General features: G+C 42.7%; 6 protein-coding genes and 1 non-coding gene across 20 annotated transcripts; 3 read left to right on the top strand and 4 right to left on the bottom strand.

The window, feature by feature from the left end:
* Positions 1-30,397: 30,397 nt before the first annotated feature.
* FGF6 (fibroblast growth factor 6) lies at positions 30,398-46,799 on the bottom strand. Its single transcript, XM_007170211.2, has 4 exons — positions 46,375-46,799; positions 44,895-45,354; positions 43,844-43,947; positions 30,398-34,824 (listed from the first exon to the last, which is right to left on the bottom strand). Exons 2-4 carry the CDS (start codon positions 45,238-45,240, stop codon positions 34,648-34,650), a joined length of 627 nt encoding a protein of 208 aa, XP_007170273.1. The 5' UTR covers positions 45,241-45,354; positions 46,375-46,799; the 3' UTR covers positions 30,398-34,647.
* A 24,256-nt stretch (positions 46,800-71,055) lies between these two features.
* On the bottom strand, positions 71,056-123,352 carry C11H12orf4 (chromosome 11 C12orf4 homolog). 5 transcript variants are annotated; one of them, XR_009009728.1, is made up of 15 exons: positions 123,108-123,349; positions 121,301-121,503; positions 119,178-119,323; positions 116,547-116,728; positions 112,755-112,854; positions 112,543-112,664; positions 107,255-107,361; positions 106,693-106,890; positions 105,714-105,842; positions 101,478-101,552; positions 97,288-97,490; positions 86,052-86,109; positions 85,269-85,336; positions 76,561-76,675; positions 71,056-72,807 (listed from the first exon to the last, which is right to left on the bottom strand). XR_009009728.1 is itself a non-coding variant. In XM_057556691.1 (14 exons), the coding sequence occupies exons 2-14, from the start codon at positions 121,476-121,478 to the stop codon at positions 76,658-76,660; spliced, it is 1,584 nt and encodes a 527-aa protein (XP_057412674.1). In that variant the 5' UTR covers positions 121,479-121,503; positions 123,108-123,349; the 3' UTR covers positions 73,382-76,657. The 5 variants fall into 5 exon arrangements, 4 of the variants coding, with proteins under 4 accessions (XP_057412674.1, XP_007170272.1, XP_028019317.1 ...); XM_057556691.1 differs by lacking the exon at positions 71,056-72,807 and having other exon boundaries at positions 73,382-76,675; XM_007170210.2 differs by lacking the exons at positions 71,056-72,807; positions 76,561-76,675 and adding an exon at positions 80,075-84,653 and having other exon boundaries at positions 123,108-123,348.
* Positions 123,353-123,500: 148 nt separating this feature from the next.
* RAD51AP1 (RAD51 associated protein 1) lies at positions 123,501-167,562 on the top strand. Of its 4 annotated transcripts, none has more exons than XR_009009780.1 (10): positions 123,501-123,656; positions 131,878-131,927; positions 133,728-133,869; positions 136,704-136,813; positions 138,785-138,871; positions 139,378-139,527; positions 143,660-143,821; positions 147,123-147,272; positions 161,985-162,078; positions 167,531-167,562. XR_009009780.1 is itself a non-coding variant. In XM_007170205.2 (9 exons), exons 1-9 carry the CDS (start codon positions 123,640-123,642, stop codon positions 149,504-149,506), a joined length of 999 nt encoding a protein of 332 aa, XP_007170267.1. In that variant the 5' UTR covers positions 123,501-123,639; the 3' UTR covers positions 149,507-150,342. The 4 variants fall into 4 exon arrangements, 2 of the variants coding, with proteins under 2 accessions (XP_007170267.1, XP_007170270.1); XR_009009781.1 differs by lacking the exons at positions 161,985-162,078; positions 167,531-167,562 and adding exons at positions 148,246-148,386; positions 149,376-149,514; XM_007170205.2 differs by lacking the exons at positions 161,985-162,078; positions 167,531-167,562 and adding an exon at positions 149,376-150,342.
* Positions 147,250-211,648, top strand: DYRK4 (dual specificity tyrosine phosphorylation regulated kinase 4). Of its 3 annotated transcripts, XM_057557343.1 has the most exons (16): positions 147,250-147,272; positions 161,985-162,078; positions 167,531-167,560; positions 188,454-188,534; positions 189,227-189,343; positions 190,083-190,227; positions 191,792-191,955; positions 194,325-194,461; positions 194,762-194,902; positions 197,172-197,310; positions 199,380-199,461; positions 201,990-202,162; positions 203,760-203,820; positions 207,187-207,316; positions 209,672-209,847; positions 210,560-211,648. In XM_057557343.1, exons 2-16 carry the CDS (start codon positions 161,992-161,994, stop codon positions 210,802-210,804), a joined length of 1,908 nt encoding a protein of 635 aa, XP_057413326.1. In that variant the 5' UTR covers positions 147,250-147,272; positions 161,985-161,991; the 3' UTR covers positions 210,805-211,648. The 3 variants fall into 3 exon arrangements, with proteins under 3 accessions (XP_057413326.1, XP_057413327.1, XP_057413325.1); XM_057557344.1 differs by lacking the exons at positions 147,250-147,272; positions 167,531-167,560 and having other exon boundaries at positions 161,992-162,078; XM_057557342.1 differs by lacking the exons at positions 147,250-147,272; positions 161,985-162,078; positions 167,531-167,560; ... (2 more) ...; positions 190,083-190,227; positions 191,792-191,955 and having other exon boundaries at positions 194,410-194,902; positions 197,125-197,310.
* Positions 211,649-212,602: 954 nt separating this feature from the next.
* AKAP3 (A-kinase anchoring protein 3) lies at positions 212,603-239,821 on the bottom strand. Of its 5 annotated transcripts, none has more exons than XM_057557355.1 (5): positions 239,350-239,821; positions 234,064-234,171; positions 231,297-231,392; positions 219,759-222,098; positions 212,603-213,036 (listed from the first exon to the last, which is right to left on the bottom strand). In XM_057557355.1, the coding sequence occupies exons 3-5, from the start codon at positions 231,390-231,392 to the stop codon at positions 212,731-212,733; spliced, it is 2,742 nt and encodes a 913-aa protein (XP_057413338.1). In that variant the 5' UTR covers positions 234,064-234,171; positions 239,350-239,821; the 3' UTR covers positions 212,603-212,730. The 5 variants fall into 5 exon arrangements, 4 of the variants coding, with proteins under 4 accessions (XP_057413338.1, XP_007170263.2, XP_057413339.1 ...); XM_007170201.2 differs by having other exon boundaries at positions 212,603-212,886; XM_057557356.1 differs by having other exon boundaries at positions 212,681-213,040.
* A 77-nt stretch (positions 239,822-239,898) lies between these two features.
* NDUFA9 (NADH:ubiquinone oxidoreductase subunit A9) lies at positions 239,899-270,338 on the top strand. Its single transcript, XM_007170200.3, has 11 exons — positions 239,899-240,015; positions 245,174-245,344; positions 245,691-245,788; positions 249,007-249,098; positions 250,521-250,662; positions 254,549-254,651; positions 258,072-258,139; positions 259,250-259,326; positions 264,812-264,907; positions 267,230-267,296; positions 270,049-270,338. Exons 1-11 carry the CDS (start codon positions 239,967-239,969, stop codon positions 270,217-270,219), a joined length of 1,134 nt encoding a protein of 377 aa, XP_007170262.1. The 5' UTR covers positions 239,899-239,966; the 3' UTR covers positions 270,220-270,338.
* On the bottom strand, positions 250,009-250,115 carry LOC114236306 (U6 spliceosomal RNA). The gene has a single exon (XR_003622280.1). It is a non-coding gene; the product is annotated as a U6 spliceosomal RNA (small nuclear RNA).
* Positions 270,339-276,645: the final 6,307 nt, after the last annotated feature.

Genomic DNA, 276,645 nt, shown 5'->3' with positions numbered 1-276,645 from the left:
ATTTTTTATAGAACTAGAACAAAAAATCTTAAAATTTGTATGGAGACACAAAAGACCCTGTATAGCCAAAGCAGTCTTGAGGGAAAAAAATGGAGCTGGAGGAATCAGACTCCCAGACTTCAGACTATACTACAAAGCTACAGTAATCAAGACAATATGGTACTGGCACAAAAACAGAGATATAGATAAATGGAACAGGATAGAAAGCCCAGAGATAAACCCACACACCTATGGTCAACTAATCTATGACAAAGGAGGCAAGGATATACAATGGAGAAAAGACAGCCTCTTCAATAAGTGGTGCTGGGAAAACTGGACAGCTACATGTAAAAGAATGAAATTGGAACACTCCGTAACACCATTCACAAAAATAAACTCAAAATGGATTAGAGACCTAAATGTAAGACAGGACACTATAAAACTCTTAGAGGAAAACATAGGAAGAACACTCTTTGACATAATCACAGCAAGATCTTTTTTGATCCACCTCCTAGAGTAATGGAAATAAAAACAAAAATAAACAAATGGGACCTACTGAAACTTAAAAGCTTTTGCAAAGCAAAGGAAACTACAGACAAGACGAAAAGACAACCCTCAGAATGGGAGAAAATATTTGCAAACAAATCAACGGACAAAGGATTAATCTCCAAAATATATAAACAGCTCATGCAGCTCAACATTAAAAAAACAAACAACCCCATCCAGAAATGGGCAGAAGACCTAAATAGACATTTCTCCAAAGAAGACATACAAATGGCCAAGAAGCACATGAAAAGCTGCTCAACATCACTAATCATTAGAGAAATGCAAATCAAAACTACAATGAGGTATCACCTCACACCAGTTAGAATGGGCATCATCAGAAAATCTACAAACAACAAATGCTGGAGAGGGTGTGGAGAAAAGGGAACCCTCTTGCACTGTTGGTGGAAATGTAAATTGATACAGCCACTATGGAGAACAATATGGAGGTTCCTTAAAAAACTAAAAATAGAATTACCCTATGATCCAGCAATCCCACTACTGGGCATATACCCAGAGAAAACCATAATTCAAAAAGACACATGCACCCCAATGTTCATTGCAGCACTATTTACAATAGCCAGGTCATGGAAGCAACCTAAATGCCCATCGACAGATGAATGGATAAAGAAGATGTGGTACATATATACAATGGAATATTACTCAGCCATAAAAAGAAACGAAATTGGGTCATTTGTCAAGATGTGGATGAATCTAGAGACTTTCATACAGAGTGAACTAAGTCAGAAATAGAAAAACAAATATCGTATATTAACGCATATATGTGGAACCTAGAAAAATGGTACAGATGAATCGGTTTGCAGGGCAGAAATTGAGACATAGATGTAGAGAACAAACGTATGGACACCAAGGGGGGAAAGTGGCAGGGTGGGGTGGGATGAATTGGGAGATTGGGATTGACATATATACACTAACATGTATAAAATAGATAACTAATAAGAACCTGCTGTATAAAAAAATAAATAAAATAAAATTCAAAAAAAAAAAAAGAGCTTCACCTCAGCTCTCAGCTCTGCATTGGAGGTGACACGGGTTAGTACCCTCATTTTATAGGTGAGAAGAAAATTGAGACCTAAATGTGGTGATTGACTGACCCAATGTCTCACAGCCAATGAGTTGTACCCATTTCCTCAACTAGGGAATCCTGAGGTGAGGTGGTACATACCAGGTTCTTTGGATGGGCTATAGAGCGTGGGTGTTCCGACTCCCTGATTAATACATCCGGGGTTTCCAGCCTCTGCCCTCTTACTGCCTGCCATCTTGGACAAGTTACGTGGTCTCAGAGCTTAGTGAAGATGTCTGTAAAATGGGGATATACTGTCTACCTCATATGCAAAGTGCTCGATTCATAGTAGGTCCTCAACCTTCCCTCCCATTCCTTATAGCTTCTCTGGCCCCCAGTGGTTTCTAATTAGTGTGTGCATATTGTATTATATTTCCATTCCCACCCCCATGAAGGGCTTTCAAGGTGAGGTGGACTGAATCTTTATCCAATTATTCGGTGAGTATATATACTGAGTGCCTAATATATACCAGCTGTTGTGGTAGGTTCAGAGGTAAGTGGGTGAAGACACTATTCTTGCCTTCCTGTGCCTGCTAAAGAGAAAACTACCCTGAGTGTGACTTGGGCCACAAGGGAGCTGTGTTTGGAGAGCTCTGGGAAGCAGCAGGAAGAGCCTCGAAACTGACCAGGGGACGTCAGGCTGGCCTTCCAGAAGACTCAACAGCGGAGTGGAGTTTTGAAGGAGGAAGCGTTAGCCACGTGGGCAAGGCATGCTGTAGGAGAGATTATTGTAAAAGGGGACATCACATGTGGAAATGCAGGGCTGTGGAGGAACATAGCATCTTTGGAGAGCTGTGAGAATTTCAACCTAACCACAGTATAAAAGGAGGTGAGAAGCAGTGAGAAACGAGGAGAGAAGGTGGACAGAGATGGATTACACATGCACCTGGATGACATATTAAGGAATTTAGATTATAGCCTCAGCCTAGGGGGACACCCTGGAAATTTTGAGCAGGGAATCAACAGGATAACAGTTGTGTTTTAAGGGGAATTCCCTGGCCGTCCAGTGGTTAGGACTCTGCGCTTTCACTGCCCAAGGCCCGGGTTCCATCCCTGGTCAGGGAACTAAGATCCCACAAGCCACGTGGTCTGGCCAAAAAAATAAATAAATAAATGTGGGTTTTAAGATGATCACTAGTAGCGGTGTGGTGAATAAATCTGAGGAAGGGTAAGACTGTATGTAGGGAGGCCAGTTAGAAAAACTTAACAATACAGTTGACCCTTGAAAAATATGGGTTTGAACTGCGTGGGTCCACTTATACGTGGCTTTTTTTCAATAAATATATTGGAAAAATTTTTGGAGATTCATGACAATTTGAAAAAACTTGCAGATGAATTGCATAGTCTAGAAATATTGAAAAAATTCAGAAAAAGTCTTGCCATGAATGCATAAAATATCTTTTCATATTTGTAGATACTAGTCTATTCCTACAGAGGCATAAGTTGAGTGATATTTAATATGAAATTAATGTCTTAGTTTTCTTACCATTTTATAACTTTGTAACGGTGTTGGTTACACTAGGAGACTATAAAGCAATCCTATTGCTGCTTCTTCGTTATCAGTGAGTGCATTGTTATACCTGTAAAATGTGACTTTCTTTTTCACATTATCTTTTCATTTTGATATCCAGTGTTAGTAATGTTAGTAACACGTATAACATCTACAGTGTTTTGTATCATATAAGACAATATTGAGGTAGGTACAGATGGACAATTCATCTTGTAAACTTATGGTGCCGATAAATACATTACAGGACTGTAAATGTCTTTTCTCTTCCTTATGACTTTCTTAATTACATTTTCTTTTTCTCTAGCTTACTTTATTGCAAGAATACAGCACATAATATGTATACAGAATATGTGTTAATTGACTGTTTATGTTGTCAGTAAGACTTCTGGGCATCAGGGGGCTATCAGCAGTTAAGTTTGGGGGAGTCAAAAATTATACGTAGATTTTCGACCGTGCAAGGGGTTGGTGCCCCTAACTTCCACATTGTTCAAGCGTCAACTATATTCTAGATGAGAAATGGTAATAGACTGGACTAAAACAGTGGTCATTTGGAGCTAGAAAAAAAATAGGGTTATGAGAAATCTTTAGAAAGAAGACTCACAAGAAGAAATGATTGATTGTACACGGGGGGTCAAGTCAAGGGTGACCCTTGTGTTTCTGAGTCATGTGTCTTCAGCTGAGCTGAGTCAGGGCCCCTGGGGGTTGGCTGGAGATGGGGTGGCATCTGTCTGTCCCTGGAACTGTGCAGGGCAGTGCTGGCAAGGTTGCTGTGAGGAGATGCCAAGGCATTGATGCCACCTCCGCCCTCTCTGAAGAAGATGGGTAACGTGGGTGTTGCCCACATTATGCTAGGCCCAGAGCCCCATGGACAGCATCAGAAGATGTGGGTGAGGAAGACCCGGAAGGGGGACTTAGTCATGCAGGCAGGCAGAGCCTGGTGGGTGATTCTGTCAACAGGAAACTGCAATCCTGCGGGAGCTGGGAGGATTAAGGTGAACTGGGACCGCTGGAGGCCGAGGGGCAGGTTCAGCTATGTCCCTGGTCTGGGGGTGGGATGGAGCCGATTCAAGAGGGAGATGGGAGTGGAGGACAGCACTGAGGGGGTCACACAGGATTTTGCTCCTCATGCATTTGTTAGCCTGGGCCCAGGATTGGAGGGCTTTCACACCTGTACGCTGTGCATACAAGAATCAGATTTATCTGAAAAAAAAAAAATCATCCCCAGTTTAGAGAACACCAGAAAGGAGTAGGTTTGGTAGGAGATATGATGAGTTCGGGGGTGGTGGGTTTGGGGGGGCCTTGGGAGGTGTGTGGCTCTGGGGAAGAGAGATCAGGCCTGGTGGTAGAGACATGGGAGTTGTTTTTATGCAGGTGGTAGTGGAAGCAATCTTAAGGTTGGGCCACCAAGGGAGAACACGTGGACTGGCAAAGGGGGGCCCTGGGTATCTGGGGGATGACGACATTTAGCAAGCTGACCACAGAGATCAAGAAATGTTACTCAGAGAGTTTTGGCTGAGACGCTTGTGTTCCTGATTCCTGGATTAACTACCTTTGATTGCAGTGGATTCCCGATTGAAGATGTGCAGAAAACACCACAGGCAAATGCACCGTCTTTATTAGGAGCCAGAACTTGTACACCGGTGAGTGGGCCTAGGCGGTGTGTGAGCTTCAAGGGCATCACTAACTTTAGCTTGAGATCTTGACTGACACAAAGGCAGCTTCTTCTTGGCCTCTTTCCTCTAAGCTTCCATTCTGCCCTTGATCCCTGGGGTCTTACCTCTCCAATCCCCGAAGAAGGAAATGAATGAAAACATTTAAATAAAGGGAAGAACTGAAGACCCCTCTCTGAGAGGCTGGAGCAGAGCTGATCTGGTCTCTCCTCCCTCCAGCCCTGTCCTGATGCCCACCAGGTGTCTAAGGAGGCAGAGAGGGAAGGGAAGGAACAAAAGAGATCTTAGTGGCAGAGAAGAGCATGATGTGATGTACCCCATGCCACTTCCAGCTACAGTTTATTCCTTCTACTAAAGAGCTCCAGCTGCTAGCATCAGGACCCCAGGGTATACCCCTCAGAGGAAGAAGCCCATTTTGTTATTGACTCACATCTGAGATTCCATTCCCAGGGCTGGAATAAAGAGGAAGTCTTCAGCTCCCTGTCAAGATCAGTGTGTGTTCTTAATTATCAGGAATGAGGAGAGGAAAAAAAAGGAGAGTGGGGTCTTGCGAAAAGTCCGAGGAAGCAAGATTTCCAGAAAGAGGGCATGAAGAACCATGCCAAGTGCTGAAGAGGGGACACACAAGCTCAGGGACCAGACTTGCAATTCTTCATTCATGATTTTGCAAAGAATTGCTTCAACAGGGTAGGATTGGAGACCAGATTGTGTGAACTGAGGGCAAAACAAGAAATGAGGGGATGAAAGTAGAGAGTGTGGACACTCCTTTAAAGTTTGGAGAGACATTAATAGGAAGGGCCATAGGGTGATGGTCCAAGCTGATTAATTAAGAAACTCAAGAGCAAAATGATGTGTTTATCGGACCACAAAAAGAAAAAATTTAAAAGAATATCACTGCCAGTTTTGCCATTTGTTCCAATCATAAGGCTTTCACTATAGGAGGACTTACAGGGCTAATGTGTGACTGACTGTCTTCTCCAATCAGGGAAATGGGAAATCAAGGGCTACATTTTGAACTTAAAAATGATTTTCTCTTTAAAACTATAAAACTCCTAGAATATAATATAGGAGAAAACCTAGATGACCTTGGGTTTGGTGATAACTTTTTAGATACATGACCAGAGGCATCATTCATGAAAGAAATAATTGGTGAGCTGGACTTCATTAAAGTTAAAACTTCTGCTCTGAGAAAGACAAAGTCAAGAGAATGAGAAAACCAGCCACAGATGGGGAGAAAATATTTGCAATAGACACATCTGATAAAGGACTGTTATCCAAAATATACAAATAACTCTTAAGACTCATCAATAAGAAAACAAACAACTTGATTAAAAATTGGGCATAAGACCTGAACCTCACCCAAAGATGCTATACAGATGGCAAATAGCATTCAGAACGATGCTCCATATCATATGTCATCAGGGAAATGCAAATTAAAACAATAATAAGATGTCACTACACACCTACTATATTGGCCAAAATTCAGAACACTGACAGTGCCAAATGCTGGTGAGGATGTGGAGTGACAGGAATTCTCATTCATTGCTGATGGGAATGTAGAGCCACTTTGGAAGACAGTTTGGCAGTTTCTTACAAGACTGACATAGTCTTACCATATGATACAGCAATCGCACTCCTTGGTATTTATCCAAAGAAGTTGAAAACAAATGTCTACACAAAAACCTGAAAATGGATGTTTATAGCAACTTTATAATTGCCCAAACTGGGAAGCAACCAAGATGTCCTTCAGTAGATGAATGGACAAATAAACTGTGGTATATCCAGATAGTGGGATATTATTTAGCACTAAAAATAAATAAGCTATCAAGCCATGAAAAGAAATGGAGGAACTTTCTATGTATATTACTAAGTGAAAGCAGCCAGTCTGAAAAGGTTACATACTGTGTGATTCCAACTATATGACATTCTGGAAAAGGCAAAGCTATGGAGACAGTAAAAGGATTAGTGGTTTCAAGGAATTAGGGGCGGGAGGGATGAATAGGCAAAGCACAGAGGATTTTTAGGGCAACGCAGTGAAAATACTATATGATACTATAATGATGAATATATGTCATTTGATACATTTGTACAAACCCAGAGGCTCTATAAGGACACCAAGAGTGAACTCTAATGTAATCTGTGGACTGTGGGTGATGATGATGTGTCAATGTAGATTCATCATTTGTAACAAATGTATCACTCTGGTGAGGGATATTGATCATGAGAAAGCCTGTGCATGTTGGGGTCAAAGAATGTACGGGAAATCTCGGTACCTTCCTCTCAATTTTGCTGTGCACCTAAAGCTGCTCTAAACAAATTAATTCTTAAAAAAAATTTTTTTTCTCCTTCCATTGTCCATGTACCTTACAGCTTGATAAGTTTGGCAAAACCAGAGGATTCAATTTATATAATAGAAAGCAATTGCTGTGTGCTGCTATAATATTTGCTGTGTGATATAACTTCAGCATGTACATTTATCAAATAAATATTTATTGAGTAGCTTTGCTATTTGATACTTTATCAGAAAAAAAATGATTGACTTGACCTCTGCTCTCAAAGTGGTTACTGTCTAGCAGCGAAGAAAGACAATTTTATAAGTCTCATTAAAGTGTGATAAATGTTGCAGTAGAGGTGGAACACAGACCCAGGAGAAGGTACGGCAATGGGTCCCATCCAGGCATAGTGGTCAGTGAATAACCAGGAGGAAATGATGAAGGCTAAACCGAGATCTGAAAGGTGAGCAGCTTTGGAAACTATAGAAAAGTAGAGAGGTAAAAAAATACCCCCCCCCAAAAAAAAATACCCATACTCTCTCTGAACGTGAATAATTATTTGATAACAATTCAGTGTATTTTCTTCTGATCTTCCTTTCTTGAACACTTTTTTTTTGTTTTGTGAAAATAAGTTAGTCATAAATAATTTAAGAAAATAAAGTAAAACACGAACAAAGAATAAAGCTAAAAGAACAAAGTTAAAAAAAAAACCTGCCACCCATGGATTTCCACCCTTGAATGAACACTATGGTAGTTATCTCCATGTGTGTCTTTATAGACAGAAGAATAGGTAGAAATGTTAACAGAAGTATATTTACAAAAATGGGATCATACTACGTGTTCTACTTTTCACACAAAAATGTTTTAATTCGTTATTACTTGGATTTAATGGAAGTGAAAGTGGTGAGGGAATTGGTGAACTTCAGTTAAATGTGTCATTTGCACAAGAGATATTGTTTTGATAAAATCCTTCCACATTTAAGAAAATAGATTATGAAAATATTATGAAAAACATTAAGAGGTTAGAATCATCACCTATCTATTTTTTGTTTACTGATTTAAATTTGGCGGTTTCGATTGGGTAAATGCTATGAAAAAATAAGGTAATCAGTATCTCTCATGTGTCTGTGCTCTCCTCACAACTCCCTAATTTTGTTAATTATATTATTAATTTTACATTGTCAAAATTTGTTCTACAATTGTTTAGTCTTCAGTCAGTATCTAATGGTATTAGTGTTTACCACCTGTACTCTTTCAGCTGTTTCTCCTTTTCTGAATTTTTATTTGGATTCATATTTTAATATGTAAAATGTTATTAAAGTAGCTTCCCCCCATCCCAGGTAGAGTTTCTGGGTGTTGTCTTCCTAAGTTCTTTCAGGTTTGATAAATTCTGGGGTTTTTTTTTGGCTTTTATACTAAATGACTTCTCGATGATTATAATTTTGGGTACCATTTTCTTTTCCTCAAAACTTTGTAAATATTGCTCTATTATTTATCAATTAAATAATGCTCTTGGAAGTCTGAGGTCAGCTTGACTTTTCTTCCTTGTAGATGAATTGCTTTTTATGCCTAGATTTTATACTTGAAAGAACTAAGTGTCAGGCACTGTTTAACCATTTGTTTTCAGTTTTTCAAAAAATTATAGTTGATGTACAATATCATGTTACATGTTTAACCATTTAAAATACTTGAGTTATATTAATTGATTTAACATTTTATATCATCTTCAGGATGTATGAAGAATTCTTAAGGTTTAACAAGTTCACAGGATATTTCTTGGTGTCGAAGCTTCAGTTTCTCATGGAACCAGAGTGTTTATTTCAACCTGCAGATTTGATTCTTCTTGTGTTTCAGGGAAAATTCTTGTATTATATCTTTAGTATTCTATTTCATTTCTTGGCTTCTCTACCTCAGGGATACCAAATATCTTACGTTGAGTTGTCTTCACCGTCCTTCATATCTGTTCTTTTCTCTCTAATTGCTTTTAGTTCTTGTCTTTATCTTCTGTATTCACTGGCACTGGCTCAGCCTTTCCATTAACAAATATTCTCATATGCAGCATATCTATTCTGTTTCTTATCTATTAATTCTGTAATGATCTTACTTTGCTTCTCTATTTGTTTCCTTGCTCTACAATCTCCCTCCCCCCACTGATGTTGCTGCTTCTCCTTCTTCTCCTTCTCTTCTTTCTCCTTCTCCTCTTCTTTCTCCTTCTCCTTCTCCTTCTCCTCCTCCTCCTCCTCCTCCTCCTCCTCCTCCTCCTCCTCCTCCTCCTCCTCCTTCTTCTTCTTCTTCTTCTTCTTCTTCTTCTTCTTCTTCTTCTTCTTCTTCTTCTTCTTCTTCTTCTTCTGTCTTATTATATTGTTTTGTCATCTCATCTTTGAGTTCTTGTTTTTATTGAACACATGTTCTTTTTAGGTTGTTTCTTAGTGTGTAACACTTATGATTTCCTTCTTTTCCTTGGGTTTTGTTTTCTTCCAAACTGGCTTAGTTGTCTGTCTTTTGCATGATTCTTTCTTTCCTTTGACTTTGTTTTTTCTTTTCTTTCCTTTCTTTTTCTTTCCCTCCTTTTTTTCTCTTTCTTTCACTCAACTTCTGTAGAATGTCTGCATAATATCCATGTCATTTCTTTTTATTTATTGACATCTGAGCCACTCTGTTTGCTCTGGGTTTGGGGATGAGGCTGAGGATAGCACTGAAAAGTCTATACGGGTCTTTGTTAGATTAGCTATCCTTCCTCTTCTGACATTTGGTTAAATGTCTTGTACCAGGGCTATTCTACCTTCTGTCTTTTTTTTTTCAATACATATAACCATATTTTAAAAATTGTGATAACACTGTTGTGGTGGATTAAATATGGCTCAAATTCTTCACCATTCCTTGTATTGAGAGGCAAAGCTTATATCCTCTCCCCTTGAACCTGAGTTGGCCCTATGACTTATTTTGATCAGTAGATTATGGCTGAAGTGATATTGTATAACTTCCAAGGCTTAGCCTCAAGAGGTATGTGGCTTCTGTTTTGGCATGCTTGGAATGCTCCCTCTTGAAAGCCAGCTGTCTTATAAAGAGTCTGAATGCCATGAGACTGTCATGCTGTGAAGAAGTCTAAGCCACCCAGCAAGAGAGAGAGAAGCCACAGCGCCAGGCATGTGAGTGAAACCTTCTTGGACCTTCTGGTCCAGCACAGCCACCAGCTAAATGCAACCAAGTACCTGACCCCTTCTGGGATGTGGAGCAGAAGAGCCCCCCAGCTAATCCCTACTCACATTCTCGATTTACAGAATTGTGAGGAATAGCCAGTGATTGCTGTTTAAGAGTGGTTTGCTATGTAGAAATAGATAACCAAAACAGCTCTACAAATAGTTGTGTGTTCTGTTTTTTTTTTTTTTAAAACCACTTAATGATAAATCTTGGTCATTTCTTCCAAATTATTAAATATTCCATTACAATTAACAGAAAACCCAACTCACAAGCGCTCAAACACAGAGAGGGGTATTTTCCTCACGTAATAAGAAAGCATTGGTAGGTGCTTGCTGGTGATGGTTCAGTGGCTCAATATCAGGGCTGACATCATTGTGATTCTTCAGCCTTTACCCTGGAGTTGAAAGATGGCTACTCCAGCTCCAGGCATCATATACATTTTCAAGGCAGGGATAAAAGGGAAACAGAGAACGAGCTGCTTCCCACAGTCCTGGGTAGAATTCTGCTCATGTCTCACTGGCCAGAAGCACATCACATGGCCACTTCTGGCTACAGAGAGGCTGAGCAAGTGAGTGTTTTGCCTGGAGCTGGGCACATTGCTGGCCCAAGCCAAACTGGGCTCCATAGCAAGGCAACCAACAGTGCCTGCCGTAGGTCAGCCACAGGCTTCTCCCTCCCCCGCTTGCCTGATAAGCAATGATGTTTGGCTTTGCTTCATTTTCTGCTCTTCTTGCACCAATCTATTTGCATAATAACTTTCATTTCACCCATGATTAAAAAAGAGGAAAATGCTTATTTTAGACCCTTGGAAAATTCAGGAAAAAAATAGAGAGCGAAATCATCAATAATCTCATACCCCAGAGATAATGTCAAATGTTAACATTTTGGAATGTTTCTTTCCTGAAATCCCCCCCCCCACATATGTAAATGATATTATATGACATATTTAGTATGGTACCATCCTTTTTTTACTCAGTGTTGTATCTTCCCACACCATTAAAGTTTTTCACAGTCATAATTATTTTTTATTATTTATCCTCTTTTTTTCCATATCACCAAACTTACACATGCTTGCTGTAAAACATTCATGTTTATGAACATTCCCGATATTCTCACCTCAAGAGAAAACCACTCTAAGCAGCCAGCAGCTTTATCAGAATTTGTTTAACTATTACATGCTGTTGGACATTCAGGTTGTTTCATCACTACAGATGACATTTTGATGAATATTCTTGCACATAAATTCTATTCACATTTCTGATTATTTCCTCTGTGTAGATTCCTATAAGTTGAATTACTGGGTTAGAGGGTAAAACATTTTCAAACCTCCTCATGCGGTAGAGATCTGTTAGCTTCTGGTCCATCAGGAAGTCTAAGCTCTGCTCCGAGTCTGACATGGCCAACTGCAGGGAGCTCCACAACCCGTTGTTACTGAACCACCCCCTCGAATATCCGTGTGGCTGAGAGGGTCTTGGTGCTCCAGCTGGGTGTCAGGTCTGAGCCTCTGAAGTGAGAGAGCCGAGTTCAGGACATTGGACCACCAGAGACCTCCTGGCCCCACAAAATATCAAACGGCAAAAGCTCTCCCAGAGATCTCCATCTCAATGCTAAGACCCAGCTCCACTCAACAACTGGCAAGCTCCAGTGCTGGATACCCCATGCCAAACAACTAGCAAGACAGGAACACAACCCCACCTATTAGCAGAGAGGCTGCCTAAAATCATAGTAAGTTCACAGACACCCCAAAACACACCTCGGGAAGTGGTCCTACCCACCAGAAAGACAAGATCCAGCCTCATCCACCAGAACACAGGCACCAGTCCCCTCCACCAGGAAGCCTATACAACCCACTGAACCAACCTTACCCACTGGGGGCAGACACCAAAAACAACGGGAACTATGAACCTGCAGCCTGTGAAAAGGAGACCCCAAACACAGTAAATTAAGCAAAATGAGAAGACAGAGAAATACTCAGCAGATGAAGGAGCAAGGTAAAAACCCACCAGGCCAAACAAATGAAGAGGAAATAAGAAGTCTACCTGAAAAACAATTCAGAGTAATGATAGTAAAGATGATCCAAAATCTTGGAAATAGAATGGAGAAAATACAAGAAAAGTTTAACCAGGACTTAGAAGAACTAAAGAGCAAACAAACAAGGATGAACAGCACAATAAATGAAATTAAAAATTCTCTAGAAGGAATCAATAGCAGAATAACTGAGGCAGAAGAACAGATAAGTGACCTGGAAGATAAAATAGTGGAAATAACTACCATAGAGCAGAATAAAGAAAAAAGAATGAAAAGAATTGAGAACAGTCTCAGAGACCTTTGGGACAACATTAAACGCACCAACATTCGAATTATAGGAGTCCCAGAAGGAGGAAAAGAGAAAGGGACTGAGAAAATATTTGAAGAGATTATAGTTGAAAACCTCTCTAATATAGGAAAGGAAATAATCAAGTTCAGGAAGCGCAGAGAGTCCCATACAGGATAAATCCAAGGAGAACAAGGCCAAGATACATATTAGTCAAACTATCAAAAATTAAATACAAAGAAAAAATATTAAAAGCAGTGAGGGAAAAGCAACAAATAACATACAAGAAATCCCCATAAGGTTAATGGCTGATCTTTCAGCAGAAACTCTGCAAGCCAGAAGGGAGTGGCAAGACATATTTAAAGTGATGAAAGGGAAAAACCTACAACCAAGATTACTCTACCCAACAAGGATCTCATTCGGGTTCGATGGAAAAATCAAAACCTTTACACACAAGCAAAAGCTAAGAGAATTCAGCACCACCAAACCAGCTTTACAACAAATGCTAAAGGAACTTCTCTAGGCAGGAAACACAAGAGAAGGAAAAGACCTACAATAACAAACCCAAAACAATTAAGAAAATGGTAATAGGAACATACATATTGATAACTACCTTAAATGTAAACGGATTAAATGCTCCAACCAAAAGACATAGAGTGGCTGAATGGATACAAAAACAAGACCTGTATATATGCTGCCTACAAGAGGCCCACTTCAGACCTAGGGACACATACAGACTGAAAGTGAGGGGATGAAAAAAGATATTCCATGCAAATGGAAATCAAAAGAAAGCTGGAGTAGCAATTCTCATATCAGATAAAATAGACTTTAAAATAAAGACTATTACAAGAGGCAAAGAAGGACACTGCATAACGATCAAGGGATCAATGCAAGAAGAAGATAAAACAATTGTAAATATTTACGCACCTAACATAGGAGCAGCTCAATACATAAGGCAAATGCTAACAGCCATAAAAGGGGAAATCAACAGTAACACAATAATAGTAGAGGACTTTAACACCCCACTTTCACCAATGGACAGATCAACCAAAATGAAAATAAATAAGGAAACACAAGCTTTAAATGATACATTAAACAAGATGGACTTAATTGATATTTATAGGATATTCCATCCAAAAACAACAGAATACACTTTCTTCTCAAGTGCTCATGGAACATTCTCCAGGATACATCATATCTTGGGTCACAAATCAAGCCTTGGTAAATTTAAGAAAATTGAAATTGTATCCAGTATCTTTTCCCATGACAACACTATGAGACTAGATATCAATTACAGGAAAAAAACTGTAAACTATACAAACACATGGAGGCTAAACAATACGCTACTAAATAACCAAGCGATCACTGAAGAAATCAAAGGGGAAATCAAAAAATACCTAGAAACAAATGACAATGAAAACATGATGGCCTAAAACCTATGGGATGCAGCAAAAGCAGTTCTAAGAGGGAAGTTTATAGCAATACAATCTTACCTCAAGAAAAAAGAAAAATCTCAAATAAACAACCTAACCTTACACCTGAAGCGATTAGAGAAAGAACAAAAAAACCCCAAAGTTAGCAGAAGGAAAGAAATCATAAAGATCAGATCAGAAATAAATGAAGGACTTCCCTGGTGGTGCAGTGGTTAAGAATCCGCCTGCCAATGCAGGGGACACAGGTTTGAGCCCTGGTCTGGGAAGATCCCATTTGCCACAGAGCAACTAAGCCCGTGTGCCACAACTACTGAGCCTGTGCTCTAGAGCCCACAAGCCACAACTACTGAGCCCACATGCCACAACTACTGAAGCCCGCGTGCCTAGAGCCCGTGCTCCGCGGCAAGAGAAGCCACTGCAACAAGAAGCCCTCGTACCACAACAAAGAGTAGCCCCTGCTCACCGCAACTAGAGAAAGCAGCAATAAAAATCCAATGCAGCCAAAAACAAAACCTAAAAGAAATAAATGAAAAAGAAATGAAGGAAATGATAACAAAGATGAATAAAACTAAAAGCTGGTTCTTTGAGAAGTTAAACAAAATTGATAAACCATTAGCCAGACTCATCAAGAAAAGAATTCAAATCAACAGAATTAGAAATGAAAAAGAAGTAACAACTGACACTGAAGAAATACAAAGGATCATGAGAGATTACTGCAAGCAACCATATGCCAATAAAATGGACCATCTGGAAGAAATGGACAAATTCTTAGAAAAGCACAACCTTCTGAGACTGAACCAGGAAGAAATAGAAAATATAAACAGATCAATCACAAGCACTGAAATTGAAACTTTGATTTAAAAAAAAAAATCTACCAACAAACAAAAGCCCAGGACCAGATGGCTTCACAGGCAAATTCCATCAAACATTTAGAGAAGAGCTAACACCTATCCTTCTCAAGCTCTTCCAAAATATAGCAGAGGGAGGAACACTCCCCAGCTCATTCTACGAGGCCATCATCACCCTGATACCAAAACCAGACAAAGATGTTACAAAAAAAGAAAACTACAGGCCAATATCACTGATGAACATAGATGCAAAAATCCTCAACACAAATACTAGCAAACAGAATCAAACAGCACATTAAAAGGATCATACACCATGATCAAGTGGGGTTTATGCCAGGAATGCAAGGATTCTTCAATATATGCAAATCAATATGATACACCATATTAACAAATTGAAGGAGAAAAACCATATGATCATCTCAATAGATGCAGAAAAAGCTTCTGACAAAAAGATAAAAACTCTCCATTTATGATAAAAACTCTCCAGAATGTAGGCACAGAGGGAACTTACCTCAACATAATAAAGGCCATATATGACAAACCCACAGCCAGCATCATTCTCAATGGTGAAAAACGGAAACCATTTCCACTAAGATCAGGAACAAGACAAGGCTGCCCACTCTCACCACTATTATTCAACATAGCTTTGGAAGTTTTAGCCACAGCAGTCAGAGATGAAAAAGAAATAAAAGGAATCCAAATTGGAAAAGAAGAAGTAATACTGTCAATGTTTGCAGATGACATGATACTATACATAGAGAATCCTAAAGATGCTACCAGAAAACTACTAGAGCTAATCAATGAATTTGGTCAAGTAGCAGGATGAAAAATTAATGCACAGAAATCTCTTGCATTCTTATACACTAATGATGAAAAATCTGAAAGAGAAATTAAAGAAGCACTCCCATTTACCACTGCAACAAAAAGAATAAAATACCTAGGAATAAACCAACCTAAGGAGACAAAAGACCTGTATGCAGAAAACTATAAGACACTGATGAAAGAAATTAAAGATGATACAAACAGATGGAGAGATATACCATGTTCTTGGATTGGAAGAATCAACATTGTGAAAATGACTATACTACCCAAAGCAACCTACAGTTTCAATGCAATCTCTGTCAAACTACCAATGGCATTTTTCACAGAGCTAGAACAAAAAATTTCACAATTTGTATGGAAACACAAAAGAACCCGAATAGCCAAAGCAATCTTGAGAAAGAAAAATGGAGTTGGAGGAATCAGGCTCCTGGACTTCAGACTATACTACAAAGCTACAGTAGTCAGGACAGTATGGTACTGGCACAAAAACAGAAATATAGATCAATGGAACAGGATAGAAAGCCCAGAGATAAACCCATGCACATATGGTCACCTTATCTTTAATAAAGGAGGCAAGAGTATACAATGGAGAAAAGACAGCCTCTTCAATAAGTGGTGCTGGGAAAACTGGACAGCTACATGTAAAAGAATGAAATTAGAACACTCCCTAACACCATACAGAAAAATAAACTGCAAATGGATTAAAGACCTAAATGTAAGGCCAAACACTATAAAACTCTTACAGGAAAACATAGGCAGAACACTCTGACATAAATCACAGCAAGATCCTTTTTAACCCACCTCCTAAAGAAACGGAAAGAAAAACAAAAATAAACAAATGGGACCTAATGAAACTTAAAAGTTTTTGCACAGCAAAGGAAACTATAAACAAGATGAAAAGACAACCCTCAGAATGGGAGAAAATATTTGCAAATGAAGCAACTGACAAAGGATTAATCTCCAAAATTTACAAGCAGCTCATGCAGCTCAATATCAAAAAAACAAACCACCCAATCCAAAAATGGGCTGAAGACCTAAATAGACATTTCTCCAAAGAAGATATACAGATTGCCAACAAACACATGAAAGGATGCTCAACATCACTAATCATTAGAGAAATGCAAATCAAAACTACAATGAAGTGTCACCTCATACCAGTCAAAATGGCCATCACCAAAATATCTACAAACGATAAATGCTGGAGAGGGGGTGGAGAAAAGGGAACCCTCTTGTGCTGTTGGTGGGAATGTAAATTGATAACAGCCACTATGGAGAGCAGTATAGAGGTTCCTTATAAAACTAAAAATAGAACTACCATAAGACCCAGCAATCCCACTCCTGGGCATATACCCTGAGAAAACCATAATTCAGAAAGAGTCATGTACCACAATGTTCATTGCAACACTATTTACAATAGCCAGGACATGGAAGCAACCTAAGTGTCCATTGACAGATGAATGGATAAAGAAGATGTGGCACATGTATGCAACGGAATATTACTCAGTCATAAAAAGAAACGAAATTGAGTTATTTGTAGTGACGTGGATGGACCTAGAGTCTGTCATAGAAAGTGAAGTAAGTCAGAAAGAGAAAAACAAATACCGTATGCTAACACATATATATGGAATCTAAAAAAATTTTAAAAAGGTTCTGAAGAACCTAGGGGCAGGACTGGAATAAAGACACAGACATAGAGAATGGACTTGAGGACACCGGGAGGGGGAAGGGGAAGCTGGGACTAAGGGAGAGAGTGGCATGGACACATATACACTACCAAATGTAAAATAGATAGCTAGTGGGAAGCACCCGCATAGCACAGGGAGATCAGCTCAGTGCTTTGTGACCACCTAGAGGGGTGGGTTAGGGAGGGTGAGAGGGAGACCCAAGAGGGAGGAGATATGGATATATATGTATACGTATAGCTGATTCACTTTGTTATGCAGCAACAACTAACGCACCATTGTAAAGCAATTATACTCCAATAGGATGTTAAAAAAAAAAAAAAAAGAATTCAGGCTGATGCTACAAAATGGATGAATCTTAAAGACAAAGTGAAATAAGCCGGACACAAAGGATGAATATTGTTTGACTCCACCTATATGCGGTACCTAGAATAGTCAAATGCCTGGAGACACAAAGCCGACTAGAGGTTCCCAGGGGCTGGGAGAAGTGGGGGAATGGGGGGTTATTGTTTAATGGATGCGGAGTTTTAGCGTGAGAAGATGAAAAAGTCCTGGAGCTGGATGGTGGTGATGGTTGCACAGCAATGTGCCTGTCCTTAATGCCACTAAACCGTTATATACACTTTAACATGGTTAAGATGGTAAGTTTCATGTTATAAATATTTGACCACAATTTTTAAAAAAGAATTCAGTTGGAGGCCCTGCAGTGTCCTTAAAAGAGCTCTGGAGGGAGCTGCAGCCGGCGGGGGTCTGGGTAGCTGTGGATATGAACCATCTGTGAAGCTCAGGCTGTGTTTCCCGGGTGGGGGCCAGGAGTTCAGCGCCAGTGCCGGGGAGGCTTAGGCGACTCAGTCAAAGTCACCCCGCACAGAGGCTCAAGGAGCCCACGTCTCCCAGCCTCTGATGGGGGGCGCGTCCCTCTGCCTTAAAGGGAGAGGGAACACCAGCATCCTGGTCCCTCTTTCCTCCCTCCACCCCTGCCGTGTTGAGCTAATGCCCTCAGGGAGCATGGCGCCCTTCTCAGAAGGATGCTCTATAAATACAGCCCGGCTCAGAGCTGCACCCGTGTGAACAGCCAGCACATCCTTTATGGCTGATGAAGAAGAAAATAGATGGATAAATAGCCGAGGTTCCTGCTTCCAGAGAAAGGATTACCCAAGACATCAAATGCTCCCTCACTGAGGATTAATTTGGCCTGTTCCCCGGGGGACTTAAATTCAGCCCAGACAACTCAGCTGAGGTCAAAGGCTGTGACAGCCTGTGTGCTACCCCCAGTAGGAACCATCAGGAGAATCCTGTTCATTCCCTGTAATTGGGGGGCTTTCCCTGCTCCCAGTCTCAGCCTGGGAGCGTAGTGGATGAGTGCGGGGGTCTGCATACAGGGTATGAATTTTCATGAGCAACTATAGGATGTCCTCCCTTGTCCTTGTTGTAAAGAGCCTGGGCCCAGCTAAATTCAGACCAGACGGACTTGCTCAGACAAACCTTACAAGGAAGCCGCCAGGCCAGGGAGGCAGGGGTGAATCGTTTCAGCAACAGCTTTCATCTGCCCCAGTCATTGTCACCGGGGTTTCTGAGAGCTTTACCTGCCCCTTCTCTAGTTAAATGAACTAACACAGCAGTTCTGTACCCTATCACACAAGACAGCTCTTCTAACAACAAATAGTTTAGAACACCGTCTTTACGGTCTTAATGCGAAATTCATAGTTAATATAACTTACACACACCATTCCAAAAAAATCAACATACAGATATATATTTAATATAGTGCTGTATTTGATTTACTAATATTTGGTTTAGGATTTTTTCATCTACATTTCTGAATCATATTGTCAGTAACTGTCTAAGTCAGCTTGCAATTTTTGTCCAGTTTTGGTAACATGGATATATATATATATATATATATATATATATATATATATATATATTTTTTTTTTTTTTTTAATATTTAGTCATTCATTTTATTTTTGGCTGCGTTGGATCTTAGTTGCAGCACACGGGATCTTCGTTGCGGCATGCGCGTTCCTCTGCTGCACCGCGCGGGCTCATCAGTTGAGGTGCGCAGGCCCTCTAGTTGTGGCCCATGTGTTCAGTAGTTGCAGCACGTGGGCTTAGGTGCCCTGCAGCATGTGAGATCTTAGTTCCCCGACCAGGGATCGAACCCACGTCCCCTGCATGGGAAGGTGGATTCTTAACCACTGGACTGCCAGGGAAGTCCCAGCATGGTTATAGTTAATTTGTAAAATGAAGTACGAAACCTTTTCACCTTTTCTATACTCGATCTGGAATTGTTTGTCTAAAACAGAAATCACTTTTTTTCCTTAAAATTTTTCTAGAAATCACTTGTAAAACCATCTGAATCTTCTTGATGCCTTTTCAGGGACAGAATTTTAAAATTACATTTCTATATTCTCCAGTGGTTATTGATCTCTTTGTGTTTTATGTCTTCTGTTGAGTCAATTATTTCATGTTTTCTTTGAAATATCCATTTACTCCAAGTTTTCAAATTTATTGATAATAATCTGTATGTAATATATATATATTTTTAATTTTTTTTATTTATTTGTTTATTTATTTATGGCTGTGTTGGGTCTTCGTTTCTCTGTGAGGGCTTTCTCTAGTTGCGGCAAGTGGGGGCCACTCTTCATTGCGGTGCGCGGGCCTCTCTCTATCGTGGCCTCTCTTGTTGCGGAGCACAGGCTCCAGACGCGCAGGCTCAGCAATTGTGGCTCACGGGCTTAGTCGCTCCGCGGCATGTGGGATCTTCCCAGACCAGGGCTCGAATCCGTGTCCCCTGCATTGGCAGGCAGATTCTCAACCACTGCGCCACCAGGGAAGCCCCTGTAATATTATTTTAAAATAAGAATTCTATCTATAATCATGTTCCTTTTCTCGCCCTAAAAAAAGCCCCCCAAAAACCCAACATACTGCCACAACTGTAGGAGAAATAAAAAGAGAGTAACTTAAAATACTAAAGCGATATCTAAATACTCAGGCACTGCTACATTAACAGATATACTGGAGTACTGAGATGCTCCTACCTACTTATAACGGATACATTTGGATTTAAGAGCGGCAAGAAAATGTTCAACGAAAAATTATGTGCCTTTTTGGCATTTGGAATAAGGGTTAAATAAGTATGTGGGTGTACACACATAAAGAGGGAACCACTGTGAATGTGAGAGCAACCAAGTTTTCATTAAACAGATGAAATCAGTACCAAGGGCGGCACAGTCAAGGGATGGTTTTCCAAAATGGTGAGTTGCTCTTGAAAAGTTACAAACCAAACAAAATACAGTGAGTGCTTCCTGGCCTCACACCCAGGTCAGAGAATTTGGTGTATATGACGGGAAAAACGCTTTTTGCTTTATGCAAAACAGAGTTGGATTCCGGGCTGAGGGTCATAAACAGGAGGTTCGCTCCCATGGCATTTTAAAGCTGGCTGATTCTCTCCAGCCACAGGAAAGGCTGAGGGAGGATCAGATGAGACAACTGCAAGGGTACCTGGGGGCAAAGGCTTCAAAGCTTCACTAAGAGCCCAGGATGAGCCAGGAAGGAAGAGCCAGCACGTCGTTCTCACCTCGCTAGGGATCCATGCTTCACAAGCTCTGCATGGCATCTCTCTCTCTCTCTTTTTTATTTTTTAATGAAAGTACAGTTGCTTTACAATATTGTGTTAGTTTCAGGTGTAGAGCAAAGTGATTCAGTTATACATACACATATATATTCCTTTTCAAATTCTTTTTTGTTATAGGTTATTACAAGGTATTGAATGTAGTTCCCTGTGCTATACAGTAGGTCCTTGTTGTTTATCTATTTTTCTTTTTGGCGGAATGTCAGTTTATTTCCACCAAACAAAAAAAAATGTCGAAGAAATAGCCAGTAAAGTTTTGGGAGTATTATTCCTTAGAAAACAACACTGGTATATTTTAATATAATGAAAGCATGTTATGAGATGCTTAACATGTTTTTTTTTTTAATTTTCATTTTTGGCCACTTCCCACAGCTTGTAGGATCTTAGTTCCCTGATCAGGGATTGAACCCTCGCCCCCAGCAGTGGAAGTGCAGAATCCTAACCACTGGACCACCAGGGAAGTCCCTTAACAGGTTTCCATTATCTATTTTCTATATAGTAGTGTGTATCTGCTAAACCCAAACTCCTAACACATCACGTCTTTTGCCTCTGCACACTGATTCTGCCTGGTAGGCGCAGGAGCTGAAGTGACTCACTTCCCCGGGTTATTCTCCATCCTAGCCCCGCGTGTGTGCCCCTGTCGCCCTCCCCTTGACATCTGATAACGGTATATTGCGTGGGGACTTCGTGGCCGTCTAGTCTCCATCGGAGCGAAGGTTCCCAGCAGCAGAAGCCCGCTCTCTCTGCAGCTCAGTGACCTTCACAAGCACAAGTGCGGTTACGTAAAGCTGGGAGGCTGTAAATAAACATCTGAGTAATAAATGAATGAGTAGCTTCCTTGCTTTCACTGTTTTACCCTCATCACAGAATCCTCCCCTTGAGGCAGGATCTCATCAGGCCACTTCCTTTGAAGCCCTGCGGTGGTTCCCCTCTGTCTATGGATAATTTGGGGCTCCTGAGCTTGGCCTTGAAGGTTTGGCTCCAGCTTACATTACCCTCCACATCTGTCCACGCCCTCCACCCTCTAGGACACCCTGAACTGCTTGCCCTCGGCAGCTGTCACCTGCTGAACACGTCCGTACACCGAGTCCTGTGCAAAGCACTTTACGTGTATTATTCCATTTAACCTTTGCAAGGGTGCTCTGAGATAGGCACTAGCGTTATGCCCAATTTTCACGTTCCTCATTTTTATGGACTTGGAAACTGAGGCTTAAATAACCCACCTAAGATGGAGCAGCTCCTGAATGCCACATCTAAGCCCTGACCTCACCTCCACCTGTCCGCCCCCCAAGTCTACACTTTAACCCCCTACTAAGTGGGACCTCCCGTGTGTCATTATATCCTGACCTCAGCCTGTGCTCAGGCTCCTCTCTCAGCCTAGCACAGCCCTTCCTCTCCTCCACGTGTCTGCCATCCTGCAATCCCAGCCCCAGTGGCCTTTCTTCCACGAGTCTTTCCATCCTATCCCCTCTGCTGAGTCACCTTTTCCTCTGCAACCTCAAATGCATTCCGATTGAAAGCAGCGTCAGCTGGGCAGGTGAGTCCTCCACTCAGGATTGTGAGCTCTTTCTAAGCAAAGACGACAGTCTATTCATTTCTAAAAGTAGCATCCAAGTCCCAACTCACCACCGGTGTTCAGTGGCTCTTAACCGTCGTTATTAACGAAGTGACCACAAGGGGGCAGTACCAAAGGGTCCGACGATGGATGGCCCTGACTTCATCTGGGAGACCCTGCAGGGCAGAGGAACAAACGCAAAAAAGAAATGAAAAGGGCTCAGCCAGAAGGGTAAATGACAATGTGACATGTGGGAGAAAACTTGGATGAAAGTTACCAAAAATTTTCTTTGGAAGTTTTTGAAAACTTTAGTAGTTTTTCAAAAATTTGGAAAACATGGGGAAATAGCTTTTTCCGTTGAGTATTCTTGGCCTTCTTTACAAAATGTTTACATCCTTAGTTTTGCAGACACAATTTTATTAACCAATCAAGAAGCGCATAACACATTCTATCAAGGAAAAAGTACATTTAGATCCATAAAGAAGGTTAAAAATATAATTAATGTTATTTCTTATTACTCTCCGAATTTTGTTACCTTTCTCCCTCCACCCTCCTAATTGCTGTGTACGGATTTTAAATGTTTTTAATCAAGAATTATGTGTTATTTATTTTTCGTTGCTTTGTTATTGTTGTTTGGCTGGGTTTTTCCAATTAACCATGAACAGAAAACCATAACAATGTCCAGATGTGTTATCTTCCTGGCACTGTTGGAGATCAGAGGCCCTGCAGTAACCTGGGCGGGCAGGTAAGATGGAGAAGACTGGAAAAGGCCAGAGAACATTGGTGGCCTCGGCTCACGAATTCATGGGATTCCTCCGTACTGAGGGTCGGGAAATAAGAGGATTTTGAGAAGTGGGTTTTAGGGGGAACCTTTTTAGGGGGCTTTTTAGGTGGGCCTGGAGTGCCTTAACAAGTCAAGAGAGAGATTTAGGTGAGATCCCACAGACGGCTGGATGTTTGGCCCGGAGGTTGAGGGCAGCTGTGTGATTCCTGCCTGGAAAGTCTCCCAGGCAGGACAGAGGGGCCACCAAACGGCTCCAGCGGTAAGAGCGATGGGCGGATGGGCTGCTCTGGGCTCCCCCTTCACCCCCAGAGCTCGGAGGGGCCAGGGTTGTCTGCGTGTTTCCCAGGGTCTGGCTGTGGGCCACACAGGAGGGGCGGGGGGACTTAGGGTCCCATACAGATGCTTAGAGAGGTAATGGGACGTGGCAGAAGGGGGCTGCGGATGGCCTGCTGGCTTTCAAGGGGGCTGGGAGAAGAGGGGGCAAAGGGCTCCCCCCGAAAAAAAAAAGATGAACTCACTGGGTCCTGGAGGTTAGAGGCAAGAGGTCTCCAGAGACGGAGGGTCTCTGAAAAATCTAAAACGGCCCCTAATGAGAGAGGGAGGGAGAGACAGACAGAGAGATTGAGACTCTGAGAGAGACTCAGGTTTAGGCACTTACTAGACCCAGAGAGCTTAGGACAGGGCCACTCAGCTGAGAGCCTTGCCACTCACTTACCCCTCCCGGCTTTCCTTCTGCACCAGAAGGGCCAGAAACCGCAGCCCACAGGTCAGGGAGGAGGTGCCGGAGGAGGAGAGAAGAGATGGGCCTGACACGCTGGAGCTGGGAGGGGCGCTCTCATTTCTGAATGAAGAACAAAGTGCAGATTATTCCGTGTTACCTGATGTTCTAGTTTCTGTAGCTGTGTTTTGCAACTTGAAAACAAACAAACAACCCCCCCCCCCAACAACCTTTAAAGAAAAAGGTGTTTTTGCAACTTGAAATGACCCTGTGGCTTTGAGACGAAGATAAAACGGCTTTTCCGTAGCATCCCATCCACCGCGCTTGTTCCACACACTAACCTTGTCTTCTACTCGAGAGGCTGAAGGGAAAACAGCAAAATCCTAACAGCCGCGGCCTTCGGGGGAGTGCGGGTATGAGTGACGTGGTGATTGTTTTCATTTCCTGAGGTTTCTAAATTGTCTACTGTGAACAAGTTATTTTTATAAAGTTAATTTAACATGTTAATTTTATAATCTTGAGGAAATGAAAATAAACAGTATTCTTTGAAAACTGAATGAAGACACTTAGATTATATAGGTAAGAACAATTTATGGACAAAGTTCTAAAGAAGAGTCCCGCTGGCTGGGATGGGGTGGGTGGAGGCAGGAGGGGGGGCCTGAGCTGGGTGAGGTGCTGTGAGAGGGAAGAGGAGGGGACCTGTGCGGTGTCTGCACGTCATTTCCCTTGGGTCCTAGTCGCCTGCCCCTCACGCTTCACCTCAGACCCAGAAACTCTTCCCTGACACCCAGGTGTGAATTCCTCAGGACACATCTGCCAACCCTCCACTCTGGACAATTCTCCATCACCCACTGCCTGATCCCATCTGCACAGGACTCCCTGGGGATGGGGAGGGGGTGTGAAGGTTGATAATGCCGTCTGATGCTCCTCTCACAGCCTTTCTGCCTGAAAAAAGCCTTTCTGGGTCTCCAGTGAGAGTCAGTGAAGAACTTCAGGCCAAGTGAGGGAATTCCCTGGCGGTCCAGTGGTTCGGACTCCACGCTTTCACTGCTGAGGGTGTGGGTTCCACCCCTGTTAGGGCAACAGAGATCACTCAAGCCGTGTGATGTGGCCGAAAAAAAAAAAAGAGAGAATTTCAGGCCAAGTAAGAGGCGGGCCGTACCTGGCAGCAGGCTTTCGTAACCCCAGCACTACCGGCGTTTAGGGCTGGAACGTTCTCTGTGGTCCGGGGCTGTGCTATGCATTGTAGGATGTCTTGCAGCAACCCTGGTCTCTACACACTAGACGCAGTAGCACTAGACACTCTGCACCCCGACTTGCAATGGTCAAAAATGTCTTCAGAAGTCACCAAAGGTCCAAGTCATCCCCAGCCGAGAGCCGTACCCTCAGAGGGCACTGTCCATCTTACCCACTCAAAAATATTGGGCCTCCAGGGTTTCCCTGGTGGCGCAGTGGTTGAGAATCTGCCTGTCAATGCAGGGGACACGGGTTCGAGCCCTGGTCTGGGAAGATCCCACATGCTGCGCAGCAACTAGGCCCGTGAGCCACAGCTACTGAGCCTGCGCGTCTGGAGCCTGTGCTCCGCAACAAGAGAGGCCACGATAGTGAGAGGCCCACGCACCGCGATGAAGAGTGGCCCCCGCTTGCCGCAACTAGAGAAAGCCCTCGCACAGAAACGAAGACCCAACACAGCCAAAAAATAAATTAATTAATTAAATTAAAAAAAAAAGATTTAAAGTAACTAAGTCATAAAGTAATCCATATTACAAAGTTATATATAAAAATAATAATAATAAAAAATAAATTGGGCCTCCAAATTAGGGCTAGTTGTGATTAGAACAGACCCCTTGGGGTCCAGTAGATGGACTGATGACCATCTCCCTCTGGAATTCTCTTAGGATGACAGCATGTCTGGGGTCAGACATCCCAGGCAGCAGTGGACGCTGTATGGACTGAGTGTTTGTGTCCCCCGCACATTCGTACATTGAAGACCCAACTCCCAGTGTGACTATATTTTGAGGTGGGGCCTTTAGGGAGGTGACTAAGGTTAAATGAGGTCATAAGGGCTTGACCTTAATCCTATAGGGCTGGTGTCCTTATAAGGAGAGGAAGCGACACCAGTGCTCTCTCTTCCTCTCTCCACGTCTGCACCCAGAGGCAAGGCCGCGTGACCACACGATGAGAAGACAGCTGTCCGCAGGCCAGGACAAGAGGTCTCGCCAGAAACGGACTCTGCTGGGCTTGATCCTGGACTTCCAGCCTCCAGAACAGTGAGAAAGTAAATGCCTGTTGTTCGAGCCCCCGAGTCTGTGGCATCTTGTGAAGGCAGCTGGGCAGACCCAGACGGGCTGGGAGCTGCTCCAAGAGGGAGGGAGAGGCCGTCCCCGTGGTCCCTGGAAACCCCGAGTAGCCTTGCCTCGTGGGGACATGCGCTGGCCGGCTGGGTGCAGGGCGTCCCACCAGAACCGGGTGGGAGGTGTCTCGCGTTCCTCGTAAGAGGAAGTAAGGATGAACCGTCGGCATTTACAATCCACACGGCAGCCGGCGGGCGAGTGGCTCTTCTGCCTCCCAAAGGGCCACTCGACAGCCTCCCTTCTCTCTTTCAGGGCAACAAAGGAGGAACGTTCAAGAAATGGAGTATTGGGGCTGATTTTTTTTTTAAAGTCAGCATGAAACTCTTTGGGAGGAGTGTGCAAAGTTCTGTGTTAAAAATCTTTTTTTTTTTTTTTTTAATTTATTTTATTTATTTATTTATTTATTTATTTTTGGCTGTGCTGGGTCTTCGGTTCGTGCGAGGGCTTTCTCTAGTTGCAGCAAGTGGGGGCCACTCTTCATCGCGGTGCGGGGACCGCTCTTCATCGCGGTGCGCGGGCCTTTCACTATCGCGGCCTCTCCCGTTGCGGGGCACAGGCTCCAGACGCGCAGGCTCAGCAGCTGTGGCTCACGGGCCCAGCCGCTCCGCGGCATGTGGGATCTTCCCAGACCAGGGCTCGAACCCGTGTCTCCTGCATTAGCAGGCAGATTCTCAACCACTGCGCCACCAGGGAAGCCCTAAAAATCTTTTTAAAAAACATGTATTTATTCCTCCACAAGCACCTCTATCAACCGAGGATTTTGCAGGTCTCAGGGTTTCCACCCTAAGCGTTATTTCTGTAGTATAGACAGAAATACAGTAGGGGAGTCTGAGTGAGCGTGGACCGAGCCCGGAATATCCCTGGGACATTGTTTTCACATCCTCAGCAGTTCGACGCCTCTTCTTAGTGCGTCGTCCTGGCATTCCAGCTCTTTCTCTTCACACCCGGGGGGAGGAGTAGCAGACTTCCCAGTCAAGCACATGATACTGAATGAGGTCCTCTTGCCGGGGTCATCCCGCTGGCATCAGGGCCCTCGTGACAGACACAGACTCCCGCAAGGGAGCCTCCTGGTGGGTCCACAGAGGGATTCGAGTGTCAGACAGAGAGAAGGACATCTCTAGAGACTCGTTTCGGAAGATGGTGAGGGCTGGTTCCCGCATTTCGGAAGAATCAGCTTCAGCCTGAGACAGGCCTGGGACCTGGCGCCCTGCGCTGCTCTGCTTGCACCTGGACAAACGTCTTCTGGAACAGCAAAATACAGTAAGTCCCTTATATATGAACCTTCAAGTTGCGAACTTTCAAAGATGCGAATGTGCGTTCCGTCAACGTCAGGCATGAGTGAAAGTGCAGCTTGCCCTCCGTCTCCTATTGCTGACGATCCTTCAGCTCTACCATCTCCCACCTCCTCTCCCTCCTCCCGTCAGTAACTCTTCCTGCCTGTTCACTCGATGCCAGCCCCTGTGTGCCAGCTGTTGTACTGGTGCTACTGTACTTTTCAAGGTACTGTACTGTAAGATTTTACATGTTTTCTTAATTTTTGTGTTTGTTTTTTATGTATTATTTGTGTGAAAAGTATTATAAAGTTATTACAGTACAGTACTATATAGCCGATTGTGTTAGTTGGGTACCTAGGCTAACTTTGTTGGACTTAACGAACACATTGGACTTAGGAATGCGCTCTCAGAACGGAACTCATTCACATGTAGGGGACTTACTGTACAAAGAAACTGTATGGGACTAAAAATAACTGCGTGCATGTGCAGTTGAGGCAAATTCTGGACCAAAAGATACAAAAAGACCAAAAAAAAAACCCCAACTGCCACTTCTGAAGAGCCGGGACTGAAAGCAGGGTACTGTGTGTGCCCCCTGAACTCAACACCACAAAGAGGTGGGCAAAACACCTAGGCCGCCCCTCCGTCCCGACCCCTGGACACACCTCTGCCCTCACCCCATATAAGGAACAAGCTCTTCCCCGTTCAGAGAGCGAGTGAGCAAGGGAAACTGTTGCTTATTTTGGCTCCCCTATGCTGCAGCAGGGACCCCAATAAAGCCATGCCTGAATTTCTTGTCTGGCCTCTAGTCAATTTCTACTGATTGGGGAAGGCCAGGAACCCTGGTCAGTATCAAGCCTACAGAGAGCCCCCGGGGAGTCAGGACTGAGAAATGACAGCCCTTTTCCGTCGCCTGTCACCGCTCTGTGCAGCCGCTGTCTCCTCCAGCCTGGGACTCCAGCCGCCTCCAAACTGCTCTCCCTGGAGTCATTCTGCACAAGACGGCTCCAGGGATCTTTCTAAAACCCCTGTCCGGTCCTGTCCCTTCTTAAACTCAGCAAGGAGCTCTCATTTTTAGATTAAAGTGAAAGAAGCCAAATTCAAGAAACCCCATATTTTATGATTCCCTTGCATGAAATAGAAAAGGCAAAACTGTGGAGACAGAAAGCAGATTAGTGGTCGCCTGGGTGGAAGCGGGGAGGTGGGGATTCAGAGTCAATGTGCATGAAGGATCTTACCGGAGTCATAAAAAGGTTTCAAACTGGTTTATGGTGATGGTCACACAGCTTGGTAAATTTACTTAAGAATCATTGAATTGTATATTTGGAAAGGGTGAATTATATGATATGCAAAATTAAAAATTATTCAAGCACCTCACCCTAGCCAGCAGGCACTCTGTACTATGGCTCCTAAAGACCTGTCTCGAGGCCCGTCTTGCCCAGCTCTCCTCACTCTGTACCTTCAGGGCTTGCCCTGGTCCAGAGCCTCAGAGGGGCTACATCTTCCCCGCTCAGCCCCACCTGCACCTTCAAACACCTGCCACAGCCTCCGTCCCCCAGAGCACCCCTCCTCCCCTGACTGCTGGCTCCCACCCGAAATCTGGCTGATGCCCCTCACAGCTCATCTCTCCCTGGGTTGGATCCCCTTACCCACCCAGATGAGGTCAGGACCCTGTTCTGTGCCCCTGTGCTACCCCTGGACTTTCTCTTTCATGCCACTTACCACTATTTGCTGAATTATTTCTTTAATGTCTGTCTTCCTTGCTAGTACATGAGCCCACAGATAACTTGTCATGGCGATATTGCAGGGTCCAGTGTGGTCTCTGGCATGTAGTAGGATCTCGGAGATGTTAATTGCATGAATAAACATGGGAGTGAGGTGCAGAGGCCATGGGACCAGGCAGCTCTTCCAAGAGCGTATAGGTTTATTCAGACCCCGGCATCACTCAGCCGAAGGCACATTGCAATCTCCCCCAGAGGCTGCGTGACGAGGTAGAAGAGGGGGAGGGGGAGTGTGCAGGAGCAGTGTGGGAGATCCCCAGGCTGATGACTTGTGGTGGGGGAAAGGGGGACTCAGGAAGAGGGAAGGGGATCTCATCTGGCTGGGCGATCCTGGGTAAGAAACTTAAACTCCCTGGCTTTCTCCTTCTTTTAACCTATGAAAAGATTTTTTTTTCCCTACGAGTCCAGTTGTCCTACTAGACCAGGGCTTTGCAACATCAGGGTGACCTGGGGTGTGTGTCACAAGGGTAGATTCCTGAGCCCACCCAGGCCTGGACTCTGCGAGTGTGGCTTGGGCATCTACACTTTAACACACTCATGGGTGATTTTTATTTTTTACTGCAAGTTCATGACGGGACAGAGGACTGTCTCTGCCTTGTTCACTCACATGCCCCCAAACCTAGCGCAATGCAGCACAGAGACGGGTGCTGCAGAGCTATTCCTTGACGGGTGAATAAGTGGATGAGTGAATAACGTGATAGTCACAGAAACGTGCCTAACCGGCTCTGACAAGGTGGAACAGGGCTCCTGCCCCACTAGGGTCGACGGTATCTCCCTCCTCTCTTCCGGGCCAAACTCCCCTTTTGTAAAATACAGCGGCTGGCTGAAGCAACCCATGTGACTTCTGGCCTTAAAAATCCACAGCACCGTGCAACCATGCTTTCTGTTTCCAACTTGCCTGCCTCCTTGAGGGGTGAAAAAGAATCCAGATGAGAAGCAACCACAACCCAGAGATTCGTCGTCGGTTTTAATAGGAGGGGTGGAGTCAAACAGTTTAGAGGAACGTATAAAAAGATCTTTTCCTTTTTTGCTGGAACAGGATATGGTTTGTGCATAGCACATACGTATTAAAAAAATAGAAGCATCACATCTTACAAACACATGACTGAACAAAGTCTGAGTTTTCCTACCCACTAGACCCAAGCTTGAGGACAGCTTGGCCCTGGGACCCAGTCTGAGATACTGATGGATTTACGGAAAGGGAAACCCGCGTGAAGAGGCAGCTGTCCGGATGGTGGAATTTCGGTAGTTCATGAGGTATCCAAACATGGGTCTGTGTTAGCTATCCGCAGGACGGACTAGATTCGGGGTGTTCTGGGCATAATTACCCCTCCCCCCTGTCCTGGGAAGGGCAAACACCAGCTGAGGGGCGAGCGCAGGTTGAAGTGTTTCTATCTATTCTTCCGGCCCTGACCCAAACACTCCTACCGTTGCAGTTTTCCTGGGAGGTAGCAGAACGAGTGTCTGGGTTCTTGCTGGGAGGAGGGGTGGGGGGCGAGTATTAGAGACCTACTTCGCAGGTGCAGGAGTGGCAGGTGGCAGAGAATACCTTCTCGGTGGCAACAGGCCCAGAGGCCTTGGGGGAAAGCATTGGGATGGAAATATGTAGGAGTTTTCTAGCTTGCGTCCACTGAAAAGAGGCAAAAAAAGAAAGGGAGGGCAGAGAGGACATCCCGGTATCTTGGAGGCCAGACACATTTGGTTTGTACCACTGGCTGTGGTCCAAAGTGGGCCGAGGCAATGGACGTCCAACTCTGGGGAGAAGGAGACCGACAGCTCACGGCCTTTTGTGTTTCCTTCCTCCCCCAGGACTCTTGTAGGTTCAGAATGTGAAGGATCCGAGGTCCTGGACAAGAGAGGACCAGAGCCAGCCTGGGCAGGAGAATCTCAGCTGTCCCGGGTCAGACGGGGCTGGGAGAGAATTCCAGGCCTGGGGAGAAAGCAAGGCATCTAAAGGAGAGAGGTTTACAGCCTGGATGGAGGACAGGAGAAAATCCCCTTTTTCTTAAGCCGTAGAACGGCTCTGACCAGGGGCTTGGGGTATGTGTGCAGGAGGTGCAGTGGGACATGGGGGCGGAGGGGAGGCCGTGAAGGAGAATCGCAGGGTATTCATCACAAAGCCATAAGCTGCTTTCCCAGGGAGGTGCAAACCCATCTGGGAAGCGGGGAGGGAAGGGGATAGAAGGCAGCAAATGACCAACGTAGTCAACAGCAGGAACTAGCAGGGCAATTTCTGGTTTCCTCTGAGCTCTATCCATGGCCCCGCAAGGAGGGTGCAGATTCTTTGTGGTCCTGGGCCCCCAGTTTGTTCTGAGCTAACCTCGTCCCAGCTGGGAAGCCATCTCCAAGGGGTGCACGTGTGTTGCTCTCTTCTTCATCGTTTGCTCTTGAAGAGGGAATAAGGCAGCCTCTGGGCTCCTGGAGCCCCACCTTTGTGTGGAGCTGCTAGAGAAGGTTCAGGAGGGAAGAGAGGCCAGTTATCTATAAAACTCTATGAACCAGGGTCAAAGCTCAGGATCTGGGGGAGGCAGGGAGGACCCAAGTCATTCTTAGTACATCCTCAGCGGGAAGGTGGGGTTCACCCCTGCTCTCCTGCTTCTGCCACCTCTTCTGCAGCCTTTTGGATCCGATGGGGCTGACAGGTGAGCTCAGAACTCAGAGGGGGATCAGCTAGGAGAGGGTTCTGCACACCGGTGCTGATCTCACTCTGTTCCCGCCCCGTAACACACTTCTGCGGATGGGGATTGACTTTTCCTAAGTCTAAGTCACTCACAGGTCAAAGAGAAAGCCCTTGGGAGAATTCCTTTGGATGGGAAGGATTTGAAAGAGTCAGTGATGCATCCCTACCTCCAGAGGTGATCTTCAAAGTGTGGAACCACTAGTACAGCACGGGCCCTGGTACCAGTGAGAACAGACGCCCAGCTGCCCATGGCGATGCCAGCCTTAGACAACCCGTGTGCTAGAGCGACGGGTATCAAGCCTGGCTGGTCCTGGGATTTCAGCGCTTCTCATTCTCACTCCCAGCATGAGAGATGGGAGTGGGCATTTGGGGAAACTCCTGGTCAGGATTTGGGCACTTTTATAAGCCTTTAGGGAGTTGCAGGAAAGATCCAACCATCCGAAAGCTCTCGACTCTCTTTAGAAGAGCCCTCTTCTGCCAGGGAGCTTAAGACCTGGGAAGAAGGGGACGAATGGTTTGGGACCTGTGACTTTCTTCTCCTCTCCAGATCGTGGTCCATCCGTCCACCCAGCCCTGCTACACGCCCACCACGCCTCATCTGGAACTGACATGCAGCTCAGGTCCTGAGTGCATCCGTTTCCGAGGTACCCTGTTAAAAAGACCAGTTACTCAGGACAAGACCTCCTGAAAAACAATCAGCTTTGTCCCCTGCCTCCAAGCAGACCTACACTTGAAATATTCTGAACAGTCAAGATGGACCAATTTTGTCCCCCTTCTGCTTGACCAAGACCTCAACTCGGTCCAGTTTCTATCCAAGGTTCGACCACTCTCATCCTGAGCTCTTACTGTCCGTTCCATCTTCGCCCCCCTTGGTGCAGCCTTTTCTTCCTCCCCCAGCATGTACCTGCCCTGATATTTGCCAGCCTGCCCTGATATTTGCCAGGCAGAGGAGGCAGCCAGCAGGGTGTCTCTTGCTTGGACCGCCAACCTCTATCCTCAGCTCATCTCAGGTCAATCTATAGATGGACACCTCTACAAATAGAGAGGTATGTCAAAGGCGAAGGCATTTGCAGCAGATGAGGGCTTGTCTCGCAGGCTGGGGCCCCCGAGAGTCGCAGAGGGTGTCAGCTCATTCTGCAAAGCCACGGTCCACGGACGCTGAAAATATCTGTGCTCTGATATGGGTCTCTCTGGTTTCAGATTTAGGAACGTTCCAATGGTTCAGGAATCTGAAGGCTCCAGGAGGACAACATTTATAGTCGCTTGGGGCACCTCTTCTTTAAATACTCTCAAGGGACAGGAGGCAAGGAGGCGTCGTACGGCAAGGGGCTGCTTCAGCTGGGCCGCTCCGTTTCACGGGATTATCACTCCTCTCCTACTGTAGGGGGGTCAGAGGGGGCAAACTCCGGAGGTCACGATGCCCAATTCCACTGCATCCAGGCACCAGCGCATGTGGCAGAGGACGCCCGAGAAGGAAGTGAGAGTATCAGATGAGAACTTGGGTGAGTTTCCTGGACGTTGCTGGAGAGGAATTAGCATCTGTAGTCCAAAGCCTCTCTACTTCCTTCGTGGCCTATTTTGTACCCCCTCACCCCTCGCCAAAGAGGTTGCCATTATTAGGATCCCTGTCATCTGAGGTTAAAATAAGACCCGGTTCAACGTGAGGAAAAGTTATGGGCAGGCACCCTGGCCCCAGCTTGTCCTCGAGCTGTGCGCAGCGCTGACTTCCAGGCAGAAAGGCTCTCCCCTGAACACCCAATCTCTCCCGCTGCTTCTAGCAGGTTCCCCCCCGCTGCCAGAGACGCTGCTCTACCCTCTCCTCCAAGAGGGGGATCCCTTCTCCCCCAGCCTCCCTGACAATGCGTCCCAGTGTCCCCAGAGCCCTCACGCGCAGGATGCCCGGAGTACCTGCCCACTCTTTCTGGTCAGCAGCTAAATCTTACTCCCTGTCACCCTGCCCTCCCTGCATTTAGAGGACAGCTGCTCCCCCCCCAACCTCCATGCAACCCGCGCAGTCAGTGGCCTCTGAATGGAAAGGTGATTGGAAAGAGGCAGAATGGGAGCACGTGTCAATCCTGCTGGGTTGACAGGTGGCATTCCTGCAGGCAGATTCCTGCAGCGATGACCCTGGGAGGAAGAAGTCTGCTGTTCTGAGATGCCTTGGTTCTGACGATACATACCAGGATGTAGAGATATACATCAGCACACACATGCTTCCTCCCTGCCTTTTCCTGTGTCCAAGGTCCCATCCCCCAAGTGTCTCTGGACCGTCTTTCCTCAGATGAGGTCAGAGCATGGGATCCATTGCCATTCTAGGATGCCGGCTGCAACCCCTTACTTGGGTGGGTCACATGTCATGGGGTCCGGTGGCCAAGGGAACCGACTCAGGTCCCCCCAAGCACAAAAGGAGCCCAAATAAGGGGGCATGGGAGGAGGGGGGAATTGTTCACTTGTGCAAAATTCCAACAGAAAAGACATTGCTTTCCACCTGTGAGCCTTCCTTCAGGGTCCTTATATCCTGGGGAGGAAGTGAGTGACGGTCATGATCGGGGACACCTTGCTGCCCCGCTTCACCCGTCCGTATTTGCTCAGCGCGATGTAGGTGCCTCGGTACAGGTCTGACTCATAGGCGTTGTAATTGTTGGGCAGGAGGGTCTCTCTGAATTTGCACTCCTCTTGGAAGCTGGGCTGTGAAAGAAATGGACAAACGGCAGAGCATCAGTGATAAATGAGGCCCAGCAGGCACGTCTGCCGTGGGTCCCTCGCTTTCCCATGTCAGACAACCTCCGGGAGCTCTGGGCCATCCTGGGTGAGCAGAAGCATGAAAGCTGAGAACAGGGAAGCCTTCAGAGCTCTCATGGTCCCCCCTCACCTTCCCTCCTTCATCATGAGGAAGCCCAGGCCCGAGGATGTGGGTGGACGGCCTGTGTCACGTGGGGGCTGGGGGTTCTCCTGACTGCCAGTCCTGGACACTTTCTACCAAGCACAGGGATGATAGTTTATTCAGAGAAAGGACCAGGGAAGGATAGAAGAAGCTGTTTCCTCAAGTCCACTGCGAGAGGACCTAGTGGACGGAGCAGGATAGAGAGCTGGGGTTCGCTTAACGGCTCTAGCTGTGTGACCTTGGGGCAGGCGCCTCCCCTCCCAGCCTGATTCCCTTTTCTGCAAACCACATGGCTGGGGAGCATCTGGGGGGGCGGCGGTGCGTGGAGGGCAAGATGGATGGCTTCCTAAGTCCTTCCCAGAGCATCTGTTTAATATGGTAACTGTCTCTCCACTTGTGTTCCCTCACCCTGTCTCTCCCAGTTTAAGGTCCAAGTTTGCTGCCCCTTAAAGGGGCCCATTCTCGGTTTTGACTTTGAGCCCAGAAGGTGCCCAGTGCCCCCTAGGCATCCACAGGTCGCCAGGGAAGGACAGGGACAGAGATGGCGAGAAGCAGCGACTTTTATGGGGAAAAGAACCTGGTTCCTTCTGTGACCAGCAGAGCCAAGGAGTCGGGGGTCGGCGAAAAATCACCCCCTCCGGAGCGTGTCGCGTGAGGACCACCTGTTCAGAAAATGAGGGCCAGGCTTCCTGTCACACATCAACAAGTCCCTCCCCAATAAATCACCCAAGTCTTCCTTTATTCCTAGAAAAGAGAGCCACTTCCCTAGCCCGCCCGGGTCACTGCCCCTGGCTGGAAGGGTTTCTGGGCTTCTGATGGGGGTCGCTCCCTGGGAGCCAGGAGGCCTGGGATCTAGTCGTTAAAGAAACGTAGAATGAAACAGAGACAGAGCTGAGCGTAACACCCGACTCCTTCCTGCCGACTGAGGCCACCGGCTATAAAAAACCCACTCAGTGGCTAAGCGGCTGTGCGACGGGTATCGCCTGACCTTCTTAAAAGGAATCATACTACGAGCACCTGGCCTTGTCAGCCGTAGGGTGGACGAGAGCCTCTTCCTGTTACGAATGGAGGATGACGAGCCAGCTTCTCAGGGCTCCGAGCGGACCGGTCCGGCAGCACGGAAAACAGTGCGCCATCCCAGGGGGCTCCCGGCTCCCTGAGACAAGGACTGTGTCCTGTTGAGCACGTGATGCTGGATGAATGATGGTCTAATTGGAACGGCACAGCCACCCATGGACGCCCCTGCAGGGGTGGCTTCTCTCTGATGCAGCGAGAGCTGGCAAGGGACGGGCGGCGTTGTTTAGGAAACACGTCGGGTACCACTCGCCGGTCCCTTCTGCCCCAGCTGAATGAACGCATCCCCCCTTTCCCTCTCACGCCCCCGGGTTACTGTGTACAGAGCACCTTCCTGTGATGTTCATTTGCTTGAGATGACCCTGCGAGCTTTCACCAGCCCCATCAACTGGCTTCTGAAGACCATGCCAGGAAGTTCTGCTTTCACAAGTTTTCATCTCCCTTGTTATGGGTGCTCAAAAACACTTGTAGAATGAAGAAAGGAATGCCCCAAAGTCGGAAAAAAAAAAAAAAACTCATCAAAATAGGCAAAGAGCATGCGACGATTCACCTCTTACATAGCTGTGTGAACTTGGCAAATGATTTTACCTCCTAAGCCTCAGCTTCCTCATCTGTAAAATGGGAACAGTGAGAATAATTCCGTCCTAGCACCGGAGGGAGCATTCATTGAAATAATGCATGGAGAGTCCTTGGTATAATGCCTGGCACACAGTAAAATAAAAAATAATTTGTATTGCCATAATGATGCTTCTCCAATTGATTCATGAATTAGTTTAAATTAAAAGCACTAAAAGACTTTGTCTTACCCGGAATCAGCATTCCTGTAAAACTTGCTGTGGGTTGCGGGATAATTTAGCTTCTAAGTGCTGCATTTATTGCCTGAGTGGCAGTAGGAGGTGAGCCTGGGGGAGGAGGGCACAGAGCTGACTGGACTCCGGCCCCGCACCCCTGGGGCCTCTCCGGACATGGGGGGTCGTGGCAGCCACGGGACCTAAGGCTGTCGATGGGCAAAACTCTGGAGCAACAGCACAAGGGAAACATAAAGTTGGGATCAATGGTAAAAGCTGAGTACAAATAATGCTACATGGATTAATAGTCTGGTGTGGATCAGCTCACAAAATACAGTCCAGAATTAAATCCAAACACGAACATAAAATAAAGGTGGATCTGAAATGAATACAAAATACAAGTGGCATTTCCAATCACTGGCGAAAACGTGGTGTTGGAAGAACTGGATGCTATCTTTAATAATCATGATAATAATAGTAATAATAATAATAATAAAGTTTGATGCATGATTTTATTCCTAACACTAAAATAAATTCCAAAAGGAACACAGATTTAAATGTTAAAAAGAGAACCTTAAGGGGAGTTCCCTGGTGGCCTAGTGGTTAGGATTCCAGGCTTTCATTGCCGAGGCCCGGGTTCAGTCTCTGGTGGGGGAACTGAGATACCACAAGACGCGTGGGCACAGCAATAAATAAATAAATAAACAAACAAACAAATAAATAAATAAATAAGAGAGAGAGAGAAAGAGAAGAGAACCTTAAAATAAGTCAGAAAGATCTTTCTAAGTAGGACACAAAAAACTAGAAGGCATTAAAAAAAACCAAGAAGAATAAATTAGACTTCTGCTTGGAAAAAAATAATCACCTTAAACAAAATAAAAATATAAATAGCAAACCGGATAAAAAATATTTACAATGCATTATATTTTGTAATATATTTTGCAATAGATTGAATTTCACTACTATATCCAGAACCCTGAACTCACTGAAAAATGGACGTTTATGAACAGACAGTTCACAGAAAAGGAAATACAAATAGCATTTAAACATAAGAACATATGCCTAACAGAGAAACATAAACCATAACTGTGTGATCACATTTTTAATCGTCAGGTTGCAAAAAGAACACTGTTTGACAATAGGCTTTCATCGATGAGGGCATGGGGACTAGGAATTCTCATTTGTTGTCTGTTGGTGTGTATATTGTTATAACCTCTATAAAGAGAAATTTTACAATATTTATTAGAATAAAATAATAACTACAGCTTTGGTTAGTAATTCCACTTCTAGGAATTTATCTTACTGGTTCACTCCCACTCATGTACAAAAGTCACGTACCGCGGCATCATTTGTAATAGTGAGAGACCAAAAGCAACCCAAGTGTCTATCAGGAGGGCAGTGGTTAGCTCAGTGATGGGAGAGCCACCCAATGGAATACTCTCAGCCATAAAAAATAGAACCTCCTTGTGCACTGATTTGAAATGGTCTCCAAGGCATATTGTTCAGTGAAGAAGCAAGATTCAAATTGTGTGGATAGTTTGCTCCAGTTTGTGTGCTTTTAAAAAATGATGCCAGTGTGAGAACATGCACAGGGACATTGGGACTTCCTGGGATGGTAGGTACACAGGGCCTGGCAACAGTGGCTGCTCTGGGGAGGGTCTGGGTGGCTTCAAGACAACAGTGAGAGTGAGACTTCATTTCCGTCGTATATTCTTCTGCACATTTCCCCCCTTAAACCACGTCCATGTATTACTTCGTTATGTTAGTAGATTATTGAAAATGGGAAGGGAATTCAGGATAGAAGATGGGCCAGGAAATGGAGTGAAAGAACCTTTGTATCAGAGACTGGTCCGTTCTCTCCCCCGGGTCCTGTCCCTCCCCGCTCTCTGCACCCTGCTCTCCCCTCTGTTCTAACTGTTTATGACCCTGGAGAGCACCCTGGCCACCAGTTTCCAGGAGACTTCATTTCTGATCTGGATGGTGGTCAAGGGAGAGGTTTCGCGTGTGGTTTGCAAACTCTAGAGAGGAATTCAGATCTTGGGGTGGAGGACCTGGGGGGGAGAGGAGGGGGAGGGGGAGGAATTGAGCGATTGGGGCCAGAAACTCAGGGCATTTGCCCCTATCCTCTGATCTAGAATCTGTCCAGTTGAAGAATCTAGCCTTTGCTAAGGTCTGGGTCTCCTAAAACACATTTGTTTAAATGTGCAAGACAGTGGTTGCATATGCACTGTGCTTTGTTCTCTGATCATCAGATTTTGATTATTCAACCCCCAACCCCAAATTTTCAAAAACTTTCTGACCTCTGTTTCTTTCCCCTAGCCTATCTCACGTCCCTAGCCTTCCCCAGAATTCTCTGTACATCTAAAGTGAGAAAGGAGAAATGGGTGAAGTTTGCTTTGGAAGCCTCTCTACCTCGCCCTTGCCCGTTCCTCCCTGCAGCCCTCTCCACCCCATCCTTGGTGTTCAGGTGGCCACGTGGCTGGGGGGGAGGCCAAGACCATGGCCCTGGACTGTCCCCTGCAGCCCGATGCTCCACTGCCCACACGGATGCTCAAGCTGGCATATCTGGACCAGCCCCTCGATTCATCCCTCCATTCGTGTCCCTGAGCTGAGTCTCATGACTCAGGACTGTTCGCTCCTCAGCTCTGGTGAGAAAAGCCAAGCGAACGACATGTTAATTAAAGCAGCTACCGTATATTATTACTTTAACAAATGAAAATAATTCCCCCAGATGACATTGCCTGGGCCTGCCGGGTCCCAAGCCCCAGCATGACAATGTCTTAAATTCCACATAGGTCTAACCAGACTTATGAGGACCCAAACTCTAAAGCACTTAGCTCTCGCAGTGGAGAAGGGCGTTTTGCAGGGGGGTACATACAGGGGTGTCTCTCGGCGTGAGTTTTCCTCTGGCGGAAATGCCCCTTAGAGTCTGGGGTGGACCAGACATCCATCCCATCTTGTCTTTGGTCAGTAGGTCACCCGGACTCATGAAAGTGTCTTTTTATCTTTAAAGTTCTTCCTTCTAGGCCTGCCCTGGGCCACTTGCCCCCGTTACTCCTGGCTGTGTGTGTGCATGGGAGCTGGGGAGGGGGTTGGATGGATAAGGAGGCGGGTGGTGAGAAAAACCCAGAAAACTCCTTGTCCTAAGACCCTTTCCTCCTGCAGTCCTTGACTGCTACTTTTTTGGTCCTTAGCTGAAATGGAGAAATAACATCTCCCGGCTCTGAAGACATCTGTCTGTTCTAATCCCCATTCCTAACACACAATTGCACCGGCAATTTAGAAGGGTTTGAAGATGTCTCCACCAGGCCTATCATGCTTCTCATTCCTGTATCGCTCTGGGTAGCAGGCAGGCTGCAGACAAGCTGTTTGTGAGATCGTCTGCAGGGTCCCCCGGGCCCCTCGTTGTAGCACCAGCCCCTCCCTGCTCAGGGGTCCCATCTCCCGGCCCTTCCACGTAGTCTAACACCAGGGACCCTTTGCCCCATCCCCTCAGGAATCCGTTCCCCTCTAGGGGAGGGGGGCAGCTAACTGAGCGAGGGAAAGACTTGGTCCTCCCCTCCCCAGCTGTAACGTCCTAGGTAACAATCAACGGCCTCTGTGGATGAAACAAATGCTTTGCTTTGCCAGTTGTCATAGTGCTATTGATGAAAAGGATGGAGACACAGTTATAATTAGTAAAACCAAAATCGCTCAGAAGCATAACTGATTCCAAAGCACAGGGATTCTCATAGAACCACTGTCAGGTGGAGATCTTTGATTTTTTTCTTTTAAATTTTAAAAAGATCAAGGAGACTGGAAGTCACTGATTCCTGCCTCAGTCCACATCAGAGAGAGCAGAGCGAGGTCTGGGTTCAGAGGGGGTCAGAGACTTTGCCCGAAGGAAGACGGTAGCTGGAGGGTGGGCGGGCAGGAGCTGGAACCCGGGTCCTAGTCTGCACACCAGGTGCGCTTCTGCTGCCGGCCTACGGGCATCACCTGCTAAACCTGGAAGCAGGTTTGCACACAGCCCCGATTCACCTGAGACCCCAGAGACCCACGGTCACATCTGCAAAGTGAGGATAAAGGTCAGATGCACCTCCCAGGGGTGTTGGGGGATAGTGTGCTCAGAAAGCATCCCCAGGGCATCTGACAAACAGTAGGTGCTCGATATAGTGGAGCTACTTATACTGTCGAAACACTGCCACAGGCTCTGCACCCCTCCTTCCAAGGGATGAGACCTGCGGGAGGCCACCTAGGTGGGTTTTCTTGGCTCTTATTTTCCTACCTTGCCCCTGCTCCCCCTTCCTTCCCCCCCAGCATGGTTCCCCTCCCCCCAGGAGAAACCCCACTGAGGGGCCATAGCAGCTGAGCCACAGGGAGGGGAGGCAGCAGCTCTTGGGGCTTAAAGGGAAATAGTGTGAATGAAATCATCACCCAGTGGGAGTTTTCCCAGCTCTTTGGATCAGTTGGCAATTGATTTTTTAGACTGTGATAATGGCCCCTGGGGGGCGTAGCAGGGAGTGGAGAGGTGGTTCGGGAGCATCTGGTGCCCGGGCTTGGGGCTCCAGGGAGGGCAATCTCCCCCTCCAAGAAGGTGCCTTTGGGCCAGATGCTCCTGGGGGGGGGTGTATGTGGGGGGAGATTGGGGTGTAGACTGTGGGTGGGGCTTCTCCTAGGGAAGCCCCCGTTTTCCGGGACTCCTCTCCTTTAGTGAGCCCTGCGGACCCCCTTTGAAGTCATCTGCCCAGGAGTGAGGGGTCAGGGGCGTCACCGACATCAGGGGTCAGCCCACACTTCAGAGTTGCCCCCTTCCTCGTGCTCCCTGAATGTTCTAACCACCTGCAGCACTCTCGCCGTGAGGTCCCCTGTTCCCAGCCTCCCCGGCTTCTCCTACGGGGACCCCAGGTTTCAAGTGGGAAGTGGATACATTGGCCTTCTATTTGTACCCTTTCCCCAGCTCACAGTTCAATTTCTTTCGGGATAAGGAGAAAAAAATACTAAATAGCTTGTTAATGAAGGTGGCAGAGATAAGGGATGATGTAATTTGTGCTTCCTTCCAAAAGATTCACCTTGCGTAGAACCCCAGAGCCAACAGCCTCCGTTCCTGGCTCTGCAACGAGTGGGATTCCAGGCACTACGCGGGCTGCAGGGAAGGGGCTCTGTGGGGCGACGCACCGCACAGAGCGGGCACTTACTCCACCAGAGCCTCCTTGGTTCCAGCTGCTTCGTCCTCTCCATCACATACGCAGAGAGCGGTGAAAAGGGCGCCTGAGAATCCCCATCTCATGGCTGTTTCATCTCCCAGCAGCCCTCAGCGCTAGTGCAACCCTGGGGCAGGGAGGATTCCTTGCCCTCCGAAGGCCAGGTAGCCTGGTGGTCCCTAGCCTGCCTGCACCTCAGAAATACCTGGGAAACTTAAAAAATAAGAACAAACCGATTTGCAAGCCCCCATTCCAGCCCTACTGACTAAGCATCCCTGAGGAAGGCCCCCAGAAATCTGGACATTTAACAAGTTACCAAGGTGATGTGGATGCAGATGGTCCTCCCACAAGACCCACCTCTAGGAAAGAGGGGTGCAGAGCCTATGGCAGTGTTCACACAATATAAATGACTCCCCTGTATTGAGCACCTACTGCTTGTCAGGTGCCCTGGGGATGCTTTCCGAGCACTACCTTCCAGCACCCCCAGAGGTGCAGCTGATCTTTATCCTCACTTTGCAGGTGGGACCCTGGCTCTCCCAGGTCTCAGGTGAATCGGGGCTGTGTGCAAACCTGCCTCCGGGCTCGGCAGGTGATGCTTGTAGGCCAGCAGGAGGAGAGCATTTGGTGGTACACACTAGGACCCTGGTTCCAGCTCCAGCCCGCCTACCCTCCAGCGCTTGTCTTCAGAGGCCCGCTGATTCCAATGCACGTCTTGTCTCCACGTAAACGAACCCAAACGGAGAGGTGTTAGCACTGCGGATCACAGGCCGAGGTCACCTGAGCACCCCGTTTGGGTATTTCACAGCCCTGGTCTGTTGGGACAGCCTCCCCGGACCCCAGCACCGATCTCAGACCCCCCTGTTCACATTCGGATCCTGTCTGTCCCCACGCAAAGGTAGAACAGCCCTCCACCCCCTGCCCATAAATAGCCACTCTGCTATTCCTTGACCATGGCTCAGAGGTCTTCCTTTCTAACCTTCTTAATTCTGTCGAAAGAACCCCCAGTTTCTTTGCCTTCATAGGGATGCTTTCCCAGCCCATATTTTGGAATATGCCAAATTATGGGCTGAGAGACCCAGGAATGAGGGGGTCAGAGAGATCAGAGATTTTGGTAACTATGGAAGTTGGGGAGGTTAACCAAAGTGCTAGCATTGGCACTGCCCCCCCACCCCCGCCAGGGATGATCTGTGATGGGGAGAAGGCAGGGGGTGGGATCTGGGGCCACCAAGAGAGTCTTATACCCCCTTGGGGAGGATGCTTCTCCAGGTCTTGGGATCAGAGACCAGAGGGCTTAAAACCTTAAAGTAAAACGTCCACGCACTGAAGAAGGCGAGGAAAAGAGCTCCGTTTCTTCTCCTGCTGTGCTGCAGGCTGGGGGCCTCGGAGGGTGAGCCATGGGCACAGCGTGCCCAGCTGAAAGACACGCCTGCGTCTCTGGGCCCCTCCTGCTCAGGACCTGACCGTAAGCCTGGACAACAGCTTTATGCCAGAGCGTGGGTTTCCCTCGGACCCAGAAGCCCTCTGAGCTACGGTTTCTGTCTCATTACAAGGCTCTGGTGGGTGGGATCAGGGAAAACATGGTCCAGTGCGCAGGCTGACTCACGGTGCAGCTAAGAAGGTGTAAGCCCTTCACGTGCACCAGCTCCTTCCACAGCAATCCCCCGACCCGTTCTAGATAAATATTCACGTCCCTCTTCAGGATTTTGCATTATTTTCTTCAATTGCGTAATCTTCAGGCCTCGTGCAGCCTGAAGCTTCCCCTGGCCTGATGAACTCACCGTGGTGTATAATCTTCCTTTACTGTTCATGGCAACGAAGAGGGCACTCTTCACCCCAAACAGACTCACCACGCCTCGCTCCACTGTGGAAATCTCCAGCAGGCCTGACAAAGAAACGGGAGCTGCATTACCCCAGGCTTGTGCAAATCAGAGCAGGACGTCAACCTAAACGTGACCCTCCAAGGGCATCTAGGCCTGTCCCCCTGCTTCTAGAAAGTCAGACCCTCCATCACCTCCACCCTTGATCTCACTTTAGGAGATCGGCTGCCAGGCTCGGCCAGTCCTGCTAAACTGCTAAAAATCCAGTTCTGCAGGGGAAAGTTCTAACGTCAGAGTTAGAGATCACAGTGGCCACTTAGGCATCTACCTAAAGTTAGCTTTGAATCTGGGCTTAATCACACCACGTCCTTGACGTGGGTAAAGGAAGTGAATTCTGATTAGCTTTGTTAACAATGTATACTCCTCGTGTTTCAACAAATAGCCCATCTAATCTTGCAAACAAAAAACATCTTGCAGACACTGGATCCTGCAGCCCTATCCCCTCCTGGGGAGAGCCCATCTAGGCAGCAACCCATCAACTTGTAGGACAGAGGGGGCAAGTTGAAATAAAAAGAAGGATGTGCTTCAGCTGGAAATTTTGCAAACGACTTGCCTTTCCTCTCAAAGAGAAAAGCTAAATAAGAAGCAGCATGTGTCTAATTTGGTCCAAGCATCCTCACCGGTTCTCCCCACCCTTGTTTCATGGCTCCCCCAGGCTGGGGGTTCCCTGTGGTCCTCCAAGGCCATGGCTGGGCCCGTAATGCTGAAGGAATTAGTGCCTCAGGGGCTCTGTGGGGTGACGGCAGAGGACACCAGGATGCTCGGACCTCAGCACATTTAAGCCTGCACCGAGGCAGGGTCAAAGTGAGTCAGGGGAGGTGGCTAAGCTTGTGGGCACCCATCCTTCCCCCTTGATAACAGGCCTCCAGGCACCAGAGCGAGGCCCCTCCATCCTTTAGCCCTGCTTGAGTCCCAGCCCCCAGCTTCCCAACTGGCTGCAACTGGCACTCACTGTAGGGGTTCTCCTCGTGGGTGCCGCTGATCCGGCCGTCGGGGGGCACCTGGAGGTGGAAGCCGATGCCCACGTTGCAGTAGAGCCTCCGCTGCCGCTTGATCCCCACCAAATAGCCGCTTTCCCAGTTCACGCCAGCAATCTCTCCAGCCAGCCCAGCCCGAGACCTGGACAGCAGGGTGCCCCAGCCCCTGGAAGCCAGCAGCGTGCTGTTGGTGCGGGAGCCCGCGGGAGAGGGCACCACCATGCCCACAAGGACGCCGAGGAAGATGAGAGCCCGTAGCGTGCCCGGCAGACGTCCTGCTCCCCGGGACATAGTGATGACCAGCCTCTGTCCCAGGGCCATCCACCTTGCCTCTCAGGCACGTGGTCAGAATTAATGGCCCTAAAAATACCGCCCTTCTTGTTTTTCTCCCCTCGGCATGGCGGCAGGGGCTTATTTTTGGAAGGCGGTTGAAGGCTGCTGACATGAAACAAAAGCCTGCTTTGGGCACTCGGGTCTGGAGCAGAGGGACCCAGACTGAGCCGTGGCCGGTACGGACCATGGCTTGGCGACGCGGTCTAGCTGGCCCGCTCACTCCGACCCGAGTTGATTCTGCTTGATTTGACCTATCTTTATAGTTCAGCAGCCTGGCCCACCCCACCGCCCTTCATCACCCTGACGTCAGCTGGCCTGGCTCACTTATCCAGGGCTGTAACACTAACCTGCTCCTGGGCCTGGCGGCCTCCCCAGACCCCCGGCACCCAGGGATGCTGGGAGCCACTGTCATTCCAACTATGAAGCAGGAATGAAGTGAGCAGGGAGCACCTCTGAAGGGAGGGAGGAGTTGGCCAGGGGCCCTGGGGAAGAGGGAGGCCAGAGGCCACCCAAGACCCAAATTGGGCAGAAGTTCTTGGCCTGGCAGCGCTGGCTTCCTTATTTAGAGGGCAAAGGGTAAAGACAGGGATGGGGCAGTCTTGGTGGCAGGCAATGACCAGGGCACATGAGTTACCCTATTCATGGAAAGAGCTCACGGTTGAGGGCCATAGAGCCTGGGGGGCTGCTGAAAGGCTGAACCCCTTTAGCAAGAGAGGACAGAGATGGGGGTGCGGTATCCAAGGGTCTTGAGGATCGTGGAGGGAGGCAAGGCTAGGGTCGGTCCTCTGCTCTCCGTCCCGGTCATGGAATTCACCCAGCCAACAGGGTGGAAGTTGCGTCTGGCCCTTGCCATGGCCACTGGCCATTTTCCTATCGGGGCTCACCCTTGGCATCTGACTGATGTCATTCATTCCCATTTTACAGATGAGGAAGCTGAGGTGGGGAGAGCTTAAGTGACTGAGCTTAGGTGCTGAGTGACCATAGCTATTAAGTGGCAAAGCCAGAACGTATAAAGTTGGCCTGAGTCCAAAGCCTGCGCTTTTAACCTCTGCGTGATGGTCTGATGTAGAAGTTAGATTTGCACGGAGTCTACTGAGCTCATTACATGCCAAGGGTACTCACGGAATTATTTCGATAGCACAGGATGCTTCGCCCACTCACCCATGCTGGAAGCTGTGGGCAGCCTGGGGAAGATCCTAGGATGAGGCACACTGCTCAGGGCCTGCCCTGAGACCCCACTCCCGCCCCTCTGATTCCAAGCTCCTGCCCTGGCCTGGGTCCCGGCCTCCAGTCTGTGGAGTCCACCTGCCTTCTGCCCCTCTGCCTGGTCCACTGGATTGATGTCTTGGTTAGGATTTCCACCAAGCCTTGCATGTCACTTTTGCCCAGATCCCTTGAAGCCCAGGTAATGGGCTTCTGTCATTACCTTCAGCTGCTAAAATGTGGGGAGTTGGGGAGGGAATATACGAACCTCTGCTTAGCATAGCCCTCACCATTGGGCCCCCAGCTTCCCTACCGCCTTTCCCCTCCCTGTCACCTGCATTGCCTCACACCCAGCTTCATCATCACCAGCACCATCTTTCCCACAACAAGGAAAGACTGGCACCCTGTGGGCATAGGTAGGCCTTCGTTAGAAAACTAGTAAAAAAAAAAAACTCCATAATTAAAAAAAAAGCATCTCTCTGCAAAGTAGGAGGGTCTTGAATAATCCAAAGGCAAAACTGGCAAAAAAAAAGAACCATCATGTTGGATTTCCAGCTAGATTTCATACATTTACATTTTCTTGCATGCAAGAGCAGCGGAGACATGCCCTTACCCATGTTCACTTTGGGATCTTGTGTTCATGATGCTGGTGTTCTGACTTAAGGAAGAGGCACCCTGGCAGCCTGTTGGATGGTAAGAAGTTAGTCTGAAATGAACACTTGCCTTGGATGATTGGAGAGGCGCTCATCAGCACGGGGTCAGAATCTCTGTGGATTTCTTCTCGGAACCCAGCCACTGTGGGACCACTTTGGAGGAGAGGTTAAACCATGACAAGGTCCGTGCCAAAAATCAACAAAAATAGTGACTCTCTTTAGATTCATTTAGATCCACCTCATCCCAGATTCTTTGTGCAGAGATCGTGGTTGGCATCTTATAAAACAAAGGGCTCCAGAATGGGGGACGCCTGGATTTGAATCCCAACTCCACCACTTGTTAGCTGTGTGACCTTGGAAAAATTCTGAACCTCTCTGAGCCTCGTTTGTTCATCTGCAAAATGAGACCATTACTACATAGGGTTATTATATATTAGCAACAATACATGCAAAGGGCCAATGCAGAGTACAATACAGTCTTTTCTCAGAAACACATTGAAAATCACTCACCCAGTTAAAGGAGGACAAACCCAAAGTGAGAAGAACCATCTCTCATCTCAAGGATGGGAGAGACACGTGGCCTTCTAGTTCCTAAATGCTGGCCACCCAAGCATATACTGTGATGGCTGCTAACATATGCAGAAGCAGGCAGCTCGGATTCCTAAAATATTCTGAAAACCAGTAATAGCTTTGGTATCGTCCCCTGTTAAATATAAAACTTAAGTAATTCATTCTATTAAAAAGCCTGGGTCTTATTTTTATCAGGTGATGTGATGAGGCCCTGTTCTAAATGCGCCTCCTCGGTCTGTCTCCATAGCAACTCCACTGTGCTCATATATCCATAGATTTTTCCTGAAGACTAATTAAGTTGACAACTGCTAGGGCTTCTTGGTTTACCAGATTTGCACCTGACCCTTCTCCCGGGGCTTAGGGACCCCTATGGATGTGAAGTGATAGAGAAAAGAGTAACAGGTGGAGGAGGCCTCTCTGTGGACCCCTCTTTCAAATAGCTGCCCAGCAGCCTTTGGGGCTGTCAATCACTCTCTCTGGATGAGCTGAGAGTTGGTGGAGGTGAGCGGGGAAAAATGCTAATGTCCGTCTCCTTCCACAACAGGTCCTTGTCCCCAAGTGGGGTACCACGCAGTAGACATTGGTCAAGTTGGACCTGCCCAGCCGAACGGCTTCTGTGTCAACCAGGCAGGATGCCTTCTACGCCTCCTGGTTATTACCTAAAGAACTTCAAACACCTCAGGAGTGACCATAGGGAAAGCACAGAAACTTGTGTAAATTGTGAAAAGTGCTGCTTATTTGTACTTTTTACATTTAATTTAGAAAAAGTAACACTTACCTTTTTCTTTCTTTCTTTTTTATTATTATTATTATTTTTGGCCACACCACACGGCATGCGGGATCTTAGTTCCCCGACCAGGGAGTGAACCTGTGCCCCCTGCAGTGGAAACGTGGAGTCTTAACCACTGGACCGCCAGGGAAGTCCCAACATTTGCCTTTTTGGAATTACAGAAAGTAATTCGGAAATTACAGAAAATTATCAGGTAGAAAACAAAATAGCGGTGTTCAGCGTCTTCCTGTCTTTTACCTTGGTCTTTCAGAGCTACCTGGGCAATGGGGCTGCCGCCTCACTTGCTCTCTCCCTCCCTCTTGCTCAGACACCCATGCACACACACCTGGTGTTCAGAGGCAGCGTTTGATCAGGGGTCTTGATGGGTCTGAGATGGCCATGGGCAGAGGGGAGGGACTAGGAAGAACCCTGTCCAAAGCTGACATTTAGGGCCCATGACACTTGCTACAAGCGGAAAGATCCAAGAGAAAACGTTTCCAGAACAAAGGTCCCCAGGTTGGACTTCTGTGGGAGGGGTCAGGTCTTACCTTGCTAGCTGGTCCCTACTTTGCACTTTCCTAATGGAACTCAGCTCTCCCCAGGTCTCACCCACGTAAGTGGGACCCCATTAGAAGTCTAACCCAAGTTTCCCTAGTTCTGACCTCTACCAGCTTAGGTGGAGCTTCACCCCACTATAAGTGGCCCCAAATTATTTCTAGAAGTCCAGAGCACGCCTCATGCATGTGGCTGAGCACGTGACTTCTCCTGTCTGGGACCACCACAGGGCATCTGCCAGGACCCCCATCCACCAGCCTGCCACCTCCTGCTGGGCCGCTGATGGGTATTTCTTTTCCTTCCAAAGCTGGGGACCCCAGGCCCTCAAGGAGCCAGTGCTGCTTTATGTTCTGTTTCAAAACCAGGACGAGTATCTTTGTCCCTTCCTACAGTGATGCTTGTTAGAGGAATGTCTGACCAGAACTACTTGTGCCCTGGGGATTTCCTCTTTTGGATTTTATTTCCAGACTCCTTGTCTGCAGAGGACCAATCTTCGTCATGGGTCAAGCCCATAGGTTGGGTTCCCTTTTCCTCCAGGATGGGTTCTTTCTCAGGGGGCCCCTCAAAGCTCAGGCAAATAGACTTCTGCTGGGGCCAGCCCACCAGTGGTCTAGATGCATAAGTTCAGACTAGAGACCTTGCTCCTCTCCCAGCCGTCCTCCGCTGGGGAGGGGTGATAGACACCTTGCTTCTCTCCCAGCCATCCTCCGCTGGGGAGGGGTGAGGCCATCCTCCGGTGGGGAGGGGTGAGGCTGGACGCTCAGCTTTGTGGCCTGGTTGTCCAGGGATTTGCAGAGTCTGCTGGGCGGGGCCGTGTCATCCTCTCCACCCCAGAAATCACCACCGTGGGTTCAAGTGCCTCCTGATCGACCCCCTTCAGTCTGAAACCCATCTTGCTGTGTCTCCCAGTCTCCCTCTCTCTCTCTTTCTTCTCTCTGGGTCTCACCCGCTCTCTCTCCCCTCACCCTCTCCCCTCTCCCCCTGGCTATTCTCCAGCCTCATACACAAGCCTAGAGCGTGAGCCAACTGCCAAGGAGGCAGCACCTCAGGGTTGGTTGACCAGCAGGGCCACACACCTCAGCTGAATTTGCAAAGGGGCAGAGGAGCCAGATAACTTCTGGAGCCTGGGAACATGAGGCATTTTGGCTTGGCTCAGAGTTTTGAGGTTTCTCAGATTTGCCGTCCATGATCATCATCGAATAATACCTGCTGCGGGCTGAGGCAGGCGTGCACCCTGCCCGCCACCGTACCGAGTTATGTAAAAGACTCAGCCCTCGGTGGCAGGCTCCCCAGTGTGGCAGGACAGGCCCTCCACGTCCTGACCTCTGCTGGCCTCTCTGTCTCCATCCCCTGCCCCTCCCTCTTTGGGAATTTTCGCTGGAACGGCCAGTGGCTCTTGTGCACACTTTGTGCTGCTTCTGCTTCCGTGTCTTTGCTCAAGCTGTCCTCTCTCTGCCTGGCAAATTGCTTCCCATCTTTAAGGACTCAGCTGAAATGTCACCTCCGGAAGCAATCCCTGACAACTTTCCACCTGTCCCTAAGCTGGACTTGGTACCTCTGTCTCCCCTCCCCCCATCCCCCCTTCATTAATGTTTGGCATGTTTCTCTATCACTACCTCTACCAGCTTATACCATAATAATCTGATTAGGTAATCATTCTGATAGTGAAGTCTTGGATGCAGCAATGGAGCCTTATTCGTCTCTGTATGTTCAGAACCTAGCACAGTACCTGCCACATAATAAGGTTCATGAAATACTTGAATAAATGGTATTGAATTAAAGGCTTTGAATCTGTGGATTTCACTAGATGAGTGATTCTCAAACAAGTTCCAAGCCCTCTGTGGAGGTGTGATCAGAATTTTGGTGGGGCATATTAATTTGAAAAACCACTTTTGATATTATGATTTGCCTTCTGTCATAAAAACACAGTTACACTGGTGACATCGGCTTCCACTGTGATGGAGAAGCTTGTACTGGCCTTGTGCTCCCATAAGCGACAGCTGGAAAAATAGATGAAACAACTTTTTAGATACTGGTAACAGGCAGTCCAGGACTGTGACCCTGAAAGGAAGGAAACAGATGAGATGGACCCCAGGATCACCTTTTCTTTCTGCTTGGAGGCACCCTGTAGGTCACAGAGCAGGAAAGGAGAACCCAAGCAGAGTCCACAGGCCCCTGAGTTGAGGATACAGAGACCAGAGTTTGGGAAGGATGAGGCAGCCAGAGTTTGCAGGATAGCGTACCAAAGAAGAGACAGTATGCAGACAAAGAGCTCCAGAAATCGGTATGCATTCTCCCTTAAGTCTATTGCTGAATACTAAGCCAGACAAGTATAGGGTGAAACTCCATGAAACCAGGAAAAGCCCCGCCAGACAGCTGTAAGTGGAATGATTTCCGACACTCACGCTGGGCTCTTTGTGTTCAGACCAGTCAGAGGGGAGAGCGCTAGATTTTCTCAGTAGAGAGCACAGAAGAGCCACACCTTAGCAGTGGAGATAAATGGGATCTGGGGTAAGACTCTGGACTCAGTCCCCAACATTTTCAAGACTTCTACTCGGGCCAAGAGGCAATAACAGGAGCTGGATTTACCCTCCTGATCCAAACAACTAAAAAACTGGAAAAGATTAGTCAAACAACAGTTCTCCAGATATTAGACATCAGGCAAGAAAAAACAGTGATTCCTGAGAAATTAGAAATTAGCAAGGTGAATCCTACACTTGCCCCACTTACTATCTTAAGAGAGTTTTCAGGCATGGCACAAGGAGGAGAAACCTAGGTGGAGTCTGGTAGACACCGTGAATTGAGGAGGGGAAGCTGGCTGAGGGGACCAAGGCAAAGAGAGTTTTCAGGGCAGAATTCCAGAGAAGAGAGAACGCATGGAGAACTCAGAGACGTGCAGAGGACAACCCCCTTGGGTGATCAGCAGAGTTCTGATTAGTGCATGTATAAGCCACCCAAGGCTGGGGAAAGACTCCCCCAAAAGAATTAGACAGCACAGTAGCTGGAGTTCACATAGGACTGGAGACAGCGCCTGTTCCCACCAGACAGAGGGAAATATACAATAATTCACGGGACATTGGTTTGAGTACTCACAAGGGTCTCACCTTAATAGTGGGAGACGGTTATCCTCAGACCAAATGCTCCTCTAATACCGAACAAATATTAAAAGAAAAATCCTAAAGGATCAATCTGTTTCCAAGTAACTTAAATTCACTTCCGGAAAAACTCAAGAATATTCATAAAAATACACGAATATCCAGACCCCAACAGGACAAAATTCAAATGTCTGGCATACAATAAAAAATTACCAGTCATACAAAAAAGCAGGATAGTATGAGTCATAATAAAGAGAAAAATTTTAAAAGTAGAAACTAACTCAGAACTGACACAGATGTTAGCATTATCAGATAAGCACATTGAAATAGTTATTATAATTCTATTTTATATAATTCTATTTTATAATACTTATTATAATTCCAAATGCTAAAGGAAAAATTAAAAAATGTTAAGTAGAGACACAGATGATATAAAAAAGACCCAAAGTGAACTTCTAGAGATGAAAAACACAATGCCTAAGAAGAAAAATGCACTGGATGGGATCAATGACAGATTAGACATTGCAGAAGAAAAGGTTAGTAAAATCAAAACCATAATAATAGAAACTATTCAAAATGAATCATAGAGAGAAAAGATAATTTTTAAACTGTACAGAACATCATTCAAGCACCCTAATATATGTGGAGTTGGAGTCTCTTTTGAACAGGAAGGGACAAAAAAATATTTGAGAAAATAATGGCTGAAATTTTTCCAAATTTGAGGGAAACTACCAAGTCCCAGTTTCAAGACGCTCCATAAACCCCAAGCACAAGAAATATAAAGAAAACTATAAGGCAATCATAATCAAATTACTGAAAACCAGTGACAAACAGAAAATCTTAAAAGCAGCCAAAGGAAAAACACATATTATATACAGAGAAACAAAGGGAAGGATGACAGCAGTTTTGTTTTGTTTTGTTTTTCCGTAGAAAATATGACAAATGAGAAGACAGTGGACCAACATCTTTAAAATACTGAAAACACTGTCAATCTAGAACTCTATAGTCAGCAAAACATCTTTTTTTTAAAAAAAGGAAAAATAACATCATTTTCAGCTAACAAAAGCTGAAAGAAGTTATAACTAGCAGACCCACACTGCAAGAAATGTTAAAGGAAGTCCTTCTGGGAGAAGAAAAATGGTACTAGGTGAAAGTATGGGTCTACATAAAGGAATGAAGAGCACCAGAATGGTAAATATGTTGGCAAATACACAAGATTTTTAAATTTATTATTTAAATCTCTTTAAAAGATAGTTGATGGATTATTGTTATTATTTGTGTTTAATCCATCAACTATCTTTATCTTTGAGTTTATAATATATGTAGAATGTACATTACATAAAATGTATGGCAACTATAGTAGAAAGTCCAGTAGGAGAGAAATGCAGTAAGGTTCTTATGCTGTACGTGAAGTAGGATAATATCACTTGAAGGTAGGGTGTAAGTCAAAAATGTACCCTATACATCCTAAAAAAAATAACAAAGAGTTACAGCTAATGAGCTAACAAATGAGTTAAAATGGAATCCTAAAAAATACTCAGTTAACTCAAGAGAAGGCAGAAGGAAAAATGAAACAGCAAAGAAAACAAATAGCAATATGTTAGATTTAAACCTAACTGTATCAATAATCACATTAAATGCAAAAAGTTTAAGTATGTCAATTAGTAGGTAGAGATTGTCACATTGGATAAAAAAAGCATGACTCAATGGATGCTGTCTAGGAAAAACCCACTATAAATATACAAATACATTAAAAATAAATCAAAATAAAGCTGGAATGTCTATGTTAATGTCAGTCATAGTAGACTTCATATCAAAAAATAGCATAAAAAATGAAGAAGGTCATTTCATAATGGAAAAAAGGCAATTAATTAAGAGGACATAAGAGTCATAAATTATTATGCACCTGACATTAGACTTTCAGGAAACATGAAGCAAAAACTGATTTAACTACAGAGAGAAATAGACAAATCCACAATTACATTCAAATATTTCAATACTGTCTTGCAACAATTCACAGAACAAGGGGACTGAAAATAAGTAAGGATGGAGAAGACCTGAACAGCCCTATCAACCAACCTGACCTAGTTGACATTTATAAAACTCTTCTGCTGTTTTATAAAACAGCAGAATACTATTATTTTCAAGGGCACATAGTGCATTTATCAAGATAGATTAGGGTATGGGCCAGGAAACAAGTGAGGGTAGGATCCAAGTCATATAAAGTATGTCCTCTGACAACAATGAAATTAGAAATCGGTAACAGAAAATATATGGAAAATCCCCAAATGTTTTAAAAACTAAATAACACAATTCTAAACAATCCATGGGTAAAAGAAGAAATCTAAAGGGAAATTTAAAAGTGTTTTGAACTGAATGAAAATGGTAATACAACTTGCCAAAATGTGTGGAATTCCATTAAAATAGTACTTAGAGGAAAATTTATAGCACTAAGTGCCTATATTAGAAAAGAAGAAAGATCTCAAATCAATGACCTCAGCTTTTGATTTCTCAGAACTAGCAAGGATAAATTGGAACTTCCTCAGCTTGATAAAGGGCATCTATGAAAAACCTGTGTTAACCTTATACTTAATGGTGAAAGGCTGAATGCTTTCACCCTAATATCAGGAACAAGACAAATATGTTTTCTCTCTCACTTCCATTCAATATTGCCGTTGGAGGTTCTAACCAGTGCAACCTGGCAAGAAAAAGTAAAAGGTGCTGAGATTGAAAAGGAGTTAGTAAAACTGTATTTGCCGATGACATCATATCATTATGTTGTAGGTAGAAAATCTAAAGAAGTTAAAAAAAACCACACAAAACAGTATTAAAACTAATAAGTGGGCTTCCCTGGTGGCGCAGTGGTTGAGAATCTGCCTGCCAATGCAGAGGACATGGGTTCAAGCCCTGGTCTGGGAAGATCCCACATGCTGCAGAGCAACTGGGCCCGCGAGCCACAATTACTGAGCCTGCGTGTCTGGAGCCTGTGCTCCGCAACAAGAGAGGCCGCGACAGTGAGAGGCCCGCGCACCGCGATGAAGAGTGGCCCCTGCTTGCCACAACTAGAGAAAGCCCTCACACAGAAATGAAGACCCAACACATCCATAAATAAATAAATTAAATAAATAAAAAATTAAAAAAAAAAAACTAATAAGTGAGTTCCATAAGTTTATATATTAAAATCAATTGTATTTCTATGTACTAACAATGAACAGCCTGCAAATGAAACTAAGAAAATAATTCCATTCACAACAGCACCAAAAAGAATACAGTACTGAGGAATAAATTTAACAAATGACGTTCAAGACTTGTACACTGAAAAGACAAAACAATGCTGGAAGAAATTAAAGATCTAAATAAATGGATAGACATTCCATGACCATGGATTGTAACACTCAATGTTATTAAAATGGCAATTCTTCCCTAAGTGATAGATTCAGTGTAATTGCTATAAAATTTCAACTGTTTTTTTTTTCAGAAATGGGCAATGTAATTTTAAAATTTATATTAAAATGCAAAAACCCCTAATAGCCAAAAGAAAACCTTTTTGAGACAGAACAAAATGGGAGAACTTCTTGATTTTAAAACTTACCATCTTGATTGCAAGATGAGCTTTCTAGTAAGTTTTTTTAAAATAAATCTTTTTCATAAGGATAGAAACATAGATCAATAGAACAGGACTGAGAGTCCAGAAATAAACTTGTACATTTGTGGTCAGTTGATTTTAGACACAGCAGCCAAGGAAATTCAGTGGCTGGGGTGGGTCGGGTAATCTTTTCAACAATGGTTCTGAGACAGTTGGATGTCCATATGTAAGAACATGAATTCTTCTAGAACAACATCACATCATATGCAAAAGTTAACTTTAAAAATCTGATAAATTTGACTTCTTCAAAATTAAAAGTGTTTGTGCTTCATTTTACTTTCATTAAGAAAGTAAAAGAAGCAGATGTAAACTATTATATATAGGATGGATAAACAACAAGGTCCTACTGTATAAAAAAAAAAAAAAAGTAAAAGGAGCCCCAGACCTGGAAAAACATTTGCAAATCATGTAACTGATAAAGAACTTATATCCAGAATATATAAAGCCCTCTTACAACCAATTATAAGACAAATAACCCAATTAAAAACAGGCAAGAGATTTTAGTAGATGTTACCAAAGAATATATATGAATAGCCAAAAAGCAAATGAAAAGATGCTCAAGATCATTAGTTGTCAGAGAAATGCAATTTAAAACTACAAGATAATCCTTCACACCCTCCAGGATGACTTTACAAAACAAAACAAAACAAAACAAAGAAAACAGATAATAACAACTGTGGTGATAATAATAACTGTGGTGGTACACATTTTCCAAAACTTATTGAATAGTTTAGTTCAAAGGACTGTATCTTATTCTATGTAAATTATATTTAAGAAAGTTGATGAAATATGACTTTGAAATTTCAAATAATAAAAGGAAGGCCATACATTATTGATTCTATCTGAATAGACAGAATAGACTGAGCACTGACTCAAGATACTTGAGAAATAAAGGCATACACAGTCCCAAGGTGACATCAGCTCCAATATTCTACAACTTCATGAAAGAGGTTGAAAGCTCAACAAAAGAGGTTTAGGCTTGACATCAGGCAGAAATTCCTAGCAGTAAATATAGAAGAATAATTGATTTGGGAGTTAGAAGGGAAATTGGTGGTCATCTTACACAACTTTGCATTCTATTTAGGAATCCCTATGATAGAATCTTCTATAGTTCATCACAGAGCCTCTGCTTGCAGATAGCACCCTACAAAGTTAATCCATTGTTGGTCTATTCTAATTGTTTAAAAATTCTTGAACTGGGAATCTCTCTCCTGGTGACTTTTATCCCTGGGTCTTAGTTATCCAATTTTGGGGTTCTACTGTTATGAGCAAAAGTCATTTAGGGGGATGTGTCTCTCCTGAAACTCACTTTCAGGGCAAGAGAGATACCCATCTCCATGGTGGTCAGAGTGCTGCCCCTAATAAAAGACTCCACTAGTGCTTACCACGTTCCTGCTAACAGCCAGGGGCTCAAGGATTGTCCCTCAGCTAGCTTGGCCTCAACTCTACCTTTCTTGCAATTCTGCACTTTGACCAAAAGGCTCTGTTATATATTTATGGTGCCCAAGCTAATTTACTAAGGGGAGAGGAAATCTTGGTGTAATCCCTTGATCTGAAAGAAGGGATGCAAACATCCGATGGGAGCTGGACGTAGTGATTTCTGAGATCCTGTGGTTCTAGGAAAGTTACAATACACTGTTCATATTAGTCAATTCAGAGTGTCACACATGGCCATACATATCAGGCTTCTGTGACAAGCAATGTTAGCTGGCTACCCAACAGATTTCCTTTCTTTCTGCTTTCACATGCAGCTGTGTATGCATGTAGTATGGGCAGTGGCAACCCTTTTGTGACCATGAAGTTTCCACAAAGCCAAGAAAAATGCGGGAGGCTGAACAAGAGCCTGACATCGTTGAGCTGCTGAATTAAGCAACCCTGAAATCTCCCACATCTAGACACTTTCAACAATGAAATAAATTCCATTGTTGAAGTACCTTTAAGTTGGGTGTTCTATTTTGTTCTCTTCCATAGACAGATGCATTCAAACTAAACACAAATTCCTAAGCCATCCTAACATGCAGATCCTAGACTGAGACCAGAGATACATCTTTTAGCTCTCTTTGTATTTAGGTGGTAGGTAGTCAGCTTCTAAGATGGGCCCCATTGATCTTTGCCTCTCAGTGTTTACACCCTTGGCTAGCCTCCCCCAACAATGAATCAGGACAGGTCACTCTGACCCAACAGACTATGGTAGATGTGAAGGTGTATGATGTCTGATGCTGGGTCATGAAAAGATTGTAGCTCCCATCTGGGTCTCTTGGTTTGCTTTGCCCCTGCCATGTTGTGAGGACTCTCAAGCAGCCCTGGGGAGAGGACCACGTGGAGGATAGCTGAGACCTCCAGCCAACAGCCACGTCAACTGGTCAGGCATGTGAGTAGAGCAGGTCCTCCAGCTGAGGCCAAGCCTTCAGATGGCCACAGCTCTGGTTGATCTCTGACTTCACCTTGTGGGAAACCATGAGCCAGAGCACCTGGCCAGGCCACGCTTGACTTCCTGACCCACAGAAACTATGGGAGATGATCAATATTTATTTTTAAGTTACTGAGTTTTGGGCTAATTTGTTGCACAGAAATAGATAATGGATACAGGGAGAAAATCTTTTTATGTTAGGACCGAAATACTTCTCCTCAGTACTTGGTCACAAATGCTTTCCTTGCAAGTACACAAAACCCCCCTTGATTTCCTAAATTTCACCCAGAAATGATCCACACTGGGATTTTTCTTCCTTTTGCACCCAGCCCATAAGTCCAGATGCTCCACATTGCCCCTGTTCTAAAAACAACTATTGCCTAGTCTTCACCTCTTCCTTTTCTTCTCCTTCCTAGATTTTTCAACACCAGGTCCTCATAGTATTAAATCACCCGGGGCAGGAGTCAGCAAACTACGTCTTGATGGCCAAATCCGACCCTCTGCCTGTTTCTGAAATGAAGTGTAGTTGGAACACAGCCATGCTCATTTGTCTACTTATTGTCTATGTCTCCTTTTGCACTACAGAGACCATGTGGCTCACAAACCTAAAATATGTACTATTTGGCCCTTAACAGAAACAGCTTGTATCCCCAGCATTAGGGTTTCTAGTATTTTATACGTGTTGCAAAGCTCCAGGGGAGAACCAGTCACAACTACCTTTGTGTGGCAGTGTTCACCTTCCCAATCTAGGGACTCTGTTCCTCTCCGGTTCTCACCTCCTGTTCTGTAGACATCAGCACATCACAGCCCAACTAATTCAGCTCTTCTGCTCTGTTGATACTGGAGTTCTTAATCCACATGTGAGGTTTCAAGGTAGGGGAATGGTTCTTTTTATTTTTTCCATTCCCTCCCTCCCTTCCTCTTTCTTTCCTTCCTTCCTTCCTTCCTTCCTTCCTTCCTTCCTTCTTTCTCTCCACTAAGGATGCGTGAGGTGGCAAAAATATTTTAATTCATTACTTATGAATTGAGAAACAATGCAAGGAGATGGGAAAATTTTACTCTGGAAACACACATACACACACACACTCACACAGAAAACCAGGCCAAGTAAGTTTGGCGTGGAGATGTCATACCCTGACCCATAATCACAGAGCACTTCTCAGCTCTGGCCCTTCAAAGAGGAAGAGGAACAAGGGTAATTCCAGCTATTACAGGCTCCTGGGCACCAAATGAAACGCTCTGCTGTAAATTGTATATAATCAGGGAGGAAGACTTTTATTTGTCCATGGTTATGAATGGGACTTTTCCTTCCTCTTGTCTAGAAGGAAAGGAACGGGTTTAGATCAATCTGGGGGAGTTTCACTTGGCTGAGGTGACCAGAACTCTCTCTGGATACTACCAGGGCCTCTGTCCTATATTCAGTACCTATGTAAAGAGAGAATCTCCTGTCTCTTTTCTTATACCAAGATTTCCCTTCTCTTTACCACACAATTTCTGTCCTTAGGACGAAGCACGTTAATTGCACGGTGGTGGAAATTTTCAGATGCTTAAAAGTGATGGATACAGAATACAAGCACCTGCTCATCCTATAACATTTTTTAAATTTTTATTATTTTATTTATTTATTTTTATTATTATTTTATTTATTTATTTTTGGCTGCATTGGGTCTTTGTTGCTGTGCCTGGGCTTTCTCTATTTGTGGTGAGCGGGGGTTACTCTTTGTTGCGGTGCACGGGCTTCTCATTGCGGTGGCTTCTCTTGTTGCGGAGCACGGGCTCTAGAGCACCCGGGCACAGACTTCAGTAGTTGTGGCATGCAGGCTCAGTAGTTGTGGTGCACGGGCTTAGTTGCTCCATGGCATGTGGGATCTTCCCAGACCAGGGCTTGAACCCGTGCCCCCTGCGTTGGCAGGTGGATTCTTAACCACTGAGCTACCAGGAAAGTCCCTCATCCTATAACATTTTTGCAACTTTATCCACATAGTCTCTGCCCTCTGGGAGCTCACAATTTTGTAAGGGAGACCAATTATTTATAGGAAAATGCTGAATTACAGAGGACTGGGCCCTTGAGAGGCACAACTGAGAAGGACCATCAGATACTGTATACGTGTTTTCTGTGCAGGGCAGGCTGAACAATCTCCTCCAGGTTAAGCTTTTAGAGATGAACCTTCCAGGGGTGATTGATGATGTCCTGCAGGGTGGTAACAGTGGCATTTGGAGATTGGATTGCCCCTATGATTCCCACTTCTACACCAGGACTTTCCTTCAACCCATTTTCTCTCAGCCCCACACGGGGCGGGATACCAGGAAAGTGGAGTGAGGGGTGGATTTACTCCCATTGGGGACATAGTCTTCTGGAATAGAGACAAGAACTGCATCCACAAAGCAATTAGAAAACCAGAAAGAAGAAAATCCATTTCTGAACTGTGCGGAACAGAGAACAGGGAGTTCCCGAGCAGAGGAGCATGGTTTGGAAACCAGAGAAGCTGGGGCTCAGCATCGTGGGAGTGGGGTGGGTGGAGAGGAGCAGGGCAGGGCTAGGCAGGGGGAGAGCAGCCCCTCCACCCACAGACTAAGTCATCCAGTGCCTCCCGACCTGGTCCTCACTACCACCCTCCCTTTCGTTTTCCCTTTATGCTTTTTTCCTTTTAGTATCTGACGCTATTGTCTATGTTTTATTCTGAGTTTATCAGCTATAATCGTTGATCCCTCTCATTTATATAATTTAATCAGTTACTTTTTGCCACCACTTTTCTACCTCTATAATGTTTTCATTGTGATCTATTTATTTTTCAATATTTTTTATCTGTCTATATCAATCTATCTACTATCCATCTATCTATCTACTCTCATCTATCTATCTATCTATCTATCTATCTGTTGTCTATCAAACCATCTATTTCTCGATCCTCATTTATCTTCATCTGTTTTTATTTCCTCTCCTTTCTCCTTCATGTCTAAATGGTTATCTACCTTAATTAAGTCTTTCATCCTTAATACTCCCCCTATTTTTCCTCTTTATTCCCTCTACTCTTTTTCCCACCCTTATTTCCATGTAATAGTTATCTTCCTTTATAGGGAAACTCCTCCCTCCCCCCAACTATTTGTTTTCCTCTCATTAGTTAGTAATAACAAGCAAACACTCTTTCTATGTGCCAGGCAGGGTTATAACTGTTTTACATATGTTCATTCATTTAATCCTCATGACACCACCATGAGGTAATTGACTCTCATTATCCCCATTTTGAGGAAAAACCCAGGAACAGAGAGGTTTACTAACACGTCCAGGCTCTACAGCTAATAAATAGCAGTGCCAAGACTCAGTCCTCCAGCGTCCGTGCTGTTAACCACTATGCTATGCTGGCTCTCAAGAAGGTCCATGGTACCTCAACTTGTCTAACTGTGACACTGAGCCCCATCCTGCCATGCTGGTAAATGGAGGTTCCTTCATCATTTGGGCTCCTCACTCTTCAGGGCAGGACAAAATCCCAGGAGCTTTATGCAGAACAGAATGCTTAGGAGAGGGGCCCATCTGGTCTTTGGTCCACTTAGTCGAGCTCATACGTTCACTTGGGGACAGGAGTCCCTTTGGAGGCTCGGAGCCCTGGAGCCCTAGGGCTTGGGGTCAGGCTTCCAAGATGCAGCACCATCACCCGCTCTGAGTTCCCTACTAGTCTCAGAACCAGAAATCACTGGTTCTTCAAAGTTTGGGGGAATCTTCCACTCTGTTCTCTCTGCCCTCTCAGTTCCAGCTCTCATTACTCTCAAAGGGTCTCCTTGCTCTCCCTCATCCCAACAGCACCCCAACATTGAGTTCAGAATTTCTAAACAGAAGGAGGGTTGTCCACAGGCAAGTTGCTTTTGGCCTTGTTCCCCCAAACTGCATCCATGAAGGAACACAATGTCTGCACCATCCAGGAATGAGGGAGGGAGATACAAAGGAAAGAAGACATAGCTTTTTATCTCAATAAATTATCCTGCCACACATCCTGCTGTCCTGGATGGAGTGAGAAGACGGTAGGCAGGAGGTGGCACTATGTCATATCCTGTCCAGGTCCCCATGCCTCTGAGCCTCTTAGCTTGTTTCTGTGCCCTGTTTCTCCTCACGTAACCATTCCTGCTTTTGTAGCTGGGGTGATCTGCTTGAAACACAACTTTATCCCATGCATCTTCTGTTCAGAAGGATACTATCTGTTCTGGAATTAGATCATGGTGAAGGTTGCATGACTCTGTGACAACAGTAAAAACTTACATTTTAAAAAGGTGAGTTTTATGGCATGTGAATTATAGCTCAGTTTTTCAAAAGAAGGCTATTATCGTCTTCACCCTCAGAGTTAAATGTCCAGTCTTCAAGGTCTTCCACAATATGATCCTTCGTTATTTCTCCAGACTTATTTCCCTCTACTCACCTCTCTTCTCCACTCTTCAGCTCAGTTCTCCCGACCTCTGGTCCTGTCACTTCCTCGACCTAAAATCCTCTTCCCCTTCCGTTCATAAATCTCTATCTCGTAGTTTCTTCAAGACCAGTTCAAATTCTTCCTCCTTGATGGAACTTTCTCTGACCTTAGCCTTCATGGATCTCTTCTATTCTAACCGCTTTTCCATGATGTATTCCTCCTTTGGCATAAACTTTAGTAGACTGACTGTTCCTTGAGTGAAGGGACTCTTCCTTTTCATCTTTGTGACTCAGCATCCCACAGTGCCTGGCACTGAGTAGCCACCTTAAAAAGTGAATGAGTGAATGAATAAATGTATTTCCCTAATCTATAAATGGTTCACACGTGCCTGTCTTGTTTTTTCAACTAGATTGTAAGGTCCTGCAGGAAGGGTCCAGGTCTTCACTTGAGATTTAGCACTGGATCAGAACAGGGTACCTGGTTGACCCTTCAGCTACAGTAAGTCCCCTACATACGAACCTTCAAGTTGTGAACTTTCAAAGGTGTGAATGTGCATTTGCGTGTCCAATCACATAAGTTAGTTCACATGTCTGGTGTACATTGTCACATGCGTGCATCCTCTACAAGTGGTTGTGCTTTTGTGTACTTTACTGTACAGTACTATAGAGAGTACAGTACAGTATCTTTATAGATAGAATTGAATCCAGCAAGGAACCAGAACCTGTGCCATCAACGTCAGGCGTGAGTGAAATTGCCCCCCGTTTCCTATTGCTGACGATCCTTCAGCTCTACCTTCTCCCACCTCCTCTCCCACCTCCAGTCAGTAACTCTTCTTGCCTGTTCACTCAATGCCAGCCCCTGTACGCCAGCTCTTGTGCTGTACTACTATACTTTTCAAGGTACTGTACTGCAAGATTAAAAATGTTTTCTATACTTGTTGTGTTTGTTTTTTATGTATTATTTGTGTGAAAAGCATTATAGACCTATTATAGTACAGTACTATATAGCTGATTGTGTTAGTTGGGTACCTAGGCTAATTTTGTTGGACTTATGAACACACTGAACTTATGAACACCCTCGCGGAACGGAACTCGTTCATATGTAGGGGACTTACTGTACTTAGTTACCTGATGGCTTAGCAGAGAAAGTTGCCCTTTCCCATTTCACTGGTGATGGGCTGGAAAGGGAGGATGCTGAACAGGCAGGGAGAGTCCCCAGGATGCCTGGTTGAATGGTGGTTGCTCCACCCTTAACCACAAATGGTTCATTGACCACCGCTTTGGCATCTACAACAGTCTTTGGAAAGAGATGTAGTAATTTCCCCCACGGGGCTTATTTTTAAAATCAGTGGCTGAGAATGCCTGCCAGAAGTGGGGTTAGACAGCTCTGCGCTGCCGGTGGATGGGATGGGTGCTGTCTGAGAGGAGATAGAGGGGTTGGCCCTTAATTTTGGACCTCTGCTTCCCTGGAAGAGGAAGCCAGGCCAAAGGGAAGGGATGGCTTACACAAAACAGACCACAGCTTCCATGATGATGCAACCATCTAGCCAGGCAGTGTTTTCCCAGTTCTAAAGTTTGAAGACTGGGGCTGGGCCAGCCAGAGAGCTACTGGCCTTCCATTCACTCAGTGGAAAAAATTAAAGTCTTATTAGTTCGTACATGTGCCAAGTACTCTTCCAGGCACTAGGGATTAAAGTGTGGGCTTGATATAGTTTCTGCCCTCCAGAGGCTTATAGACACGTGGGAGAAGACAGACAAGTATCTGTGTAAATATGCTAGCAGGTAAATACATTAGTGCGGTAAGTGAAGAATGGAGGTAGAGGGGGAGGGAGTCCAAGGAGTCTTCGAAGAAGTGGCATCCAGGTTGAGACCTGGTGATGAATAAGGGTAGCCAGACAAAGGAGACAGGCATTCCAGACAGTAGACTGTGCAGTGCTCAAAAGAGCAAAGAAAATGCCATGTCCACAGGTAGTTCAGTTATCTAAAGCAGGGGTCACCACACAGTGGCTCAAGAGCCAAATTCAGCCAGCCACTTGTTTCTGTAATTAAAGTTTTATTTTCACATAGTTCCACCCATGTACTTACATATTGCCTATGGCTGCTTTTGTGCTACAGCTAGAGTTGAGTCATTGCAACAGAGGACATATGGCCCTGAAAGCCTAAAACATTTACTATGCTGGTCGAGAGACTGTGGTTCAGTGGAGAGATTGGAGAGTGGCAGGAAATGAGGCTGGAGAGGTGACTGGGAGGCAGACAATGAAAGGCCTTGTAACCAGGCTAAAGGGTTCACTGTTTTAAAAGTTAGGAGGGAGGGACGGATGTGTTTTCAGCAGGAACACAACATGATGATATTTGAATTTTAGATAATTGGGGTGGGATGAAGAGAGGAGAAGAAGCAAAACTAGGGTTAGGGAGGACCGTTGCGGGGATGGTATACAGGTAAGAAATAATGCCCTGGACTATAGGGCACCAATGGGATGGAGAGAAATGGAAACATTTGAGAGAAATACGCAAGATTTGGTGATTGATTAGATATGAGGGTGTGTGAGAGGATGGGCTATGAGGCAAAGCTTCTATTTGGAATTTTTCTAAGATGAGGAATAAGCAATCATGACCCAATAGCCCTTTGGTAAAATTTGACTTCTTTGCATTCATTACTCGAATGCATCAAATTCCTTGTCTCAGGAGTTGTTTGTTTTTACAGTCTGCTTAGACTCAATATTACCACTTTCATGGGATGTAGAAACCTTATCCCCATATAGGTCCCTTCACATTGTAGTTGTTTTGTGCATACCATCTACATACATTGAAAAGCTCATTACACAATGTTACAATTTTTGCTGTCAACTGTCAAGTATATTTTAAAGAACTCAAAAGGAGAATAGTCTATCATATGTATGCGACATTTACCATTTCTGTGGCTCTTCCTTCATTCCTGATGCTCCAAGTTTCCTCCTGAACCTCTAATGTCTGAAGAACTTCCTTTAGCAATACTTTTAAAGCAGGTCTCTGGCAACAAATTCTCTTAGTCTTTCTTCATCAGAGAATGTCTTTATTTCAATTTCATGCCTGAAGGTATTTTCACTGGGTAGAATTCTGGGTTGACAGTCTTCTTCCACTTCCTCCTGCTTCCATGGTTTCTAATGAGAAATCTACTGCCACTCCTATTGGTGTTGCCCTGTAAGTAATGCATTGTTATTTTCTGGCTGCTTTCAAGATTTTTTTTGTTTGTTTTTAGTTTTCAGCAGTTTGATTATGATGTGTCTGGGTGTAGATTTCATTGAATTTATCCTGTTTGGGATTTACTGAACTTCTTGAATCTGTAAGTTTATATCATTCATTAATTGGGAAGTTTTCAGCCAATATTTCTTTGAATATTGTTTCAGTACCACATTCTTTCGCCTCTTGGGACTCTAATGACATGAGTGTCGGACATTTTGCTATTTTCTCACAGTCCCCTGAGGCTCAGCTCATTTTTTCACCAATCTTTTTTTCTCTCTGTTGTTTAGCATGAAGAATTTCTATCAATCTATCTTCAAGTTCACTAATTCCTCTCTCTGTCATCTCCATTCTGCTTCTGATTGAATTTTTTAGCTCTAAAGTTTCCATGTAGTTCTTCTTTATATCTATTTCTTGGCTAAGAATTCTTTTTATTCATTTCAAGAGAGTTTGCATTTATTTCATAAAGCATGTTTTAATAATAGCTTTGTGGTATAATCCCAATATCTGTGCCATCTTAGGTTGTCTTTTGGGAGTTGAGATTTTTCTTGTTCTTTGTATGGCAAGTGTTGTTGGATTGTATTCAGGACATTTAAAATATTATGTTATCAGATTCTAGGTTTTGTTTAAATCCTATGGAGAATGTTGATATTTTTCTCCTAGCAGGAAATCAACCCGGTTTGTTTCAGGCCACAAGTTCAGACAAACATGTTGTGGGTTATGGTTTGAATGGCAGGTCCATTTTCAAAGTCTTTGCAGTGCTATTAGAATTTTTCTTGCATGGGTGCTTCTCAGTGGACAGCCTGGAATCTGGGTGGTGGTCTATCACGTCGTTCAATTCTCAAAGTTTTTAGTATGAGGTTTAGGATCAGATCCATGCTGGCACACCTCTGGAGTAAGCCCAGGAGCTCATAAACTATTTTATGGTGTAGGTTTCAACTTCTCCCTCTCTATGATTTCCCTGGTACCTTCCCTGTACCAGAAATCTGGGAATTTAGTTTCCCTACTCAGTGTACTTACTGCAACTGCTGTTTTTAAAATTTTTGTTTATTTGTTTCATATTATTTCCTCAACCTGGGAAAGCATCTTCCTGTACTCTGTCTGGCTAACTAATATTAATTTTTCAGGTCTTAGCTTAAATGTCATTTTATCATAAAAGCCTTCCCTTATTGTCGTATCATTTATGTTCCCCTTATCTTCCCATAGGGTTACATATGTATTTGTTTATTGATCTACTATATCTCTCCTACTGGACAGGAGATGAGATGATGTGTCTTGTTCACCTTTATGTAATATTTCTATATTTAAAACAGTGTATGACACAAAAGACATACTCAACACATACTTATTTACTTATTTAATTTCCTTCCATCTTCCCACCCACCCATCCATGTCCTGCCTCACCCCCCAAAAGATATTAAGATCCTCATATTCAAAAATGGCTTTGGCTCTCAAGAATCAAATTAAATCTTATCTTTTCATAACTTTATAATTTGTAAAGCATTCTCACATTTCCTTTTTTTTTTTTTTCTTGCCTGATTTTATGAAGTTGAGAGGGGGGAAAAGGTACTTTAGAGACAAGTAAACAAATAGTCAAAGACATGAAATATTTGTCCAAGGTCATATCTGGTCAGTAATGGAAATGATAAGTAGGGTTGGTAGTAGGGTGAGGCAAGTGAGATGGCTACGGACCAAATTTAAGGAGCATTTACTCCCACGGTTGTGAATGCTTGCACACCCCTGAGAGTGAATGCTTTCTTATATATTTCACTCTTGGCATTTTGTTTACCTCTTCTTAGGCTTGGCCCTGCTGGTGGATCAGTTCAGGTCTTTTTGACTCCAAAGTCTCCTTCAATATTTTGACAGAGAGCTCTAACCAAATGTAACCAGCCATGCATTCAGGTCTGACTTACAACAGCACTTTGAAGAATTTTGGTGTCACAGAGATCTGGCTTTGAGTCTAAACTCCTCTCTAGTAACTGTATTACCTTGGGCAAATTACTTTTCCTTAGAAATAAAACAGATACGATATCTATCTCATAGGCTTGCTTAAAGATTAAAATGATATAATGTAGGGATGGCAATCTGCTGGTTGTCCTTAATATTTGTTTTCTTCTTCTATAGACATAGGAATACCAGTTTTTAGTTGGGACATGGCACCCAAAAAAGGGACTCAATTTCCCAACTCTTTTGCATGTAGGTGTGAACATGTAACTAGGTTCTAGCCAATGGGATGTCAAGGCCATACATGTCAAGCCCACAGCTAACATTATATTCAATGGTAAAAAGCTGAAAGCTCTTCCTCTAAGACCAGGAACAAGACAAGGATGCCTGCTCTTGCCACCTTTATTTAATATGGCACTGGAAGTCCTGGCCAGATCAATTAGGCAGGAAAAAAAAATAAGGTGTCCACATAAGAAAAAAAAAAGTAAAACTGTCTATATTTGCAGATGACATAGTATTACATGTTAAAAAACTGTAAAGAGTCCACCAAAAAAGTTAGAACCAATAGACAAACTTGGTAAAGGTGCAGGATACAAAATCAATATAAAAATCATTTGTATTTCTACACAGTAACAACAAACTATCAGGAAGAGAAACTAAGGAAAGAATCCCATTTACAATTACATCAAAAAGAACAAAATATCTAGGAATAAATTTAACCAAGAAGGTGAAGGATCTCTACACTGAAAACTCTAAGACACTGATGCAAGAAACTGAAGAAGATACAAATAAATGGACAGATATTCTGTGCTCAAGGATTGGAAGAATTAATATTATTAAAATTCCATACTACCCAAAGCAGTCTACAGATTCAATGCAGTCTTCTGTCAAGATTCCAACAGCATTTTTCTCAGAAATAGAAAAAATAATTTAAAAATTTGTATTGAACCATAGACGTCTCTGAATAGCAAAAGCAATCTTGAGAAAGAACAAGACTGGAGGCATCACAGTTCTTGATCAAACTATATTACAAAGCCATAGTACTCAGAAGAGTATAGTATTGGCATAAAATAGTGAAACAGAATAGAGAGCCCAGAAATAGATCCACACACAAATGGTCAATTAATTTATGACAAAGGAGCCAAGGATATATGGGGAAAGGACAGGCTCTTCAATAGTGTTGGGAAAACTGGACAGTCACAAGCAAAAGAATAAAACTGAACCCTCATCTTAAACCACTCACAAAATTCAACTCAAAATGTATTAAAGACTTGAATGTTAACACCTGAAACCATAAAACTCCTAGAAGAAAACGTACGGCATAAGCTCCTTGACATTGGCCTTGGCAATGATTTTTTGGATTTGACACTAAAAGAAAGGCAACAAAAGCAAAAATAAGCAAGTGGGACTATTCCAAACTAAAGAGCTTCTGCACAGCAAAGGAAACCATCAACAAAATGAAAACGCAACCTATGTATGGAATGGGAGAAAATATTTGCAAATCATGTATCTGATAAGGGGTTAATATCCAAAATATATAAGGAACTCATACAACTCAATAACAAAAACAACAAAGAAACAACTCAATTAAAAAATCGGCAGAGGAACCGAATAGGCGTTTTTCCAAAGAGACATACAAATAGCCAATAGGTACATGAAAAGATGCTCAATATCACTAACAATCAGGGAAATGCAAATCAAAAGTGCAATGAGATATCACTTCACACCTGTTATAATGGCTATTATCAAAAAGACAAGAGACAACAAGTGTTGGCAAAGATGTGTAGAAAAGGGAACCCTTGTGCACGGTTGGTGAGAATGTAAACAGGTGCAGTCACTGTGGAAAACAGTCTGGAGGTTTCTCAAAAATTATTCAGACAGTTCATGACCAGGGAAATCACAATGGCCAACAAACATGCTATGCTACACAACATCACCAGTGACAACAGAAATGCAAAACCAAATGGCACTATTTCTTACTGGAATGGCAAAAATTAAAATTTCTGAAAGCTCTTGCTTGGTTTCTACGAGGATATGGAAAAAAAAAGGAGTGTTCATATACTGTCAGTGGAAGGGGAATTTGGGACAAACACTTTGGAGTTAAATTTGGAACTAACAAATTTGAAGTTGTTAATACTCTAGAATCCAGCAATTCCACTCACAGAGATACACCCTGGAGAAGCTAACGTGCATGCACAATGCAAAGCGCCTCACTGTCTATCAAGAGGAGAATAAACAAATAAACAAACTGGGCCGTAAGCATATAATTCAGAGTACTCAAAAATAGTATATAGCAGCTAAAATGAATGAAGTGGCTCTATCTGTATCAGTATGGTTAAATCTCAAAAGCATGATATGGGGTTTAACAAAAGCAAGCTGTTGAGTGACATGCAGAAGACGATGCTTTCAGTATGACACCTTCGGCACATCTCAATACGACACATTTTATGGCTACACTATATAGACATGGATGTACACTATACAGATATGCACTGAAACTATAAATAAACCCAGGAGAATGAAGAATATCAAAGTTAAGACAGCAATCACTACTGAGGAAAGACTGATACATTGGTAGCAGAAATATTCCCAATTTTTCTCCCCATCCTGTGTCCATGCTTTTTGCTATGGGACTTTAGTAGCACTTCTCATCAAAACAAGGAGCCTATTACCTCACTCCTAGAATATGCGATGGCCTTGGGACTTGCTTTAACCAACGGAATGTGGTATATAAGTGACGTGTGTCAGTTCTGAGTCTAGGTCTCAGAGGCATCGCACGATCCCACTGTCTTTTCCGATCTGCTGACGCACGTGAGCAAGTTGGGGCCAGCCTCCTGGAGGATGAGACCCAGTGAAGGACAGTCCAGGTGTCCCAGCTGAGGTCAGCCTATTCCAGCCTACAGCCAGCTGACCTCCAAACACCTGAGAAAGACAAGCCAAGATCATCAGAGCCGCCCACCTGACCTACTGAAGCGGATCTGAAGACTGAGCCCAGGTAAGACCAGAGCAGCCGAGGTGACCAAGGAGTCATGAAGAGTAATAAGGGCTTGTTGTTTCAGCCACTAAGTTTCCAAGTGGTTTGTTGCTGAGGAATAGCTGACATAAGGAGGAGCACAGAATGCAGGAGGGGCAAAAGGGACAAGGGTTCAACTGTATCTTTGATGTTTTATGCCTTAAGAGAGACCCAGGGGCTTCCCTCGTGGCGCAGTGGTTAAGAATCGGGCTTGCCAATGCAGGGGACACAGGTTTGAGCCCTGGGCCGGGATGATCCCACATGCCACGGAGCAACTAAACCCGTGAGCCACAACTACTGAGCCTGTGCTCTAGAGCCCGTGCGCCACAGCTACTGAAGCCCACGCACCTAGAGCCCGTGCTCTGCAATAATAGAGGCCACCGCAATGAGAAGCCCGCGCACCGCAACGAAGAGTGGCCCCCGCTCGCCGCAACTAGAGAAAGCCTGTGCGCAGCAACAAAGACCCAACACAGCCAAAAAAATAATAATAATAATAATTAATTAATTAAAAAAAAAAAGATACCCAAAGCAAACACAGCAAAATGTTAAGATTGCACGAATATAGGTAGTAGAGAAATGAGGATTTGTTATCTAATTCTCCTAGTTTCTCTGTATGTGTGAAGTATTTCACAATAAAAGAAAATCTACACAGAAGAGTAAATGTCCAATGTGCTACCCCAGACAAGGTGGCCTAGAGGGTTTTAAAAAGAAACAAAGAGATGAACTTGCCCTCTTGCCCCCTCCCTACTTCACCGTCACCACACACTCAGAGCCGAGGGAGTGGACCAGGGATTTGTGAGTTCACATTCTCTCCTCTCATCCCCGGGACGTCTTCCCTAACCTTCCTGGAACTGAATCCTTTGCCAGTATTTAATCCTCTGGCCTCAGTGAGTCATCTGCACAACAGCACACAGCTGATCAGTGCACGGACAGGAGATCCTCAGAGATGAACCAAGGAAGAAAGCATCCCAGGGGCAAATTCTATGCTCCTGCTCTGGGGGCAGCAGACTTTAAATCTCCGAACTACTTCATACTATCGTTATGTCCAAAATCCAGATTCACCCGATAAAAATGTGAGAGTCCTTCCTGCTCCACTCAAATACAGGGTTAGTCACCTACCCTGTGACTTCCTCCTGACACTCTCATCTGCCCCCCCGTCCTTTGAATTTGTTGCCGCTCCTGGCACAGGCGGCGTTGTGTGTCTGCCAGGAGATTTGTGCTTGCCCATCGAGAGGGACGAAAGCTCCAGGGGATACGCACTCCATGCCAGAGAGAGAAAGGGCCAGGCCGTCTGCTCCCAAGGGGCTCAACATCCCTCTCGGCCCAATGCATTGCTCGTGTTTCTGTTTTGACGTCCACAGCCATCTATGTGCATCGTATTCTGCACTGACTGTGTACCTTCCTGTGTGCGGGCTGGTCCTGCGAGTTACCCTGAGTTCTCGTCCCAACTCAGTTGGGCTGCACGCTGCCTGAGGACACGGTGAGGTAAGTGACTTCGTGTCCCTACGATCCAGTGAAAGGAAAGAAGGAAAAGAGGAGAAAGGTCAGACAGGAAGGAAGAAAGGAAGGAAGGATAATAGCAGCATATATTTATAGAATGACTATATGCCAGGTCGTGTGCGCTTTCTTCTTTAATCCTCCCAACTACTAAGTGAGGTAGATACTATTATTAATGTTTCCTAGCTCACAGATGAGGAAACACGCTTCCGAGGGTAGCTAATACGCCTGGGGACAAGCCATGGCAAGTAAATCAGGGAGGCAGTCTTTGAGGCAGATTTGTTTAACTGGGTTCCCATCTCTGATGTCAGACTGTCATGCTGAGAGTTTTGAGCACAGAGGAGCAGATAACAAGGAACCAGGACTTCACCATAAAGAAAGAAAAGGAAAGAAGGATAGAAAGCAGAAGAGAACACAGAGGGAGGGAGAGACCCACTAACACAGGTGTCACACCGCAACTGCACCGTTTCTGCTTCGTCCCTAGACATCTCCAGAAAGGATCTGCGTGCTTCTTGGGTACTGTGTCCCGGGTTTCATTCTCCATGTGCCAAACGCATCCACAGAGAGCTCGTCACGCTCTCCTGCCTGCGAGAGAAGACAGGCAGACAGTCGACTCTGGTGCTGTGGACCCTGAGTTCGCAAATCCTGCAAGCCTCTCATCACATTTTCATCAGCCAGTCAATACATGACCTTTCTTCTGTGTGTTTCTTTCTAAACGCTCCTTATTTAATACAGATTGTTGACTCATTGACATTGGACTCACAACCAGCAGCGCCGCAACTGACGCCTAAGTGGACGCAGCTCATCTATCACCTGTATTTCTCCATAAGGCACATCACACCTTCCTTGCACTTACGAACCCCAGATAGCCTTTCAGCACTACACTTGAGGGTCATTTTAAACAGCAAAATCACCAAGAAAAAGCACAAAAATGTAAAAAATGTGGCAGGAAATAGACCTTGAAAAGGACACTTGTTTATGTTAGTGGAGCTGAGACCGGAAGGCGGAGGGTCACCCTTCTTCTCTCAGCTGGGAGTGTGTGTGTGTCCGGCGACTCAGTTTTCCGCCGCTCTGTGCATGTGCACAGATGATGCCCAAGACGATGCCAAAGGGCCCCCCTTTCATCCTGAGGGTCGGTTACAATATCCACGCGACTTGGAGTTGATGAGACTATTGCTTTTGTAAATGCTTTATTATTTTGGAGTTACAAATACATTTTAGCAAGCAGGGGAATTTGCAAATGTAGAGGCCACGATGAATGAGGGTTCATTGCATGTAGCATGAAGTTGAGCCAGTTCTCAGACTCGGACATAGGAGGAACTCTGCTTCTTCTGGGAAGACAGGAAAAGCAGTAGTAGTAACTGTAGCTGTGTATATGGAACAGGACCTCACGTGTTAGTCCTGCAGGGAACCTCAGGAGCCTACCCATCCATTCCCGGGCTTTAGTTGGGATTTTCTTCTGGTCATGAGAGATTGTCAGCATCACAGGTCACAGAAAAGTCTAAATCTTCTTACTTTAATCAGATAACTCCTCAAGTCCATCGCCTTTGTACAGCCTTCTAGAGGCTGGATCTTGCTCAGCTCTGTGCCTTCGTGTACAGAAGAAACTCGGCAAACACTTGCTGTGTATTGAACGGGACTCAGGTCAATCTGCCACTACGTGGTCCTTACCCCACCCTCCCTTTGTAACATATTCTCATATAAATATTTCCTTCTAAAGCTGTGTTTCCCAACTTGAGGTTTCTGGAATTAGTGGTCCTTAGAGTTGTCTTAAATATGTCACTGAGCTATTGAAAAAAAATCTTTCCAAAAATACATTTCACTAGGACAAGACTTCACAGGTTAACATAAAATGGCAAGGTTTTGTTTTTGATTTTGTGAACCCGCCTGGAACTATAGAGTGATAATTCTTTTTTTTGTAATTCATCAGTATTTTATTTATTTTATTTTTATTTTTGGCTGCGTTGGGTCTTCGTTGCTACGTGCAGGCTTTCTCTAGTTGTGGTGAGCGGGGGCTACTCTTCGTTGCAGTGCGCGGGCTTCTCATTACGGTGGCTCCTCTTTTTGCAGCACGGGCTCTAGGAGCACGGGCTTCAGTAGTTGCAGCATGCAGGCGCAGTAGTTGCGGTGCATGGGCTCTAGAGCACAGGCTCAGTAGTTACGGTGCACGGGCTTAGTTGCTCCGCAGCATGTGGGATCTTCCTGGACCAGGGCTCAAATCTGTGTCCCCTGCATTGGCAGGTGGATTCTTAACCATTGTGCCACCAGGGAAGTCCCTGTACAGTGATAATCCTATGCCATGATACTATCTATTGTTTGCTAATACCATCTATCGCTCAGCTCCACAGACATATCTTTGATGAATGAAAAACAGATAACTGCTCAAATTGTTTGCTAAGGGAAAGTTTTCAGAACATTTCAGGGAAATATGGGGGGGGAGATAATGGAAAGGTTCTTTGATGGTTCAAGGATAGAAAACCATCCATCTAAATGGTTCTGAACACATGGAACTTTTTGTAAATAGGTGTTATAAAATATTTTTTATTATTTCTAAATAATGATAAGGATTTTTACACTGCCCTGACTTCTTTTAGGCAAAGCAGTCCAATTTCACCTAAATGGGAAAACTAAGTAACAGAAGCAAGCTTCTTCACCTAGAAGCTGGAGAACAGGCCTGAGGAGCCACTCTTTCAGCTTTGTTCGTTCTCTCAACACAGCTCTGCTGATTCTCCCGAGGGCCTCTTGAACAGGAATCTTTCCGTGAATTCACCTTTCCTTTGTGGAACATTTTTTTCTTCTTGTGAGAATCAGCCAGGATCCAACTGCAGTGACACAGACAGCATGTACCGTGCCAGTAAGAGATCTGCCAGCGCCCAGGCAACCTAAGTTGTGTTTCTCTTGAAATTCCTTTTCATGCATCTCTTCCATTCCCGTCGCAATGTCATTCCGAGGAACAGCTGGTGCCCCCCTTCCCCATCGAGGGAAGGTTACAGCCTCGCTGGGTTTTGTGCTTTGAGAACAGAAATGGGGGCAGGGGAGGAAAGGGCAGCAGGGACTGGAGACCTCAGGCTCAGTGCCTGCCTCATTTCCAAAGTGTGATTTTAAAGCCTTGAGGACCTTGTCGTCTGTCGTAGGAATGCTTAACTGGTTGTACAAATAGAGAACCTGACGCTCAGTGAGACAGTCTTCATCAATGTCTGCACGAAGACCCGGGCCCTGCCCGGTATCCCCAGAAGGCTCTTGCGATCAGCTTCTTCACCATCCAGGTTGTGTATCCCGCCTCCTTTACCTACTCCTGCTCCCATCTGGACCTGATACCAAGGATGACCCTTCTCTTCTCAGCCTGCCAAGCCATCTTCTTCACATCATTCATGGAGTGTCTGACACCACTCCCATCCAAGAAGGCTTCTAGAACACTCGGGGAAATAGTCTTAATCTCATCCTTCTCAGTCCAAATACAAAACTACAGACTTCATCTAAAATCTTTACCATGTAGTATTTTAAATTATGTATTTGTTATCGGCTTAGTGTTTGGTGTGTCTTCATAAAAATGGTATGTAACACCATAGCTTGATTTTTTCCAATCTTACCACTTCTGTATATTTCATAATATAGCACCATGTGAAAAACAGATACCTAATACATTTATTTTGATTTCATAGGCCAAATGGTACCTTTAAATTGCCCTGCTGTGAAAGCCACCACTTAATACCTAATAAAACAGCCTTGAGGTGACAAAGGAAGGGCTGGGTAGCAGCTCTCACCCACCTTCTGTGAATGAACCCTTATCCCTGCACCTGACCCCTGGCTGCACCCTTCAAGCTGTTAGCTTTATACTTAGTTACAGGAATTCTGTGAAAAGATTCTCCTCTTTTTGAATGCCTTTTATTCATTTACTAAAATTTTTTTAAAATTTAATTTTACTGAAGTATCGTTGATTTACAATGTTCTGTTAGTTTCTGGTGTACAGCAAAGTGATTCAGATACATATATACATACTTTTTCAGATTCTTTTCCATTATAGTTTATTACAAGATATTGACTATAGTTCCCTGTACTATAGGTAGGACCTTGTTATCTATTTTATATTATATATAGTAGTTTGTATCTGCTAATCCCAAACTCCTAATTTATTGAATAGGCATAAACTGAACATCTTTTGATCATACTACACCCACTTCTACTCGACCTGTCATAGTACAAACCCCGACAGTCTCTGACCCTGGTCTTGCACAGCCCAGTTTTCTGTCTGTCTACCTGGCTTTGCATTAGAAGCAGTTGCAATGGTAGCAGTCATGCTCAGAAGACAATTTCTTGCTCCAAGGACAGAGCACCTACCTTATTCTTGGTGGGATCACCAGGCTCTTTGGAAAAGGATGTGGAAAGTGTTAGTGAGTAATGGACCCAGTCTGGAGTGGTGTTCTCCTTAGGGTTGTTACTGGACAGTTGTTTCCTTGAGTAGAAAATCAAGACACATTCTATGAGAAAGTTTTTTCTGTGCCAAAAGAGTTTCCATAAGTTATTACATTTAGGCATACTAATAGAGTGCTTTTTGTTTCTTGGAATCAAGACAGACGATCTTATGATGATGTCAGAGGTCCTCCAGTTCAGTCTGCTGGCCAGTTACAATCTGCATACAATTTGGATTGGATGAAACTATTGCTTTTGTAGATGCCTTTATTCGTTGTAGTCACTACTCGTAGCAAATATGTTCTAGATGGGATAGGTAAGGGATAGGGAGCATCTGAGAATGTAGTTCTACAAGGAAAGACAGTGGAAAAGGTGGCAAAACAGCAGAGACAGAAATGGGGACACAGTTATCGGCAAAGTAATGCAGGAAGCCGAATGATTAAGGAAGCTGAGAACGCAGTAAGCAGAAATAAAGATGCTCCTCGCTGTCTGATCATCACCATGTTGACTCAGTGTCACGAAAACACTGCCAGGTGCTGCTTTAGACCAACTTCCACCAGGCCCGCACGTAGGCACACTACTTTCCCAGTCCACGAAAAGTTATTAATAGACAACGGCAAGGCCACAAAGGGAAGATGAGACAGGGGTAAAGAATCCAAAGTCCTTTCTTGACTCTTATAAAACCTTAGAAAGAGTACCTTAAAAGCAAGTTTTTGAAAGGGAGGGATTTAAAATAGTCACATTTGTCTCATATGCTTCTATAAAAAGATTATCACAAGAAATTTTTACGTGCAATGTATATTTCACTGTTTTGTAATTTTTAAAATTTAATTGGAAAATAAGGTAGAGGGAAGGTTTTATTTGTATGTTAATTAAGCCTTGTACCTGGTATGATTCAAACCTTTTGGAAAAGTCAAATATCTCCATGAAATTGTAGTGAATAGTCTCCTACACCTAGTGTCTGTGTGTGACACACAGGAAGTTTTAACTCACGAATATTCACAGATAGGACACAATGGTAGGAAAAAAGGACACGTTTTTTTCATAAAGAGACTTTAAGAATAACTGTATAGAGGAGAGGAACCAAGATGGCGGAGTAGAAGGACGTGCTCTCACTCCCTCTTGCGAGAACACCAGAATCACAGCTAGCTGCTGGACAGTCATCGACAGGAAGACACTGGAACTCACCGAAAAAGATACCCCACATCCAAAGACAAAGAAGCCACAATGAGATGGTAGAAGGGGCGCAATCACAGTAAAATCAAATCCCATAACTGCTGGGTGGGTGACTCACAAACTGGAGAACACTTATACCACAGAAGTCCACCCACTGGAGTGAAGGTTCTCAGCCCCACATCAGGCTTCCCAACCTGGGGGTCCGGCAATGGGAAGAGGAATTCCTAGAGAATCAGACTTTGAAGCCTAGTGGGAATTGATTGCAGGACTTTGACAGGACTGGGGGAAACAGAGACTCCACTCTTGGAGGGCACACACAAAGTAGTGTGTGCATCGGGACCCAGGGGAAGGAGCAGTGACCCCAGGGGAGACTGAACCAGACCTACCTGCTAGTGTTGGAGGGTCTCCTGCACAGGCAGGGGGTGGCTGTGTCTCACCATGAGGACATGGACACTGGCAGCAGAAGTTCTGGGAAGTACTCCATGGCATGAGCCCTCCCAGAGTCTGTCACTATCCCCAACAAAGAGCCTGGGTAAGCTCCAGTGTTGGGTTGCCTCAGGCCAACCAACAGGGAGGGAACCCAGCCCCACCCATCAACAGTCAATTGGATTAAAGTTTTACTGAGCTCTGCCCACCAGAGCAACAGTCAGCTCTAGCCACCAACAGTCCCTCCCATCAAGCCTCTTAGATAGCCTCATCCACCAGAGGGCAGAGAGAAGAAGAAAGAAGAACTACAATCCTGCAGCGTGTGGAACAAAAACCACATTCACAGACAGATAGACAAGATGAAAAGGCAGAGGGCTATGTACCAGATGAAGGAACAAGATAAAACCCCAGAAAAACAACTCAATGAAGTGGAGATAGGCAACCTTCCAGAAAAAGAATTCAGAATGATAGTGAAGATGATCCAGGACCTCGGAAAAACAATGGAGGCAAAGATCGAGAAGGTGCAAGAGATGTTTAACAAAGACCTAGAAGAATTAAAGAACAAACAAACAGAGATGAACAATACAATAACTGAAATGAAAACTACACTAGAAGGAATCAATAGCAGAATAACTGAGGCAGAAGAATGGATAAGTGACCTGGAAGACAGAATGGTGGAATTCACTGCTGCGGAAAAGAATAAAGAAAAAAGAATGAAAACAAATGAAGACAGCCTAAGAGACCTCTGGGACAACATTAAACGCAACAACATTCACATTATAGGGATCCCAGAAGGAGAAGAGAGAGAGAAAGGACCAGAGAAAATATTTGAAGAGACTATAGTTGAAAACTTCCCTAACATGGGAAAGGAAATAGCCACCGAAGTCCAGGAAGCACAGAGAGTCCCATACAGGATAAACCCAAGGAGAAACATGCCGAGACACATAGTAATCAAATTGGCAAAAATTAAAGACAAAGAAAAATCATTGAAAGCAGCAAGGGAAAAACGACAAATAACATACAAGGGAACTCCCATAAGGTTAACAGTTGATTTCTCAGCAGAAACTCTACTAGCCAGAAGGGAGTGGCATGATATACTTAAAGTGATGAAAGGGAAGAACCTACAACCAAGATTACTCTACCCGGCAAGGATCTCATTCAGATTCCATGGAGAAATCAAAAGCTTTAGAGACAAGCAAAAGCTAAGAGAATTCAGCACCATCAAACCAGCTCTACAACAAATGCTGAAGGAACTTCTCTAAGTGGGAAACACAAGAGGAGAAAAGGACCTACAAAAACAAACCCAAAACAATTAAGAAAATGGTCATAGGAACATACATATCGATAATTACCTTAAACATGAATGGATTAAATGCTCCAACCAAAAGACACAGGCTTGCTGAATGGATACAAAAACAAGACCCATCTATATGCTGTCTACAAGAGACCCACTTCAGACCTAGGGACCCGTACAGACTGAAAGTGAGGGGATGGAAAAAGATATTCCATGCAAATGGAAATCAAAAGAAAGCTGGAGTAGCTATACTCATATGAGATAAAATAGACTTTAAAATAAAGAATGTTACAAGAGACGAGGAAGGACACTACATAATGATCAAGGGATCAATCCAAGAAGAAAATATAACAATTATAAATATATATGCACCCAACATAGGTGCACCTCAATACATAAGGCAACTGCTAACAGCTATAAAAGAGGAAATCAACAGTAACACAATAATAGTGGGGGAATTTAACACCTCATTTACACCAATGGACAGATCATCCAAAATGAAAATAAATAAGGAAACAGAAGCTTTAAATGACACAGTAGACCAGACAGATTTAATTGATATTTATAGGACATTCCATCCAAAAACAGCAGATTACACGTTCTTCTCAAGTGTGCATGGGACATTCTCCAGGATAGATCACATCTTGGGTCACAAATCAAGCCTTAGTAAATTTAAGAAAATTGAAATCATATCAAGCATCTTATCTGACCACAACGCTAGGAGATTAGAAATGAATTACAGGGAAAAAAACATAAAAAACACAAACACATGGAGGCTAAACAATACGTTACTAAATAACCAAGCGATCTCTGAAGAAATCAAAGAGGAAATCAAAAAATACCTAGAGACAAATGACAATGAAAACACGACGATCCAAAACCTATGGGATGCAGCAAAAGCAGTTCTAAGAGGGAAGTTTATAGCTATACAAGTCTACCTCAAGAAACAAGAAAAATCTCATGTAAACAATCTAACCTTACACCTAAAGGAACTAGAGAAAGAAGAACAAACAAAACCCAAAGTTAGCAGAAGGAAAGAAATCATAAAGATCAGAGCAGAAATAAATGAAATAAAAACAAAGAAAACAATAGCAAAGATCAATAAAACTAAAAGCTGGTTCTTTGAGAAGATAAACAAAATTGATAAACCATTAGCCAGACTCATCAAGAAAGAGAGGGAGAGGACTAAAATCAATAAAATTAGAAATGAAAAAGAAGAAGTTACAACAGACAGCACAGACATACAAAGCATCCTAACAGACTACTACAAGCAACTCTATGCCAATAAAATGGACAACCTGGAAGAAATGGACAAATTCTTAGAAAGGTATAACCTTCCAAGACTGAACTGGGAAGAAACAGAAAATATGAAGAGACCAATCACAAGTAATGAAATTGAAACTGTGATTAAAAATCTTCCAACAAACAAAAGTCCAGGACCAGATGGCTTCACAGGTGAATTCTATCAAACATTTAGAGAAGAGATAACGCCCATCCTTCTCAAACTCTTCCAAAAAATTGCAGGGGAAGGAACACTCACAAGCTCATTCTATGAGGCCACCATTACCCTGATACCAAAACCAGACAAAGATACTACAAAAAAAGAACATGACAGACCAATATCACTGATGAATATAGAGGCAAAAATCCTCAACAAAATACTAGCAAACAGAATCCAAAAAAGAACACATTAAAAGGATCATACACCATGATCAAGTGGGATTTATCCCAGGGATGCAAGGATTGTTCAATATACGCAAATCAATCAATGTGATACACCATATTAACAAATTGAAGAATAAAAACCATACGATCATTGCAATAGATGCAGAAAAAGCTTTTGACAAAATTCAACACCTATTTATGATAAAAACTCTCCAGAAAGTGGGCATAGAGGGAACCTACCTCAACATGATAAAGGCTGTATATGACAAACCCACAGCAAACATCATTCTCAATGGTGAAAAACTGAAAGCATTTCCTCTAAGATCAGGAATGAGACAAGGATGTCCACTCTTACCACTATTACTTAACATAGTTTTGGAAGTCCTAGCCACGGCAATCAGAGAAGAAAAAGAAATAAAAGGAATACAAATTGGAAAAGAAGAAGTAAAACTGTCACTGTTTGCAGATGACATACTACACATAGAGAATCCTAAAAATGCCACAGAAAACTACTAGAGCTAATCAATGAATTTGGTAAAGTTGCAGGATACAAAATTAATGCACAGAAATCTCTTGCATTCCTATACACTAATGATGAAAAATCTGAAAGAGAAATTATGGAAACACTCCCATTTACCATTGCAACAAAAAGAATACCTAGGAATAAAACTACCTAGGGAAACAAAAGACCTGTATGCAGAAAACTATAAGACACTGATGAAAGAAATTAAAGATGATACCAACAGATGGAGAGCTATACCATGTTCTTGGATTGGAAGAATCAATATTGTGAAAATGACTATACTACCCAAAGCAATCTACAGATTCAATGCAATCCCCATCAAATTACCAATGGCATGTTTTACGGAACTAGAACAAATCATCTTAAAGTTTGTATGGAGACACAAAAGACCCCAAATAGCCAAAGCAGTCTTGAGGGAAAAAAACGGAGCTGGAGGAATCAGATTCCCTGACTTCAGACTATACTACAAAGCTACAGTGATCAAGACAATATGGTACTGGCATAAAAACAGAAACATAGATCAATGGAACAAGATAGAAAGCCCAGAGATAAACCCACGCACATATGGTCAACTAACCTGACAAAGGAGGCAAAGATATACAATGGAGAAAAGATAGTCTCTTCAATAAGTGGTGCTGGGAAAACTGGACAGCTACATGTAAAAGAACGAAATTAGAACACTCCCTAACACCATACACAAAAATAAACTCAAAATGGATTAGAGACCTAAATGTAAGACTGGACAGTATAAAACTCTTAGAGGAAAACATAGGAAGAATACTCTTTGACATAAATCACAGCAAGATCTTTTTTGATCCACCTCCTAAAGTAATGGAAATAAAAACAAAAATAAACAAATGGGACCTAATGAAACTTCAAAGCTTTTGCACAGCAAAGGAAACCATAAACAAGACGAAAAGACAACCCTCAGAATGGGAGAAAATATTTGCAAACGAATCAACGGACAAACGATTAATCTCCAAAATATATAAACAGCTCATGCAGCTCAACATAAAAGAAACCAACAACCCAATCCAGAAATGGGCAGAAGACCTAAATAGACATTTCTCCAAAGAAGACATACAGATAGCCAAGGAGCACATGAAAAGCTGTTCAACATCACTAATTATTAGAGAAATGCAAATCAAAACTACAATGAGGTATCATCTCACACCAGTTAGAATGGGCATCATCAGAAAATCTACAAACAACAAATGTTGGAGAGGGTGTGGAGAAATGGGAACTCTCTTGCACTGCTGGTGGGAATGTAAATTGATACAGCCACTATGGAGAACAGTATGGAGGTTCCTTAAAAAACTAAAAATACAATTACCGTATGATCCAGCAATCCCATTACTGGGCATATACCCAGAGAAAGCCATAATTCAAAAAGACACATGCACCCCAATGTTCACTGCAGCACTATTTACAATAGCCAGGTCATAGAAGCAACCTAAATGCCCATCGACAGACAAACGGATAAAGAAGTTGTGGTACATATATAAAATGGAATATTACGCAGCCATAAAAAAGAACGAAATTGAGTCATTTGTTGAGACGTGGATGGATCTAGAGACTGTCATACACAGTGAAGTCAGAAAGATAAAAACAAATAACGTATATTAACGCATGTATGTGGAACCTAGAAAAATGGTACAGATAAACCGGTTTGCAGGGCAGAAGTTGAGACACAGATGTAGAGAACAAACGTATGGACACCAAGGGGGGAAAACTGTGGTGGGGTGGGGATGGTGGTATGCTGAATTGGGCGATTGGGATTGACACGTATACACTGATGTGTATAAAATTGATGACTAATAAGAACCTGCAGTGTAAAAAAACAAACAAAAAAAAACAACTAATACTAAACTCTCTTTGGGTTATTTGTATGGAAATAGGTTAATATAAATGTTTCAGACATTACATGAAATTTCTAAAAATCTTATATGTTCTGGTATAATGTTATAAGTCATAATTCTAGTTATTACTTTAAAATGTATATCTCAGAAATAACTAAATTTCCTTGTCAATCGCATTATTATGAACTTTCATCAAATCTTTAACCGTGGTCATTTTTAAGTCTTTTGTCATTTACAGACAGTTCTGGGTGTACTCTGATGCTTTTGCAAAAATGTTCCTATAAAAGGGTTTCATCTTCCGGGAATTCATGGAAACGACTCTGACAAGTACAGGTTTCTGGTAACTGACTATACTGCTGAACTGAATGAATAAGCATTTTCAGGACTCTAATAGAAAACTGATGAATTCATATAAGTGCTAACAAAAGATCAAGATGAAAAAAAAATTAATTACATGGGACTGAGTGAACTGATGAGGATGATTATAATTTTTGTGACTTTCTGTTTGAATAAAAAAAAAATCCCACAAGGACTCAGAGGCAAAAAATATACAAATCAATTTTCACTGCAAAGTAAAGGAGCTGTTACAGTGGAGGATTACTGGACTGAATGTCAATATTATGACATAGTATGAGGGTGTTTTGTGTTTGGTAATTGCAATCATTGTTGCTTTTGTTGTGGTCATTCATTTACAATGCTTGGTGTCAGTTTATTTATCTCTTGTAAAAATAAAATACAGTGTGTGTGTGTGTGTGTGTGTGTGTGTGTGTGTGTGAAAAAAAATAACTGTATAAGTAAGAGGCTGAGCACTAGTCTGTACGGCATGTGGATTTTGGAACGTTTAACAGATGTTTATCATGATTTGATTCGTGGCTTGGGTGGCAAGTCCTCTTTCTGGGCATCTTTTGCTTGACAGAATCCCAGCACATCTCAAGTTCCTGGATAGTTTACGCATCTTCTTCTGCCAGATATCAATCTAGGGGGTTTAGTGCTTGGATGTCAGGGTGAGTGTTGATGATACTCGGAAGATCTGGGGAAGCATGTTACTAAGTTGGTAAAACATTTCTTCAGAAATGCTCTGTTAAGAGGTAAGAAAAAAAAAAAGTTTGCACTTGTTAAATCGTCACTGATTAAAAAAAATGTTTAAGTATTTTAAAATATGGAAGTAATGGCAGTAGTTCTAGACATGGAGTGTAATATGTGAACACTATCTTTCAGAGCTGATTTAACTGCACAGCTGTGGGCAGGGGTGTTTCTCTGGATCCAGCCTCTGAGAACCTACGCTATTTCTGTCAAATAATAAGTCTGATTACCAGAAGAACCCCTAGATAATAGTAGTGCATTCAGTGATAAAAGTACACCCGTTTTGCTAAATTCTACATAGAACACGGAATCATTCTCTGCTCATGTCCTTCTTTATGAATCTATATAACATAAATGTGGGGCGGGGGAGGAAAGATGAGTTAAGTTCAGCTTTGGGGTTTAATCAAAGATCTCTTGAGTGGCAGATACTAATGTCTTTGACAGTAAACTAAGTGCCTTGATGGCATCCAAACACTTCTCCCCTTAAAACACAGAAAGCTGCTAGCATTTTCTTATGCTATTTTGAGTTTACGGCAGTGTGCCTAGCTATGTCTGCGAGGAATATCACAACAGAGACTGAACTGGGGTGAGAGCTATCCAGATAACACACCTGTGGTACCAGAAATTGCACTGTCCTAGAAATTCCTCCGTCCCATGAAGCCATTTCCATCATGAAACCTAAAATAGAACAACAGACTTTGCTGAATTATGAGTTCTGGTCTTCAAACCTACCAGTCCTTTACTGAAAATAAACTGAATTTTCATCGTGGGGCTGCACGTCTTGACTTTTTAGGTAGCTACTTGCCTGTAGGAAAGGCTAAGCCTGAAGGCCAGATAAACTTCTGCAATCCTTATTTCTCCAGGCCAGAGAGGTTTCACATAGTTCCGTCAAAACACTTGTAATGATCATTTCTTAAGTCCTATTTTGCCTCCACACAATGAAGCCAAAACAGGTTATTAAAGATTAATTAAACACGTAGTTCTACTTTCTTTTCTTTTTAAGAAAATAAAAGGTAACAGAGAGTAAGCTCCATCAATGTCCAAATATCCTCACATTTCAAGAGGTCTGGAGGGAGTTCCCTGGTGGCCTAGTGGTTAGGATTCCAGGCTTTCACTCCTGTGACCCAGGTTCAATCCCTGGTCAGGGAACTGAGATCCTGCAGGCCGTGCGACACGGCCCAAAAAAAAAAAAAGGAGGGCTGGAGATTTTATTTTGTGATTGGAAAAAGGTAGATAAAAAAGCCGCTATGAAATATTTGCTTGTTAAACCATTTAACTGAGGCACCAGATGACAGGGGTAACTGCTACAATTCTTTCTCCTGGCTTGCTCTACTTTCAATATTTTCAACGAAGAAATACAGGTCGTTGTTGTTAAATATACGGTTATGTTTACCTTTGACACACTTAAACACAAGTTCTGCTCTCCTTAAGCACCATGGTATAGTCATTTCCTAAAAACAGAAACAAAACAAATCATGTTTTTAACTGAACTTTGTAAAAAAGAAAAATATATATACATGGTCAGGCCTTGATTTATCTATAATGTTGGTCATCCACTCACAGGCAACCATTAGCTAATTTCAGCTAGATTTCCTCTGGTTTTTAGGCATGTAACCTGTTCCAGCTGTTAGACTATACTTGTGGAATGCAAACTAACTGAATTAGCCTAGTCAATATAATTTTAAAAATGAACATTCCCTTAAAACTTTCTACATAATTAACTCTAAAGACAAATATATGTGACATAGGAACTCCACCTACTTCTCTCAATATGTTAGCATGAATAATTCTATTAAATTGTACAATATTTGAATAAGCAATGCATTAAAATGTTTTCCTTGGGGCTTCCCTGGTGGCGCAGTGGTTAAGAATCCGCCTGCCAATGCAGGGGACACGGGTTCGATCCCTGGTCCGGGAAGATCCAACATGCCACAGAGCAACTAAGCCCGTGCGCCGCAACTACTAAGCCTGTGCTCTTGAGCTCATGAGCCACAACTACTGAGCCCGCGAGTCACAACTACTGAAGCCTGCGTGCCTAGAGGCCGTGCTCCACTACAAGAGAAGCCACCGCAGTGAGAAGCCCTCGCACCGCAACGAAGAGCAGCCCCCGCTTGCCGCAACTAGAGAAAGCCCGCGCGCAGCAATGAAGACCCAGTGCAGCCAAAAACAAATAAATAAATTTAAATTTAAAAAAATGTTTTCTGTGTATAACATGTTATTACAAAGTACCAGAAACAAACAAGCACCCTATCCCAGCCACCTAACAAACCAAATGAGCTCTTTTTTGGACGCTCCTTCCTAACCCTTGACCAAGTGAGCACATGCGTGCTGCGAACCAACCAACCCACACATTTATACTTTTCTGTGCTCATGATCAGCGATTGTGCCATTTTAAATTCTATTTCTTTTCGCTATTATCGAATTACTTTCCCATGCTGCAAGTGTTTGTAACTGTAACAATAAAATATGTTTATTAATTCATTATGGTGATCCTTCATCTCTTTGGGTCTTAGGATCTTTTTTACACTCTTAAAAATCACTGAGGACTGCACTGAGCTTTTGTTTATGCGGATTATGTCTCCTGATATTTATTGCATTAGAAATTAAAACTGAGAAAAATATAAAAATATTAATTTCATTTAAAAACGATAAACCCACCGTATGTTAATGTAACGTATTTTTTTAAATGTAAAGTTACTATATTTTCCAAAACAAAAAAATTTGAGTGAGAAGAAGGGCAATGCCTTACATATCTACAAATCTCATTAATGCCTGGCCTCAGAGAAGACATCTGGACTCTCACATCTGCTTCTGCATCAATCTGCTGTGTGATCATACAGCCTCGGGAAGAACTCAATGACGTTCATGCAAGAATGAGAATGCAAAAGGCACAGAGTGTCTTAGTATTATCATGAAAATATTTTTAGTCTTGCTGACCCCCAGAAGGGGCTAGCATCCTGGGGGTATCTTCAGAACACAATTTAAAAACTGCTGTTTTATTGAGTTAATGTATCATAATTTATTTAAATGGCCCATTATAACTCAATTTCCCCTTTTTGTTAATAACATTGCAGTGGACATATTTATGTATATGACGCATGTGTGTATCTACATCTATAGATGTCTTGTTTTTTGAATAATTTCTTGGGATACTTACTCCTATAGATTAGTGAAATAAAATTCAAGTTTTTCCCTAAAAGGTAATATCAATTTACATTAGCCATTAGCAATGTATGCATCATCCAATTTCATCATATTGTTCACAATCATTTGGACACTTAAATATTATTTAAAACATTATTTAACATATTTACTAATTTAATAGATCCAAAACAGTATCACCCTGATGGCTTTTAAAAAATAGGCTTTATTTTTTGAAACAGTTTTAGGCTGACAGAAAAATTATGAAAATGGTACAGAGAATTGCCATACACTCCCACACTCAGTTTCCCCTGTTAACATCTTATATTAGTAGAGCACTAGAAGTGAGGCTGTCCACATACCTATCAAGAATAAAGAGAACACACAACACAAATGAACTTACCTACAAAACAAAAACAGACTAACAGACATAGAGAACAGACTTGTGGTTGCCAAGGGGGAGGGGGTCGAGGGAAGGAAGGATTGGGAGTTTGGGATTAGCAGATGCAAACTATTATATGTAGGATGGATAAACAACAAGGTCCTACTGTTTAGCACAGGGAACCATATTCAATATCCTGTGATAAGCCGTAATGGAAAAGAATATGAAAAAAATGTAAATATATGTGTAATAGTCACTTTGCTATATAACAGAAATTAAACACAACACTGTAAATCAACTATGCTTCAATAAAATTTTAAAAAAAGGAATAAAGAAACCAGACTACATCAAACAATGGCAGGAAAATCCTTTAGCAATTCTAATCTACTTTGGGTTTTCAGCGATATGTACATCTAAAGCAATAGCAGACTACAACAATTGAATTTTTTTTCTACATTGTAAAATCACAATTGTGAACTTATAGGAATTCGGGTGATGACACTGAGGTGAAATAACCACACACAGACAGAGAAACAGAAAGTCCTATTTTTAACAATTGACAGAAGAAAATTATTAAGAGAGAACCTAAAAGTTAATTTTGGAAATGTTTCCCCACCAAATAAGGGCTTTATCCCGTATCATTTAAGGAGCCAGATGAATCAGAGGCCGTTAGAAAGAAGCAGCTAGAATCTGATCTTCCAAGTACCGCATGTACCTTTACTGAACTTAATCATAACTGTCAAATTGCCATGATGTCACTAAAGGATTTCTATCTGCAGTCAGTTAAAAATAAAACCCCAAATACATTTTTATTCTTTCTACTGGGTGCACTATTCTCTTTGTAAATGCAGTACTATAAGCAAATTACTTAAAACCCAGAAAAAAACCTGAACTACTATTGACACCTTATTATTAACTCAAATCCATAGTGCATGCAGATTTCCCTGGCTTTTACCTAATGACGTTTTCTGTTCGAGGACCACATCCAGAACACTTCACTCTATTGAGTCTTTATGTCGCCCCAGGCTTCTCTTGCCCTGAGTTTCTCAGACTTCCCTTGTTTTTGATGAGCCTGAGTTTTGAGGAGGGCTGGTCAGGTATTTTGTAGGACGCCCCCTATTAGAATTTGATGTTTGCATCATGATTAGACAGGAGCTATGGATTTGGGCAGGAAGACTACAGAGGTGAAGTATCATTTTCATCACACCATATCAAGGGTAGATAATCAATGTGATTTATGACTAGTGATGTGAGCCTGGAACACCTGGCTGGGGTGGTGTTTTTAAGGTCTCCAGCCCTGACCTTCCACTCTGTCCTCTATGGGAAGAAATCACTAACTGTGAGCAGCCCACACTTAAGAGGTGGAGATTTTGTGCTCCCCTCCTTGAGGATGGAGTATCTACATAAGTTACTTGGAATTCTTCTGCATGGGAGGTTTGTTTCTTCTCCCCTGTTCATTTATTTGTTCCAGCATTTGTTTATATCAGTATGGACTAATGGATATTTACTTTATATTTTGGGTTATAATTACCTAACCTTCTCTCAGTCTTGTTCTAATCGGCCTCTCTGGCATTATTCACATTTTTTCATGAAACGTGCCGGCCCCTCTCCAGGGCTGAGTGTCACTGAGCTGTCCCAGGCCTTCACCCATCTCTGACGGTCTCTGCGATCTCAGGTCTAGTTATTGCTATTGCTTCCCATGTAGTTTCCTGGACCCCAGAATTTCCCCTTCGAACTGATTTGGCTGATTTATCTGAAATACCTTTCTGATCACGTTACACTCCTGATTAGTAAGCTGCAATTGCTTCCTACTGCTGCATGAATAACATCTAAGACTGTCTTTAGCATTTAAGGCTAATTACCTTAGGACCCAAACTATCTCAGCTTCTATGACTTCTAAATTTAAAAAGTGAGGTTTCACTCCAGCCTGCCTGTCTGCCTTTGCCTGAACATGATCTGCAATGCCTGTCACCCACTCCTCCCATTTTCCTCAAGCCATTTCTTCTGCCTAGAATGCCCTCCCCATTCTTCCCATCTGTTGAAACCTGCTCTACCCTCCCTAACCATCCTCTCCTTCATGAAGTACTTCCTAGTTCCTCAGCTACAAATGGTGTCTCTGAACTCCCAAAGTACTTTGTTTTTGTTTAATCTCCATGATCACATTTTACTCTGTCTTTTTTTTTGGGTGGGGGGTGGGGGGCGGTAGTAGAGGAATAGGTAGGGAGATGGGATCTATGTCTTTATTAAGGCGTGTGCTCTCTAAGGGCAGGAACCACTATTTATTTACCTTTGTGATGACGCCTCCTGCAATACTGCGCGTACAGATGCTCAAGCACACAGGCTGAGTGAGTGAATCACTTATTATCCATGGAAGTTTAAAAAGAAAGTAACTTCCTCTGTAGCTAGAATTAGGCTTTGAGAGGATACTTTTTTTTCTTTTTCTTTTTGGCTGTGCCTCGTGGCATGTGGGATCTTACTTCCCTGACCAGGGATTGAACCCGGGCCCTCAGCAGTGAAAGTGCAGAGTCCTAACCACTGAACTGCAGGGAATTCCCAGGAAACTACTTTTTTGTGTCCAAGATACTTTTAAGATTGATAAATAGGGCTTCCCTGCTGGCGCAGTGGTTGAGAGTCTGCCTGCCAATGCAGGGGACACGGGTTCGAGCCCTGGTCTGGGAAGATCCCACATGCCGCGGAGCAACTAGGCCCGTGAGCCACAACTACTGAGCCTGCGCGTCTGGAGCCTGTGCTCCGCAACAAGAGAGGCCGCGATAGTGAGAGGCCCGCGCACCGTGATGAAGAGTGGCCCCCGCTCGCCACAACTAGAGAAAGCCCTTGCACAGAAACGAAGACCCAACACAGCCAAAAATAAAGTAAATAATAAAATAAATAAAATTAAATTAAAAATCTTTAAAAGATTAAAAAAAAAAAGATTGATAAATAAAAGGGGTCTAGTTGCCAAAAGGGCTAATAAGAATCCTCTTTTCCAAGACTCTGGAAGCTTATAAAAATGACTAGAATTTCCTGATGTTTAAATTAAGTTTATAATACTTCTTAGCTTCAAAGTTCAGGAAGAATATTTCCTTGTAACTGCCAACGCTGTTACAAGAGAGCCACGGTGCCTTACGGGAGTACACACATGCATGGAGTGACGAGTTTTTGTCTTTTGGCTTATTTCTGCCTAGTTTAAAAAAATGTACAGAGGGAGCAAGGTGACTAAGAAATAACCTACCTGCAGCTAAGAGGAAATGCTGATAGCTCCGAAAACTACAATAATAATGTCTTACATTTACATGGAACTTTACAATATACATAATTTGTATCTCACAAAAAACAATTTTTATAAACTAAAAAGGACACTGAGAAAGGTAGAGTGAACCTCTCAAGGTCATGTGACAGTCTGAGACCTGCATTTTTTCATTTTCTTAACAGTATCTTTTGATGAGAAAAGGTTTTAAATTTTAATGAAGTATATAATTTATTAAGCTTTTCTTTTATGGTTTATGTTTTTTGGTGTCTTAACAAATCTCTGCTTAATCTGATACCAGGATTTTTTTGTGTGTTCTCCTCTAGAGGTTTTATACTATTAGCTTTTTTGGCTTAAGTCTATGATCCATTTTAAGTTAATTTTTATGTATGATTGTGAGGTAAAGCTCAAGGGTTTTTTTTGTTTGTTTTTTTCCTGTATAAATACCCAATTTTTCCAACACCACTGGTTGGAGACACTACACTTTCTCCCACTGAACTGCCCTGGCATCTCTGCTGTAAATCAAATGACCATTTATGCACAGATTTATTTCTGGATTCTTTATTCTGTTCCTTTGATCCACAGTCTATTCTTCTGCCAATGTCACACTGTACTGGTTATTGTAGCTTGCTAAGCTTGTAAGCCTTGAAATCAATTGCTGTAAGTTCCCCAACTTTGTTCTTTTTCAAAATTGTTTTGACTGTTTTAGGTCCTGTGTATTTCATATAAATTTTAGAATTAGCTTTATCTCCAAAATCACCTTATAAGGATTTTGATTGGGATTTAAATCTATAGATCAGTTTGAGGAGAACTGATAACAGTACTGAGTCTTCCAACCAATGAACATAGTATATCTATTTATTTAGGTCTTTTAAATTTCTTTCAGTAACTAAAAACTCAGTTTTGTAGTTGCTAGGTCATTTTTCACAGCATCTTTTTACTTGAAGACATTGTAAGCTTGTCTTGAAGTTCTTTAAACACAGTAATCAACTATTTTGTGGTCCGTGTCTCACAATTCCAGTGCCTCAAAAGTCTTTGTGTATCTGTTTTTAGGTTTCATTGTTTCTGCTGGTTTTCATTCATGGTGTTTGATTTACTTACTCTTCACTTGCATTAAACATTTTATTGAAGGATCGTATGTGGGAATAAATGCTAAAGTATAACTGAGTATTTGCATCACCTTAAAATGCTACTCTAAAACATAACATTTTTTTGAAATACCACGGAAATAATCAGAATCAAGGAATTATTACTATTCATACTATTATAATAAAGCACTTGTTCTTACCTATAAAAAAGCATTATCTGACAGTAGCTTGTCTTATCTGTAATTTATTGTCATCTACGATTAGCCTTTGAAACATCTCAGGCTAAGGCCAAGGCTAAGCACTACTTACATGAGGACAACCATTGTGCAGTGTGAGCACAGAGCTTCCGAAGGGCCAGCCTTCAGCACCAGCAAACAGAATACATATGATCGCACTGTATTAAAGTCAGGATCATGATGGAAATGATAAAAGACTGAAGCACAAGTTAGAACAGGGATAGTTCTAGTGGTTTGACCAAAAGTAGATGGAAAAAATCAAGTCCCTTCACTGCCCCACTTCTCCAAAGACCATCCCCTTTTATCCCTCAATAGCTTGCTTTCTTGCTTTTGGTATGTGTGGTTAATAGCGTGGTCTAGAGCAAATATCTATGAGCCAAATTAATACGAACTCTTCAGAATGATGTGAGTTAACGCAAGGTTTCATCAGTGCTATACAGAAAACACCCCAAAATACCAGCTCCAGGCAGGATCCCAGGAGATCTTCGAAGTGACAGACAATTGAATTTTCAGATGACATGAACACTCACGTTCTGTTTACTTTCGCTTAGCGCTACTTAGCAGCAGGTGGATCAGAAAGGAAACTAGAAAGCTGCAGGCACCTGCACAAAAAAAAATACACACCCGGGTGGTTTTTAAAACCCCCATTTGCCCACACAGAGGCTCCATCCCAAGCACCCCTGTCATTTGTTCTCTGATCGAAACCAGCACCTAAAAAGAATGGCTCTGAGGACTCTAAACCGCAAGCTTTAGATGTCAACAGGGTCACAAGAAGACATGATTTACTGGGTGGCATCGTGGGATGTGGCCCGCAGTCCTGTAAGGAGCTCTCTTCTGGAAGTAACCCTTAGTATATATCATACACTAGGCGGTGTCCACGACACGGTGGGTCAGGTAAGCACAGAACGCTTTTGACCATGAGTTCTAACTAACAGCCAAGAGACTAAACCTTAGCGTCACATCTGTGAGAGCACATGTGAAAGAAATCCATTGAAGGAGCTGAACGGATCATGTGAAATACTTCAGACTTTGGAAATGAGGCAGGAAACTGGGCCTGGCGGCTATACTTTAGATGATAAGTGGGCACGGCACACACAGAGTAAATTCTAAACCTGTGAAATTGAAATGAGGATGCCAGTTCTAATTACGATCGCAGACAATATCTTGTACCTAAAGTTAGTGGCCGCACTTTGACTACCCAACCTGAATCTTCCAATTAGAGTAAGGCTGAACTGCAGAGGTGATTAACTGGTATATACTTTTAGGCCTTCACTGTGTGTCTTAGACGGTAGATATAAGAATTATTTCCTGGGTTTATGTACCCCTGAGGGAAACTGCAAGACTATCCTTTATCTCAAGCTTGTGCCTCGGAGGTTCCTGAAACACTCATATTAATCGGTTTCATAAGCATCATCAGAAGGTGAGAAACGGCAGTCTGGCTTTCTCATTTTTTACATTCAACAATCGCTTTGGGAAACTATTTGACTGGATCTACCAAAGCTAAACAGGTGTCTGGCCTACCGTCTACCAATTCCATGCCTAAGTATGTATCCAACAGAAATGCCAAAACATATGTTCTAGAATGTTCACAGCAACATTCGTCGCAATAATCAAAACCTGGAAACCACCCGAATGTCCACAAACAGTAGAATGACTAAATAACTGTGGTGCAGTCATGCAATGGAACGCTACGTAACAATGAGAATGAGCAATCTACAACCACAAACAGTACTATGGATAAATTTCACACACACAATACGGAGTGAAAGAAGCCAGATACAGGAGTATGTACAATAGGATTCCACCCACATAAATTACAAAAACACACCTAACTAACCTGTGCTTTTCAAAGTGAAAACAGTGGTTACCCTTGTGGAGGGAAGGAATGTGGGTTAAGCGATGGGAAGGGGTGACACTGGGGTGCTGGCTGGTGACGTCCTGTATCGTCATCTGGGTGTTGGTGTTCAGCTGGCGAAGATGTGAGCTGTATATTTATGTGTGCTTTTCTTTATGTGTGCTATATGCTAATAAAAGGTTAAGAACAACATCTGCATCAACCACAACAATTATAACAACTAAAACCCTTCAGTCCCAAATGATTCAACAAGTTAACAGCACAAACAAAAGGAAAGGTCAGGAGCTCAGGATTCGTGACCTGCAGGTTCATTCCCCATCTATCAGGTTAGACTGAACTCCAGGATGACAGTGTCTTCAGATCACAAAGATCTACAGAGATAAAACCGGTAAGAGCAGGATGTCTTCCTTCTTGCCGATAGATTATTTTTTCCTTTCCTGTTTTTTTAAACTGCAATTCATTCTACAGCTGTTTTTATCAACCCTGGGACATGGACGGTTTCCGACACTGTCATCATTACCTTGCACACATTGCAATATGGTAACTGAGAGTCTGGCAAGTCTGTTTGCTACAGGAAGAAAACAAGAGCCGAAATGCTTTGGGATCCTTGCACGAAAGCTAAGACAAATACTGCCTCTATATCCTGTGCAGTGTTGTCTGAGTTTGTAGAATAAACTTCTTGACCTGAATGGATGTTTAAATACGACTGATGGGAGGATCGTGGCTCAATATACTTTCGTGAATTAAAGTGGACACTCTGGAAACAGACTTAATGTTCTGCAGCTGGCTGTCCCAATTTAAAACATGTAACCTTTGTGACACTGTGGGAGAGGGCACGCTATAGTATCAGATGTCTGGAAGTAAATCCGAACTTAGTGACTTTTGGAAACACTGTTTTTGAGGTTGTTTCCCACCTACATATAACCATTTTTATAAACTGGTTAACCAGGAGTCCAGCTGCAGGAAATGTTTGGATGTTTCCATGTGGCTGGAATTCATCACAAACTTTCTTTGTCACTCCCCAAAGACTCTTTTATAGATGGACTAGTTAGTGACGTTAACAATGGCTAAAAATTCCTGATGGGACTAGAACTTTATAAAGCTACAGTGGGAAAAACAAAACAAAACATGTTGGTCAATCTCTCCTAATGCCGTATTAGGTATGACTGAGGCTGAGAAATTAAAAAGTTTGATGCAGCTTGCATCTGATGGAGCCAGAATTCTTTTAATCAAAACGATAGTGTGGGGCTTCCCTGGTGGCGCAGTGGTTGAGAATCTGCCTGCCAATGCAGGGGACACGGGTTCGAGCCCTGGTCTGGGAAGATCCCACATGCCGCGGAGCAACTAGGCCCGTGAGCCACAACTACTGAGCCTGCGCGTCTGGAGCCTGTGCTCCGCAACAAGAGAGGCCACGATAGTGAGAGGCCCACGCACCGCGATGAAGAGTGGCCCCCGCTTGCCGCAACTAGAGAAAGCCCTAGCACAGAAAAGAAGACCCAACATAGCAATCAATCAATCAATCAATCAATCAATGTTAAAAAAAAAAAAAAACGATAGTGTGTCTGGTAAAAATACAAATGAATTGTAAGTGGGAAATCATTTAAAATCATCTTGTCTTATATGGAATTGATTTTTTTGTGTGTGTTTATATAGAGTATTGCATTTAAAATGAGGTGTCCTATAATGTGATGAGCCTAAGTGGGGACTGAGTCACTCTAAAAAGTACAATATCAAATCTTTCATCCTGCGCTTTACGATACAGTATTTATACACATCTATTATGTTGGTAAATAACTTTTAATAATCGATGATCAAACTTCCTTCCTTTCACAAGCTGTACTTGCCAGTTAGCCATTTTGCTTTTTAAAAAAGTGCCACTCAAAACAAGCAGTCACCATGTTGCTGACATGGGTCCTTCACCACGTTGGCCACTGGCACTCCCAGAAGGACTTGCCTGCACCCGTTTGTTTTGAGGCTGCTTTGCTCCTCCAGACTATCTGAAGTTGAATTTTTAGTCTCTGTATTATTTCTACAACGTATCCCTTCTAACTGGTTTTTATGTAGGTAAGGGAAGAAAGCAGGAGAGAAAGCACACAGTCATGGAAAGAGATTTTTTAAATTAAAAACGTAAAATAAAGTTCAGTACATCGTAAAATGAATGAATAATTACGCCACATTTTAGTCGTAGAAGCCAGTACTTGTATTATCCTAAGAGCATCCTTGAGAAAATGTTAAAATGAGGCTGGCTTCTTCCTGTCATCTAGCTTCTCTTTCTATTGCCTATCAATGCCTACTCAGAGAATGCAAACTAATTTTAATGTTAGCCGAAGCCAAATACAAATGTGGAGGTAAATTTAAAGCTACTTAAGACAAAAATAGACGAGAAGGGGGAGGATTAGGGGCACATGCCTTATCCAAAGCTAAAAATAAGTCTGACTTTCTAGTTTACCTACTATAGGATAATGCTAGAATTCTTTTGAACATATATGGTTAAGGATTATTCACTGTTTTATGTTATATGTCACTCAATTCTATTGATGACATATAGGAGATGCAGATAGGAGATGCAAAGCCTCATCAGTTAAACAGAAAAAGTGTTTTAAAAATGTAAAGTGGATTATCATTATTATACAATATTTTAACATTTTCAGAAAACGTTGGTATTTTTCTATCTGCTTACCTCTGACATATCATGCACCAGCAGGAGAGGAATACTTATTGTTGTGATGTCATGGGTGCAGCAAACCTTGAGTATGTTTCGGAGACCCATAATGGCAGGGTCCCGAGCAGTGATGTTTCCCGATTTCACGTTGTCGTCCACACAAAGATGGAAAGCAACATGTATTTCTGAGAGATTAGAATGCCGCGTAATGTAAAATTCTCCTGTGAACAGCAGATACAATCATGACTTTCAAATGCATCACATGACTTTCAAAAGTCACACTCATCAGTGGGCTTCATAAACAACTGTAGTGGGCAGCCAATGTGCTGAACCAGCAGAGGTGTTATCAGGAACCTGTGTTGGACTCAGGAAGAAAATATAATTAGTGCTCCTTCATTCTTGGAAAGAAGGGTGATGAAAAAAGAGGCCAAATTTACCTTAGGTTCCTAAATTGGTATGAAGAGACCACCAACCTTATTTACTCATAAGTAGGTCAAATGAGTACTCATCATCGCTATTTTGATGTAAATGCTCAAAACGTTGTACTTAACTCAAACTTAACATGTAAGAACAGGCTACTTGATGACCTGTCTTCCCTGCACCCTGAACCTGCTTCTCTCCGTCTCGGTTTATGGGTCCAGTCCCCCTCCCGTTAGCTGCACAGAACAGAAACCCAGGAGTTGCTCTTAATTACTTTCTTTCTCTCACTGCCTCTTCCCCAATCCAATTCACCACCAACTATTTTCAGTGTATCTGCAACATATACCTCAAATATCTCAAATCTGAGCATTCCGTTTTTATTGCCATCACCCTATTTCATGCTACCATCATTTCACTTAGGTTTCTGTAATAGCCTCTTAATTAACCTCTGCTCCTATTCTTGCCCACCTACACACCACATCCACATTTGCAGTTAAAATGATTTAAGTATAAATCAGATTATATCACTCTCCCATTTAACGTGGCTCACACGACACTCAGGAAAAAATCCAAACTCCATCCTCTTGTCTCACCCTCTGCTCCTGCCTCAGCCACAGAGACTCTCCTTAAGATCTTCAGACACACAGGGCTTGTTCCCGATCCAGGGCTGCCCCCCGAGAGAGGCTTTCCCCCAAGATTCTTGTCGACTGACTGCTTTTCGCCAATCACACCTCAGAGTGAAGGTCACCTCCTCCCAGAGGTCTTCCTTGACTGACCCATCTGACTGATACAGGACTCCCTCACCCCTCACTTACTCTCTTTCACATTGTTCTATGTTCTTCTAAGCACTGAAATTCTTCTGTTATTTGTTTATGAGGTTATTTTAAAGGGACCACTGTTTACACGCCGTGACTGTAGGGATTTTTTTCTCTCTTGTTTAATGTTCTATCTCTGGCACGTGGAACAACAGGGCCTGGTACATAGAAGGTACTCGGTAAACATCTGTTCACTGAATGGGAAACAAACGTTTTGGACTGAATGCCGGCACAGTGTTTATCAAACCTTAACATCCAGGCTTTCTACAATCACTCTATTTTCTAGGTAGCCACGTTAGCCATCGGCTTTTATATTCTGCAGTTTCTGTCAATATAAATAAATAAAATATACATATAATATATATAAAACTATGTTTTTATAAACACACCTGCCTCACTGGAAAATCTGTTACGTCCTTCTAGGAAAACTCTGCTCTTCTAAGAACTATTCTTCTATCACTAACCCACGTCCTCACAAATTCTGCTCATCCTGGCTTCAAAGTCCTTATCTTAGGATTTTACTTATATTTACTTATAAACATATAGTATTTTTGAAGTATTGAATATACTTTGGCACAATGTTTAACCATTTCCAATTACTAGTGTACATAAGCTGTGCCCATGGATGCCACTGAAAGGCCCCAGGCAAAGGTCTTTTTTTTTTTTTCTTTAACTTATACAATAAAAGAACTAGATAAGCAGTAAAAGAGAAAGGCCAGGGACTTCCCTGGTGGTGCAGTGGTTAAGAATCTGCCTGCCAATGCAGGGGACACGGGTTCAAGCCCTGGTCCGGGAAGATCCCACATGCCGCAGAGCAACTAAGCCCGTGTGCCACAACTACTAAGCCTGCGCTCTAGAGCCCGCGAGCCACAACTACTGAGCCCTCGTGCCACAACTACTGAAGCCCACGTGCCTAGAGCCCATGCTCTGCAACAAGAGAAGCCACGGCAATGAGAAGCCCGTGCACTGCAAAAAAGGATAGCCCCCGCTCGCCACAACTAGAGAAAGCCCGCGCGCAGCAACGAAGACCCAATGCAGCCAAAAATAAATAAATTAATTAAAAAAAAGAAAAGAGAGAGAAAGGCCAGTGACAGACCTAAACAAACCAGACAAAGGAAAAGTAAAAAAAAAAATTGTCCGGCGAGGAGTAGTATAGCAATTTCCCTGGCAGGCAATAAAAGACGCAGACTGCTTATCAGAGACCCAGTATATCCAATGAAGCGTCTCACCTCTTGAACTCCTACTGATGGTTCACATGATGGTACTCATAGCATTAAACATGGGCTAGGGTCCAAGACTGAGGCTGAGGACTTAGTGGACAAGTCAGGTGCTCCTAATCCCCAAACTGGCACTGCTTCGTTTGAACTCAGATGACCGGTCCTGGGCCTCATTTTACCCGTTAGTAAGATGGGGGTCTCGGAGCTGGCAGCAGTAATCAAAATAACATAATATGGTAGAAAAAGGACCAGACTGGGTGTTAAAAAGATCTGGTCTCTAGCATTTATTGGCGGAATGATCTTGGGCAAATCAATTCAACTTACAGATCCTCTGTACTTTGTGAATTAAATGGGGAAAATAATGCCTGACTGCTCTTCTTAGAAAATTGTTTTGAGAATTAGATGATATAAACTACAAATACTTAGATAATGATAAAGCAAACCCACTGGTTAAAAGATACATAAATCAAACTTTTTCTCTGCAACTTCAAAATCTAAAAGCAGTAGTGATTTGGATCTTTCTCACCTCCTGTACACTTCCTAGTCATGCAGCATCCTTTACCCAAATGGAAATTCAGATGCTATCAGCATAGCTAAGTGAATTGTCACTACTTCTTTTCTAATGAGGACTTCTGACATAGTCTCCTGATTTGCTGGTAATAATGAGATGCTAACCTATAGGCTTTTTCCAAAAAGGAGCAAGAAGGAAAATAAACACAGCAGTAAAGAGTTAAGTTTAAAAAAAATCAGACGTTGGTACCTCCGGAACAGATAAGATTGGCACACTTTAAGAAAGCCACAAAATATAGATGATTTAAATTATGGATCTACAAAGAGAAATACAATAAATCCTGTCTCAATGAAGGTATTTTTAGATGGAGCGGAGGACAGTTTCCTGTTCCACAAAGTGGAGGAAACAGCAAGTGGTGATGCAATCCTGCCACTAACATTATCCGCTAAGGTGGGCTCTCTGAGGTGGGAGCATATTCGGAAGCTGATGACCACAAGCGAACTGGCCAGGAGACAAGATGAGCACCAGGATGAAATGGAATGTGACCTATGTGTAGAAAATCTGGGGAAGGAAATGTGAGGAAACAAACTTGGTTGTTTATGAACCTGCAACATTTACCAACTGGTTTAAAAGACTTTACACTTATAACGTCTATACAAATAGGCCTTCCCTGTTATGCCCTGTCATACAAACACTACTAAGGATCATCAGAGTGCATTCAACCTGGAAGAGGATCATGAGAGTGAATTTCCAGTTGATAAACAATATATCCAAGAATAATAAAGCAGACGAAAGAAATGGAAAGCATGAAAATTTATGGGGAAATGGCAGTAAGAAAGATTCTAAATCAGATGACCCATGTTCTTTCCACATGTTCAATTGTTTACATCTCTATTTACTATTGTTTATTTCATAGTAAAAATTATTTCTTGGTTCATTTAAGAAACTAAGAAACAATGTATAAAAGAGGACATTTGAAATAGCAAATAATGGTTAGACTTATGCAACTGCTTGAGGAATTTTTCTTGTATGGATCCAGGAAGAGTCAGTGCTACTATAAGAATAAAGATTTAATTGCAGAACACTGTGACAGTGTGTTTATAGATGATAGATACAATGTTCTAAAGTGATACACTGACCAACAAAAATGTTATAATGTACACCATAAGAACTTATGTTTCAAATCTATGATTTCAATGTATGTGATTATAAGAAAATTGCAGTTTAAAGTAAAATGATACTTACCAGGTAAAATATTTAAATAGTTTCTATCTGCATTCTTAGTCTTATCATCACTTCCTCCATCTCGGTTTCCAGAATCTATTCATAAGGTAATGCAACGGGAAAGAACACAATAACATATGAAAACACATTACTACTACTATTCCCCAAACAACCACAACAACAGCAAAAATTTACTAAGGATCTCTAGGTGCCAGGTAGTCAGATACATGCTTTACATGGATGGTCTCATTTAATTCTTACAAAACCCCTCTAACCACAACCCTATGAGGGACTAGTGTTCTCTTCACGTTATACACGAGAACAGAGGATGAGATAGGTAATTCACTTAACGAAGAAGGCACAGGTAAGTGGAGGAACCAGCTCTTGATCCCACATACTCAGATTCCAAAGCCTGTGGTCTTGACCACTTTAGACTTGCCAATCCCCTATTTTTCATCTGGGAGGTTCAGGGCACTAAGTTAGTTGCACATAAAATAACTTCATTAGACAGTTGTGGGGTGGCCATCTTTATTTTTAGAATCTGAGTCACTGCTGTTGATATAACTTGTTTGGGACGACAAGCTAATGGTTAGCAGCACCAGGAATCACTTGATATTCAGCCCATTCCTGAAATCTGTTACTTCTTACCTATCACTATATACAATTTCTTTCAAACAGACAGGTGAGATTCTGTTTCAAATGGAATCTTTTTTTTCAGATATTCAATCGTTTTTCTTTTTAGAAGGCATGATATTACTTTGAAGGATAAATGTTGGTAAAATAAGATATATCACATTTGATCATTCATTATTATGGCTGAACACAAATTATTTTATATATGTACATATATTTTTAATAGAAGATACATCTGAATTTTATAAGAATTCTATGAGAACTGAAAACTGCGGGATGAATATTAGCATTCAAAGTAGCTATCTTTAAGAGGCTGTATATTTATTCAAATTAAATATAAAACTATATTGAAATGGCCTTCAACATCAGAAAATCACTTGAAAACAGTCAAAACTTAAAATGAGTAAACTCAAAATACCAAGGGAGCCTTATGGTTTCAAAAAAGTTCTGAAAAAAAGTAACCTAATATTTTTACCCACTGACTACTTTGAGTAATTGATTGACAACATCATACCTTGTAAATGCGTATATTTTATAAATAGACAGAGGGAGAGAGAGGCATAGAGAGAAGGCTCTGTGTTGCCAGAATCCACATGTAATGTAACAGTCTGATTCTCATACAGACCCATGTAATTGATAGGCTTTGAATAAATGTCTGCTCACAGCACAGAAAACAAAAAACGATAAATGAAGACTCTAATTTTGTTCACATGGGATATGAACAGACAGAATCCCTACTAAGTAAACAAGAAAGAACAGTTTATAGTCCATCTCCCTTTCCGTGTTTCAATGGTAATACCTTGTAATACTAAGAAGATGGCTAAATTTTTTTAATGTATATAAAACATGTACAAAAAATGAAATTGCTTTTGGCTTATCATGAACCACAGAAATATAAAGATGCTGATATAATAAGCGCAGTGAGAAAAACAATGGAATGTATTAGAATAGACAGTACTTGCGTATCAGGATGTAAACGTGTAGAACAAACACGTGGGCACGCTCAGAAAAGGAAAAGACGGAGAAAGTATTTTCACAAAACTCTTCTATAACAACACGCGGGTTCCTCTAAGAAAGTAGTCTTTTATAAACCTACTTGTTTCACTGACTCACTTAAACCACAAAATAGTTGCTTGAACAAGAACAAAATACTACCATGATGTACACACGTTGCCTTAACCGTATGTGGTTTTAAAAACTTCCTCTCATAAATAAACTTTGCGTCCTCCGCCTTCTCCCACACCTGTCATGATCTCAATCTTCATGCTTTTAGTTACTACTAAGAATAATAGTTGAATGTGTCTGATCACATCCTTGCTAGTTTGAATGAGATGGAGGAAGGAGATGGCAGAAGAATAAGAGGACAGACCGTAATTTTCTGAAAGGTCCTTCATTGGGATACACTCCCACACTGATTTCCTAAGACTCAGCCTGGCTCTGTTGTATGTGACAGACATTGCCACTACAAAGCTATGGTTACCCGGAGTGGAAATACAAACTGGTGGGGCCGCTATGGAGAGCAATTGCTGACACTATCAAAATTACAAATGTATGTGCCCCTTAGCTCAGGAATTTCTCTTTGCGAATCTATTCCATAGATATGCTCAGCCATGCATGACGATATATGTGTAAGGTTATTCATGCGTTATTACTTATAAGAGCAAAACTTTGGAACAGATAAAATGTCTATCAATAGGGAACTGATCACTAATGGGATATCCTGCAGTGGAACACCATCCAGCAGTGAAAAGCTCTAAGGATGCTCTTTCTGTACAGATATGAAATGATGCCCAAGATAAACTATTCAGTGAAAAAAAGCAGAGGGCAGAGAAGTGTGCAGAGAAAGTTGCCATTTGTGTGAAAAGGCAAAATACATAAATACACACATACACCCGCTCACACACACACACAAACATGTCCGGAAGGTACGTGTGACATAGCACTGGCTGCCGCTGAAGCGGGAAGCTGGATGGCTGGTGGACAGTTACAAAGACTTTCACTGTATGCTCTTTTGTACAGTTTGAATTGTGAATCTTCAGATTGTTTTACCTATTTTAGAAATGATTAAAATATAAATAAAACTTTTTTTTTAAAATCTACTGAATAAACACGAAAACTACCGTGACTGCTAATCAGGTTGAGCCTAGAGAGCTGCATTCTAGAATTCTAGAATCAAGAGAATGGGAGGAATTCTTCATGGGATAGAGAACAAAGACACCAAGCAAAGATACAGCAGTCTCTCTCTCTGTTTACTACAAAATACAAAACACGTGAACCCAAAGTATATAAGGGTTTCTTTGAAACAGTGCAGTTGCAAAACAAACAAACAAGACAGACATCCAAAGTACCAGAAGCAGATTTAAAGTTTGACCAGCAACCGTTTAAAACCCTGCCGTATTTTATTTCCTGGGCAAGACATCAAGTTTCCATAAGAAACAATAAAACACTGAGTATGCACTCAAGCCAGATAAGAGCATGTATTATAATTTTATGCCTGTGACATAATATGAAATGTCAGAAAAATAAGAAAAACACACCTTATGTATATTTTTAAATGAATACTACCCTTATATTTAGCTCCTAACTAAACAGACTTATGGTACCAATTTAATTTTTAAAAAGACTACTTTTTAAGGATTTTCTTTTTAATTTATTTATTTATTTATTTTTGTCTGTATTGGGTCTTCGGTTCGTGCGAGGGCTTTCTCCAGTTGCGGCAAGCGGGGGCCACTCTTCATCGCGGTGCGCGGGCCTCTCTCCATCGCGGCCCCTCCCGTTGCGGGGCACAGGCTCCAGACGCGCAGGCTCAGCAATTGTGGCTCACGGGCCCAGCTGCTCCGCGGCATGTGGGATCTTCCCAGACCAGGGCTCGAACCCGTGTCCCCTGCATTAGCAGGCAGATTCTCAACCACTGCGCCACCAGGGAAGCCCTAAAAAGACTACTTTTTAAACTTTCATTTTTCAATTAAAGATAGCAGAACTACTCCATAATTTGAGTCAGAGTGTTTTCTTTTATGTCTTCCCTAAGGTCTCCTTATGCATAAATAGAAATCTTCTGAAGAAAAATGCCATGAACTTCTTCCATAGTTTTAAAATCATCTTCCAGTAAATTTCCTAGAAGGATGTTTAGATTGTGGATAAATATAGAAAAAGCAGGACACAATTCTAAACATAGTAATTTTTTAAAAGAACAACCAAAACCAATTCTTGTAACTGACGTCGTGCTACCTAAGTGGATCAAAGATGGAACATATAAAAAGTGTATATTTTGGGCTATTTACCCTATGATTTCAATGTCCTTTATAGTACTAATTATATCCATTTTAGAGATACAGAACTTGGATCAAAAGATCACCAACTTTCCACTGAGTGCCTACTTCAAGTATAACTATGGAATTGAATTTTAAAAACAGTTTTTCTAAGGATCTTGAACAAAATCACACAAACAAGGAAATTAAGAACAGAATTCAAGCTTCTAGAGACCTTGAATTTTGTTCTTAATTTCTTTCTTGCATCTTCCCACCAATACAACTTTCTCTACTTCAGATGGCCCAGATGCTAGGAGAGCGCTTAGGGACAGAACATTCTGAGAGTGAAATTTTAAAAAATGTGAGTTTCACTGACCGTGTGATTCTTTCAGCTTGCTCCTGCGCTGGGTTCTGGCATAAAGTACCACCTGCTGGACAACCTCCAGCTGATCTTCAATTCGGGGAAAATGAAAGTCAGTGCATTCTTGGCAAACTGTGGCGAAATCTAAGGGACCCAACACAGTTACGAACTTCTAGAGGTGAAGTATCAAGTATTTAGTATTTACTTACAGACAATGAGATCTAGTGGAAAGAGAATACAGCATTCACAAGGACGACTTCTCATACTTGTCCTTTCAATAATAACGTCTTACTAAGTCAGGGGACAACAATTTGGTTTTGATCAGAAACTTAATCTCTCAATCGCCCAAAAGAGTAAACAATTAATAGGCAAGGAAATTTTAATGTAAGTCCAAACCTTCTTTAAATAATATATACTTTGATCATAATCCAGTCCCCAAAAGTGCTAAGTAATATAAGGTTCTTTTATGTATAATAGAAAATAAACTCTATTCAAGCGTCTTTTAAAAACAGTTATACATTTGAATATACTTTATACATTAAAATTTTGTTAATAATCATAAAACATTAATTGTACTAAGAGGGAAAGTAGAATTTTACCTAGCGTATTTAAGAAATAGGTTATTTTAAAAAAGAAAGAAAAAAAGGACAAATGGATGAACTAAAATTCACTGAGTCAGGATCTGCTCCTTTTTGAAAAATACGTTTATATCTTGATTATTCTTTTTGTTATACCTTGAAACAAGGGTCCTGTAAGAGTATGATCTACAATGTGATAGAATTTTAAGAAAAATGAAATACCCTGAAGCACCCTAGGCTTGCTAAAGTATGAAACAAATCTCAAATGGCAGTGTCTGGGTATGTGTGCTGTTTGGTCTACTTGAATACTGGGGTGACTCAAGCCTTTTTTTAAAGTTTTTCACTAATTCCTTTCTTTTTAGAATGGCATTAAATGGAGAACTTTAATGGCATAAATATGCATAATGCTAACTTACCTCTTTTAATACCACTGTATGAATTGATTCGGTTATCCACTAGCAACACCAGGCCACAGAGGGACGTGGAGTAAAGCGACAGTGCTGTCTGGAGTCGGTGGAGCTTCACACCACTTCGGTGGCTCCTCTTGTGCTTACAGAAATCCAGCATATCTGCTCTCAGCAACCTCAGGTTATGCATGGTCTTCAACTGGGCTCCTGGGGGTAGGCAACAGGCCCAGAGAGATACTTAGACAGCTGCAGAAAGGCAGCAGGGCAGGAGGCAAATCTCTGTGGCAAGAATCCAGATAAATCTGTGCTACGAATAATTAAAATGGGCCTTGCAATTTTCTATTTGAATAACTATTAACATTTCATCTTTCTATTTGCAAAGAAATAATATATGAGCTAAAATAGAAAACTTATAGCCAATAAACTATAGGCTTTCTTGGAGCAGAACACAATTTTTAATAAAAAGAACCTGGGTATATTCTACTCGTATGCTAGGGATTTTTCTCTTACAGTGTTAAAAAAGTTTCACAGGTTACAATACATTGTGACTGCAAAAAATTAATATACTTACCTAAGTGAATGGTAAAACTTTCTTCTAACTTTCTCTGTTCCTCATAAATCCTTCCATTTGCTTCAGCGGATTCTCTGAGCTGACTTGGTTGAACTTTAATTTCCTCACTGAAATTGAAAAAATTATTGATATGCTTTTTTTTTTTTTGTATGTTTGTCAAAAACCCTTCCTAAAGGAAAGAAAGCTTTACAGTGAAATGAGATGAAACAGCAGGAAGTAGCACTTAGTTTATTCCTAAATTTATCCTTTATCCATGGGGACAAGTAAGATCATTAACACAGGTTGTAAAATTCCTACTTATTCTTTCATTTCTTTGGTTATTTCTTTCAGTAAGTGATGCATATTTTTTTAGTCATTACAATATCGATTCATATGTCATCATTTAATGTTTCTTAGTAGCCTAAGAGAATGATTAAATGAAATGACTAACATTAACATGTTTAAAATGACATTTTAATATAGTCTATATCAGCCTTAGGGCTGGCGAAACTAGAAAACAAGTGAAGTGATAGAAATGAAAATTAAAAATTAAAATGTCAAATAAATGTCAAATAATAAAAAAAGATGAAGCTCGTTTTGATGTATTCATAGCCTCTCTTTTTTTTGTTGTTTTACCATTTCCTGTTTTTTCACCGCCAACAGCCTCCCATTAAAGGACGTCTCTCTTTGCTCCATCTGCCCTTGCGCGTCCGGAAAAGGTTTCCATGGAGGCACCAGAACTGTACAACTGTTCAATTCAGATTTCATGGTGAGCTGAAGATGGTGTAAGTCTGTAACGGTCATCCACTCCCCTGACTACATTTTTGGGGTAAATCCCAACAGTCTCATTAGCGTCACTGATTGACTTCATTAGTAAATATGGCAAATTTAAACTCCAAAGTAAATTCATATAAATTTATATTAATAAAATATCCTCATCTTAGGACACAGAAAGCCACAAGAGAATGATGTTCCCATGTTAATAGCAAGAAAAGCCCAGGTAACCTATAAGATCATAACTTTTCTGGAGCTCATCAGAGATTTGAGGTAACAAGGCAACGAAGAAACTAAATTCTAAAGTGTGACATGCTTTAGAAGGAGAGTCAGGACACACAGATACTTTTCAGTTTGGGCAGAGCACAGTAGAAGTGGGTTGCTGTAATGTATGTAAGAGGGTAAGAAGAAATCAGCTAAAATTTTAACAAATTCTTGAAGGTCGAGTATGGGCTAGCATGTCCATTTAGAACAGCTACGAGCTCCAGGCACTGGAGGACTTTGCATATGCTCTTGCAAACTCTTTCCTGTTGGCCTCCACCAGGCGCTTCCAGGAAAACCTTGGGGGCAGGGAAAGAGAAGAGACAGCCCACTCGGCGGCACAGGCAGGTGTGCTATGAGTGCCCCAAGCCCAAGGCCCAGATCTGCTGGACTTACCTAAGACTGAAGCTGGACAAAGACCACAGAGACCCGCCTCCCACCCCCGACCAGGAGCCTGGCATCAAGTAACAACAACGTCAGTCTACTGCTGGGGGTGGGCAGAGCAACAGCGCACACGGGGACCTCCTGCTGTGGCACAGGCCTGCAAAGGCTACTGAAAGCTGAGGGTGGAGCAGGATGACAGAGGAGAACAGTCTAGAAGCCAAAGCCCCACTCTCAACACAAAGTGGCAGCAGTGCACTGCTGTAGAAAATGAAGCCTGTGGTGGACTGAAGAACAGAAACCAAACACAGCCCGACTGCTGATTAGATTTCCATAACCTTCACATCAACGGCCTGCTCATTTCTGGGCATAAGTACTATTGACCTCAGTCTCTTCTTTTCTAATACACACAACAGGCAGCATTCAGTTTAAACAAGAGAGAGAGAAACAGAGAGGGGGAAAGACCCAAAACAGCAAGCAAAAATAAATAAATTAATAAATAAATAACCCACTGTCAAGAGAGAAAGCAATCAACAGAAACAGACTTAGACATGACCCAGACATTGGGGCTAAAAGAAAGGGACTTTCAAATAACTATGACAATATGCTAAAAGATTTAGTGTAAAATAACACACAAGGACAGATAAGGAATTGCAGCAAAGAGAGAAGTACTAGAAATAAAACATGATATCAGATTGATGATCACAGATGTCAATTCCTTTGACAGGCTCAGCAGCAGACTACCAATCATTTTATGATGCCACCATTACCCTGATACCAAAACCAAATGAAGATATTATAAGAAAAACAAAGTTACAGACCAACATATATATAGTGGATATATTTATTTACTATTTTATAGTGGATATATTTAAATTTACATATAATATATATGAAATAATACATCATGAGTTACATGTATAAGTTTGAACTATAAAATTTCTAGAAGAAAACATAGCAGAAAATCTTTGTGATCTTGAATTAGGCAATGATAACTGAGATAAGAAACAAACCATTTAAAAATTGATAAATTGCACTTAATTAAAATGAAAAACTTTGCTCTTCAAAAGAAACCATTAAGAAAATGAAACAACAAGCCACAGGGTGAGAGAAAATATTTGTAAAACACATATCTGATGACAGACCTGTATCCAGAATATATAGAGAACTTTCACAACTCAATAATAATAATGGAAAAAAAAAAAAAAGGAGAGGTATGGACAGAAGATCAGCATGTGAAAAAATGTTCAACGTTAGTAGCCGTCCGGGAAATGCAAAGTAAAACCACAATGAGACGCCACTACAAAACCTACTAGAATTGCTAAATATCAACACCAAGTGCTGACGAGGGTGAGGAGCACCTGGGACCCTCACACATTGGTGGTGGGAACGCAAAATGGTATAGCCACTTCGGAGAACCAGTTTCTTAAAAAATTAAACACATCATGGATTTTACTTCCCATGTTTTCCAGCAATCCCACTCCTAGGTATTTACATAAGAGAATTATAAACATATGTCTATAGAAAGACCAGTATGTGAATGTTTATAGCCGCTTTATTTATAATTGCTGAAATACTTTGAATGCCCACCACTGAGTGAATGGATAAACAAAGAATAACAGAGCAATAAAAAGGGAAGAACCACTCATAAATGCAACAACATGAATGAGTCTCAAAAGCGTTATGTCAAGTGAAGGAAGCAAGACACAAACTGCTACATACAGTTTGATTCCATTTATATGACATTCTGTAAAAATCAAAATTACAGGGACAGAAATCAGATCGGGTTGCCACAAGCTGGGCAAGGGGAGGGGGGTTAATATAAAGGTATAAAAAGGAAATGCTATGTCTTGATTGCAGTGATGGTTTCATGACTAATTAAGTTTGTCAAAACTCATCAAAATGTAAACCTAAAACAAGTGACTTTTACTTTATGTAATTTATCCTTCAATAGACCTGACTTTAAACAAAAGGGCAAAAACGGACATATATACACTACCAAATGTAAAACAGATAGCCAGTGGAAAGCAGCTGCATAGCACAGGGAGATCAGCTCGGTGCTTTGTGACCACCTAGAGGGGTGGGATAGGGAGGGTGGGAGGGAGATGCAAGAGGGAGGAGATATGGGGATATATGTATACGTATAGCTGATTCACTTTGTTATAGAGCAGCAACTAACACACCATTGTAAAGCAATTATACTCCAATAAAGATGTTAAAAACACAAATAAATAAACAAACAAATAAATAAATTTTAAAAATTGATCAATCTCATACAGGAGTTCTATACGTAGTTATGTTGAAAACAGGTTTCTGCTCCCCAAGGAAATCCCTATCAAAAAGGAAAGCAAACTAACCAAGTCACAGTAAAAATACTCTTTCCTAGGAAAATTTCATTTTTAAAGCAGCAGCAGCTAGAGGCCAATATTTACACAAAGGAATTGATCCTATAGAATGAATTTCTGAAACTAGAGCAGCAAAGCAAGAGATAATTTTTGTAGCAAGGGGCTTTCTTAGCTTCCATAGGTTGATGACTTCCTACTTTTTTGACCACAATATAGAGTACATATTTCACATTTTGGCTCAATACACACATGAGTAACGTGCTGATATTTTTTTCCCTAGTCTACTCTACTCAGTTCTGTTCCATTCAATTCCATTCCATTTTATTGTCATTTTTAAAAGTCCAATTGGAAAGTAAAGGATCTAGCATGGTCCCTGGCAGACTGCAACCAGCAATTTGAGAAACACCATTGGACCTTATAGTACACAGGTGTTCCCAGCCTGTCTGTTGCCTCACATGTCTCTTTGTATTGTGTTCAGCACTATTTTCATTTGAAATGAGGAGTATATATATGTTAGTGTCCAGGAGGTTATCCTATTTCTAATTATAAAAAATTGTTTAAATATTTCTAAGGTGTTGTCTTGGGAAAAACAACAACACAAATGACAGATTATAATACGAGATGATACAGACAGTGTCAGGTAAATAGTTTAATGATAATCCATCCATCTGCCTGGTTTACACCCATCCCATAAATATTTATTTATATGCCTGTGTCAAGAGCTAGACACTTGACAAAGACCTGGGTATACAACAGCAGAAAAACAGACATGGTTTTTGTCTTCAAGGCAAGACAGGTGGGGGAGAATGACATTAGACAAATAAAGGGCAAAATTGAAATGTTTATAGCATACACTAGAAGATGCTGGAAATAGGATTATTATACTGTACTAAATATATTCTCAATCGGATGTACTTTAGGATTTGAAAGAAGAAATTCTCAAAGGTGAGTACACAGCCAGGAAAGAACAGGCACTGTCGAGCTCTAGGGCAACACATGAAACACAATGTATTTAGGCCATAAGGCACCACACAACTTGTGACTTATGGAAAGTCCTCTAGACTATTCTGGTACCTTGTACATGCTTCTGTTACTGCACACATCATTCTGTACAGTACTGTTTTATTCACAGGTCAGTGTCTCTAGAATGTAAGCTCCACATGGGCAGTTATCTTTTTTTGGCTCTTCTGCTTAAAGAGTGCTTGGCATTTAAGGTGCAGTCGACCAGTGTGTATTGCACTGAAAGGAAACCAGCTTAAGGAAACAAGAGACAGTAATGGCGGTATTGAGGTATACACACCCACAAGATCTACAAGGCTAAGTTCTAGGGGGGAAGTCACTACTGTAAAGCAGCCAGTTACCCGCCCCACCCCGCAAATCATCCACATAAAGTCTATAAAATGAAAGGTGTTAAAAGAAGTATAAATTACCTTGAATTTTCACCGGCAACTTAAAAATACCTACAACTAAAAAGGTCCAGTTTTACAACAAATACAAACTATTACTGACAATGACCTTCATCTAATAAAAACAACACCCGATTAATACCTGAGAGAGCTGTTTTTGGGGTTTTTTAGGTCTTGATGAAGTTTCATCACCCATTCCTGATACTCTTGCTTTTGAATGGCAGTCGACTGTTTTAATTCATTGGACCATTTATTTTCCAAGTCCTAAAAAGAGACAGTGCACTGACTAACTACTTGTTTTACAAAAATAAATAAGTGGAAAATGCAATCCATAAGTCATTACACTTCACTCACCTGCTGGGATTCGAAATGCTGAGCAGCCAGTGAATTTACATCTTGATCTGTCAGTGATTTTCCCAGTTCCTGCATCACTTTTTCCATTTCAATGCCTTGTCTGAACCATAAATAAGCAGATCAGATATATTCATCAAATTTTTAACACAACCACTCTGGATTTATGGAACAACCTCTACAAAGTCAAAAGAAAATTTTTGTTTTCTAGGACTATGTCCAGTTATGGCAACTATACTACCTGGAAGGCACTTTGAAGCCTTGCCAATGGAGATGTGGAAATTATAATGATAATGTCAGATAATATCAACAACGTCATTTGTGCAGCTAAATTGGAATCTAAATTTAGTGCATAAATGAAAGCATTCAAAATCTAGGTGATCTTTCGACTTCCATGGCTAATATTTAAAAGGCTGCAGATTTTCACGAAGAAGATACTCTGCAATTCCAGCTTAAATACATTTTCTTTTTATTTGAACATGAGTTAAAGTGACTTCAACCTTCAAAAGGTACTTTGTATTATAACCAGAAGCTGCCAATTAGGTTCTAAGGATCAAGCTGGTATTAAGTCACAAGGTTGGTTCCCTTTTTAGAGGAATATGAAATACATTCTGAAGATACATTTTAGTCTTCTTCATTTATCCAAATAAACGTGCAGAAATTAAAAATGGTTTTCTCTACGGGAAAAGCTCATCAGCGGTGTTAGAAGCTCAGATAATGGTTATTTACGGGGGAAACAGGGGGTGACTGCCGGCTGGGCAGGAGGGAGCCTTCTGCGGGGCTGGAAGTCACTTCTTGACCTGGGAGATGAGCACACGGGGGTACGTACTTTGTGAAAATTTACTGAGCTGTATACCTATCGTTTATTGCCTCTTCTGTATGTGTATTATATTTTAGTAAGTTCATTAAAATTATCTTCTAATAAAAATGTATTTTAAAAGTTTGTTCTGAAACATATTTCAAACAAACTTGTAAACAACGAAACATAGACATGAACTAAAACGATTTTACTATCATTCTAGTCAATTTAAGTAAATTGTTCTTAAAAGAGAACTTATGCTTATTTATAACAACTGATTAAGATACTTTTATGTATATGATAAATGAAACTCATTCATATGTTATACTTCTATACATTTCTATGTATACCTTCTAGTATTAAATATTCAATATCACTTAATTCCCACTTGACTATAAGTGGGCAGGTAACCCCATTAATTTTTTTTTTTTTTTTTTTTTTTTAATTTTATAGCTACTTTATTTATTTATTTATTTATTTATTTTTGGCTGTGTTGGGTCTTCGGTTCGTGCGAGGGCTTTCTCTAGTTGCGGCAAGTGGGGGCCACTCTTCATCGCGGTGCGGGGACCGCTCTTCATCGCGGTGCGCGGGCCTTTCACTATTGCGGCCCCTCCCGTTGCGGGGCACAGGCTCCAGAGGCGCAGGCTCAGTAATTGTGGCTCACAGGCCCAGCCGCTCCGCGGCATGTGGGATCTTCCCAGACCAGGGCTCGAACCCGTGTCCCCTGCATTAGCAGGCAGATTCTCAACCACTGCGCCACCAGGGAAGCCCCCATTAATTTTTTAATAACTACTAGAGGTCAGGTGAAGTATGTGCTTGCAAGTAAGATTGTTATTTAAAACAGAAATAACTACTAAGCATTAATAAATATAAACTTCGATACAAATATATTAATATTTTACATTACACATGTTCCCTCTAGTGGATAAAGAGTATCACTGCCACTTTTAAGTTTCAAAGATGTATCTTGAATCTGATTTGCTAAAAGAAGCAAATTTCCAGTGAGGAAAAAGAAGACTAATAAATAATAATTCAACAAATAAAATTTCACGAACATTTATTTCACCCTAAATGTTTTAGAAGTGCAAGTAGTTAATGATACAGTTAATGATGCAATATATATTTTCTATGATTAAGATCAAAGAAAATTTTGTTATTTTTCAGATGAAATACTAACTATCTATTGGCTCAGTATGTCTGGTGGGGTGATTCTGACAACCTGTATATTATCTCGAACAAACTTAGGAAAGAAGATCATTATAACTGTATTGATGCTATACTGAGAGAAGTTCTTTTAAAGATGTAAAATGGAGTTAAAATGAAAGGAGAAATGAGAAAAGGTGTCACTTCTGCTCATGAATTAGATAAATGAATTAAGCACCAAAATTGTGGGTGAACTTCCATCAATGAATTCCAACTCACCATTAGTTATACTGTTCACCTTTGCAAAAAATATTACCTACCTTAAAGGGAACATAGCTTATTTTTATTTTTTAAGCTAACAGTTTGGACATGTGAAAAATAAACTATAAAACTGTTCTTAAAATAAATGTATTCAAATACTGTTTATACGTTTGGGTGGGAAAAAGCAAAGCCCCATCAAGAAGTCTGGCCAAAGGACATTTCAAAAAATAACGTAAACCAAAACAAACCCCTGCTGAAAAACCATTCCACGACAGAAAATGTATGCGAAGTACTAGTAAATGCAGATAATTGGTAAGTTAATTCAGATTCCCCAAAACTGAAGAGCTTTGTGGAACGAGAATCTTCTTCCAATTTAGATAAACAACAACTGTAGAATACTGACGGCCAGAGATGAAATTTTCTGGGCGGTGGAGTGAGCAGGCAGCAAAGTCGACCACAGTTTAGCGCAGCTCACCAGCTGAATGAAAGCAGGAGTGATGGCTACTGACATGAACTACAGAGAGCCAGGCTGGGCATTTTCTAATACACCTAGATACCTAGATGGGCAGAATGAGTGCAGTCCCAGAAAACCTGAGATCCAAGGACAGATTCAGAATGAGATGAAGATTATATTATTTAAAGTCCTGGCAGGAAAAATCAAACAAATGTAGTTCAACAGAAGGTAATTCATTCTTGTTAGGTAATTATACTTACATATTTTAAAAAAATCTAATCTGTATTTCATTCTTAAAGTATGTTCACAATATTACTGGCTAGATAATAAAGAACTAGAAGAAAATCAAATTTTTCCCTCAGTAAAATGGGGATTATGACAGTAGGATTGTGCTAAGAGATCAAGTGAGACAGGGCATCCGTTATGGACTGCATGTTTGTGTCCCCCCAGAATTCGTATGTTGAAACCCTAACCCTCAATGTGATGGTATCTGGAGGTGGGGTCTTTGGGAGGTAAGTAGGTTTAGGTGAGCTCAAGAGGTTGGAGCCATCCTGACGGAATTAGTGCCGAGAAGAGGTGCTACAGCTGTCTGTCTACGAGCAACACACCAGGAGCACGCACTGAGGAAACACCACGTGAGCCACATTAAGAAGGCACTGTCTGCAAGCCAGGCAGCGGGTCCTCACCAGACACAGAGTCTGCTGGCACCTTGATCTTGGACTACCCAGCCTCCGGACGGTGAGAAATCAATTTCTGTTGTTTAAGCCACCCAGTCTGCGGTATTTTTTTTTCAACAGCAGCCTGAACTAAGACAGCATCCAAAGCACTTTGCACAGTGCCTGGGACAAAGCAGACCTTCAAAAGAGGTAAGCTATCCCTCTTATTAGAACTAAGAATAGATAAGACCACCGTACTTGTTTAGGTAAATCACTGGAGAAGTTCTATAAACCTATGAGGACCTCATCTTCCCAGATGAAATGACAGATTTAAATGCATAAGAAAATTAATTTCTAAAGTTAAAGATTCTTTTCTATTCTATTCTTCAATTTTATAACAAAATGAGAACAAGCTGTTCTGCAGCCCATCAATATTTGATGACATAACATTTAATTATGATAATGCAAGAACTTTGAAATACCTCTCTCGTAATTTTTTCAGCTCCACATCTCTTTCGCCAATCAGTTCTGAGATACTGACAAAGTAATTGTGTTCCAAATTTAGGAGAGTTTCAGAGGCAGGAGAATGGATTAGGTCATGGTACACATCTGCGAAATCTTCATCCCAGCTGGGCTCCTCAGGCCTTGCATGCTCTAATGTGGTCTACGAGATGAGACACGAACAGTCTTAAATCCTGATGTAGTATTTTTATTTAACACACTACTAGAGAAGTGCATATACTATGATTCCATTTCTGTACATCAAAGGACAGAAAAACCCTCCATCTATCTATGTGTATATAGGTTACAGAGGATTATCTGAATATACAAAAAAAATACAGAAAGATGTCAACTAAGTTGTTAATGTGGGTTACCTGGAGGCAGGGGTAAGGGGAAGGCGTTAATGTGGAGGAAGAAATAGGAAGTGCTCACAATAAAAAAAAAAAAAAGGTAAGTAAGCTAAGATCCCATTTCTGTGAAACCCAAACACACTCGAAGGGGCTGTTTTGGCAGAGTGGGACTTCTGACGACCTTTACTTTGTATTCTAAGGTGCTGCATAACAGAATAATTTGCATATATTAATATATAATCAGAAGAGGCTTTCCATTATTAAAAATATATTGCTACGAAAGGTTTTGTAGGCTATATATTTAGAGAATGAGGTTACCTACGCAATAACACTGACCTTGAAAACCCAATTCATGCATAGGATTTTATATCAAGATGTACATTTGCAATTTTCTTTTTTTTCTTTTTTTTTTTTTAAATAATTATTTATTTATTTATTTATTTATTTTTGGCTGTGTTGGGTCTTCGTTTCTGCGCGAGGGCTTCCTCCAGTTGCGGCAAGCGGGGGCCACCCATCATCGCGGTGCGCGGGCCTCTCACTATCGCGGCCTCTCTTGTTGCGGAGCACAGGCTCCAGACGCGCAGGCTCAGTAGTTGTGGCTCACGGGCCTAGTTGCTCCGTGGCATGTGGGATCTTCCCAGACCAGGGCTCGAACCCGTGTCCCCTGCATTGGCAGGCAGATTCTCAACCACTGCGCCACCAGGGAAGCCCTGCAATTTTCTTACTCTGAACTTTTCAAGTATTGTTTTCTTTATAAAATGTAGGCATGTTTTAAAGTGTATGAAAACAGTAGCTATCAAAACGATAAAGGGACTGAGTAAACACCAATAAACCAGAAAAACAGAAACATGCAGAGAGGCAGAATGGAGATGCCCCAAGCACACACACAAAGCCATCCGCGGGACAGATGCCTGTCCCCAGGCGTGCGCCGGGCCGGCACATCTGACACACACAGCGCCCTCCAGGGGAGGAAACTGGCATGCTGGGAAGTCCCCTGTCAAAGGTCATACAGTTTAAAGGCAAAAGTGGAAGTATTTTTTCTATTATTGATCTTGGCGGACAGACATCTATAAAAAAGAATAATCTAAAGTCTTCCCTTTTCAAAGTGAAAATGTCAAAAACTGAATCTATGACAGGACTAAGAGTAATAATTTACCTTAAATAAAACAAATGGATAAATGACAGAAACAGGTATTTTGAACTGGGTCAATCGGGTCAACTTTTCCCCTTGTTTCCTTTCACTTATCCTTCGATTGACTGCCAGATCAGGAGAGAAGAGTTTCAGAAGACCAGCTGAATCTAGAAGACGGATTTCATCTACCCCACGCCTCTGAAAACCTGAACCTGGATTCTCATAACTGCTCTACGTCTCTAGACCCCGGCACTGCTCTAGAAATTATAACCAGCCCATGTGACTTAAGCCTTGTTCCAAATTCACATCAGGCTCGGGCTGAAGTTTTGCAGGAAGGAGCCAGGGCCAAATCACAGGGATCTGCTTGGCCCTACGTAACACCAGACATTTGGAAACCCCATGAACCAGATCTGCTGACTACATAGTTTTCAGCATCAATTTAAAACCCAGCCTAGAGTGAGCCTTGTGAACAGGCAGAAGCTACCTACACGAGAAGCACTGAACAGAGCTCCTATTTGACCTAACTCGCACCATATTCCCTCAGGAGAGGTGCCCCTAAAAAGGGGGCTGTGACAGCCGAGAGGAAAGGGCACTGAGTAAGGGCCTGTGGAGAAACTACTCCACGTCCAGGCCCATCTGGACTTCTCTGTCTCCTCCATCACTATACTTTAAAAACAAACAAACAAACACACTCACAGAAAAAGAGATCAGATTTGCAGTTAACTGAGGCTGGGGATGGGGGAAGGGGAAACTGGCTGACTGCAGTCAAAAGACGCAAACTTCCAGTTATAATAAGTACTAGGCAGGTAATGTACAATGTAATAAATATAATTAACACTGCCTTATGGTATATATGAAAGTTGTTGAGAGTAAATCCTAAGCGTTCTCAGCACAAGAAAAAGTATTTCATTTTCTATTTCTTTAATTTTGTATCTATATGAGAGGATGGACGTTCACTAAACTTGCTGTGATCATCACTTCGTGACGTGTGTAAATCAAAGCACTATGCCGTATGCCTTAAGCTTACACGATGCCGCACGCCAACTACATCTCAATAAAGCTGTAAGGAAAGAAATCCTCATCAAAGTTCAGAATATCCTCAAAATTTACAATGTGATCTATTTTTTTACCTCCGCATAAGCTCTGGCCCATGTACTTGCCAGCTGATGTAAGTCTACTTCACCTGACTTCACAGCTTCCAGGGCTGCTTCAGCATCTCTGTCATAATCTTTGAGGGATTCTTCTTCGATAAACTGGCTCAGAGCTTCTTTTAAGTCTGTAACAGGGACAACGAATACCATTGTCAGTACACATAAATAGGGAACATTTTACCTGGCTAAGCATTCCAATGTCAAACTTTATTTCATCAAGCTTAACAGAATGTCTAACTAAAATAGTGTCTTAACAGAATGAGACAATGAGAATACCCTTAACCCTTAACAGAATGTCTAACTAAAATAAAATCAGCTTAGGGGATCATTTAACTAATCTCACAATTATTCTTCTTTACAATCACAGGTTATTGAATGGTCAAAATTCTTAACTCTGACATACAACCCTGATACTAATTTAAAATGTTGGGACTACCCTGGCCGTCCAGTGGTTAAGACTTCGCCTTCCAGTGCAGGGGGTGTGGGTTCAATCCCTGGTCAGAAAGCTAAGATCCCACATGCCTCATGGCCAAAAAACCAAAACATAAAACAGAAGCAATATTGTAACAAATTCAATAAGACTTTAAAAATGGTCCACATCAAAAAAAAATCTTAAAAAAAAATTAAAAATGTTAATTTCTTAAGCCTGATTCTTTATCTGAAACTGAGTAGGGAAAAGCACATAAAGACCTCCTACAGATTTAGAGCAGCTAAAGGTTTCTGTATTTAAATGAGTTTCCTATATGACTTTCAAGGGTATATATTGTTACAGTCTGAATCTGAGAGAGAAATTGAGTGATTAGCATACTAAAACTGATTTATTTCAGATGATCTACAGTTCCAACTTTAGAGACACTATTCAGAGATTGCTTTGAGGATATAAGAAGACCATGGCTTTCATCTTGGGCACTTGCTCCCTCACTCTCTTAGGTTGCTGGCCCTCGTGGAGGCCAGCTGCAGGTCCTGAGGTGACCCTATGAAGAGGCCCACATGACAAGGCTTGACAACAACCTCACAAGGGATCTTGGAGACAATCCTCTGTCAGTAGAGCCTTCAGGTGAGACTGTAGCCCTGAATGATGGTTTGGCTGCAACCCCACGAGAAACCCTGAGTCAGAGGCACCCGGCTAGGTTGCACCTGCATCCCTGAACGACAGTAACGGTAAGGACAAGATAATACATATTTGCTGCTTTAAAAAAAAAAAAAAGACTGATTGAAGAGCACTGACATAGAAACCAGGATACCTGGGTTCTGGTCTTGGCTCTGTCATTATATAACTTTGGACCAGAGGTTCTCAGTCGTTAAGATGCATCAGCGTTCCTTGAAGAGCTTACTGGAATAGATTGCTGCATGCACTCCCAGAGTTCCTGATTCAAAGGGAATTGGATGGACCCTGCCCAATAATCCACATTCCTAACAAGTTCCCAAGTGATGCTGTAGCTGCTGATCAGGGAACAATTTTTGAGAATCATTGCGTTGGGCAAATAATTTAACCTTTCTAGGTACCAGTTTCCTTATTTGTACAATGAGATTGTGCTGGAAAGTTTCTATGTTCCCTTGTAACTTCGACCTTCTATGATCCAACATATTCTCAATTAAAACATTTTCCCTCATCTGTAGACAGAACACAGACCTTTTAACATGGTTTAATACAGACTTTATTAATGACTTTATGGAATTAATTTAGGTAAGCAAAGATTATTGAAAGACAGGTACCCCTTCTCTCCCATGACATCTCAGGAATTGAGGACCGGATCATTAAAAGGGCAATGCATTTAGCACGTAGCTAGTGATAGCTGACATGCCTTATGAATCCATCCAACTACATTAAGAGGTTAAGAGTTCTAATCCAGACTCTGTAATTTTTCATATTTAATTTTAATTTAATTTTTATACTAAAATGCCTAATAAACAATTACAAGGGATAGAGAAAAAAACACTCCATAAAACAAAGGTCTGGGGAACCTTTTCATTCTTGAAAGCTTCACATTTTGTGGTTGTCTCCAATGCTTCTTAGGTTTATGTTTTCTAATATAAAACTTCTAATGACAGAGACTATAGGAAAATAATGAAGCGATATTTTAAAAGAAATCAACCCTCACCTTTTTCTATAAAGCATGGTAAATCGTGCAGCAGCAGCAGACGGCCATGTAAATGACTGGCATTCTCTTGAACAGGAAATCTGAGAGGCACCCTCAGTTCTAAGCACTGACCTCCCACTTTGAATTCATACACAAATTCCCTCTCTCTGTTGCAGAATCTTTCTCTGTTTTTCTTCATCTTCTTTGGCAAGATTTCTACAGAACTAACAACGACAAAAAAACTCAGCGGGTTATAAGTCCATTTAAAAAAACCATGATGTTTCATTATTACTGTTCCACTTCTAAGATGTTCTCCCACTCAGAGGTTTTATTTGTGTGACTCTGAGCTGATTATTCTATTTCCCTACGTTTCTCCCTGCATTTTCATCTTCATGATGAAAACAAAGTGCTTCTTTTTTTAAGGAAAAGGTTCTTCTAAACTTCATTTAAGAAAAAAATTATGCCCACAATATACTTAGCATTCCTAGGCAGAGTTCTCAGGAATAGGTAAGGATCATGGAGAGAAGAACAGAGAGGATTCTTAGGAACAGATGCATGGTGGGTGGATACAGTTCATGAAACACTTGGTGAATACAAAGTCAAAGAAACAGATCAGGGACCAACAATTTATCTTGAAGAGCTTAGAGGTGGTGGGTATGAGATCTGATTGGGGGTGGAGAGAAGGGAGACAGTGCTGGAAAGATTTCCATGAAGGAAAAAGATACACAGAAAGTGGAAAGTACAGGACAGCCCACAAGGCAAAGTGGACACTATTCATAAAGAAGAAAAAAAGAATACATCCACTGAAGATTTACTTATTAGCCTCCTAACTGGACTCCTGTCCCCAAGCATTTCCCCGTCAAATCAGTTCTCACACTATTCTCTACACTGAAGTCACAGCAATCGTTTTAAAGTGCATATCTGACCATGTTGCTCATCTGCTTAAAATCCTTCTATGACATTCTTTGTACGACTCAGGATACAACACAAACTCGTTAACGGAGTTTACCACACCGCTGCTTATACCTCCAAACTCTTATTTCAGCACCTGCACCCCCTCCGCCCCAACACACAAATCCACAAACTTTATTTTCCAGCCATACTAAACTTCTTTCAATACCAAACCTCTCTTTCCACTCCCAACCGTTCTGAATGTTTTTCCTTTGCCTAGCACACGCTTACTGCTCTTCTTTCCTTGGCCGCATCTCAGCTGAGATAGGCCCCAGGAAACCTTTTAACTTGTAGGACTGTCATTAGGTTTAATCAAATAATAAATACGGAGCATCCGACAAACATAAGATGACCAATAAATGGAAGCTAGTAAAAATAATAAACAATAACAGGAAGCTCTATAAGAACATATCAGTTAAAAAAAAATCAAAGGCTGCTAAATGAGCACACATGATGCAGGCAAAGGCAGTAAAAAAAAACATTTTGCAGGGAACTGAAAATTACGGAAATATGGGCTCATGGTCTCATCTTGCTTCGAGTCATAATTTTCGGCAAACAAAAACCATTAGCTCTGGTTTCAATTGGTTCAACCTTTAGCCTTATTGTGTTTCAACAAATTGATACGTTAGCTCTCTCTCCCCGATCTGTTATTAACAGCAGGGCTGAAATCAAGCAAGGTTTCCGTACAATTACGGGATGAGAGGAGGAGAGCTGAACCGAACTCATGCAGCCAGTCGAGTGGAGGTTCTGAGGCTTAAATGAGTCAGGGAAGGGAGGGCAGACAAAGGGCCGAGAACCCACGGCCGAGTGAGGGGAACGGCCCCCGGTTAGAGGGTTTCGGTCTGAGGGGGCTTCCTCGCTCCGGTCGCGGGCTCACCTCCCCTCGTTCCGAGTCTCCTGCTGTCCGCACACCCGGCGCTGTCAACCAGCCGCGGTGCAGGGACCGTCAGCTGACTGCCGCCTTGTTTTTACAGCCGGAAGATCAGCTCCGGCAGATTCGTCCTCATCTTTTCCTCTTTCCCGGCACCCCGTGGAAAATTCCTCGGTCTAAGTGTCCCCTTGGTCCATAATACCTGAGTTTAATCATTTAAAAAGTGTAAGAAGGTGTATTTCTACTGTTATTGTCCATTTCAGAGACAGCGCAGAGGTCACCGTCGTGACGAAAGTGCAGCGGCGAAGCACCAGCTCGGCTCTGGCAGACCGGATGCGGAAGGGCGGTGCCTGGAAGGGGCGTGAACTTACGCGCGTTTCTCAGAGCGCCTGCGCGCCCGCGGGGATGGCCGGCGAGGATTGGAGGACTGGCGGCGGGACGGAGAGTTTCGAGTCTGGTTTTGCGCGGGAATTGGAACGGCCGCCGCCGCTGCCGACAGGAGCCTGCGAGCTGCAGGTTTCCAGCCTTGGAGGGGACCATGGTGCGGCCTGCGAGGTGAGTAGTTCATGGCATCCGGCGCGGATGGGGAGGAAGGGCAGGAGGACGCTGTAGGCCGCGTCACCTGCATGGGATGGAGGGAAGGGCCCGAGGACCAGGGTAGCGATGGTGGGACCGACAGCTAAACGCTCTAGACTCCAGTGAGAGCTGCCGCTCCTCGGAAAGGTCCTAGCGTCCAAGCTGTTCCCTTCTCTTGGCTCCTTTGACAGTTACTGCCGTTTCTTTTACCCACCCCGTTCAAATAAGGCCTGGTTACAGCGCTTTGCATTTCACCAAGCTCCTGCTTACGTGTTATTTCATTTGTTCGTCCCTATACTTCTTTGAGATAGAAAGTTTGGGTCTCCCTAGTTTATCAATTTAAACTTCTGGGCACGAAAGCTAGTTTACCTGAGTCACACAGCTAGTAAGTTACAGGATAACACGCAAACCTAAGCCAGCTGGCGCCAGATTCTCTGTGTTTTCCATTAAATGTACTGTTTGAAACTATTCCTCCAGTTAACCTCAGTCGAGCACCATGGAGGCCTAGGGTCAGCCGTTCATTTAGTAGAATTTTGAATATATTTTCTTTTGTGCTGTTGGTATATATTTACTAGGTATATATATTTACTAGGTGCTGGAGGTTGCAGTCTAGTCAAGGGGTGAAGTTAGGAGACGGAAAATAAACATGGCAATGTGAGAGAGAGTGAGAAGGAGGAAAGCCCTACTTTAATTTTAATTTAAAAAAAAATTCTATTGAAGTATAATTATTTATAATGTTGTGTTTCTGGTGTACAGCAAAATGATTCAGTTTTATATATACATATGTATACTTTTTCATATTCTTTTCCATTCTGGTTTATTACAGGATGTTGAATATAGCTCCTTGTGCTATACAGTAGGTCCTTGTTGTTTATCTAATTTATTTATAGTAGCTTGTACCTGCTAATGCCAAACTCCTAATTTCTCCCTCCCCATCCCCCTTCCCCTTTGGCAACCATGTTTGTTTTTTATGCCTCTGAGTCTGTTTCTGTTTTGTAAATAAGTTCATTTGTATCATATTTTAGATTCCACATGTAAGTGATATCATATGGTTTTTGTCTTTTTCTGACTTACTTCACTTAGTATCATAATCTCTAGGTCCAGCCATGTTGCTGCAAATGTCATTATTTCATTCTTGTTGATGGCTGAGTAATATTCCATTGTATATGTATACCACACTTCTTCATACTTCATCTGTCAGTGGACATTTAGGTTGCTTCCATGTCTTGGCTATTGTAAATAGTGCTGCTATGAGCATTGGGGTGCATGTATCTTTTCGAATTAGAGTTTTCTCCAGATATATGCCCAGGAGTGGGATTGCTGGATCATATGGCAACTCTATTTTTAACAAGAATATGCTTGGCTTTAATATCCTGTGTGAGGCGATGATGAGAAGAACGCATAAAGCACGCACGTCTATGATGGTTGTCTTAAGAAAAACAACTTGCGAGGTTGTTTGAGTTGTGACCCTCTTTTTCATAGAACACCATTTTCACTTGCAAGAACAACTGACTGACAAACTGGGTTATTCACACTTGGGTAGTTGGCAGAAGATAAAAATGAAAACTAAAGTTTCATTTAGTGCAGGGGAAGGAGGAAGGAAATTATTCTATTCACTTTGAATATCACTTTCTTCTGTTGCCTTCTAAAGTTGTGTAAAGATTTGTTTTCAGGTGTCAAGTACAAAGACACTCACCATGTTTTAAATGTCCATTGCATAATGAACATTATTTAATATTGTGGGAGATAAAAGAAAATGGCTTTCAGTGTCAAGAAGTTTATAATCTAATAGGGAAGACAGAATGCATGTATAAAACAAAAGAATACCTACAACAGGAACTTCTAAATGCCCAACAGCAATTAAACACTGTAAACTTTGAGTGTTAATTATATTGATTATTCTTACTTTATGTGTTATCTAAATTAACTTTCTTCCTTATCAGGTATATCCAGTATAGTTATACCTTTTTCAGCTAATGCTAAATCCATGTGGTAAAATGTGAATCATGTTTTTAATTTATATATATATATATATTTTTTACTGCTCATTTCCCTGCATCTTTTTTTTTTGAATTTTTGAATTTTATTTTATTTTTTTATACAGCAGATTCTTATTAGTCATGCATTTTATACACATCAGTGTATACATGTCAATCCCAATCTCCCAATTCATCCCACCCCCACCCCCACCCCCCTGCCACTTTACCCCCCTTGGTGTCCATACGTTTGTTCTCTATGTCTGTGTCTCAATTTCTGCCCTGCAAACCGGTTCATCTGTACCATTTTTCTAGGTTCCACATATATGCATAATATACGATATTTGTTTTTCTCTTTCTGACTTACTTCACTGTGTATGACAGTCTCTAGATCCATCCACGTCTCAACAAATGACCCAATTTCATTCCTTTTTATGGCTGAGTAATATTCCATTGTATTTATGTACCACATCTTCTTTATCCATTCGTCTGTCGATGGGCATTTAGGTTGCTTCCATGACCTGGCTATTGTAAATAGTGCTACAATGAACACTGGGGTGCATGTGTCTTTTTGAATTATGGTTTTCTCTGGGTATATGCCCAGTAGTGGAATTGCTGGATCATATGATAATTCTATTTTTACTTTTTTAAGCAACCTCCATACTGTTCTCCATAGTGGCTGTATCAATTTACATTCCCACCAACAGTGCAAGAGGGTTCCCTTTCCTCCACACCCTCTCCAGCATTTGTTGTTTGTAGATTTTCTGATGATGCCCATTCTAACTGGTGTGAGGTGATACCTCATTGTAGTTTTGATTTGCATTTCTCTAATAATTAGTGATGTTGATCAGCTTTTCATGTGCTTCTTGGACATCTGTATGTCTTCTTTGGAGAAAAGGCTATATAGGTCTGCCCATTTCTGGATTGTGTTGTTTGTTTTTTTAATATTGAGCTGCATGAGCTGTTTATATATTTTGGAGATTAATCGTTTGTCCGTTGATTCGTTTGCAAATATTTTCTCCCATTCTGAGGGTTGTCTTTTCGTCTTGTTTATGGTTTCCTTTGCTGTGCAAAAGCTTTGAAGTTTCATTAGGTCCCATTTGTTTATTTTTGTTTTTATTTCCGTTACTCTAGGAGGTGGATCAAAAAAGATCTTGCTGTGATTTATGTCAAAGAGTGCTCTTCCTATGTTTTCCTCTAAGAGTTTTATAGTGTCCGGTCTTACATTTAGGTCTCTAATCCATTTTGAGTTTATTTTTGTGTATGGTGTTAGAGAGTGTTCCAATTTCATTCTTTAACATGTAGCTGTCCGGTTTTCCCAGCACCACTTGTTGAAGAGACTGTCTTTTCTCCATTGTATACCCTTTGTCATAGATTAGTTGACCATAGGTGTGTGGGTTTATCTCTGGGCTTTGTATCTAGTTCCATTGATCTGTGTTTCTGTTTTTGTGCCAGTTCCATGTTGTCTTGATTACTGTAGCTTTGTAGTATAGTCTGAGGTGAGGGAGTCTGATTCCTCCAGCTCTGTTTTTTTCCCTAAGACTGCTTTGGCTATTCAGGGTCTTTTGTGTCTCCATACAAATTTTAAGATATTTTGTTCTAGTTCCATAAAAAATGCCATTGGTAATTTGATAGGGATTGCATTGAATCTGTAGATTACTTTGGGTAGTATAGTCATTTTCACAATATTGATTCTTCCAATCCAAGAACATGGTATATCTCTCCATCTGCTGGTATCATCTTTAATTTCTTTCATCAGTGTCTTATAGTTTTCTGCATACAGGTCTTTTGTCTCCCTAAGTAGGTTTATTCCTAGGCATTTTATTCTTTTTGTTGCAGTGGTAAATGGGAGTGTTTCCTTAATTTCTCTTTCAGATTTTTCATCATTAGTTTAGAGGAATGCAAGAGATTTCTGTGCATTAATTTTGTATCCTGCAACTTTACCAAATTCATTGATTAGCTCTAGTAGTTTTCTGGTGACATCTTTAGGATTCTCTATGTATAATACCATGTCATCTGCAAACAGTGACGGTTTTACTTCTTTTCCAATATGTATAATATCATGTCATCTGCAAACAGTGACAGTTTTACTTCTTTCCCAATTTGTATTCCTTTTATTTCTTTTTTTTCTCTGATTGCCATGGCTAGGACTTCCAAAACTATGTTGAATAATAGTGGTGAGAGTGGACATCCTTGTCTTGTTCCTGATCTTAGAGGAAATGCTTTCAGTTTTTCACCATTGAGAATGATGTTTGCTGTGGGTTTATCGTATATGGCCTTTATTATGTTCAGGTAGGTTCGCTCTGTGCCCATTTTCTGGAGAGTTTTTATCATAAATGGGTTTTGAATTTTGTCAAAAGATTTTTCTGCATCTATTGCGATGATCATATGGTTTTTATTCTTCAATTTGTTAATATGGTGTATCACATTGATTGATTTGTGTATATTGAAGAATCCTTGCATCCCTGAGATAAATCCCACTTGATCATGGTGTATGATCCTTTTAATGTGTTGGATTCTGTTTGCTAGTATTTTGTTGAGGATTTTTACATCTATATTCATCAGTGATATTGGTCTGTCATTTTCTTTTTTTGTAGTATGTTTGTCTGGTTTTCATATCAGGGTGATGGTGGCCTCATAGAATGAGTTTGGGAGTGTTCCTTCCTCTGCAATTTTTTGGAAGAGTTTGAGAAGGATGGGTGTTAGCTCTTCTCTAAATGTTTGATAGAATTCACCTGTGAAGCCATCTGGTCCTGGACTTTTGTTTGTTGGAAGATTTTTAATTACAGTTTCAATCTCATTACTTGTGATTGGTCTCTTCATATTTTCTATTTCTTGCTGGTTCAGTCTTGGAAGGTTATACCTTTCTAAGAATTTGTCCATTTCTTCCAACTTGTCCATTTTATTGGCATAGACTTGCTTGTAGTAGTCTGTTAGGATGCTTTGTATGTCTGCGGTGTATGTTGTAACTTCTCCTTTTTCATTTCTAATTTTATTGATTTTAGTCCTCTCTCTTTTTCTTGATGAGTCTGGCTAATGGCTATCACTTTTGTTTATCTTCTCAAAGAACCAGCTTTTAGTTTTATTGATCTTTGCTGCAGTTTTCTTTGTTTTTATTTCTGCTCTGATCTTTATGATTTCTTTCCTTCTCCTAACTTTGGGCTTTGTTTGTTCTTTCTCTAGTTCCTTTAGGTGTAAGGTTAGATAGTTTACTTGAGATTTTTCTTGTTTCTTGAGGTAGGCTTGTATAGCTATAAACTTCCCTCTTAGAACTGCTTTTGCTGCATCCCATAGGTTTTGGATCATCGTGTTTTCATTGTCATTTGTCTCTAAGTATTTTTTGATTTCCTCTTTGATTTCTTCAATGATTTCTTGGTTATTTAGTAACGTATTGTTTAGCCTCCATGTGTTTGTGTTTTTTACGGGTTTTTTTTCACTGTAATTCTTGGTTATTTAGTAACGTATTGTTTAGCCTCCATGTGTTTGTGTTTTTTACCGGGTTTTTTCCACTGTAATTCATTTCTAATCTCATAGCGTTGTGGTCAGATAAGATGCTTGATATGATTTCAATTTTCTTAAATTTACTGAGGCTTGATTTGTGACCCAAGATGTGATCTATCCTGGACAATGTTCCATGTGCACTTGAGTAGAAAGTGTAGTCTGCTGTTTTTGGATGGAATGTCCTATAAATATCAATTAAATCTGTCTGGTCTACTGTGTCATTTAAAGCTTCTGTTTCCTTATTTATTTTCATTTTGGATGATCTGTCCATTGGTGTAAGTGAGGTGTTAAAGTCCCCCACTGTTATTGTGTTACTGTTGATTTCCTCTTTTATAGCTGTTAGCAGTTGCCTTATGTATTGAGGTGCTCCTATGTTGGGTGCATATATATTTATAATTGTTAAATCTTCTTGGATTGATCCCTTGATCATTATGTAGTGTCCTTCCTCGTCTCTTGTAACTTTCTTTATTTTGAAATCTATTTTATCTGATATGAGTATTGCTACTCCAGCTTTCTTTTGATTTCCATTTACATGGAATACCTTTTTCCATCCCCTTACTTCCAGTCTGTATGTGTCCCTAGGTCTGAAGCGGGTCTCTTGTAGACAGCATATAGATGGGTCTTGTTTTTGTATCCATTCAGCAAGCCTGTGTCTTTTGTTTGGAGCATTTAATCCATTCACGTTTAAGGTAATTATCGATATGTATGTTCCTATGACCATTTTCTTAATTGTTTTGGGTTTGTTTTTGTAGGTCCTTTTCTCCTCTTGTGTTTCCCACTTAGAGAAGTTCCTTCAGCATTTGTTGTAGAGCTGGTTTGATGGTGCTGAATTCTCTTAGCTTTTGCTTGTCTCTAAAGCTTTTGATTTCTCCATCGAATCTGAATGAGATCCTTGCCGGGTAGAGTAATTTTGGTTGTAGGTTCTTCCCTTTCATCACTTTAAGTATATCATGCCACTCCCTTCTGGCTAGTAGAGTTTCTGCTGAGAAATCAACTGTTAACCTTATGGGAGTTCCCTTGTATGTTATTTGTCGTTTTTCCCTTGCTGCTTTCAATGATTTTTCTTTGTCTTTAATTTTTGCCAATTTGATTACTATGTGTCTCGGCATGTTTCTCCTTGGGTTTATCCTGTATGGGACTCTCTGTGCTTCCTGGACTTCGGTGGCTATTTCCTTTCCCATGTTAGGGAAGTTTTCAACTATAGTCTCTTCAAATATTTTCTCTGGTCCTTTCTCTCTCTCTTCTCCTTCTGGGATCCCTATAATGTGAATGTTGTTGCGTTTAATGTTGTCCCAGAGGTCTCTTAGGCTGTCTTCATTTGTTTTCATTCTTTTTTCTTTATTCTTTTCCGCAGCAGTAAATTCCACCATTCTGTCTTCCAGGTCACTTATCCATTCTTCTGCCTCAGTTATTCTGCTATTGATTCCTTCTAGTGTAGTTTTCATTTCAGTTATTGTATTGTTCATCTCTGTTTGTTTGTTCTTTAATTCTTCTAGGTCTTTGTTAAACACTTCTTGCATCTTCTCGATCTTTGCCTCCATTGTTTTTCCGAGGTCCTGGATCATCTTCACTATCATTATTCTGAATTCTTTTTCTGGAAGGTTGCCTATCTCCACTTCATTGAGTTGTTTTTCTGGGGTTTTATCTTGTTCCTTCATCTGGTACATAGCCCTCTGCCTTTTCATCTTGTCTATCTGTCTGTGAATGTGGTTTTTGTTCCACAGGCTGCAGGATTGTAGTTATTCTTGCTTCTGCTGTCTGCTTTCTGGTGGATGAGGCTATCTAAGAGGCTTGTGCAAGTTTCCCGATGGGAGGGACTGGTAGTGGGTAGAGCTGGGTGTTGCTCTGGTGGGCAGAGCTCATTAAAACTTTAATCCACTTGTCTGCTGATGGGTGGGGCTGGGTTCCCTCCCTGTTGGTTGTTTGGCCTGAGGCGACCCAACACTGGAGCCTACCCGGGCTCTTTGGTGGGGCTAATGGCGGACTCTGGGAGGGCTCACGCCAAGGAGTACTCCCCAGAACTTCTGCTGCCAGTGTCCTTGTCCTCACAGTGAGACACAGCCACCCCCTGCCTGTGCAGGAGACCCTCCAACACTAGCAGGTAGGTCTGGTTCAATCTCCCCTGCGGTCACTGCTCCTTCCCCTGGGTCCCGATGTGCACACTACTTTGTGTGTGCCCTCCAAGAGTGGAGTCTCTGTTTCCCCCAGTCCTGTCAGAGTCCTGCATTCAAATCCTGCTAACCTTCAGAGTCTGATTCTCTGGGAATTTCTCCTCCCATTGGCGAACCTCCAGGTTGGGAAGCCTGACGTGGGGCTCAGAACCTCCACTCTTCACTCCAGTGGGTGGACTTCTATGGTGTAAGTGTTCTCCAGTTTGTGAGTCACCCACCCAGCGGTTATGGGATTTGATTTTATTGTGATTGCACCCCTCCTGCCGTCTCATTGTGGCTTCTCCGTTGTCTTTGGATGTGGGGTATCTTTTTTGGTGAGTTCCAGTGTCTTCCTGTCGATGATTGTTCAGCAGTTAGTTGTGATTCCGGTGTTCTCGCAAGAGGGAGTGAGAGCACCTCCTTCTACTCCGCCATCTTGGTTCAGGGCCTTAATTTATATATTCTTAAGGGAATGCAAACATATTTTTATTTACTCAAGACTATTAATGGCCTTAAAGAATGGAGGTGGGAAATTGACATTTGTGTAAATGAAAATTTCTCTCTTGGTTACAGGCACAAGAAGCCAGTCAACTACTCCCAGTTTGAGGACTCTGATAGTGATGGTAAGTAGAGCTTCTTATGTCTTCCTTAAAGATTTGGAAATTTATTTCCTCACAATTTATAGGATATGTGTGTGTGTGTGTGTGTGTGTGTGTGTGTGTGTGTGTGTGTGTGTATGGCTAAAATATGGTTAGTATCAATTGCATATGAGGTAGGCCTGGAAAAATAATACTCTAAGCACTTAGGATACTTATGTTGATAATTACCCTGACAAGAATTATTGGCATAAATCATAACCAAATAGGGCCAGGTAAAATGGCTTTTTAGATCTAAACTCTGTGAGGTCCATGTTTCTCACTGTGGGATTTGTGCCCTTTTATCCCTTCCCCTAAGAAGAACACACTGTCTTTCTGAGACACAAATGTGTTACAGAATATAATGTGAAATCCCCATTAATTGTACAATAAAACAAGACCTTGAAGAAAGCTCAGGCATAAGCTTTACCCTATTGTGTTATATATATATATTTGCTTATCTCTGCTATTAAGAGAATTTTGGTCAAATAGTTTGAGAAACATTGTTAGATTACATTATACTTAAAAGTAAGTTTTGTGTTTCTTTCTTAGACGCCTGGAGTTTTCTGCAGGTCAGATATTTAGTAATTCCTCAGTTTGAAGGAATCTGTTTTTCACCTTGAGTCCAGTCTTACGTGTGTCTAAGACTTGGGAGAAAAGAACATAGGGTATAACTTCTAGCTTTTTATTATTGTCATCAATCTGTCACTAAATCGTTATAAATTGCGGGTTGTATTCTGGAGACTGTGGCATGGGGGGGGGCGAGTCACAAATTATTATATTCCTACCTGGGGAAGCATAAAAGAGACAACATGTATTAATAAATGAGAAAGTGTGTGATTCAGAGTACACGCACATGAAGGTATGCATACATGTGTCATGTATGAGTTAGAATGCTAGAGCAGCAGTCTTAGCTTGAGTGTCAACAGAAGAACTACCTCACTTCTGAGGATTGGTAGGACAGAAAACTCTGGGAGAACAGAATGGGCTGGAAAAGAGCATCCCTTTGCCAAAAATCATTTTCTTCCACTTGTCAATATGATAAAATTATGAAGGCTATTTTAATAATTTTTCTAATGGTTTTACAGATTTTTAATTAATTGTTCTTTTCTTTGCCACTTACATATACTAGCTTAGTTGCCTTTGCAGCTTTTTGGGGGATTAGTTTTTGATAGATTGATATTTTAAAAAATAAAGGCCACTAAAACGAAGTTGAAAAGCTTGAGTGAGAATAAAGACAAACAGTATACCAACAGTATTTTTTAAACTGTGGAAAGCAAACAATTTGCTTGTCTTTGCTTTTTTTTTTTTTTTTTAATTTGTTTATTTATTTTTGGCTGCGCTGGGTCTTTGTTGCTGCGCACAGGCTTTCTCTAGTTGCAGCGAGCTAGGGCTATTCTTCGTTGCCGTGCGCAGGCTTCTCATTGCGGTGGCTTCTCTTGTTGCGGAGCATGGGCTCTAGGCGTGCGGGCTTCAGTAGTTGTGGCATGCGGGCTCAGTAGTTGTGGCTCATGGGCTCTAGAGCGCAGGCTCAGTAGTCGTGGTGCACAGGCTTAGTTGCTCCGCGGCATGTGGGATCTTCCTGGATCAGGGCTCGAACCTGAGTCCCCTGCATTGACAGGTGGATTCTCAACCACTGTGCCACCAGGGAAGCCCCAATTTGCTTATCTTTAAAACTTGAACACACATGGTAATGAATCTCAGCTACCAAGAAAGTGATTTTATTTATTTCTTCCTAAGGAAAAGCAATTTCATGTGTTCTTTTATTTTTAATTCACACATGAATAGATGATTTTGTTCCTGAAACCGCACCGTTAAATAAAAAATCCAGAACTACACAAAAGGAGTTAAAACTAGAAAAACCAGAACCTAAACTGAAGAATCTCCAGGAAAAAGACATCCCACTACAAGAGAAAACCCCTAAAAAAAGGTGAGAGGTAAGACATACAGTAAATATGACATTAGATGTGTTAATTTAAAAGAGAGATAAATTCAAATTCTTGGTCTAAATTAGAATTTGAGCAGCATCATGGGTCTTATTTTATTTAGTGCATGTAGGAGAACAGGGATGTACCATTAATCCCCTTCTGACTTTCTGAACTTCTTTAAGTTCACAAATGTATGAGGAAATATCCATTTAAGTATTAAGACAATCATAATTACCAAGTTTAGAAGGTATAACTTGCATTTACAAGACCTAGTACCTGTCTCTGAAGTCCTCAGGTCTTACAAGACTACTTTGTTAAAAATCACATTTGTAAGGGCAGTTATAAAATTTAAAACCACGTATCTGTAATATATGAGATGACGGATGTTCCCTAAACTTCTGTGGTCATCATTTCATGATGTGTGTAAGTCACATCACTGTGACCCACTGTATTGTACACCTTAAACTTATACAGTGCTGGCTGTCAATTATATCTCAGTAAAACTGGAAGAAACAAATTAAACCATGTATTTTTCTACAGATAAAAAGTATTTTCTCTTTATCTTACTGAGTTTTGTCCAGCAGTGAGCAGGACCTATGGTTTCTAGACTAACCCTGGAGTTCTGTTAGTTTGTACCAAGAGAGAGGGTAAAATGAGGGAAGAAAGCCCCAAGGGGCCCCACACTTGCACTGCGGGGAGGAGGTGGGCAGAGGAGGGATACTGACAAATGGAACGTAGGACGTATGATGCTTTACTGCTACAATAAATGTGAGGAAAGTTAATTAACGGAGAGAGACTTAGCCCATGTCCTTCTCTTTACTTTTTTCTTTTTTGTTTTTGAGCTCCTTGTACTACCTTTAAAATATAGTTAAATAACCAATGGATGGGAGAAAATATTTGCAAATCATAGAACCCGTTAGGGACTTGTATCCGGAATATATAGGGAACTCTTGCAGTCCAACAATAAAACGAATAATGACCCAAGTTAGAAATGGGCAAAGGACTTGAATAGACATTTCTTTAAAGAATATATACAAATGGCCAATAGCACACGAAAAGATGCTCAACATGCTTAGCCATCAGGGAAATACAAATCAAAACCACAATAAGATAACATGTCACGCGCAGAGGGATGGCTGTAAGCAGAAGGACAGACAGTGGCAGGTGTTGAGGAGGATGTGGAGAAGTGGAAACCCTCCCACATTGCTGCTGCAAATACAAAACGGTGCAGCCACGTTGGACAACAGAGTAGCAGTTCCTCGAAATAAACAGTTACTATATGACCCAGCCTAGGTATATACCCAAGAGAAATAAAAATCTATGCCCACACGAAAACCTGTACATGAATATTTATAGGAGCATTGTTCATAATAGCCAAAAAATGGAAGTAATCCAAATGTTTATCAACTAATGACTGGATAAGTGAAATGTGATATATCCATACAGTGGAATATTATTCAGCAATAAACAGAAATGAAGTACGGGGAGGGGGAAGGGTGAGCTGGGACAAAGTGAGAGAGTGGTGTGGACATATATACACTACCAAATGTAAAATAGATAGCTACTGGGAAGCAACTGCATAGCACAGGGAGATCAGCTCGGTGCTTTGTGACCACCTAGAGGGGTGGGATAGGGAGGGTGAGAGGGAGACGCAAGAGGGAGGAGATATGGGGACATACGTATATGTATAACTGATTCACTTTGTTACCAAGCAGAAACTAACACACCATTGTAAAGCAATTATACTCCAATAAAGATGTTAAAAAAAAAAAAAAAGAAGTACTGATGTATGCTACAACATGGATGAACCTTGAAAACATTGTAGGGAGCTAAAGAAGCCTGGCACAAAAGGCCACATATTATATGGTTCCAGTAATACGAAATGTCCGGAATAGACAAGTCCATAGAAACAGAAAGTAGATTAGTGGTTGCCAGATGCTGGGGAGGGGGAAACGGGGACTGACTGCTAGTGGGTATGAGGTTTCTTTTTGGGTTGATGAAAGTGTTCTGAAATTACATAGTGGTGATGGTTTCACAGCTCTCTGAATATACTAAAAACTGCTGAATTGTATGCTTCAAAAGGGTGGATTTTATACTGTGCGACTTATATCTCAATAAAATTGTTATTTCAAAAAATAAATCCTTCAAGGTGCATCTCAGTATTACCTCCTTTACGTAGCCTTTTCTTACCTTCAAACCTTTTCAAACCTTTCTTTGCTTTCTCTTCCTCTTAAACACTATAGCACTCTTGACCACCTTGAACAGGAGACGTGATAATCTGTTTATGTAGGGTAATTATTATGGGACTTGTTTTCCTACCTCCTCATTAACTACAGACTTTTTGAGGGCACTTTTAATATCCTGTCTAGTGCAGTGCCTCACAGAGTAAGTACTTGCTGAAATATTTGTCAAAGTCCAGATTGGGCGGAACAGATGTTAAAAAAAAAAAAGTAATTTCAATTTAATAAAAGAGCTATAACAGCTGTCTAAAGAGGTGTGGGTGAGGTCAAAGAAGATTTCTAAGTGGAAGTGATGTTTGAGCCACGTCCATTCTCAGTTGGGCAGGTGCTTCCCACTTGGACGGAGCTGGTGGTGAGGAAGAGACATCACAGTGAAATGGACATTGTCACGTGATGCTCTTATTTCAAATCTTTTCTGCTGGGTCCAACGTGACACTTCACATTTCAGGAGGCTTAATGTTAAGGAGCAATTATGATCATGATTATTGTTGAAGAACATCTTTCTGAGGTTGGAAAGAAACTCTTAGTCACTGAGGAAAATCTCAGATTTTTGTTGAGATTGATAGTTTACAAACTCATTTGTGTGTCTATTTTAGAATGCCTTTAGATGATAAGCTCTACCAGAGAGACCTAGAAGTCGCACTGGCTTTATCAGTGAAGGAACTTCCAACCGTCACCATTGATGTGGAGGAGTCTCAAGATAAAAGTAACTTTATTTTCGATAATTATCTTTAAAACCTTCTTACTGCTTTTGTAATCATTTCATTGGATGAGCCTTAGCAGAGGGAAGAATGTAGTTCTAAAACTTTGGACTAAAAAAGGAGCAATTTGCAGAGAGTGCCGTTGGATTCAGCTGTTTATTCAGTTGCATAAATCTCATCCACACATAAATACCTCTCTGCCTAACACTCAGATTCAACTGGAGGACGTGGCCTATGACCCTGCATGTCCAAAGTTCATCTTTATATGCAGTGAAAATTTAATTTCATGATCAAATACATTGACCTGTACATCCGAACAATCCACCGTCTTTCTCTCCAAATTCAGATTAGTTAAACATAATCTAATGGTGGTAATTTTTATTATTTACAGAGGCTAAAGGTACTAATTTGGTTAGCAAGCTCAGTAGACTTGATAGATTTATGACTGCTGGCTTTATCTGTGGATTTTTCTCCGTGGATTTTTCTGGCAATTGGTCAGCAGATGGCAATATTGATATTCTGGAGAAGCAGAAATCATTATTCCTGGAAAAGACATTCAAATTGCTCAGTTGCTTTTTGGATTAAACTGCTTTGGCCTAACTTCTTTTATCTTGGAGGATATTTTTAGCCCATTTGCTTATTTAGGGGTATAGATGTTTAAGTCAGTAGTGCCTCCTGTTTGAAAATAAGTGAGATAGTGTTGATTAGGGGGCCCTTTTAGTAATCAGGAGTCAAAGAAACTGAAAAAGAGAATTGTCATGTATCTAAATCTGAGAAAATGAAAATCTCTTTCCTGTAAAAGATCGTGGCATTGTATAGCAAGGTTTCCTTGTACCACTTCTCCGAGAATAATAGTACCAATCATCATGACTTAAAGTTCTCTTAAAATACTCTAGATCATTTTAAAGTTGTGATAATGATTGAAGAGTCTTTACATTAGTAAAAGCACAGATCTGCCTACACAGAAATGATAGTTAATGTTTGTCCACTGTTTCCTTTGTGCTGGGCACCACAATAAGCAATTTCCACATTCAGTCAACATTTAATTCCCCACAATAGCCTCATTTAATCCCCACACTGTTTTTTTTTGGTTTTTGGTTTTTGGTTTTTTTTGGCTGCATTGGGTCTTCGTTGCTGTGCACGGGCTTTCTCTAGTTGCGATGAGCGGGGGCTGCTCTTCCTTGCGGTGCACGGGCTTCTCACTGCAGTGGCTTCTCTTGTTGCGGAGCACGGGTTCTAGGCACACGGGCTTCAGTAGTTGTGGCGCACGGGCTCAGTAGTTGTGGCTCGCGGGCTCTAGAGCACAGGCTCAGTAGCTGTGGTGCACGGGCTTCGTTGCTCTGCGGCATGTGGGATCTTCCCAGACCAGGGCTCGAACCCATGTCCCCTGCATTGGCAGGCGGATTCTCAACCACTGCGCCACCAGGGAAGCCCCCCAGACTGTTTTTATCTCCACATTATAGATGAGGAAATTAAGTCTTGTAGAGGATAAGCAACTTTCCCCTGGTATATTGCCGATTTAAGAGCCTGAATTTGAACTTAAGTCTGATTAAAGTTTGTGTGATTTCAGAGCCAAAACTTCTAACCATATGTTAGCCTCGCCAAGTAAAGTCACTGTGCTAGTTGGAGCCTGGATCAGCGGTCCCCAACCTTTTTGGTACCAGGGACCGGTTTTGTGGAAAGCAGTTTTTCCACGGTGGGGAAGCGGGGAGAATGGTTCAGGCAGTAATGCAAGCGATGGGCAGGGATAGGGAGCAGCTGTAAATACAGATGAAGCTTCGCTCACTCGCCGCTCCCCTCCTGCTCTGCAGCCCACTTCCTAACAGGCTGCGGAGCGGTACCAGTCCCCGGCCCAGGGGTTGGGGACCCCTGGTCTGGATCATTTATCTGTATCTAAATGGTATTAGATTTTAGCCCTTATCTTCCTATTTCTAGACATTGGTTGATTAGGGTGCTTTCTTCTTCCTTATATTTAGACATTGACAAACATGGCAATAGTGAAACAGAAGCAATGAGTAAGTCTCCTCATATCTCCAATTGCAGTGTAGCCAGTGATTATTTAGGTAAGTTTTTGATATTAATAATATTTTTTCCATCGACATTTTCTAACTCTTACTTAAATTCCTGAAACTGTAACTAGAACCAAGGTCTTCACATTTGTGAAGGTTCTCTTCACCCCTTCTCCTTTGTTTCTTTCTGTCTTAGTTTTCCTCTCTTTTAACTGCAGACCCAGTTTCTTCCCTGGTGGCGGGTCACAACTACCCATGGCTTCTAGTTGACATCAGCTGAACACTGAAGAAAGGGGCTCTATCTTCCCAGCTCCAGTTTGAAAATTCTTGGGGAAAGACTCTTTCAGTGTGGGCCTTGGACTTTTGCTTAACTCGGACTGTTGCCAGGAGACTGATGTATCATGATTGACCTAGATTGGGCTGTGTGGTCTGTTACTAGAAGCACAGGAAGGACAAAGCTGGGCAAATAAAAAGAGCAGGTGTCATAGAAGTCTACTCCACGGTTCTTTAAATGTTACCTGGCACAGAAAGTTTCATTGATTTTTTTTTTTATACTGAAGATCTGGATAAGATCACTGAGGAGGAGGATTCCCAGGGTTCTCAGCGGAGAAGAAAAGCGGCATCCCAAGCCGTGGTCCAGCAGAGGAAGATTCTTTTGGAAAACAGCGACGGCGACGGTGCTGATGACTCCGAACCAGACTTTGCAACTGGTAGGTTATGTCCTCACTCAAAATCAACCCTATGGAGAGTCAGTAGGAAGTTCGTGGAGACCGTTAACGTATGCAAAGCACTGCTAAACGTTTGGTGTGTGCAAACTCGAGGCATACACAGGACAGTTCAATTCAGCTATGGCATTTGGGGGAAAAGCTTTATCTGGAGGTGACCTTTAAGCCGTGCCTTGAAAAATGAGTAGCATTTAGGGGTGAAATAGCACTTCTGACTGATAGAAGGGCATAAACAAGAGAACAGGCAAGTGCACATACAAGAGCTCAGTGACGCTGGACGTTTCTCAAAAAATTAAAAATAGAACCACCTCATGATCCAGCAGTTCCACTCCTGAGTATTTATCCAAAGAAAACAAAAACACTAATTAGAAAAGATATCTGCACCCCCATGTTCATTGCAGCATTATTCACAATAGCCAAGATGTGAAAGCAACCTTAGTGCCCGTCAGTAGATGAAGGGATAAAGAGGATGTGGTATATGTGTGTGTCCACACACACACACACACAGTGACTATTACTCAGCCATAGAAAACATGCCATTTGCAGCAACATGGGTGGACCTAGAGATTGTCATACTGAGTGAAGTAAGTCAGACAGAGAAAGACAAAAACCGTATGATTTCACTTATATGTGGAATCTAAAAAACAAAACAAATGATCAAACAACAAAACAGAAACAGTTACAGATACAGAGAACAAACAGGTGGTTGCCTGAGGGGAGGAGGGGGAGGAGAGGAAAGAAATAGTTGAGGGAGATTAAGAGGGACAGACTTCCAGTTGCAAATTAAATGAGTCATGGAATGTACAGGGTGGGGAATATACTCAATAATTATGTAATATCTTTGTGTAGTGACAGATGGTAACTAGCTTATTGTGGTGATCATTTTGAAATGTATAGAAATATCGAATCACTGTGTTGTGTACCAGGAGCTAACACAGTGTTTTAGGTCAATTATACTTCACAAACAAACAACAAATTCATGGAAAAAGTGATCAGGTTTGTGGTTACCAGAGGCAGGTGTTGGGGGAGGAGGGACGGGATGGAGGCAGTCAGTAAGTACACAGGTGCAGCTGTAAGATAAATAAGCAGTAGGGATATAACGTACAACAGGACGAAGATGATGAACACAGCTGTGTGTTACATATGAAAGTTAAGAGAGTAAATCCTAGGAGTTCTCATCACAAGAAAAACAATTTTTTCGATTTCTTTAATCTTGTGTCTGCGAGATGATGGAGGTTCACCAAACTTCTTGTGATGTACGTAAGTCACATCACTATGCTGTACACCTTAAACTTACACAGTGCTGCATGTCAGTTATATCTCAATACAACTGGAAGAAACAAAAGAAAAAGACGTGGAAACACACACACACACAGAGTTCAGTGAGGTTTGCAGGGAAGGGAGAATGTGGTGGAGGTTGAAGAGGCCGCCTGGCACCGGATCGTGAAGGGTCTCAAGCCTGCTTTACCTTAAATGGAAGGACAAACATGTTCCCCGATACGCTCAGTGTACTTCAAGGAGCAATACTACCAGTTTATTTTCATCTGCCCTAAGCCAAGAATGACTCACTCTCCCATCCCCTCAGAGCTGGTTGTTTATTATACTTGAATGTGCTGCTGGCTTCATTTCAGACAACCTGAGTTATCTGGGACAGGGTCCCTTCTTTAAGTGACATTTCAGAGTTTTCCTCCTGCAGTGGCTCACCCTAGATGAGAAGAGAAAGGAACTTCTGTGACCTTCAGTGGGAAAAGAAAAATGAAAATGGAGAGAATCAAGGGTTTTCTTAAGGACATCTAAAGATACCCCAAATCCATAACCTGCGTGTCTGGGCCTTCCAGATTTCCCAGTATGAGGTGCTGATGACTTGGGATTCTGGGAGCTCCATCTCCCCACCTCCAGTTTATTTAAATAGCATTATAGCCCGCCCCTACAGTCTATCCTCTCAAGCCAAGAAAAGAACACGTGAGATACCGTACCTGTTGGGGTTATATAGGGAGCTGTGTCCTCCTAGATTCTATAGTCTGAAATTTTGGAGAAACTTCTCCACTGCTTGCCCTCCCTGAACCTAGATCCTCTTGGGAATCGAGAAATAATTATTTGATTTTGCAAGGTACTATTTATAGCGGCCTTCATGTGATCTGCTGGCCTTATATGGTGAATTCTGTATAACACGGTAACTATTATGTGAATACATGGGTTGATTATCTGTTTTTAAAATTTTATTTGTGTGGGAAGAATGATAGAATAAGGACATCACAATTTGAAGATTGTAATGACATTGTTGATTTAGGCAAACATCATCAGTAGAAGACTGACGAGGATCTTTACAACAGAGAATTCAGGCCGGCGTCAGCCGAACCAACCAGGAGTGGGGCAGCCATACATTCTGTGCTTTCTGATATGACTGGCATAATACGGAGAACAGAGCATCACCTATGATGTGTATTCTTGCCCAAAAATGTAATAATAATAATAATGTGAGCCTGATTCTAATTGAGCCTTGAGAAAATTCCAGCTCACAGGAAATGCAAGAGTAAGTTAAATGACACCATGAGGAAGAAAACAGACCAATCCAGAATGTAGGACATTCCATAGGACAACTGACCTGGTTGCTTCAACATGTCAAAGGCATGGGGGGAAAAGGGATGGGATATTGCTCTATATTAAAAGTGATTAATATGGGCTGGATAGAAGATGATTCCAAGAAACTATTGTTGATATCGTTAGATATGATAATGACGTGTTTTTTATAAGTCTGTGTTTTTTAGAGATGCATTCTGAAGTATGTAGAAATGTAATAATGCAGTGTCTTGGGTTTATTTTTATATACTCTGAGAAGGAAAGGGAAGAGAAGATAAATAGATGAAACAAACGTTGCAAAATATTGATGATTGTTGAATCTGGGTGGTAGTTTATTATTATCTACTGTTGTGTATGTTTGAAAATTTTCATATATATTTTTTTTACATAAAATATATTATTCCATATAGATAGGTAGATATTATATATGGTGGGTATGACAGTGGTTATCTCTGAGTGAGGAGATTAGGGAGTGGGCTTTCTTCCTTAATACTTTTTTGGTATGGTCGGCATTTTCTACAGTAAGCATGTACTGCATTTGTAATGATGTATAAAAAAGTGTAAAAAGGTTTTTTATGAATATAGGGCTAATCCTTATTTACACTTAATTTTCAGAGTTTAGTATTTACAGGACATGATTTTCTGATCCTCTCTTCCCCCGAAAAATAGAAGAATCATTGCTTAACTCTCGAGTATTCTCTATGCTTTTTTCCAGAAGCTGTAGCTACTTAACACATCCCATCACTGGCTTGTATCATCCCATGCAGAATAGAAAGGAGTTTGTGGGAAATCAGAGGTGTGTCCCATGTGAAATCATACACAGGATTGTCAGTTAAGATGGTTATGGTACAGTCAGTCTCTTCTCAATTCCCAGTGGGTTTCTGTTCTGGCGTGTTGAAGTTGGTGTGATTAAGGAAAGGCATACGGTTATTATTACCATCAAGGTTATCGTTTTGGAAGAGCAGCAATGTTATACCCAACCATTCTTCTCAAAGGTTGCTGAGTTAAACTGGTAAAATCAGAAGTAAGGATTACTGATGGGAAATTAATGATAATAGCAATAGCAAGCAATGCTCTTCTGTTCGCTATATGCCAGATGTTATTCTCTACCTATATTAACTCACTTAATCTGCACAACAACCCTGTGATGCAGGTTTTAGGGTTCTCCCTATTTTATACAGGAAACTGAGGCACGGTGAAGTTAGGGACCTGTCTCAGGTCGCACATGTCAGTGGAGCGGCCAGGATCCAGACCCAGGCACCATGCATTGTTGTGCCCCTGGAAACAGCATAGTGCAAAGGGGCACAAGAATCTGGTGCAGAAGATGAAATTGAGGCACTAGAAGCCTCACCATTTTTTTTTTTTTTTTTTTGCCACGCCAAGCGGCATACAGGATCTTAGATCTTAGTTCCCCAACCAGGGATTGAACTCCCTGCAGTGGAAGCGTGGAGTCCTAACCACTGGACTGCCAGGGAAGTCCGAGAAGCCTCACTTTTTAGAACTTTTTAGAGATGAGGTATGTAATCTTCTGTTTCAGGTGAGGATTCTGAGGACGATTCTGATTTTAGTGAGAGTGAAGATGATGAAAGTTTCACTGTGAGAAAAAGTAAAGTTAAAGAAATTAAAAAGAAAGAAGTGAAAGGGAAATCTCCAGTTGAAAAGAAAGAGAAGAAAGCCAAATCCAAACGGGATAATGTGGGTAAGAGCAGTCCCCCATACATCACTTCATACTGGATATGCTTGCTTACTTAACGTGCTTCTCTCACCTTTGCCTTTAGTCTCCTTAAACTTTTGTCAGCGTTCTTGTCTTGTTAAGATCCGTGGAAGAGAGCAGGCTGGGGTGGGGAAGGCAGACAGGCAGATAGGGGCACTGAGCCCCCCCACCACCCTTCCAGCATGGACTGTTTGTCCCTCTTCATGCTGGGCCTCCCTCTGAGTGGCTCCTGTCACCTGCATTTCACAGCGACAAAACTGAGGCTCTGAGAGGTTAAACCGTTTGTTGGAATTCTTATAGCTGATAAGCGAGGGGTAGAATTTGCACCCAGGCTTGTGCATTCAGAGCGTAAATCTGTCCATTAGACCACATTTTCTCCACGTGATTAAACGGGGAAGTTGGCGTGATTCTCATTTTCTGCTGTCGCATGTGACTCAGTCTTTGAGTTGAGAACCCTTTTGTCATGTGTTTAGGGCCCTGTGGTTTCTTCAGAATGAATTCAGTTAGGAGAAACCAGTTTTACAATAAAACTTTTGGAATTTGTGACAACTTGAATGTGAAATATTTGTTTCTTGCGTAAAAGAAGTTAGGATATTTTTGAGTTCATAATATACAATAGATTATTGTAAAATATAACTTCCTTTAACCTGCTTTGTTTTACTTATTGATAGATATTTTTATGTCTTGGTTGTTTAATATATGTACTGTTTGAAACTAAACTTTCCATTATTCAGACCCCATTCATTAAGGGTGGGCGTTGCTCTCACCTTAAATAGCATGGTGCTGAGTACTGGTGCTGAGTACTTACTAAGAAATGAGAACTAAGTACTGATTGAGTCGTATTCCTCCCACCACTGTATTCTCAATTAGCCAGGTTTTTTTTTTTTTTTTTTAAAGGAAGCTAATCCTGCCATTCACTCTTTTTTTTTATTTTATTTTATTTATTTATTTATGGCTGTGTTGGGTCTTCGTTTCTGCGCGAGGGCTTCCTCCAGTTGCGGCAAGCGGGGGCCACCCATCATCGCGGTGCGCGGGCCTCTCACCATCGCGGCCTCTCTTGTTGCGGAGCACAGGCTCCAGACACGCAGGCTCAGTAGTTGTGGCTCACGGGCTTAGTTGCTCCGCGGCATGTGGGATCTTCCCAGACCAGGGCTCGAACCCGTGTCCCCTGCATTGGCAGGCAGATTCTCAAACACTGCACCACCAGGGAAGCCCCTAGCCAGGTTTTAATTGGTGTTTTTTTGCAATTGGCAAATTCATCTGGTTTCCAGAAATTAGATTTTAAATGTAGGGGTTTTTAGAGATAAAGCTGTGTATTAGTTTCCAATTGCTGCTGTAAAAAATTATCACAAATTTAGTGGCTTAAATCAACACAAATTTATTACTTTACCGTTCTGCAGGTCATAGGTTCAAAATTTTCCTCACTCGGCTAAAATCAAGCTGCTGGCAGAGCTCTGTACCTCTGTGGAAGTTCAAGGGGAGAAGAACCCCCTTTCCTGCCTTTTCTAGCTTCTAGAGGCCACCCGCTCTCTGACGGGTGGTCCACTTCTCCCTTCAGAGCCATCACATAACTCTCTCGTTCTCCTGCTTCTCACTTTCACTTATAAGCACCCTTGTGAGTACACTGGGGCCATCGGATATTCAGGATAATCTCCCCATCTCCAGATCCTTAATTTAGTCACACCTGCTAAGTCCCTTTGCTGTGTAAGGTAACATGTGCACATTCTGGGAATTAGGAGACAGGTCTCTTTAAGGGACCGCCTACCACAAACTGATATGAAAAAGTCATTGACAATAGGCAAAAAACCTAACATGAATATATTTCATATTTTTTTTTAGATGTTTGTTTATGCTTTCTCACCAAAACATTCTAAAAACTAAAGATAAAATTTCAGTTTCCAGGTTGGAGTTTGCCACTTAATGTCTTCCATATACCCTGGAGCAAGTTGCTTCCCGAGAAAATTTCCTATGTAATATTAGAAGTAAAGTTTAACAGCTAAATAATGAGATTAAGAATTTGGAAAGATGGATTATATTTCTAGTCCCACTAATAATGTACTGATAACCTCTAAGCATCTCTGACCTGGCAGGTGTTATAATCTTTCCCTGAATAGAGAAAATTTCAAGAGCTATGGTGTCCAATATGGTAGCCACTAGTCAAAGTAGCTCTATCACATTTAAATTAATTAAAATTAGATAAAATTTAAAAGTCAGTTCCTTGGTTTTGCTAGCCACATTTCAAGTGCTCACTAACTGTATGTGGCTTGTGGCTACCGTGTTGGACAGCACGAAATACAGAACATTCCCACCACGGCAGAAAAGTCTGTGGTTCGGGGCTGACCTAGGGAATGTAGATGTTAACGTTAAGAAGAGCATATAGTGAAAATGTTCATATGCACCTGCACTTAGATGCCACTTAGGTGTCTCGAAGCAAGCATTATCTGAAAGTGAATTTGTATTCTGCTTCTCCCTCCATCAAAAACAAACAAACAAAAAACCCAAACCCACTGCCATTCTGTGTTCATTCTCTGGGTAAATGGTACCATTGGATGGTGTGTTCCTGACAGGAACTTGCCAGTCATGATTATTCCCTCATCTCCAGCATGCCTCCGCCTTCTAATTACTAAAAGCCATCCACTCTGCTGTTTTCCCCCCTTTCTCCCCCTTAGTTCATGCCCTGATCCCCTCTCACCTGGGTTACCATAGAGCCGTCTAGGTGGTCTGCTTTTACACTGCCCTCAACAAGATGCTTCTAGATGTAGGTTCCCCGCCCCGTGACCACCTCTAGAGTCTGTCATCTCTCTCACCACGTTGCACTGTACGCATCTCTGTACTTTTCTGCCCTTTCTACTAGAGTCTAGTGACGGGACCGTAAATTCCTAGAGCCTAATAAAATGTCTCACTGACATATTCCGACGAGACACTATTGTGTGATGATTACAAGTGTGGACTCTGGACTCAGACACTTACTAGCTCTCAAACTACAGGCAGATTGTTTAACCTCTCTGTCTCCTTAACTGACAGTAGGGTAGTCACCTCTGTATCGGAGTTGCTCTAAGGGTTAGAGGTAATGTATAGGATATGCTTGCCATACTTCCCAGCATGTAATGCTCATAAAAGATGGCTATTCTTGGACTTTCAATAAATGTTGATTAATGAGTTTTTCAGATTTATGATTCTGCTTCTTTAGTTCTTATAAGCTTATGTAACTTGATAATTTTCACACATACGTGCTAGACTTTATCTTCCTCTGTGACCCCTTTTTTATGTATATTTTTCAAATAAGTGACTTCAGTAGATTCTGCTCCTGCTGCTGTCAAGTCGGAATCTTGGCCCTCAGCGAAAAAGGTTTCTCCTTCTTCAGAGGCCACTAGGAAGCCGTTACAAATACGAAGTCCTCCAGCTGAAAGCAAGAGACCTAAGTGGGTCCCACCAGGTATGGTGTCTTTATTTACTGCTCAAGGGCAGGGGCTTGGAAAATTACCACTAGTAGATTTTTTTTTTCTTAGTTGTAAATGTTACATATGAGTACTTCCTCATATTATTTTTTAAAATTTAAATTGTTTTTGGCTGTGTTGGGCCTTTGTTGCTGCGCGCGGGCTTTCTCTAGTTGCGGCGAGCGGGGGCTACTCTTCGTTGTGGTGCGCAGGCTTCTCATCATGGTGGCTTCTCTTGTTGCAGAGCGTGGGCTCTAGGCGTGTAGGCTTCAGTAGTTGCAGCACGCAGGCTCAGTAGTTGTGGCTCGCGGGCTCTAGAGCGCAGGCTCAGTAGTTGTGGCACATGGGCTTGGTTGCTCCGCGGCATGTGGGATCTTCCTGGACCAGGGCTCGAACCCGTGTCCCCCGCGTTGGCAGGCGGATTCTTAACCACTGCGCCACCAGGAAAGTCCCGGAAGATTAGTTATTGAAATAATGAAGCTCTGTCAGTTCAAGGATAATCCTTAGTGTATTTCTTCTGAGAATAATTAGTGATTCCACAACAAAAGAAGTTTAAAAGTATTGATATAATGTCTGTAGAAGTTTGAAGGTAGCATAAGCAAAAAGATAAAAAAGAAATAATGGATTGATGGGTAAAGAGTCACGTCATAAAGCACAAAGTGCTTATAAATTCATTGTGGGGAAGGGCCGGGCAGGTGACAGAGGCGAGGGAATTGGGCCTGGGGAGGAAGCGTGAGCAAGCGGGCGTTGCCGCCCTCAAGAGCGCGTGCCCTCTGGAAGGAAGCCGCTGTTCCTCGGCTCCACCCGGTTGTTAACATGCAGGATTATGGGCCTCGTATTTCCACGTCTGAGTTTTTCAAGAGAAGCCAGAAATACAGATTTTAGTGTGAAATCTCCTAGATCTTAAAAGTGGACTTTTTAAAACACCATGTGGACCGAACAGTATATCTGAGAGCAGGATTTGACCCTCAGGTTGCCAGCTAGCCTCCTGTCTTATACGAATGTGAGAAGACCAGCAAGATTCCAATGGGAAAATGAGCCAAGGACATAACATACCACTGCCCCCAAGAAGTACAACTAGAAACCAATATGAAAAGAATTACAGCCTCACTGGTAATCAAGGAAATGTAAATTAAAGTAATGAAATACTGTTTTATACCTCTCAAACTAGAAAATAATAAAGCTGTATCAACCAGTGCACTCTGGGTTGTGGGGTAGCAGGTATAATTATTTATTATAAATTTATAATCCCTTTACAGGACAGCTTGACAGGAGCCATAAAAATAAATAGATCTTTTGACTTAGGAACTAATCTTGGGAACTTATCCTTAAAAAGAATTCGAAAGAAGGAAAAGTAGTAAGTGGTCAGTAGTGATTTTTTTATAGCCATTTATAGAAAAGTGGTGAAAAACTAGAAACAACCCAGAAGTGTGTTGTAGGAATTTGATCAACATGTGGCAAGTGTGTGCAATTAAGAATGATAAATCAGATGCCTGGAAACATGGAAGTGTTCGTAAAACCTTTGTATGAAAAAAGTATACACACTTGTACTTACTACGGCTAAAATCATGATCAGCTACGAACATACATATGGATAAATTCTGAAATTTAATACTCGTTGGAAATGATTGCTGTATTAGAGTGGTAGCATAAATGAAACTAGTATAAATAAAGAAAAATGGTATTTGTCATATTTGAAGTTACGTGATATTTGAAAAAATAGATTCTGTAAGGAGTACTTGTGAAAGTTGCAGAATTTTGTAAAAATGCATTAGATTTTGCTACTACTTTAGAAATTATAATGCCATTCATTTTTTTATGTCTTTACAATCAGTGTTCTTTGCTCCCAACTTTCCTATTTAGCTTTCACATTTAAAGTTTTGGTGTCATTACCTTGGCCTCTAAGGATGTTTGAAAATATGCAATGCTATATATTTTCTGCTCTTTAGTACTTCCCGTTCTTTTGATCTAATATGTAACTTGATAGAAGCTGCATAGCAGAACAACGCTTAACTCCTTTTTTGGCCTCTTCTGTTTTATAAACTGACCTTTGTTACAAGATTCCTGACGTTCTCAGCATCAGGTGATCTGTCTTCTTGCAGCGGTGTCCGGAAGCAGCAGCCGTAGCCCACTGGCAGGAGTGTCTGTGAAGTCTCCAACTCAGAGTCTCCGCCTCGGCTTGTCCCGATTAGCACGAGTTAAACCTTTGCATCCAAATGCTGCTAGTAGCTGAGTGTAGTGGCAAGAAAATGTTTGATTAAGAAGATCTCACTTTCATAAGGATGTTTATATTTGTGTTTATATTTGAGGAGGGTATTGTAATATAAATGAATCCTTTAACGTTGTATAAATGATCTCTACCTGTTCTGTGATTGTTCTCTGAAAAGCTATCTGAGACTTCAGTAAGAGGTTTGTTTATAAGAATTATCTTGGAATGTCATTCCCTTCTGAAGAGCATATTCTCTTTCCCTTATATGTATATAATAGGTCATTGTCATTACGTGGCCGTCAATTTGACACGGAGGATGTCCCCGTTACATGTTGTTCTTTCCTAGTAACATGCCCGATGCTTCTTTCTGGCTTTGTCTGGTTTACGGCACCTGAAATTTAACTGTGCGGAGTTTATCTGGCAAAAGGAAAATTCCCATTTCTCCCAGGAGACATTTCTGAAATCTTATAAGTTACTTAACCTGCATTGTCAGTTTTGTTGCAATGATGTTTCATATTTTAGCCAAATGTTTTTATATTAAGAATTCAGAATAATTTTCCATATTAAAACAGTTGCTATGCTAGAGCGTATGTCTCCTACTTCGAAGTAGATGGTTAGATAGCAAATAGAATTTCGTGACATTTTATGAAGCCCTCATTGTCAAAACCTTTAATAAAAGTGAAAAAGTTGTGATATGCACTTTTCCTTGATACTAATGCATCCATCTGTCTCTGTCTACATTTCATGATAAAATGAGTGCTTTGCAAAAAAATGTTAGCCTTTTTGTTGTAAATATAAAGGGGAAAAGCTGTTTCTTAAAGTCGTCACTTTTACATTAAGCCCGTGCTTTCGAGGGTGGCTGTCAAGTACCTGTCACCCCTGTTGTATTAGATAGTACAGCCCTTTAGGAAGCTTAGGCCCTAATCCACTGTGAGTAATAATAGTGATAGATATTTTATATTTACGGTGAGAACTTCAACCAAACCAAATTTCAATTTTTAATAAAAGTACTTTGAATCATGTTAACCATTAAAAAATATATAATACTTAGCTCAGTTCTTCTTGGTTAATGAAGTATCTATGTTAATGTGAAGATAAGTATTTAGAATTATGATTAAAGTGAGCATTTGCCTACTGCTATTATATATATTTTTTCTTATCGAGTGTATATTTTCTACTGTCTTACACCCCCTCACCTACCCCGCCCCACCCCCTCTTGGAAACGTGTTTCCCCGGGACATGGTATTGAGGTACTCTGTATGCTGCAGTTTAACAAACATTTATTAAGAGCCTACCCTGTGTTAGTACTAATATCATTAATTAATCATCTGGACCAGCTTGATGAACGTGTTTTCTCTATGCTATTGATATTAGTAGTTTCCACTGAAAATTACCTTAAAGTGTGTCAAAACTGGCCTTGCAGAAAGCACTCATGACCTTTCTGTTGCCAAACCCAGGGTACACTTTCTCACCTTATCTTATAGACCCTATTCATTATACCCCGCTTAGTACATTTTATTTCTGGGCCCGTAAGACACCATTCTTTTGTACTTTTCTCCCCGCCTCCCTGCCTACTCTTCATTGTTTGTGGCTTGCTAATCTTTTGTGTCACCTACACCCACAGCTCTCACTACCATACCATATTCTGTGAGATTCCATTCTTTTCCCCCCTGGGCCTTTTTTCTTTCAAACTTTGGGCAACTTCAAGTTCCAAGGTCACCAGTGTGACAGTGACAACCAAGTCAGGATCTTTAGCCCAGACCTTGCTCTTGACACAGACCACTTGATCATTTGATGTAAGTCATCACTGAATCAATAACGTCTCCCCCTCCCCAGGCGTTTTCCCTCCTATATTTTCTGTTAGTAAATAGCATCACCGTCAGTCAACTGAGGTGCCTCAGGCACTTGCACCCTTCACATCCGGTCAGCAAGCTCTGGTCCATTTCCTGCGTTTCTCAAAACTGCTCTCTCCTTCCACTTGCTGCCTTTACTCTGACTACTAACGGGTGTCCTTGCCTTGGCTGGTAACCTACTCGGGCCTACCCGTCAAGCCACTCTAGCCAGAGGGAGTTTCCTAAAATAAAATCTGAGCCCAAACACCCCTCTGCTTAAAATCCACACACATACCCCTTAGCCTGTTTAGTTCACAAGCTGTTTCGAATCAGGCTGGCCCCTGTCCGCTTCTTCAACCTTGTCCCATGCTGCCCACGTTCACCTTTGACCCCCTGCCACACCACACTGGGTGCTAGTACCCGTGGCTCCAGGCCCTCAGATGGTCCTTATTTGCCTTCTTTCCATTGCTAATTCCTATTTGTCCTTGAAGACTGAAAATCAACTTGGCTCCGTAAAAAAATTTTATTTGAATGTCTGTTTCCTCCATGGACCAGACTGTATGTTCCTCCAGGTGATGCTGCTGTCATTCAAGTGTTTTCCTGCTTTTACCATATTAACAAATTGAAGGATGAAGACCATATGATAATCTCAATAGGTGCAGAAAAAGCTTTCAACAAAATTCAACACCCATTTATGATAAACTCTCCAGAAAGGCATAGAGGGAACTTACCTCAATATAATAAAGTCCATATATGACAAACCCAGAGCCAACATCGTTCTCAATGGTGAAAAACTGAAACCATTTCCACTAAGATCAGGAACAAGACAAGGCTGCCCACTCTCACCATTATTCAACATAGTTTTGGAAGTTTTAGCCACAGCAATCAGAGACGAAAAAGAAATAAAAGAAATCCAAATCGGAAAAGAGCAAGTAAAACTGTCACTGCAGATGACATGATACTATACATAGAGAATCCTAAAGATGCTACCAGAAAACTACTAGAGCTAAACAATAAATTTGGTAAAATAGCAGGATGCAAAATTAATGCACAGAAATCTCTTGCATTCATATACACTAATGATGAAAGATCTGAATGAGAAATTAAGGAAACACTCCCATTTATCACTGCAACAAAAAGAATAAAATACCTAGGAATAAACCTACCTAAGGAGACAAAAGACCTGTATGCAGAAAACTATAAGATACTGATGAAAGAAATTAAAGATGATACAAACAGATGGAGAGATATACCATTTCTTGGATTGGAGGAATCAACATTGTGAAAATGACTATACTACCCAAAGCAACCTACAGATTCAATGCAATCTCTATCAAACTATCAATGGCATTTTCCACAGAACTAGAACAAAAAATTTCACAATTTGTATGGAAACACAAAGGACCCCGAATAGCCAAAGCAATCTTGAGAAAGAAAAACGGAGCTGGAAGAATCAGGCTCCTGGACTTCAGACCATACTACAAAGCTACAGTAATCAAGACAGTATGGTACTGGCACAAAAACAGAATTATAGATCAATGGAACAGGATAGAAAGCCCAGAGATAAACCCACACACACATGGTCACCTTATCTTTGATAAAGGAGGCAAGAATATACAATGGAGAAAAGAGAGCCTCTTCAATAAGTGGTGCTGGGAAAACTGGACAGCTACATGTAAAAGAATGAAATTAGAACACTCCCTAACACCATACACAAAAATAAACTCAAAATGGATTAAAGACCTAAATGTAAGGCCAGACACTATAAAACTCTTAGAGGAAAACGTAGGCAGAACACTCTATGACATAAACCACAGCAAGATCCTTTCTGACCCACCTCCTAGAGAAATGGAAGTAAAAACAAAAATAAACAAATGGGACCTAATGAAACTTAAAAGCTTTTGCACAGCAAAGGAAACCATAAACAAGACGAAAAGACAACCCTCAGAATGGGAGAAAATATTTGCAAACGAAGCAACTGATAAAGGATTCATCTCCAAAATATACAAGCAGCTCATGCAGCTCAATATCAAAAAAACAAACAACCCAATCCAAAAATGGACGGAAGACCTAAATAGACGTTTCTCCAAAGAAGATATACAGATTGCCAACAAACACATGAAAGGATGCTCAACATCACTAATCATTAGAGAAATGCAAATCAAAACTACAATGAGGTATCATCTCACACCAGTCAGAATGGCCATCATCAAAAAATCTGCAAACAATAAATGCTGGAGAGGGTGTGGAGAAAAGGGAACCCTCTTGTACTGTTGGTGGGAATGTAAATTGATACAGCCACTATGGAGAACAGTATGGAGGTTCCTTAAAGAACTAAAAATAGAACTACCATATGACCCAGCAATCCCACTACTGGGCATGTACCCTGAGAAAACCATAATTCAAAAAGAGTCATGTACCACAATGTTCATTGCAGCTCTATTTACAATAGCCAGGACATGGAAGCAACCTGAGTGTCCAATGACAAATGAATGGATAAAGAAGATGTGGCACATATATACAATGGAATATTACTCAGCCATAAAATGAAACGAAATTGAGTTATTCGTAGTGAGGTGGATGGACCTAGAGTCAGTCATACAGAGTGAAGTAAGTCAGAAAGAGAAAAACAAATACGGTATACTAACACATATAGATGGAATCTTAAAAAAAGGTTCTGAAGAACCTAGGGGCAGGACGGGAATAAAGGCGCAGATGTAGGGAATGGACTTGAAGACATGGGGAGGAGGGAGGGTAAGCTGGGACGAAGTGAGAGAGAGTGACGTTGACATATATACACTACCAAATGTAAAATAGCAATGGGAAGCAGCTGCATAGCACAGGGAGATCAGCTTGGTGCTTTGTGACCACCTAGAGGGGTGGAATAGGGAGGGGTGGAATAGGGAGGGGGGGAGGGAGATGCAAGAGGGAGGGCATATGGGGATATATGTATACGTATAGTTGATTCACTTTGTTATACAGCAGCAAGTAACACAACATTGTAAAGCAATTATACTCCAATAAAGATGTTAAAAAAAAGAAAAAAAAACCTGGTGCAGAGTAAGTGCTCAAAAAATGTTCATCTGATGAATAGATTTTATCCAGAACTTTTTCTATGTGCTTCTGATAACCATAAACTGTTTTGAAGGGGGACGGGTAGGGGTTACTTCAAGAGTCTGTTCGATCAACTCTACTCTCTGTATCCTCAGGATGTCCTTCAATTCTTGTCCCAAACTTGAAAGAACAGGGGCAAGAGAATGGGAGCAGGAGGAAAGAGATGTGTTTCTCCGGCCTGATGTGAAAGGTGGTTTGGGACGGGACCAGAGTCCAAGCCTTTCAGCTCAAGTCACAAAAAGGGTGGAAACAGTTTCTATAGCGACGGGAGGAGGGTGTGGTCCTCCACCTGCACCCCACAGTTACAGGTCCGAGGGGCAGCGCCCGCAGTCTGCGCAGACCCGATGCAGTTCCTCCCACCTCCCACCCCAAAGGGCACCAAGTAAGGGGGGGAGGCGCGTCAGAGCATCGGGGCAATGAGGGTGGAAGGTGGGGCAGCGCGAGAGTGACGGGACAGTGCAGAAAAGGAGAAGGGGTGTGGGCCCGAGGAGGGAAGGGCGGATGTGGGTGCGGAGAGGAGGCAAGTACCATTTCAGACTTCGCTCCAAGCAGCTGCATCCTCACAGCCCAACATTGTTATACTTACTATTTTTATTGTTGTTGTTATTGTTGTTAGTTTTATTTTCAGATCATAATATCAAAGCATGGCCTCATTATCTCCTTAATGACAAAGTACTCAAATTATGGACGTGTCTCTAAGAAGCATGGGTCATCGTTGCTGGATGTGATACCTGTAGATATCCCTTCTCTGACATGTATTTCTTAAGCCAAACACCTTAAATTTGCACTATTTTAATTGCTTCTATAATTACTAACTTTTGTATTGTATAATGCTCTTCAAAGGTCAATCTCATTAACTCCTAAAATTTTGGGTGTAAGGAGAAATGTGTCTTAGAATTTTTATTCCCATTTTCTTTTTTTTTCTTTTTTTTTTTTGAAGTGGACCATTTTTAAAGTCTTTATCGAATTTGTTGCAATATTGCTTCTGTTTTATGTTTTGGTTTTATGGCCACGAGGCATGTGGGATCTTAGCTCCACACCAGCGATCAAACCCGCACCCCCTGCATCAGAAGGTAAAGTCTTAACCACTGGACCGCCAGGGAAGTCCCCCCATTTTCTTACTGAGAAAACTGAAGTGCCAAACACGAAGTGACTCGTCCAAGGCCTCCTAATTATCAACTGCTTTCTTCTGATCATGAGCTTCTTCCCTTGGCCCAAGTGTGTAGCCTTAGAAATCTGCACACCTACAGCCCTAAGCAATATACTTTTCCATTAGGATAATTTTGCATCGCTGGCTTGGGCTGAGTGTGGGATGCGGAGAGATGGATTTTAGGGAACTCATAAGACCCATCCGGGGCTTCCCTGGTGGCGCAGTGGTTGAGAATCTGCCTGCCAATGCAGGGGACACGGGTTCGAGCCCTGGTCTGGGAAGATTCCCACGTGCCGCGGAGCAGCTGGGTCCGTGAGCCACAGTTACTGAGCCTGCGCGTCTGGAGCCTGTGTTCCGCAACAAGAGAGGCCGCGATAGTGAGAGGCCCGCGCACCGCGATGAAGAGTGGCCCCCGCTCGCCGCAACTAGAGAAAGCCCTCGCACAGAAACGAAGACCCAACACAGCCATAAATAAATAAATAAACAAATACTTAAAAAAAAAAAAAAAAAGACCCATCCGGACGCTGTTTCCAGCCCTGACCCCGACAACTTGGGGCACAGAGCTTTCTTCTCCCTTTTTTTTAAAATATTAATTGCACGTCTCATCCGACTTGGTCGCCAAAAACGGGTCTGCGACCCCAAGCCTTACGTCCACGAGGATCTGGCTGATACCCACCTATTCCGAGCAGCCCACGTGCCTGCTGTACATCCCGGGCCACACTGTGGTGTCAGGTGGTACCTGCCACTCGAGGGTAATTCCCAGTCTTAGCAAAGTTTTTTTCTTAAAATAGGATGAACAGTGCAAAATTGGGGAATTTTTTTTAAAGTCTGTAGTTAATTTGTGGTGTTTGAAATGTCCATCAGGCAATTCAGGGCTTAAGTAACTTGTGGCCCCTCTGACTTTTAAATGACTGATGGTCAACAATCTTTAACTCAAGCTTCACTGTTCAGGCTTAAAAGGAGACTTGGCAAAAGTGTGAAGTCATTTAAATAGAAAGTTCAGACTACAAAAGGACAATGTAAGTGTCCTCGGTTACCAGTCTTGCTTGAGGGGTTTAATCACCTACATGTGGTGGGTCCATAAAATCTAGGAGTTCTAAGGAATTCTCCAAACACGTATTCTGCCAGGTTGCTTCTGTGACTTAAGTCTGTTAATTCCTTTCTCTGTTTTGGTCCTTATCAAAGAGGATAGTGATAAACCTGAAGGGAGCTTAGTGTGCCAGCCCCTTTCCATCTGCTGTTGTTGTCAGCTTCTGGGCTGGAATGCGTGCATCTCAGCGTGTGGAGGACCAGTGCTGGGAGTCAGCGGTTTTAGCTGACCCCAGATCCAAAATGAGTGTGTTTTCACAGCGAAAAACAACAAATACTAGTCTAGGCTTCTTTATAGAAAATCAGTGACCAGGTGACGGGGTGCAGAGTTCTGGCCGCCTAACAGAATCTAGACTCTAGAAAACTGTAGCCATTTTAAGAGAGGTCGTAAAAAATTAGAAAATAGAGAGGGACCACCACAATCCAGGCTTTCTCCTTCACACTCAGATGCTCCATCATATGAGGAGGGATTTGAAAGAAAACCACAGGGATGCCTGGAGACGAGCGGGTAGAAGAGAGGGTGAAAGATGTTGTCTGAGGTCATTTCCTCTAGTCAGCATTGATGGAGTCCCAACCGCATGTAAATTAACAGCTCGGTGTGAAATGGGTTGCTTGGAAAAACAGTAAGTTCTGTCCCAGAAATAGTCAAGCAGAGATGAATGATTACCGGGGACACTCTTGAGAAGATTCCCAGCCAGGGGTGGGAGAATGGGGGAGATGCCCTCTAAAACTCTTCCAGCTCTTAAGAATCTGTGAGTCTGTGGACCATGAAGAGTTTCGGGGATAATTGCACAGGGGCCGAGGAGTTCTCTTTGGCAGAGACGTGTTAAGTACATCATCTCCTGTTCACAGAAATGCAAAGGGAGTCCCTGCAAGTTGTATACTGACACAATTTCTGCCCGAAAGGTGGTCCCCGGGCATAAAGATCAAGCTACTGGCAAGTGCAGTAGAAATACTGAAATCACAATAGGTGAATCTCAAAAGATGTATTTCCTTTCCCGGCTTTGAAGTTCGGTATACACAGATAGTGTATAGAGTACTGTGCTTGCCGTAGTGTGGTACCACTGCTTATGGTCTGTCTTGCCCACCAGATTTTGAACTCCTTAAAAGCAAGGATCCTGTTTTATTATCTCTGAATCCCCCATGCTTAGCACAAGTACCTGGCACACGGTGGTCTGAACATTTTGGATGAATTGACCTAAACTATCTTAGATATCTCTCCTTTTGGCAAATTTGTACCAAGAGGTTTCAAATACAAGTCCCTGCTCTTGCCCCCATGAGGAATATAAAAAATGAAATGAAATAAAATAAAGTATAAAATAAAATAAAATAAAATAAAGTCTCACCATTCCTGCCCCCCAGGAGATCGACAAGATAAAAATATACACGTGTAAGATAACACTAACGGTGTTGACCAAGTGAGAAAATGATCTCCACAGACAAAAGTGTTGAAATCCAGAGGAAGGAGATGGGTATGGGCTGTAGAGGTAGGAAAACTCTGATCTGTGTGTAAAATAATAGGAATTTAAAATTTGTGGTTTCAATTCTCAAAGCAATATTCACTCTGGCTCTAGCTTTAAACCTTCAGGCAACAGGTATAAACAAGATATATAATGTATTTTAATTCTTTTCCTACATAGCTCGCCACATATTTCAAGGATAAAAAGTGGCATTTGGGAAGCTTTAAGGATGGATTAAGTGTGATGGGTTAAGTGGAAGCCAGGTTGGATGCATTAAGAAAGGCACAAAATGATCTTTGATAATCACAGCATTATCCAAAGGGGGGAAATTAGGGAATAAGTCACAGCAGAACTTCCCCCCACCCCAATATTTAATAGAGTTAGAATCAAAGCGGCTTAGAACTGGAAGGCACGTTAGAGTTCATCGAGTCCTGTTTAGTCATCTTACTGATGGGGAAACTGAGAAGAGCTGCATCTGTGGATGCAGAGCCCGCGAATACGGAGGGCTGACTGGACTATGCCATTCGATGTAAGAGACTTGAGCATCCCTGGATTTTGGTGTCCTTGGGGTTCCTGGAACCAGTCCCCCGTGGATACGAGGGAGACTGTTTAGAGAAGACAAGTGATCTGCTCAGAATCTATGTGGGGCAGCACGGAGACCAGACTCCGGGGTTCCTAGCTTTTCCTTCAAGTCTTCAGTTCTCTTCACCTACAGAGCCACCAAAGCTGAGCCGAGGAAAGAGCTCCGGTTGCTTGGAAAGACACACGTTGACTTCGATTGTCTTCCACATCCCCGTGAAGTAGGTGGAAGGAGCGCTGGGTACCGACCCTTGGCAGGAAAAATCATATTCATTCCTCCCCAGCGTTTGGATTTTACAAACCCCACGTCGAATTGATGGCCTAAATCCTACCAGTTCTGTTTCCCAAATGATCCCCAAGTTGTACCCTGTCTTCACTCTCATGGTCTTGGTTGAAGCCCTTGTCCTGGATGCACAAGAAAGCTTCCACCCTGAGCATCTCTGGACCGTGCCCCCTGGTATTGCCAGAGAGATGGTCCTAAAACACAAACCTGACCTTGTCCCTCAGGCTTAGATGGGCCACATGGACCCCCATGACCTGAATGGACCATGCGGCCTTTTACAATCTAGCCCCCTCCCTGGCCCTCCACCAGCAATGTCCAGTAACTGTGCTCGCAACTTCTGGAAAAAGCAGTGCTCTTTCATACTTCTGTGCTTTGTGCAGTCTCATCCCCCTGCCCTTGACTCCACACCTGGCCTGTTGTTCTGCAAAGACAGTTCTGCTGTGCGCAGGGGGGAGGGCTGCCTCAGCTCTCCCAGCAGAGTCAGTCACCTTGGTGTGCACTCGATCAGGTCTGCATCCCTCCCTGCACATCCTTCTGTTACCAAACCCAGGTCCGGCTGCTCGCCGCTCAAAAGCCAGTTCTCAAGGGGTAAGTGTTGGTGGGAAAGGAAAAGTTGCTTTATTTCAGAGGCCGGCAACCGGTGGGGGGGAGGGTGGACGCCTGTCCAAAGGCCGACTGCCCCCCCCCTGACAATCAGGGGGCAAGAGCATTTATAGACAGAGGGAGGGGGCTACCTGCAGAAACAGCCCAGTCAGCTCTGACAGGCATCTTGAAATTGGTCATGGGTGGTCTGACCAGCATCATCTTGATTGTTTTAGGTACAATTAGTCTTCAGTTCCAGAGTCAGTTTGTTTCCACTTCTTTGAGGCCAATTCTTGGAATTGTAGCAGCTTATGTCATGGCCACAGCCTGGTCAACATGTAGTTAACTTCTTCCACCTGGCGGGGGTTTCAGTATCTATAAGACAGCTCACAGGATATGGCTCAGAATATTATCTATAGCCCTTAAGAAGGAACTAAAGGTCCTTGACTATGCTTAATAACTAAACTATTATTATTTGGTCTCCTTTGATGTTTTCCTCTGTTTCTGCATTGTCTTACTTCTCTGATTAAACTTATTCTTTGGCTAAATGTTTTCCACAGACAAAAGGCAGGCTGAGGACGTGGGGCGGGGTGGGGAAGGACCATAGGCTCCGTTTCACCTCTAGCACTGCATTGATCGCTGGCATCGTCAGGACCCATTTCCACGTATCCCCACTCTTTGATAATGAGCTCTCCTTGAGAGCACAGGCCTTGTCTTGTTTATCAAAGAAATTATCTCAGCAAATGCTTGTAGGAAGGAAGGAAGAAATGAAGCTATAATCATTTGCAGTGACTATTACTTTTTATTTGCTTTTGCGTGGGATTTTTTTCATTTTAGTGTGTGTGTGTGTGTGTGTGTGTGTCTGTGAAAATGCACATTCCCACTCACCATTCCCAGTCCCAATCCTCTGAGGTAACTGCTTTTTACAGTTTATTTTTTCTAGACCCTTCAATATGCTGTACTGTATGGAAACATCTTGTTTTCTTAGATGTGGAATCACCTTCTACGTATTGTTCTGCTGTTTTTTACTTAATATATTATGGGCATACTGATGATCTACCTCATTTTTCAAATGATTGCATCATGTTCCATAATACATATGTGCCATTTTTTTTAAAACTTCTCGTGATACATCGACAAGTTATGATTTTTCAACATTAGGCTGCAATAACCGTTGGTGAGATTTGTCTTCAATCCTCTGAATGACTTCACAGTTGTGATGCTGTCACCACTTATTAACTTGTCCCCAAGAACCTATGGATGGAGTGATTTGCAGAAGCTGTGATAACATTTGCTTTGGTCCCTGTTCTGTTCCTATTTTGTGGATTCTTTTTTTTTTTTTTTAATAAATTTATTTATTTTATTTATTTACTTTTGGCTGTGTTGGGTCTTCGTTGCTGCGCGCGGGCTTTCTCTAGTTGCGGTGAGCGGGGGCTACTCTTTGTTGCAGTGCGCGGGCTTCTCACTGCAGTGGCTTCTTTCGTTGCAGAGCACGGGCTCTAGGTGCGTGGGCTTCAGTAGTTGCGGCACATGGTCTCAGTAGTTGTGACTCACGGGCTCTAGAGCACAGGCTCAGTAGTTGTGGCGCACGGGCTTAGTTGCTCCATGGAATGTGGGATCTTCCCGGACCAGGGATGGAACCCGTGTCCCCTGCATTGGCAGGTGGATTCTCAACCACTGTGCCACCAGGGAAGCCCCTATTTTGTGGATTCTTAACTCCTTTGGCTCTTGATAGGGTGAGGGTCTGAAAGGGGGGCTTCCAAGGGACAGAGTGGAGTGTCAGCAGTGGTCTGCTGACGGAACAGGAGAGTGACAGTGGCATGAGAGCCCTCTAAGACTTGACCTTCCACTTCCCCAAATCACCACTTCAACTAGATTCCGTAAACTTACGGGAGTTAGCTTTTTACCTTGCCGTGAGTTGATTATTCACGGAGGTGTGCTCTGAAGGAAGAAGATGAAAACATGGCCAGATGAGATCCAGAAAAAGCATTTCTACCAATTGTCCCCTTTTCTTTTTCTAGAGGCTTTAAGCTACCAGGTGACCACTAATCGATGCATGTTTTCGGGGGAAGATACTTGTGAGAAGAGAATGGTTTACCCTGCAGTCAGTGGGCAGAAGTGGGGCTTTCTGCTCCGTGTCCTAAGCTGCTAACCTCCTCGCTAGTTCCTTGTCCACCCTTGACTCCTGTGTCCCTCTGCCCTGAGCCCATGAGGACTGATGCACAGGCGTCCCCTCTCCCAACCCCATCAGCCACCAGAAGGGAGACAGGAGGAGCAGTGGCGCCTTGGCCATGCTTGTAGACCTGCCGCCTTTTCTTCTCCAAGCCTGCCCTGCCTTCTTCCTATCCCGGGTGGGGACCATTACTTATATTTTGCTCTGAACACCAGTTTACGTTTCACTCTCCTTCTGCAGGACTGAAATGGATGCTAAAAACCCAAGGAAATGCAGTTTGACATCCTTCCCGATTTTGAAAGCAAGAAAGAAACAAAATCTCACCTCCGTGAAGGTAAGGATCCTTGAATGTCATTTGGGGAAGAGAGGTTTTATCATGAGGTCTTGGGGACCCAGGACCCAGTGGGATTGCTGTGCCCCAAGCATCTTTGACGACAGGGTGAGGGGAAGGGGCAGAGCCAGGTCTGGGTGGGCTTGAGGGAAAACCAGTTAGAGGGCCAGGGTGTAGCTTCTTGAACTTGAGGACTGCAAGGTCGTCTAACAGGTGACTTGCATGTGAGGAGCCCTGGGCTAATGTCTCTTCCACAGCACCTTTTATTCTATCCTGTGTATCTGGGCTCAGTACCGGAAGTGTCCTGGAAAGGTTTCGATCAAGTATCCAAGAACATTTCCAGAAACATTTCTTTTACTTTTTTTCTAACACGGACACGTGTTTTTCTTTTTACTCTGCCTCAAAAACTAGCAAAACGCCATGGCACTGAAGGTAATATTGTGATGCGGTGACGTTGTGACTACCAACTAACTATAAGGTCAACTTCTAAATCAGCTGTATTTTTTTTATTTTTTATTTTTATTTTATTTTTTTTAATTTATTTATTTATTTATTTATTTTTGGCTGTGTTGGGTCCTCGTTTCTGTGTGAGGGCTTTCTTTGGTTGTGGCGAGCGGGGGCCACTCTTCATCGCGGTCGCGGGCCTCCCACTGTCGCGGCCTCTCCTGCTGCAGAGCACAGGCTCCAGACGCGCAGGCTCAGTAGTTGTGGCTCACAGGCCCAGCTGCTCCGCGGCATGTGGGATCTTCCCAGACCAGGGCTCGAACCCGTGTCCCCTGCACTGGCAGGCAGATTCTCAACCACTGCGCCACCAGGGAAGCCCCAGCTGTATTTTTTAATCTAATGCCTTCAGTATGGATTTCATAACTATCACAAAAGGTCATATTGTCTGGGATCTTTGTTCTGAAAAATTTGCAACAAACTTTAGCCCAGAGCATTCAGGTTTGACTTTCTGAATCCTGCCTGCATCACTGAGTGGGTGGACCAGAGTCCAGCAGCCTACCCAAGGCCTGGTGAAATTCTCCTCCCCATAGGTCACTCACTACCTCCTTATTACTTTTAGGTCACCTCCTCCAAGCAGTTTTCTGGGTTTAAACCTGGCATTCTCCCCCCTCAGGATTATAACTCATAAAACTATACCCTAATGCAAAGTCCATTGTTCCCCGTCCCTATCCCTGCTATTACCACATACGACAAAAAACAGTTTGCAATTTATAGATTTGCAAAAATGCATGAATGTCTAAAACATTTCCTTTGGTAAAACAAAAATTAATCTAAAATATTTGAAATAGTAAATCTACAGCAAAACTTGATAATGTAATGAAGATAACATTCTGTTCAAATTTTAAAATACTATGCAAACCGAATGGTCTTGGTCTGATTTTACTTTGGCAAAATCGTCACAAGTTTTGCAATTTACGTTTTTTGTTTTAGCTCCTTGAACTCACCTTTACTGAGTATTTAGATGACTCTCACAGGAACCTTAAAGTCCAGTACTATTATTATCCCCAGTTTACAGATGGAGAAACTGAGATTCAGGTAAAGTTAACTAGCCCATGGCCATAAACGAGTGAGTGGAGGACAGAATACAAACCCATATTCTTTTTTTTTTTTTTTTAATTTATTTATTTATTTTCGGCTGTGTTGGGTCTTCGTTTCTGTGCGAGGGCTTTCTCTAGTTGCGGCAAGAGGGGGCCACTCTTCATCGCGGTGCGCGGGCCTCTCACTGTCGCGGGCTCTCTTGTTGCGGAGCACAAGCTCCAGACGCGCAGGCTCACTAGTTGTGGCACACGGGCTTAGTTGCTCCGCAGCATGTGAGATCTTCCCAGACCAGGGCTCGAACCCGTGTCCCCTGCATTGGCAGGCAGATTCTCAACCACTGCGCCACCAGGGAAGCCCCCAAACCCATATCCTTAACCAGTCTGTCCCATGCCTCTCTGTTGAGTAATGCCAACTTTGTGATGTGTTCCTTCACGTATTTATTTAAATTAAGTTTAAGGAAAGAAAATTCTGCTGCAGTTACAATCAAAAATAAAATTTAAAAATCACATTCAAGATAAATTCATGTATGTCGTAATTTGCCAATCCACAAATTGACAGTATCATTAAAAAATACTATTTAAACTTATAACTATTGTCTTTACATTGGTGATTATTCTGATGGGCCCTAAATAAATGTCTTTTCACCATCTGTTCATTTTCCGCAGTGGAATTCTCATCCAGTTGAATCTATTCTATTCAACTTAGGGAAATGCAAACAAATCAATAACTGTCTTCAGTGCATGAAATTAATGGGAGGATGAAAATAATTAGAATCTCTTCACCTGAAAAAAAAAATACCACTCAGGATGAGAGAGCTATGGATCTCAGCCTAACAGCACCCCAAACAAGTGTTGAAAAAAAAGTTTATATATTTAAATAAATTAATAATAATTTATATTTATTTCATGATATTTAATATTGTGTTATAAAGGTAATGTTTATAATAATAATTAAATATTTAAGTATTTTAAATGTGGATCTTGAGAGTATTTCAGCTAAGGGAGGTTTTAAAATGTGATTTTTAATAATTGATTTTAGACAATGTTGGGAGGAGGGATAAATCAGGAGCTTGGAATGACCATACACACACTACTGTATATAAGACAGATAACCAACAAGGACCTACTGTATAGCACAGGGAGCTCTACTCAATATTCTGTGCTAACCTATATGAGAAGAGAATATGAAAAAGAATGAATATATGTATCTGTGTAACAGAATCACTTTACTGTACACCTGAAACTAACACAACATTGTAAATCAACTATACTCCAATAACATTTTTTTTAAAAATTGATTTCATCTGGCTTTGAGAAACGGGTGGCCACTAGATAGTAATATATGATTCTTTTAAAAATACCCCCATTCATTTGACTACAGTGTGGTAAAATAGTAAAGAGCCGTCTGCTGCTGAGAGATCTTTGCAGAGAGTCCTGTGTCTTTGGTACCATCCTTTCAGCTTAGCTGGCAAAGGTCGCAGAACTCTCACAGTGCCCCTCGATAACACAGGGTCCCTGTGCCCTTCGGGAAAATGCTCTTGGGTTATAGTTTATTCTGACTGCTGGAGGGGGCTCATACCCTCTCTGGACCTCAGCTAGGAAGCTGGAGGCTGTTTGGCTCTTCTGCAACTCTGTTCAAAGAAAACAGCCTTGCAGCCACTTCTGGGACTGGAGGAGACCCAGAACTCCAGGGTCTCAGGTGAGGCCATCCCAGGGGACAAACTTGGGAGAGGCCTGGGCAAGGGAACTCTGCTAACTTTGGATATTTCTTTACAATTTCCCTGACAATTAATGAGTAGGTGCCACAAAGTATCCCCACAAGTGTGCCAAAGACACGTTTTCTATTTTGAGTATTGGGAGAGCAGGCACTTGTTCTTTCTCTTCCATCCTTTAAATCATTCAACTGGTGAATACCACCTCCTTAGACAGGTCTTCCCTCACCACCCTTTCTAATTACGTTATGTATTTGCCTGTTTACTTGTTTGTGGTCTGCCTCATCCTCTAGAACAGCATTGTCCAGTAGGGCAGCCACTGGCCACATGAGGCTCTGGAGCCCTTGACATGGACTACTTCGAAACGAGGTGCGCTGTACCTGAAAAATACACACCAGATTCCAAAGACTTGGTGTGAGAAATGAATGTGAAATACCTATTGATAATTTCTTATAATTGGGTGAATTTTATGTTAATTAATACCTTGGTAACATTGTAAAAATTTTATATTGATTACATGTTCAAATAGTATTCTGAATGTATTATGTTAGATAAAATGTTATTAAAATTAATTTCACTTTTTTTTTTTTTTTTTTTACTTTTAAAATGTGGCTACTAGAAAATTTAAAATTTCACACGTGGCTTGCATTTTATTTGTTTGGATTGTGCCACTCTTGAATGGAAGCTCTGTAACAGAAAAGATATTCTTGGTCTGGGACTTCCCTGGTTGTCCAGTGGTTAAGAATCCGCCTGCCAATGCAGGGGACATGAGTTCAATCCCTGATCCGGGAAGATCCCACATGCTGTGGAGAAACTAAGCCAATGCGCCGCAACTACTGAGCCCGCACGCCACAACTACTGAAGCCCACGCGCTCTAGGGCCCAGGGGCGACAACTACTGAGCCCACGTGCCACGACTACTGAAGCCCGCGCGCCTAAAGCCCTTGCTCCGCAACAAGAGAAGCCACCACAATGAGAAGCCCACGCACCGCAACGAAGAGTAGCCCCTGCTCGCCGCAACTAGAGAAAGCCCGCGTGCAGCAATGAAGACCCAGTGCAGCCAAAAAATAATTAATTAATTAATTTAAAAAAGAAAGATATTCTTGGTCTGGTTCAGTGCTGAATCCCCAGAACTTTGGACAGTGCCTGACACTGATTAACACTTAGTGTGTACTTGTGGAACAGAAATCAGGGAAATATTTATTCAGATATTTATTGAGTGCCTGCTCAACTCAAGCATTGTTCTAGGTGCTGGGGTTACAGTGGAGAACGAAACAGACAAAAACCAAAAAACAAACTTCTCATGCGGCTTCAAATTGGGATTCTTTGTAGAAAGGCCAGATGGTCTGGTCAAATAGTGAGAATGGTAATGACCAGCTCTCATCTTCCTCATTGGTAAAGAGATGAGGCTGAACTATATCAGTGGTTCTCAACCTTGGTCATATATTTAAAATCACTGGGAAGAGTTTAAAGACCACTGAAATCAGAATCTGCAGGGGTCACGGACAATTATTTTTTAACGTTCTTTTCTATCATGTGGGGTCTGATGTCCATTTAAATCTATGAGACCCTTGTAGACTAAGTCTCTAACTGTTTGCTGGTAGTGACACTGGAATAGTTATTCCTACTTCTCCTGATTACGGTGGGATTAAGTGAGATAAGAGAAGTTGAGCTTGCTGGCTGGCAGATATTTAAGCCCAATAAACACTGGCTGCTTTTACCTTCTTTCCTTCCCTCTATTTACTAGAAAGGGGTTTCCCATAGGAGACAGGCTTATTAATGCATCTCCCCCAGTAGAAGAGGGCACCTGAAGGCCATGCATCGCTCTCATTTCTACATCTCATCAGTACTCCATAGGAAAAACATAAAATCTGACCATTTGGTATTGCAAAGGAATTGAATCCACAGTCAGTTATAACTGTAGAGAGAATGAAAAGCAGAAACTTCAATTACCAGTGTTGTCTAGGTTTTGGTGTGATAGACTATTATTTATGGAATGAATTCAGCTTTTAAATGCAAATGGAAGGCTCTGGCTAGAAGAATTTATAATGATCACAGAACTAAAACATTAAAACATTTTGAGCCAATGTAGAATTGGCGGCTCAATGAAAAATCGGCATATAATGCAATATAATCTCTATGTTTGGGTGGATTTGGGGTTCTGAAGGAGAGCGCTTACATGCTTTTTCCCATTTTCTCCTAGAGCCCCACTCTTCCTTCTGAGATCTACATAGTAAGTACCAGTTCCTTTGTTCTGCATTCCCATCTGTGCTCTCAATTTGGAGGGAGAGGAAGACAGAGACTTGAGTTTACCTTCCGCTGGTGTGACAAGGACCTGGGGCAAGCAGGCATGGGGGCATGTCTCTGCGTACCAGAATTAATCAGAGCGAGTAGATAACTCCTGTTGAAAGCTTCTTCAGGTCGTGAAAATTAGAGTCCGTCTGTTTGACATTGGAGGTGGGATGAGGCCATGTTAGAAATACAGCCCCCGCCCCTATATGTGTTTAGTTTTCTGCATTTGCTCCTTTCAGCAACATTGAGGGCGTCAGCACCCTCATTTTACAGAGGAGGAAACTGAGACCCAAAGAGTTTCAGCAAGTTACCTAATAAAGTAATTCTTCTAATAAAGGCTGAAATCAGAATTCAGATTTTATTCTGTAGTTCATTCATGCTTTTAAAAGTTTTTTTTATCATTAAATGTTGAGTATATACAAAAGAATATTTAAGGATATGTGTAAGGTGGAAAGAAGAATAATACAATGGGCACCCTGTGTGTATCCAACACAGTTTAAGAAAGACGGCCCCTGCGTGTGCCTCCCCCTCTTATTTCACCCTGTTCATTGACGCCTCTGCAATAACCACTCTCTTGAGTTTTACATTTATTATTCCATTGCTTTTCTAAAACTCTTAAAGCATGTATTGTTTAATTTTGCATGTTTTTGTTTTTTATATACATAGAATCATACTGTTCAGTTTTTTGTTGTAGCTCACTTTGTATGCTCAGTACTAAGCTAGCATACATTGTACAGCATTTGGCTGGCTTTCACTTGGATTGATCAGGCCTCCACGCTGACTGATCAGTGCCTGTGCCCTTTAGATACTGTGAATTATCACCACTGTTCTCGGGAACATGTTTATGAATCAATTTCACTGCCATATTCAATTGTATGGGTGTTTCACACTTCCTATCCGTTTTACAGTTGATACACGTGTGGTTTTTCCCTTGTGTTTTTCCCCTTAAAAATGGTGCATGTCTCCTGGTGCATACGTGCAGGGGTTTCTAGAGTGTGCACTAAGGAGGGGATTGCTGGGTACCAGGGTATGCGAATGCCTAGCCTTACCAGAAGATGCCAGCTGTTTTCTACAACATTGATATCAGTGCACTTTGCCCCCAGCAGGATATATGAGTTCCAGCTGGTCCACATCCTTTTCATCACTTGATATTGTGTGGCTTCTTATTTTGCCAATTTAGTAGACGGGTGACAATATTTTCTTGTATTTTAATTTGCATGTTGATGATTAATAATGAGATTAAACCTCTTTTCATGTGTGTTGACCATTTGTGTATCCTCTTCTGTGGAGTGCCTGGCCATGCCTGTTTTCCCTTAAATTTTTCTTTTGTGTTGTCTTTTTCTTACTGATTTGTAGCATATTTATATATTATATAAAACAGGTACATAAAATAGAAATAATATGTTCATATATTTATTGGCAAGTAAATGTAAACTATTCAAAGTATTTACTAATCCTTTGCCAGTTAAATGTGCAGCCAATACCTTCTCCAGGTTGTTGACTTGCCTGTGTTTTACATACTTTATTTTTTAGAGCAGTTCTACTCACCCCCCACAGCTTCTCCTGTTATTAACGTCTTGCATTAGTGTACAGTTGTTACAATTGGTGGACCAATATTGATATGTTATTATTAACTAAAGTCTATAGTTTACATTAGGGTTCACTCTTTGTGTTGTACAGTTTTTTGGTTTTGACAAATGATGTATCCACCGTTACAGTATCACACAGAATAGTTTCACTGACCTAAGAATGCCCCGTACTCCACCTAATTATCCCTCCTTCCCCTAAAACCCTGGTAACCATTCTTTTTACTGTCTCTGTGGTTTTGTCTTTTCCAGAATTCCATATAGTATGTAGCCCTTTCAGACTGGCTTCTTTCACTTAGTAATATGCATTTGAGTTTCCTCCATCTCTTTTTGTGGCTTGACAGCTCACTGCTGAATAATATTCTGTTGTCTAGATGTACTACAGTTTATTCATTTGCCTTCTGAAGGACACCTTGGTTGCTTTCAGGTTTTGACAATTAATAAAAGTGCTGTAAACATCCGTTTGCAAGTTTTTGTGTGGACATAAGTTGAAATTCCTTTGGTAGATATCAAGGAGCACTGTTGCTGGATTGTATGGTAAGAGTATGTTTAGTTTTGTAAGAAACTGCCGAATTGTCTCCCAAAATGGCTGTACCATTTTGCATTCCCACCAGCAATGAGTAAGAGTTCCTGTTGCTCCACATTCTCACCAGCAGTTGGTGTTGTCAGTGTTCCAGATTTTGGTTATTCTAATAGGTGTATAGTGGTACTTCATTGTTGTTTTAAATTGCATTTTCCTGATGACACATAACGTGGAGCATCTTTTCATGTGCTTATTTGCCATCTGTATATCTTCTTTGGTGAGGTGTCTGTTAAGGTCTTAGGCCCATTTTTTTAATCAGGTTGTTTGTTTTCTTATTGTTGAGTTTTAAGAGTTCTTTGTATATTTTGGATAACAGTCCTTTATCAGATGTGTCTTTTGCAAATATTTTCTCCAGGTCTGTGGCTTGTGTTCTCATTCTTTTGAGATTGTTTTTTACAGGGCAGATGTTTTTCGTTTTCATGAAGTCCAGCTTATCAATATTTCTTCCACGGTTCATACTTTGGTCTTGTAACTAAAAAGTCATCACCATACCCAAGGCTATCTAGGCATTCTCCTTTGTTATCTTCTAGGGGTTTTATAGTTTTGTGTTTTACATTTAGGTCTGTGATCCATTCTGAGTTAATTTTTCTGAAGTGTATAAGGTTTGTGTCTAGACTCATTTTTTTTGCATGCGGATGCATGTCCAGTAGTTCTGGCATCATTTATTAAAGAGACTACCTTTGGTTCATTGTATTGCCTTTGCTCTTTTGTCAAAGATCAGTTGACTGTATTTATGTGGGCCTATTTCTGGGCTCTCTCTTCTGTTCCATTGATCTGTTTGTCGATTTTTTTTGCTAGTACCACGACTCTTGATTCCTGTAGCTTTATAGTAAGCTTTGAAGTCAGGTTGTATCAGTTCTCCAACTTTGTTCTTCAATATTGTGTCAGCTATTCTGGATCTTTGCCTCTTCATATAAACTTTAGAATCAGTTTATCAACATCTTTAAAATATCTTGCTGGACTTTTCATTGAGATTGCATTGAATCTATAGATCAAGTTGGGAAGAGTTGACATCTTGACAATATTGAGTTTTTCTGTTCATGAAAATGGAATAGCTCTCCATTTATTTAGTCTTTGATTTCATTCATTAGAGCTTTATAAGTTTCCTAATATAGATCTTGTATATATCTTGTTGGATTGGATTTCTTTTTTGTTGATGAGTTTCAAGACTTCTTTGTATATTTTAGATATAAGTCCTTTATAGATATGTGTTTTGCATGTTTTCTCCCTGTCTGTGGTTTGTCTTTTTATTCTCTTAACAGTGTCTTTTTCAGAGAACTTCTAAGTTTAATGAAATCCAACTGATCAATTTTTTCTTTCATTATCGTGCTTTTAATTACCAACCCCAAGGTTGCCCAGATTTTCTCCAATATATCTTCCAGAAGTTTTATAATTTGGCATTTTGCATTTCAGTCTATGATCCATTTGAGTTAATTTTTATGAGAGGTATAAGGTCTGTGTATAGACTTTTTAAAATATATATATATATATTATTTATTTATTTATTTATGGCTGCATTGGGTCTTTGTTGCTGTGCACAGGCTTTCTCTAGTTGTGGTGAGCGGGGACTACTCTTCATTGCGGTGTGCGGGCTTCTCATTGAGGTGGCTTCTCTTGCTGTGGAGCATAGGCTCTAGGCACGTGGGCTTCAGTAGTTGCGACACACAGGCTCAGTAGTTGTGGCTCACAGGCTCTAGACTGCAGGCTCTGTAGTTGTGGAGCACGGGCTTAGTTGCTCTGCAGCATGTAGGATCTTCCTGGACCAGGGACTGAACCCGTGTCCCCTGCATTGGCAGGCAGATTCTTAACCACTGCGCCACCAGGGAAGTCCTAGACTCTTTTTTTTTTTTTTTTTTTTTTTTTTAGCAAAACAAGTAAAGTGTTTATTAGGAGGAAAAAAGAGTACGTGTGGATAGACACACAGGTGGGCTCAGAGAGAGAGTCGTGCCCTCGTGGTAGTTTGAATTGCTTATATGGGGCATTTCTTCCAGGTTTCCTTTGGCCAATCATCTTGGTTTGGCTGGTTCTGAGTCCGTATTTGGTTTATCTCAGGGTCCTCCCATGTATGCAAGCATATCTCTTAGCCAAGATGGATTCTAGCGAAGAGGCCTATGGGTTGGGTGACATCACTCCCTTTTCGATCTCCAAGAAGCCTTTCTGTGCATGTATAGTTGGGAAGGTCTCCTTGACCTCGAGAACGAGAACTATGTGGTGTCTTATCTGGGTGGGGTTCAGCTCCTCTTCATCTTGGAGTACCCCATTAGTAAGTAGCTGAGCTGGTTCTGACTTAAGAACACTCAGGAGAAAGACATGCTCATGATCTCGGAGAGACAGCAGTGAATGGTGGCTTGAAGCAAGATCTTATTAGTTCCCTGCTGAGGAATCGAACCTGGATAGCCTGGATGAAAACCAGGAATCCTAGCTACTAGACCAGCAAGGGCTAGAGGATAGAAGCAAAGTTTCCCTGACTTTTACCCCTGCTTGAAAGCAAGCTTATTTCAAGGAGGCAAAAACTGTAAAAACAGGTACAAAGTTTATTATTAGAGACACAGCGCAACATGTGGGAGAGCTCACAGAGAAACAGTTTCTTTAGTTAAGGCAGAGCAAAGCAGAGATACACACAAGAGAGAAAGGTTATGGGCATCCTCCCTAATGAGGAGGAACGCCTAGACTCTTTTTTAATGCATGTGGATGTGCAGTTGTTCCAGCACTATTTGTCGAAGACACTTCTTTCCCCATTGAATTATCTTTGCTCCTTTGTCAATGATTAGTTGATTTTATTTATGTGGGTCTGTTGATATTTATGGGCCCTCTATCTGTTCCACTAATCTATTTGTCTATTCTTTCTTCAATACCACATGGTCTTGATTACTGTAGCTTTATAGTAAGTCTTGATGTTAGGTAGTGTCACTCCTCCAACTTTGTTATTTTTCAGTACTGTGTTGGCTATTCTGGGTTTTTTGCCTTTCCATATGTACTTTAGAATAAGTTTGTCAATATCCACAAAATAACTTGATGGGATTTTGATTGGGATGGCACTGAGTATATAGATCAAGTTGGGAAGAACCAACATCTTTCTTCAAAAATTGAGATATAATTGACATGTAACATTGTATTCATTTTAGGTATACAACATAATGATTTGATACATGTATATGCTGCAAAATGATTACCATAATAAGTTTACTTAGCATCCATTACTGCACATAATTACAGTTCTTTTTCTTGTGATGAGAACTTTTTTTTTAATTAATTAATTAATTTATTTATTTTTGTCTGTGTTGGGTCTTTGTTTCTGTGCGAGGGCTTTCTCTAGTTGCAGCGAGTGGGGACCACTCTTCATCGTAGTGCACGGGCCTCTCACTGTCGTGGCCTCTCTTGTTGCGGAGCACAGGCTCCAGACGCGCAGGCTCAGTAGTTGTGGCTCATGGGCCTAGTTGCTCCGCGGCATATGGGATCTTCCCAGACCAGGGCTCGAACCCGTGTCCCCTGCATTGGCAGGCAGATTCTCAACCACCGCGCCACCACGGAAGCCCCGATGAGAACTTTTAAGATCTACTCTCTTGACAACTTTCAAATATGCAATACAGTATTTTAACTATAGTCACCATGCTATACATTATATCCCCAGGACTTATTTATCTTATAACTGGAAGTTTGAACCTTTGACCCCCTTCACCCATTTCATCCACCCTGGATCCCCCCACCTCTGGCAGCCACCAATCTGTCCTCTGTATCTATGAGTTTGCATGTGTATGGTTTTTTTTTAAAAGAGTCCACACATAACTGAGACATAATTGAGTTAACTGAGTATTTGTCTTTCTCTGACTTATTTCACTTGGTGTAATGCCATCAAGGTCCATCCGTGTTGTTGCAGATGACAGGATTTCCTTCTTTTTTTATAGTTGAGTAATATCTATCTATCTATCACATTTTCTTTATCTATTAATCCACTGATGGACCCTTAGGTTTTTTCCATGTCTTGACTATTGTAAATAATACTGCAAAGAACATGGGGGTACAGATATCTTTTTGAGATTAGTCATTTAGTTTTCTTTGGATAAATACTCAGAAGTGAAATTGCTGTATTGTATGGTAGTTCTGTCTTTAATATTTTTTTTTTGAGCAATCTCCATACTATTTTCCATAGTGGCTGCACCGATTTGTATTCCCAAAAACAGTGCACAAGGGTTTCCTTTTTTTCACATCCTCGCCAATGGCTTTTTGATAATAGCTATTCTAACAGGTGGGAGGTAATATCATACTGTGGTTTTGCTTCATCTCCCTGATGATTAGTGATGTTGAACATCTTTTCATGCACCTGTTGGCCACTTGTATGTCTTCTTTGGAAAAATATCTTTTCTGATCCTCTGCCCATTTTTTAATAGGGTTGCTTGTGTTTTTTTAATGTTGAGCTGTATAAGTTCTTTACATATTTTGGATCTTAACCCCTTATCAGATATATGATTTGCAGATATTTTCTACTTTCATTTTGTTGATGGTTTCCTTAGCTATACAGAAACGTTTTAGTTTGATGTAGTCCAACTTGTTTATTTTTGCCTTTGTTGCCTTTGCTTTTGTTATCAAATTAAAAAAAATCATTGCCAAGACCAATGTCAAGTCTCTTACCTCCTATATTTTCTTCTAGGAGTTTTATGGTTTCAGGTTTTAAATTTTATAGTTACATGCAAATCTTTAATCTATCTTAAGTTGATTTTTGTACATGGTATAAGACAGTGGTCCAGGTTCATTCTTTTGCATGTGGCTGTCTCGTTTTCTCAACACCAGTTATCGAATAGACTATCCTTTCCCTATTGTATATTCTTGGCTCCCTTGTCATAAATTAACTGACCATGTATATGTGAGTTTATTTCTGGACACTATTCTGTTCCACTGAACAGTGGGTTTGTTTTTTTTTTATGGCAATAACATACTCTTGGTTATTGTAGCTTTATAATATAGTTTGAAATCAGGAAATGTGATGCCTCCAGCTTTGCTCTTCTTTTTCAAGATTATTTTGTCTATTTGGAAACTTTTGTGGTTCCATACAAATTTTAGGATTATTTGTTCTATTTCTGTGAAAAATACCATTGGAATTTTGATAGGAATTGCATTAAATCTCTAGGTTGCTTTGGGTAGTGTGGACATTTTAATAGTATTAATACATCCAGTCCATGAGCACAGAATATCTTCCCATTTATTTATGTCTTCTTCAATTTCTTTCATCAATGTTTCATAATTTCTAGTGAGAAGATCTTAATTATATTGAGTCTTCCTATTCATGAACATGGAAAATCTCTCTGTTTATTTAGATCTTCTTTGATTTCTTCCATCAGAGTTTCATCATTTTTCTCATATAGGTCTTGCACATATTTTGTTAGACTTATACCTAAATATTCCAGTTTCTTGGGGTGCTAATGTACATGGTGTTCTTTAAATTTCAAATTCCAATTGTATATTGCTGGCAAATAGGAAAGCAATTGACTTTTGTATGCTAAGCTTGTAGCCTGCAACCTTTCTATAACCTTGGCTTGTCTTTATACCTATATTGTCTTTAGATGAACAGAAGTCCTTAATTAAAAGTATGTAAATGTATGGTATGCACTTTTGTCTTGTTTAAGAAATCATTCCCTACTCCAAAGTCATAAAAATACAAATATGTTTTCTAACATTTTTATAATTTTCATCAGTTCTGAAGAATTTTCTGGGCCATTTTGTCTTTATGTCTGCCATATTCTTTCTGTCTTTCAAAAAATCTAATTAGATGTATGTTAGACCTCACTCTGTCTTCCATGTATCTCTTCTCTGAACATATTTTTTCATCTCTTTGTCTCTCTGTGCTGCTTACTGGATAATTTCTTCAAACCTGTCTCTTCCAGTTCACTAATTCTTTCTTTGACTATCTAGGCATAATCTTTTATTAAGCCCATTCATTGAGTTTTAAGTTTCAATTTTTATATATTTTTATTTCTGAAAGTTCTGATTTGTTCATTTCTAAGTCTGGTTATCTGTGTGGTATCTTACAGTTTACTTACATTTTCAGTCTCTTTTATTTCTTTAAGCATTTTATGCATTATCATTTTATAATTTTTACCTAATAATTCCAATATTTGGATTTTTTGAGGGGGTGGGAATCTGATTCTGGTATCTATAGTTTCTGCTAGTTCTCACTCAGTACCTTGTTTCATCATATATTTTATGACTTTTTTTTGGAACTGTGAGGTTACCATCTTGTTTTACAGAAAAGGAAACTGAGCCTGAGAGTAGGTAGATGAGTTGCCAAGGTCACACAACTAGCAAGCAGCAGAACAAGAATTCTAGTCAAAGTCTGTCTGACTCCAAAGACCGCGTGCTTTTTTCTATCCCGTGAAGCCTTGAAGACCCTTGGCTAGTTAACTCTTTCATGAATCATCTCACAAATGTTTACTGGGAGCAAACTTTGGGCCAAGTGTTGCCCTTGGTGCTGGGATACAAAAGTAAACAATATACATCCCTTATTGCCCAGTATACACAGTCTAGTGGGGACCTAAACACGTAAATAGACAGGTGACTGTAAGGCATGGTAAGTGTACTCACTAAGGCAGAAACAAATTCTCTGGGAGCCTAGAGAAAGTTTCCTTAAGTCATTGGCTAATGCCCAAGTACAGTGGCATGCTTCACTGATTTGCCAGTCAGCTACAGCCCCGTCAAGTGGCATAGTTACAGGGCTCATCATTCACATTTTTTTCAGAGTGAGTGACGCCCCCTGGAGTTATGCAAGGAGATTGCATGGTGAGCTAGAGGGAGGGCATTTCAGGCAGAAGGAATGATGTTTGCAAAACAGAATAAATTGGAATCAACTGGAATAGAGCCTTAGAAATCATCTATTCTAACCCTCCTACGTGATGCATAAATCCACTTAATATTATAGTGAATTTAGTGTCTAGTTTACAGAATAAACAATTGCTTTCTGAGTGTTTCTATCTATTGTCAACTATATCCAGGCGCCATCAGAATAAAAGCACGATCTTATTTTTATTTAGAGACCTTTGGAGGGGAAGTACTTTATAATCCCTCCCACCCAGTTTGGAGGCAGAACACAAAATAGGTCAGAGGAGACCAGCTGATGACAGCATGATACAGTAAAAAGGCAGCAGGGAGCAGAGATTCTAGACTCAAGTTTGCTACATGTTATCTTGGACAAGTCACTCGGATTATCTTCTGAGCCTCTTTCTCCATCTGTAAAATGAGAGTGTTTGACTACAGATTCCCTAAGGGGCTTCCAGCACCATGATTTTCCAAGCTCATGTCTAGAGGTCCAGAAGGGGAAGTGTCTCCCCGAAAGCTGTGCATTGAGAACGGCTCCAAGCCCTTGGGCTTTCAGGCTTGTGCTCTTGCCCTTCCCTCAAGCCCTGAGGATGGCTATGATCTCCTTCTTCCACCTTCACCAGGGCGTAGCCTGGTGGGCAGGACCCCAGGGAGGACCCTGCGTCGGTGCAGTGAAGCCCTGGTGCTCCCAAGTGTCTGGCCATATTTGCTCTGCTTGTGGGGCTCTGGAGTCCAGCCTGGGCTGTGGTTGTGATCCGGGGCCGCTCCCCTCTGCCTGGGCATCCTGGGCTTCCTCGTGCACACACAGGGGCTTTAAGGGCAGACCTTTGCTGGGAGCTGCAGAGGGAGTGGTGCTGTGATTTGCTGGAGGTCTGAGCAGCGACAGTAGCTTGATGCCTTAGCTGGGGATGATCCAGGCACCTCCCGTGTTCCCTGACTCTCTGCGGTGCTCCGCTGGGTGGAATCCTGGAACTTGTTGTGTTCTGTAGAGAATCCCCAGGGACTTCTCCTCTCTCTCCCTGGAACACCCTCTCCCTGCCTCAGCACATTTGTTTTGAACTCTTGGTTGTTTTGGCCTCTGAGAAGGGATTGTGGAGCCCGCGAGGAGGGGCAGTGATTTGATATCACAGAACTTGAGCTTCATCTGCCCAACCAACCTGGACAGGCATGTGGGAATTTTTTTTTTTTAAGGGAGAGGGAGGCAGAGGTAAGGAGGAGCCAGTTAGGAAAACAGAGAAATAGCCAGTGAGGTATGACCCAGGCGGGGTTGTTTGACGGGGGTGAGCCTTTCTGAAAAGGCTGATGGCCTCCGCTCAGGGGACCCAGCTGAGGCTTCAGCTGCTTCCTCCCTGAACTTTACAGACGGGACACCCCGGGTTCTGTCCCAGGTGACAGGATGAGCTCTAACCAGCCCCACGCAGGGACCAAGTTCGTTACGCTTTGGCTCTCAGAGTGAGAGGGCGGGAAGTGTGCTCCCCGCAACCCCTGGGTAAGCTGTGCGTGCTGGGGAAGGGGGGCTGGCATGATGAGAAAGCAGAAGAGGGAGGGGAAGGCAGAGTTCGCCAGGGAGAAACCTCTGATGCAGGACCGAGGATTGGAGATGTCACCATTCTGTGTGACATCTTTCCTCCATTCCCGTGTAGAAGTCACACGTCAGCCCCTCTTTACTAAAATGAACCATTTCTTTCATCTATTTCCCTAGTGCTGGAAAGTCTTCCTTGAGTAGAGATTCACTTATTTAGAACAAAGCACTTCCTTTTCTAAGAATGAAATTGCTATTGCCTTTGAGAGGGGTTTGGACAGGGGTTCTCTGGTGTGAATTAGTTGATTAGGAGACTTTGCTTCCTAGAGGCAGTGCAGGAGGCAGGGAGCAGTGGTCCTTGGTGGCAGCGGAAGGCTCCTGGGGTGGGAATGCGGCTCCGCTGGGAAAGATGGGCTGGGTCCACGGGGCAATGCTCACGTCGGAGCCCAGCTGTCTCAAGGGCAGCTCAAACCTTTGAGGACAAGTGCAAGGGCTTCCTGCGCCCTCAGTTTCACTTTCCCTCCTTCCCGTCTTTCCCTTCCTCCTTTCCTTCTTCCTGAAGCAAATATTTAAGTGCCTACTGTATGTGAGTTACCATGTTAGGCTAGGCGATCTTTTATTAGAGTCTTACAGTCCGGCAGAAGAAGGCAGATGTAAAACAACCTCGTGCAACAAACCTTTGCAGGCGCTATTCTAGGAGCGAGTACAAAGCATGGGGTAGCGGGAGGGTTACAAATGCAAGAGGGGACAGTTACAGACGCTTCAGTTGAAAAGTGGCACCTTGGCTGGGGCTCAAATGTGGGCAATTCACCAGGTGCATGACAGGGGCTTGGAGTGGAGGAAGTGGCGATGCGTGGGTGAGGGAGAACATTCCAAGCAGAAACAGAGCAGGAGTCAAGGTTTTGAGAAGTGAAACAGCGTGATGTTTGAAAACTGCAAGTCATTCGTAATTCCTAGAGCTAAAAGGACAAAGGCTGAGGCTGGGAGGGTTTTGCATGCCAGGACTTCTATGCCCCGGGAAGTCGCTGAGGAGATTTAAGCCATGTAGCAATAAGATCAGATGGTCATGTTTAATTTCTGAGGACACTTAGGCAGTAGAGGATGGATGGGGAGGGGCAGGGAAACTGCTTAGGAGACAATTGCAGTAGGTGCCTGAACTAGGGATATAGTGGGCAGAGTCTTAAAGAGATATCTTCAGGGAATTCCCTGGTGGTCCAGTGTAGGACTCTGCGCTTCCACCTGTTCAGGGGGCATGGGTTCGATCCCTGGTCAGGGAATTAAGATCCCGTAAGCTGCGCGGTTCAGCCAAAAAAAAGAGATATCTTCATTCTCACAAAATTATGCTGCTCATGGTAAGAAATCATAAGTGACAATTTGCCAGTTTGTAGGAACGTTCTTACATTCCCTACTGCCAGTGAGAGGGTTGTGCTTGCTGCAGTCAGCGTGTGTTGACAATCTAGATTTGTAACTAAGGCTCTTCCCTGTGACATACAAAGAAGCAGCCTTCATTAGATGCAGCTTACAGGGAATCCTGCTACCCCAGCAAAGGAGATGATGGTCAGCAAGGACCCCAGCCCCAGCCCAAGACACTCAGCAAATCCAAGATCGGCTCTGGAGGTGGTCCCAGCCCAGTGCAGGCTCTTATGATGATGGCATGGAAACTGACACAGGCTGGCCACTGTGGAGGCCCCTAGGTTAACCAGCCAGAGGCACCACTCCTGAGGGCTGGCATATGGCGGAGGGCCTGATGTGTGCTGCCACAGAATCTTGTTGGGAGGAGATAAGAATTCATACAAAATTAGGAAGATACGTGAACATCAATGGCATAAAGGAAAACCAAGTTCAGTGGTGGGAGAGATTAATTCCAAAGTTGGGGATTGCATTAGACTGTGGGTCCCCAAGCTGGCTGCGCAGAACTCCCTTGGGGAGCTTTATAAAAAATAGAGGTTTCTGGGCCCCACCACTAGGGAGTCTGGGGTCAGGTGTGAGAGTCTGTATTTTAAAAGCTCTTCAGGCAAATTTGAAAACCACTGAACCACGTGATCTGTGCTTAGCACCCTGCCCGGCACGAGGATGTGCTCAGTCTGTTAAGAATGAATACATCTCCAAGGTGCGTCCCAACTGTGGTTCACTGTATTGTCTTGGCTTGAGGAGGCAGGAAGGAGGTGCTTCTGGAAGAATCTTTGATGCCAGATCACAGGAAGCAGTAACTGGAAGAGTTTGGTACCTTTGCACCTATTTTGTATGAATGCAGGGAAAATGGGTGGCGGGGTAGGGCAGCTGGGTTTCAACTTTCCCACCTTCCTCCTAATCTGCTTTTAAGCTGAACTCAGCTTCTGTTTGAGGAAGGTGACTGGCTTTTGCAAAGCAGTGAGATGGAAGTTGCCTTTTGTGGGGTTTTTTTTGCCTGAGAATACAAAAGAAATGTGAGAACTGGAGAGCTTTGCCCAGAGAAAATGAATCAACCAGCTCAGAAGACAGAGGCACAGGACTGCCAGAGAGGGGCCCGGGGTCAGGACCTGAGACCCTGGTCGACCCGCCTTGTCAGGGTGCAAGTTGGTGCAGTGCTGGACCCCTGCCTGCGTCTGTCACCTAGCGATGGCAAGCATAGCCGGAGAGCCCAGGGGCAACCCTGGATCAGAATGTGGGCTTAGATGAGGGAAGATCTTAGCACCCTGAGCGTATGTGTGAACACAGAGGTCTCCATACCACTTTTTTTCTTTTTCTTCCAGTTTTATTGAGATATAATTGACATACAGCACTGTGTACGTTTAAGGTATACAGCCTACATCATTTGACTTAATCATCATGAAATGATGACCACAGTAAGTTTCGTGAACATCCATTATCTCATACAGATAAAAAATTTTTTAAATGGAAACTTTCTTTTTCCTTGTGATTAGAACTCTTAGGATCGTCCCTGCTCCAAAGCTCTGAGTCTGCGTCCCTGGACACCTTCTTCTAGTTTGATTCAGGCTCTCCGGGGAAGAGCTCCCAGCTGATGTAACTGTCTTTCCCCGCCTCGCATGGCACTGAACCATTTAGAGTTTTCTGTCTTAATATACACTTTTTTATTTTTAAGTAATGGTATTTATTTTTTTTATTGAATGAAAGATTCTTTAAATTCTATAGTGCTTTACAGTTTTCAAAAGTTTCGCACACATGATTTCATATAATCCCATAATCACCCTTTTTTTTCCTACCCCTATCTTGCCCCTCCCCCCTTCCGTCTCCCCACTGGTCATCAGTAGATTGTTCTCTGTAGCTGTGAGTCTGCTTCCTTTTTGTTTTATTCACTAGTTTTTTGTGTTTTTTAGATTCCACATATAAGCAATATCACACAGTATTTGTCTTTCTCTGTCTGACTTATTTCACTTAGCATAATGCCCTCCAAGTTCATCCATGTTGCTGCAAATGGCAAAGTTTTACTCTTTTTTATGACCGGGTAGTATTCCATTGTATATATATGCCACTTCTTCTTAATCCATTCATCTCTTGATGGGCACTTAGGTTGTTTCCATATGTTGGCGATTGTAAGTAATGCTGCTATGAACATTGGGGTGCATGTATCTTTTTGAATTAATGTTTTTGGGTTTTTTTGGATGTATAGCCAGGAGTGGAATTGCTGGGTCATATGGTAGTTCTATTTTTAGCTTTTTGAGACGCCTCCAAACTGCTTTCTACAGCAGCTGCACCAACATACCAATAATGGTATTTTTAAATTATAGAAGCAGCTCATGTTCATATAAAAAGTTTGGAAACAAAGGAGCTTCACATTTGAGTTCTGGTTGTTGAGCAGGCCTCTGAGAGTTGTGAAGACACAAAAAGTGGTCCTGAAAAGTGCCTGGTGGCTTCCTGCGATGCCCTACCTTTTTACCTCCCACCCGCCCCAACCCCCGGAGGCTTTCTCCAGCCACTGGATGGGGCCCAGGTCTCAGACAACACTGGAATCATCACCACTGCCGTGTACCCCCTGAATAAAATCTCTTTTACACTGAGGATTCTCAATCTGGATACAGAGCGCAGGACTATTAAAGGGATTCCTGTTATATTGGCTCAGAGGTCAGCGAGGGGCCCCAGAACAATGCTGTGAAGCTCACAGTCTTAAAGGAAAAATGCTGCTTTGCCACCGGGATGTGGGCGATCACACGCTCTTCTTCCCTCCTCCTGGGGAAGCTGCGGTAGAACGGAGGGTTGTCATGGGCGTTGGGCGCCCCTTGAGGAAGCTGCTGGAGACAAACAGGCAGTAAGTTCATAAACTTGTGTGACCTACTGGTACCCGTGAGTGGGGAGCAGGTGTGCAGAGATGCCAGCAGCCCTCGGGGTGGTCAAGCGTGGGGCAGTTGGAACCCTGGGCTGGCGGCATCCGTGAGCTGCCTCCTGTATTCACCTGGCTTGTCTTAAAAATATAACTTTTTACGTGCGATGCGATATGACAAAGTTTGGGAAGCCCTGTTCTATACAGTGGTTCTCAGTCTTGGTTCCACAAGAGGCTGAAGGTTTCCTTCAAGACACACTCCCAGGGGTCACTTGAATGAATCTTACAGACAGGTTGGACTTTGGAGGTTACACCTGCCTACCGCTCCCCGGCTTCGAGTTCATTCCAACTTCTCACAGGTGCTCACTAGGTGGATTCTGTCCTTCCAGTGATGAGCAGCTGACCAGCTAATGAGCTCTAAACTCTAGAAAAATCCTTCTTTTCATTGACCCAGAAACTACCTCCCTGTGTGTTCCACACGTTGACCTGATTCTGTCCTTTGGATCATGTGGAACAAGCTTATATTGTGTCATAAATGACAGTCCTTCTGATATAGACCCTCCCCTCAGGGGTTTTGTTTGTTTTATTAGTAGACTTTTTAAAGAACTGCTTTAGATTTGCAGAAAAATTAAGCAGACAGTACTGAGTTCCCATATGCCACTCCATACCCCACATCCAGCTTCTCCTATTATTAATACCTTATATTCATATGGTACATTAGTCACAACAATGAACCAATATTGATTCATTATTAAGGAAACTCCATACTTTAGGCAGATTTCCTTATTTATTTTTCATTTTTTATTCTTTTATTTTTTTAATTTTTTGGCCATGCCCCGTGGCATGTGGGATCTTAGTTCCCCAACCAGGGATCGAACCCGCGCCGCCTGCAGTGGAAACGTGGAGTCTTAACCACTGGATTGCCAGGGAAGTCCCAGATTTTCTTTTCCTTTTTTTTTTTTTTTTTACCTAATGTCCTTTGTCTGTTCCAGGATCCCACCTCTGTCTCCTTAAGCTCCTTAGGCTGTGATAGTTTCTCAGACTTTCCTTGTTTTTGGTGATCTTGGTGGTTTTGAGGAATACTGGTCAGGATGCTTTTCTATTGGAATTTGCTTGTTTTTTCATAAGATGGGAGTTACAGGCTTTGGGAGGAAAGTCACTGAGGTTAAGTGCCATTTTCATCACATCATATCAATGGTACGCGCTATCAGCAGGGTTCGTGACTGTTGACGTTGACCTCGGTCACCTGGCTGAGGCAGTGCCTGCCTGTTTCTCCTCCGTGAAGTCGCTCTTTTCCCCGTTTCATGCTGTACTTTTGGGACACCGGTCACTATGCACCGTCCGCACTTAAAGGGTGGAGAGTTGTGCTTTCCTCCTCTGGGGTGGGATATCTATAACTGATGAGGAATTCTTCTGCAAGGGAGTTTCGTCTCTTTTCCCCTATTTATTTCTTTATTAAATAGTTTATTTACAACAGTATGGACTCATGAGTCTTTATTTTATAGCTATGGCCACAGGGAGCTTTGGCCAAAGGGAGCTCTTTCAATTGGCTTCTGTGCCCCTTTGACTTACTCTAATCACTGTGAGTTTTTTAATAGCACTTCCTTACTTTCTGTCACCAGAAGATGCTCCAGGGTCATCCTGTACAACTGTATTGTTGTAGAATAGAATCAACTATTTCTCCAAGGAGCCTTCATTCCCCTTATTAGAGAATGGTATTAGAAACCAAGATCTGAGTGGGAGGTGTGCTTGTTTCCACTGGGGTGTTATTTCTGTTGGGACCTCTAAGCTGACAGAGCAAAGAAATACGTGTGTGTGTGTTTGCACACACAGGCGCGTGCAAGCACTAGCCCTTGCATGTACGTATATCTATAAATATTTCTATATGTAGCCGTCTGTATCTGTATTAAGTTAAACATGAGTTCTTACTGATGTCTCCAACTTCAGTCCATTATCACATGGTGATAATGTTGATGTTGACTTTGATTATCTGTAAATTTCCACTCCAACAGTGAGAAACCTAATTTCTACCATCCACGATCCATTTATTTTTTGATTCCAGTATACGCGTATGGCAGTATCAGAATTGTTAACATCTCAGAAGCTTTGCTTTGTTTTATCTTTTCTCAGATTAAACGCTCTCACTTCCTTTAACCATTTTAGACTCCACACCATCTTGTTCATCCTCCTTCAATTCTGAGTCCTTGGTTTTCCTATTTTACAAGAAATGACCAAGGATTACTCTCGCCATTTTACAAAACAGGAGAATGAGTTCTAGCAAACACTGTGAGCATAGACAAGGCACTGGTTTAAGTGCTTTACACATATTAACTCACTTAATCCTCACAACAACCCAATGAGGTTGGTACTGTTATTATCCCCCTATTATACAAGGAAAGGTTAATAACTTGTTCAAGGTCAAACAACTAGTGAATAGTAGAGCTGGGATTAAAACCCAGCTGACTTCAGAGTCCATATCTATGAGCATTATTTTATGCCACATTGCTGCTAGAAGGGGTCTTTCTGAAATACTGCTTTGCATATGTAACTCCCATCCTTGCAAATTGTCGATGGTTCACTATTAGCCATAAAATAATGACCAAGTATCTTTTATATATATATATAAAAGATATATATATATATAATATATATGTCTCTTGCATCCTTCTTGCGTCTGCCTCCCACCCTCCCTATCCCACCCCTGTAGGACGTCACAAAGCATTGAGCTGATCTCCCTGCGCTTTGTGGCTGCTTCCCACTAGCTATCTATTTTACATTTGGTAGTGTATATATGTCAGTGCCACTCTCTCACTTCATCCCAGCTTCCCCTTCCCCCGCTGCATCCTCAAGTCCGTTCTCTATGTCTGCATCTTTATTCCTGCCCTGCCACTAGGTTCATCAGTACTGGGGGTTTTTTTTTGCATTCCATATATGTGCGTTAGCATACAGTATTTGTTTTTCTCTTTCTGACTTACTTCACTCTGTATGACGGACTCTAGGTCCATCCACCTCACTACAAATAACTCAATTTCGTTTCTTTTTATGGCTGAGTAATATTCCATTGTATATATGTGCCACATCTTCTTTATCCATTCATCTGTCGATGGACATTTAAGTTGCTTCCATGTCCTGGCTATTGTAAATAGTGCTACAATAAACATTGTGGTACATGTATCTTTTTGAATTATGGTTTTCTCAGGGTACATGCCCAGTAGTGGGATTGCTGGGTCATATGGTAGTTCTATTTTTAGTTTTTTAAGGAACCTCCATACTGTTCTCCATAGTGGCTGTATCAATTTACATTCCCACCAACAGTGCAAGAGGGTTCCTTTTCCTCCACACCCTCTCCAGCATTTATTGTTTGCAGATTTTTTGATGACGACCATTTTGACCAGTGTGGGGTGATACCACATTGTGGTTTTGATTTGCATTTCTCTAATGATTAGTGATGTTGAGCATCTTTTCATGTGTTTGTTGGCAATCTGTATGTCTACCTTGGAGAAGTGTCTATTTAGGTCTTCTGCCCATTTTTGGATTGAGTTGTTTGTTTTTTTGATATTGAGCTTTATGAGCTGCTTGTATATTTTGGAGATTAATCCTTTGTCCGTTGCTTTGTTTGCAAATATTTTCTCCCATTCTGAGGGTTGTCTTTTCGTCTTGTTTATGGTTTCCTTTGCTGTGCAAAACTTTTAAGTTTCATTAGGTCCCAGTTGTTTATTTTTGACTTTATTTCCATTACTCTAGGAGGTGACGACCAAGTATCTTAACTTGGCATTCAGTGCCTTCCACAATCCACAGTCAAGCTTCTGCTCCAGGTTAACCAGCATGAGCAGTGAAGACACTCAGAGCATGCCCAGATACTAGTGTTTCAGCTAATGAGCATGTTCTATACCCTCCCTTCCAGTTAAGGCTCAGACCAAGCCACACCCCACCCACATCCTCCTGGGGGAATGCATTCACAGCGATCTCTTCCTTTTTTGTTGTCACTCATTGCCCATGCCCTTTGTTTGATATTTAGTTTGGATTGTGTTTTGTAGTGTACTTTTTATATGTCTGTCCAGTCTCCCCAGCTCATTCTCAAGGCCAACCTGTCACTGTTGATGATGGTTACAAGTTTTAATCCCCACAAAGTTATTTGGTGAGAAGTTGGCCCTCTGAGATTTGCAGCTGCGGTATTTGCTCAGATATCCTCATTGTCCCTCCAATAGACAACCAAATCCTGCATCCAGTATGCGTTAGCCAATCAAATTAGTTTTGTCTGAGGCTATGGTCCACGCTCTGTGCAGCCGCCTCTCCTTCAGACCACGTCCCTCTTCTAGGAGATAGATCAAGGTGGACTGTGCTGAATCATCCCCATCACTACAAGTCTGTGGAGGGCTTAGCTGGGCTGGGTGATATTAAGTTGAGGTATTGCACCCAGTTCCTGTGTCTACGTGGCCAATATACCAAGTTTTACAGAGGTGGGCCTGGCACCAGCTGTGTCGCGGCTTTGGACGATTGTCGTTCAATTTCCCTAAGAAAGAGTTGGAAACACAACCCCTGGACTCAAAGAGCTGAACCTCAATTCAACCTGTAACCTGTTTTTTTTTTTTTAATACTTTTTTTTAAAAGGGAACTTTATTATTTTTATTTATTTATTTATTTTTGGCTGCGTTGGGTCTTCGCTGCTGCACGCAGGCTTTCTCTAGCTGCAGCGCGCAGGGGCTACTCTTCGTTGTGGCACGTGGACTTCTCATTGCGGTGGCTTCTCTTGTTGCAGACCATGGGCTCAAGGCGCACGGGCTTCAGTAGTTGCAGCACGCAGGCTCAGTAGTTGCGGCCCCTGGGCCCTAGAGCGTGCAGGCTTCAGTAGTTGTGGCGTGCGGGCTCAGTAGTTGCAGTGCATGGGCTTAGTTGCTCTGCAGCGTGTGGGATCTTCCCAGACCAGGGCTCGAACCCGTGTTCCCTGCATTGGCAGACGGATTCTTTTATTTATTTATTTATTTATTTATTTATTTATTTATGGCTGTGTTGGGTCTTCGTTTCTGTGCGAAGACTTTCTCTAGTTGCGGCAAGTGGGGGCCACTCTTCATCGCAGTGCGCGGGCCTCTCACTATCGAGGCCTCTCTTGTTGCGGAGCACAGGCTCCAGACGCGCAGGCTCAGTAGTTGTGGCGCACAGGCTTAGTTGCTCCGTGGCATGTGGGATCTTCCCAGACCAGGTCTCGAACCCGTGTCCCCTGCATTGGCAGGCAGCTTCTCAACCACTGCGCCACCAGGGAAGCCCAGCAGGCGGATTCTTAACCACTGTACCACCAGGGAAGCCCCGTAACCTGTTTTTGCTAAACTTGAGTCCTTCAGTGCCATCTTCATGATTTTTTTGCCATATCTACATAGTACTCACACTCTTTTTTACTTAAATTTTAGTTTCATACTATATAATAACAACCACCAAATTGCAGGTTTAATGTGCTAGTTTTTTAAATGGATACTAAAGTAAATGCATAAGCATTAGATAACGGTTGTCTGTGAGCTGCACGCAGTTATGTCACACGCCTGCACTGTGAGCTCACCACCTTCTGGGGGGCACAGCTCTGCTATTCGGTCTTTACCTCCCCACCTTCTTCCAGAGGTGAAGTCCCCTCTGATCCGGTCACTGGTGTCCAGACTAGGCTCCTATATTCTGGTGGCTTCCACCATGGTACCTTCAGAGCCACTCTGAGGGTGAAAAGAGTTTCTGGGCAAGACTATAGGCATTTTCTTCTCTTTAGAAAGAGCAACTCTGCTTTTATGTCTTCCCAGGTCCAGGGCACCCAGTTAAGATTTTATTTGAAGAAAGGGTTCTGTGAATTTTTTTTAAGTGTGAAAACTATTGGGCAAGTCGATTCAGGATAAACACTGCTAGAAAGATGATTTGTTTGTGTTTGATTGATTGATTCATTCATTCAGTACTTTGAGCCTCTCTGAGCCCTTCCTAGCTTTGGGGTCAGCAGAGCTGGCTTCAAATGTGTCCTGTTAATTGTAATGAAGCAAAATGAACATCGGGCACTGGTGGTGAACCATGCCAAATATTATTCCAATTCTCTTTCACTTGATCCAGGTTGAGAGTAAGCCTTTGCTTCAAATCCAGAAGCCACCTTCCAAGGTCAAGAGCTTCAGGATGACCCAATTCTTGAATAAGGTAGGAACTGATGCTTGATGTCTTTTCTCTAGTAGAGGATGGCAAGGTGGGTGCCTGGGGATGGCTTTTAACAGGCATTTTTGGTCAACTCAGCATAACATGACGCGCATGTTCTACCCACATCACCACACCCCATCTCTACACAGTTTTAAATGTTGCTCTTCATTGATAGTCGGACTACGTCTCTCCTAATCAATCAATCAATCAACGTAGAGGGGCAGGGATCCAAGTGAACCGGTCAAGTCAACAAGGTAGCGGAAATGGGAGCTTATGCTGCCCCAAGGAAGGTTTGCATTGTTTAGCAGGAAGAACTTCTCCAGGTCAGGGTGCTGAGACACTGGCATGATAATAATAATGGCCAACACATATGAAATACTCTACATAGATTGTCTTGTTTACCTCACAAAAGCCTTATGAGGTAGGTCACATTTTTGTCCCCATGGTAGTGCAGAGATAATTGAAGCTTAGAGAAGGGGTCAGTGTGACTGTCCAGGGTCTAGAGCTAGTAAGTGGTAGAGCAGGGATTCGAACCCAGAGCCCGTCTGCTTGACCACTCTGCTTTTCTCTCCAAGAACTTCAGAAATAGATCTTGCCCTGGATTTGCCTCAGGCTCGTCCTTGCTCTGGGGAAGGTGCTGGGGAACACTTTCTTGCCTGAGGCGTCTGTAACGTACCCAGTTTCTCCTCCTGTAGAACAGAAACACCACCTTTATGCCACTGCCTTTCGTGGACACCAAGGGGAAGAAGAACATGGTGAACTTCCCACGCATCAGCAGTAAACTCCCGCTAAAGCAACCCCTGCTGCATCACGTGAGTACAGGGCAGTGGACATGGCCTTGAACAGGCAGGTGAAAAAGGCCTGCTTTCAGTCCAGAGCCAAGTTCAGAAAGGCCTAGGATGGTGGGAAAAGCACATCGTGAGCTGAAGAGTTGGGTTCCACTCCTGCTCTCCCTCTTGACAATGAATGTAAACTTGAACAATGAGTCGTTGACTTTCTGTACGAAACAGACTTTCTATAGGGTTGTCATGAGGATTCACTGAGAAAAAGAAAAATAAAGTGTCGGGTACGTAAATGGTAGAAGCATGTATAAACAGTACAAAATGTTGATTTTCCTTCCACGCCCCCTACTTTTTTTGTGTAAGACCCAAATGGGATGATGTGAGAAAGTGCCGAGTTAAAGAGGTGTTATACACACCTAAGTTCAAGTATTTGTGCCCTTGGGCAGGTCACTCTCTCTAGTTAGGAACTGGCCTCCTCTAGGTCAGCAGGAAAGAACTGTTCCCATCCTTCCTGCGGTAAGATATCACTGGGGTTGTCCGCTGCAAACTGTAATGTACACCACAGGTGTCCCAGAGAATATAGTGAGTCAGACGGATCCTTCCTCTGAGAGAAAGGTTGAGAAACCTACTGTCTTGTAATGACCATTTTCTCACTGGAGAGGAAGAAGAGAGTCTGGCTGCATGGGGCTGTCCTTGGTCAGATCAATCGTTTAGGACACCCAGAAGCGACTTAAAGAGTCCTTGATTGCAAGTCTCTTTCCCTGCACAGGAGAATCAAACTCACAGCCAGGGGTCGTCCTCTGAGCCCAAGTCTTCAGAAACACGCTTCCCTTCGAACATTAAAACCCAAGATCCCAAACCAGAGGAGAAGCCACCAAAGAAGCGCAAGCGGAAGGTGCCTCTGCGAGCGGCAGGTGTGCCTTTGGGGCCGCGGCGGGGTGTAGGCGCGTGGTTATGCGCTCAGTCAAGGCTTCCTCACTTCCTGTGATGGTGTAAGCAAGAGGCGGATGGGAGGGCGTTGATAGCCCACCGTTCCAGTCTCCCCCGTGGACTGGCCCCAGGCCAGAGGCAGATGGGAGCCTGTACAAGGCTGCTGGTGCTTTATGGAGGGGGGAGAGCTGGGCGTGGAGAGGGGCTGTGTTCTGGGTCAGAGCGGGAGAGAGTGTCTCGAAGGCCCCCAGGCCTGTCTCGGTGATGAGGTCTCGGCAGAAGCACCTGAGGAGGGCTCTGAACGGAGGCTCCTGGGTGACAAGAGCACAGCCAGCCAGGGGGACCTGCGTCCTTGACTGCAGCTCTTCAGAGACCCCCATGCACTGGCTGGGCACCCGGGCTGCAGTGGGAAGGCAGCTTCCCCCTGCGGGCCGGCCGGGTAAGGCCTTTGTCATCACCTGCGGTCAGGCCTGAAAGGTCACACGTGTTTGGGCCAGGAGCCCAGCTCCTCAACAAGGTCCAGGGATTCACACGATTAGGGCTCCTAGGAAGGGAACCAAAGTCCTCTGAGCGCTGACCACAAGCCAACACCATCTGAGGCTCGGACCTCCTCTCCCACAGCCTTAAACTGGGTTGTCCTTCCTCTCCTTGAACAATCTCCGGACCTGCCCATGAGGAGATCATTCCAGTCCTGTGCTGGTTCTGCCCTTACAGAGCCGGTACCTGCCTCCCTGCTTGTGTCTTCTGGGCAAAGGACGTGCCTTAGTCGGCTTATACGTGACCGCCCTTCACCTGTAGTCCTGTGTCACACATAGGTCCTGTCCCCTGTGCGTCCTCTTTTCCTCCATGCAATTCCATCTCTGACTCTTCGGCACTTTGTCAAATAACGCGCTGTCCTCCCTGCATCCCTCATCCTGCTTTGCCTCCTCTCAGCACTCACCAGCTTATCGCCATCTCTCTTAAAGCCTGAATCCCACCCCGCCCGCCCCAGAAGAGACACCAGCCCCCGATGCAATGTGGCCAGTGCAGAGCAAAGAAGGCATAACACACATCCTTCCCCAGACTCAGACCCACTGACTCAGCGCAGGTTTGAGCAGGAATACCTCCTGGGCTTGAAAGTTGAATTTACGTCACTTTCCTGGTCCCTGAAGGCATTCTAGTTTGCAAACCCTCTCAGGATAGACATTGTATAGCCCAGTACCACATGAACTTGGGCAACTGCTGCCTTAACTATACACTTCTGTTGACACTATGTTGACTCCTGGATCTTCTACCCAAGCTGCTCCACCCATAGCTCTTTGGGGACTAAATTCTCCCTTCCCTTCCTGTGTGTTTTCCTCCTGGTTGGGTGAAATCAATACCACACCTTGACATCCATCCTGGTTCCCCTTGGACCCTACGGGATCCAGGATGCATGGTCCTTAGTGAGCCGCCTCATTGAGGAAAGGGCCGCCTGGCTCATGAACGGGAAGGGATGCCGTTGTCTGCATCTGGGCAAATCCCCATGTTACGGCATCTTAACTGACATCTGCAGTGTTGTTCACACAGAGGCCCTAAAGATTTTTAAGAACCAGCTGTCTTCTTATGAGCAAAGTGAAGTCCTGGGCTACACAGAGCTGTGGGTCCTGGGGCTGGAAGCTGAGAAACTCCATGTGGCTCCTGATAAATTCAGCAAGACAAGTTTCGATGATAAACACGGCTCCTACATGAAGGTGATGAGGGAGCAGGTCGTGGTAACTGCAGGGCTTTGGGGCCTGGGGACAAGAGATAGTCTGGAAGGGAAGAAAGCATGAGGTATTTTATAGCATTTGGTGCTGATGTATCTGGAACTCCAGGCATCCTGAAGGATTCCATGAGGTGCTAAACCAAAGAAATACCACATATAAAAATGAGAAAAAACATGCAATTAATATACAAAGTGGTCTGCTCACAGAATGCTGATTTTCTCCAAGACTGTTTGGGGTGGCAGGTTTGCATCCTGGGTGAACTCTCACAGGCTCTTCTCCGGCACAGCCCTGGACCCATTGGGAAGGCCAGGCTGTGGAATAAGATTCAATCTTCCCAATATTCCCTTCTTTGTTTCCTACATACAAGCCCATATACGACCTTTTTCTATTTTATAATCAGTGTCATTTCCCCCACAGACGACAAAAGTTTTGCCACTGTAGTTTCTGGTGCACAGCGCTCCCTTCAGTTTTCTAAAGGTCGGTCCCAGCGGCTCCTCCTCCCGGTCTTCTGACTGCGTCCCTGGGGTTTCCCGGGACAGTGCCTCTCCCCAGCCTGCAGGTGGAATCTGGACGGTGCAAGGTGTTCCTTTCTACTTCTGAGGATGTGCAGATGTGTGATGTTTAGTCCACTAGGCTTGTGGGCTGTTGGGAATTTCCTCCTCTGGACACTTCCTCTTAACTTGGATTAGGAGACACGATTGCTCTTTTTTTTTTTTAATTTAATTTTTTTTTTATACAGCAGGTTCTTATTAGTTATCCATTTTATACATATTAGCGTATACATGTCAATCCCAATCTCCCAATTCATCACACCACCACCCCACCCCACCCCACCCCCGTGGCTTTCCCCCCTTGGTGTCCATATGTTTGTTCTCTACGTCTGTGTCTCAATTTCTGCCCTGCAAACCGGTTCATCTGTACCATTTTTCTAGGTTCCACATATATGCGTTAATATATGATATTTGTTTTTCTCTTTCTGACTTACTTCACTCTGTATGACAGTCTCTAGGTCCGTCCCCATCTCTACAAATGACCCAATTTCGTTCCTGTTTTATGGCTGAGTAATATTCCATTGTATATATGTACCACATCTTCTTTATCCATTCGTCTGTCGATGGGCATTTAGGCCGCTTCCATGACCTGGCTGTTGTAAATAGTGCTGCAATGAACATTGGGGTGCATGGAGACACGATTGCTCTTTGATGACTTTATAAAAGGCGAATTTTCTTGATCGGATTTAGGGCTGTGTTTCTCAAGCTTTATGGCATGCATACATCACCTGGGGATCTTATTACAAATGAGGATCCTCATCTAGCAGGTCTGGCATGGGGCCAACACGTGCAGAACCTACCCCTTGCCCTCTCCCCGTACATTTTCATAACAGACCCTCACACGAGAGGAAGCTCCTTCCCCATATCGGTGAGGTTGTGCTGGTCCATATTCATGGTCTTGATCCCTCCTGTGCGAACAGATTCCCTACCATGCACTCACAAACAGATCCCGAGGACCCGGGCACTCACACTTATCCTTCACCTCTCCCAAATTCATGAGTGTAACACTAGGGATCAACTTCTCAGGGCGGAAAGATCTTAGCGGTCATCTTATCCAGAACCTTCAGTCACAGTCACGGACACTGCAGCCCACAGTGCTAAGTGGCTTGTCTGAAGCCACCCAGGTGAAGGCTTTTTAATCGAACATTTCCTGTTGCTTTGAATAGACACCCATTCCTTAGTTTCCAGCACACAGAAAACATGGGTGATTCTGGATCTTAGAAAATATTTCTTAGTTGAAAAAGGCCCAAGTTCTGTAATGCTAACTCTGAGATAAAATTAAATCTGGATAAGTCAAGAGGAGGAGCCTGTCTGGCCAGGAAGAGGCAGAGCAGACACAAAGCCTTCTCTGATTGGCGGAGACACATCAGGGGCTGGAAAGAGAACTTCCCCCAAACTGAAGCTGCTGCCCCACTGCATTCGAGCATCGTGAAATGTCCAGACCAGACGGAACCTTTGGGGCCTCTTTGTTCACGGTTCCCACACACGCAGAAAACTAGAGGTGGTAGCAGGATGGGGACAAGAACCCAAGTTTCTGAAAGACCATCCAGTGTTCTTTGCACTGCCTGGCATGGAGAGAGCCTGTGGGACTTTCCCTGGTGCCACGTGGCTGGCCTGGGATCCGGGCATCAACCCCATTGCAGTAGCGATGAGATGAGAGTGGGGTTGTATTAGTGCCCAGTGCAGTTTAGAAAGTTCTCCCCAGAGTCAGCCATGAGCTGGGAATGGGTATCCAGGGGCCCCAATGTCAGGCAAGCCCAGAAGCTATGGCTTCCTTCCTCACCCCTGGCCTGGCTTCTGCAGGTCCTGCATGACCACATTGCCTACCGCTACGAGGTTCTGGAGATGATCGGGAAAGGGTCCTTTGGACAGGTGGCCAAGTGCTTGGATCATAAAAACAATGAGTTGGTGGCCTTGAAAATCATCAGGAACAAGAAGAGGTGTGGCTTGACAGATGGTGTAAGCTGTAGAGGAAGGACCACGTGACTCCGGCCCCTTCCTGATGCCAACCCTTCCTGACTCTGCCTCTTCCTCTGATCTCCCTTTTCCTTCCCTCTTTACCTCTCTGCCTGTCTGCTTCCAGGAAGGGGCAGAGAAGAGGCAAGAGGGCAGAGTGGTTAGCACCTTCCTCCCTGTTGGGGTGATGGGGAGAGCTGGGAAGGGCCACCTGCTGCAGCTGGACGTGACACTGTGTCTTCTGTCCCATCCCCATCCCCCCCACTGCTCCCCAACCTCTTCAGATTTCACCACCAGGCCCTGGTGGAGCTGAAGATCCTGGAAGCTGTCAGGAGGAAGGACAAAGACAACACCTACAACGTGGTGCACATGAAGGACTTCTTCTACTTCCGCAACCATCTGTGCATCACCTTTGAACTCCTGGGGTCAGCTGCCTTTTCTTTTTAATTCATTTTGTTCTGAAAAGTTGCTTAAGTGACAGAAGGGAAACTTGGAGGTCAGAACACTGGATTTGTCTGTATGTGAACATTGAATGACTAGAGTGAATACACCGGCCACTCAGTTGTCTAGAAAACCAAGGAGCTGGACCCAAAACTGCCCATCTCACCCCATCCCTTGGTCACATCTGTCACCTGCCAGCATACCAAGGTGTGCTGCCCAGGTGCTGGATGCTGGGCTCGGTGACATAACCGAAACAAGGCCTCTGCCCTCGAGAGCTAAACTGAAATGTGGAAAAGGACCTTCCTTTGCTGCCTGTCCCCAATCACTGGCTTTAGGACCCTACGGTGCAGAGTTTGGAACCCAAGGGAGCACACAGTTGCCTGCTTAGAAGGGGGAAAGGGCTTTGATTTTGAGCAAATAAGGACAGGCACAGATATTTTTGGTATGAGAGCCGAACCTGACTTAAATAGATTGGCATCCCTTGCTTGAACATTGGAGCTGAAGGGGCATGCTAATTTGATTACTTATCTCTCTGGGAAGACCATCAGATGCAATTTAAATAAAACCAGAAACCCAGAATGCATTTAGCAAAGGAGAATAATCAGGGGTCAGACCTCAGAGGCCCAGTCTCATTAGCTTCACTGAGCTGGTGGCTTGGTGCTCCCACGACGCCGTCGCTGACGGTGCAATTCCAGGAATGGCTACATTAAATCAGAAGGAATGCTGCCACTCTCCTCGCCATCTCTGATGGTTCCAAAACGTCGTCCACTTTCCAATATGCAGAGGTGAATTATCTTCCTCATGGCAACACAGCAATCCAGGCTGCCTTTCTCGGCCATTAATCACGGTGCAAGTTAGTATGTCCTTAAAAGAGGGGTCAGGGGATTTCCCTGGTGGTCCAGTGGCTAAGACTCCACGCTCCCAATGCAGGGGGCCCGGGTTCGATCCCTGGTCAGGGAACTAGATCCCACATGCATGTCGCAAAGAAGATCCTGCATGCCGCAACTAAGACCCGGCACAGCCAATAAATAAATTAATTAATTTAAAAAAAAAAAAGAGGGGTCAGGAGGGGCAGGTGTGTGAAGGGAGAATCCACAGGCCAGAGAGGTTGGGGAGTTGCCTGGGTCACACAGCTGGTCCGAGGAGGCCAGAGCCATGTCTCACATTTCCTTTGTACCCCTCGAGAAAGAACAACTTCCTATATACTGCCAGCGTGAGAGAAAGCCTAGAAATGGAAAGTTAGGAGAAACCAGGAAGAGGTTGATGCAGAGTTGTCTCTGGGTCCTGCCCTTCTCCCCCCACTCCCCCATCTCACGGTTTGCACAGAGGTCATGAACTGACAGCCCATGCATAAGGTTTTCTGGTTGAAATGCTTTCTATTAGTTTCCCACATTGGTGAATCAGCAGCTGTCGCATAACGTAGCAGGCTTTGATATAATATTTCAGGTTTCTGCCGGTCTAGAAAGTTTACGATAATCTGACAAAAGCCAGCCCTCAATCCTGCAAGGCGACAGGTTTTAATTTTTATTTTATATTGGAGCATAGTTGATGAACAATGTTGTGATAGTTTCAGGGGTACAGCAAAGTGACTCAGTTGTACATATACATGTATCTATTTTTTTCCAAATTCTTTTCCCATTTACGTTGTTACAGAATATTGAGCAGAGTTCCCTGTGCTATACAGTAGGTCCTTGTTGGTTATCTATTGTAAATATAACCTTGTGTACATGTCAATCCCAAACTCCCTAACTATCCCTTCCCCCGGCCCTCCCCCCCTGGTGACCGTAAGTTCGTTCTTTTAGGTAGGATAGGGCTTCTCCATCTCTCCTCAGCCCCCTCTGCCCACGCCCTTGCCTCCTTACTTGTCAGGAGCCTGATGTCTTTAGACAGACTTATTAGGCCTGGGCAGGGGTGGCCACTTGGTTGAGTGACGGGAGGGATCTCTGGATCCCTCCCGAGGGAAGAACTATGAATATTTCAGAAGTTTGGCTCAACTTTTTAACATACACGTGTAACAGAGTGATTCAAGGACCTTGCCGTGTAAGAAATGAGGGACGTCTGAGAGGCCAGCACAGTTGAGCTGCACCCTGGATCCGCCGTGTGTCAATGGGAAAATTGAGTTTATAGGACACAAAAGCCCCACCTCCTGGTCTGAGTCTTGCGTGCTGCCAGAGGGAAACCAGGTGATATGGGATTGTTTTTCCAGGTTCAAACTCAGCATTACGCTGCTGCACAAAACTTTCTCTGTCCCAGAATCAACTTGTACGAGCTGATGAAGAATAACAGCTTCCAAGGCTTCAGTCTCTCGATAGTTCGGCGCTTCACCCTCTCTGTTTTGAAGTGTTTGCAAATGCTTTACATAGAGAAAATCATTCACTGTGATCTCAAGCCTGTGAGTACAACCTCTGTCCCATGCAGGGGAGCTGGTCCCCACCCTCAGGAAGGGTTTGCCCCATTCCTTTCCCCGGTGGTAACTGGGCAGGGCTGCAGGATGGAAGCCAAGCAGCATGTTTGTAAGTTGTGTAAACCAAGTGAGATGCAGCGAGGACTGCAAGGAAGTCCTGGGGCAAGGAAGAGAGATGCAGTGCCATCAAGGCCGACGGGACCAGGAAGGCTGAGGGCTTGGGGGCGTGTGGAGACGTGTGTCATGCAGGGAGGTGGGTCACTGCTGTCCTAAATCCTCCCTGTGTCCACTCTCCTCTGAGTTGGTCCTAGGGTACAGCAAATCTCTGACTACTTCCTCTACTCCAAATGGATGCTGCCTTCCCAGATGTCCGGCTCCTAGTCTATACTTAGCTCTGTTATTGAACTGATTGCTTTGTGTAGGAATTGTTTCTTTATCCATATCCCCCTCTGGACTGCAAGTTCCTCCAAGGTCAGGAACCCTGTCTTCTCACCATTATATTCCCAGGACCTAACATGGTACCCAGAAATAGTAATGGTAGGCAATTAACAGTTGCTTGTTAGAAGAGTTAACGATTTCAATTGTGAGGAATACAGAGAGGTCGCTAGGGAAAAGGTATAAGGATGTGAAGATCTGGGGTCAAGAGCTGGTTCCAAAACAACCTGACCCTCACAGGTATGTAAATGTCTCTTAGCTTTTCCTCATTCCTTTCTCTCATCCCCAAATGGGGTTCACATTACTTAAAAAGAAACAAACAAACAAACCAAAAAAACCCAACTATAACTCATCGGGTAGATTTGGGGTATTTTTACAATTAAAGATTATCAAGGTAGAGATGTTCTCTCATGGCTGACTGGTGGAGCCCCACAAGGACGGTGGTACACTGACTTGTTCTCCACATCTAAGTTCCTAATCCTCAGCTTTGCAGCTCCAAAGGGACCATGATCTTTGGGCCTAGGGGACTGACTCTCACCAAGGAACCTCACAAGATAGGTGGCAGCCAAAATATGAGTTAATAGATTTCCTTGCAAAATAGATCAAATGGACTGGAATATATGTGCTCAGTAGGGAAGTAGACACACAACCAGGAGAGTTTGGTGAGTGTGGATTCAAGAATCAGGGAGTTATTCCTATGGACTTAACGGTTAGTATCAATGAGCTGTGATGGCCTCACACATCCGTACCCTCTGTAGAGCTATTTCTGCCAATAAGATGGAAAGACCAGCCCTATTTAGTTAAGGAGCCTTTCCATTGGGCTAGAGACACACTAAAAATTCCTACCTTTTAGACGTTTGCTTATCATTATCTTTCAGTGAACACAAATATTCTTTAGAAAAGGTACTATGGATGGATCTGTACTTTCTTAGTTTGCAATGCCAGCAGCTTCAGACCAGGCCTGCTATGCCATACCTAGAATGTCAAAGGATTCCATAAGCAATGAAATCACCTGATATTCATAATAGTCAGTTCATCTGATAGTGAGGTCCTTGGAAATACGATTAGGACGTTAATCTTCCAGCTGCACGTGGTCCACTCCCATGCTGTGAGAGCAGAGCCCAGGAGCTCTGCTTTCTCATCCAGGACTCTCCTGGAACACCTGGCCTCACATTTTCCCCAAAGTCAGCACGACAATCACAACTCCAAACAAATCATTGTGGGGTTCTTTTTTGGGGGGTCTTCTACTGTCGTATCAGTATGTTGGTGGGTCACTAAGTGGAAACATCTAATTCAGTTAGTGATATTTCTAAGGCCTTATGCAAGCAAGGCGTAGAACCAGGTACCAAGGAGATAAAAAGAAACTCACCGTCTTCAAGAGTTGCACAGTTGATATCAGTAAAGATGCAACATACACACAGAAGAAATACCACAAAGCAGCAAATACTGGGGCCAGACAAGAGGTGCAGCCCACAGTGGAAGGGAACGTCAGAGGGGGGAGAACGAGGGGGTTTGGAGATGTGGGAGGAGCCCACTTGGAGGTGGGTCCTGCAGGCAGTTAGGTAAACAGAATGCCTTGGGTAACATTGTTAAAACTTGACCTATGTCTTTCTTCTCTCTAGGAGAATATAGTGTTGTACCAAAAGGGCCAAGTCTCTGTTAAAGTTATTGACTTTGGATCAAGCTGTTATGAACACCAGAAAGGTATGGCCATTCTAGTCCCTTTGTCTGAATTTCCCTGTTGTGATTTCTTTCCTTTATTGAAATAACTAGGTCACACATGTGGTCACCTGGGTTCTAGTCTGGGCTCAGCCACGACAATTGCTGGTATGATTTTGAACAAGCTGTTTCACTTCTCTGAGCCTAAGCTTCCTCATCTACAAAATGAGAAGATTGGACCAAATACTGTAGGTTTGCTTTGCTGCTCTCACACTCTGTGGATTTGGAATTATCCAAGATCCCCATATCTCCTCCCTCTTGCGTCTCCCTCCCACCCTCCCTATCCCACCCCTCTGGATGGTCACAAAGCACCAAGCTCATCTCCCTGTGCTATGCGGCTACTTCCCACTAGCTATCTATTTTACATTTGGTAGTATTTATAAGTTCATGCCACTCTCTCACTTCGTGTCAGCTTACCCTTCCCCCTCCCCGTGTCCTCAAGTCCATTCTCCATGTCTGCATCTTTATTCCTGTCCTGCCCCTAGGTTCTTCAGAACTCTTTTTTTTTTTTTTTAGATTCCATATATATGTGTTAGCATATGATATTTGTTTTTCTCTTTCTGACTTACTTCACTCTGTATGACAGACTCTAGGTCCACCCACCTCACTACAAATAACTCAGTTTCATTTCTTTTTATGGCTGAGTAATATTCCATTGTATATCTGTGCCACATCTTCTTTATCCATTCATCTGTCGATGGACACTTAGGTTGCTTCCATGTCCTGACTATTGTGAATAGAGCTGCAATGAACATTGTGGTATATGACTCTTTTTGAATTACGCTTTTCTCAGGGTATATGCCCAGTAGTGGGATTGCTGGGTCATATGGTAATTCTATTTTTAGTTTTTTAAGGAACTTCCATACTGTTCTCCATAGTGGCTGTATCAATTTACATTCCCACCAACAGAGGGTTCCCTTTTCTCCACACCCTCTCCATCATTTATTGTCTGTAGATTTTTTGATGATGGCCATTCTGACTGGTGTGACGTGATACCTCATTGTAGTTTTGGTACCGGCACAAAAACAGAAATATAGATCAATGGAACAGAATAGAAAGCCCAGAGATAAACCCATGCACATATGGCCACCTTATTTTTGATAAAGGAGGCAAGAATATACAATGGAGAAAAGACAGCCTCTTCAATAAGTGGTGCTGGGAAAACTGGACAGCTACATGTAAAAGAATGAAATTAGAACGCTCCCTTACAACATACACAAAAATAAACTCAAAATGGATTAAGACCTAAGTGTAAGGCCAGACACTATAAAACTCTTAGAAGAAAACATAGGCAGAACACTCTATGACATAAACCACAGCAAGATCCTTTCTGACCCACCTCCTAGAGAAATGAAAATAAAAACAAAAATAAACAAATGGGACCTAATGAAACTTAAAACCTTTTGCACAGCAAAGGAAACCATAAACAAGACGAAAAGACAACCCTCAGAATGGGAGAGAATATTTGCAAATGAAGCAACTGACAAAGGATTAATCTCTAGAATATACAAGCAGCTCATGCAGCTCAATATCAAAAAAAACAAACAACCCAATCCAAAAATGGGCAGAAGATCTAAATAGACATTTCTCTTTCCTTTTGTTTGTTCACTTGTTTTTTAGATTCCACATGTAAGTGAAATCATACTGTATTTGTCTTCCTCTGTCATTAAATTCATTTTTAAAAACTTTCCTGTATATTTGTACTTTGATTGCAAAGTGCCTCAAGTCCATTTTGGAAACAGGGTACAAAGTCATTTTTATTAAATCTTTATTTTGTTTGAAATCACTAAAAATTATTACATCCTTACTGTACCCAAGTCAAACAAGAGAAGTGACTACAAAATCCCTTGCCCTGCCCCCATCTAGGTAACCAGTTAACAGCATTTGTAAATAACTGTAATGTCCCATTTCTCCAACCTCAGTTTCCTCATCTGTAAAATCTAGGCTGCATGCAATACTAAATATCCTCTGTACATCCTCGTCTGCTGAGATTTTGTTGAACTTTTCTTTCTATACTTTATATAACACAATGCACATAATGTATTGAATATACATTTTTAAATTATGCGTTTTGCATGCTTCTTTTTCAACTTTCATACACGTCTTCCCTTGCCAAATCGCAATACTTCAGAGGGTGTCTACCCCAGATTAATCAGACAATTTGAAAACTTAGCTTTATATTCGTCTTATGTTTTCTTTTTTGAAAGCTTGCCTGACAAATTTACTTCTCTAGAACAATGCCTACTTTAGAGTTCTTTATCAGTAACGTGAGGCTGACAACCCCTCATGATAATCAGGTTGCTGTGAGGATGTGATGGGATTGGATGTGGGGCTGGGACTCATAAGTGCTGGCCATTTGTACTTCCTTCTCCCTGCAAAGCCTGGAGAGTGAAAAGAAGTCGGGGGTAAGGGGGGTGGTTCTTAATTATCGTCCACCCTCGCCTGAGCAGGTATGTGGACCAGCGTGCTCCGGAGAGGTTTCCACGTGAGGTTTCTCTTTCTTTCCCCTGCAGTCTACACCTACATCCAAAGCCGCTTCTACCGATCCCCAGAGGTGATCCTGGGCCATCCCTACAACATGGCCATTGATATGTGGAGCCTGGGCTGCATCATGGCCGAGCTGTACACGGGCTACCCCCTGTTCCCTGGGGAGAACGAGGCGGAGCAGCTAGCCTGCATCATGGAGGTGAGGGGGACCCGGCTGCCTTCCAGCCGATGCCCTCGGGATGGGTAACTTCCGCTCTCAGACTCCAGGCTGCATCGGACTCGCTCTAGGGCAATGGCCTCCATCTGTTTATGGGACAGGGTTGGATGTTTTGAAATTATGTACACTTTTGAGTTGACATCTAACCTTTTTATCCTAAATTTAAGTAACTGCAAAGGATGTAACTTCCAGCATATTGTGAATAGTGACATTTAAAATAAAACTGTTATACCAGTCTTTCAAATATATTCCAAAGAATCTAAAAACCAGGCTGACATGACACCCGTTGAAATCTGTGCACTGTTCAGTTGTTAGTTACCATCTTAACTTTCTGGGAAGAATATCAACCCAATGAAAAGGCTTTACCAAGACTCTCATATGATTATTTATTATCCCTGCTATTCTTTTACTTAAAGGCATCTTGTTAAGCCAAATTAGACGACATGGGAGAAAATAATCCTAAAAATTGGAAATTTCACATTTTAGGATTTCCCCAGGGAACAAAGATATTTTGACTCTGAACAAAGACATATCTAATGCCTCTCTCTCTCAACCTATCTATCCATTCATCCCAAATCTCCATTTTCTAGATTGTCTTAAAGTTAAAGGTTGGTTGGGGAGACACATACATGCTTGAGAATTAATGCAGAGATTCATCTTATGGTTGAAACTGATAATAAAGTATTCAAGTAATTAGTTAGTGGTAGCTATAAATGATAGCTATAGTGGGATGAACACTGCCCTGGAAATCAGTAAACCTGGAGGCTAGTCCTCCTTGTCTTTGGTAAGTCACTTCCCTGGTCTGGATCTCTGTCAGATGAGGGGACCAGAGTCCATGGCTTCTAAGGTTGGTGATGGATGATTCAATGAAGCATCCCTGAGCTAATCCTCCTCCAACTTCCAAGGAAAATGGAGGGCATGGGATCTGGATGGAGGTTCCTACTGCCCCAGAACTGCAGCTTCCTCCTGACCTCAATCCATGAGGCTGAGGAACAGGAGGGCAGGGTCATGCAGGGACAACCTGGGAACCTGGCTGCAAGGACAGGGGCCCAGAGCTGAGGGGGACACCTGTCGTTTCTCTCTTCTGTGTGCACCCCTATAGGTTGCAGTGGGGAAAGGTGACCAAGCAGGTGTTACTCTTGTCTTTTCAGAAGATATTTTGTCATATCGCGGTCTGATGCCCATCTGGTGATTTCCATCTCCTTTTCCTTTCCTCCCTTCCCATGCTCTGAGCTGGGATGTGTCACTCCTTAATTCAGGGGTGGTCCGCAGCTACACTGGTTTACTCGCTTGGACAGTGGGATCTGGCTGCTATCACGAGGGGTGGCCTATCTAGTAGGTGCTGATGTCTGTTTAGAATAATGTGGGTGGTGTCAGTGCTCGGGATACTGAAACGGCCCTGGATTAGGAGTCAAGTCTCAGGCTCTGGGCCTGCTCTGCCACTGGCTTGAGGTTATCACTTAATATCCTGGGTCCTTATCTGTAGAAGACAACGTTTAGCTGAAGTCCCACCCAGTTCTAACAGTCTTGGAATGTGTGACTCCAGAGGAGTGAATCCACTGCTTTGTCCTTGTTGAAGGTGCTGGGCTTGCCGCCAACCCACTTCATCCAGACGGCCTCCAGGAGACAGACATTCTTTGGTGAGTCCCAGGTCTGACTCTCTTTTTCCTGTTGTAGCTGATGAGGTTTCCCAGCCCTGGAAGACACCTTCCATGCCCTACACCCCATATGATGCTCTTCCTCTGGCCCCACCCCAAAAGGCAGGCTGTGCTTAGAGGTTTCTTTCAGAAAAGTAAAAAGATGCTGAGCCATGGTACCAGGTGCATGATGGAGATGGGTGGGGCAGTCACTGGGAACGAGGTCTCGGCAGTGAAGATGCACAGGTGCCGAGAGTGACCAGGTTCCTGCTCAGAAGGCCTATCAGCAGATCTTGAAACCCCAAAAGATTAGAACTCTACCCTCTCCTAACAATTCTCCCCACCTCCCCTAGCAGCTTGCCTGCCCGCTCGCACTATGCACTGTGAAGGAAATCAGAGAGCAGAAGCGTCTTTGCAAGAATAGTGGAAAATTCCATTGCTACAGTTTATCATTAATGGAGCCTTATTCTTTCCTGCTGAAATTCTCTTAATCCCCCAGTCCCTTACTATTCCAGATTCATTGCAACTTTGGTATAAAATGGGTAAGCAAGGGCTGTCAGCTATGGCTTGTCAATTTTGTATCGGACATCTGCCTAATTGCTGGAATTAAGCTTCACCCACAGTCTCCATGCTGCACCCCCCATCCCAGTTCCCAGACTCTGGATTTTATGATCCTCTGTCTTTCAAGCCAAGTTGTGCTGTACAGGACGGACCGGTGGATCAATGAAGTCCAACTCGGGCAGGGCTTCTGGGCCACTGTGAACCAGAAGAGGAAGCCAGTCCCAGATCTAAGATCCCTTTGCTAAGGGATTCCCATGTACAAAAAGCCATAGTGGCCCTAATGTCAGCCAAGTGGAGTGAAGCCAGATGTGAGGGACGAGGGCTTCACAGACGGGCTCCCTGCCATCCGGGACGACATTGTTGTCAGCTTAGTTCACAGGCTCACACTGTCGTTCCCAGCCCTCCTGCCTCTTATTTTCACCCAAGGGTGGCCTCAAAATGGGTAGACAAATCACATAATTTCTCTCCACATCTTGTCCCATCAATAGGAAAGTCAAAAAACACCACCCTAGGGGACCCTCCTGGACAAAAGTGTTTCAGTCATGTTGATGGGCAGTCGGTATATATTGGTTCAGCCACGTGGGGGTTAAAATGTAGTCTATTTCTGTACCATTTGGTTAAAAAGCCACAGCCCTGAGCCCACGATCCAGAAACTAAAATTTTAAGGTCTGGCAAGAAAAGGTCCTCCAGGATCCCCCTCCAATGCCAAGGCTGTCGTCCACTTGGATTGGTCAGTCCCATACCAGAGCAGTCTGATGGCAGCAGAGGATCTGGCTGACTCGCTGGTATAACTTATGCATGGGGCAATGGAACTGGTCTTTTGACCCCAAATATACTTTTCCCATCCACCACTTTTAATTCAGCCTTTTGGATTTCAGAGGATTTAGGGAAAGACATGTAGGAGCATTGGTGTTCCCTCCTGCTAGACAAAGACCATGTGGGAAGAGTCACATCTCAAGCCTATAACCCTGAACTCAAGAGACTGTACTTGGGGAAATCAAAAGGAAGGGAACATAGGCATTTTGGTAAGAGGGTACCAAAGACATACACATGTCCATTTCATAGAGTACCCGATTTTTACCATCAGCACTAGGCTTCAGAATGTGGTTTTGGTAGCAAAATCACACATCTTCCCTTCCTGCGTAAGAAAGGACGTTATTGGGAGCTGCATCCTCATCCGTGTTTCCCAAATTTTATTTGATTATAAGAATCATTTGGGTTCTTGGGAAAAATGCTAATCCCCAGGATCCTCCTATGGTATAGTGTGTTTGAGGTGGGACTCAGGAGTCTGTATGTTTTTTACAGCAGCTTACGATAAGGCGAGTTTGGAAACACTATATGCACTTAAGTTCTTGGCTCTCCCTTCCCCAGGTTTGGGCTGCCAACAGGTCCTCCGCCCCCAGCCACTCCTAGTTAATACCCTTAATTAAGAGGAAAGTTGTTTCTTCAAAGGTAGCAAGATATGTAGGTACTCCAGGCAGCAAGAGGAGGTGGGGAGAATAATGAGATACTGGGGAAGGTCATAGAGGTAGGAAAAACTTGTACAAGAAAAGCAATTACATAAGGATGACTGTAGGAGCTGTTATTTGTAAGCCCATGAATCTAATTCTTCTTTGGCCATTTATGAAAAGACAATATAGGATAAGGTGGGAGCCCTGGTGTCACAGTCAAAAAGGAGTTCACAGGACTTATGCCCTATGCAGTACCCCCAGCCCATTTTTATCTATATAAACACACAGATACCCATGTGTGTATATACACACACACACACACATTCATGGGCTCTTCTAGGAATTCAGTAAGAGCAGGTGTTCTGTTGGACGCCCTGCAAATTGCATTGATTGCAAAAGTAATTAGAAGCATTTCATTACGTACCTTCCAGGATGTCCATTGTATGAACCCCGAGTTTTTGGGAGAGTTTCATGGAATGTGTCAATTTTGCACGTGTGTATATACATATCCGCCCTTCTACATGTATGTTTACAAGGTGTGAGCATACATGGTCACCTTTCTGACCATGCTCACCAGGACCTAGATGTCCAAACGAGCGGTCTTGCCTTCAAGGCATTGCACTGTGTTCTCAGGCCACCTTTGGACCTGTCTTCAGGGGTTTCTTTTCAGCAATGACAGAAGATACATTTGGTGAGGGCTTTAATCAGTGGAAATGGCTGAAGAAAATCATTCCAAGCAGTGTCTTAAGCCACCAACCAAGTTTGATCATTCCAGTTATGGACAAAATTTTGACGCGACTGTAAAAATAAGAAATGAGGTTAACTTGCTTGTGTGGCTTGTACATGAGCTCTGAAAGTCAATCCTTCTCCTAAAATGACTTTCTTGTTATTCCCCATGGGTGTCCCAGATTCTCACGTTTTGGGGTGAGGAAGGATCAAGGGCACAGATAAGCCAAGAATGGACAACATGCTTTTTGTTCAGAGCGGACCGTTTCTGTCACTTCAGATTTACTTTACTATTATTATTATCATCGTCATCATCATTATTATCATTATCATTTTACGTGGGTTAATGTTAAACCATTACAATCATTTGATTGATTCCAGGAGGAGGTGGTGGCCCAGAACACGCTGAGTAGTAGGAAGTTATTTGTAAAAGTAAATTGTATTCATTGGATAATTTACACGTGGTTAGTTTAAACTAAGACTGCGGGTGTGTGTGTGTGTGGGTGTGTGTGAGGGGCACGGGAGAGCTGCAGAGACCACTCCTAGAAGCAGCATGGCTGAGTGAACAGCTTTGATGTGACCGATGCATATTCATACCTGGAACTAAACACATAATGTTGTATCTCTAAAGATTCCAAAGGTTTTCCTAAAAATATAACCAACAACAGGGGGAAAAAAAGATACCCGGATTCCAAGGATCTCACCATGGTGCTGAAAACCTACGACACCAGCTTCCTGGACTTTCTGAGAAAGTGTTTGGTGTGAGTTTGTCAGGGTGTCTTTGCTTCTGGGTTTCCTCTTAAATACTGTACTTTCCCACGTTTGCTGGTGAAAGTCTGGGGCTGGGAGGCAGTCATGGGACGTAATAAACACGGACTGTAGATCTTTAGAGTCTACGAGATGCTTTCCTATCTGCTGCCTCATCAGACGGCTCTCTCCACTGTCCATCCTGTGTGGTCAGTGGGACAGACGATTTGATGTTTTGAGACATGGAGCTTGAGGCTCGAGAGATTAAGTGACTTGCCCTGGATTACACAGCGTGCGGGTCGAGCTTGCTTCCTTCTTGCCCTGACTGCCTGGAAGCGAGGTTGTAGGCAAGTCCTCAGTGTCTTCTGCTTCATGAACTGAAGCCAAGGTCTTCAGAGAGTCTGTTGTATCAATAACTATTTGCATACATGCCCAGTACAAGCTGGTTTCAGGCCCCTTCCCACCCATTCCCCTAGGATTTAGAGTCTAAATCCTCTCATATTAGGGAACTAGGGAAAGGGTGATCTATAAACCATTTATTATGTACAGCTTTTTAGAATCTATAGGCATATTTTGAATCTTAGGAAGTAGGCTCTGTACTTCACCCAAGTCATAGTATTGATTAAAAAAACCCAATAGTACATAAAGCACCTTAGAACAGTACCTAGTTTAGAAGGTATTTAGAAAATACTAGCTGTTGTCACCAATTTTAAAGAGGTTATGCAAGTCTGTCTCCACTGAGTGGCAAATAAATTAGCCACGTGATATTGGACAAGTCATTGTCTCTCTGGGCTTCAGTTTCCTTTTCTGTAGAGTGGGGTATTACTAAGGTCTCTTCCAGCTGTATTAGTCCTATAATTGTTTAGTATTTTTAGAAGACCATATGTTTATGTTCTCTCATTCCTTCAGTGGGATGAAGTAGTTTTAGCAAAATACTACTCTTCTGGCATTTGTGCATCTGGAGTTTAGGTACTAGCTCAGAAAATAAACCACCAGGGACTGCCGGAAGTTTCCCCATCTGGGGGGGGGGGTCATGCTACCCATCTGAAAAATGGAGATAGAGAAGGATCCTGTACCCCATCATGACCCCCACCCCACCCCAGCCTCTTGCTGATGCGATAGAATGAATGGCCATTAACTCGTGACAGAAACTCAGTACTGAGACAGAGGTGGGTGACAGAGGTGAGAGAAACTCAGAGCCAAGAATGAAATTATTCTCCTTTTTAGTGCAAAGGGCTGGTTTCTCACACCTTGTAAGAGGCAGTCATGCGTCGGGGCCTGTTGTTTTATTACTTCATATTTGGCTAATTAGCAAGTCTTTGAGAGACTAAAAGTTTTGGGTCAGATTTAATAGGGATACATGTAAAGTTCTGTGTCTAGATTTTATAGGCTAACTCTAGGAGTTCAGGAGAGGCGAGGTGTAGCTTAACAGCAGTTCACTGGACAAAGAACTGGGAACTTGAGTTGTTTAGACCTCGATGAGTCTGAATACTAATGCCATCTCCTTGCAGTTAGTACCTATTCCCAGCATGCTGGACACCAGTTAGATAACAGCTGAGATTTCCTGTCTAGGAAGGACCTGATCATGTCATATGGTCAATAATTAGTAGTCATGTAAATGTTTTCAGATAGTTGAAGGGTTGTGACATAAAAGATGGATTAGTTGTCTCATTCTGTATGATGCTAATGGGTAGAATTTAAGACCGGGTCAAAGTTACTAGGCTAAAAGTTCCTGAGCAGTGAATCTTGGCTCAATCAAAATGAAGAACTTTTAAAGAATTGGAGTTTTTAAAAACTGGAATAGCTAGTTCTGTGAGTTAGTGCCATGTTACTAAAATTACTCAAGAAAGGCAAGATGATTCCATGGTGGGTCAAGTGTATTTTGTCAAGTGTATTTTGTTACTGCATTAGAAGTTTGGATTATCTCCAAGTTCCCTCATGATCTTAATATTCTAGTGTTCTATAATGTTCCTTGTGATGTATGTGGAGGTCCAAATTCCATAGTTTGGGAATCACAATTAAGCATCTCTTCATTTTGATGTTCTTAGTTTATTAAACCCTAAATCCCACTGGTTTCGATTTTCTATAATATTTCTTGTAACGGAATTTGGGCTCTGAGATATTCCTTGGCTTGTCATACACATTTTCTAAAAAGATCATTTCCAATAGTTGCCTCCAGGTACTTTAAAATTGTATGTCATAAGCTCTGTTCTATGGTATCTTTGAGTTATAACATAGTTTAAATGGGTTCTTTAAAAATGAACCATTTTTATATCTTATTTAGGTTCTTTATTGGGGTCTTTGAAAATATTTCATTATTAAAAAGGGAAACAAAACCCTAACCGATGCTGGGCTTTGTTGGTGTGTAGCTGGGAGCCTTCTCTTCGCATGACCCCTGACCAGGCCCTCAAGCATGCTTGGATTCATGAGCCGCGGAACCTCAAGGCACAGCCCAGGCTTCAGACCTTGAGGAAAACCAGTCTCTGTTTCCCCTCTGAGGCCAGGAAGGACAAGGTTCAAGGGCAGCATCACTTGGGCAAAGAAGGTACAGTACCTCAAACAGCCAGTCCCATTTCCATAATCCAGGGGGTCAGACATCTCAGAGGATTGCATGCCAATTTCTCTGAGCTCAACCTTGGTTAATTATTCTGGCTTCATCACTACTGGCCTGCCACTTCTTAATTTGGGGATTTTCCTCTTTCAGGAAACTTGGTTGTGGCTGGGTTCGCCTTTTTTTTTTTGCCCTCTCATCATTAGGAATTTCCGTGTTTCTCCTATCTCCAATTCCTATTCTCCTCCTTTCCTTTTCTTTCAATGTGTCCTCCTCTGCAAGCCCTATAATTACCTTTTGAATTTTTATCAGACAGCTTATGGAATTATGCAAGTATCTTTTATAGGCAATATAGCCTCATGGTTATGTACTTGGTCACTGGAGTCAGGTTGCCTGGGATAAATTCTGGCCCTGCCACTTACCAGCTGTGGGTCCTTGGGCAACTTACTTAACCTCTCTGTGCCGCAGTTTCTCCATTTATGAGAATGGAATAATGCCTATTCTCTCTGGTTGCAGGAAGGATCAAAGGAACCAGTAAATGTCAAGGGCTTAGAATAATGCCTGGCACATATAATGTGCTTTACAAATGACTTGTTTTTGTATCATTACGACCAGATTTCCCCAAAATGATTTAGAGCCTAATGGCCAGTTAGAATATAATTCACATTTGAACGCTTACTTGTTCCTGCTCTCTCCTCTTTGGCAGAGGTGATCCTTCAAATAGAGACTAAAGACAAAATCAAAGGCGGGACCACTAAACAGGATCAGAATTCAGCTAATCAGCAGGGCTCTGTCCAGCACACAGCTGAAGTCGTCCAGCTGCCTCATCTAGCAGAAGCTTCCGGAAAGCCCGAGGCAGTTGTTGGGCCAGCGGAGTCCAAGACCTCCACAGGACAACAAAACAAAAACTGCTCCCCCAAGAACACAAACATTTTACCACCTATTGTGTGACCTGAGCAGAGGGTGTGTCCTGTTCCTTTCCACCAGTGATTTGTACTAGAGACAGCACTTACACTGTACAATACTTAAGACTGTTGTTTTTTAATGCATAAAGGTTTACAAAAAAACCCACCTTGGATTCACATGGCCTATTGGCATGATTCCTATGATGAGGGATTGGAAAGGATGTCCTTGCACCCGTGCACCTTCCTTATGCCCTCAATCAAGTACAACAATGGGTGCGTGTGTGGGGAGATGGGGTGGGGAGAGAGTTAAGTACTCAGTGTTACAGCACCACTGAGAGGACTCTAAATAATAAAAAAACACTTTTTTCCTCTTGCCCAAGACAGTTAGTCAGGATTCTGGTTTGAAAATGACAGAAGCTGAGTTCAAACTAGTTTAAACAACAAAGGACATTTATTGGTTTATGTGACTGGGGCATCAGGAGGGGTAAGTGTAGACACAGCAAGATCTAGGAATTCAGACAACGTCATGGGGCTCAGACTCCCTCTCCCCCAGTAGTCTTGCTTCTTTTTATGGTTAACTTCACCCTGAAGACAAGCTCTGCCCAGAAGTTAAAATGACCGCTCTCAGCCAGTCAAAAGAGGCAGTCTTCCTGCTGGTAGGAAAGTCTCGGAGATGACTGATTGGACTTGAACTCATCACTGTGTCTGAGATATTGGGATCCTCTGATTGGCCAGCCTGGGTCACAAGCCCACAGTGTGGTGTGGTGTGGTGGCAGCGCCATGACTGATGCTTCTCCAGGACCACGTGGAGTAGGGGACAAGGTTTCCCAAAGGACGGAAGACGAGCAAACTACAGGATGTATCCACTCACCCACCACCTGCCCTTCCAGTCTTTACCTACGTGAACTCAGTCTGTATATGGCTGTAATTATAGTACAGATAAATGTGTACAAGAAACTCAAGATCATAACTTCATACATGGCTTCACAGTTTTCATTTTAATCAGTGTGTAACTGTCCATGAAGGGAGACACCAGGTAATTGAAGCTATGGGTTTGGCTGAGATCACCTAGGGAAGATGGTAGAGAATAGCAGAGGGTCAAGAGAAAGTCCTGGGAAAGACAAACATGTAAGGGATTGACAAAGTCGAGTAGAGCCCCTGAGAGATGTAGAAAAATGGGGAAACTAGAAACCAGAGGAGGAGGAAGTTTCTAAAAGGGAGGACGGAGAATAAAGAATAGCTGGAGAATGTAAAATTCAGAAAACGCTTCTCAGTGGGGTGACGTGGACATCAAGTCAGAGCAGTGTCAGAAGCGGTGGCTTGTCCCAGGCCCTACAGCCAGAAGGGTACACAACTGGCAACAGAACTCAGGTATGCTGGACCATTGTTGACACCAGCTGTCCGCAACCATGGAGGAAGCTGGGGTGGACAGCCGTTCTGCGGAGACAGGACGAGAAGCCAAGTCCTGTAGCCGAATTAAGAGGATTTAGATTGGATACTGACAAATATTTACACGGTTATAAAGGGCTGAAATGACACTTGATAAATGGTGGCTTATTTTTAGGGACCACTTGAAAGCAGGGGAGCCTCAAGGCACAATTGGGGGGATCCAAAGACAACAGGCCAAATGGCGTTTGGGCGGGGGGCGGGTCTCTCAGGCCGGCAGTGTTTTTCTTCTGCCAGCCATCGGATTCTTTTTTCACTGCTGAGATCGCTTCACCTTACTGTCCCATTGGATGCCAAGGAAACAAAATACCTGAAGCCATTTATTTGCAATTTTTTTTTTATTTTGTCCTTGCTCACATGGGCAGGAAAGGGACTAGCACAAGGTGACACGTCTCGGATGTGAGTGGTACGAAGGTGACGCCGGGCTCCGTGAGGATGCGGAGGCGGGGGCTGCGCAGGGGAGGAGGCAGGCAGGGGGCGAGGGCCGGGCCCGGCGCGGGAAGGGGGAGAGCAGCGGCAGCCCCCGTCACAGGTTCGCCAGCAGCCAGTCCAGCAGCTGCAGCCGCATGACGTTGCCCACCGCCTCGTCCAGCTGTCGCTCCTTCTCATAGCGCAGCACCGACTGCAGAACCTCGCCTACGCTGCGCCCTTTTTCCACGGCGGCTGCCGAGAGCTGCAGTAGCTGAGGGAGGGAAGGAAAGCAGTGGTGGGGGGCAGAGCATCCCACCGAGGGCGGGGACGGGCTGCCAAGGCGAGGGCAAACGAGCCCCTGCAGCGGGAGGGCCTCGAGGGAGACACTGAGGAGATGTCCATAACCGGGACGCCCGCTGGCCTGTCTGACAGAAGAAAGGTGGTTACATCGCCCTTAATTTAAGTAACATCCCCCTGTCCGTGATACGGAAAATGTGATTTCCCACTACGACTAAAAACTTCCTGCTTCCAGTGGGTGTTTGGTCAATGGTGTTCCTGCCTTCTAAGGATTCTAAAGTTCTTAAGTTCACTGTAACATCATAAAACGGGCTCCATCACTGTCCCAAGACTGACAAGCGCAGGAGAGACAGAGACAAAGGACGAATGTGGGTGCTGCTTTCCCTGCCCCATAGACCAGACAACACTGGGATGTTAGAGCAGGAAGGTGACTCAAAGACCCATTCAACCCCCATGAAAATGCTGCCCGGAGAGGTGAAGATTGTCAGTAATACAATGCTAGAAATTAGCGGAGGCAATACTCATACCCAGGTCTCTGAACCCTATGTTTAATTCTCTTCCCAAGCTTAAAATGAGAAAAAATGAGCCAAAGCAAGTATTCTAATATGAGCACAGTACATTGCTATTCCACCTGGAATCCTCGCAGCAACAAACTAATCAAATTTTATATTTTGTGCATTCTGCACCTGACTGTATGAGAAAGTCAAAGGGCAAATTAACAGGCCAAATATCAGGAGCTTTTTCAGGGGAAATTCTATGCAAAGACTGAAATATTGGTTTGGCCAAAAAGTTCGTTCGGGTTTTTCCATACCATCTTAGGAAAAACCCAAATGAACTTTTTGGCCAACCCAATACATAAGGATGTTCCTGAAACAAAGGGAAAGACAAAGTCTCCACAAAGAGGAGATATAAAGAAGACCCAAATGGAAATTTTGGAACTAAACAATAATACAAAATCCAAAATGAAAACTAAATGGACGGAGATGAGAGAGGAAACCCAGTAAACTTGAAGAAAGAGCAATAGAAATGTGTCGCACTGAACAGGGTAAGAGATTGATTAAACCTCTTTCAAAAAGATTGAGAAAATAAACAATTTCAAAAGGTTTTACATTTATGTCATCAGAATCCCAGAAGGAGAGGAGAAAAAGGAGAGTACAGAAAACATACTTAATGAAAGCTTCCCCTATTTGCCAACAGACATAACTGACAAATTCAAGAAGCGTAGTGAAGCTGAAATAACATGAACCCAAAGAAATTCACTTCAAGACCTGTTGTAATCAAATTGCTGAAAACTAAAGAAAAAGAAAAAAATAATCTAAAAGCAGTCAGAGAAAAATGGTACATTTTGTATAAGGGAACAACAATTTGAATGACAGCAGATTTCTCGTCAGAAACCATAGAGGAACAGAGGAGGTGAAACAGCATTTTTTAAGCACTAAAAGAAAAGAACTATCAAACCAGAATTCTATGTCCAGCAAACATACACTTCAGGAATGAAGGTCAAATAAAGAAAAATTTGGATTAAATTAAGAGAATTCATTGCCAGAAAATGCACTCTTGTTCTTCAGGCAAAAGGAAAATGGTATTAGAAGGAAACTGGGAACATAAGGAGTGAACAAAGAACAAAAGAGACAGTAAAAATCTCAGGATAAACAATAAACGATTTGCCTCCAATCTTTAAAATGTGCTTTATGGTTGAAAGCAAAAATAACATTGCCTAAGGATTTTTGCAACTAAATACATAAAATAACTGCAACCTAAGGCAGAAGGGTAAAGGGACCTATACGGTAGGAACATTTCTACATTCCAATTTAAGTGGTAATGATTGACTCTAGTTAGACTCTGAAAGGTTAGGTATGTTATTGTGATCCCCAGAGAAACCACTAAAAAACTACACAAAGAGATATAGACAAAAACACGATAGATTAAAATGGACAACCAAAAAATGTTTAAATAATCCAAAAGAAGGCAACAAAAGGAAAAACAGGAAAAGCAGGGAGAATGAACATAACTAACATTAAAATAATAGGCCTAAATCCAAGCATATCAATAATTAGGCTAAATGTAAATGGTCTAAACACACCAACTGCTGTCAGAATAGATTAAAAAAACATGACCCTACTTAATTACGTTGCCTATGGAAAAACTCACTTCAAATGATATAGGTAAGTTAAAAGTAAAATTATGGAAGAAGACGTACCATGAAAACACCAATCAAAGAGAGCTTGAACCTCAACATTTATGGTGATTCTGTTGGTATAAAGAGGGAAGAATTCAAAAGGGCCAGATGTCCATTTGTCTTTTTGACAAAGGTGCTGAAGACAACTGCATACCCACACGCAGAAGTATGAATCTAGAATCTAGACACCTACCTCATATTATACATGAAAATGAGCTCAAAATGGGTCACAGACCTAAATATTAGAGCTGAAATGATCATCTAGAAGAAAACAAACAAGAGAATCTTCATGACCCTGGTTATTAGGTCAGGGTTTCGCAATGTGGCTCTACTGACCTTATGGCCAGGTGATTCTTTGCTGAGGGGCTGTCCTGTGCACTGTAGGATGTTTATAGCATCCCTGGCCTCTCCCCACTAGACTCCCCCTTCCCAGTTGTGACAAAAAAATATGTCTCCAGGCATTGCCAAATGTCCTTTGGGGGCAAAACTGCCTCCAGTTGAGAACCACTGAGTTAAGCAAAGATTTATCAGATATGACATCAAAAGCACAAGCAATGAAAGCAAAAAGTGATAAATTCGATGTCATCATTAACAACTTTTGCTTTTTGAAGCACTCCATTAAGTAAAAAGACAAGATACAGACTGAGAGAAAATATTTGCAAATCATATATATCTGATAAAGGACTTGTATCCAGAATACATAAAGAATTCTTGTAACTTTATATTCTTGTAACCCAGTCAAAATATGGGCAAAAGATTTACATAGACAACTCACCAAAGAATATATATGAATGACTAATGAACACATAAAAAAGATGCTCAACATCTTTAGTCATTTTAATGTATGGATGTCAAATTAAATCCACAGTCAGAAACCACTATAACAGCTATAATTTAAAAACAAAGAATAATGAGAAACTGAAATCAACAAAAATTGCTGGTAGGAACGTAAAATGGTACAGCCGCTTTGGAAAACAGTTTGACAGTTTCTTAAGAAAGTATACTTACCATAAGATGCAGCAAGTACACCCCTTGTCACCCAAGAGAAATGAAAACGTTATGTTCACACAAAGATGTGTGTGTGAATGTTCACAGAAGCGTTATTCGTAACAGGCAACTAGTGGGAACAACTCAAATGTCCATTAACTGGTGAGTGGATAGAGAAAACATATAAAATGAAATATTCAGCAATAAAAGAAATGAACTACTGACATATACTGCAGTATGGATAAACCTCAAAAACATTATGCTAGGTGTACAGAGCCAGATGTAAAAGGCTACATAGTTTATGACTCCATTATACAAAATGTCAGAAAGGCAAATCTGTAATGCAAGAAAGCAGGTTGATGGTTGCCTATGGCTGGTGGTGAAACAGAAATATAGCCTAGAAAATTTCTGAGACAGAGAAATATGGAGTCTCTAGTCCTTATCATATATGAAAACATATTACAGAATTACAGTAATTAAATCAATATGCTATGAAAATAGTATTAAACTAGTAAGAATAGACAAATGATTCAATGGAATAGAATAGAAAGCTTAGAAAAAAAAAGACAGATAGCTATCTGAGCTAGTGGGAAGCAGCTGCATCACACGGGGAGATCAGTTCGGTGCTTTGTGACCACCTAGAGGGGTGGGATAGGGAGGGTGGGAGGGAGACGCAAGAGGGAGGGGATATGGGGATATACGTATATGTATAGCTGATTTACTTTGTTATACAGCAGAAACTAACACAACATTGTAAAGCAATTATACTCCAATAAAGATGTTAAAAAAAAAAAAAAGACAGCTATCTGGAAAAAAATAAGAGATTGCATCCCTACATCACATCTTATATGAAAACAAATTCAACATGGATCAAAGTCTTAAACATTTTTTTAAAAAATCATAAAAGTACTAGAAGAAAAACATGGGGAAGTTTTGTTAATATTTTGTGGTAGAGAATGTTTTCCAAAATATGACACAAAATCTAGGAAAAATAAAAGATAAACTCATATTTGACTACATAAACATTTAAAAAATTCTGTATGGCAAAAACAACAAAAAACACCAATCAAAAGTCAAATGATAAAAATATCACATTTAATATCACAAAGGCTAATAATTTCCTTGCATATAAAAAAACTCTCAGAGATAAAGAAAAAAAGACCAACAACCCAAGAGAAAAATGGGCAGAGGGCATGAACAAGTAATTCATCCATGAAAAAGGAAATTCAAAAATGGCTCTTAAACATATGAAAAGGTATTCACCCTCGTTCCTAATAAGACATGTGAAAAGTAAGGCGACACTTGGCAAAGGTCAAAAGTCTGGAATGGACTGTTGGTTAAACTGTGGGAAATAGGCACTGTCATACTGTTGGTGCAAGCTCTATAAAAGGCATTGGGGAATACATATCAAATCTACAAGCACACGTTCAGATACATTTGAATCTGCGTACAGCACTGCTTATAGCAGCAAAATACTGGTAACTGAAATGTCCATCCATAGAAGAGTGGTTACACACAGCACCTGCATACAGCAAATATGCAGCCATTAGAAAAGAACGTGGCAACTCTGTATGTTGCAGAAGAGAATATATACACATAGATAAAAGACCACCATTTGTGACTTAAAAAAAGATAAGTATATATAAGTATTAACTTGTACATGCATAAGCATTTCTGGAAGGATAAACAAGAAATTGATCAGAATGGTTTTCTCCAGGGAGGGCAATGGGATGGGAGATAAAGATGAGAAATTCAAGCAGTTCCAAGGTCTTTGGATTTTGAACTATGCACACATTACCTATTCAAAAATGGATGCAAATTTGTTTAAAGGAATTGGGCTCATGGGCATCCCAGTGTTACCAGGTTCAATCACCTGCATCAGCATGAAAATATTTGCATATGTTAATCAAATCTCTTTCCAAAAAAAAATTGCGACTCATTTTTAGGTAGTTTCTTTGATGTATACTTCATCCAACCGTTCTTAAAAATCCACTGATGCTCAGTGCAAATCCACTCATTAGCTGAAGTCTGGATGTGCTGCCGCTCACCCTTTCCACTCCTCTCCTTTAAGAAAATAGATGATAGTCTTTACTTTGGGCAAAGACGTGCGTGTGTGTAGAACAAGGAGGCCTGCAAGTCTACTGTGCTCATTTTAGAGAATTAGATCATAGACATTCTAATTCAAAGTAATCTAAAATCAGAATGTGTTATGTATGTTACGTATGATGAGGTTGACTTAAAAGATGGTGTCCGAACAAAGCCTGTTTCACACATTGTACACATGAAAGCTAGGCTTTTTAGACTTTTTTCACCAGTCTAGAGCTTTTGTGAATACAGGCCCATCCGCTAATTGCTACGTGCCAAAACAGTTGTCTGTTGTACAGATTGGAAAAACTGTAAAGAGACAGAACTTGACGAGGACTCTTAGCGGTAAATCTAAGATTGGATCTCCACGTTCCGTCCTTTAGCCTAAATGGAACGTGCACACAAATCACCTGGGGATTTTGCTAAAGCGAAGATTCTGACTCAGCAGGTCAGGAGTGGAGCCTCAGGTTCTGCACTTGTACTGAGCTCCCAGGCGATGCCAATGCTGTTGGTCCACAGACCACACGAGTAGCAAGTCTACAGATGACACAGTTTCTCATTTAGGCTGAGTGTGGCCTATTCTGTATGCTACACTGTGTCTTCCCGGTCATCAGATAAACCAAGTAACCCAGTTACAAGGATTACTAATACCACATATTAAACAGAGAAAGCCTCTTCCTCCACGTCCTCTGGTTTCTAAGAAGATGAATGCTTTTCATAAATAATCCCAGCCTTTTGTGCCACCTCCTACTACTTAAAATGCCCTTGTTCTACTTTTCTCAATTGAGGGAAAATAATAAAAAATCCTGTGTGCGTGTGTGTGTGTGTGTGTGTGTGTGTGTTGTACAGACGGTCTCTCTTAATTCTCCCACACTAGCATGAAACAGCAACTACATAAATAAAAGCTTTCTGGACCCCAAATTTCCCTTCAGTGAGCAGTTCCAAGGCCTAAACTGGGAGAAGAAAGGAGTTAGGAGGCACACTTACCTTTATCAGTAATAACAGTAATAAGCTGACTTTCCATCTGCCTTATTCTTTGGACTTACTTCTCAATTGATTCAGAACTTAGGGTGAGGGGAAGAGGGATGTTATTTATTGAATCCCTTCAAATCCCCAGCACTTCCTAGACCACCAGCTAAGAGAGGAATGACAGGCTTGAAAAGGCCATCAGTCTAGCCCTTCACCCCCCGCCTCCCCAGCCCGGCAACACATCCCCAGGATGTGATGCTTCCCAGCAGCTCCTTCTCATTCTTTGGGCAAAGCTGTCATGCAGAATTCAGCCTGAGCCCAGACCTTAATCTGATTCTTTCACCAAGTCTCTTGGAGGTTCCTTATTTGTGCATTTCCATCAATATATGCAGAAAAAAAAAGAGAAAAAAAAACGATTTATCTTTTACCCTTTGATACGCCTCCTATTGGGCAAAATTGAATTTTAATTTACCCATTATCTCTACCATGAGGCATGAGCTTCAAATTTTTACTGTCCCCATTCTACCCTTCTCGTGGCTCTCTTTCCATTCAGAAAGAAAAAAAGAACTTAAAACCCTAATGAACCCCTAATAAATCTTCCCAAATTCCCGATTCTACTTCCTTACCTTCTCCTGGATCCCTTCATCGTCACCAGCAATGTACAAAACGGGGACATTGAGCTCAGAGGCGGCCACCCACTGAAGAACGGCTTGGAGTTGCTTGTTCTGAAGCGTATCGGTTAGGTTGCGACTGCTGACAATCACTTTGGGAGCTGCACACCCTTCGGGGAGCTGTCCTGACAGACCTCTCAATTCGTTATAGATAGCTTCATAAGCATTCTTCAGGAGGACCTCTGCTGTCCCTGTGCCCTTGGTTGGCAAACACTCACGTAAACTATCTGGGGAGGCTGAAGTTGGCCAGTTGGTATCCCCAGGCTTATCATCTCCTAGTTCTGCCAACGGAGAGTCACAGGACTTGGCAATAATGAGACACAACTTCATCACTGAGTCCATCAGATGTTCTACCATTTGCCCGTTCATGTGGTCATCTAGCGGGTTAGCAGCCTTCTTGGTCAGCCCAGCAAAAGTACCTCCAGCCTCATCGCCTTCATTTAATTTGATGGGAGAAGGAGTTACAGGTCTTTCACACTGGGGACTGTCTTCTTCCTTAGTTGGCTTGGGTTCAGAGATACGGTCGCTCTTGAAAATGGTCTCACCGAGTAAGTTCCGGATGAAGTTGAAGAAAGCGCTCATCAGACCCTTCTTTTCTGCTTCTTCTTGGTCAACCCCCATATGAGGAGACCTAAGGCCGGACTCATCGGAAACTGCAGGGGACTTGTTGGCCTGCAAGTTGGTGCTGCCAGCAGCTTTAAGGAAGCTCTGTGCACCCATGCTTCCCCCCTGGGCCAGGTGGTACTGAATCAGAAGTAAGGCAGATACGATCAGGTCCTTGGCCCAGGAGTCTGAATCATACATAACATTCTCCAGTTGCTCTGGGTGATGCACAGACGGACTGACGTTGCAAGGATCCAAAGGAACTCCCAAGGGAAAGTCTGGCGCAGGTTTATACTGTTTGTTGGAAGCTACAAACGGTGCACACTGGAAACCTGGAGATTTTCCTTCAATCTGCTGATTTTTATGCCACAGGGACAGTCCCTCCTTGATGATGTGCTCACCCAGAGTTTCAACACAAGTCTTCTCCTTCTCGGGTTTGGGTGCAGGAGGGCATATTTTTTCCCTCAATTTACCTTCAGATTTCATGGATGCAAAGTTGAGGTTTCGGTTTTTAGGGTCACTGATTCCTTTCATGGACATGAGGGAATAACTCTCAGACTTGTCCTTGGTTTTCCTGACAGTCTCAGGAGGTTTCTTGGCAAATATCACTGAATAGAGTTTACCCAGCATGGCATCCATGATATCTGCGGCCTTCTGGCTTCCATGAGAGAAGAGACTTCTTTTCACGGCCGAGACAAAGTCCGTATCAGTCATGAGGGCCCCTGTGACGTCATGGAGGTTCTTCATGAAGGAGTCGATGAGATCTGAGACCACCTCTTTCGCGTGCCTTATCAGGACCTTCTTTAGCAGGACGGTGGCAACGGTCGTGTCCTTCACTTGGATCCTCAGTGTCTTCATGATGGAGACCATCATATCAGACACCACACTGTTAGCGTAGGTGATGATCCCTTGACTGACAGAAGCTGTGAAGTCATCGGGCCTTTCCTGCTCTCTGAACATCTCTCCCTCTGCGGGTAAGGACCTTCTGCCCTCTGTGGCATCGCTTGCGTTACAAGATTCAAACACTTCCTTATAGAAGAAAGACTTCTTAGAAGAAGGCTTGTCGTCTGGACTCCTGCTTTCCTTGGTGCTGTCCTTGATCTTCAAAGCGCTTTTGTATTTTAAATTCAGGGGACTCTGTAATGATCCTGAGGCTCTGTCACAGGAGCCAGGAGGCTTATCCGAGGTGGAGTTTTTGGAACAGGCAGAGACAGTCTCGTTCACCAGCTCTGATGCCACCTTGCTCAGGCTTTTGTTGGGTGCGGGCTTATCCCCCATGTACACTGACTGATGGATGCATTTGTTCTCAGAACCGTCAATCCTCTCGTTGATCTCCTTGCGGGCCATGGCTATGACGAGATTTGTGAGGCGACTGGCGTAGAAGGAAACTTCGTCTACTGAGCTCCTGTTAGCAACGTGGGCACTGGGGCCCTGACAAGGGTTCTCTCTGTGACTCATCTCAAAATGCAATCTCCCTGGACTGCCCTTGGTGGTGGTGTTATAATAGTCCACACAGAAACTTTTGCGTGGGTCTCCTGAGTTGACCATTTCCCCACCAAATGATGCTTCTCCAGGCTTGAATCTAACATCTTGGAACCCTGCTGTGCTTTTTTCCAGGTCTCTGCGGAGCCAGCTGAGCACTCTGATGGGATCATGTGAGGCTTCCTTAAAAATGGACAAGGATTCATCCAACTATAACAAAGCAAAGATATGGGATATTCAGGACAACCTCAAAGATCAGTTACAAAAATGGTCGCCTCTCTCAAGTCTTAACTGCTCCATCAGCCCCATAGATATAACTGACATTTATTGAGTGCAGGCACTGCTGCAAATATTTTAGGCCTGTTATCTCATTTAATATTATTCTGGCAGTAAACTTAAATGTTTAAACTTAAACTTAAACTCTCTTATTACCCATATTTTACAGAAGAGGAAATTGAAGAACTGAGAGATTTAAGTTAGTTTCTTACCTGAGGTTATACAGCTATAATCATTGACAGAGGAGGAATTCCAACCCAGGCAGTGACTCCAGGGCCCATGCTCTTCGCCACTGCGCTATACTGACTCCAACAACATCTGTCCTTAAGATCTGACTGTCAGGGCTTCCCCAGTGGCTCAGTGGTTAAGTATCGCCTGCCAACTCAGGGGACATGGGTTTGATCCCTGGTCCAGGAAGATCCCACATGCCGTGGAGCAACTAAGCCCGTGCGCCACAACTACTGAGCCTGCACTCTCGAACCCATGAGCCACAACGACTGAGCCCGTGTGCCACAACTACTGAGGCCCGCGCACCTAGAGCCCATACTCCGCAATAAGATAAGCCACTGCGGGCTTCCCTGGTGGTACAGTGGTTAAGAATCCGTCTGCCAATGCAGGGGACATGGGTTTGAGCCCTGGTCTGGGAAGATTCCACATGCCGTGGAGCAACTAAGCCCGTGTGCCACAACTACTGAGCCTGAGCTCTAGAGCCCATGAGCCACAACTACTGAGCCCACGTGCCACAACTACTGAAGCCCGTGCGCCGAGAGCCCGTGCTCCGCAACAAGAGAAGCCACTGCAATGAGAAGCCCAGGCACCACAACGAAAAGTGGCCCCACTTGCTGCAACTAGAGAAATCCCGCGCACAGCAACGAAGACGCAACGCATCCAAAAATAAATAAATAAATAAATAAATTTTAAAAATACTTTAAGAAACAGAGAGGAACCACCGCAATGAGAAGCCCGTGCACTGCAACGAAGAGTGGGCCCACTTGCTGCAACTAGAGAAAGCCCGTGCGCAGCAACAAAGACCCAATGCAGCCAAAAAAATAAATTAAATAAATAAATTTATTAAAAAAAAAAAGATCTGACCGTCAGCAGCTACAGAGGTAGCATTTGAGCTGAATCAGAGTTTTCATGCATTGCTATTAATAGCTATTTTTTTATGGTTGATCTGTTTTATTTAGGTCTCTTATTCCAGCACAGTTTTCAAAAAATTAGAAAATTCAAGGACAGTTGTGCCTAATTCATCACTTTACTGGGCTACACAAGCACAATCTGATATGTTCAATGGCTTCCAGTGGACTCTTTGACATGACTTAAGTTGAAAATCTGACTTGTAATTGAGGAGTTAGTATCTGTGGACAATTTATTAGTTGTGAGTGAATGCAGATCCTTTGGTGGACATTAGCTGTGATAAGCACATGGACATATTTATACATTCACCTACTGTAATCTATACTCTTCACTTGAACATAGGCTAAAATAAGAATGCATGTAAAAGTATCCTATTTACCATCAAATATAAGGGATTGTTGCAATGACTGGAGTTATATCTATCTGGGGATGACCACAAGTACTGCCCATCTTTAAAGAATAATTTGGTATTTTAACTACCAAGTATCATAGAATTGCTGGCTACTATTTGTTAAATACTTAGGTCTACCAGGCACTGTGCTTAGTGCTCTATGCATGTTATTTTATTTAATTCTCATACATACCCTGTAAGGTGGGTATCCCTCTTCCAGTTTCACAGGTGGAAAACTGAGGCCTAGAGAAGTTAAATACTGACTAACATCTCACAGCTACTACACGATGGGGGCTAGTATTCAAATCTAGTTTGGACTCTAAAATTGGCACTCTCCACCCCTACAGTACTCTGTTATGTTTGGATGACTTGGGAAGAAGAGAAAAGCAGCTGGACCTCTACAGGCTGGTTTAAGTTGCTTGTGGGCTATAGAGCTTGGTTTCAAAGTCCTCCTAAATGGTCCTGCTAATTTGAATAATAGCTACTATAAGGAAATTTGTGATCTAGTAGAAAACTATGCATAATCTATAGCATACCTTTCCACATTTTCTGATTCTGATTCTCTCAGAGCTATTTGGTAACTCTGTAAACTGTAGATAACTGATAGCAATGCAATATAATTCTTGTCTACACACATATTAATTGTGACCAGGGAAGAGTTACCTACTGCCTCTCCCACTGTGGAAAAGGTCAGTTTTGCTTCCATTTGCACACTCACTTCAATATTCCTGATCTATGTCTTTTTCCTTTGATTCTCCTTTGAACTGCACCAGCTCCTCATGAATGAGTTAAATAAAATCTTTCACATGATTTATTTTTATATTCATATGAGAGTCATTATTTCACCTTTCTCTGAAAATGACCTTTTGACAGTTTTGGAAGTCTTTGCCAAGATGTCCAACAGATTTGCCTAACAGAGGTAAATGTCATCATGAGGATAGTGTACCAGGTGCATATTTTCTTAGGCCCCCAAAGGTGAATCCAAAGGGCAATAGAACTTTGCAGACGTTCTGTTTTTCTAGTTTTAATTTTCCTCTCTATGAATTTTGGTTTTGGTTTTCATTTTGGCTTTTCCATGGCCAATAATCACCGGTGGCAGCAATGCTTGAGAATGTGGTTTCATTGTATCACCATTTGGTGATTTCTTTAATGGATTAATGGTTTATAGAGATCTATTCTCTGTTGGTGACAGACAATAGAAAATCTATTTTGCTAGTATTTTTTGCCTATCTTAAGCTCAAATCAATTTGGAATTTTGTGCTTAGTTGGAAGGAGAAGGGTTCTTCAACCTCTGGACAGGTGAGTTTTGGGTTTCTGTGTTTACCTTTGACACATGACTAAAAGTTTTTTTTTTCCATTGAAATATAGTTGACATATAACATTATATTAGTTTCAGGTGTACAACACCTGTAATTATTTGATATCTGTATACGTATTGTGAGATGATCATCACAATAAGTCAAACGTCCACCATCACCACACACAGTTCAAAAATTTTTTTCTTGTGCTGAGCTCTTTTAAGATCTACTCCTTTAGCAACTTTCAAATATACAAAATATACACTACAGTATTATTAACTATAGTCACCATGCTGTACATTATATCCCCAGGATTTATTTATTTTATAACTGGAAGTCTGTACCTTTTGACCTCCTTCACCCATTTTGCCCACCCACCTCTGGCAATCACCAATCTGTTCTCTGCACCTATGAGTTTATGTGTTCTTTTTTTTTTTTTTAGAGCCCACATATAAGTGAGATCATATGGTATTTGTCTTTCTCTGTCTTACTTATTTCACTTAGAAGCTATTGCCACAAATGGCAAGATTTCCTTCTTCTCATAATATTCCACTGTATATATGAACCACATTTTCTTTATTCATTGTCCATCAATGGACACTTGGGTTGTTTTCCATGTCTTGGCTGTTGTTAATAATGTTGCAATGAACACAGAGGTGCAGATATCTCTTTGAGATGGTGATTTTGTTTCCTTTAGATATATACCAGGAAGTGGAATTGCTGGATCATATGGTAGTTTTTATTATTTTTAAATAATTTCCTCATATGATTGTGATTGAGATTAAATGAGATAATATGCACAAAATAATCTGTACACTTGAAATGGAATGTATCAGACAGGTAGTACTCCTTAAACATGTCAAATGAAGATTAGACTTCAGAAGAGGTAAGACAAGAGGAAGAGAAGTCAAGAAGCTTGATCGTTAGGGTAATGTGGTGAAACATGGTTAACCAGCTGTGGGAGTACTAGGGAATAAAACTTGACTTCCTACATGTATGGGAAGTAGTGCTTTGGGTGAAAACAGAAGTGCTGGAAGAGAGCATGGCTAGGGGTGTGTCCTGCAATTCATTCCCATCAGCCTGGGTGGGAGGTGTGAAGAGACTACTGAGTTTCTGTATGAATCTTTTAAAAAATTATTTTTCTGAACCAAAGGTCAGTAACAAAGGTGAACTTCTAAAAGGACAAAATTTAGTTTTAAGAAGAAGCTGTAGGAAAGAGAGCTGCCTGTATGCATGTCTGAAAAAGGGACAGAGAAAAGATGGTGAAGTCAGAGCAAAGACTTCCAAGAAATGGAAAATTCAGTGGGTTCCAGTGTACAAACCATTCACCAGGGGGACCAACCTGATAGCCCACTTTGCAGAGGTGACTTAAGGGAGATGAATGATGTGTATCATAAACTATAATGTAACAGTGTCTGTTTTATTATATATATTATATATTGCACATTAAATATTATATATTGCAGTGTCTGTATAATATATATATTATATATTGCAGTGTCTGTATATTATATATTATATATTGCAGTGTCTGTGTATAACATCATTTAGAGAGGGCATTTGATGAGCAGTCTTCTTTGCAGTGACTCAGGGACTCAGGCTCTGCTTTTGCATGGTTTCACCCTCCCTTAGGGACTCAGAATCTGTCCTTTGAGCCAGTGTATGGGAAACACCAGAGACTGTGGAGGATTAAATGAGAAACTTTTGTTTTCCAGGCCTGGAAGTGACAAACATCACTTCTACCCATATTCCATTTGTCTTTGCCTTTTGAAAGTGTGATTATGATGTATCCCAGTGTGGGTCTTTTGATTTCATCCTACTTGGAGTTCACTGAACTTCTGGAAGTTTATATTCACATCTTTCATTAGATTTGGGAAGTTTCCAGCCATTATTTCTCCAAATATTCTCTCTGTCCCTTTTTTTCTGTCTTCTCCTACTGGGACTCCCATGCTGCATGTTTGTTCTCTTGATGGTGTCCCACAGAGCCCTTTGGCTCTGTTTCTTTTCTTCAATCCTTTTTTTCTTTCTGTTCCTTAGACTTGATAATTTCCATTGTCTTATCTTCAATTTTGCTAATTCTTTCTTCTGCCTGCTCAAATCTGCCTTTGAATCCCTCTAGTGATTTTTTCATTTCAGTTATTGTACTTTTCAGCTCCAGAATTTCTTTTAGTTTATCTTTAGGTTTTCTATCTCTTTATGGATATTTCCACTTTGTTCATACATCATTTTCTTGATTTTCTCCACATCTTTCCCTTGGTTCTTTGAGCATCTTTAAGACAGTCGTTTTAAAGTCTTTGTCTAGTAGATCTGCCATTGGGTCTTTTTCAGAGACAGTTTCTGCTGATTTATTTTTTTCCTTTGAATGGGCCATACTTTCCTGTTTCTCTGTATGCCTTGTGAATTTTTTTGGCTGAAAACTGGACATTTGAATCTACTGGATGAAAGTTTAGAACTGAGGCTCTAAGCTGTTTATCAGTGTTTGAATCATTATGTGTCTGCCATTCAGAAAAGCATTAAGTGTAAGTAATAATGTCTTCCTACCTCTACATGGTATTAACAAGTTAATATTATAAAGTTTCTTGAGCAAAAGAATCTCTTATTCTGACTGGAAAAAGTATTCTTATAGAGCCTAACTCAGAAATATTTTAGGAATCTAAGTTCACATAGTTGGGTAAATTTTTGGTAAATAAGATTAGTTTAATAATTTTGGTTTAATAAAAACAGCTACGTCTTTTCTGATTTACCAGTGTTAGGTATAACATTAAGTGTGCCTTTTTACTTTATGTTGATGTGCTCTTCATAAACTTATACAGGTTATGCAGATCCAATCAGCTAGTATTACTTGTACTTAATGTTTAAGATCATGAAAAATATAAATGTGTTTAATCAAATTGAATATTTATCCTGACAAACTTTGTTTCAACAGTTATTATGTTTTATAGTATGTCAGCTTGATGATAAATTTCCAACATCTTTATGTAACTTAAAACACTGGACTGGTATTAAATTGAGCTAATTAATGGATATTCACTGGATACTTAGATCATTTCTAAGTAAGATAGAATAGTGAAACACTAATAGCTAAGCATAATTTATATGCTTTTGCTTTCTATTTTTATTACTATAGAGAGGTTAAATCTTTGGGTCTGTTAATGAATGTGTTTGTTTTTGCCACTTCGATTGTATAAGGGATGTGTATGTCTGTAGAGAGTCGTCCTGTCTGGTCCATAAGCTCCGTTAGTCTGCACTTCAGCTGCTATGTGACAGTTCACCATTGTAAACCTCCTCTCTCCCAGGTTTCTTTGTGAAATAGATTGGAAAGTACGTAGGTTAAAAATTATGATTAATATAAGTGGCTGAGACTATATTTAGGAACAACAGTTTCACAGGAATCCAACAGAATACATGCCTATTTTTCTAGGGACTGCAGGTGAAACCTGGTGGAGAGAGTTTCTTAGTTTTGACTCCCTGCTCTCAGGACAGCAAATAATGGAGGCCTTTAAAAGCCAGTTTGGAACTTCCCTGGTGCTCCAGTGGTTAAGAATCCGCCTTCCAATGCAGGGGACGTGGGTTCGATCCCTGGTCGGGATTCGACATGCCACGGGGCAACTAAGCCCTCGCGCCACAACTACTGAGCCCACATGCCGTAAACTATAGAGTCTATGGCTCTGGAGGCACATGCTGCAACTAGAGAGAAGCCTGTGCACCACAATGAAGATCCTGCGTGCTGCAACTAAGACCCAACGCAGCCAAAAATAAAATAAAAAAAAAAGATCCTGTTAAAGGCCAATCTGTGACTCCTTATAAAAAGTTCCAGTAAAGCAAACTTAAGGATTATCTGGTTGCCGCAAGTATATAAATAATCGGACCAAATCTGATGAGACTAGCCTTATTTTGTGATCAAAATTTATCTTATTTTGAGATTTTTTCAATAAAAATGGAGGTAAATGTAGGAAAAACATTTGTGCTTCAATAGAAAACTAGGCACTATCTATAGTCCATAGTCTGTAGACTGAGCATTGCATATAGCCGTCCACATAACCTGATCCTGAATCTGTGTGAGCTACTTTACAACTCGGTAAGCTGCAGATAACTGATAGCAATGCAAAATAATTCAACATGTCTACAAACATGTAACTTCTGTCCAGTGGAGGTTTAGCTGTGGAAGAGGCCAGTTTTGCCTTGATTTGCACATTCATTTCAACATTCCTGATCTGTAAATGTACCTTTTAAAAAAATTCTCCTTTGAACTGGTTGTAATACCTCTCACCAATTTCCTCATTAATTAGTTGAAAAAATCTTTAACATGCATTCATTTTTGTATCTAATTGGGAGTCTCGATTTTGCCCTTTTTTTAAAAATTATTCCTTAATGTTACCTACTTTTACAGATGGGCACACTATTTGCAAATAGGCATGTTTCCAAAATTAGGCTGTAACATGTACAGTTTTATTATAATGCAGATGTAGATTTTACTTTTTATCCTTTTTAATTCTTTTCACAGCACATTAAGGAAAAACAACCCTACAGCATAGCATCGAGCTTCACAACGGAGTCTAAAGGCTTGTGTTAGCTTGGTGTGTTTTAGTTTTTCAGTTGTCTATTTATGTTTTTTAAACTAAAATGTGTGCACCCTATGTGCATTATTCCACTCAATCCAGAAGAATTTTGCAGAAGTAGCTGATGAAGTCAGAATGACTGGCGGAAATACTAACCCTGTTTCTTTTTCTATTGATGGAGTTGACAATCAAACAAACACCCATCTCCTCCAAACCTTTTGCCCTCTTGCATCCTTTAACTTTCTTATAGACTAGTATCTTGAACAGTTGGGGAAGGTGGATGCCCAATTATTTCTGTCTTTCTTAATTAAGAACAGGGAAAATTTTCATGGCCCTGAAGGAGAATATGAAAAGGGTTAAGGGGTTTCTCTCCTCAGCCATCTTCTGCTTCAGTAGCTTAGTGTTAAGTCAACACATATACCTCCTGTCCTATTCTTCACCTCTAACTCAATTAAACATACTTTATAAAATTTTCCCTATCTCCCACTTAGAAATGATCTGTTCTTTAAACACCCAGAGCAACTATTGTCCAGAAAATCCATTTGGCAAATTACCATGAACTTCTTATAATTGGTGTCTACTAGTTATTTAGAGCACGTGTATTTTTTATTTTCCCAAATGAATGATATGGTCTACGAGGACAGAAATTGTTTCATTCTTTACTACATCCGCTAGAGTGCTTCTCACTTATTGAAAAATGGAGAAATTTTTGTTACTTTAATATTGAAACTCATTTTTTTGTTGTTTTTCTAAAGAAAAGGGCAGAAGTAAATAAAAGGTCTAGTGGAAGCAGTTTTGGTTAGCACTTATTCTACATTAATTGGATATCTAGTATCTGTATGTCCTCATGTCTTAATGTAGATTTGTTAATGTTTTCTTTCTTAGGCTATATAAGGCAGACCAAATAGATTTTGGACAAACAGAATATGCATCATGTAACATTACGTGCAAGGAGGTGTTTGATAAATGTTAGTCCTGAGAGTGAGGATTACAATGGGGATTCCATTAGATTGAGATCCTTAAAGGGAGAGAATTCTAGTTTATTTTTCTATCTCTGACCCTAAGACTCAGCACAGTGTCTGTGCCAGTTACTCACTGTTGTCTCTCAGCTCCAAGTCCGCCCTTTTTTGTCTTGCTTTGTGACTCTGGAACTGGACTCTTTAAACACTTCTCCGTTGGCAGCTGGCTTTGCTGACAGAGGGCACTGGAGGGGCACTACGTGGTCAGCACAGGTGGGAGGCGTTTCCCTTCTGGCCCCCCCGTACCCTCTGGCAAGTGCCTTCAGCACCACTGGGATGCAGATGGCTGTCCTGCTGCAGCTCACTCTCTCCAAGGAGATCTGAAGCAGCCTTGGTTGAGGGCGAGCGAGCTTCCGTGAGCCTTAGTTTCTTCCTTGTTCACTCTTTCAGCCTAGGGGTAGGAGCTGCTTTCTGCATTTGCTGCTTCTGGAACTCTTTGAGTCTTCTTTCACAGCTTTTAGTAGTTAACTTAGTTAAACACTTTTTACTGAACAGTTTTTTGATATGCAGTTACTGGCGCGGTTTCCATCTTCTGCCGGGACTGACTTACAGTGCCTGATACTAAGCTGAATGATGTAGGCAGAGTGACAATAGCACTCGCTCTAAAGGAGCTCATGTTCCCCCCAGTAACTTCATCTTCAAGAATAAGAGGTGGTGGCGGAGAGAATACAGCCACTCTTAACGGCACATATTCCTAACTCAGTATTTACAAGGCGGCTGACACTTACCAGTTTCCAGTCCTGGGGTTGGCCATCTCCGGGGGAACAGACATCAACTTTGCAAACTCCAGTTTGGCTTTGTAACCAGTCAACCCTATCTGACATCTGGAAGAAGAAAAAAAATGAGAATGGGTCATCAAAAGGGCTAGTTATACGGAAGGAGAAATAAGGTAAAAGGCTGAGATGTGGAAAACAGGAGAGATGCTTTCCACAGAGACCTGTCCCAAGAGCTACTCCACACCCACTTAACTCTGGACCTCTTCATCCTCAGCTCCCAACTGCAGGAAGATTTCTTAAGCATATGTATCTCTAGTGCAGAGGCCAGAGGCTGGTGTATTCTACAGGTGCTTAATATAGATTTGCTCGTGAATGAACCTAAGCAGACACGTCCTGCTCTCTGTGTCCTGGCTTGACAGACCTTCCAGATCTTGGATTTTCAGTACATGCTCAAAGCTCAATGTGATCAGAATAGAATTAATTTACTTGTCCCTCTCTGTTCTTGCCTCCACCAACTTTTTACAGTAATGTAGGCTTCACTGTAATTAATTCCTAGAGCACTAACTTACTTATATTAGCAGTAAGTCTAGTATCTCTTCCTTAAGATTAAGGGCTTCCTTAATCCCTCTTCCAATTAGCCAGGGGTCCTGGAGGAATTCTCATTCTCCAAGGTTCCACCAAATATCTGAATGCCAGGAGAAGGGCGATGTCATACGCACCATCCAAAGGGCCTCGGAGGCAGTGACGTCCTGGCTGATGTTGATTTTTTCATAACCTTCCCAACTCTTTGCTCTGTTCCCTAACCTCTGTAACGGCACCACCGTCTACCTGGTCTCCCCGAAAGCTGAAATTTATTGCACATGTGTTCTTCCCTCCCAAGCCTCCTCTAGCTACTGTTTCTCTCTTCTCTCATTTGCAGTCATTTTTCTTGAAAGAACTGCTTATACCTGCTGCTCTCACTGCCTCATCTCACAAGTGAACATCATGGTCCCTAATCCATTTACTCCTTGGCCTTTGGCCTCAGTCTCATCCACTTTCTGCAGCCCCGCATCTTTGCTAGTTCTTGGAGACATGACTGATTATCATATTTGCCCACTGATAATCTACAAGCATGGGAAGCTTCTCTCTGCCCTCTGTTTCCATGACAGAATGCCATTACCAGGCTTCCACACTGGAGTTCCCCTTCTTTTGTTATAAATGTTGCTTAGATCTATACTTCTTAATAAGCAAGGTGGAATAAGATGGCCAATTTTTCCTTCCCAATGCCCCACAAACATCTTTGTGAAACAGGCATATATATTTATATTTTAATTCCAACAAATATACTGGTTTAAAATTCTGTTATAATAAAGTCCAAAAGCTTATCCTAATTTTTTTTAACAATGAAATTGTGTTGTAAAAATAATTGCTTGAAATAAATGGAGCATTACTAGGGGCTGAATATCTGGTTAATTGGAAATATTTGCTTTAAAGGACTTTAGGTCGTGGTGGGGTATACATCTCCCCCACAAGTAAAACCAACACAACTCAAACACAGATTACACACAATTTAAACTTAATTGTAAGCGGATTTATTATTTTTGTTATATGTAACATTACAGGTAATTACTAAAAAGAAAATATAAGATCTTTCAAGAGCTACCTGTTCTCTGCTCCCAAAAGAATGCGTTCCCGTTTTCACACTCCACTTAGATTACTGAGCTGGGGAAACAGCTTTCTTTTCTCTTCCTAACACTGTAATACAATAGATTCCTTGAATAAGCAACGGGTTTTCCACCCTGATTAGACCTTAGAATCGCCCTGTTTAAAAATACTGAATCTTAGGATCAACTGTTTAAAAATACTGTATCTGAGAGACCAATCCCCATAGAATCTTATTTCAGTGGTTTTAGGGTGTGGAAATGTAGGCACTGAATTTCTTAAAAGCTCTCTGGGAGATTCTAATGTACATCTAGAATTGAGAACCCCTGGGCCTGGGCTTATATGGAGAGATCCTCTCTGCAATAGACTTGCAAGCTCCGGAAAGATAATTATTCTTTTCTTTAAAAATTTTCTCTGAGATTTCCTAACCTTCTTGGTACCTTATTTTAATTTTTTTTTTTAAAACCCTAGCAAGGAAGCTTTTTTTTTTTTACATGTATCTCCTGAAGCTGCCCATATATATATTTTTTAATTTATTTATTTATGGCTGTGTTGGGTCCTCGTTTCTTTGCGAAGGCTTTCTCTAGTTGTGGCAAGCGGGGGCCACTCTTCATCGCGGTGCACGAGCCTCTCACATCGCGGCCTCTCTTGTTGCAGGGCACAGGCTCCAGACGTGCAGGCTCAGTAGTTGTGGCTCACGGGCCCAGGTGCTCCACAGTATGTGGGATCTTCCCAGTCCAGGGCTCGAACCCGTGTCCCCTGCATTGGCAGGTGGATTCTCAACCACTGCGCCACCAGGGAAGCCTGAGGAAGCTTTTAATATCAGTGAAGTTAAACCCTGTATTGTTTCTCAGCAGCTCACTATTTTGTGTACATATTCAAACCCCTGAACCATTACCATGCATAAAGGAAGGAATGGCACTGTTCTTTGGCCAAAGAATCAGAAGACTTGGAAACAGGCTGTCCTGGACTGTTGACAGTTCAGGTCTTTTAATCTCCAGTTTACATTTCATCTTAATGAGTTATTTCCAATAGAAAATGACAAAATCAATAGGATCTACTGACTTTAGGTTATATAGCATAATTAAAAAACAAGGATGAAAATGAAGTAAAGAAAGGAAGTTGTGTGATCACTTACTCTTACTGAGGATAGGTTCTGAGCTATGAGGAAAGCTCTGGATTAATTTCTTGTTGTCTTCACTATTCCTAGGTTTATCCACCCCTCCTGCCATGAAATATAAGGAATCTGCAATGGAAAGACACAAATAAAAATGACTGATTTTACATGTGAACTTTATTGCTCTTATTACCAAATAATGATTTTGACCTATGATTTTTCACATGGGATACATAAGTGATGAGCACAAAATGACATTCACATTCAAATTCCAGATCTCATTCTTGGTGCGGTCTGATGGTTCCTACATGACAACAAAGGTTTCATCATCTGGCCTATGATTTCTGAAATGACTATTGTTATTCTCCACCTTCAAATCACTGGTAGACAGACTTATTTAACAACGAGGACACTGAAAGTCTTTAGCTTAATCTCAAACCCGGCTTAAGTAGGAAGTCAGAAGATAAGTAGCTAGAATGGAGAATAAGTGCCCTGAGTTCATGAATCTCAAAACACTTGTGGACTTCCCTGGCAGTCCAGTGGTTAAGACTCCGCGCTTCCAGCATTTCCACCGCAGGGGGCGCAGGTTAGAGCCCTGGTTGGGAAACTAAGGATCCCGCATGCTGCATGGCAGCGGCCAAAAAGACAAAACAAAAAATCAAAACACTTTGTAGGCACTCCTTTGAGGACTTGGGAGAAATATACATCCTCATGTTACAAAGGAAACTCATAATTAACTGCAAAACCAGCTTCCAGATCAATTATTTTCCTTCTAATTGCCTGCTGAAAGAATGAATATATGAATACAGCCTATTTCTAATTCTAGATGGCTCAATTTTTTTTTCTTTCTTTCTTAAGTTGGACAATCTGAGAAAAAAAGAAATGACTTGCTCAAGTTTGCTAGGGTGGTTAAGACTTGTATGAAGCTTGACTCTTTTGGGGGATATGTTCACCCCAGAGACTTATCGAAGGTGTAAATATTTATCCAATGATTTACTAATAGACCTCCTATCCCAATAAAACAAATAAATCAGTATCTCAAAAGCGCTCTTGTACTTCTTTCACACTTACTAGTCATATAGATTCAGCAAACACTTCCACTTACATATGTCCTGAGGTTTTTATTCTATTTTCTGTATCTTCTGCATCCATGCAGTTTGTTTTAGACTTTAAATTCCCTAAATTGTCCTGGATAATAGTTTATATAAAGAGGTACTTAAATACCTTTGGATGATAGTGATATTCAGACTCCTAAATCTGTATACATGTCTCATAACGAAATGGAAAAGAGAGGAGAATCTAGAGATTAATGGAGCCAATGAGTGGATTCATCCATTTCTTAACCTCAAAGTTGGTGAATAATATCCTGGAGTTAGGGTGGAAAATAAAAGAGGCAAAGGATGCTTTGTGTTATCTATTAAATTTGATGAGGAAAGAAGGCTAACTATATACAATGTGAAGATAAATGGACCTTAGGAACCATTTATTGTAACATACTCATTTTAAAGATTAGGAAATTGAGGCCCATAAAGGGAATATTAAAACCAATGGATAGGGCTTCCCTGGTGGTGCAGTGGTTAAGAATCTGCCTGCCAATGCAGGGTACACAGGTTTGATCCCTGGTCTGGGAAGATCCCACATGCCATGGAGCAACTAAGCCCGTGCGCCACAACTACTGAGCCTGCGCTCTAGAGCCCGCGAGCCGCAAATACTGAGCCCGCGTGCCACAACTACTGAAGCTCATGTGCCTAGAGCCCGTGCTCCGCAACAAGAGAAGCCATCACAATGAGAAGCCCGTGCACTGCAACAAAGAGTAGCCCCCGCTCGCCGCAACTAGAGAAAGCCTGTGAGCAGCAACGAGGACCCAACATAGCCAAAAATACATAAATAAATAAATAAGTAAATAAAACCCAATGGATATATTCATTGAAATATTTACAGCTCTGCAGGTTAACATTCCAGAAGCTAAGAATTTTTTCTACGGCCAACAGAGGGACCCTGTGGACAACAGAAGGACTGACCTAAAATGTTCCTTAAAAATGTCAATGTGATTATTACCTCAGAGATAACTGAGGAGTGCAAATCATGAATCAGGAGTGCACAACAATACAAGGGCTTGGTTAGCTTGGTTATGGTGCTGTATCCCAGACCACAGCTCCATCTCGAGACATGTTTCCTGTATTCACCATAAGGATGAGCTCTTGTTTACTCAAGGTTCCTAAACTCACAGAAAACCTCAAATTACAGGCAGCATAAATGAAGTTTTTGCAGGGCTGATATATATCTGATCAAGTTTTGAAATTTATTCGACTAGTTTTTATTACTAATTTAAAAAGGAAGAATATGTTCTATTACATCCATTCTCTTTTTCTCTCTCACTCCCTTTCTCTAAGTGCCTGGCGTATAGTAGACACTCAATAAATTTGGTTGTTGATGAAATCAGTTTCATGCGATTTTGTTTAAATAAGGATTAAAAAAGTGTGTGTGTGTCTTTTTCTCAGTGGTACCATTCACTGTTCAGCTTTCCTGTGGATCTCCTACAGTTTCACTTTCCCTCAGTAATAACCTCTTCCTCCGTTGCCCTGTTAGTACAGACATATTCTCCACAGAGCTACATATATCCTGCCTTTCCCCAGTTCTCTGTTGTCTAGCCACGGAGTCAGAATTAACAGTGAGAGGATGGAAGTGGATGAGAATTGGGGCTCAGAGCTATACCAGTCTGATTTTGCTATTAGAGCACTGGGAACAACAATAACAACAAAAACAACAACAAAAAACAACAAAAACAACAACTCTTGGAACAGCCACGCATGAACAGGATAAGTCAGCACACAGTCAAGCTTCCAGTCACATCATGAAATTGGAAAGCAGACAGTAAGACCCCCTCATGTCCCCACAAGTATGGCCAAGGAGATCTGATCAATCTGCAACAAAATTAAAACTTCAACAGCAAAGATGGTACGTTCAGCTATCATGGCACTGAGGGAGAGGCTCACTTATTTCCAGAAGATTCTGATGTGAAACTAAAATTGACCGGGCAAAGAGGGAGGCGAGGTTGAACATCAAAAGTTAGCCCAGCACTTATCACTGAATTCTCCCTTTTAACCACAGAGGATCAGAAAATGGGCTGTTTTCTCAGTCCAGTGGGATTTCCTACCTCTGTAGCACTGGAATAGTGAACCACAGAAGACTCCAGAATATACTTTTAAAGTCAATGAAGATGCTGGGATGTTCCGTGCTCAGCTCAAGATCTTGTTTCCTCCCCCAGCCTTCCATGTACCTCCCCCTTGTTGGGACTGGAGAGTGACATCAGAATCACAAATGGTGATATCACTGTCTCCATGGCAACAGTGGTGAGGCTACCAGAAACTGAGTGATTAAAGGCCAAGGGGAGGGGTGAAGATACATTCCAAGGTTCGATGGATGCTTAGTTTGGAAGGACTGGCCTTGCTTTCTCCAGATTAATTTTCTCATTTAAGTGTCTAATTTTGGTAGGGGATATGAGAGGGGTAATTTATGCCAATGGATTCCATTTAAAAGAACAAAGTAACTATTACATATTAACAAATCCAGACAGGTGCAGAGAATAAGAAATTAAAGAATTGAGGGTCTACTAAATTTTTTATGCAAAGCCCATGGAATCACTTCATTTTGTAGGGTCCAGCCTGGACTCTTCTTGATTATAAGCATCTTAACTTTTATAAAAAAAAAAAATTCTGAGATATTTTGCCTAAACTGACCATCTCTGGGTTATAATAAATCTTAGATGGTCAGAGATGCAGTAGCACTAATCCATCCTCTGCAATTCTCGACCTGAGGAACCATACTGAGATCAATCAAACCAAGAGCATTTGGTTGGCCATTTCTAGGCTTGAGGAGACTTTATTAGCAGTACACTCTCTTTGGAATGTTACCTTAGGTACTCTTAATGACTCTCTAAACAACGCTACAGGATAAAGATTAAAACTGTTAATGAATTCAAAAACGACTTACTGGTTTACAAGCTTCCTTCAACAAGGTTATTTATCTACTGATAATCTTTTATATCGTTTCAGTTTCATCTTTAAAATAAAGAAATTGAGTTTGCTGATCTCTTAAGATCCCCTCCAGCTCTAACATTCTGTGATTTTGATACTTGAGTGCGATGTGAACAGAACACTCACACAGCACTTTGCAGCTGAGAAAGCGCCTCTGGGCTCTAACATTCTGAGTTTTAAGTCGATGCTGTTTCAACAATATCTTGCCACCTTGAAACTAGTATTGAGAACGTGAAGCACTGTTTGACTTGGAGATGAAACATAACTGGCAATATTACACAGGTGTTAGGATGTGGCCAATGATAATGGGATCTATCAATTCATCAGAATCAGTAAGGTATGTTTTTATTCATATTGACTCCAGAATCACATATTAGCAAAATGTAAGTGCTGAGTGAACATAGGATGAGGCCAAGAAATATGACAGTGTAGCATTAGTAAACTTCTCTGATAAAATTTCTTCAAGAGTTTCTTTCCTCTTCCAATTCACTGTGGAAGATGACATTTCAGTAAGCGGAGGGGGTGGGGTAGAGTGGGACCAACCAACCTTACAAGCCTAATAACAGGCCACTTGTGCTCACTACATGTCTTTTGTCCATCCCAGCAACGCACACTCCTTTCTTCCTGAAAACACAAAGCACTGAAGAAATGACTGAGTCTAGAAAGATTCCCCCAAACGAGTCTGTTTTCTGATAAGCCCTAGGTAGATGTCTCACAAGTTGCTGCTGTTCCTACTCAGGGAGCTTGAGAGGTTGTCCCTAAGAAAGTATTCAAAAATGCAAGTCTTTATCTTTCTGGAATTTCCATAAGCTCTAGATACTATTATACTTTCTGGAACAATGTAGACTCCCAACGGATCCACAGTTTAAAAAAAAAAATTACAAACCGTTGCTCTAGAGAGAGCTATCTTGAGTTTCTTCCTAGAAACATGTGCAGATGGCATACACGCCCACTAACTTTTACATGACATTTCAGGAAGTTCGCAGACTTCCTGAAGCCCACTCCTTTTTCTTTGGCCACTCTGTGCGGCCTGCAGGACCTTAGTTCCCAGAACAGTGTTCGAACAGGCACCCCCTGCAGTGGAAGCACGGAATCTTAACCACTGGACCACCAGGGAAGTCCCCTGAAGCCCACTCCTGGGTGGCAGTCCAAGTTAAGAATCCCTGGATTCATGTCAGGTGGTGAGATAAAGGCTTTGATAAATCAGAGTAATTAAAGGACAGGTGGCATGATAGAAAACGTCAGACAAGTCGTTTCCGAGATCACCTACCCGCAAAGACTTGAGCTGGTGACACGCCAGAAAAAGGGAACGTCAGGAGCCAAGGCTCCGGACGGAACCTGCTCCGGTTCCACGACCGCATCCTTTCTCACTTCTATTTCTCGTCCTCACTTTTTCTCTCTTGGTCCCCGCCCCCTCCTGTCCCCTGGGCCCGAGTTTTCTCCTCGAAGAGCTTCCCGAGCGCAGGGGCCACGCCTCCTCCTTCCCCGCCTCACCGGGGCCGCCCCATCGGACACTTTCAGGGCACGATGAACTGAGAGTCGGGAGAGCTGCGGTGCTGCCATTTTGCCCTTGAGTCAGTCCCTGGTCCACTGTGAACTTCAGGTTCCTCGACAATACGAGGTTATCTTTACGGTGCACTCCAGACCCGGGATTCCGGCCCTAAGACTCCTTTCTTTCTATTTCCCCTCCTCCCCGTCTCTCTCGCGTCCCCCCAGCCCATCCAGCTCTCTCCCCAACACTCTTCCGGGCCACTCTTCACCCTAGCCTCGGACCCGCCCCTTCCGTTCCCGGTTAGCGCCTGCGCAGACAGCCGGGAAAGATGCCTTTTGACCCAGCTTAGTAGCCGTAGTCGGTCGAGCGCCGGCGGCGGGGGATTGTGGGAGAAGATGGCAGCCGCCGTTCACCCCCGAGTTGTCCGGGCCCTGCCAATGTCACGTAAGTGTCACCGGGAACGGCGGCCCCGGATCGGGAGTCCAAGATGGGGATCTAAAGTTTGGGGAGTGGCACCGTGGTGCAGCGGTCGCGCTGAGTCCCTGGGCACCCTGGTTTTTCTAGGTCCGGAGCTGCCTCCGTCCAGTTCCTCCTTTTTCTCCCCTTCCCCGGCTCACGTATTGAATTGTGCACCTGGGAAGGGGTCTTCGCTGGGAGAACGTGAGCAACGCGAAGGGGAGAGGAAAAACGGGGACGTGTGAAAGATCGAGAAACTCAGTACTGATAGGGTTGTAAGGGTTTGGGGTTATAAGAAATATTGGGGGGAAGGCGGGGGAGGAATCTGAAAAGGATGGGGGAGAAAAAGGATAGTGGAGAAAAGGTTCTTCATGGATTGACTTAATGACTTTGCGCAAACTCTTAATCGGTCTAAACTTCAGATTCTGCGCATCACAGTGGAAATGATCATACTACAACGTCAGGGAGTTTCTGAGAAGATTCAGTGAAGTAGTATTTATAAAAGCACTTTCTAAATCAAAAGCATTCCTACAAATGTGGAGGCGTTGAGGCCTCGGGGAGCGAGGGATGCTCAGGAGAGAAGAATCAGGACATTGGTGGGAAAAAAAGGAAGAAGAATAAAAGAATATCTTAGGATTTGTCTAAGCGTAGTTTATTGTCCCTTCTATTCTGATCGGATCTGCTGTGGTCCTCAAGTTGAAAACACGCATTTGCTCTTCCATTCACTAAGAGAGGCTAGAAAAGCAAGGAAATTGGGAATACAGTTACACTTCATCATCATTATTTCACCTTCACAAACATGCCCTGCATCAACCTCCAGAAATTGCATTTTTCCATAGTGTATTTTAGTTATTACAGAATATCATTTGCTCTCAAAATTAGGTGCATGTCAGAATCATTCTTTAAAAAAAAATAGAAATGGAGACTCATCGAAGAGCTATTGAATCAGAATTTTTGAGACTGGTTCCTTGCACCTTACATTTTAAAAAGCTCCACAGGTAGTTCTAATGTTCAGCCAGAGGTGAGAGTCAGGAGTATTTGGAGGATTCTTTTTTATTTTCCATCTTGGGTAGAGCTCCTCCACGCCTCTGGGCAGGTGCTTGGTGCACATCACTTATAATGTATGGTTTCATAGCGCTCACTTCTTTGCAAAGACATTTGCTGGTTCTTGTTAAACTGTTACATTGGTGCCACATAGTGTAGGTTGTGAATGGTAATAACGACAATTTATTGAGTTCCTGCTGTCGGCTAGCCACAGTTCTAGACATTTTCATAAAATTTTTTCCTTTAACTCTTTTTTTTTTTAACTTGACACTGTAGCTTGTGCTCTTTACCACTCTGCTTTACTGTCTCTGGTAAAGTAAGCTTTTGAGTAAACTCGGGAGAGGCAAGTCTAGTGTGTAACATAATCAAAACACTACAGAACTGTATAAAACATATATAGTGAAATGTGGCGAGACTGTTAAGTACCACAGGAAATCAGAAAAGGGAAAAAGTAAGGAGGGAAGATTGGAAGGCCAGTGGAGAATTGCAGCGCTTCCATTGATTTAAAAAAATTTTTTTTTAGGGTTGTTATGATCTGGAAAGTCAGAGGGGTTGCACATTTTCCTGGCACTAGCAAGGACAAGGGGGTGAGAATGGAGGCAGTGAGATGACTACCTGAAGATCTGGAATAGTAGGAAAGGAGGTTGAATACGTTAGATGGGATCAAATAATGGAGGCCTTTGAAAGCCAAGCAGAGTTTAGACCAGTGGTTTTCCAAGTGGGTTTTGCAAGAGGAACCAATGGTATATAAAAATACAGTATTAGAACTTAAAGAAAAAAAGTTTTCTGTAGTAGTAACAATAGCTAACACATGGTTCAAACTATATACCAGACACTGTTCTAAGTGCTTTCACGTGTGTTGCAAAATGTGTATAACATATTGGTACTACAAAGAACGTGCATGTAATTTACAAATAAATACTTTAAAAAAAACCCTTATGCGGTGTGGAAGCAAATATGTTTGGAGGCTATTGGTTTAGATATTACAGTAGGAAACCAAAGTAGGTTTAATGAATAAAGGATATTATTTTCCTAATGGTGTTCCTAATAAATGGAAGAAAATGGAGAGACTGGAGCCCAAGAGGGTAATAACATATTTATTGAGAACCTACAGTGCATAAGGCACCGTGACGTACTTACCCATTTATTATTATTTTTTTTTAAATTTATTTATTTATTTTTGGCTGTGTTGGGTCTTTGTTGCTGTGCACAGGCTTTCTCTAGTTGAGGTGAGCGGGGGCTACTCTTCGTTGTGGTGCGCGGGCTTCTCATTGCAGTGACTTCTCGTTGCGGAGCATGGGCTCTAGGCGCGCAGGCTTCAGTAGTTGTGGCACGTGGGCTCAGTAGTTGTGGCTTGCGGGCTGTAGAGCTCAGGCTCAGTAGTTGTGGTGCGCGGGCTTAGTTGCTCCGCGGCATGTGGGATCTTCCCGAGCCAGGGCTCGAACCCATGTCACCTGCATTGGCAGGCGGATTCTTAAACACTGGGCCACCAGGGAAGCCCTTACCCATTTATTATTAATTTTCATATCAACCCTCTAAAATGTAACCTTCGTGAGGCCAGGGTCTTTGTCTTTTTTGCTACGTTAGTTACAGTTTCTAGAATAATGCTTGGCTGGTAATTGTTGAAAAAACAAATGACCATGTGAGGTTAGTGTAACATTACCTTCTGAGGAATTTCAAAGTAATAGTAAAATACTCCTGGAATTCTTAATGTGTGCTGAGTAACGTGCTAAATGCTTTATACACATTTACTCCAATCCTCATAACAATCCTTGGAGATGTTCATACTAGACTCCAGTAATTCTTCTGATTTTATTTGCTCTGTCCTTTATCCTGTGCCCTAACTTCCTTACTCATCATTCTAATCATTCCCTTTCATACATTGTCAACTCCTCAGCCCTTATCCCTTTGACATAAAAAAAATCAATGCTGATTAAACCAAGCTTTCCACATATGCTTTCCACGTATTTCCTGCCTGCCCCTGAGCGGCTGAGAGCTAAGCTAAGGAAAACTCCAAACGAATTGGGTGTCCTTATTTTAAATCCATGAATGCAAATCTCAAGTGGATTTTCAGCACATTTTTTCTAGGAAATTTGCTTTCCCTTTCTCCATACGACTGGTTAACACTGCCAATCTCCTAAAACTTTTAACACGTGCTTCTGCCTTATTCTTAGTTTTACAGAGAACGGAAAAGAATCAGATGGGAACAGTCTTTTTGCCACCGTGAAAATCTAATAGCTGAACTGGGATAATTCTCTGCTTTTGCTCCTCTTACAGTGTGTGAGCTTCTCCTGGTCTGATGGAAGGCCAGTTCCCTCATTTGGCCTTTGATCCCATCCTCCCTTCCCTCTTCCTACCCTCTCCTGAGTCATTAACATTTCCCCTCTACTGGGTTGTTCCCATCAACATCTAAATATGTTATAATATTTCATATTAAAAGAACCCTTCCTTGTTTTCCTGTTTCTCTAATCCCATTTTTCTTTGTCCCTTTACATCATATCCCCTGAGAAGAATTTTCGATACTCCTCTTAGGACCTCCCTGCCGCACTCTCCTAATCCAATCAAATTGCTCTTGTTCAGGCTATTTACAGCCAACATTTTCTAGATCCTAGGGTCCTCTGCCCTCCTCTTACTTCACTTTTCAGCAGCATTTGATAGAGTTGACTATTCTCTCCATCAGTCACTTTCTTCTTTTGGCTTCTGGACACCATTTTCTTTGTTTTTTTCTCTCACCTCACTGGGCCACTTTTCAATTTCCTTTGCAGGCTCTTTGGGTTAGTCATGTAACCTCTCTGAGCCTTGGTTTCCTCGTCTGTAAAGTGGCAATAAAGATAGTGTGAAATAAAATAATATCTATTAAGTGCTAAGAACGATGCCAGGTGCCTTTGTAAGTTTAGCTGTTATTTGTACGTTATTATTTTGTTACTATTATGTGTCTGATCTGCATTGTTTGTTTCTAGTCTCTGTGGTTGCAGTAACTATTCGGTAAGCTAGGCTTTTTCTCCAATTCCATACTTTTGGATGGGAAAATCAGTGGTTTCTGGGCAGAGTGCCACTGGAAAGTCAGCTCTAGAAAGCAGAACAGACTTATTGATACTTTCTTAGTTACTTATCTACTTTTGATGATTTTCATTAGTTTTTTATTAAGTCTGAACTGTACTCTTATTTTTATTTTTTTTAAGCTAATTTATTTATTATTTATTTTTGGCTGTGTTGGGTCTTTGTTGCTGCGTGTCTCTAGTTGCGGTGAGCGGGGGCTACTCTTTGTTGCGGTGCGTGAGCTTCTCATTAAAGAGCTACTCTTGTTGCGGAGCACGGGCTCTAGGCATGAGGGCTTCAGTAGTTGTGGCGCACGGGCTCAGTAGTTGTGGCTTGCGGGCTTAGTTGCTCCGCGGCATGTGGGGTCTTCCCAGACCAGGGCTCGAACCTGTGTCCCCTGCATTGGCAGGCAGATTCTTAACCTCTGCACCACTAGGGAAGCCCCTGAACTGTACTCTTTTAAAAAAATGATCTCTTACCTCTACCTCCAACCCATATCATCAACTCTATTTTTCATTCATCATCAGATTTACAGTCTGTTCCAGGTACGTCTTTTGCTGTTCCCTGCGCTGGGCGTATTCATTCCCACCCCTACGTTGTTAGATGTGTTACGTGTTTCACGTGGAAATCTATCTTTTCTGTTATTACTCTTTCAGATCTTTCTCAGAACACTCTATTCAGGAGTCCGTCCTCATGATTCCCTAACTTACGGCACCTTTACTTTGCGTTCTCTCTGCTCCTTTCATGTCGAGATTTATACTCTCGTAATTTGTAACTGTTTATTATTATCTTTCTTAACGTGATTTATCTTTTTAGGTAAATTATATCCTATAGGGCAGGGAGTTTGCTTTCTAACTTTTATACATTTCCTTATGTCCCATGGATTTTTTGTTGCAATAATTTGTGTTTATTATTGCTGTTGTTACTTAAATTATAAGAGTTAAATTTAAACTGTAACCTAAGTAAATGAAAATACTGATAGCAAAATAATGTCGCGTTTCTAGGAAAAGAAGCTGTTTGAATTCATGGTCAATTTTATGTATATTCTGGGGTTCTCTTCAAGGTTCTTCTGTTACTACAATAGCCACATCTGTGTTTCATGGCCCACCCCAGCGCCAGCTTCATCATGCACTCATGCCTCACGGGAAAGGTGGGCGTTCCTCAGTCAGTGGGATTGTGGCCACTGTGTTTGGAGCAACAGGATTCCTGGGCCGCTATGTTGTCAACCACCTTGGTAAAGTTCCTTGCGTTCAACGTACTCCAAAGCCATTTATTACAGTTGCCTAATGAGAACTGTTTCTTTTCATTGTAACGGTGTTTTGAATTACTCCTATCTTGGATTTATGTAATTTTGGTCTGCTGTACGTTATGAGCAGGCCCAGACTTCCTATATAGGACGTTAATACAGGAAAGGGGACTCTGAAAAGTTATGACATCTCTAGCATGGCAAAATATGTTTCTTACTAAAAATAGAATCAATTCACCTATCATACTAGAATTTAAATATTACAAAATCACTGTTGTATAATGTAACCATATTATGTTAACGCTGATCCTTGTTCCAATCTATTCTTTTTTAGGTCGCATGGGGTCACAAGTGATCGTCCCCTACCGGTGTGAGCCATATGATACCATGCACCTTCGCCCGATGGGTGACCTGGGCCAGATTATCTTTATGGTAAGAGCCCGTGTTACTGATTATTGGAGTTGATAAATTCTTAGTAAATTACTAAGGTCTTTTGTAGCATAGAGAGGTAGTATAATAAAGCAGCACCTTCATCCCAGAGTGGACCAAGGGCATCCGCCATTCACAGGCCATTCTTGTAAACCCTAGTCCAGCAGTTAGCAAACTTTTTCTCTAAAGGGCCAGAGAGGAAGTATTTTAGGCTTTGCAGGTCATAGGATCTTTGTCATGTTTACTCAGCTCTGCCCTTGTAGCCTAAAAGCAGCTACAGGCAATATATAAACAAATGGGAGCGGCTGTGTCCCAATAAATGGGAGCGGCTGTGTCCCAATAAATCTTTGTTTACAAAGTTAGATTGCGGGCTTGATTTGCCTGTGGGCCATAGTTTGCCAACCCCTGCTCTAAGCCTATGCTGGCCAGTAGCCATCAGCCACATGTGGCTCTTGAGCCCTTGAAATGTGGCTGGTGTGGATTGAGGTGTGCTGTAAGTGTGAATTACACATCAGATTTCAAAGACTTGGTTCGAAGAAGATAATATTCAATATGTTGTTAATAATTTTTTACATTTATTATATATTGAAATAGTATTTTGGATAAATTGGGTCAAATAAAACATTATTAAAGTGAATTTCACCTGTTTCTTTTTATTCTTTTAAAAGTGGCTAAGAGAATATTTAGAATTACATATGTGCCTCGTGTTATATTTCTCTTGGACCGTGCTTCGATAGACAGAGAAAATCACAAATAGGGTGTTTTATAACTTGGTTGACTTGGATGGACTTGACTTCCAACAGTTCTCCCTGAGCATTCACTGTTGTTATTCTTCAATCTGCAGGTTCTTCCGTTAAGCCAATAGTTAGTTGCCAGCGGGGTAGGGAGAATTGTGTGGGGAGAACCTTCAAGGGAGTGATGAGAAATGTGTGGGCCCTTTTGGTTGTCACAGTGACTGGAGACGATACCGGTTTATTAGGCAGGGGCCAGGCTTGCTGAGTATCCTACAGTGCACAGGACGGTCCTTTTCACAGAGAACGATGTTGTCCCAGTGCCTGCAGTTTCCTATGGAGAAACACTCCGGGCCTGGGTGCTCGGGTCAGCTGTTCTTGTAGCTAACTTTTCTTACTTTCATCATCCTGCCTGGGCCTGAGCGCTTCCACTGACACACTTTCCTCTTTTAAAAAATGTTTGTTAAACATCCTTAGTATCTATTTTATTCACACAGATTATTTGTGACCTCATTAAATTTTGACTTATTTTTAATGGCATTTTCATTTATCCTTTACTGAAGGTTCACAAGCTAAATATAATATTTATATTGGAAATTTCTTATTTCTAAAGTGTTTTTCTTTTCCAGAATCTTATTCTCAAATATCTGCTTGCTATTACAGTTAGAGGAGCTTAGCCTTTTCCTAGTTCTTTGTGACTGAAGATTATCAGTCACCTTGTCGATCCTCAAAATTCAGGTATTTCACAAGTGATGGACGAAAACTTTTACCGGCTTGCAAATGTGGAGTCATTGGAATTAAGCTGAATGACATGTATTCCATGCTTCACGGGTGTTTACTGTGTCTGCTCCGTTCCTGGCGTTGAGCTAAGCTCTGAGTGTGTCTTGTTGAACAAGACCACAGGGAACTCAGTCTTAACAGGGAACACAGACACGAAGTGCGTAACTTTGAATACAGTCATGTTTATGAAAGGGGAAGCCCAGGAAAGTTGTAACAGGGGGGACGCCTCACTATATTGTTGTTGTTTATTTTTGAGAAGGATGGACCACATTGGGTGCGGGGTGCCGATCTCCCCACTTCAGTCTCTGTTGGAAACTGCTGTCTGAAGAGCCGTTTGGTTCACCAACCTGGTCGTGCCCCTGGGGCTTATCCCTGGGAATTTGGTTTCCTTTTGATGCTCCTCTCCGGGCCTCCCTCTTGGGCCATTCATGCAGTTAAGCCGCAAGCTCTTCCCCTCTGAGTCTTCTTGGGTTCATCCTTTCCCACCCGTGTCATCTTCTCTGAAAGGGCCATGTTAAGCTCATTATGTGTAGAGCGATTTTTTTGTTGAGTGTTTTTCTCACTGTGCTGCAGATTTTCTGTATATTTCACTTACTTGTCATAGCAACCCTATGGGGTAGGTTGTATTTTCAAGTTTTGCATGGAGTTTGGAGAGAGCATTTGTGCACTGGTAGTAAATGGCAAAGCGGAATTTGCGTTCTGTCTCTTGTACTGCATTCTCCACAGTCAGTTGTAACCAGTGCTGCCTGCCGAGGGCTTCATCTTTTTGCTCTTGAATCTGATTCCCATAGCCCTCTCTCTCTTTTCTAAATTGCGCAGGCATTCTATCGCTCGCTGTCTCTCCTTCTCCCCCAGCCCCCCACTTCTCTTCCGTTCTCCCCTCTTTTCTCACTCTCCCTCCCACCCCCCTCACTCACAGATACAGTTAAGAAATCCATACTACTTATTATCTTCCTTCAAAATGCTTTAAAATTTTATTTTCATTTTAACACAGAAAATGCTCTACCTTTGTCCGGGGGTCTTTAGTCCCTTGTCACTATTTTGGACAAGACACATCGATCTGACTTAAGTCCTAAACGACTGCTCACAAGTGCAGGTCTCCACCGAAGTCTGCCATCGGCTCGCCCTGAACTGATAGGCAGGTCACTTCTCTCTGAGTGCTGTTTTCATGTCTTTAAAGCAGAAATGACCAGATCTGGGATTATAAAGAGTAAAGAGTTAAAAAGAAATAAGAAAATAGTCATGAGTATTCCCAATTTAACGTTAGCCTTTGAGAGACACCCCTCCTATCTTCCGTCTAACTGGTTGGTACTAACAAGGGAAAGTCAGTTTACCTCCCACATGATCCTCGGGTCTTCGGCTGTATTTCCTTCAGGAAGGGAGACTCGATTACTAGATTCCTTTACAGGCTTCTGCGGGGCAGTTGGGAGGACAAAAAATTGCTCTGCCCCGTGAAAATGAATAGTGTCTTCTCTAGTTCTGTCCCCCGCTCGTACCTGAATAAAATGTGCTTCGACCTCTTTGTTTCCAGAAGAGCCAGAGGATCAGCAGCGTGTCTGTTGTAGCCAGCGGAGCCGGTGTGAAGTGGCACCGTCTCGTGACGACAACAGCTGGCCCGCTGTGAATCTTGCTGATGGGGGGAGCTACAGGCGTGTTTTGTGCCAGGGTGCGCCCCCGATGTTTTCACGTGACTGGCTCCTGCTGTTACAGGAATGGAGCGGGAGAGACAAGGACTCGATCCGAAGAGCCGTGGAGCACAGCAACGTGGTCGTCAACCTCGTCGGGCGAGAATGGGAAACCAAGTGAGTCTTTGACCCTCGTCTCCCCCTTGCAAAGCTGGCTTCGGGTTCAGTAGACGTTTGCTGGGCACGTGGCGTGCCAGGGATTGTAGTTGTGACGTTTTTCATTAGTTCGTCAATGAGTATTGACTGAACAACCTTGCCACAGCCAGTGACCACCCCCCCGACCTAACCCCTCTCCTCCCCCAGCCGGGGGTTCAGTTGGCGGTAAGTCTAGTATAAGAAGCAATAAAGGGACTTCCCCGGTGGTGCAGTGGTTAAGACTCCACGCTCCCAGTGCAGGGGGCCCGGGTTCGATCCCTGATCAGGGAACTAGATCCCACACGCATGCCGCAACTAAGAGTTCGCATGCCACAACTAAGGAGCCCGCGAGCCGCAACTAAGACCCAGCACAACCAAATAAAAATAAATAAATAAATACATAAATTCAAAAAAAAAAAGGAGAAAAAGCAATAAAAGGCCACTGTGGATGGCGCCAGTGTGGTGGGCGTCGTCACCAGCTGGGTGGGCTTAGGAAGGAGGGTTTTGCTGTTCCACTGACCGACAAGCTGAACGCTGGGTTTTCTTGCGTGAACAGCGTTCTCGACCTGTTCTCCACGTTGTTAATCAAAGATGGCACGAGTACCAGTCTGAACAGTTCTTTTTAGCCCTTGTGTGGGTTGTTTATCAACAAATAATGTGTTAATCCTGTGGTTCCCCAGCACTCTGTTCACGCCTCTTTCTTCGCGTTTATGAAAGTTTGACTTAGACTTATTTAGATATGTCTGCCTCATCACATATTTTTAAGTTCTTTGATGACTTGGAGGGTCTCATTCAACTTGATAGGCCCCGTGATGACCAGCAGTGCTTTGTACAGAGCAGGCACTTAGTTCACGTTGTTGGATCTAATTGGTGACTGTTGTATTTTTTTTTTTTTAATATGGAATGCTTCATCAATTTGCGTGTCATCCTTGCGCAGGGGCCATGCTAATCTTCTCTGTATCGTTCCAATTTTAGTATATGTGCTGCCGAAGCAAGCACTGATGTATTTTTTTAGTTTCCTTTTTTTCCCCTGAGGGCAACAAAGGCCTGGGGGTGAGCAGTGATTTCCCCTCCAGCACCCAGCACTTCTCCCCTCCCCGCCCAATCAGTGCAGCCAGATGCTTTTAAAGGGCCTCAGCCTTGGGATTCCTTGAGGACAGAGAATAGTATGTACGCTGATTTATGACTTATAGTAAGCCTTACATTATGTATGGTAATGGCAGTGAGGAGTCCTGTGAAATTTTTTTAAAATACTAGTTTTGACTTTGGGTTAAATCGTTGCTACTTAAACGTGTAACTATTGATATTATGAATTCCAGCAATAGTATGAAAACCAGCTTATCACAGTATGCTTTGAAATCCTGAGTCAGGTGTTCTTAACCGCTCCCTATTTTTTCCTTCCAGAAACTTTGATTTTGAGGATGTTTTTGTAAAGATTCCCCAAGCAATCGCTCAAGTGTCCAAGGAAGCTGGAGTTGAAAAACTTATTCACGTTTCACATCTGAATGCCGATATTAAAAGCCCTTCTAAATATCTGAGAAATAAGGTAAGTAACAAGTTGGTTTGGTAAGTGGTTCACAGAGCTTGAGTTTCTTAGCCCCTTGGAATCGTGAGTTTAAGTGAGAAAGACTTCTCACTGATGTATCCAGAGTCAAGGGGGATTTCTAATTCTCCATATCCAGAATGTGATTGTCGTGTGCCCGAGTTGTAGCTGAGTGCCTTCTGTTTGCAGGGGACTGTGCTAAGCGGCCTCAAAGATGGGTAGATCGTACTATTACCCACCCTCCAGGGTGTAAAGTTTCTTGGCACATAATAGAATTACAGAGTAAACAAAAGGTAGAGTATGATTCCTGCATAAGAGTCATAACCTGTGTCAGCCACCAAAGCTAAAGGACCATCCTTCTTTCTCTGACCCCTTGCATAGTCATGGTCTTATGCCATGCTTGGAGGGGTGATGTGAAGGCTGGGGGTGACAGGATAAGTATTTGCCAGGGGACATAGCTGTTCACATTGTAGTTAGGTTTCTTGGACCCCCAGAAACCCCACTGTGGTCCAGATTGTGCCTAGGGATTGACCAGCCTGGTTTGGAGTCGGTCTGTAACCTGAAATGTTTTATCATCAGGGACTCAGTAGGGATTGTGGTGCCCCGGAATGCCTTCAGCATTTGGTTCCTGCTGTAAGGAGCCTGCTTTGGGTCAGATTGATAAGGACCACAGAGTTCCTTGACACTGGCTCCAGCTTTTGGTTCCACTGCATTCTTTAATTGAACAAATTATTTATTAAGCACCTACTATGTGCTCCATGTTGTAGTAGGCACTGGGGATACAGGGTAAATAAAACACACATGGCCTTACCCCACATCTAGTTTCTAGTCCACTGAGGAAAATAGTTCCAGATGCAGTAGGTGTTGCAAAGTAGCTTGGGGAATTTTTACAAAAACAACCTCAAAATCAAAGTTTCTGGAAGGAAAAAATAGGAATTGGTTAAGAACATCTGACTCGGGATTTCAAAGCATTCTGTGATAAGCTGGTTTTCATACTATTGCTGGAATTCATAACATCAAGTTAAACTTTTAAGTAGCAATGATTTAACCTGAAGTCAAAATTAATACTTTTTAAAAATTTTACAGGTCTGCTCACCATCATTACCGTACTTAACGTAAGGCTTACTATAAGTCATAAATCAGCATACATACTATTCTCTGTATGAGAGCGAGAGAGGGAGTGAGAGAGTGAAGCCCGTGCCTGCCCCTGCCCTAGCATTCAGAGAGTCATCCGTGTTCGCAGTTGTTTGGAGGGGGCGGAGGTGGGGTAGTCAGTGGGGAGGGTGAGGGAGGAGTCGGCGGTGCCCAGCCCTCAGGCTTAAACCCCTGGATGGACGGTGCTCCTGGTGAACAAAATGAGGAACCCTTGAGAAGGACCGGGTCCTGGGGGCGGGGTTCTCAGCCTTAGTGGCCCATTAGAATCATGGAGGGGACTGAAAAATCCTGATGCCCAGGGCACCCAGACCAATGGAAGTAGCAGCTCTGGGGGTAGAACTCGGGCATCAGTGTTTACACCTCTCCCTGTGTAATCCCAATGTGTAGTACAAATTGAGAGGTATTATTTGTGGAGAATGGAAGAGGATGACCCAGTTTTGGCCTCGGGTTGCATCTCAAGTGCATGTCGGTCACCCAGGTCCCAGTGGAGAATGGGGTTTAAGATCCTGGAGCTCCGAAGAAAGAGTGTGGCTGGGGATATGAACGTGGGAGTCCCCACTGTTTGTTGTTAATTGAAGCAACACGAGGGGACGAGGTGGCCTCATGGGGATGAGTCGAGAGCAGAGAGCTCTGGACAGCGCCCAGAGGAGCACTGATGGGGGTGGGTCTGGGGGACGAGGACAAGGGTGCACCTGCCAAAAGCAAACGAGGACTGAGCAGGGTGGACCCGGAGAGGCAGGAGGGACACCGGGAGAGTCTGAGGTTACAGAAGTGGGGGGAAGGTGGAGAGGTGAGTCAGAGCTGCAGGGTCCGCCGGGGTCTACACCGCAGGTCCTCAGTGGGCTCATCAAGAGCAGTTTGAGCAGGTGTCGGGGCAGCAGTGAGTGAAGGGCAGGCGGGGGCGGAGGCAGCAGGGACAGTAGGACAGCATCGTTCTCAGGTGGTTTACTAAGAGGAAGGAAGGGGCAGGGGGCTGGAGGGGCGTGTGGCGTTGGAATTTCTTTTTTCTTTTAAGGTAGATGATCTTGACGTTGTTGAAATGCTGGAGGGAAGGTGCAGGTAAGGGGAGCCTGACTGCAGATGTGGGCGGGAGTGACGGGCAGGTTCCTGAGAAAGTGACGGGAGGTGAGTTCCTCCACTCTGCTCAGGAAGGAGGAGAGAGTGTTGCTTCGTGCACCTGGCTTTGTAGCTTCAGCACTGGGAACGCCAGGTGGTTTTTCTCCGCTGCTCTACTTTCTCCTTGAAGTAGAAGATGAAGTCATTTGCTGGAAGGAAGAGGGGAAAGTAAGGGAGAAATTTGAATAGAACAGAAAAGGTTTGAAATTTGTCAACTGGAAATGTAAACTAATTAGAAGGAAACCCTATTTCTGGGAAATGTTACGAGCCCGGTTAAAACTGGGGACAGGAATTTATGTGTTACCAGTTGATGATTTGTACTTGTTTATTTTCCTGTAGCTCTGAAGGCAGCAGGAGTGCATGGCTTAAAGAAGGAGGCTAGTGGGGTTCTTCCAGGATTGAGATTTTTGCCTGGTGGGTGGAGTGAAGGACAAGGACAAGGGCACAGGTAGTCTACAGTGTCGCTAAGAGAGTGATGGAAAAGTTGGGCCACGGAATCTAATCTGGGGCGAGGGACATTCGGAGGGATTGGTGTGGGGGAAGGCAGACCCAGTGGGCTGGGGTCCCCGAGAAGTTGAAGGAACACATCTCAGCAGCAGAGGAGCAGAGAACAAGAGGCCGGCAGCACAGGAGCTGGTCATCTGAAAGCGGCACGTCTTCATGTAGGGCTCAGAGGAGGGGTGCTTGGGTTGTTCTGGTCTGAGGCCTCCGAGTTAAGAGTGGCTGAAGTGGGGTGAAGACGAGGTCCCTGGAGTTGAGAAGCTCAAGAAACGGAGGTCCAAGTCCACCGGGGCTCTGATGTCACCCGCAGCGGGTGCGGGTAGGCAGGATGGCTGAACCAGGTGCTGGTATCTGCACCTTGTCTAGGAAGTGAGTCTACTCTGATTTTTCTTCTTTCTTCTTCCGCATAAACTTCCTTAGAATAAATAAGGGAAGAAACCCAGCAAGAGCTATAAGAGGCGGAGCATTTTTATGTGTTAGTTTTTAAAAAAAAATTTTGCGTAGACTTGTCTCCTCCTTACCATGAGGAATGTATTCCAGATCCCCCAGTGGATGCCTGAAACCGAGGATGGTACCAAACCCCGTATATACTTTGCTTTTTCCTATATGCACATACCTATGATAAAGTTTCATGTATGAATTAGGCACAGTAAGAGACTAACAACAATAACTACTAATAAAGTAAACACTTATAACAATAGACTATAATAAAAATGTCATGAATGTGATCCCCAGTTCTCTCACTCAATATCTGCTGACTGTACTCACCCTTCTTCTTGTGACGATACGAGATTCACGTGCCAGCAGGCCCGAACAGGATGACATGAGATTTCATCACGCTGCTCAGAACAGCACACAATTTAAAACTTATGAATTATTTCTGGAATTTTCTGTTTAATATTTTTGGACCGCAGTTGACCGCTGGTAACTGAAATTGTGGAAAGCGAAACTGACTATAAGGGCGGGGCGGGGGGTGACTGTAGCTGAGTGTTATGAACAATATGATTCCCTTAACCTGGAGGAAATACGACCTTGAAATACACGTAGCGTCCCCATAGTGGAAGGAGTGGGAGCTTCGTTAACTCACCACAGAACTCTGTTGTGTTTGGTTGTTTAGGCTGCTGGAGAGAAAGAAGTGAGAGACACATTTCCAGAAGCTACCATCATAAAGCCATCGGACATCTTTGGAAGAGAGGATAGATTCCTCAATTATTTTGCAAGTAGGTCTTCTTCCTTAATAGTAGGAGGGGGAATGCTGGTTAACTAGGTTGAAGTTAATCACCAGCAAACTACGTTCTCTGACTGGAAGATGGAGGTTGTATTTTTTCTCCTCGAGTTGCCTTTTTCTCCCCAAAGGTTCTCTTTTCCCAGTCAGCATGGTTCCTCTCGTGATCTTCGTCACTCTGTATCAAAAGAAGCAGCTTAGATGCCTGGAAGGAGCATGGACTTGAGAGTTCGAGACCTGACTATGAATTGGGTCCTGGGACTAACCAGCTCTGGGACTCTGGCAGGTCTTTGAATATAGCAGCTTCTTCATCTGTTAAGATGAACATGACGATGTCCACCTGAGGACCGGTGTGCTGGTTAATGGAGTAGCTGGCTTATGTTACAGCACCTGGCATGGGGTCAGTGCCTCATTTATACTTGGCCTACGAAGCCCCGGTTTTCTTAGTGCCGCCTCACTTTCAGTCTGTTTTCCAAGTCACTTAGGTGTTGGTTTTAAAAGACAAAGAGGTAGCATCCTACTTTGTCAGACACATGTGATAGGTCATAAGAGTGGGGTCCTAACCTGCAGGATTAGTGGCTTTAGAAGAAGAGGAAGAAAGAGATCATTCTCTCCCTCCCTGTGTGCCCTGAGGAAAAGCCATGTGAGAACGTAGCCGGCTGTCTGTAAGCCAGGAAGAGAGCTCTCACCAGGAACCAGATCAGCCGATACCTTGATCTTGGACTTTCCTGCGTCCAGAGCTATGAGAAAATAAATTTCTCTTGTTTAAATAAGCCACTCAGTCTGTGGTATTTTATTGTGGCAGCCCGAGCAGACCACACAGTCTTAACCATTTCTAAGTGTACGGTTCAGTACCGTTATGTGTATTCACATTGTACTGCAAACGATCTCCAGAACTCTTTTCATCATGCAAAACTGAAGCTCTGTATCCATCAAACAACTTCCCATTCCCCCCTCCCCCCAGCTCCTGGCAACACCTTTCTACTTTCTGTCTATGAATTTGACTACTCTAGGTACTTCATATAAGTGGAATCAGACAGTGTTTGTCTTTTTTGTGACTAGCTTATTTCACTTAGTAGAATGTCTTCAAGGTCCATCCATGTTGTAGCATGTGACAGGATTTCCTTCCTTTTAAGCTGAATAATAATCCATTGTATGTATAGACCACATTTTGTTTATCCATTCGTCTATCAGTGGACACTTGGGTTGCTTCCACCTTTGCATTATTTTATCTGAATAATGCTGCTATGAACATGGATTTCCTTCCTTTTAAGCTGAATAATAATCCATTGTATGTATAGACCACATTTTGTTTATCCATTTGTCTATCAGTGGACACTTGGGTTGCTTCCACCTTTGCATTATTTTATCTGAATAATGCTGCTATGAACATGGGTGTACAAATATCTCTTTGAGACCCTACTTTCAGTTGTTTGGGATATATATCCAGAAGTGAAAATGCTGGAGCATATTGTTCTATTTTTAATTTTTGGAACTACCATGTGTTTTTCCATAATGTCTGTACCATTTTACATTTCCACCAGCAGTGCACAAGGTTCCAATTTTTCCATATCCCCGTCAACACTTGTTATTTTCTGTGTTTTGATAGTAGCCATCCTAATGGGTATGAGATAATATCTAATGGTTTTGCCCGAATGATTAGTGATGTTGAGCATCTTTTCACGTGCTTGTTGTCCATTTGTATGTCTTATTTGGAGAAATGTCTATTCATGTCCTTTGCTCATATTTTAATTGGGTGTTTTTTTGTTATTGTTGAATTGTAGGAGTTCTTTATACAGTTTGGATAGTAACCCCCTTCCTATCAGACATATGATTTGCAAACATTTTCTCTCATTCTGTAGGTTGCATTTGTACACTGTTAATTGTGTCCTTTGTTTCACAGAAGTTTTTAATTCTGATGTAGTCCAGTTTATCTATTTTTACTTTTGTTGCCTATGCTTTTGGTGTCATAGCCAAGCAGTCATTGCTAAATCCATTGTCATGAAGCTTTTCCCCTGTGTTTTCTTCTAAGGATTTTGTACTTTTAGCTCTTATGCTTTGGTCTTTGATCCATTTTGAGTTAATTTTTGTGTATGGTGTGAGGTAAGGTTCACTTTCACTCTTTAGCCTATGGATATTCAGTTTTCCCAGCATCATTTGTTGAAAAGACTATCATTTCTCCTTTGAATGGTGCTGGCACCTTGTCAAAAATGTTTTGGCCAGATGTGCAATGATTATACCTCTCTATTCCATTCCATTGGTCTATGTCTGTCTTTTTGCCACTGTTTTCATCACTATACACTGTTTTGATTACTGTAGCTTTGTAGTAAGTTTTGAAATCAGGAAGTGTGAAACCTCCAACTCTTTTTCTTTTCTTTATCAAGATTGTTATGGCTATTTAGGGTGTCTTAAGATGCCATATGAATTTTAGAATGGAGTTTCCTGTCTTTCTGCAAAAAACACCATTGGGATTTGGATAGGGATTGCATTAAATCTGTAGACTGCTTTGGGTAGTATTGACATCTTAACAATATTAAGTTTTCCAATCCATGAACATGGAATGTTTTTCCATTTGTGTCTTTTTAAATTTCTTTCAGCAAGGTTTTGTAGTTTTCAGTATGCAAGTCTTTAACCAACTTGGTTTAGCCTTTCCCTAAGTATTTTGTTCTTTTGGATGCTCTTATAAATAATTTCTACTTTTAAAAGTTTTTTTTAAGGGACTTCCCTCATGGTCCAGTGGTGAGGACTCCACGCTTCCACTGCAGGGGGCACAGGTTCAATCCCTGGTCTGGGAACTAAGATCCCAGAAGCTGCGTGGCGTGGCCAAAAAAAAGAAAAAAAAAAAAAGTTTTTTTAAGAAAATCTTTTTTTACCTTTACATTTAAGCCACTTGGGATTTTGTTTTGGCTTATGGCAAGATGTGAGCCATTTCTTTCTTTTTTGTTTTTTTCCTTCAAAGAGTAGAATGATTATCTCAGCGTCATCTATTAAATACTTCCATTCTCTACGTATTTGTGGTACTGCATTCATCATACACTAAATTCCTATTTTCACCTGCATCTTTCTCTGGGTTAGTTGTATTGCTGATCTGTTGATTAGAACAGGGTGCAGGTAGAGCGCAGTCTTGGGAGTGGCCATGCGCTTAGCACTGCGGAGTGGAAGACAGGTAGACAAGCCACCTGACTGCTTTCCCTTGTTCTTTGTGTCCCTAAGTATTTGGCCCTTTTACTTTCTATGTTTGTTGTGTGAAAAACAAATGGCTGCCCCTTGTAGGATCATTAACTGCCTCAGAGTCAGCTACATTTATTTCATTATTTTTACTACACAAAATGGTTATGCCAGCTTGGGGCACCTGGAGATGCGTGGGTCTTCAGGCAGCCTAGGCCTTCTAAGAATGTTGTCTTTCTTCTGCCAGGTATTCGATGGTTTGGTGGTGTCCCTCTTATTTCCTTGGGCAAGAAGACAGTGAAACAACCAGTATATGTAAGTACCCTGGATAAAGGAGCTTTCTCTGAATTCAAGAGTCAGGTGATCAGTTTTCCAGTTTTATCCTAATCCTGTAATGACATCATTTTCATCTTTGTCAGCTTGCTTTGACTGGTTGCCTCTCAGTTTACCTAAGAGGTACATGTATTCTCTGTCTTCACTTGTTCATTCATTTAAGAAAACTGTATTGAGCCCTTAATGTGCTAGGCACACCGCACGTCACTGGGAATATTGAGATGCTAACGACACAGACACACGTTGCTGTCCTCAAGATGGTCAGAGGCAGGTCAGCAAAAGAATTGTCATGCAGCGTGATAAGTGCTATGACAGGAGAGGGTTTTACCTAAATATGTCAGAGGACACCTACTCCAGACTTGAGGGTCAGGGAAGGCCTCCAAGGAAATGACATCTTAGGTGAGACCCTAAAGATGATTCACATGCAGAGGGAGCGGTGTGTACAGGGGCCCAGAGGTGAGAGAGCATGTTGGAGTCCACGTTGTGTTGAACCAGGGTCTCTCAGCTGAGGCACTGTGGACTTCCTGGGCCGGTAACGCTTCGCCGTGACGGCTGCTGTGGAATGTGTGGCCGCATTCCTGGCCTCCAGCCACCAGGTGGCAGTAGCACCCCCCAAGCTGTGACAACTAAAACTGCCTCCAGGCATTTGCCAATGTCCCTTGGGGGCCAAAATCACCCCTAGTGAAAACCACGGGGTCTGAAATCATGTAAGATTATTATTATTTTTAAAAGTCAAATTGGTAGAATATTGGCAGTTCCGTGTGGTTTGGACTAATGGTTTGTGATAGCACAGTGACAGCGAGAGGAGGAGGAGGAGGGGGTGAGGTTGGAGCCGGTGGGAGAGGCCTGGATGCCCCGGAAGCTAACGTGCTCCGACTGGAGAAGGTATTCAGGTGACCCGCCCATGTGGAGGTTATTTGAGCTCTTGAGATGTGGGTCTTAATCTTATCATTCTGTTGTTGCTGTGATCCATGTGGCGTGCTTTGCTTCCTTCCTGCCTCCCCTCCTCCCTTTCTTCCTTCCTCTCCCCCATCTCTCTCTGTTTCTCTCTCTTTCAACAGTTACTTAGACATGTGTTATAATTTCTTGTAGATTGTGGATGTCGCCAGAGGAATTGTTAATGCAATTAAGGATCCAGATGCCAGAGGGAAAACTTTTGCCTTTGTTGGGTAGGTGGCTGGAGTTTGACTTTAAAATAGTGCGGCCTGTCAAAATGAAAGAACCGTGATTTACAACAACAATAATTTCTAAACATGTCGCTCACAGGTCTGTTGGTTGCATTTTTCAGTGTCTTTCTTGGATGATATTTATTCCAGAAACCTTACTGTCTTGGCCCTGAGGCCAGTATATCTCAAAGAACCATCCAAAGGCCATCATTATCAGAAGCTCCTGAATGCTTATATTAAGTCAGAATGGAGGGAACCTAGGAATCTGCTTGAGTAAATGATTCTTCTGTCACCGAAGTCTGAGAACCCCTGCCCTAGACTATTATGTGGCCATAGTCCAGTGACCCCCCAAGGATGGTATTGTGCTACTCCGGTGATGTTTTTCATATATCAAAGGATAACCAAACAAAACACTTTTAGGGAGTAAGTACAGTTGCAAAATCAAATTAATTTTGCTAGATTATCACTATGCCCCAAAAGGTTGGAAATGGCTGACTTAGGGTACAGTTTTTAGGGCTTTGCAAGACTGATCATTTGTTATATGCTCTCCTTGTTGAAATTCACTCTCGGGAAAAATGGGGCACAGTTAAGCTATGTGACTTACCTGAAATTATTCAGTCATGTCACAGCTAGGTTTAGGACCTTTTTACTGAATTAATTAAAACTAAAACACTAAGACCTGGTCTTCCTTGGTGGCGCAGTGGTTAAGAATCCGCCTGCCAGTGCAGGGGACACGGGTTCGAGCCCTGGTCCGGGAAGATCCCACATGCCGCGGAGCAATAAAGCCCGTGCGCCACAACTACTGAGCCTGCGCTCTAGAGCCCCTGAGCCACAGCTACTGAAGCCCGCGCGCCTAGAGCCCGTGCTCCGCAACAAGAGAAGCCACCACAATGAGAAGCCCTCACACAGCAACGAAGAGCAGCCCCCGCTCGCTGCAACTAGAGAAAAGCCCGCGCACAGCAACGAAGACCGAACGCAGCCAAAAATAAATAAATAAAAATAAAATAAATTAAAAAAACAAAACAAAACACTAAGACTCAATCTGCCCAGTGGAAAAGTACCAAATTCACCTAATAATTGGCCCAGAATCCTACTTGCTTCTTGAGAAAAGACATTCTTCTCTCCAAGCCAGGAGACATGGTACATTTTCCCAGCATTATGGATTCATATATTGTCACGTTTCACTATCACTATAGATTTAGTTTAGCAAAGTTTTTTTTCAGTGCAAAAAGCTCTGTATTGTGTTTCCATGTCAACCAGCTGCTGGAAGATGTATGTCTCCCTGAGTTCCCAATTCAGTACATTAGTGTGTAATCAGTTATATACTCTAGGAAAATTATTTACAAAAAAAGTGTGTTCAGCACGGTTTCTGTAAAACACTAGGCTCAAAAGATACCAGATTCTAGTCAAGAGATATTTAGACCAGGATTCCAAGGAATAGATGAGCAGAAATGGTTTTATAGACTTTGCTTACTGCTCAGTGGAGATGGCTCTGGGATGAGTTAGCCATTTTCCTCTTTACCTTTGCCCAGCCAGTCCAACCTCTTTGCCAGGCGGCAGTAGGTCATACTTATCTGACACAGTGATGGGAAAAGTAAGATACACAGGGAAGTGTAGGCATTTTTCCCTGCGAAATTGTAAATGTGTATCCACACTTCTCTTCAGCCCCAGGGGAAAACTTTGTTTATTTCCCTGAGGCTAAGGCAGAGGCATGACTTTAATTTTGCTCGTAGTTTTTTCATAGTTATTAATTACATGATGTTGGTCCATTTTATCAATCGTCCATTAAATATCTATTGATACACACATACATACACAAAACTGAGAACCAGTAAACAAGTTCAGCAAGGTTACAAGGCACAAAATCAATATGTAAAGATCAATTTCCATATATTAGCAAATGAACAATCTGAAAATAAAATAAAGAAAATAATTTTATTCACAGTAGCATCAAAAAGATAAAATACTTAGGTATAAATTTAACAAAAGAAATACAATACTTGTATACTGAAAATCACCTAACATTGAGGAGGAAAATGAAGGAAGACCTAAGTAAATGGAAAGACATTTCATGTTCATGGGTTGGAAGAGTCAATATTGTTAAAATGGCAATTTTCCCCAAATTGATCTGTATATTCAACTCGATTCTTATCAAAATTTGAGCATGCTTTTTTGCAGAAATTGACAAATTGATTCTAAATTTATACGGAAATGCAAAAGATCCACAATATCCAAAACCATTTTGACAAAGAAAAATAAAGTTGGAGCACTTAAGCTTTCCAATTTCAAAACTTACTTGAAAGCTATAATTATAAAGACAATGTGGTACTGGCATAAGAATAGACAAAGAAGTCAATTAAACAATTGATAGTCTAGAAATCAGCCTTTATGTTTATGGACGATAGATTTTTGCCAGAGGTGCCATGATATTGCAATGGGGAAATGATAATCTTTTCAACAATGGTACTATCCATATGCAAAAAGATGAGCATAGATTCTGATTTCACACCATACATCAAAAAATTAAAATAGATCCAAGGCCTAACTGTAAGGATTTAACTATAAAACTTTTGGAAGAAACATTTAAAAATCTTCTAGACCTGGGGTTAGGCAAAGATTTTGTAGATACGACATCAAAAGCATACTCCATCAAAGAAAATAATGGATAAATTACACTTCACTGAAATTAAAAACTTTCGTACTTCATAAGACATCATTAAGAAAAAGATGAAAAGACAAGATCATCAGCTAAAAGGCAGGATGGGGTGGGTGAGAGAGGTATATGGAAAATTTGAGGATGGAAAAGAAGATAGGAAGCACTCCCTGAGAGAAGAGGAAAAGAGCACTCCTGGGAGCGCACAGTAGGACTGCAAAGCAGAGCTGAGTCTTCCCCTTGAAACTCATGATCAGAAATGTAAGGGGAAGCCAGCTAGCCCAGGGCTGTTTTCTCTGCAACTGTGTCTTGCTGGGGGTTCAGGCACGAAGAAGGCAGATACTTGGATTAATCAGAGAAGGGGTTTTGCTGCACTAGGATAGTGGAGAGGTGCTGGGGACAAGGTTTTGCTGAGGATATTTGCAGAGGAATGACTACAGTATCAAACCATGAAATCTAAGCTGGGAAGGACACAGCCTTCAGTGTACCTTTCTCTGAGCAGGGGCACATAGACCAGTCTTTGAGTCACAGTTAATGGAACACAAAGGGTTTTAGAACAGCTGAAGAGCAAGTGTATGACATAGTTTGCCCAAGATACCAGTATTGCTTGTCATCATGAAGATTGCAGTTGTTCTTTGGCATAGCATGTATTATATGCAGTGATTTCTGGAACTTGAAGGAAGCTATTTGAGGGCTTTGTCTGGTAGTTCCCCTAGCTGACATTTTCTTCTTTTTTGTTTCTTTTTGTTTTGGGGTGGTTTTGTTTGGTGAAAATGTCAGAATGATGAGGTTCTCACTGAATTGCCTTAATTCAGCTCTCAGCTGTCACAGGCTTTCTAAGACAAAGAGATTAGGAAATGGGTGAAGAGATATTAAAGTGTATTATAAGCAATAATAGTTATTAAAGCTAGGTTATACTGGTACAGAACTATTCAGATCAGTGGAATAGAATGGGAAGTCCAGAAACAGTCTCAAATATATGTAAGAATAGAGTGTGATAAGGGTGATATTTCAAAATATGGGGAAAGGGTAGATTTTTCAGTAAATGCTGATACATCTTTATCCTATATCAATACAAAAATACATGGCAGGATGACTTATTTTATGGGTAAAAAAACAAAGCATTAGAATAAATATGTGGACATTTATTTATGTCACTAGTGACTATAGAGGGATTTTCTAAATATAAAACCAAATAGTGAAGTAAAAGAAGTCAGTAGTTTTTTTTTGTTTTGTTTTGTTTTTAATTTTATTTATTTATTTATTTATTTATTTATGGCTGTGTTGGGTCTTCGTTTCTGTGTGAGGGCTTTCTCTAGTTGTGGCAAGTGGGGGCCACTCTTCATCACGCTGCGTGGGCCTCTCACTATCGCGGCCTCTCTTGTTGAGGAGCACAGGCTCCAGACGTGCAGGCTCAGTAGTTGTGGCTCACGGGCCTAGTTGCTCCGCGGCATGTGGGACCTTCCCAGACCAGGGCTCGAACCCATGTCCCCTGCATTGGCAGGCAGATTCTCAACCACTGCGCCACCAGGGAAGCCCAAGTCAGTAGTTTTGATTAAATGAACTGTTTAAGCTTCTGTATGCCACAAGACAATTAAACATTAAAAGGCAGTAATATAAACAATAAAAGATATTTCCAACTATATCATTAAAATATTAAAATTTTTACAAACCATTCTTATAGAAAGAGACTCCAGGAGGAAAGAGAGAAAAGCAATAAATGTAAATGGCCAAAAATATATGAAGAAAAAAATTAATCTCTAATATTAAAGTAATGCTAATTAAAATGTTGAGGTACCTTTTTCTACCTGGCAGATGGACAAAATTTTGTTTGCTCATTTTCTTATGACTAAACTCATTTTTGGTGAGGGGACTACTAGCATTTTCTATTAAGTTGATATAACCTCTTTGGAAGAGGTTTGATAAAAATCTTAAGTCTTTGATAAAAGCCTTAAAATTTCAAAATATACTTTGAGCTAGTTCTACTTCTGGAATATATTACAGATACATAATTATGGATATATAGAAATATTTACAACAAGAATGTTCATTAAAACATTATTTTATAAAAGAAAAATACTTTTAGTAGCTTAAATATCCAAAACCTGAGAATTGGTGATAAAATAATTATGATTACCTGCAATACAATATGGGCAACCATTAAGCATGCACTAGAATATTTAGTGACACAGAAAGATGATTGGGATTTAATGTTAAATGAAAAAGACATTACAGAATACGATGACCTGTGTGATCTTATATTTATAAAAGCAAAAAATGTATAAGGGGATGAGGGACTTCCCTGGTGGCACAGTGGTTAGGAATCCGCCTGCCAACGCAGGGTACACGGGTTTGATCACTGGTCCAGGAAGATCCCACATGACGCAGAACAACTAAGCCCGTGTGCCACAGCTACTGAAGACTGCACCTAGAGCCCATGCTCTGCAACAAGAGAATCCACCGCAATGAGAAGCCCGCGCACTGCAATGAAGAGTAGCCCCCACTCGCTGCAACTAGAGAAAGGCCACACGCAGCAACGAAGACCTAATGCAGCCAAAAAATAAATAAGTAAAAATAAGTAAATAAATAAAATTTTAAAATAAATAAATTCATTTAATTAAATTTTAAAATATAAGGGGATGAGAAGTTAAGTTTATTATTATATATTAAGTTTATTAACTTCATCTTTGGTGGGTGGTTTTTCTTTGTGCTAATCTGTATTTCCTATAGTGCATATGTGTTTCCTTTTTCATAAGAAAGATGTTATTTTGTAAAATTAAGAACGAAAGTTTGTGAGGAGCAAATAATCTGAAGAACTGAATTTTCTGTTTGTAGGCCCAGTCGGTACGTCCTCTTTGACCTGGTGCAGTACATCTTTGCCGTGGCTCACAGACCCTTCCTGGCCTACCCTTTGCCACATTTTGCATATCAGTAAGTAAAGCGCTGCTTTTTGTGCCTTCTAGAGAAGAGCTAACTAGAGACTTCGTTTGTAATGCTCCCGCCCAGGGGTTAGAGGGAGTACGTCCGTTGCGGTGAAATCTGGGAATCTCTAACCAGGAGGTGCTTCTGATATCTTGACATTCATCTAGGAAAGAGCCAGAGGAGTCTAAGAAAGGGAATGTTGATTTGTGGGTAAGAAAAACACTGTGTTGGAAGGTTGAATCTGCAGGTCTTCAGATTCTCCTGTTAGAAGCCACTGGGTTTAACTGGCAGCGTCTTGCTTGGCAGGTCATGTGAAGGAGCAATCAAGTTTCCCTCTGTTTCATCCACTCACCCAGGAGGGGGAAAGGGGCCCTCCTTCATTAAGGCAGTCTGATCCCGGGGTTGGGGACAGGAGCCAGGTCAATTCAGCCGCTTCCTGCGGTTGCCTTATTTGCTTTTCCTGCTTCTTGCTTCACTTCTCCCCTCTCTAGGTTTAGCATCTTGGAATGATCACACACTGAGGTCCTGGTCAGGGAGACTTTCACATCCAGTTTGCCAGAGATTGACTGATGAAGCAACACAGCAGCTCACTTCTTCATTCGTTTAGTCATTCAGTCATTCAACAAACATTTCTTGTTGCCAACTGTGTCTTAGGCAATGTACCAGGCACTCAGGATGTTACAGTAAACCCTCAAAAAAGCTTCTGACCTAACAGAAGTATCAGAGAGATAGACAGTTAGAAGGCAATGTGATGGTAATATTTATTGGGAGTGTTCCATCTTTCAGGCTGCCTTCTTCATCTCATTTAACACTCCCAGTGGCTCCGAGGTGAGTGGGGCAGAGTGGAGACCGAGTGGAAGAGCAGGGCTGAGGAGTATCTCCATTTAAAGGACCAGCGGAGCAAGAGGAGTTTATCAGGAAAGCTAGAAGAGAGTAATCAGATGCTTAAGTGAAAAATGGAGAGAGTGGCCTCCTGGGTACCAAAGGAAGGGGAGTGCTTTAAGGAGGGAATGACTTTTAAGGAGAGGAGCTTTGCTATTTTGTTCACATCTGTGTCTTCAGCACCTAGAACAGTGTTAGGCACACAGTAGGCCTTTTGTTAATGTTTATGGAATGAAATGCTGTAGAAAAGTCAGGTAAGATAAAGACAAAAGGGCATCCACTGGAGCTAGTGGTGAGGTCATTTGTGGCGGGGGCCTCGGGGCAGTGGAGGGGTATGAGCCAGTTTGCAGGGAGCTGCTTTTGCGGTTGTGCCTACAGCTGAGGCTTATCCTGGAGCTGGCGTATGCCCATGGCGTGGCCCCCGAGGACCCGAAAATACAGACTGTAGGTGATCTGTTAGCGTAGAACCAGAGCAGAGTTGGAGGATTGTAAGAGGTGTTTTTTGTTTTGTTTTGTTTTGTTTTTTTTAAGCCAGTAAAGTGTCCTTTTTTTGCCATTGGAACAGGTTGGCTGGAATCTGAGGCTTGCTATGTTCCTGGAGAAATTCTGACCAATCTTCAGCTTCCTTTTTCATTTTTTTATACCTCCCTTTGGAATGATGTTTTTCAGGTTTTTAAAAAGCTGCGGAACCCTGGGTTTGATGACTTGTGACCTAAAGGCCCATTAGGACAACCAGATAAAAGCAGAGCTGGCCTGGCCATAGGGATGGTCACTGCTCAAAGCACACGCTCACAGCTCCGCCTCCAGTCCTCTGCGGGGGCCCCGAGGGATTCCTAGGGGGCCTCCCTGTCCTGAAGACACGTGAGACAGGAGCTCAGGTGGCAGATAAGGAGACCCCCGGGTTTCAGCAGGGTGAAGAGATGGTGCTGAGGAGGCAGGTGGCCCCTCTTGTCCGGGTTTTCTCTTGGCTTCCTGATTTGAACCGTAGATCTTAGGCACCTCCTTACTTTTGGATTTTTTGCTTCTCTCGGGGCCCCTACTTTTAAGGCTCACGCTTTCTATCTTGCATACCGCCTGGCTTGCCCTGTGTCCTTGACAGAAGCCTGTTTGAACATCTGGGGCTTAACTTTGATTGAATGTGACAGATGTCACTGAGCATTGGATCTTTTTTGTTTGTCTTGTTGGTGAGGCAGCTGTACTGTATGTTGGTTTTTCCGATTCACTGTCCCTTTGGTGGGAGCCTAGGAGAGCCACAGTGAGGTGGTCAGGCTGTTGCCTCGAAAGGCGAGGTGACCTCCCAGGCACTGGGGCCAGGAGGTTCGGATGTTTGTTAGTTTCTTTAAAAACCTGCAGTGACTTCCTGGCTCCCCGGCAGCCTCCCTTGCTTGCTTGGCTTGAACATCGAGCAGAAGCGCTCACCACGTGTGCCTTGTTCATTCCTCTTTCCAGATGGCTAGGTCGACTCTTTGAAATGAGTCCATTTGAGCCCTGGACCACGAGGGATAAAGTGGAGCGGGTGAGTATGAGGATGATGAACACTTGCCCGGGCGGATGCCGGGCAGAGAGCCGCGGAGATGGGTGAGTGAGCGCCGAGCTTGCTCACGGGCTCGCCTGGCTTATCTCCACGTGCTTGTCTGCCGTCCTCATGTCTGAGGTCAGCCCCTCCCTCGTGCACAAAATGCACCCACGCCCAGCCTCTCTGGGGTCCTATCTTTGGCATTTTCAGTTTTCCTTCCTCCGCTGGATCCTCTCCATCCACGTACACACAGACATGCCTTAACACTAGCCCTGTGTCTTTTTAAGGCCGAAGTCCCTCCCTGGGCCCGTCGTGTCTGGCCGCTGTCCTGTTTGTCTGTGTCCGCGTGCACCAGACTCCTCAGAAGGGCTGTCTCTACCTGTGGTTGACAGCTTCTTACCTCCTCCTTGCTTTACCCCACTCCTGGCTTTTATTTCCGTGTCTCCCCGAACCCGGCTCTGTTCCCGGTCACCTGGGGCCTCTGTGCCGCCAACTCCAGTGGTCAGCACTCTGACCTGCGCTCACCCCATCTGTGAGCCGCATTGGGCAGAGGTGCCCCTCCTTTCCTCTTGAAACCCCGGTTTCCACCTGCGCTCTCCACATTCTCGTGCTTCTCGTGCTCACTTGGTCTCCCTGGTTCACCCTCTGTCCCTGGTCTCTGACGGTGGGGACCAAGGGCTCTGTCCTCAGCCCTTTGCTGTCCTTGCTCTTTCTCTGAGCGACCCTCATCTCGTCCCGGGCTCCAGCTGCTGTCTGTGAGCTCCTGGCAGCGGCTTCAGTTCCAGCCCTGCATGGCCTCCCTGCCCACCCAGCTGCAGGCCTCACATCTGTTTAGCTGTGTGATAGTTATCTGAAACACGGCTCGTCCGAGAGTGCAGTGGCAAACCCGCTTCTCTCCTAGCCCCTCTCAGCTCGGTTAGTGAGATCACCGTTCTCTCTGTTGCTCAAGCCAAAAATCTGGAAATCCTCCATGATTTCTTCCTTTCCTTACCTGTCTAAACAGTACTGTCCCATCCTTCCTGCTGCGATGGAAATGTTCCGTCATCTCTAGTGTTCAGAAAGTAGCCACGAGCAACAGTGACTGTGGAACGCCTGAAATGTGGCTAGTGTGACCGCAGAAATAAGATTTGAGTTTTATTCAATTTGTATTGGACAGCACAGGTCTGGCCCGTCAGCAGGTATTGATGGGAAACCAGCTGTATGCTAGATCTCACCTCCCTTTTCCTACCTTTTTATTCAGCTTTTTATTATGAAAATGTTTACAATAGCATTGAAACTTTTCCACTTCCAGAAGGGTAGAGGAAATAGTCGTCTCCACTCTACCCTCTCTGATCCAGGAGGGTAGCTCATTCCTTCCTTAGCCTCTGGACCGGCCCCCGCTGCCTCTCGTCCCCTGCAGTGCCCTGCTCCCCTCCCATCTCGCTGTCTCCAGGCTGGTCTCCCTCGCTGATCGTTTGCCCACTGCGTGTAGAAGTGTTTGTGTAGAAGTGTTCCTAGGGAGGACACAAAATAAAATACACACACTCTGCCGTCTCTACCTTTGAAAACCTAGTGGCCTTTTACCAACAAGCAGCAGCCAGAGTGTCCTCTGAATGTTACTTAAAAGCTAAAATGTTAACAGGATGGAAACATAGTCCTCGGGGAACAGATGTGAACAGGCAGCTGTTATCCCAAGGTGTCCTTTCTATGCTCCGGAAGGATCGGGCGGGAGAACCGATGGCCGGGACGCTTCGGCGTGTCTGACGGACGCGCCTCTTACATTTGTCGCTGAGGAAGTGTTGGGGCTGCTGGGTTTGGACTTGATCTGGGGAGACGGCTTGACAGCTCTTCGGTGGGAGGATGGCAGGCGTGCTCAGGTGGGAGGATGGGGGTGCATGTAGACCGAGCCTCTTCGTCTGCTTGCGGATGAGCCGGGGTCTTTGGAAGCTCAGGGCTCACCCTCCTTCCCTCCAAACAAGGTGGGTTTGGATTTTTAGATCTATCGTCAGCATTAGTCAGCCAGGTTAAGTAGAGCTGGAGACAAAGGTTCATGGATTGTCGCTGAATAATCTTGATTCAGCAAAACCGAGGCAGAAAGCTGTGCTCGGAGAACAGGCCCAGGGGATCCTCGGGATGGGCCCCTGTTTCTTTTTTTTTTTTTTTTTTTTAATTTATTTATTCATTTATGGCTGTGTTGGATCCTCGTTTCTGTGTGAGGGCTTTCTCCAGTTGCGGCCAGCGGGGGCCGCTCTTCATCGCGGTGCGCGGGCCTCTCACTATCGCGGCCTCTCCTGTTGCGGAGCACAGGCTCCAGAGGCGCAGGCTCAGTAGTTGTGGCTCACGGGCCCAGTTGCTCCGCGGCATGTGGGATCTTCCCATACCGGGGCTCGAACCTGTGTCCCCTGCATTGGCAGGCAGATTCTCAACCACTGCGCCACCAGGGAGGCCCTCAGCCCCCCGTTTCTTTACTGAGCCTCACAGATGTGACGACCTGTCTGCTCCAGCCCAGACCGACTGTGTAACCCTCACCGGAGCCTGTGTTTTGTACTCGCGGATAGACCTTGAGCTGACACTTGCCTTTCCCTCCACAAGCCCTTTTCTGTGGTCTGCTTTGGGTGGTTCCGGGCATCAGCCCCTGCCCCGTAGCCTCTGAAACCAGTGAAGTCTCAGCAGCGGGACTCAGGCCGGCTTGCGGGTTGGAGTGTTTGCGAGGCCAGCACTCCGTGTCCTTGGCCGCTTTTCAGTGCTCTCTGCGCGTCTTGTTTACTCACAGGTTCACATCACAGACATGACCCTGCCTCACCTGCCCGGCTTGGAAGACCTGGGTATTCAGGCCACGCCCCTGGAGCTCAAGGCCATCGAGGTGCTGCGACGTCACCGCACGTACCGCTGGCTGTCTTCTGAGATTGAAGATGTGAAGCCATCCAAGACAGTCACTGTTTAGTGGCCCCTGAGCTGCCCTTGGTTTTTGGTGTCATTCGGGTCACTAGCGACCAGGCCACCTTTGGCAGAGAATCCTGTACATAGTGCATAAGCGCCCCTATTAAAACATCTGAGATCAGATTCTGTGCCAACATTTTCTTTCTTGATTTACAAAGGGAGAGATTCAGCCATCTAGAATTTGAGCATTATTTTCTTTAAATTTATATATTTAATAGTGACACATATATATCTTATTCTCTGAAATGCTGGAGGATTTGAATGTCCTTCTGTCAGGCCACTTCTTGTGAATGTTCCGGAAGATGAGAACCGCTTTTTAAGGTCAGAATGTTGTGAAGCCCCCGCGTGATATATGATGCCTTTTAATAAACACTAATTGAGAAAAGACACAATGTCCCATAACTAATCTGAATTTATCCACACTTTGGGTATTTTTAAACGTTTATCTTAATGATCTCTACACGCATTTAAAATATAGAACATACGTGGAAAACCGTTGTCTGTGGCCGTGGATCCTCCGACAACCTGCAATAATTCCACAGTCCTCCGCCCTGATCTGAACTCGCCGAGGCCTCTACCCGCCTGCGGTTAGGACAGCCTCTAGACGGTTTCAGACACGTGGGTGTACAGGGATCCTGTGCCGTGTAAAGGAGTGCCAGTGCTTCGCAATTAGCACTGTTTGCATGAGTTGTTGACCTCACAGCCAAGATCCAGATGCACAGGTGGTTCAGTGTCGGCAAGTCCCTCAGGACAGTATGATGAGAAACTCCCAGGGTTTGTGGTGGAGCTAACACACCACCTTCCTAGGCGGCCCAGGGTTGGTCACGCCGCCCACTGCAGTGCAGCGCCTCAGTCTGCGGGGTGGGAAGGTCAGTGAAAGCCCTGTTCATTTATAGTAACGCCCGTCTCAGCCTTGCAGACTGAGGAACGTGAGTGCTGAAGTGCGTTCTCTCCCTGCCCCCTCTGCATGCTGCAGAATCTTTTGTCCCCAGATGGACGAAAGCGTGCCACGCAAAGTGCGATTTCTCCACCAGAAGCGTCAGCGTTCCCTGGGAGCTTGTTGGGAATGCAGGGTCCCAGGCCCTCCCTGACCTGTTGAATCAGGATCTGCATCTTAAAAACGTCCCTGGGAGATTTTTGTGCACAGTGGTGTGAAAAGCACTGATGTGCAGAAACGCTGCATCTCAGGAGTGTGACTCCTGTTACTAATTCAAGTGGCGGAGCCCCACCCCAGACCTGCTGAGTCAGAATCTCTAGAGACAGTGATGCATGTCAGTTAAACCTCAATAAAACTGGAGGAAAAAAATAAAACAGTATTACATGATAAATCTGAAAAAAAAAAAAAAAGAATCTGATGAAAGGGCCCAGGAGTTTTATTTTCATTAAACATGCCGGTTTATCCTCATGCCCACTAATATGTGAGAATCAGTGTTCTAGGGAAAGGAGTCCAGCGCTGCTTCACTTCTTTTCTTCAGTTAAGAGATCGCTTGTTGGTTTGGAGGATACTTCTGCCAGCCACAAGCCAGCCAGCAGGCACACAGATGGGTGGATTTGATTTGAAAACAAATGATAATTGTGTGATGTACGGTATCTGTGTGTTCTAGCAATGCTATATCTCATCGGTTTGTATCCTAACTCATGATGTTGCATACTTGCTTTCTCTAAAACCATAATTTACCCAAGATGGTTCGTTCCTGTCACACCCGATGCCCCCTTTTTATGTTTTGTAATACATCCTTTATTAATTATTCTTTTATGAAAGTTGTATTATTATAACCTATCTAGCATGTAATCAAAACGTAATGCCTTACTTATCTCATATAAACAAGGCATTAAAGGAGAATAATACACCCATAAGAAAATAACACGTACTCCAATGATGATATGTGAGCACAGTTGCACTGAAGGGCATAGTGAAGTGGTCAGCTGCTTGCATCCATGTGGGCAGTCACTATAGGCACACAGGTACACTGGCCTGATGTGGCCAGAAGAGTAGGTCACCCATGCATGCTACACTAGCAGCTAATATTTATGGGTCACTAAATGCCAGGACTGTGACGTGTGCTTTACCCACACGATCTCACAGAATCCTTACCACAACCTGTGATGACCCAAAACAGTTAAATCAAGGTCAAGTTCACACAGCCAGGGAGTGTTGTGGTGAAGGTTGAATCCAGGCTCCCTGACTTCAGGGCTGCAGAGAGGGTCGGGCTATCTTGGCCACTTAACTGCCGAGGGCTTCATTGCTCTTCCTGAGGTCAGCTTCTGAATGAGTGAGCAGCTTCTTGTAAAGTTCAGAACAAAACAAAATCTAATTTGCCCTAGATTTATATAGTAAATCACATTCTTAGAAAACTCCACATATATTAAATCCGTACCAGAAATCCCTTATTATCGGTCAAACAGTTAAATTTTCAGTTCAGGTGAGTATAAATGGGTTTTTAAGTCACATGAGATGTTTCAAGTCTTGATTTGTGTGTTCTGACTTACTGTGCTATGTCCACCCCTACTAAATGCCCATAGTCCCCCTCCGTCATTGTGATAAACGAAGGTTGCACCCACAGATTTCCGGGGTGCCCTCCAGGGGCTGTGTCACGCCTGCTGAGAACGACCGTTGTGACCCCTGCCGGGGACATCTTTGAAGGTGTGTTGCCATCGTGTCTTGGGAGCTGGGTTTAGGCAAGGTGACCATGGTTTGGTTTTGTTTAAAATTTTTTAAAATTATTTGTTTATTTTAAATTTTATTGGGCTATAGGTGATTTACAATGTTGTGTTAGTTTCAGGTGCACAGTGAAGTGAATCAGTTATACATACACATAGATCCACTCTTTTTCTAGATTCTTTTCCCATATAGGTCATTACACAGTATTGAGTAGAGTTCCCTGTGCTGCACGGTAGGAAGGTGACCATGTTTTAATGGTAAACCATGGTAAACATGTGAAACACAATTTGAGCAGAGTGTAGTATTCCCCTGACTTGCTGCCAGCGGTGCAACGCGGCACACGGCTCTGCTGGCTTTTCTGTCGGGCCCAGGGCACCCCGTGGTCCAGCCAGCCTTCCCTCTTGACGTCTGATTCTCTCCCCTACAGCACACTCTTCCGTGGAGGACACGCTTGAGGTTCAAAATGCAAAGGGCCACCGTCGTATCTGTCCATCTCTGAGCGCTAACTTAGCTGGTAAATTAAAGCGTGGACTTCCTGTTCATCGTTTGCCACAAATTAGCACAATATCCAAGCTTTCAGTGGGTGGCTGTTTTGGGTTTCACTTCGGGTCAACCAACCCTAAATGAGGTGGCTTTCTTCTCCATCCCTTATCTCCTTCCTTCCAGAAGCTCCACGTTTTCTGTCTTTTAAAGAAAACTCAGCTTTTTCGGTTTCCTCAGCTCGGTCCCAGGAAGCTCCACCAAGATCCGCTATCTCTGTCCTGGTCACTTGTCCACACGGGACAGTCACACCCATGTCTCCAGCACACGCATGTTATTTCCTCAGCTCAAACGATTGTCAAAAGTCCCACCGTTAAAGAATGTCATCCATTCAACTAGTAACAGAGAAGTTAAGGGAAGATGCAGCCCTGAAGTCAGGGAGCCTGGATTCAGCCCTGGCTCCAACACTCCCTGGCTGTGTGAACTTGACCTTGATTTAACTTTTTTAGGTCCTCACAGGGTGTGGTGAGGATCCCGTGAAATCCTGTGAGTAAAGCACACATCACAGCTCGCCGCACAACAGGCCAGTAAATTGGAGACAAGGTGTGGAGGCAGGGAATACGACTTTATTCGGAAAGCCAGCAGACTCAGAAGATGGCAGACTAGTGTCTCCAAAAAACCATCCTATCGGGGGTTTGGATGCCAGTTTCTTTTATAGCACAGAGAGGGGGAGGAGATGAGGAAGTAAAGTAAAAAGGTCATAAGTTTTGCAAATATCCCCTGGAATGGCCAGTCTCAGGGAGGGGGTGTGTTAATTTCTGCTTTCTTGCAGCCATCCACAGGGGGACAGGGTCGGGATGTTTCCCTAAACAAAGGCACTTTGGTTTAACATTCAGGCAGAGGGGCGGGGTTCCCCGAGGCAGGCCATTATGTAGAGACAGTATCCTTTCAGTGAGCAAAAGCAGCGGAAAGCAAAGGTTAAAGTAAAAGAAACAGATCCAACGTGTAGTCAGATTTGGCTCTTCCCTGTTACACTGGCACTTAGTGAACAATAAATATTCACTGCTGGTGTACTTATCATGGGTGGCCTACTCTTCTGGCCTTTCTTGTGCCAGCTGATGGGGATATAAGGAAGAAGTTGCTTTCTACTCAATGAATTCATTGTTTAGTGGCAGGAAACAGACATATAAACAGTAATCATCGTTAGATTTTTCGGTTTCCCAAAGGGCAGTTTATCAGTTTAGAAATTTTCAAATTATGTAATTTATTGAAGCAATAAATAAAACTAACCTTTAAACTTTTAAAATTTCAGCTCACAATTCTAATTATTTATAAAGCTAGTGAATTTAGCAATTAGTTTTAAGGGTTTCTTATAATTTAGTTACTTGAATTTTCTTAGTTATTTTAAACTCATTTTTAAATTTAATAAATTTTTTGCTACGTTTTGCAACTGACCAATATACAAAGCCTTCCCACATATTTAAACAATTCTAGTAAAGCTAATAATCATATAGATATTAACCTTCAAGTCTGGTAATCATGATACAATTTACAAACGTAGCAAAATTCTCATCCCTTTCAACTTAAAAATCTAAGTCTGAATTAATAAAGTACACATTTGAAATTGGAATCTTAAGATAAATTTGTTAGACTCCAAAATGCTAAATTCTTAAAAATTACAAATACTTTCAATACCAAATATGTGCAGTTATCCTCAAATTTAGCATAAACATGAATCGAGATTTGAATTCATTCTGTGTATTTAATTTTAAGCCGTCTGGAGGTTGAAGACCTCTTCCAACTTAGGAAACAATCGTACCATCCCAAGCTTTTAGGAGTTCCCTTCTTAGTGCATGGAGATTGCGTGGGACCAGAGATATGCCCTGGGCGCAAGATCTGGGATACACATGTCCAGGGTGATTCTTTCCATGGCAAGGAGGGATGAGTTGAGTGTCCATCTATAGGGGCTCATCCATCCTACAGGGACTTCAAATCCTGCTCTCCTAGGGGTGCATTTGTGGCCCATATTCTCTGGATTCAAGCTGCATATGACCTGATCATCAAAGCTGATTTCAACCACCCCACTTATCATGACATTGTCATTTATACTTTACTTGCATGTATTTATCCTGTGATCCTACTCTAAGTTCCTACTCCAGATTCTAAATTCCTGTCTCCCTGGGCCCTCCTGTATATCTCCCTTGGCTTTGCTTGACTCTGATCTCTGGTGGCCTCGGCCTGCAGCAGCTTGTAGCAGGATTTCGGTTCCCAGCCAGAGATTGAAGTCAGGCCGTGGCAGTGAGAACGCTGAATCCTAGCCATGAGACCAGGGACCAGTGACAAGGTCCTGCCTGTACAGCTTCGCAGAAAATGAATTTCCACAAAGAAACAGAAAGTAGCGAAACAAATAAAGTGTTTATTAGGAGGAAAAAAGAGTACGTGTGGATAGACACACAGGTGGGCTCAGAGAGAGAGTCGTGCCCTCGTGGTAGTTTGAATCACTTATATGGGGCATTTCTTCCAGGTTTCCTCTGGCCAATCATCTTGCTTTGCCTGGTTCTGAGTCTGTATTTGGTTTATCTCAGGGTCCTCCCATGTATGCGAGCATATCTCTTAGCCAAGATGGATTCTAGCGAAGAGGCCTATGGGTTGGGTGACATCACTCCCTTTTCGACCTCCAGGAAGCCTTTCTGCGCATGTGTAGTTGGGAAGGTCTCCTTGACCTCGAGACCGAGAACTATGTGGTCTCTCATCTGGGCAGGGCTCACCTCCTCCTCATCTTCATCGTGGAGCAGCTGTCCACAGGGGACAAACTCCAGCTGTTCAGCCTGGGGCCCATCTATCTCCTGCCTCAGCTCTAAGGTCACATTGAGCTTTATCCTAAGGACAAATAGAAGTTCTAGAGTGGAAGTGTGTATGGCATACCTGTGAAGGGCTCTGAGAGCTTGAAGAAGAAAACCACCAAAAATGGCTTTCTAAAGCTGTCTTGAGGATAACCAGGGGACAGGTGTGAGCTTGTGTGTGAGCGTTTGGGTGAGGAGGGAGCAGTCACTGAGCGTGAAGAGAACAGCGTGAGCGATGCACTGGGGGCTCGAGAGATGCACTGGGGTGTGAGAGGCAGGTGGTTACAGGTGTTGGGGGAGGGGAAGGAGAGAGGAGTTTAGCCCTTACCTTGGGGGTGATGCCCAGTGGTTTAGCAGGTAAGCTCTATACAAGACTCCACCTCTTAGCTAGGAGACAAATCCCTAACCTCTCTTTCTCAGCCTCAGTTTCCTTGTCTGTAAAATG

Source organism: Balaenoptera acutorostrata, chromosome 11 (assembly GCF_949987535.1).
Source record: "Balaenoptera acutorostrata chromosome 11, mBalAcu1.1, whole genome shotgun sequence".
Classification (NCBI taxonomy): Eukaryota; Metazoa; Chordata; class Mammalia; order Artiodactyla; family Balaenopteridae; genus Balaenoptera; species Balaenoptera acutorostrata.
The sequence above is the reverse complement of the archived record's forward strand: the minus strand, read 5'-3'. Positions and strand labels throughout refer to the sequence as shown.

Excerpts from the sequence above, each read along its gene's own strand:
- FGF6 (XM_007170211.2), bottom strand. The coding sequence starts at position 45,240 with ATGGCCCTGGGACAGAGGCTGGTCATCACTATGTCCCGGGGAGCAGGA. Across the intron at positions 43,948-44,894 it reads CCACGAGGAGAACCCCTACA|GCCTGCTGGAGATTTCCACA; the intron begins GTGAGTGCCAGT and ends TTTCTTTGTCAG. Across the intron at positions 34,825-43,843 it reads AAGGAAGATTATACACCACG|CCCAGCTTCCAAGAGGAGTG; the intron begins GTGAGTTCATCA and ends TTTCTTTCACAG.
- C11H12orf4 (XM_007170210.2), bottom strand. The coding sequence starts at position 121,478 with ATGAAGAAAAACAGAGAAAGATTCTGCAACAGAGAGAGGGAATTTGTG. Across the intron at positions 119,324-121,300 it reads ACCATGCTTTATAGAAAAAG|ACTTAAAAGAAGCTCTGAGC; the intron begins GTGAGGGTTGAT and ends TCCCTGTTACAG. Across the intron at positions 107,362-112,542 it reads CCCAAAAACAGCTCTCTCAG|TGAGGAAATTAAAGTTCAAC; the intron begins GTATTAATCGGG and ends TTTCAATTTCAG.
- RAD51AP1 (XM_007170205.2), top strand. Across the intron at positions 133,870-136,703 it reads GAGAAAACCCCTAAAAAAAG|AATGCCTTTAGATGATAAGC; the intron begins GTGAGAGGTAAG and ends TGTCTATTTTAG. Across the intron at positions 136,814-138,784 it reads GGAGGAGTCTCAAGATAAAA|ACATTGACAAACATGGCAAT; the intron begins GTAACTTTATTT and ends CCTTATATTTAG.
- DYRK4 (XM_057557343.1), top strand. The coding sequence starts at position 161,992 with ATGGATGCTAAAAACCCAAGGAAATGCAGTTTGACATCCTTCCCGATT. Across the intron at positions 188,535-189,226 it reads TGACCCAATTCTTGAATAAG|AACAGAAACACCACCTTTAT; the intron begins GTAGGAACTGAT and ends CTCCTCCTGTAG. Across the intron at positions 194,462-194,761 it reads ATCATCAGGAACAAGAAGAG|ATTTCACCACCAGGCCCTGG; the intron begins GTGTGGCTTGAC and ends CAACCTCTTCAG.
- AKAP3 (XM_057557355.1), bottom strand. The coding sequence starts at position 231,392 with ATGTCAGATAGGGTTGACTGGTTACAAAGCCAAACTGGAGTTTGCAAA. Across the intron at positions 222,099-231,296 it reads AACCCCAGGACTGGAAACTG|TTGGATGAATCCTTGTCCAT; the intron begins GTAAGTGTCAGC and ends GCTTTGTTATAG. Across the intron at positions 213,037-219,758 it reads ATGAAGGGATCCAGGAGAAG|GCCAGCGGGCGTCCCGGTTA; the intron begins GTAAGGAAGTAG and ends TCTGTCAGACAG.
- NDUFA9 (XM_007170200.3), top strand. The coding sequence starts at position 239,967 with ATGGCAGCCGCCGTTCACCCCCGAGTTGTCCGGGCCCTGCCAATGTCA. Across the intron at positions 245,345-245,690 it reads CTATGTTGTCAACCACCTTG|GTCGCATGGGGTCACAAGTG; the intron begins GTAAAGTTCCTT and ends ATTCTTTTTTAG. Across the intron at positions 258,140-259,249 it reads CAGTGAAACAACCAGTATAT|ATTGTGGATGTCGCCAGAGG; the intron begins GTAAGTACCCTG and ends AATTTCTTGTAG.